Genomic DNA, 288,358 nt, shown 5'->3' with positions numbered 1-288,358 from the left:
TTTTCGTTCAAAGGACATGTGAATTTTAATTAGTTTCTCGTTGGAATCGAGCTTGATGATCAATCATTTTGACATTAAATGACACCTTTTTTACTACTGCCTTGGCAACTCTAATCAAAAAACCACCCTCGGATGCTAATTCGTTCTTACGAATGGTCAGCCAACTGCTTAATATGTAGCGTGGTTGTCGATTATGCCTAACGCAAAAAGATTAGACGTAAAAAACGAAATAAGCAAAAATGTACAAAAATAAATATGCGTTCGGTTGCTTATTTAGCCGTATGTGTCAATGTTGTGTAACAGTTAAAGTGTACAGCTAATGCTAATGTTTTTAGATGCTGGCTTTTAAGTAAAACCTTCAAAATATTAAATGATAGCTTAGCGCCTTTTGCAAAAACTCTGATATTTTACCATAAATGACAAATGTAGTATTAATTTAACGCTCAGATGATTTAGTTTCATTATCAAGCTCTCTCCTTGGAATATGTCCAATAGAAGCAGAAATAACTATCACATACGTTTTTTGCCTATTCCGACTCCTGAATATTATACGACCATTACCAAAATCAGTTTGGCTTTTTCCACTGTGAGACTCCCATTAACCCTCGAAATTTTCGTGACGATCCGATCAAAATTGCGGACCTGTAGCTTGATTAAAAAAATGGAATGTATTACCAACTATTGCGATATCTCCGTTATTTGACCACATACGCAAACATTCTTTTCATAACTCTGAAGATGGGATTTTCTACGTTCACAGTCAGGATTTACTTTTGGAAGATCCCCAACAAAAGGTGTGATATTCGTCATTATAACTAAATTGCAAAAATGTAAAAGTTAGGTTTCATTGGCGACTATTGCGATATATTCGTTGTTTGAAAGGTTATATTTTCTAATTTCATTGTCAGGTTCTGCTGTTGGTATACCTCCTATAGAAGCTGAGACATTCGCTTTAGAAAAAAAACGTGAACTTTTTCTCCAAATAAGTTGTTTGTCCATTCCGACCCCTAAATATTATCCGCCCATCACCAAAATCAATAGGCGTCTTCCCCTCCGGAACCTCCATCAACACCCAAGGTTTAGATGGACAGACGGACGGACGGACACACATAGCCAGATCGACTCAGCCCTACACCACTATGTGGAAAGGGTATTATAAGTTTGTTTTCGTAAAAATTCATGTAACACCGCGAAATATTCGTCGGAGACCCCCAATGTGGTATACCAAACTTCATATCTCGACGAGATAAAGCGATTTTGAGATGTGTGTCCGTCCGTCCCTCCGTCCGTCTGTCCATTATAAATTGTAATCAAACTGCAGGCCGCAACTATGGACCGATCGTCACGAAATTTTACATGGAAGTCGGGTTCAAACCAGAATAGACACCTATTGTTATTGGTGATGATCGTGAAATATTTAGCGGGTGAAATGGACCAGAAGCATAATTTATATCCAATTTTGTAGCGGCTCTGTAGGTCACAATAATAGTCCGATCGCCTCAAAATTTTAAATAAAGTAAAAGTATATAAATAAGAAGAAGCTTGCAATTTGATATGGTGATCAGGTTATATTTAGAGGGTTAAATAGACCACAACTTTTGTGTGAAAATTGTGAAAATTTTTAATATACAGCTTATATCTTCATTCCTGGAAGAGATATTCCGGGCAAGTAAGTTATACTTGGAAGATGAACGCTTTACCTTTCTATTGATGTCAATTGTGTTGGTGTACATGATAACATAACATAGTTACAGCCTAATGTATCCCGTTATTTGCTTGAAGTGTTATCATAAACACGCTAAAGGTCGCAATTGTAGCTCAATAACCACGAAATTTTGCACTGAGTAAGAGTTTAGGTAGAAGAAGATACCTACAATTTTGGATGATGACCTGCTATTATTTGGCGGGTGAAATGGACCATTACTTTTGGATGAAAAATAAAAAAATACTTTTGGTCTGTATTTTATTTCCTGAAGGGCATGTACCGGCAAAGTAGCCTGCACATGGAAAAAGAACTACTGACCTTTCCCCTGATGCAAATTGCAATAACGTGTCTGCTAGATAACGGGCCTTCTGCCTAATATACAATGGGATTTGTGTAGAGAACCACATATTCGTATCATTCTACAAATTGCCTCTATCATGCAAATTACGTGGACCTTCTATCAATATATTGCAGCATTGGGTATCTTCGTCACCTTTTTTTAATGTACTCGGTATCCTTATGTCGCGCTTATATATTTATTTATATTAGGTGTATTCCAAAAGGAAACCTGATATTCAAAGAACATTTAAATATGTTGCAGAAGGGGCTAAAAAATGTAAATTTTCCAATTTAGCAATATTCATTAGAAATGTATAAAATATACATTAACATCCTAGTAGGGACAAGAGAGCCTTCTCTCATATCTATGAGTGTATCCCGATCAATGGACCTACTGTTTATCACCGAGTCCGAACGGCGTGTCCTAAGACACCACCTTTAGAGAAGTATTGCATGGCTGAAATATTCAGGAAATATTGCCAACATTACTGAGGGTATTTTGCCAACCCATAGTGGTGTAGGGTATAAATATTGGGGACCCATTGGCTTTGGTTAAGGTTATATAAAAGAGGCTCTAAAAAAGTTTGTCCTGAGAATTCAAACCCCTTCTGGGGTTTTGATCTATTGACCAAAAACTACCACGACCACTTGGAATTTCCCACACCTAAGATTGACTGTTGGTCGTTGATTAGACAGACGAAACGGCTGAAGCTACAGTCGTGAAATTTTGAAAGAGGGTTCCTATTTGGGTGTAGGTTTTGTGATAAGGCTGGGTTTTTGAAATTTGCAATAGAAGATGGTACCACTAGAATAACTAGTTATTCTATGGTCACTGGAAGTTAAAAAATAAGCTATAAGCTACAAAAATATTTTTTTGTTTATAGATCAGTTTAGTTGGAATTTATTTTCTATTTCAACACACTTCATATTTTTATATTCTATTTCGCTATTTGCTGGATTTGAACATACGAACTTCTACTTTGTAGCCGAACACACTACATACTAGGCCACGCACACGAACATTAAGGGTTGTTAAAACGCTTACATAAGCACCACCAAATATTCGACACAACACACTGATTTGCAGTCGGGCACACTAGCTCTGTGCCACCGTACTCATAAATTAGTAAGGAGTAATATAAGTAGTTATTTATCATAATTTTTAGCACGAATTAGATGTTACTTGGTATTTGGAATTCCCAATGGTACAGAAATTTCCGCACCAACAATTGTGGACATAGGTCTAGGTTTTGGTTTAGCCCGCATATAGAGGTACCACCCGATTTCAAGGTTGTTCGGAATATTAAATCTAAAAATTATTATAAAATTAAAAATAATTAAAAAATTAAAAATTCACTTAGCCTCAATAAGTATATTCTTCTTCAGGATGGAATCCCTGAAATCAAACTATAATTGTCCGAGTAGCAATAAAATGTGCTTCACTTGGTACTATTTGGTATTACGTGAACGGATAAAACTCAGAAATTTGGAATAAGAATAAAGGTTGATATGAGGAGGTGTTTTTAAAAATGTGTACGATACTAAATTTTGTACTTGGTAAACAGATAGAAGTGGAATCCTGAAATTTCGAATTAAGGTTACTTTTAATTGAATTCTGTACTTACATACATATGTATGTGTACGAAAATGGTATTTTTTATATTGCGTAAATGTATAGATATGGAATTTTTATGTTAGGCTCACTGTTGGTGTTTAGATTGCAGACAATTCGTACCTATGTGTACGAAAAGTACTAAATGGTGCTAAATTTAATATTTGGTGTACGTTATTGGGGTCAGTGTTGGTATGAATAATACTTACGAAAAGTATTAAATGGTACCAAATTTCGTATAAGCTTATGTATAAAGTTGTAATTCTGAAATTAGGTATAAAGGTGGTTACGGAAATACCTACTTAAAGTGTACGAAAAGTACTAATTGTAATGGGTGCAGGCATAGAAGCGGAATTCTGAAATTTGATACGAATGTCGCTTTTGCTGCTTGGTTGATATATGGAGGTGGTTTTTGGAAATACGTACTTATGCATACCAAAATTATTTAAATTGCGTTTAAAGTGGAGATAAGGATGAGGGTTAGGAAATTTTGGAAACAATTTTACATCAATAGGAAAATAATTTGTAGAAAATACTCTAACATCTGGATATACATGGCACGCGTGAGCTATAACCGAACAAAATAACATCAAATAAATATAAAAATTTGTTTTATTTGAAAAGAACTTAGTTAGTTTCTTTTTTGTTTGAAACACCCTAATTTGCTTAAGTAATTACATAGTGAAGAAAGTACTATTCAAAACTGAAAGTTTATTATTTTTCAGGGAAATATGATTTTCAAAACCCGCATCTATGTATATGCACATTTGTCAAATAATTTATTCTCAATATTTAAATAAAGTTTTTACTATACTCGACTAAGTTTACGGATCTAAGTTGTAACTAAATTTTAATAACCGATCCATTATAAATATTGGATTATGTGAGAATACATGAAGAATATGTATGTTTGTATTTACTTTCATACAGAAGTGTATAAAATGTTAAACTACCACACTGCCATACTTAAAAATTAGTGTTACTATCAGATGCGCACTATTCCATAACATGAGCTTTAAAAAATCGAATCCACGAAGATTCTTTCGGGACAAAACAAAAAGCTTATAATTTTGCTTTTCTATGAATTTCAAGTGTGAGTTGGTTTTGGTAAGGATACCATTGTCTGTATTGCTATTTATAAAAAATGTTATGCCAGAGGGCAAGGAAAGCAAGAAAAAAAGGAAAAAATATTTTCTAATAACGTTTTGTATTTTCCGCAAATCCATTACTTTGTTCTTTCTATGCTAATTTGCCTCACAACGACAATAGGACGATGGCAGAAAAAGTAAAACTTAATCGTATTTCATAGTGATTTAGTTGGTCTCTTCTAAGCAGTAGATGACCCTCGATTTGCAAAGAAAATGAGTTGGGTAAAGATTTTAATATCCGATTAAAAATCTATTTATGATCTTTTTAAACTTCATTTACATCCATGTTCAATTGTGGGGATTACAATACCATATCCTTGTGAAAAACTACATGTATGTATATATCGTTAACATAAATGGCCAAAGACGTAACTAACAAAACCATTAGTTTACAGGAAAAACAATAAACGTTATTAAATAAAAAAACTGCTTTATTGAATATCAATATTTTGAGGGCGAGTATATGAGGTATAATCTATCATATGGATGGGACTAAGTAATGAAACCAAAAAAGCTGAAAAAAGTGGTTTTGGGATCCGCCATTATAACAACATCCAAAATGTTATCCCATTTTCTGAAATGCCATTTCTTGAAACGGACAGTTATTTTTTAATGTAGAAGCTGGAAATTTTGCAAGAGTATGGAGGCCTTCTATTCTATAGAAGCCTCTTACTTTTCTGTACTAGATTCAAATAACATACGAATTTTTAATTTTTTGGAGTTACGTCTTCGAGTATTTATGATGATGTTATATATGTATATTAGGCCGGCCCAAAAAACGACAACACATTTTTTTGAAAGGCCTACCTCCTAAGTTTTTTCATTTGATCCAAAAACCTTATATATAAAATTGTATGGCAATCGGTTAACGTTAACATGTGCCAGCAGAGCGATATTTGTTTCCATAGTAATTTGTACGGAAACAAAGGTGAACTTTCGCGATTACGAGGGGCACTAAAATACACAGTGTCGCCAGGCATCATTTTGACATTTTTTGGAAAGTTTGACAGTTTTAAGCCTATCAGGACAGTTTGACATTCGAACATATGTTGGGTTGTTTAAAGAGACTTGAAAAAACCACTTTGCAAAAAAATGGAATTTACTTGTGAACATTTTCGTCCGAAAATTTTTTAAAATGTTCGACGTAAATAATCAAAATAAATCTTTGTATGTTTAAAGAATTCAATCGTGGCCGACACTCGCAAAAAATACGAAGGTCGTTAGTGTTGCCCAAAATCGGCCGTTGTGCCAGAAAAAAATTAAGCCGTTCTTGAACGGATAATGCAGGATCGCCATGATAGATACCGTAAGATAGAGGCATCCTTGAGCATTTCTTCCACCAACTAACATTTGATATTGCATGGACACCTAGCCGCAAAAAAAGGGATTTTCTCGCTAGATCCAGCAAAATTGGTGCAAAGAAATTGTGAATAAAAATAATCGCGGTAAGCGGTATGCGTAAGAGCTCGAAACAAGACAGGAATCGACTGCTTTGGGTCTTCGAAAGCGAGCCAAATACAACAAGCTGTTCATGGAACAAGACCTTCGAAACAAATAGTCGCCTGTTTCTTCGGCAAAATTGACAGCGTGGCGACTACACGGCTTGGGAAATGTACGACGGTTAATTCTGAGTGTTACACTACATATTGTTTGCCTGAAGTCTCCTGAGGAATTCGAAAAGCGAACAAGAGAAGACGAATAGTTGTGGATCATGACAATGTGACCTCTCACATATAGATTCAAACCAGCGCGGAATTGATGGGTCATGCGCCGTACAGCCTTAACTGGGGATCCAATGACTTCGTCTGATTCCAGCACATCAAGAAAAAATGGAACCATGAGTGCAACCTTTAGATTATTTTCGTGAAAATTCACCTTAGGTTCCCTACAAACGTTAACGTTAACCGATCGCCATAAAATTTAATTTATAAGGTTTTTGGATAAGGTTTTTGGATTAAATGGAAAGAATGTTTGTCGTTTTTTGGGCCGTCCTTATGTACATATACATATATTTTTCAACCGATTTCATTGGTTTTCCCCATTTTGTAAAGCTAACTAAATTTCCTTTTTGATAAAAGTAAATAATTACGCAGTTTTGTGTTTTCTACGCAGCCTAGAGCACGAGGAAAAGCATTTTCCTGTTTTTTAATGCGTTCTTGTCACACTTAAATCACTATAACTTAACCATTTGTTACTCGATTTTTAAAAATTATGACTTGTTCGAAAGACATGATCCTCACCTTTTAAATAATATGCTGTAAATTTCCGTTGTGGAAAAAATAAGTTATGTCCGTTTTAAGTTGAAAATCCAAGAAACCCCGTTTTTCACTATATTTTCCGTTATAAAATCAAAAAACGAAGTGACCCAAAGAAACCAAAGGTATTTTCGTCTTCCATGGAATCCCACAATACAGAATTTATGCATCGGAATCCCTGCAAAAAAATTTTGTCCACTTTTGTAGCACAGTGTAATTAAATGGAATGAACGTTATTTTAGGCATTAGTAGGCAAAAGTTCATTCATTTTCGCTACAGGAAATCATTTTCAGGAAAAAACGTAAAAAAGTCATAACCCTAATACCCACAATCTTAGGTAGAGAAGGTTTTTGCCCACTGGGGACCCCAAAAACCTCATTTAGCTAATTCGGTCAGCTTAAAACTAAAAAACCTGAAATCTTCAATAATGTAGTTAACGACGTCAAAATACCTGTGATCGGATGGTACCGTTATATGGGGCCTATTAAAAAACGTCGACATATGTCCCCAATTATTGGTGGAGGGATTTTTTGACAACTAGGAGCCCTAAATGCCTAATTATAGCTTATTGGGTCTGAAAATGTAGCTAAAATCGTACAAATAACTGAAATCGGGCGTTAATGCTATATTGGGTACATTCTGAAACGTCGACCTAACATGTCCACAATTTTCAGCAGATAAGTTTTTATGTTTTGTGTAGCTAATGTGATCTGAAAATGTAGCTGAAACCATTAAAATACCTGAAATGGGATGGAAATATGGGGTCTATTTGTGATGGAGAAGTCAAAACTCTTCGAATCCTAAATGCCAAATTATAGATAATGCGGCCTGAACATGTAGCTAAAAACGTAAAAATAACTGACCTATGTCTCTAATTCTTGGTGGAGATGTTTTATGACTTCTAGGAACTCTAAATGGCAAATGACAAATGGCTAAAACTTAGCTTAAATCTTCGAAATACCTAAAATCGGTTGGTACCGAACTTGACCTACCTGTAAACATTTTTTCCAAAATGTCGAAGTCCTATTTCAAGTGTGGTGGTGCTAGGACATAGCAAAAGCATTGATGAATATTGTTTATCATTTATTTTGTTATTTTATTGTCATATATTTATTAAATTCAGGAATTTTAACCCAACCGGCATGGTAGATGTACATTAGGGACATATATTTTTTGAGAAAAAAAATATATCATTCGGAAAAAACCATTTCCCAGAAAGACTTCTTCATATCAATGATATGTAACCTCCTCCAAGTTCGAACGATAAGCCGCGCAGTAAATCACCGCTTGTAGAGGCGATACAACGTTTGTTAATATGTGAGGTATTTTGTTAAAATTTAAAAAAATACAGCCCTAATAAACATGTGCTTCTTTGATTTCTAAAACAAAACATTGAAACAGCTTCTCCTTTTTCTATGAATTTCCAGCGACCCCAAACTTTTCTGCAAGAATTCTACTTTCTGCGAGAATTTATGCATTTAGTGGAATGATGTGGAAACATAAAAATTGAAAATGTAACGAATTTTCATTCATGTTTTCCAAAATATTCAACCAAATGTGAAAGAATATTAGTTTTTTAAATTCCAATAATTTATAGACATTTCCTTGTTTTGTTTACAAATACAACTGGCAGTAACGTTACAAACAAAAACAAATTCCTTTGTGGTTGTTGTTCGAGTTGTATTTGTTGTAGTATTAACTTTACCTTATATTTGTTCTACCATGGCCAACCGGCGTATGATTTATAAAAATTATTTTATGATTGCTTAAGTCTGCAGTTTTCCTCCATTGGCTTAACTTCATCATTACCTTTGAGAGTACTGACAGCCTGCAAAATTTACTGATCGCTACCAGTATCATGATTTCATCCCGGCGAAGGGAATTATCAATTTTCAGTTTTTGAAATTATGTTTTTTCTAGTGAAAACCTGAACTGTTTAAGCATCGAGTATTCTCATGTTAATGAGAATCGTGCTCACATTTCGGCTTTCCCAAAAAAAAAAAAAAAAAAAACACCAGAACAAAATATTTGCAAGTTGACAGCACGATTCAACTAAGAAATCATCGATTTCTGTGAGTTGAAGTAACATCTACACAGTAGGAATTTAAAAATTCCTTTTTGCGCGTGCCTTCGCTGCTTTTTTGTTTGTTTTGTTTTAGTTGAAAATTCAATCATATGATTTCACCCCGGCGAAATCTTGATATTGGTAGCAATCAGTAAATTTTGCCGGCTGTCAGTGCGTGTTGTAAACATTACTCTCAAAGGTAATGATGAAGTTAAGCCAATGGGGGAATACTCCAGACTTAAGCAATCATATGATTGAATCTTCAACTAAAACAAAACAAACAACAAATTATTTTATTTATGGTACACTCTAGCGTATAATTAATTCACCTTATTTTAGTAGTACTTTCAATGATTTGCTTCTAGCATATATAATTTTTCATCGATTTCATCCATCCAAAGACCAATCTTGACTTTGTTAACTTATAAAATCTATATATCTATATTAGGGTTATGACATTTCGACATTTTTTCTCAAAAACGATTTCCTGTAACACGGATGAATGAACTTTTGTCTATTAATCACTAATATAACGTTTATTAAATTGAAATATAAAAAAGTTCAAGCACAAATCAATTTAAAAAAAAATATTTGTTTGAAAAAATGTATAGAATGAAAAAAATGTTTTCAAAAATTATTTCCTGCTGCACGAATGAATAAACTGAAGACTACTAATAACTAAAATAACGTTTATTCCATTCAGATATTGAAAAATTTCATGCACAAACCACTTTGAAAATTTTTTTGAATTTTTTTGGATATTTATCGTTTACGACATTTTTATGATTCTAAGAATTAAAATAAAATTAGTGAGATACATATGTTATGTCAGTGTGGTTATCTCATATGTATCTAAAAAATTCCCTAAATTTTATTTTTCAATTTTATATCTGCTTACAATGACTTCGAAAAATTGCCCATAATTCTGATAAATTCAAATTTTAAAATCATTTTGGGAGTGAGGTTTTTTTCACCGAATCACCTTATAATTAGGATTTAATGTAATCTCACCTAGAAATATAATATTGTATTTTGGTAGACGAAAATAGATACAGTTGTTCATGTCAAAATCGGGAAGCTCGATTTTCTCTGTAGACATATCGACACCTCCAAATAATAGTATGCTAAGTCTAAAAAGTAAGTTTTGCAGGAGAAGCTCTCAAAGTTTGGAAATTTTTTTGAACTTCAGTACTATGCTAAGTCTATGTTTGTTTATAACTACTGTTCGGATTGACCGATCATTACCAAAATTAGACAGAATTTAAGTTAAAAGACGTTAAATATAAAAATGTAAAGAACTTGAAAACATGCTAAGTCGACTTAGCATACTATTATTTGGAGGCGTCGATATGGTTTTTTGCTCAGTACAGTCCCAAGAATAATACAAATCGCCCCAAAAGGCGCAAAAGTAAAAAAAATCAGAGTATAAAATTGCTACATTTTTTCCATTGTATCGATTGCAGATACTCTGCTGACTAAAATTTTATATTTTCTTTATTGTTGTTGTAAATATTCTCGCAGCTATTCATTATTTTTGTATTTTGCTGCATATTTTAAGAAGATGGTTGCAAAACATCTGACAACATATTTCTTTAATTGTTAAATAAATTCTTAATAAAACTAAACTAAGTTTATTTTTAATGAATAGGGGAGGGTGTAAGTTAAATTGGAGGTACATACATATTTATATAGCAATAATTTTTCAAAAAAGATTATTTTTCTTGTGTTTTTTTTAGTGTAATATACTTTGGGTGAATGGAGCGTAACTACAAGTGCTCTGTAATGTGCAGTCCAATTCTTTTTTAACAAATTAAATTAGACTACCTAGATTCCGAATAACAAAAATGTGACTGCAACTAGCCGCAATTCTTGCTGCTAAATGCAAAATACCAAAAATCGGCGGTACAGTTATAAGGGGGCTATAACGTAGACCTACATATGTTGACAATTTTGGTGGAAAAGATGTATAACCAAAGAGAACCTCGTATGTCAAAATTCAGCTTTTTTGGTCTGAAAATGTGGACAAAGACCTTAAAATACCGAATATTAGGGAGTACGGTTATGTGGCGGCAAGACCAAAACGTAGATCTATGTCCACAATTTTCCGTGGAGAATCTTTGTGACTACTGGGAACCCCAAATATCAAACTACACCTAATTTGGTCGGGAAATGTAGCTTAAATACCTCAAAATACTGAAAATCTGGAGGTACCTAAAAAGGGGCCTTGACCCAAATGTAGACCTATTACCACAATATTTGGTGCAGAAGTTTAGTGACAACTAGGAACCCTAAGTACCAAATTACAACTAATTTGAAAGGAACGTGTGGCTTAATTTCTCAAAATACCGAAAATCGGGAAGAAACGTTATATGGGGGCTATACCAACATATTAGCCGATGTTGTATTTATTTATTATAAGTAGTCCGTTACTACCCAGACTGAGTTTGTGCAAAATATCAGGAACATATTCGTTAGAATGTTATTAATTCAATTCATTTATTTCATTTTTATTTATATTCATTGATCAAAAGCCTTATATGGCCAGATTGATTATGCAGAAATACAAAAGAGACATTAGTATTATATTTTCAATTCAATATTTTTCTTAAATCTAATCATAATTATCTTAAAACCCTATTTTAAAGGTGAATATGGACGAATACGTTATATGATATGTAATCGTTCCATATTCGAATGGCAAATCCTTAAGCAGAACATTTCATCCTTCATTCTGTTCCTTCCATTACCTCCTCCTCCTATTTTTTACCGTAGCAAAATTACCACAATATGAGTTCTTTTACCATTCAAATACTCTACAAAAAATTCACCCGGAAATTTGTATGTGGGCTTTTTAAAGGCAAGAATTTTATATTTTAATGTTGTCACAGACCTCTTTTAGTTTTACTCGATCCTTATTTAATTATGTTTTTTTATTTCATCCCCAAAATGAATTTTCACCCCCAAAAACCTTGCTTCACAGTGTTATTAATGTAGCACTGTTTTATTCCTGATTTTAAGTCTGTTGTTATTGTTTCTATAATTACCTAGATATTTTGTTTATGCATTAATAAAATCAACAATTATGGCCGAAATAAAAATTCCTGTTACTAATTCACCACTTCGTTCACACAAAAAATCTTTATTGCACCCTACAGGTATTGTGTTCGAACTCGTTAAAGGTCAATTTCTTTTTTTTTTTTGTTATTTTCCAATGTTTTTTTTTTCGACCTTATTTTTTCCTAAATTTAGGAGATTGAAGTTACTTTTTATATGCATCAACCAGGATAAAATCTGGTTAATTAAAACATACATATAAAATAAGCTCAAGATTGATGACATTTTTTCCGTCTTGTTAATGGAGTGAATTTTACTCGTGAACCTTTCTTAGTGATTCTCCCTTTGGCATTGTTTTTGTTTTTAATTAAAAAGGTATTTAAAATAGACATTTTCAACAAAGATATTACTACACTTACAGGAAACCCAAAAAACCCCCTCAGGCATTATAACAAATAGCTTAAAGAGGGCAAAATGACTATGAAAAAGTACAAGGCTAGTGTATACTAAGCACGCGTAAAAAGGTCAAAACAAAAACGCCCTTCCAAACTTCACAACGAAGAAAACAATTGACTAGAATTGCGGCTGTATTAGTGGTACAATTACGAATGAACATACTTTGCGAAAATTACTACACAAACTATAAAATAACCCAAAAATATAGGAATACCAAAGAAAGAGCACCCAACAAAAGAAGAAAACAAGCATCTTACTGTCTGTGAATCCTCGGATTCTAAATAGACGAACAATTGCGGCACCAAAATAAAACAAATTAAACATAAACAATACGTTCGTTACACATCGTCTATTGTCAATGAAAGTCTTAAGTCAGTGTAACAAAGAAAAACATCCAATGAAGTTTGCTCTTGGTTAAATCCTCAACAACACATAAACAAACTGCCAAATATCAAAAGAGAAAAAGTAAAAAAACAGCCTCATAGAAAAATATCCATTGGGACGGCTCCTTTCCATCCATATTGAGCTGTGAAATGGTTGTCCCCACTACCACAATGCGAAAGCATGCGATGACATCGATGTTGTATGGATCTTTGTTTGTCTTGGTTTTCACTCATTTTTGGATGGAAGTTTTCTGTGGCGAAAAACTGGGTAAGTACCAACTATTATTGTTTTAATTTAATACAGACAGTGTGTCATCTAAATATTTGAAAATACCAAAAATGTAAATAGTTGATATTAAATTTTGAATTGTGTAAATACATTGTGTAAATATTTTATTTTGGGTGTTTGGCCACTGATGATGAGAACGGACAACAACATCTACATATGCAAATTTAATATTTTATTAAAACCAATGAGCGGAAACAAACAAAACGATTCCCGTACCAATCACACAAAGCCACAAACTTTTCAGCTTCTCTGAATCGTTTCATTCATGTGATTGCTTAGTCCATATTTATATTAGGCCTCTCAACACCCTCTCTCACCTACAAAATGACAATTGCCGCAAGGAAAATCGCCTTATGTAAATATGGACTTAACAACCCTATAAGTTATGTAATGAACCATTTGGGATTTATTGATAACAGAAAGGCTTCTTTTATAATTAGAGTTGAGGAACGAATGGGAGTCATTAATGAGGCTAGCATTCAGTCGGCCTGGGGGGATTCTTGTTCCAACATACTCCAAATGAAATGGTCACTCATAAATAAATTTATAGACTCCCTACATCTATTGCTAACGACAAGACAAAACCAACAAATTAAAGTTCAAAGTGCCAACAACATTTCAGGTGACCTTCGAAATTCCCCTGTTGGACACTTTATCTGCAAAAATCTCTCTGACAATCTTTTTTTTTCACTATTAACTCCTGCTGTTATGGAGTTCTGGGCTCTTTACCCTCCCTACCTGACATTAGCATAACCCAAATTGTTTACTGCTAAGTCCCTAAAACGAATCAACAAAGCTATATATTGATCACACCCGGTAAAACACTAAAAGAACGTATTTAGCAATTCATCTCAATTCATAATTTATTCTAGAGAATATCATAAATAGATATAAATATGTTAAGAGCACTGGGAAATTCAAGAATTAATTAATAGGTAGTAATTAAGCCTGTCATTATTAACTAATTTATAGTAGTTCATATTTATCTTAAATTATCGTCGCGAAAGAACAAACTAAATCAACTACTTTTATGGCGTAGCGCACTTGCAATTTGTGATACTAGCAACGATGAATCAAAACAAAACCAGAAGTAGGTAAGGAAGTAAAAAAAATTAAAACAACAACAATGGTTATGAAGTTTCACGATCAGAGACAAGTTTTGATTCATTGTTGCTAGAGATCAGGTATCAAAACGAAAGAATGAAATAGATTTAGGCAAAGCAAAATTAATAAAAAAATGTGTGTGTAATGATCATTTAAACTCACCAATTACGCTATTGATGCTGCCGCTGCGGGATGAGGCCTCGTCCTCTGCTGGCGCTGTTTGTTATGTGGGTGGAAGTAAATTTTGCTTTGCTATGATGATTATGTACATTAGATGTAATGATTTAACTCTTATAGCTAAACTTAATTATCGCTGAAGTTGACTTATTGATATTAAGGATGCTTATTGATGTATAAGGTTGCAGTCTGGGAAATGCTGATGAAGTTTATAGGTAGTCCATTTTGACCCATCAGGTTGGTACCAATTCTTTTCGGGATGCTAATAGGCTAGTTGGAGACGCTGATGGCTATTTGATGTCGCTAATTACCAGATAAACTCCGTCTGATAAACCATTTAAAAATTACGTGTTGAGTGTGTAGTTATTTCGTCTGCTTTGGGATGATACTCTTGTAAAATGGCATTATATATGGGCCGATATACTGGACCAAAGTAGGTTGACTTCAGAATGGCGGTTTTGAAAGTTGGTAATTTGGATGGTATGTTTTTGGGAATCGTCAAATAATTGGGCAAGGTCGGCTTGTATGGTTTTCATTCTTTTCATAAAGCGTTGTGAGGAAGTTGGAACTCGAAAAATGTATGTTTTTCTGCTTAAGCAGTAGCAGATAGAGATGTGCTTGGAGTTTTGCCGTCTTCTTTGTCACACAAGGCAAACCTAAAACGCCCGCTTTTAGGTAGATGTTTTAAGATGGAGTACACAACAAATTGTAAGAATTTGTACGGCTATTGAAGATGCGACGTTTGGTGGTACGATTAGGCACATGAATGCGGTTACAAGGTTTCTCCCAGAGCACTAGTATTGAGGGGTGCTTGGGCACGTAGCCCAAGTACTTTATACGGCACAATCTGGCGGTTCTCCACTATTTGCAGAAGCTTTCTTCAAGATTAATGTAGGACTTTTTATGAATGCACTTAAGCGATAGAAATTGCTTTGTAACAATTTACAGCACGAGGTGTTAAAATTAATATCGTCGTTAGAATAGCGGCCTGGCAAGCAAAAAAATAACAAAGAGCAATATTTCAGCATTTTACCACTTTTTCACTAACTGGTTTTGAAATTGTCTTACCTCAGGTAAATTGAATTTCAAAATTTTGGAAATATATATTTTTTTAAGGTTATTCAAGTTTATGGATGATTTAATCATTAATAGAAGAATTTTTCAAGTTTACTCTCTGATGGTTGCGGAAGAAAAGAATGTTGCTAAACCACGCCGCAGTCAAGAAAGGTAAGGTTAAGTAGATGTCAAACTAAGAACAAGTACACAGAGGATGTGATTAACATTGTTATTGTGTTATCGAGAGATTGATGATATGTTGTGTACAGTACTTCCTGCTGGGGAATTCCGTTAAAATTTGAGTAATTAAAATTGTGTGTTTGAAAATAATAAAAATCAAATTTATCACATTACAGTTAGCATCAGCATACCACAGTGAATTTTATCAACCACCAAACGTTTTTGATTTATTCACATGTGTTTAGTACTATTCCGTTTTATATCTGCTCTTGTGGAGTTGAGTACTTTCGCTTTTCGTTTTGTTCGCGCTCACGAATGTAAACAAAACGAAACTAAACAGCGAGCTCGGCCAACGTGGGTTATGTTTCCTTTTGTATTGTTCCTATGGAAAATACGAAACAATTGGAAATGTTATTTAAAGTATTTTTACGTACGCTGATTAAAACAATTTGCTTTACTTGCTCGCGAGTAAAAAGAGCTTCTCTCTCCCCTCACACAATTTAACTCATTGTGAACTCATTAGAAATTTCAGCCTACATTCATTTTATCATTTTAAAAATGTTATTTTGTTTGTTGTTTGGCTTGGGAATCGAACCCGGACCTTAACAGAGCAAAGCGAGCATGCTTACCACTGCACCACCGAGTCATATAATCATCAGTTAGAAAAATGTCCCATATTTTTTCAAATGTGTTGAATTCTTAAATAAATAGCTGTGTCTTCCCAGCTAGCAATTTTTGCCGAGGGTTCTGATATGAGATTTTGTTCCGAGATTCTCTAACGTTTTTTCCGATAATTTTCCGAGAAGATTTCCATGTCAATTGGATCGTTAAATTCGGTTAAATACGTACAAAACTTATAAAAGAAAAAATGTTATTTTACCATATCGTAAAATTACATTATGTTAAATTCAAATGCCCTTCACTGAAGAATGATAGCAAAAAAATGATTTTAATTAATTTAATTAATCGAGCTCTATGACCTAAGAAGATTACATTGAAAAATTGATATCTAGCGAAATCCTACACACACATCAACCGCTATGCGACGATCGTTTCGTTAGCTGGGTAGGCTAACATCCTCAGACATATTAGATGTTGTTGTTGCTACAAAATTTTCGCATATTTATACATCCAAGATTGCAAATTTGCATTTTTGAATTTCAAATTGAAGCTTTTTATTTCCAAAGACGACTCATTTGTCCCCCAAGCCAACGTTTTTTTTTTCATCGTAGACTGTATATGTCTTTCTTATCGAAAGATTTTTTAAGTGGATTGTGGTTTAGAACGCTAAGACGTCAGCAAAATTGTCTGTTAGTTGGTGACGACCCAGGTACGAATCCCAGCCGGGCTCAGCTGAATTTTTATTTTTGAGTTTTCTGCCTTTTTAGCGGCGAAGGCCATTATTTGTGAGATTTTAATTAATTTGTTTAATCGAGCTCTATGACCTAAGGATTACTTTAGGGGATGGCAGAGAAGACTAGTTTCGTTCAAGGCCACTTTTAACTACATCCCACTTTAAACTTGTTGTTTTTAAATTTGAAAACAACAAATATGAGATTAAGCTTGACTTACCTACAAATAGTAAGTAAAACACACATCTCAACAAAACTGCCAAAGTGAATCTACAAATAGACACAAAGCACCGTGGACGTTGTTTTTTTTTTTTTAAATTTGAAAACAACAAATATGAGATTAAGCTTGACATACCTACAAATAGTAAGTAAAACACACATCTCAACAAAACTGCCAAAGTGAATCTATTTAATATTTTTAAATTTGCAAGACTACTAACATTATATTCCTTTTTTTCCAAAATAAACTATTCTAACCACTATTCTACAAAAGACAATAAACATCTGTTTCCCTTCTAATGTATTGAACTTTGAAGTAAAATATGCAAAGAGTATGAACCCCGCAAAGGGGAACATAAGTCGTTTTAGGCTGTCATTGAGGGCTGCAAAATGCTTGGAATTTTAATTACTCTTAATGTAATCCTATTTAAAGCAAATTCGCGTTTAATCACGTATGTTTATTAATTATTTACATTTAATTCTCTTCCCCAAGACAACATAAGTTAATCTATGTACGAGTAACCTTTTTGAAGTTCTTTAACGCCGTTACTATGCTATAAATGTTATCTTTATAAATTGTTTAAGTAGCTCGTGCACACAAAGCCTAGCGTACCAAATTAAATACATAGATCTATAACAGATAAGAAACAACAATTAATTATTTAAATGTTTACAATGTTGACTGCGTAAACACCATGTCGTGGCAACGCGTAAACAAAGTGGTTTGGTCAATTCGTAGAAACTGCCTTTATAACAAGTAGTTTATCTTTTACAAATGAACAACATTACAGTATATATTTGATATCCAATGTGAATATAGGGTATGATAATTATTTGTATTGTTTTTTTTTTTGTTTTCGATTGTTTGAGTGGAGTATTCCCCCATTGGCTCAACTTCATTTATTACCCTCTATTACAGAGAGTAATGTTTTTCAAAACGAACTGACAGTGTTGCAAAATGTTACTGATCGCTACCAATATCATGATTTCATCCCGGCGAAGGGAATTATCAATTGGCTTCTCAGTTTTTGAAATGATGCCGTTTTTAGCGAAAAACCGAACTCTTTAAGTGTCTAGTATTCCCATATGAATGAGAATCACACTCACTTTTCGGCTTTTCCAAAGAAACACCAAAATCAAAATATTTTGCATAATGTCAGCACGTATCAACTAAGAATTCTTCGAATTCTGTGAGTTGAAAGAACACCAACACAGTTGCCTTTGAGGTTGTTTATTGGAATTTTGTTTTTTTGTTTTTAACAAAGCTCCAATTCGCCCGTGCCTCGGCTCTTTTTTGTTTGTTTTGTTTTTTGTTGAAGTTCAATCTCATTTTCGATTGTTTGAGTGTGAGTTTTTTTTTAGTTTTGATCTTCTTTCTAACAACTCTGAAAATAAAATTCCAATAGCTTATTTGTGTACTATTTGTTTAGTTTTCGAATAAATACGCAACAAACTAAATTTGGAGCATTTAGTTGTTGAAGTAGTACTTCCACTACTTCTTTCTGAAGCAGTCCATAGAGAGTAATGATATAGACACTCCGTCCCTCACTTCATATTTTAACAAGATCCGATTTGTATCCATGTTATTGTACATATTTGTATTTATTCTACATGTACAATTTACGGACTTATCCTACCAAAAAATCGTCCCAAGATAATGGGATTAATAAAGGATTTTTGGCAGCCGTAACTACTTACAAATCCCCTAATAACCCATTATTTTAACAAGGGCATGTCGCACTGATTTACTAGTTAATCGTTGATCACTAGAATAACTAGTTATTCTGTGGCCACTAGAAGTTTAAAAATAAATTTCAACAAACTTCATATTTTTATTTTATATCGCCCTCTGCTGAATTTGATCATGCGAACTTCTGATTTGTAGCCGAACACACTACATACACACTCGGCCACGTGTACGGACGTTAAGGGTTGTTTAAACGCTTACATGTGCACCACTAACTGTTCTGTGTTTTTGTTTTTAACAAAAAGTACCCGGTCGACGGTGAGCGTTGAACACACAACCTTCGGATTTGTAGTCGGAGACACACGCTCTGTGCCACCGTACTCATAACTTAGTAGGGAGTAATATAAGTAGTTATTTTTGTTTACATTACTTTGTAATGGGTTACATAATGAATAACGGATCCGAATTTTTTTAATGACGATTTTTTGCAATAACTGTCCAACCGGCCAGCAACCACAAAATATTCTGTTGTTGCATGATGAATGAAAAAATGAACGGCCACACTAGCAAGCAACAACAAAGCTATCATTCAAAACTGACAATGTGTACCCAGCTTAAGACATACCGATACCAACAGTGCTGCTAATATTTACCAGGGTTTCGGAGTCAGGGTATTTTTGGCCCGACTCCGACTCCAAACCGGTTTTTTCACGACTACGGCTCCGACTCCGAGGGTAAATTCCTATACCCCTAAAGTTAATAAAAGTTGCTAAAATTTTTAACTTTGTCTTATATTTGGCCCATATAGGCTAATTTGTTGGCTTTTCCTAACGTATTCTCTATAAAAGGAATTAGTACTCAACTACGGAACATAAATATAAAGTAACATTCATATACATATAAATTATTTCTACTGAATCGTACATTCAAAAAGGACAACAAAATACAATTTAGAAAGTTTTTGTCGGCTTTGGCGTTTTTTCTTTTTTCTTCGCACGAGTAAATTTTGGAAGGAACTCTTCCCCGTGAGAAAATCTTTAAGCTTTCAAAATATGTGAAAATGTAGGGCAATACAAACCATAAAAACTGCATGCGGTAAAAATTGTAAGCAATTCATGAAAAGGTTTTAAAATGGATGTAATAAAGGGTGATTTTTTATCTATTATCTTTTTGGCAACACTGGTTTAAACAGCTGACGCACGTTTGTGTTTTGTTTCACTGTCAAACATCTTCAGTTTGGTCTATAATTTAACAATGAATCGTCTTACAAACGAACAACGCTTGCAAGAATGCAAGAATTGAAGCCGAACGACCTACGGCAACGTGGAATTTTTGGTGAATGGGCTCTTGGAATGTTGGCCGAAGATCCACTTTTTTATCGAAAAATTGTGTTCAGCCGCCTAGATCGTGCGATTTAACGCCTTTAGACTATTTTTTGTGGGGCTATGTTAAAGCTCATGTCTATACACACATGCCCGCTTCAATTGACGCATTGGAAGACAACATTGATGCATTTATTCACGAGATACCGGCCGAAATGTTGGAAAGAGTATGCCAAAATTGGACTAAGCGGATGGACCATTTGAGACGCTGTCACGGTCAACATTTGCATGAAATAATCTTCAAACATTAAATTATATGGACCGTACTATCGATTCAAATAAAGATTTCATGCATTTTTTGAAGTTTATGTGTTTTTTTTTTTTTTTTTTTTTTTGAAAAACTTTCCTATAGTTCTTAAAAAATCACCCGTTAGTACGTTTATATATAACCGGATTTAACAAACCCACTGGGTGTCAATTCCATTCTAGATTTTTATAGAATCTAATATGTAAAAGCTCTTCAAAATAGAACTTTGTGAGAAGCCCATAGGTCTTCTGACACAATACTTGTAGAACTTGCACAGAAGACGTTAAATGCCCAATTATAATTCGAATATCATAGAACTTTACTTTTGCTTGCAAAAAATTAAAGCATCAATTAGACCATAAAATATTCTCTACATGCATTTTGTAATCAAAATAGAGATGCAAATATTTGACTTCAAAGGATAGTAGATATCCTGTGCTCTCTAACTTAGTATAATATACCGTTTGCTTAATTGTTTTCTTATATTTTGTGTTTTAAAATAAAAAATGTTTTATTGAAAAAATTTTGGTGTCCCGAATTTAATATTATATTTCCATCCGAGTCCAGAATCACTTACACTCATGACCTCGGCCGAGCCGAACGAGCCCCCTCGAAATGTATTGAAGTAAACTGTGCTAAAAAAGTTGACCAACAAATTATTCAAAATTTGGTTTTGTTGGAGTCCAGAGAAGACGAAACTACCTTTTGTTCCTTTGGGCCACATCATGTTTTATGTCCTCCAACATATTATGGAGGGTATATTAAGTTTTTCATTCTGTTTGTAACCCCTCAAAATAATCATTAATAGAACTCACGAAGTATATAGTCTTGATCAGCGTGCTGGAAATCACTCTAGCGACCGAACGCATTGGACTAAGTGGATAAAATGGTGGTGAAACCTATTGTAGGTCCCGCTTGACCACCGAATTAGTTGTAATTTGCTATTTTGTGTTTCCAGAGGCTAAAAGACATTTCTACCAAAAATTGTTTATATAGGTCCCCTATGGAATGGTAGCTGCCGATTTCCGGTATTTTGGAAACAAAAACAATGGGTAGAAGTTATGGGTTACAGCTTTCGTTAGGGATATACATATAACATTCCAGCAGAGAATTGTCGATATAGGTCCACGTTTTCATATAGCTCCCAACGAACGTACCTCCCGATTTTCGCTATTTTGGTGGTTTTAGCCACATTAACCTACTGAGACGACTGAAATATGCATATAGAGAATTGTAGGTATAAATGCACGTTTTAATGTAGCTCTCGTAGAAAAGATACGTCCCATTTTAAACATTTTGAAGGTTTAAGCCACATTATTCGCTTTTACACCCTCCACCAGAAGATGTCACTCCGTTTGCAACACCATTAAATATTTGTCTGAGAATCTTGACCGATCTTGTTTTTTAATAGTCTAACTTAGTCCCATTGTTGTTTTTTTAATATTTGAAAACTACGAATTAATTAGTGGAGAAAATTTGGCAATGTTTGCCAATGGGTAAGGCGGGGAAGACTATAGTTTTTTTCCCCGCCGAGTTATTTCTAAATAACTTCTTCAACAAGGTATGGTATGATCCGATGATATTTTTAAGGTTTTAACCACATTTACTAATTGAATTGTTCACACAATAAACGCTGTAATTCGACGAACTTTTACCTATAATGCCTAAAATGACATTCATTCCATTTTATTATAAAAAAAAGGTTCCGCACAAACCACCTAGAAAAAAAAAAATCGAAAAAATGCTATGAAATGAAAAAAATTCTAAAATAAAAGAACTTTTATTCCACTTAAATGTCAAAAATGACCATTAAAACGCGAGAAAATCGATTAATTGTCAATGATAGCCTAAAATGAGCGACATATTTGTACAACATTTCGAAGCTGAAAAACGTCATCTCGTTGTTCTTAAAATAAGGGACGAAAAGGACATTGAAGGAAGTTAGAAGGTCGAAATGCTTTACGAAAATGATCATCATTCGATTTGACTAAAGACATGTCATCTCATAAATAAGCTAAAACAACAGATAACAAAGATATAACGCTAATTTCAGATGTCTTACAGGATTTTCAGCAGAAACTTCATCATTCCATAACTCGGAAGTTCGACTCACGGCGGATCGGTCCTTCGGGATTCTTAATATACTCACCAAGGGCCTTCATCCCCAAAAGGAATTATCTCTGCCCCAAAATGTCGGTTCACAGTGTTATTTATTAAGTTAGCTTTCGAAAATCGAAATAAAATTCTGTTTAAAATAGAAGAGTTATGCAGTTTTTGTGTTTTAACATTGGTACCTTAGTGCGTATGATTGTAATTTTGATGTTTCTACTTATTAACAAGCATACGTACTAAGGTAACACTGGTGATAGATAAATTTAAATAAAACACTAAAATCGGCTGAAGCTAGAATTGAGTCAGGGCTCCTATTGTAGAGTAGGTGTGTGATAAGTCTGAGTTTGTGGAAATTCGTTATTAAAGTGTTTGAAAAGTACAAAAAAACAAAAAATTGTTTACCATTTTAGGGACTGAATTGATCGAATGTAGGTATGTCTGGATTTATGGAATTTGGAGAGGGTATGAGAAGTATTAAAATGTATTTAGAGTCCTACGTTTTGCATTTGGCGATGAAGAATTCCGAAATTTGAACAAAGATGAAGTTTAGGGTAGTTGTAATAGAGGTTTTTTGGAAATATTAAGCAGAAGTTGAGGAAAAGTACTAAAAAATTTTAAATTTGATACTATGCGAACGGTTGGGATATTTTGTTGATGTAAAGAGGTGATTTGAAAATGGGTATAACTACTGAACTTTAAGTCATATCGGTCTATTCCTTTTTTCCCACAAGACTACAAAATATTTCGCTAAAATGGTGCGCACAATAACACTCGAAGGTCCAAATCGATTTCTTCGAGACACAGATTAGGTTCGAATGTGGGTTATATCGGTTCACTCCTCCAGGTTTCATCGAAACATTGAACATCCTAAAATTACTTCCGGACGTACATATGTATATCAAGTACCAAGAGGGTCTATATGCGACAACATCTTCGGATATACATATGTATATCACGTACCAAGAGGGTCTATATGCGACAATATCTTCGGATACCTCCCTCACAAAATTTCAACATAAGTGCAATTCATGGGCTGTTCCAGAATCCATTGGACATTTTGACCAATGCTACTGCTTGCGGTCTTGGTAACAGCGATATTCTATTTTTCGTGGTAAGTCCATGCTTCCTGACATAACGGTTCAAAAGCACTAAATCTTACCATGACCAACTAAAATAACGGCTTGACACCATAACTATTAAAGGAATGACTTCCAAAATTAGGTCCACTTCACTTCAAGTATCTTCTCTACAAAAGTGCAAATTTATGAGCTCAGCATAAGCATTCATTCGCAACGCCCACAATCGTGAAGTTTTATACCCAGATGTTTCGATATTTTTGTCGGAAAGTTTATACGTCCAATAAAGGCCACGAAATTCTGAAAGTCCCTGACTACACAATTTTTGGGACAAAGATTTTGGTTATGAAGCCCGTATTCGATCTGTCTATACATAAAAATCGCACTTCACACAGGCTGTCGGCAAACCCGTCTGATTGTTTTTTACTTGTTTTCGAGAAAACAAAAGTTATGAATTTTCATGAGTTTGCCTCCGCTGTGCCGACAGAAGTCATAGTCCTTTTTTTAATGTCATCGAGTTCATAAACATCTAATCGTACAATTAAGAAAGAAATAAAGCGGAACAACAACCATTGGGATATCAGTAGAGCAATTCTCTAACTCAATTTTTGAGTTACCGACAATTGTCGGTAAATTTAAAATGCCCATAATTTCGGTAATTACCGATTTTTTCGGTAAGTTAGCGACGAATAAAAAGCAATCGTAAAGTTCTACCGTTGATGAACCTTTCATTCATAATTTTGCGTTTAAATTTTACCGATTTTTGTCGGTAACTCAAAAAATGTGTTAGACAATCGCACTACTGATGGAGTTTTTCGCCTAAACCTATTTTGTCAGGACTTAGCTAAAATTTTTTCCGAGACCGAATGTGGATTTCTTAGTCTCAAACAGTACTGCGAGTACAATTCGGAGTCTATGAGTCGTAGTTGGTATCGCCCGACTCCTGATAAAAATGTTTTCTCTTTTTTTTTCTAAATGCCTGTTACACATTTTTAATATAAATGAGTATATTCTTGCAGTAGTGGAACAGACTATAAATGTAATTTTCTGAATTTTTTAGTTGGTTTGCATGGATTCTGTCACTTCTGGTAAAATAGTAAAGTTTTGGTGTTTTTATGACATAAAAGATTATTATTTTCTTACAATAGTTCGGTACAAGTCCAATCTGCATTCGCGGTTTCGAGTTATTCTTTTTTTTTTGGAGTTATTTATTTCAATTAATTAATGGTATACAAATAACATTAATAGGTTTTTAGATAGATCTTCTATCAGAATCAGTCCTCGTGGTAAAAATGTGTTCAATCGTACATTGGTGGCGTCGTTTTTTATTGGGATAGCTAATACAATTTTGTTTTTTCAAAATAGTCTGGCTTAATCCCATTGCTGCTGTTTTATTATTTTAAAACAACTAATTTATTAGTGGAAAAAGGTTTGGCATTGTTCGCCAAGGGGTAAGGCAGGGAGTACCAGTTTCGATCCACGCCACTGGATCTCATCAGTTTCCTTGTTTCTTGCTTGTTAATATTCTCCACCGAAGTTATTTTTCAATAACTTCTTCAACAAGAAACTTTTTATACCCAAACATCATTCGTCAGCTCGAAGTATAAAGGTGAACAAAGAAAAAACTTCAATGAGAAGTTTTTCTTTGGCAACCTAACACAACTCCGACGAAAGTGTTTACGAGAATATCCACAAACAAGAAACAAGAGAACTGATGAGATCCAGTGGCGTGGATCGAAACTAGTATTCCCTGCCTTAACCCTTGGCAAACAATGCCAAACCTTTTTCCACTAATAAATTAGTTGTTTTAAAACAACTGAGTTTCTAGTTCACAGCTGGGCACTTGTTTTTGGAATTCTTGTTAAGAAAGTATGCCTCACAAAAATACCGTCATCAAAGCCGACTCTTCTTAATGTCCATTTCACGTTTCGTCATTCTCGCGTAAACATATTCTCACATAAATATGAGCATGTAAATGTTAATCTTCTTCTTTTGGAACCTCTTCATATTGAATTGAAAAATTCCTGTCACATTCATTTATCTCACCAAGATGTGTAGAAATACCGATTCCAATCCCAAGAACTTTGTTACTCTGCAGTACTAAGGATAATCACTTGTGGTTGTGCTGCTTTTAACTGAAGTTAATTCACATATATGGATGACGAAAATGTAAAAATATGTAATAAGCATTGGCAGAACAAAATACACGCGCGTGTTGAGGCATAAAACAATATCTCCATAAATTTTATTTTCCCCGTTTCGGTTGTGAATTCCGTCAATAGGCATCACCACATGTAGCGTCATTGAATTGTGATATTTGATAGATGGGGATATATTTTATGGAATATTCCAACTAATGTGCTATGGGCTGTAGGTATTCTTTTGAAAATAAGATATCAATTTCATGTGCGATATAACCCCTCCCTATGTATGATGATCGATGGCTAATCAGTTTGTTCAGAAGTCGTACATACATATGTATGTGTCATTTCGATGGTGCTAAAAAGGTACATCATTAAGAAGATTGATGCAATATGGACATGAATTTTGTTTGCTTTGTGGAAAATATTCCATAAGAAATAAGATAATTTACGCACTAAATAGCTCTGCAATAAAGCCATACATACCTTATAGTTTGCACAATGCCGCGGTCGACGTCCAACTTTGATACCCTTATCCAAAACGTTAAATCCTTTGAAAAAATAACGGAACAGTGGTCAGTATTATATCTACGATCAAAGTGAAAGAGTAAAAACCTATAAACACCTAGGACTCTACATTAACGATCGCTGAGATATGACAAAAGTATTTAAATGTCGAATTGAACTGGCGAGAAACTATCACACCGCATCATATAGACTATTGCGGATTACGGCAGTTTGTAATCGGAATATGCGCTCTGCACACTGGATGTGCCCATTGGACAAAAATGAAAAATAGTATGTCTGCGTTTAACACTTATATAAGCGTAAAAGTATTATAAACATACCGAAATTCACTACTAACAATGTTTTGAAAATTTGTGACGGTACTTTCTGGTGGGAGCACCATAAAAACATGTGTTCATTCTTAAAAATTGTGCGTTGCAAACGGAACAAATAAAGCCCTTTACAAATAAAATATAAAAAACTAGCTGACCCGGTCCGCGTTGCTGGCCCGTTGTTTGGGTTCTCCGTGTAAACTTTAGTTATCTATACAGTATTGATACACCCATAATTAGGCATCCCTCTAGAAACTTCATAATATAAATCAATGTTTTGGCATAAATTCCATATAATGGTATCCCCCAAATTTAAGATATAAAGTCTCTTTTATTATACCCTTCACCATAAATTGACAGTTTAAAGCACTTTGTGACCCACATATAATGGTCGGCGCACGTCAATTAACATTGCTATATATTGGATTGTTGGTCTCGGTTGGGGTCGTAATTATTACTGCAAAGAATTGTTGGTATAGGTCCACATTTTGATATAGCTCCCATAGAACGGTACCGGCTGATTTTCGCTATTTTTGAGGATTTAACATCATTATCACACCGAAATGGCTGAAATCTGGTTTTAATATATTTTAAAGAGGAGAGCATAAATATTCGTATCGACCGAAAATCACGCCTTTTTATTTGCGCTCGGTATGTAACAGTAATAGGTTCACGTTTTGATATAGCTCCCATAAAACAGTACCTCCCGATTTTCGATAGTTCAGAGATATAGCCACTGTTCAGTATACGTCCTCGTTTTGATATAGCTCCCATAGAACGGTGGCGCCTGATTTTCGCTATTTTTGGTGGATTTAACCTCATTCAGGCCGATCGAACGTAACGCTTTTTTTCTTCGCGCTCTATATGCAATAGTGGTAAAATACCCCTCACCGAAATGAATGTTCCTTCGGGATATGTATGGCAACATATATATAATTCATAAAAAAATTACTTCTATAAATTGTAGTTGTTATTATCGAGATTTTGCTATATTTAAAAAATGTATCTTTATCTAGCTATTCCAAGGACTGAAATCAATGCTCATGAAGTTTCACTTCCCACATTTTGAGATTTTATCCGTAATTATAATATTTTCAAAAATCGAACACGATCGCGGTGTTCTGATTCCAATGATGATATTGTATTGTATATCAATAACTTTGTTTGATTTCCAATGGATCTTTCTGGAATTTCGATCTTGTGACATCTCAAGTTATCCGGATTTTACTGTATTTCAAAATGTTGAGTTGATCGCGCAATCCCACTTATTGTTTAGTGTTCAGCGTTTATAGCGTTTTTTAGGTACGCTTACAAAATTATGTATATTATCTGAAATAATAAATGTTTGCAAATTTTGTGATGACCGCGATTTTCACTTCCGCGACGACCATTCAGGGTCAAGACTGTAATTACCATAGCATTGCAAACAATTTGTAAACAATATATTAAAACGTATCTTGAATTTCTCCGTTTTCTTAAAAAATTGTGGGGAGGACCACCGGTCACAACACTTAGCGGGATAAAAAAATAGATTACGACGTATTCTCAGACCTAAAAACTCCACATACAAAATTTCTTAAGATTTCCCAATCGATTTTTCGGAATTTCTATATAGTGACATTTCAAGTCATCGGGATATTACTGTATTCCAAAATATGGCGTTGACCGCGTTATCCCACATATTGAAGCCAGTGTTTTAGCGGTTTTGTAGTCACGCTTACTAAACTTAGGTATATTATCTGAAATAATACATTTTTGAATAATTTGGGATGACCGCGATATTTCACTTCCGCGACGACCATTCAAAAAAATAGATAGCCTATTTTCACCACCGGTGTTCCCAGTACATTATCTGAAATTTTCAAGAAAATCTATTCAGCCGTTTTTGAGTCTATTCGGAACATACAAACATACAAACAAACAAACATACTAACATACACACATTGCCTTTTATATATTAGATAAGCGAAGTCATATATATATAATGATTTGTGAAATGGAAGTTGTTATTCAAGTAGATATCTGCATGATCATTGTACAAATTCTCCATAAGTGATTATGAATCAATACATCCACTGACGTTGTATTGTGCTGTTTGTTGTTGAAGATTGTATTTATTCGTCCCGTAGCACGATATAACTCGACCTAACCACATTTGGCTACCATTACTACACATTCTGAATGAATGATGAATGAATACGAATAATGTTCAAACTTTAAAAACGTACTTGTCTCAGGTAAAGGTAAAGACAGCAATAAACCTAAATAAAAGCAAAATTCTTTATCATTAGCTTTATCTGCGCTCATGCTCCAACCGAAGACAAGGACGAACAGGCCAAAGATATATTCTAGACGATTCTAGTGACAAACTTGGAAAGGAGAATATCTTTGGCCCGACAGTCGGGAAATTTCGTCTCCACAGTGAAACATCTGACTATGGAATGGGGCTGATAGACTTCGCAGCGGCAAAAAACATGGTAGTTAACAGTACCAGATTTAAGCATCTCGACATTTATAAGGGCACCTGGCTGTGGCCGGATCAAAAAACAAATAATCAAATTGATCACGTTGTGATAGATGGGAGGCAACCGGACCAAAATTTTGGAAGTCAATCTTAACGAAAATTTATTATTTAACAATGATGTAAACCTTATTGTAGACTTGTATAACTACTACTAGTACTATTATTATTCTTATTAATTTTTCATTGAAATGGCGTAAGACTTCTTGACCAATTTTCGCTTTTTTAGAGCACTTTGCACAATAACTCGAAGTTAATATATGTTTAAAACATATGATTTATAAAGTTGGAGATCCCCGTCAGAATACTTCAGAAGTAGGCTATAACTCACAACTACAGTATATAAGTATCATTCAACTCAGTGATATCACTTCGGAAAGACCAACGTAGTTTAATAACCAAAAGAAAGGGCATACAGTTAACCTTAGAAACAAAGTAAAATTTAAAAAAAAAATGTTTTTTGTTTATAATTATTTATTTCAGCATAAAGAACATAGCCAAAGTAGTTGTAGGGCTCTGGATATTTCAACTGTACAATTTCTTAGGAAATCCACACTTTGCAATGTCCTATAACCCCAAGGCCAATTGTGTTAAATCTGTCTATGGAATGGTAAGGTCCTTTCCTTTGCTAGGTACTTCAAAAAAGTAAAAATTAAGGCTTCAATTTCCCTTTCTAATTTTATTGAGTACTCTATGAAAACAAGATGGGATGAGAATTGATCTATGCAGTGGGAAGGTTGGGACATAGTGGCGCCATCCACAAGTATGTTTTGTTTTTTTGTATGTAAAAACGACGAGACACGTGTCTTCTTTTTTGGCCTTCTATCACGCTGCGGTGTTAGCGTTATTATGGTTTCCACGATATCCTGTTAAAATAAAAATTCTAGCGACAAGACGTGGGTTTGTTAACAGACCAATTCTGGAACCCACTTCTGACTTCCAATCAAGGTCCTGTTTATATTAATATTCTGGATTCCAAACTGTGTATTTTAAACATATGTACATATTCTGGCGACCAAACGTGAATTTGTTTATAGAAAAGTTATGGCATCCAATCATGTTTATTTTAACAGAGAAACTCTGTCACGCAAATTGGTTGTTTTCATAGAGAAAAATCATGGATATTTTCAATGGCAAATTCTGGCGATCAAAGATTGGAATTTCATGCAGAAATTTTCAAAAAGAAACCAATCGTAGTCATTACTCCAAAGATATGTTGGTGCCCAATCCTGGAAAAAGAAATAGTTAATCTTATCATAAAGAATATCTGAAATCCAATAGTGGATGTGGTGATAAAGAACTAATGCTGAGCATAGCGAGTCTATCCGTCAGGAAATTCTGGCTCCCAATAGTGGTTTTGTTAATGCTAAGTTCTGTCGTTCAATCGTGCATCTGGCAACACACTTATGTTGGCATTCAATCGTTGGTCTTCTCTTAGAGAAATTATTGTTTATCCTCGTGCATCCTTTAAATTGTTCAGGAGCAAGCAAAACTCTGGCAACCAGACTTGAGTTCTTTTAAAATGAAATTCTGGCGCCCAATCCAAAGTCTAAACATGTATACAAAAACTCTTAGGTTCTTCTTTTAGCAAAAATTCATGAAAGCAATTTTGCCCAATCTACATTCGATAAAGTTCGAAGATTGTGCTTATTGGTCCAATCCTTCCGGTACCTTGCCCACAAAAGTTCAAACATTTTCGTTAAAATTGTACGCTCAATATTTTTAAACGCAGTTACCGATTTGTTCCAAACTTTGAATTTAATAATACATTGTCGCTCTTTAGGGTGACTCCCTCACAAAGGTTCAAAATTTTTGTTTAAGTGCAGTTTAAGCTCTGTTCGAGGATCCTTTGAAAATGTTTACTGAAGATACTCCTTGTGGTCCTGTTTGCAGCGATATTATATTTTTCGTGGGCAAGTCTATCTTTCCTGACATAATAGTCCAACAGCTCTAATTTATACGGTGACCTACTGAAATGATTGGTGGGCGCAATATCTAGTGGAAGGAGTTGTGATAATTAATCCAAATTTAATGACAAATTTCTGAAAATTTCCTAACTACATAATTTTTGCGAAAAGTATTTTGGTGGTGTAGCCGGTATTTGATCTGTCCATTCAATTAAATTCAGGCTAAGGATATATCTCTGCCAGCAAAACCGACTGATACCAATTTAATCGTTGATATTTTTAGGAACAATAATCGGTTTCCCATCAGTTTTTTTGTTTGTCTTCGCAAAGTCCTTTACCGAAGATGGAAATAGAAACGTTTCTAGAAATATGCATCTATTTGAGAAACTTATTTGTTCCATAGCGCCCTATTTTACACAAAATAGAATTGTGGGTTTCTATGCTAGATGCAGTCGTTTTAGTCAGTCTCTTCCTCATTTGTTCAATGAATAATCGACAGAAAAATTCTTATTTGTCCAATACACATATTAGTAGAGATAGTGCAAAATACGACTTATTTTCTAACGGCTATATCTCTTATTCGAAGTGAAGTAAATTTGTAGGAAGAAACCAGTTGAAAATTATGTTAACGAACGGAAATTATATCATAAAAACTGGTATAGTTTTTATGCAAATTTAAAATATAATAAAGAATTTGCAATTGTTATGGTATTCAAAATAGTTCATCACAAAAACGTGTTAGAGAAAATATACAAAAATTGAAAACCACAAAGTTTAAGCAACGATTTTATCTTTCATTGTTGATCAAAAATGTCAAAACCAAAAAAATCGCAGGAATTATTTTTCTAGATGTTGTTCATAAGCCAACGTATTGGACATTATATTCCAAAAAAGTGCAAAAGACTGAAACTATGCAGAAAATTAAATTGTTATTTTTGACAATAAGTATACAGATGTAGTTAAATTATGTAGTAAGTAATATTTTTTCGAAAAAAAAAAATAATAATATTTGTAATTCACACAGGCTAAGAGTATATCTCTTTCGACAAAGCCCACTGATACTTTTTTATTTGTTTGATATTCACGTATATTACAAAAATAGTTGATATTATAAATTGGTATGTATATGTATCCCAGCAAAAAGATCCTCTCAAAATAATGGGTTTTATAAGCGACTTTTGGCAACCGTAAGTACTTACAAATCCTCCTACTAACCCTTTATTTTAACAAGGGCATGTCGCACTGAATTACTAGTTCTTCTATGACCACTAGAATAACTAGTTATTCTATAGCCCCTGGAAGTTGAAAAATAAGCTATAAGCTAAAAAGAAAAATTCCATTTTTAGAACAGTTGAGGTGGAATTTGTTTTCAATTTCAACACACTTCATATTTTTTATTCTATTTTTTTATTTCGCCCTCTCCCGAATTTGAAAACACGAACTTATGCTTTGTAGCTTAACACATTACACACTCGGCCACACTAAGGGTTGTTTGAATGCGTACATATGTTTACATGTGCACCAACAACTGTTGTTTGTTTAAAAAAAAGTACCCGGGCGGCGGTGAGCGTTGAACACACAATCCTCTGATTTGTAGTCGCACACACATGCTCTGTCCCAAAGTACTCATAACTTAGTAAATAGTAATATAATTAAGACATACATCCACTGTGCTCTGGGGTTAATACTTTTTTACAACCTCGTATCCCTGTATGCTATTTTGATGAGTTTTAACCTAAGATTACATAAAATGTTAAGTATAAAGTAATTTCACACAAAATACTTTTAATGTTTTTATACCCTCCACCATAGGATGGGATTATATTAAGTTTGTCACTCCGTTTGTAACTACTTGAAATAATCATTGTAGAACCCACAAACTATATATATTCTTGATCAGCGTGCAATTCTACATCGATATAGCCATGTTCGTCCGTCTGTCCGTCTGTGGAAATTACTCTAGCGTCCGAACGGATTGACGAAGGTGGATGAAATTTTGGGAAAATCTATTATATCTATAAATATGTACGTAGGATTTTGGTATTGAAAGCGGGCTATGTAGGTACATGCTTTCGTATAGCCCCCATACAAAATGACGCGTGACGCGTCGTCGTTTTAAGGAATTTTTAAGATATCTGTCCCGTTTTAGCACCGAATTGGTTGTAATTTGGTATTTTGTGTCTCCAGAGGCCATTCCTACCAAAGTTGGTTTATATAGGTCCACGTTTTGTATAACCCCCATATAATGAGGCCATATCACATCGAGATGGCTGAAATTTGGTATTTAGTCTTCGTTGGGGGTATAAAACTTTCCCCCAGAAATTTGCAGGTATAGGTCCACGCCATCATATAGCCCCCATAAAACGATACCTTCCGATTTTCGGTATTTTGAAGGTTGTAGCCACGTTAATGCACCGAAATGGCTGAATTTTGTGGTGGAGGGTATTAAAAGTTCGGCCCGACCGAAATTAACGCTTTTCCTTTTTGTTATTTATCAGAACTTTGGATAATTTTTTGTAGTCATTGTAAGCAGAACCCCCATATAATGAGGCCATATCACATCGAGATGGCTGAAATTTGGTATTTAGTCTTCGTTGGGGGTATAAAACTTTCCCCCAGAAATTTGCAGGTATAGGTCCACGCCATCATATAGCCCCCATAAAACGATACCTTCCGATTTTCGGTATTTTGAAGGTTGTAGCCACGTTAATGCACCGAAATGGCTGAATTTTGTGGTGGAGGGTATTAAAAGTTCGGCCCGACCGAAATTAACGCTTTTCCTTTTTGTTATTTATCAGAACTTTGGATAATTTTTTGTAGTCATTGTAAGCAGATATATAACTGAATACAAGTTTGAGGGCCACACGCCATAACAAAAAATTATATAACCATTTGTTTCTCACCAATTTTATCATCATAAAAAATATGATACCCAGAAAGGCATATTCATATAAGGTAAATGCATGAATTACAACTACTAACAAATTTATAAAAGCAACATTGTTGTTATAGAAAATTTAATGGCAAACGAAATAATGAAAAACATAAATACATTTTGAAAATCCTCTAAAATAGAACAAATTTGAATTAAAATGCAAATATAATGCATTCAAAACTGTTGTAGGTCATTGTTATTACACGTTTACGATAAAAAGAAGTATTTTATGGTAGCAAATTTCGAAGTTTCAAATTTCATGAGTAACATTACACTTTGAAAACCAAATTTACAAAAAAAAAGTAAAAATACTGCTGATTCTACCTTATATAAATATGCCTTGATTCCCAGCAAAAATTCGGTCCCTTAGTCATTATGGATCCCATAACAAAGTAATGTAACAAGTTAAAAGTAGTTACTTCACTACTTGCTATGTAATGAGCACAGTGCAGAGAGCGTATGTGTCCGACTACAAATCCTAGGGTCGTATGTTCAACGCCGTCGGCACACGAATTTTGTGTTAACAACACAAAAACAGTTGGTGGTGCACATATAATCGTTTAAAAAACCCTTAATGTACGTGCGCGTGGCACAGTGTGATGTATTCGGCTACAAATCAGAAGTTCCATGATCAACTCTAGCAGAGTGCAAAATAAAATAGAAATAAGAAGTGTGTTGAAATTGAAAACAAATACTAGATCTGCTGCTCTAAAAATAAAACATATTGCTACGGATTTAGATTTAACTAATCTTTATTACACTTATTCACAGCCAACTTTAATTTTGGAAAGTGTTTGGTTGTTTACAGTGACTTGAAAAAATCACTTTACAAACAAATGGAATTTACTTGTGAATATTTTTGTCCGATAATTTTTCACAACTTTCGACGTGGATAAACACGGCAAGAGTGCATCGATCAAATTAAATCTTTGTATGTCGATAAGGGACCATCCTAATTAAATCTTTGTATGTCTATAAAGGACCATCCTATAGCACTACGAAGAACGGGTTTAATGAATTCAATCGTGGCCTGGCTCGAAAAAAACGAAGGTAGTGAGGGTCGCCCAAAATCGGACGTTGTGCCGGAAAAAATAAAGCAGTGCGTGAACGGATAATGCAAGATAGCCATGTTGTATACCGTGAGATAGAGGCAGCCTTCGGCATTTCTTCAATCAACTACCATTTGATATTGCATGAACACTTGGCCGCAAAAATGGATTTTTCACGTTAGATCCAGCAAAATTGGCCAATCGCTCAAAAAAAGTCTGTTGTGGATTGGTGCAAAGAAATTGTGATTAAAACAGAGACGAGGAATCTTGGATCTATGCTTAGGAGCCCGAAACAAAACAGAAATCGACCGTTTGGGTCTTCGAAAGCGAGCCAAGACCTTCAAAGCAAATTGTAGCCTGTTTTTCGGCAAAATTGACCGCGATTATACGGCTTGAGAAATGTAGGACGGTTAATACTGAGTGTTACATTACAATTTGTTTGTCTGAAGTCTCTTTAGAAATTCGAAAATACGAAGAAGAGAAGACGAATCGTTCTGCATCATGACAATGCGAGCTCTCACACACAGATTCAAACCAGCGCCTGTTTGACCGGATAAAACGTGGAATTGACTAGGGATCCAATGACTTCATCTGATTCCAGCACATCAAGCAAAAAGGCGTGGTCCACGATTTTCATCGCCAGTAGATGCTGTAAAAGCGTTCAAAAACCGTGCTTTTGTCTCAATCAAGCCACTGTAAACAACCCAACACATGGTCGTATGTCAAACTGCCTGTGAGTACGCTTAGGCCAAAAACTTTCCAAAAAATTGCAAATGACGCAACACTGCGGGTTGGCTAGGCTAGAAGGTTTTTAGTGCCCCTCGTACCACTGTACGATTTGTAACACAATTGCACATTTTAGAAAAATGTTTCTGAAATATTTTTTGAAAGTTAAAGTAGGTATTTTTGCAATTGTTTATAGTTTAATGCTTCAAAAACATAAAAATAAAAGGTTTTGGGTCGATATACATCAATAATTATGAAAAATTGAAAATGTATATCAACCCAGCAAAAAAAGTCCTCCCAAAATCATGGGTTTCGTAAGGGATTTTTGGCAGCCGTAACTACTCTCAAACCCCCTTTCTTCCCCATTATTTTTACAAGGGCGTGTCGCACTCAGTTTGTAGTTATTTTATGACCACTAGAATAACTAGTTACTCTGTGGCCACTAGAAGTTGAAAAGTATGGTGAAAAAAATTCTATTTTTAGAAAAGTTGATGTAGAGAATTTTTTTTTAATTTCATCACAACTTCTTACTATTATTTTATTTCGCTGTCTGCCCGAATTGAACCGCGAACCCTCTGATTTCTAGCCAAAGACTCTACACACTATTCCACGCACACGAATATTAAGGGTTGCTTAAGAACTTAAATATGCAGTGCACATGTGCACCACGAACTGTTATTTTTTAATTAAAAAAAAAACTCGCGTACCGATGGTGAGCGTTGAACACACAACCCTAGGATTTATAGTCGGACACACACTCACTGTGCCACCGTCGTCATTACCCAGCAAACCAATCGTACCGACATCGTAACGAAATCGGAACAAAATTCGGACGATACATCCGAAATCTGATCCGAAATCGTAACGATATCTTAACGAAAGTTGTATGAAGTGGTTGACATAATTTCGGAACGAAATGTCGGAGCGACATCGGATCGATTTCGGTCCGATTTCGTAACGAAATCTGAAGAAAATCCTTGGAAAATTCGGAAAGGAAATTTCTTTCCGACATTCGTTCCGAAATCGGAACGAAATCTGTACAAAATCTGAACTATTTCCTGTCCGAAAAATCGTTTAGAAATCGTAACGAAATCTGAACGACTTTGCTTCCGAAATTGTTCAGACTTGTCGGACATCAGACATTTGGTTTGCTGGGTACTTAGTGAGGAGTAAAGTAAGTAAGTTTACCTTGTAAATTTTTTAATAAGTAACCCATTATTTTTCAGATTACTTGTAATGCGAAAAGGAGCTTGTTTACATTACTTTGTAATGGGTTAAGTAATGACTACCGGATCCAATTTTTTGCTGGGAAGCCTTAAAATTTAATGGTAAAAACATATGCATCTGAACCAAATCGAATGCGAAAATCTTCAACATTTTGTAAAATATAATTTGTTACATGATTCAAATCATTTCCTTTTGTTGTGGAAGTCTAAAAATTTTAAAACTTTTTAAATATGAGTAAATGTTTTAAACTTATATCAGTCATACGTACTTCACCGGTAGGGTGTCGCGTCGCAGGGGAGAAGCATGGACATGGGTGCATGAGTCAGAAGCTTTGGAAATAATGGAAATTTCTTCAGATTTCAGTTTGCGCTTTAGTAATATTCAAAGTGCAGTTATTAATATAATTCATAAGTCTGGGTCTCGAAAAATATTTGAACGTAGGGATTAGACCCTTGAAAGGGTGAGGAACACTGATCTATTGACCTTATAACGGGCAGTATCATTGGAAATTCGGGAGTCTATAAACTTAAAAAGATTTAGAAAGCTCATCAGATGATGATTTACCACACACATTTAGTATAAAGACATTTCCGGGAAGAGCAGGGCTTTCCAAGAAAAGACAAGAATACGTTATGGATATCCAATAATTTTATGAAAAAAAATGTTATAATGGATTTTGGGTGCCAACAACATTATCGAAGAAACAAGAATACTATCAAAAATTTACCAGAGGACTATAAAACACGGTATTTATAAAATAATGTTAATGGGCTTTGGCGAGCACTAAATGTGTTGAAACATTTTTTTTTATAGGTAAGCCTGTACTCCTCCTGGAAATGCATATATAATTAATTTTTGTGGTACATTATCATCTGATGAGCTTTTCAAAACTTTTATAGACTCCCAAATATCCATTGATACCGGCCGTTATAACGTATAGGTCAATATTAAGGGTCCAATCCCACCGCTCAAAAGTTTTTGAGACCCAGACTTCTGAATTTTGCTAATAAACGATATAACTGCACTCTAGACTCTGATTGTTATTAAATTGAAATCTGAAATTTGAAGAAATTTCCATTATTTCCGCAGTTTCTGACTCTTGGACCCATGGACCCCACGAATGAAGTACGTATGAGTTTTAAAATTTTACTCACTTTTATACTCGTAGTCTCCAAAACAAGCGCAAATGATTTGAATTATATAAAAAATGATATTTTACAAAATAGTACAACAAAAACAAATACATCAAATAGCAAACGAAGTGATAATTGCATGATTACGCCAAAAAAATGGAAATAAAAATACATCAACAACTTCTATACCGTAGTTGTTTTGTAAACATAATGAAGTAACTGCTTAATACGAATTTACGTTACAATTCAAATTTTTAAATTAACGGAAAATCATCTAACTAAAACTATATATTAAAGTGTTTTTCAGCTTATTTTTCAACTTCTAGTGGCCATAGAATGACTAGTTATTCTAGTGGTTATTAAATAACAAGTCTTTCAGTGCGACACGCCCTTGTTAAAATAATGGGTTAGTAGGGAGTTTTGTCAGGAGTTACGACCACCAAAATTTACTATAAAAACCATTAATTGGTAATGATTTTTTTGCTGGGTCACCACTGAATATTCCAGCCATGTTAAACTTCACTACAGTCGTGTCGCACAGAGTTTCAACGCTAGATGTAGGCTATCGCCTACCAAAATATTTATTTTAAAAAAAGGATACAAAGGCTACAAACTATTGCAAAATTATCTATGGGACCCGAAATACCCAGTATTGTGTAGGGGATTACAAAGACTTTTAGTCTTTCATCACTTATTCGATGTTCTTTTTTGTGTGTGAAGACAATCTTCTTACTTTAAGTGTGTTTCTGACATTAGCAGCTGAAGCGTAAAATTTGTTTAAAAATCAAAATGTTTCATTTCAAATACTTTTAGCTACTAATCCTTTCAATTCTTATTTTCAACACAAAAAACAACCATATATTATTCACAATTTAACCAAAGTATTTGCGTGACGTATCCAAACCAAATCTGTAAAATTGCGTTTCACCATCTTTGGCTTTTTATTTTCAACATTTCAATTCATATACGCCAAGTTTGTTTCCTTCTGTTTTGTTTAAATTGATGAAAATGGTATGGCATGTAAATGATTGATGGAGGATTTTACATTTTTATTATAATATGCCACAAGAACTCACTGCCACACACACACTCACCCAGCATTGGGTAGTTTCACTTGTACAATTGTAAGGAAACACGAGGAAAAATTTTGATTGTTTTTCTGACAAATGCAATTTTAACAATCACTTGTCTTCATCTTCAATTTCATGCCTTGTCCGATGCAAAAATTCTAACGGAAACAAGAAATGCTATGATTTAGACTCCATGAATATCTGCCAGGAACAGAAGGCACCTTAGGGTTTTTGTGGCTTGGTTGTGAAAACTTTAACCAAATGGACATAAAAACACAGGCAAAGAGTGATGACTAACTTGGCCCTATTTAAGAATGAAAATTAAAAAGATTGTAATCCTCTTGGAAGGTAACAGAATAACACCTCAAGTCAAATGATCCTAGTTCGCTTGTAAACTTTGACACTTGATGTTTTGGGAATACCGTCGTCGTACTACGTAGACATTACACAAGCAGAGGCTGTAATTTCTCATTAAATACTTGAGAGTTTTCATAGCTCAGTGTAGATAAATTCCTGAAGGTAATCATTGTCATTTGTCGCCTTGGTTCGGATATGGCAGACGGTTGTATGTATGCAGCCATCACCGAAGGTTGAAGCGTTGAACATCATCCGGATACGAGTAGTTGTGGTGTATGTGGTTAGCGTAGCTGTACTATGTGGTTACATTGTTGGATGTTACTTGGGAATGTGCGCTAGAATGTTATGCCCGCGAGGAAATGTGTTAAAAGTCATTAAGGTAATATCACGATGTACATGCCTAAGCTTTTGTGATTTCAATTCTGCGCCGGAAATGATAAGAACTTCAGATACAAATGCGATATTAGAAACAAAATATGATTTTCCATCCGCTGTTTGTCTTGCAGTTGGCTACAAGAATAATTTACTTAAATACAAAGCAGAGCAATATACTCTTGAGGAAGAAAGTTTTCTCGTTTGTCAATTTCCATGCGTTCTATTATAATAAAAATAAAATTCTGCTAACAAATGCCTTAGAAATAATGTTAAAATAATTATTGATTACACTGTGCAACACTGGAAATGCAAACAACTTCTTATGGGCATTTTCTGAAAGTACATATTTAGGCTACAAAAACCTTAATTGGGTTTTGTGTTCTTAGATCGGGTTTAGATTTTATGGCCTCATCTAAACCGGCCTAAAATGAGCCTTTTTTCCAGTGATCGGAACTTTAGCTCCGAAACTAATAAGAATTCTGCTCTGCAGTCTTCGGCAATATTGTAGCCATAAAGTAGTAGAACGTATGTGTCAAACAGATGAACTAGGAAAATCTGCATCTAGCGCATCAAATTCGTTAAAATATAGAAAAGTTTACATAATTTCTGAAATTCCTGTCAGTAGCAACCAGGGTTTCGGATTCGAGGTATTTTCGGCTCGACTCCGACTCCAGGCCAGTTTTTTTCACGACTCCGGCTCCGACTCCGGTCGACTCCGAGAGTAAATTCCTATACCACTAAAAATCAATAAAATGTGCACAATATTTTTAATTGTTTTTCCTAAATTTCGGCCTATATAGGCTAATCTCTTATTTTATACCCTCCACCATATAAAGGGTATAATTAAATTTGTCATTCCGTTTGTAACACATCGAAATACTCGTCGGAGACCCTATAAAGTATATATATTATTGATCAGCATAAAATTCTATGTCGATTTGATTATGTCCGTCTGTCCGTCCTTCAGTCCGTCCGTCTGTCTGTTAAAATCAAGATACAGCTCGCAATTTTAAAGATAGAGAGTCCAAATTTGGTACAGAAGTTTTTATTACTTGCAGGATGGTTGGTATTGAAAATGGGATATATCGGTACACGTTTTGATATAGCCCCCATAGGACGGTACCTCCCGATTTTCGGTATTTTTAAGGTTTTAGCTTTATTATCCTACCAAAATGGCTGAAATTTGGTACGTATTCTTCTTGAGGGGTATAAAACTTTCCCCCAGAATTTTGTCGGTATCGGTCCACACCTTCATATAGCCCCCATAGAACGGTACCTCCCAATTTTCGGTATTTTTAAAGTTTTAGCTTCATTATCCTACCAAAATGGCTGAAATTTGGTACGTAGTCTTCTTTAGGGGTAAAAAACTTTCCCCCAGAATTTTGTCGGTATCGGTCCACACCCTCATATAGCCCCCATATAAAGGTACCTCCCGATTTTCGGTACTTTGAAGGTTTCAGCTTCATTATCCTACCAAAATGGCTGAAATTTGGTACGTAGTCTTCTTTAGGGATATAAAACTTTCCCCCAGAATTTTGTCGGCATCTGTCTACATCTTCGTATAGCCCCCATAGAACTGTACCTCCCGATTTTCGGTATTTTGAAGGTTTTAGCTTGATTATCCTACCAAATACTGAAAATTGTGACGTCAAATCCAACCGAAATGGTTGAAATGCGTTATTTCGCCTTCCAAGAGTTATAAAATATTCCAGAAGAGTATTATCAGTATAGGTCCACGTCTTCCTATATCCCCATAGAAGCGTATTCCTGATTTTCGGTATTTTTTTTAGCCACATTCTCTTACAGAAATATAGGAAATTTGGTATTTAGTCTTCCTTGAGCCTAAAAACTTTCCGTCAGAAATTTGTCGGTATAGATCGACGCACAGAGGGGATACATAGGCCTAAAGTTGCTCAAAACTCAAAATATGAAAATTGTTTTTTTTTTTTTATAAAAAAATGTTGATAAACGGCAACCAGACTCTTTTCTGCATTTGCTATAACCATCCTCGACTTTGTACGATTAACCAATCCAATGCAGCAGCCGATTGAACTCAGCCATACTGAAAACAAAAAGTAAAATTTCGAAAACTAAGAAATTAGGTGAACATTAAAATGACATTATTTTCGCGAAAATTTTTATTTTTCAAGATTTATTGTTTTTGTACAGTCTCCGAACAAGATTATCATTTAAAATTTTCAGATTGATTTTACATCATTGCTCTTTAATAATGGTGATACATATCCTCTTTTTGAAATGTTTTTATGATAATTTTTAAGATTACTACAATTTCAATAGTGAAAAAGTCCCCGTCGTTTCCCGACCATAGTTTCTCCTAATGTTTTATGCGCTTGAGTCTCAAATATCAGATTCAATCATAAAAAATTGCGCATATTTGCGCCATTCCGAACAAATCTAATTTTTCTCAACTAAAATATGAAATATTTTTATGGAATTGCAAGGTTTACTCACACTAAATTTTGCTCCGCCTTATAACCGGGGCTCTTATTTATCAGACTAAACCAACACCTATCAAATATGTTTGCATTATTCAGAAACATTCACGGCTTTTCTCATGTGAATTGAGAAAAATTTAATTTAAGTAAGTTTCAAAAAATAAAATTTGGAATGAAATATATGTATATGGGACTATATATACATCTGTACCGATTTGTTTGAAAATTGGCCCAATGTTTTTTTAGGCTTGTTCAGGTTGCATGTGTCAAATTTCAGTGATTTTGGTGCATTTTTATCTCATATCAGATGCGAATATATATGGAAGCTGCATCCAAATCTGGACCGATTTTCATTATTTTCTATAGGATTAATCCTTATACAGAAGATATGCTTTGTGCAAAATTGTATACCAATCGGACTATAAATAAGCTTTCTAGGGCTTTTGATCAACTTTTAACACAAATTTCCCCTCTGTGCGACGTTTTGAAATAGCCCCCATAGAATGGTGCCTCACATTGTGTTACCGAAATTGGTGAAATTTAGTATTAAGTCTTCTTCATACACGAAAGGAAACTAGTTATTCCATTTTACTTCAATACAACTTGTGGTGGAGGGTATAGCGCCGTTCTTACTTGTTTCTTTATATGGGGGTTTCTGAGTGAAACCGGACATTTTTTCAAGATGAGGTTTTTGATTTCCCTTACTTTTTGCTGTGGTGATGTTGCTCGCCCGCAAAACCTTTTAGTATAGTTTAACAATTTTTTTGACTTACGGTGCAAGAAATACTCATAACTTTTTTAATAATGATCTAAATAGAAAACATATTTTTTGTATTTTTTGCTGTTTTATCAGCTATCTAATAAAAAATATAAAAAATGTTTGCAAAGTGGGTTTGGATGGAATTTTCGTTTTTTAAAATTTAAAATCAATTTTTATCAATGATTGTACTATTCGATTTTCTTGAAATTTGTTTGTATTAAACTACGATTAATTACACAAATTTAAAGACTAATTTGGTAGTGGGATTCGAATGATTACCATTTTTTCTTATTTTTTTAAGAACTTGTCAATACAATTTTCCCTTTATCTCAAAATGATGAAACAATATCTTCAAACAGTGATAAAGAGCTATTTGCTCAATGATTGTTGGAGGTCAATCAAAAAATTCATTACGTAATAACTCAGAAATGTCAGCTATGGGATCCTTTGGAGTTCTTAACATAATCAATAGGGGCTTTCATTCCGAGAAGGAATTTTACAACCAGACCTTGACTTCCATTTCCAACAATGTCTTTAATAGAAGACAAAGATAACTTCTCATAAAAGTAGACTTCGGACAAAAGAGATTAAAAGTCTAATCTTAATTCGATTATCATTATACTTATTATAATATACCGTTTGCATAAGCTTTCTTATTGTTGTCCCGAATTTAATGTTATATTTCTATAACGTGGAAAAAATTTTGCCCGGAGTCGGAGTCGAGTTATTTTTTTCGACTCAGACTCCGACTCCAGCAAAATTGCTCGACTCCGACTCGTAGACTCCGACTCCGAAACCCTGGTAGCAACTAACCTGTTGGGAGTTGAACTAAGTAATCGCACTAAAAATATTCCAAATAAGGTGACCATCAATTCTTCAGAACATTCTGAAACTCTAAAATGGTTATTTCACGATGTTTAAGGGGTATTTCATAACATACCTTTTACAAAACTTATTTCAAACAATGTTCACACAGACTGTTTATTCTCATTTTGGGGATTTCATGACTTATTGATATATTTACCAAATTGTTGTTGAAAAATTTGCTATAAACAAGGCGATAAAGGCATTTTACAACTATGTAATGTTCTGAGGAGTTGTGCATTATATTCCAGAGAATATTTTCTCAAAGGCAACTTTAAGAAAAATTTAACAGTTTGGGAGATACGCTGAGAAATATACACAAATTATAGAATTTTTAGATATATTATAAAATTTGAGACAATAAGTGCAGTTTTTCGAGTTCACTAGTCCTCCAAATATTTTCTTCTGGCTCTTATCTACAAGTTTGCTGCAGATGCCAAAACAAGATTCGTACTGGTTTCAGAGATGCAGCCCCTATTTGTTTAAAAAATCGATATTTAACCATGTTTAGATGAGGCCATAAAAACCGAACACGATCTAAGAAAACAAAACCCAAATATGGTTTTTGCCTATTTGTCCTCTACTTTCATAAAGCTCTGGACAGAAGTTGTTTGCACGCGATTGGCTCAAAAATGTTGCACAGTGTTATTATTATACCTTCAGTCTTTAGGCTAGAAAGCGTATATCAACTTTGATACGACCAAAAATGTTTTAGACCCCAAGTATGTTTGGACGAAATTTGTTTCTGGCAATTTGGAGTCGATTAAGCCATGTCCGTCCGGCTGTTTGTCTGTCTGGCTGGTGGGTACGATAACTCTCGAACGGATCAACCGATTCGAACCAAATTGTAGGTATCGTAATATTCTATCCAAACTTAGTTTAAGTTCGAAGATGGGCCATTTCGATACACTCCTTCGGGTACCTCCCCAACAAAATTTAAAAATTTTTCTGTAAAAAGTGTGAAAGATAACCATCGAAGGGATTAATTGATTTGGGCCAAACTTTGCACATCGTATTATTCCTTCCAGATATATATCGGGTTTGAATATGGACTATATCGGTCCACTTCTTCGGGTACCTCCCACACAAAATCCGGATAAAGTGAAGTTTAAGAGCTCCTATCGGATCGTTTTGAATTTTGGTTTTTTTATGTTTGTCCAACAACAACATTGATGTGATTTGTCCAGCTTAACGTAGAGTTAAAAACTATGACCAAGTTTTTGGCGGTGGGGATAAGATCATTTTTGTCTCTATTTATAAGTATTTCTAGTGTGCCGCTTCGATACTCATCAGTTTCATGTTGGCGACATTTCCTGAGTAGTTCAGCCATGTAAAACTTCTCTGTAAGTGGTGTCGTAAAACACGCCGTTCAGACTGGGGGATAAACAGTAGGTCCCATATCATTGAGAGAATTCTCCCTTTTCCCTTCTGGGATGTTTGTGGAACAATTATTATAAAACATTCCTATGTTGGGAATACTGACCAATATCGTACAGATTGCTGCTCCGATAGATCTGTACGTCATCGGCATACATATCGCTCATTTACTCAAAGAGTGACACATATCTAAAAATCAAGTTTAGAGAAAAACGCATTTTAAGTTGCCTATTGAAATTTGACTACACAACATAAAAAAATCATTACACAAAAACAAAGTAAGTACTTGGACCATCGATTGTAAAGATATAGCCAGATAAATTTCTGTGCCAGATCAATCGTGATTTGAAGTGTTTTAGTACTTAATAAACCCAAAAAACTTTTTGTTGATTTATGTCAAAATCATAGAAAATAAGCTGTAATTCGTCGAGTTTTGGAGATATCAACTTGAAAATTTGACACAAGATAAAATGAAAGTCGTTGAAATAATAGAAATTGCTAACTCAAATAAATGCCTTTTTTGAACTATGCCACTCTATGAGTAAATGAGCGATATGAATGTACCGTACTGCTCTAACTGGAGAGGAAAGATCATTGGCGTACATGAAGAACTATGTAGAAATGGTTTTTAAAAATCAAAATAGCAAAACAAATGCGAAGTTTATACTTATTTCTCTAGTTCTTGTCCATAAAGCGCTCGAAATTCAAAGAAACAGCAATAATAAAAAAACTATATATTTTCATTTACATTTCTCTGGAGCATAATAGTATTGCAAAGAAAAATGGTACTCTGCCTTCGTTTAATATTCATAAACGTGATTTTTTTCATTAAGCCACTACTAAAGTTGAAGTTTCCTGAAAATATAAATAAAACAATGAAAACTATGATATATTTATGTGTTTATTGATAGCTTGTGGATTCTCCATTTAGTTTTCGAACTGAATAGACGCGTTGAACACATTCGAAATTTCCGTTAACAATTTGATGGCCAATAATGAGAGAAGATTTCGTAGCGATGGTTGCCACAGTGGTGCAATGGTATGCACGCCCGCCTTGCGCTCAGAAGGCCAGGGGTTCGATTCCCCGGCCAGGGAACATCAAACATTTTTTAACGGTGGCAAAATACCCCTCAGTAATGTTGGCGACATTTCCTGAGTATTTCAGCCTTGAAAAACTTCTCCACAAGTGGTGTCTTAATACACGCCGTTCGGTCTCGGCGATAAACTGTAGGTCCCATATCATTGAACTAAATATGAATCGGGGTGCACTCATTGATATGAGAGAAGTCTCCCTTGTCCCGTATGGGATGTTTGTGTAACAATTATTAGTTCATTATTTCTCTATATATTTTTATTCTTGCCCTTGTCTACAAATTTGCTTCAGAGGTCTGATGAAGATTAACAAAGGTTTCAGAGATATAGCCCATAATTGCTTTTAAACGTCAATATTTATCCATGTTTAGATGGGGCCATAAAATCCAAGCTAGATCTGACACAACAAAATTGGTTGCACAAGATTACCTTAAAAATGTTGCATAGTGTAATTTGGGAGCTACATGAGTTGTATAAGAAAATAATATGTTTAAGTTGCCTTCGCCATTACCAGTAGACTAAAAACTAATGGGTTATTTATTTTTTATTTTTATAATGCAAAGACACTTTACTTACGCGTAATTAACAATGTTTTATTAACAATGATTAGTACTGTTGCAGACTTAGATTAATTATAAATTTCTAAACATCTTATTGAAAACATTCCAAACATCGTACTGTTTTATAAAATTCGTTTTAAAAAATTCAAAAACAGTTCATAACTCAGCGACCCGGTGGCTCCTGTTCATAATTCACCTGCTGTTGCCTTGGTAAATGTAAAGCATAATAATCTTTAACTCGAAGTATGTAATAGAATATTACCCTACAGTCGAAATCGATTATAACCACATTTGTTTATAACGACAAAATACAGTTGTCCCGTATTAAAGCTCTTCATAGCCTACACAAATGAATATTGGTTGTAGCGACATTGATTATAACGACATACCGGTCGCAACGACGTATTTTGTGAAAAATTTGAAGTTTACAATCAGTTTTAACGACGATACAATGAAAACCTGTCAAAATTTAAGAACTGAAAGCATAATTCAGTTACAAGGAAACAAGGTGTTTGGAAATGATTTCAAAATTCAGATCTGATTAACTTTTAACATTTTTGTATATCAAAACAGCTCAAAGTAAGGTAACAGACTATTTAAAATAGTACGAAATCCTATATTAATGTAATATATCTATCGAAAACTGAATTTAATATGGCTATTTTCTTGTTATTTTGTTTTTAAATCCTTGACCGTCGTTATATGCGATTTCGGCTGTATATGCATATGCCCCATACAATGTGTATGTGTGTACTTCAAAGGTGGGAACATCTTTTTATAATGGCTTTCTCAAAATGTGCCAATTCTGTTTTGTATTATAGTAATACTGATCAATAATTCATTGTTAAAAACCCAAATATTTAAAATTAAAAAATCGAATACTTACTATACATTTTCACACAACGCCGTTGATATTAATGTATGTGTGATTCTGTTTGTTAATATCAAAAACAAAGAATGAGATGTCAATATGAGTTCCTTTAAATTACAGTCAGTGCCGGAATATAAATCATATTATAATCTTAAAACAAACTTTATCGCTTGTGCCAATCAATGGTAGATGTTTGGCAGCCTATTGTAAGAATTTTCTGCTTTCTTTATCTGTATGTGTGAATTGTGTAAAACAGTGTTTTTTGTTACTCCAGTACTTCATCGAATTCCTTTTTTATAGATTTTTTATTCAAAGCAAATTATCGTCTCGCATTTTAAAGCATTTATATTTGATTTGTCTCTCTGTGTTTGCCCCTTTCTTTCTTCCAGGTAAGATATAAACTGTACGATAGCACAGAAATTTTGATATGGGTTAGAGAGTGTTTGCTGTAAAATGGGTCATTGGTAAGTATGTAGGTATATTTCATCATGTGACATTCACATCCACACCAACACGTTTGTATGTTGAAATATAAACAACATTTTCAATGGAAATGAAAATCATGGCGGCAAATTGAAATCATCTCCAGCAATGATGCTTGATGACAAATCGCTCTTAACAAGAGTATCCTCCCTCCTCTCTATATTGTGTTAAATTGCTTTTATATCATCTGAAACCACAGTATGAGGAGTTTAACAATAATTCAAATGCAAATTGAGTCAACTTTCATAAAACGTAAATGGCTTCATTTGTGGTCCCATAACGACTTTTCAGTAAGGGACAATTCATATTTAGGTGGCATTTTACTAAAGACTTTTTCGGATTCGTAACAAAATTTGACAATAAAAATAACAGTCCAATCGACAGTATTTAAACATTTAGAACTACGCAAAGAAGAATTAAATGGAGTCCTTTTCATAAGGAATGATGTTAATATTTTAGTAGGGGTGAATACTGTTATATCGAAGTCATTGCCTTTCGATATGCTTCTATGTTTTTGTCCAGTTTGTCAGAGTCCAGTTTCAAAAAAAAAAAAAAAACATTATTCGTTATCTTGTTTCTCATACTGAATTCCCTGGTTCGTGTCGCACGAAATACCACACTATTGACTTACATTTTCAGAGTATATTTCATGTATGTAAAACTTATTCACTAGTGGTGTCTTGCTATGTTCGAAACGCTATATACCGACCGAAATCACATTTCCTAGATGAGAAGTTAAACATTTCTCCAACAGTTAAATACCTGGACAGGGAATTTAAATGGAAAGGGCTAATAAAGCCCACAGATGTTGGTCAACCTGTAGGAGGACTATAGGCTCAAAATGGAGGTTTAATCCTAGGATGACACACTGGTTGTACAGAAGCGTAATTAGACCAATTCAAACTTACGCTTCCATGGTATGGTGGACTGCTATGGACGAGAAATGCATTGTGGAAGTACTGCAAAAAGTCCAAAGAATGTGCTGCTTATGTATTAGTGGTGCAATGAGAAATACATCAACCAGGGCTTTAGACACATTGTTGTTTGTCCACCCAATAGAAATTCAAGTAAGGTATGAAGCAACCATCGCAGCCACAAGATTTAAGTCGATGAGTGAGTGGATCGAAAGAGACCGCCAAAGCATACATATTACGGGCTACAGCGGGCGAGTCAACAGATCATATTGCATCAGATCGTTTACCTGAAACAAGTGAAGCCGCTTTGTGCAAAGTTTTAATACCAGAGACGTGTGGATCGATGGAACCCTGGAACGGATGCCAACTGGAAGCCGTGTGTTAACAGATGGGGCCGTTCTAGAACGAGTCTGGGTCTCTATATTGAATACCAGGAAACGATGTTCTCCCTTCTTACAGTGCAAACTATGATTCGCCTAGATAATGCTAAGCCTTTGAAAGCGGCGCGTCTGGAGTTAAAGGCATGAACAAAAAATGTCCATACATCCCTCTGGACTATTGAAGAGAAATGAAAAAATACAAAAATCCTATGGGGGAACCCAGATGAGGATAAAACAAAGGAACTACTTTAAATGAGTAAAAATACATTAGTAGACTGATAGGCATCCTTACGGGACATCTAGGGCTACAAGCGCACCTGCACATTATTTCTCTATGAAGATTAGTATAATTGATTTAGAAAATAGTTCAAAATCGAACAAAATATATAAATAAATGTTTTCCAAAATTATTTTGAACAACCCACATATCTTTCGCAAGATGTTAACATGTATTCGAGAATTGATTATAATAACATATCGAGCCCTTCCCGCGAAAAAGATGTAAGCGACATTTTTTCGATTTTCGTTTTTTTACGGAAATCTATGAAGAATATTCCAACACACCATCTCCCAAATTTTTAGAACTCAGCCATGTACCGTTACGAAATTAGAGCAAAAACAATTTTGATGTAAGCGCCATTTTTGCTTTTTGTGTACATTTGTTTGTGACAGCGAATTGTCGCTTACATCAAATTGTACATTTACATACCATGTCGTTATTCAACTATATTACAAGAAATACGTTTTAATATTATAATTCTTCGAATAAATACTTGCTATAAAATTAGTGTGCTTTGTTTTTAAATTGTAGATAAGAACTACTCTAAAAATGATTTGTTTCAAATAATTTTTTTTGATGTAACCGCCACTTCTCAAAGTAAAAGCCTGATTACGTGACAGCAAAAAAGATGTAAGCGACACAAACTACCGTTATATTAAAGATATTCCAGAATTTTTTTATTTTTTCAGTAAATAGGATTTGATAACAGAACTATACCAAATTTGAATAAACAATTTTGGTTATATCAAAAGTTATTCAATAAAAACCGTCTCCTGTAAAATTAGCTTTTTGTCGCTTACACCTTTTTCGCGGGAAGGGCTCGATATGTATGCTTTTGCATAAAAATTAACTAAAATTGAATAGTAGCTCCGAAATATTTTCCTACAATTTCTTCAACTTACTCAAAAAATAAATTTGAAAATACAAAGGATAATTAAAAGTCACAATCCCCACATAATAACCTTACAGAAAACCCATCTATGTTCAATTCGAAATATACAGGTTCCAGTAAACTACAAATTGTACAATATTTATAACTCTGGGGATAGCTATGGATGGGCTTCTCTGCTCATCCACAGCTCAATTCAACATGAAGCAGATATTTGCAACTCGACTTTTTATACAATATCGACGCCTCCAAACAATAGTATGCTAAGTCGACTTAGCACGTTTTCAAGTTCTTTACATTTTTATATTTAACGTCCTTTAACTTAAATTCTGTCAAATTTTGGTAATAATCGGACAATCCGAACAGAAGTTATAAACAAATATTTACTTAGCATAGTACTGAAGGTCAAAGAAATTTCCAAACTTTTAGAGCTTGTCCTGCAAAACTCACTGTTCAGAATTAGCAAACTATTATTTGGAGGTGTCGAACGTCCTTTAACTTAAATTCTGTCAAATTTTGGTAATGATCGGTCAATCCGAACAGAAGTTATGAACAAATATTGACTTAGCATAGTACTGAAGTTCAAAAAATTTTCCACACTTTGAGAGCTTCTCCTGCAAAACTCACTTTTTAGACTTAGCATACTATTATTTGGAGGTGTCGATATATGCTACAATTTCGTCCAAATCAAAATGTACTCTTGTCTCTATATATAGCATAATGTCGACTAATTTTATAATTATCACTCATTGCAGAAATAAAAATCCACCTTTAAAATGCAAAAAAATACCCACTTCCAAATGTTTTATAAGATATATAAATGATTGTGTATTAGATGATCTCAGCTTAAACAATGAACATCTAAAGAGGCTTTCATTCAGTCATTCCAAGAATTAAAAAAAAAATCAATAGTTATGAATTCCTTTACACGGACGGATCAAAGAAAAACGAGCTCGAAATTTTTAGTATTACTACTGAAAATTGTACTATTCAGAATGCATTATTGCCAGGCAAATATTAATCAATTTTTACCGCTTTCTTGCTATATATAATGCTATTAATTATGCTAAAGATAAAAAAAAAACAAAATTTATCATATGTACAGATTCATTGGCATCCAATAAAACAATAAAGAACATTAAGGACTACTATCCCAAATATATCAGAACATATCTCTCAAATAATTCCCCTTTATAAAAAATGTGGATTCCGGGACATTGCGACATCAATGGCAATGAATTTGCTGACAAATCAGCAAGGGAAGTTTTGAATGCTCCAGTACAAATGCCAAATAACTTTAATCTTAGAGACACCAAACAACTTTTTAGAACAACTTTGGACACGAATTTCTTAAACGGTTTAACAAACACATCTGCATGGTACAGAAACATAAATGAAAACAAGATCACAATTAATGATTATTTAAACAGGAAAATCTTTCGAGATATGGAATGTAAATTTTGTAACTCAGACTGTGTTTCGATTGAACATTTGTTGGACTTTAGTCTTAATTTTAGTATTTTTAGAGACTCTATTTTTGGAATGTTATGCCTACATCAACATAAACATCAAGATAAATATGTCTTAGATATGATTAAGAAATTAAGAAAGTAAGAAAGGTACTAAATGGTACTAAATTTGGGTGAACGGATAGAGCTGGAAACCTGAAACTTGGAATAATGATTACTGGAAATGTATGATTGAGATATGTTGGTGTTTTTGGAAATTCGTACTTAAAAGGTACTACATTTGGTACTATTTGGATTTGATTGAACGGATAGAGATTGAATGCTGAAATTTGGAAATGAGATTACTTTTGGAGTATACGATTGAGGTAGTTTTGGAAATTTTTATTTATTGCTTACCAAAAGCACTAAATGGTACTAAATTTGGTACAATTTGGTTTTGGGTGAACGGAACCTGAAATTTAGAATTAGTATTACTGTTAAAGTGTAGGATTGAGCTATGGAGACAGCTTTGGAAAATCGAACTTATGTGGGTACAATTTGGATGTGGGTGAACGGATAGAGCTGAAAATCTGACGTTTGGAATTAAGACTACTGTCGAAGTGTAGGATTGAGATATGGATAAATTTGGTACAATTTGGATTTCGTACGAAAAGTAGTGGTACCAAATTTGGTATATGAATAAAGGTGGAATTTTGAAATTTGGTATTATAGTCGCTGGGTTGATATATGGATGTGGTTGTGGATATACATACCATTAGTGAACGAAAATTACTTGGTTCAACTTGTTCAGATAAAGCTGTAAATGAGTATCGCGGTTGGGGTATAGTTTTGAATATAGCGATGTAATTTTTGAAACATATACCTGTTATAAGTACTAAATTTGGTACCGTTTTGATGTTGCATAAATGGATATAGCTTGAAATCCGAATTTTTGTAGAAGGGTCTATATTGGTGTTCACATAAGGAATAAATACATACAAATTCTGAAATTAGGTATGGAGGTCGCTAAGGACTGAATTATTGAGTTGGTATTGGAAATACGAAAAGTACAAAATAGTACTAAATTTGATGTTGGGTGAAGCTGGAATTACATAATTAGTGTGCGAAAAGTACGAAAGTCAAACCTGCGTTTTGAACAAAATTGTTTTTTTTTATTCTGAACGTTTTAGAACGTACATTTGAAAACATAGATCTATGTGACTATTGTTTTACAAGAAGGTTTTTATCCTCTGAGAACAAAAAGGCCTAAATTAACATGTGTAAAAAAAATTACTATTATATAGAGGCCATGTTGAAGCGTGCGCATTAAGTAAGATTTTTTGAATAAAGTTTTTCTAATTTTGATATCACAAGTGCCGAACTTACAGACACTTCGGTTGGAAAATGTGGATTAAATTTTCAAAGTATCGATACCGTTCTAATAAAACCCGGACTGAAATTTAAAGTGTGGGTCGCTGTTGATGTATAGGGGTGTAATAAGGTATTTTTGGAAATTCGAAATAAAGTTATACGAACAGTACTTAAATGAAATTAAATATCAATTAAAATAGGTATTAATACATCAAAATTTTCAGTGTTCTCCATTTTCATATTAAATATTGTTTATTTTTATATTATTCCCTTTCCGCATACGAGGTAGCGGGCATTTTGGTAGTAAATAAATAAAATTGAAAATCGTCGGTTTAATGTATTTCAATGTTATTTCTCTGTTACATTGAACATTATAGATTTAAGATTGCGCAACTTTTCCCTGAGTGCAGACATCTCTATTTAAAATTGTAGATATAGACTCTATATAGACTATAGCCACCCATAAGAAGTTACTAACCGATTTTAGGTATTTGGATGACATTTCAAAGATGTAAATAAATAAGATGGGAAAAGTCAATTGTGAAAAATAATCAATAGATGGAGTTAACTTCTATTGTTACAATATCATAACAACTTTCTGCCAAGTAGAGAGTGTACTAAAACTCCTATTCTCTGAAATGCATTGGAATATTGACAAGAAACAAATTTAAACTGACACGTAACAGCATTATTTTTTTAATAAAAAACAATTAAAATTAAAGAAACAAATTTTAACCACAAAATACGATGTTTATGCTTTCTATGGGTAACAAATGTTAAACAAAAGCGATTAACATTACTGTTATATATTCCATTAAATTGTTTACCCATCTATAACCAAAATTCGGAATTATTGTCACATTTTTTTTGGAAAATGCATCTGTTCCTGTCTTTGTTCTGTCTGCATTTGACCCGATTAAAAACTGTAGGCAACGTTGCGTGTAGATCCCTTATCCCGTAAACGACGGCATATATCCCAAGAATTTTCTTCTATGGAGAGTCCTATATTTGAACCAATCCACCACCCAACAAAAAGAGAATAACACTACGTAATGGGTATTATTTGTCCTGTTATACGTAGCAAGGGTTTTTTAGGTTATGTTACCTTCACTGGTTTCACACCTATCTCCAACTTTTGCGACCTTTTTATGTGCAATTTTGAACACATGGTAGGTTGAAATGCGACAAATTTCAAATAAAGAGGGAAAAATTATGCAAAATTTTCGAAATTTTTAAATAACCCAGCTTTTATACATGCCAGTGACAGTTCGAAAAATTCAATACATACACAATATTTGTCGAAAATGAAAAAAGAGTTACCGAGACTATTTTTAATCCATGTACACACATTTTTGTTTCTTTTAAGAATGCAAAGATTTAATGCATATTTTCAAAAAGGTTATAAAATACAAATAATACATCTCGGTAGCTGCAATATATTAGTGGTAAATAAAGACATAATTTTTATGTTTTTCTTGAAAATATAGGTTGACAAATAATTTCCCCTCTGGGATTATACAATATTGAAAAGACGGCTATACCAGATTAATTATGTTTATGACTGAAAACAATATTTTTAAAACGAAATAAAATATATTGTGAATTGTGTCTTAAATCTGAAATACAATGCAATTTTGTGTGTTATATGCAGCTTAAAATAATTTTGAAATTTAACCTCAATTGGCACCACTTTACTGAAAAAGGCCTGGCCAGACTCAGGTTCAATAGAGGGTTAATATAACAATTTTAAATCAATGTCAAAACATTAATTACGTAATTGTCACACACATGTTGGTGCATTAAATTGGCGTTTACGAGTTTCGGCAGGTAGTTTATGAATAACACAGTTTTTAATAACCTACCTATGATATCTATAATTATCGGTATATTTAAGTGCTGGACAGGGAATGCATGATTTTTTGTTTGTTTGTTTATTTAAATTCTTTTAACACATATATACATACTATAACAAACCATAGTTTAATAAATGTATTTATATACAACGACTCATTAATAGTACTCTACTATAATCTTATGTTATTTTATATACTACTCATAATATACTTTATTTCGATACGAAAATCAGTATAATAGGATTGTAATGATTTTTTTTTGGAAAAACATTACATATTTATCATTTCGGGAATGAATGATATGACTCTTATATTTCTGGTGACATGGGAAATTACGATAATTGAATTCTCCAATGAAACTTTATAATCTAGTTCTTGGCCAATAAATTTTATCCAAAATATCACCAACTACAAATAAATACAAGTAATATAATTGAGAAAGAAGACAATATATGTATGTATGTATGGCAATGTAAATGTGACAATATAGCACAGAAGGAAGAATATGTATGTATATCCCCTCACATTATTTGACCAAATCATTTTCCTTGATTGACGCCATATAGTCCTTTCATCGCATTGTGTTTCATTACAAGATTTTATTAGGGACTGAATGAGGAAATGAAGAAAGTTTTCATTGCCACATGACCTTGCTAACATCATTCATGTAAAATAAACGTGTAAAATGAACAAATTGTTATACATGACATACACGTGCATACGTGTTGGTGAGCATAAAGGGCGTCCCAAAAGGTTAAGTTAAAAACCGCCATAACCCCTTCAGACATATGTATGTAGATGTTATTTTTCCTAGCATTTTACTACGCAAATATTCGAATATGCATAATTAAAAATAACACCTCAGTCACAGATTTCAAATACTAAGTTCGGTAGTCTAAAAGCAGCTGTAACATTTTGTAACTTTAAGGTCTGATTCTTAATTATTTGTTTAAATGTAGCATACAGTAAGTCTTACTTCTCCCATTAATACATTTAAAATATATTAATATGTATTACTAAGATTACTAAGATGTTGTCAGAATATACCAAAATGATTACAAATTAATAACTTTGATAATTTTTTTACCTTTTCTAAATCTTAATATATGTAATTGTGTGCTCGCATACATATGTTTAGAACTTGTATAAATGTATGTATATACCCATTATTTTATTAATTGTTATTCAATCTTTTCGTGATACCCTGTATACACCGCACCCACATTTCACAAATAAAAATTAAACATTTTTTCTGTTGCTGAAAAAATGCTTAAATGATTCGTATTTATTCCAATTATGCTGTCACACTTGCCAAAATTAAGTGTCACGACGACTTCATGTCTAACTATTTTTGCTGACACAACATATACTCATACTACTGGAATGACCTAAACATTTTATTATTTTTTATACATATATTACTAATAAATAGTTTGTTAAAGAAATATCTAACATCCAATTAGTTACAATTGGTAAAAAAACATAGTAATATTAATTTTTCTATGATAATTTACAATGAATGACATATCTATTTCGTATATTTTGGCGAAGCTAGTCCCGCATACTGAAGGTCGGTGATGGTACAAAAGGGGAGTCATACAAAAAGGGTAGCCGCAATTGACTAATCCACTATTTAGTGAATGTTGTACATCGAAGTTAGAAAGAGGTAGCTTGTTGGAAACTTCATATATGTACCTTAATTTCGTAAGCTTTCGATTAAGCTTCACATACAATTTTTTTTTAAATAAAATAGACTGCGACAAAGGACAATCAATCCCCCGGGAAGTTTTTGGCTGCTACTAACAGATACCGCCAAGATATAGACGTTGACGAACTTATAGCGTCAGATTAGCTAAATTGATTTTTAGGTTACTATTCGATAACCCATATGTTAGGCGTTGGCTTAACACAGCGCCATTTTGTTAACTTAATTTTTAAAGCCCTTAGGCGTAGTCTCTACGTGGAAATTTATGTCTTTACTGTGAGCCGTCCGAAGACGAACTCACACATACAATCTTATTTTCAACTAATACATTTTGACAAGTAATTGTTTTCACTCTAAGAAATCGAACACTTTTCATGCATTAATTAGTGAAAAATGACAAATAGTTGGTATAAAAATGTCGTTTTTTGTTTGCAAAAAGTAGTTGATCGACTTGTTTAAGACCAGATTAAATGTATGACATGACATTTTATGAATTTTATTCTTAATTAGCCGACCCGGTCCGCGTTGCTGGCCATTGAAACAGTTTTATGTTACCCAAATAAGGGTGGGATACATAACCACCATTGCAAATTCGTTTTCAAACCGATACGTTCGTTTTAAAAAATAGGACCTAGGGGAGTTACCCCGCCCCTCCGAAATTCAACAAAATATAGCCATTTTTCAACATGGGTCATCTCTGTACATTCTCTGAAATTTTCCGGAAAATTGGTTCATTAGTTTTGTAGATGTTATATATTTAAAAAAAATTGGGCATGGTCACGTCTTTGGGTCTCAAATAAATAGGTAAGGTCAAAGACACAGCCATAATTATCTCGCAAATTAATTTAATTAATCGGTCCAGCCGTTCTCAACTGATGCCATTGCCAACGAACGACATTTGATTTTATACCCTACAACACTATGTGGGGAGGGTATTATACGTTGGTTTTGGCCAAAAAGTTTGTAACTCATCGAAATAACGGTCGCAGACCCATACATATACATATATATATATATATACATGTATATACCAAAATGAATGTCTCGACGAGCTAATCGATCTGGCTATGTGTATCCGTCCGTCTGTCCATCTAAACCTTGTAATCACGCTACAGGTCGCAATTTTGATCGGATCGTCACGAAATTATGGTGGTTAGTGTGGACCCCGGAGGGGAAGAAGGCAACTGATTTTGGTAATAGCCGGATAATATTCAGGGGTTGGAATGGGTCAAAAACTTATTTGGGCCGAAAACTAATATCTCCGCTCCTAGTAGGCGTATTTCAAAACGATTATATCGCAATAGTTGGTAATACATCATATTCTTCCATTTTTAATTACGCTACACGTCCCAATTTTGATCGGATCGGCAGGAAATTTTTTGGGTTAATATTCAGAGGTCGGAATTGACAAAAAACGTATGTGGAGAACAATCTACTTTTGATTCATATGTGAATATAACCCTCTCCTAGTAGGTGTATTTCAAAAGGAAAGCCCGTTCGTGGAAGAAGATAAGATTTCCATTACATTGTTAAAAAGTGGGTTGACGTAGGTGGTCAAACAACAGAGATATTGCAAAAGTCGGAAATGCATCCCATTTTTGGTAATCACGCTACAGGTCACAATTTTGATAGGATCAACATTTTGGTATTAATCACCAGAGAGGAAGAAGCATATTGAGTTTGGTCATGGTCGGATAATATTCAAGAGTCGGAATGGGAAAAAACCGAAGTGGCTTTATATTCTGATGCGAATATCTCCGCTTTAGTAGTCGTATTCCAAAAGATAATTTTCGCTATATGTAGGTCAATGATGTGTTGTGCATCAATCTCTCTGAGAGAATCTTTCCTTTGCTAAACAATGGTAGATGAGACTGAAGAGAACGTATTTTGTTGTACATCCGATAACGTATATGGGCAAGCATCAATGGTATAGGTCCTCGTTTTGATACTGACTGATTTTCTGTATTTTGAAGAATTTCGCCACACTATTAATCCGAAATGGCTTAAATTTGCTATTTAGTCTTCGCTAGAGGTATGAATAGGTGTTGCAGGTCTCAGTGGTTACAAAAGTCAGATTTGGTAAATTTAAATATATTTCTATTTTTTGGCAGGGACACCGTATAACGACATTGTGCTACATTTTCCTACTGAACAGTGTATTTTGTGTTTCGGATTCTCAATTGATAGAACACCGCACGGAGAGAAGTAGCGACACCGTATTACGATATCGCTCGATGTAAAATACCTTACATCGAAGGAATTTGTTACATTTAAAAGAACTATGGACGGAAAGTGAAAGATTTGAGAAAAAGGGGCGGAATATTCTAAAAAAAGATATCTTACTTGATTTGACTGACAACGTGCTATACTACAATAGCTGCAAGTAGAGATTTCAAGCTATATCATCAGGCATATTAGTGTCATATCGACACCTCCAAATAATAGTATGCTAAGTCTAAAAAGTGAGTTTTGCAGGAGAAGCTCTCAAAGTTTGGAAATTTTTTTGAACTTCAGTACTATGCTAAGTCAATATTTGTTTATAACTTCTGTTCGGATTGACCGATCATTACCAAAATTAGACAGAATTTAAGTTAAAGGACGTTCGACACCTCCAAATAATAGTTTGCTAATTCTGAAAAGCGAGTTTTGCAGGACAAGCTCTCAAAGTTTGGAAATTTCTTTGACCTTCAGTACTATGCTAAGTAAATATTTGTTTATAACTTCTGTTCGGATTGTCCGATCATTACCAAAATTTGACAGAATTTAAGTTAAAGGACGTTAAATATAAAAATGTAAAGAACTTGAAAACATGCTAAGTCGACTTAGCATACTATTATTTGGAGGCGTCGATATGGAAAAACTCTCAAGGGGATTTCATTCCCAAAAGGGGTTTTTACACCCAGGAAAATCGGGAAAGACCACACAAAATGTTATATTTCAAACATGTTTACCTTTGTTTTATATTGATTAATACATGTCACCGTGATGCAATGTGAAGCACATCCGCCTTACACTCATAAGATCTCCGTTTCAATTCCCATGCTAAGCAAAAATATCATACTTCCAACGCACACTGATCACAACCTGCGACAAAAATCGAAAAATCGAAAAATCGATATAGCAAATCTCTGCGACAATTCAGCAAATTGTCTCTAAACATATCATATTTTAATATCCAGCACTGTTTTTGTAATATATAACGGTATTTAACAAAGCAAAACAGAAGAAGTTGACATTTACGTATGGTCTCTTAAAAACTTTAAAAACATCAGTAAGGTTGTGACTTCTTACAAGACAAGTAACTCAAAATTGAAAGCATAAAGCATAAAATTATTTCTTTCGAAATGTAAGTTTTAGTACAAGATTTTCTAATTATTTTAACATAAAAATTTGTACACATTATTCGCATAAATTGTGCTGGAAATCACATTTTTTATAATATTTTTTTTGTGGAATTTTTTCCATGTCCTAAAAATTGGAGTTTAGTTTTACTAACTTCGCCATCCTGCGCCACTGTCCAAATTTTTTGAAGAATGTTCGAAATAGTGTCAAGTTTACAAAAAATTTGGTTCCAGCTGCATACACTCTGTTTCATGTCAATAGCACATTTCAAATTTCTTTTTGTTACTTCAGTTTAGTCGATATTCGTGGAATAACCTCGGGAAAGTTTATATATCTTGGTTTGTAATTTTATGAAGTACCTTTCAACAGAAAGTTTGGCTTCGATAACGTACCGTTATATTTTTTTTAATTTTCTTTCAAAAATCCCAAAAGTTGTACGGTTTAAATTGTTTCATCGGAATAGCACATTTTTTAATAACTTGAGTAAAAATGTAAATTTTGAATGCTACTGTTACGATTCTTTAAAATTGGAATAAATAAAAGCTATTTCAAGTTTAAAACGCTAAAATTGGTCGAACTATGACTTTAATACCGGGGAAACAAGACCTTATGAAAGCTGTGGATTTTAATTGTCTATAATACGTTAACAATTTGGCATAAATTGACAGTTTCTTATTAGTTTTATAAAAAATTAAAGAAAAACGAAGGAATGAAGAGAAATGATGCAAAATAAACTTGAAATTCAACTGAAAATTGGGCATTTTTTATCGAGAAACTTCAAATTCCTACGACTCCTATTCCATAATACGGGTCAATCTTGGCATTAGGATAAGTTAGTCATTAAAATATCAGGTGATTGTTATTGCTCTGGGCCTGAGCCAACATACAATAAAGAAAAAACGAGGTCCTTCCTACACACAAAAAGAAACTAGGTGGAATTTCTGTGGCAGGTATAATGAATATTATACGGAAAAGCCAGTATGTTGCCTCAGACTCAGAGCAATAACAATCACCTGATATTTTAATGATTAACTTATCCTATCCTTCGTTTTTCTTTAGTTTTTTATAAAACTAAGAAGAAACTGCCAATTTATGCCAAATTGTTAACGTATTATAGACAATTAAAGTCCACAGCTTTCATAAGGTCTTATTTCCCCCGTATTAAAGTCATAGTTCGACCAATTTTAGCGTTTTAAACTTGAAATAGCTTTTATTTATTCCAATTTTAAAGAATCGTAACAGTAGCATTCAAAATTTACATTTTTACTCAAGTTATTAAAAAATGTGCTATTTCGATGAAACAATTTAAACCGTACAACTTTAGGGATTTTTGAAAGAAAATTAAAAAAAATATAACGGTACGTTATCGAAGCCAAACTTTCTGTTGAAAGGTACCTCATAAAATTACAAACCAAGATATATAAACTTTCCCGAGGTTATTCCACGGATATCGACTAAACTGAAGTAACAAAAAGCAATTTAAAATGTGCTATTGACATGAAACAGAGTGTATATTTGCATTTCCGTGTGTGACATTAAAAATACTGACGATGCCTCTGGTCATTTCAGAGAATATGCCGTACTACTGTATTCTCAGTTTCTTCTTTGTTTTGAATTTTAATTGTTGGTTTTGATTTTTTTCCTTAAAGATTTATACATTTTTGTTTTGGGATCTACTTATGAGTGTATTTTTTTACATTTGTATATATATTTAATTTTTTTTTTGACATATGTATGATTCTATATGAAAAACAAGTAAAAATGTAAAGTTCGGTCGCACCGAACTTTATTGTATCCCCTACCATGAAATATTCTGACCTCAAATGGAATAATTTGTTTCCGGAGACGTTTTTTGACCACTAAGAACTCCAAATGGTAAATTACAACCAGTTCGGGCCGAAAATGTTGATAAAATCTTAAAATACCTGAAATCGGGAGGTATCGTAATATGAGAGGTATTCCGAAACCAAAGTACAGCCAATTAGGGCCGAAAATTAAGATAAAAGCTTCAAAATACCTGAAATCGGGTGGTACCGCTACATGGGGACTATGGGAAAAACTGGACCCATTTTGATGATTTTTTGGCTAAAGTATTTTTTACTTATTTTTAGCATATACTGAAAAAATCAGATTGATCCGACGATTATAAATATTTTTGTCGCACCTTCCCATACAAGTGGGACCACTATGCAACGGTAGCAAAATACCCCTCAGTGTAATGTAGGCGACATTTCCTGATTATTCCATATAAAAAGCAGGTCCCATATCATAAGCTAATATGAATCGGAGTGTACTCATTGATATGAGAGATGTCTTCCGTGTCCCTTCAGGGATGTGTATGCGAATATATGTATATATGTACATACTAACTGTCTTCCATTGAAAACGTTTTGACTTATTTTCAGTGAAAACCAGTGTATAAGGCGTATGTATTGTAACAAATCCATATTTGAAATTGGACGAACAAAAGCTACATACATACATCTAAATTCGAATCCTTGAACCAAAACAAGTTTTCTTATTCCATTTCACTGATCTGGACTTTGATTTTGAGAATGCCGTCAGACGGAAGTGGATAAATCTATTTTGCATATTCGAAATAAATGACCTAAAAAATCGTAACACTGTTGTTGTAAAGGGTATAATTGTGAATACATACAATAAAATTAATATACATATATATAATAACTCTTGGTCACAAATCAACTTTCTTTTTTAATTTATTTTTTTAAAACCCCGTAAATTTCCAACAAATCCAATTTATAGAATTAACGGGAACATAAAAACATCAATAAATAACAATTTCATTGACTGCCATTATAATATTTTCTAATCGACTATTGTCCTAATTCCTCGATCTCAGTATCAGTGCTGTTTGATTTGCTTATTTAAGTATGTAAATAGTTGTGATTCTTTAGAATATAAATATATTTAGCTTACGCAGACCCTTTTAATGTATAAGCACAAGAATACCCTGTATACACCAACAACCTTTAATAGGCACACTCTTGTCGAACAAAACTAACACATTTACAATTTGAATTGACATAGTCCCATGGATATTGTAAGCTTTTCGAAGGGGTTTTTTGGATATCTCAAATCTGTATTGAACTGGGTAGACCTTTTAGCAGCCTCAAGTCTCCAGTTAAGTATTTGTGAATGTATTTTTTGTTTGGTATTTTAGTTTGTACTGTGGCTCCATACACATTACGATTACATTGCACACATATCGCTTATTTACTCAAAGACTGGCATAACTCAAAAAATGCGTTTTCTGAGATAGCAATTTCTATTTTTTCTGCGACTTCTATTTTATCTTGTGTCAAATTTTCATTCTGATATCTCCAAAACTCGAGTTACAGCATATTTACTACGGGTTTGGCATAATTCAACAAAAAGGTTTTTTGAGTTTATGAAGCACTAAAACACTTCAAATCATGCTTGACCTTGCACAGAAATTTAGCACTGATATCTGCCTAGCTGTTTGCAAAATATGGTCCAAGTAATTATATTATTTTTTGTGTAATGGTCTTTTTAAGTTGGAAGTTCAAATTTCAATTGCAAACTTAAAACGCATTTTTCTCGAAACTAGGTTTTTTGAGATGTGTCACTCTTTGAGTAAATGAGCGATATGGTTAACAGTAAAATAATGACACATAATTTTACTAAAGTCTTCAAACAGTAGAGGCTGGTGAAATGAAAACATAAACTTAACCGTCTTTCAGCATTGAGTCAACAAAATCATAAAATCCCTCTCCACTGCACGATGTTGTTAATATAATATAATACTAGGGAAAATGTTGTCAATTCCCTTAAATAGCTAGAAAACAAAGATATATGTACGTACTTTCAGTTCTAAATCTATTCTATTATAATGCATATAGCGTTCAAATAATTTGTCAGTTTCGTTAAAAATTCTAGAAGATAAACTACGCCTAGTATGTGTTGCAAATGTACACTATATCATTATGGAACCACTGTTAATGTAAACATGTGTGAAGTTATACATATGGCGTAGAATAATCAATTGAAGGGTGAATGGCTATCATTTGGTTGGCTTGACTCTTTGGTGTTTTGGGGTTCTAAATGTTGTTGCCGCATTCATTTTTATCGTTACAGCATTCAAAATTGATGGAGCCATTATAATGCGTACCAAATAGGAAAATCCCAATTTGATCACTATGTTTTGTTTTTCTTATGTTTTGCTTTCTTTTATTTTTGGTAGCAGACGACCATATTTTAAAGCAGCAAGAAGCTGTCAGTCTACTTACACAATGGAATGAAGGGGCGGATATTTACTACTTGTGAATTTATGGTGCGCCGTATGTGTCTGAAGCAACAAGAATTACTCCCATGCTGCATTGTTGTTTGGAAAAGGACTTTAAGTTTTCTATCCCTCTTGAGTGTGCATAGTTAGTTGCCATGGCACAGACAAATTAGCGAGGCCCATTAACAGTGTTTTGTTTTCAGAATTGCCAGATTATTTTATATTGAACGTCAGATATGTGTATGCACCCGGTCTAGAGGTAGTACTTGGAAAATGTGCCTAAAACACCCCTAATAATTGAAATCGTAATTTTGTTTTATATGAAGTAAAAAGGCCAAAAACCAAATGACTGTTAATTTGTATGAAAACTATATACTTGAAATCGGGAGGCACCGTAATAACGGTAATAATGTCCAATGAATGTCTTTAAATTCCATCAAAAAATCCAAGGACGTTCTGTGGAAGTAAAAGTGACTGCATCATAATATATATGTCAATTGGGCAGTGAAAATGCAAAGGCAAATATTTTATGAGAATGCAGTGCTAAAAAATTATTGAAAATGGCATGCTTATGATCTGAAATGGACTGCATCTTCTGGGGGTCACTATTGTAAAAAGAACCAGTGAAATGAAAAATTTGATGTCATGCTAGATAGGTATATAAAACCCATTTGCGTAATCTATTTGCCATCTGAGAAAATTAGTTTGAAATGCATATGGGAAAATTTTTTGAATCGAATTTTTAATTTTTTTCCAGCCTATGTGAATTAAAGCTTTCATCTACGGACAGATCGACACAGTTGTTTAACTTTTGTGGGGGATGTAACATAAAGAGAAGATCGATATCGGCTATTTTAGAAGTAAAACAAAATTTGGACAAAATATTAGGAGATCCAATGTTTGGATAAATTTGGTTGCCCCGTTCAGAGGATATCGTGCAAGCCATTTTAGTGACATTTTTCAAATATTGGAGGGAAGTACAGGAAGTTGTTGCCAATCTTCTAACCGAAACTAGGTTTGGACACTTTTGGGCCGTTTTTTCAAGAAGTACGGACTTGCCCCTGAAAAAGCATTTACCGTCGTAATTGAGGCAGCGAATCAAAGTTGCTTCAACAGAAATCAAAGTGATTCGAGAGCAGGTCTTAAAGTGAAATTATCCAAAATTTTGTGTGGGAGGTCCCCGAATGAGTGGACAAATATAGTCCATATTCAAACCTGATATATATATGGCAGATGTATTAGGATGTGTAAAGTATGGACCACATCGGTCACTCCCTTCAAGAGTTATCGTACGCACAATTTTTCCGAACATTTTTAAACTTTTGTGGGGGAGGTACCTGAAGGTGTGGACCGATATGGCTTGTCTTCGAACTTACACTAAAATTACGAACGCCAAATTTTGAACCGAATCGGTTGATCCGTTCGAGAGTTATCGTGCGCTTCAGCCAGCCAGCCAGACAGACAGACGGACATTGCAAAATCAACTTCAAATTGTCTGAAACGGATTTCATCCAAACATACTTGGGGTCTAAAATCATTATTTCGATGAGGCACATTTTGTCTTATATAGTTGACTTTATCAATTAGGAATACTCAATAATGTGGCTAAAATATTACGTAAAGTTTTCAAGCATCTAACTTCAGTAAAGATCCAATAGTGTTTTCGATAGTGTTTTCTTCTTTGTCCATATTTACATCAAGCAAGGTGCCAATTTTCTTGCTATAGTTGTTAAAGGCTTTTATTGAAAGTCCATATTTAGATTAGGCAATTTTCCTTGCGGCAATTGTCAGTTTGTCGGTGAGAGAGGGTGTTGAGAGACAAAGGGTTACCATATACCTCACCTCTCTCTCCAACAAACTGACAATTGCCGCAAGGAAAATTGCCTAATCTAAATATTGACTTTCAATAAAAGCCTTTAACAACTATAGCAAGAAAATTGGCACCTTGTCACTTTTAATATGTCAAATAATCGATGTCAAATGAATAATACTCAATTTTTCTATCCAAAAGCCATCCTATGGAATGTTGTTGATTATTTCGCAGTGTTACATGGATTTTGGTCAAAACGAATTTGTAATACACTTTCCACATTATAGTGAAGTTGTAAATCAGTGGGATCTAAAACCAGTTTTTCAAAATGTATATAAGTTTTGCCATAAATGTGGCGGTATGTCATGGTAGAACGAACAAGGTAAAGTAAATACTACAACAAATACAACTCAACAACAACCACATAGAAAATTGTTTTTGTTTGTAATGTTACTGTCATCGGCAAATGTGACAAAATAAGGAAATGTCTATAAATTATTGAAATTTAAAAAACTAACATTTTTTCACATTTGATTGAATATTTTGGAAAACATGAATGAAAACTCTTTAAATTTTCAATTTGAATGTTTCCATATCATTCCACTAAATGCATAATTTCTCTCAGAAAGTAGAATATTTGCAAAAATGTTTGGGGTCACTGGTACGAGTAATTCATCGAAAAATGAGAAGCTGCTTCAATCTTTTGTTTTTGAAAACAAAATAGCACACGTTTATTAGAGCTTTATTTTTTCAAGTTTAACAAAGGAGGTTAAATGTCCGTGAATCGATTATCCGGGAACCTCCATTATCCGTGATAGAAAAGAAATGTTGGACTTTTTTACCTTTCTTCTATTTTTCGTTATAAAATTCATTGCCCGGGAGTAAAAACACACTTTCCAATTAATTTGATTAAGCAAACAAAAGGTAAACAAACGAGAACTGGAAATTCTCCCGTATTACACAATTTGTGTATTTATTGTATCACAAAAACCATGGGACAAAGTCGATTCAGATGAATCTGATGATGATGATATTATGTAGCCTTCTAACATTTGGTGGATACCGTAACAAATTTAATAAAAATTGCAGTTTTCATATTATTGTACAAAATTTTGCCATTTTTACTTAAAAATATGTTCAAAAACTGAATAAAAGCATTGCCTCCATTATCCGGGAAAATCTATTATCCGTAATGCCTTCGGTCCCGACCATTACGGATAATCGAGGTCCGACTGTACATTGAACATAGAAATAAAAATATATAAAATGTCGTATGGAATTTAACACTAACATTACAGCCCATTTCAGTCAGCTGGGTATTGCTGTTACCTTTTATTGTTCTATCATAGCGGTATGTTTAGAAATCGATTCAGCTTGAACACTTATTTTCATTGAACTTTACATTTTGTTGCAAGAATTAAGTGGATCATTTGGACCAATAAATAATTATAATAAAGCCTTTGCTTACACGTTTCCTCATAGTTTTCTTATAAAATTAATAAACGATTTCCAAAATTTATTAATGTTGATCTCTCTACCATATAAAAATAAAATAAAAATTCTGTTGATAAATTTAGAAAAAAGAATTTTGCCCAGAGTCGGAGTAGAGCTCATTAACAATTGTGACAATTGTGCTCATTAAAATATGTAGCGTTTTTAAAATAATTTATTCTTAAGAGCAGAAGTAAAACCTCATTTACTTTTTTTCGCAACAACCAAAAATTTGCTCGTGAGCGGATTCGTACTGGGGATTTTTTTCTTAACCCATGTACCAACAATTGGTAATGCAGCGCGAAAAGAAGAAATTAAATATTTTGTAAATTGAATGCGAAAGAATTGGCAACATTCCCCATATACATACACTTTGATACGACCAAAAAAGTGCCTCATTAAAGTAAGGGTTTTAGACCCCAAGTATGTTTTGACGAAATTCGTTTCAGATAATTTGGAGTCGATTTAGCCATACCTGTCCGCCTGTCTGTTTGGCTGGCTGGTGCGGTACCTCTCACACAAAATTCGGAATAGGTGAAGTTTAAGAGCTCCTCTCCAATCGTCTTGAATTTTTTTCAACAGGTTGTGCTTGCAGCGGCCTTTACGACGGTACAAGTTCTTTCAGGGGCAAGTCTATACTTTGTGAGAAAATGGCCCGAAAGCTGTAAAAAAACACCTACAGCACCATGTGTAGTGGCTGAAGCTCACCATAACTCTCGAACGGATCAACAAATTCGGTTGTTTAAGTTCGAAGGTGGGCCATATCGGTCCACTTGTTCGGGTACCTCCCCCACAAAAGTTTAAACAATTTCACTAAAATGGTACGCTCTATATCTCTTGAACGTGCCGATTTGGTCCAAGATTTGGATTCACTTATATTTTGTCAAAATGTAGTTTAACTTCGAAGATGGTCCATATCGGTCTTCTCCTTAGGGTATGCCCTCCACAAAAGTTCAACATTTTTGTTTGAGTACATTTCTGTTCAATGATCCTTTGGAAATTCATACCGATGGTCCTGTTTACAGAAATATTATGTTTTCGTGGGCAAGTCCATTATTCCTGACATAGTAGTCCAAAAGCTTTAACTTATGCGGTGACCAACTGAAATTACTAGATGGCGCGCTACCTATCGAAAAGAAATGACACACAAAATAAAACCCACTTCCAAAATGGACTACGTCTTCAGGTACCTCCTCCGCAATACTTTTGAATTTCAATCCAAATATATATTTTTGTCGGCAAGTTCATACGTCCAAAAACAGGACCACAAAATCTGAAAAGCTCCTAAATACATAAATATTGCGGAAAAGAATTTTGGTGGCGAAGCCGGTATTCGATTGTAAATATCGCTCATTTACTAAAAGAGTGGCATAACTCAAAAAATGCAATTTCTGAGTTCTACAACTTCTACTTTATCTTGTGTCAAATTTTCATGCTGATATCTCTAAAACTCAACGAGTTACAGTTCATTTACTACGAGCTTCGCATAATTCTCACTAAAACAATTCAAATCATGCTTGAACTTGCACAGAAATTTAGTACTGATATCTGGCTAGCTGTTTGCAAAATATGGTCCAATTAGTTATTTTAGTTTTTGTTTAATAATCTTTTTAAGTTGGGAAGTCAAATTCCAATCGCGAACTTTAACGAGTTTTTCTCGAAACTGGATTTTTTGAAATGCGTCACTCTTTGAGTAAATGAGCGATATATGCAAGTATCAATTCACACAGGCTGAGGGTATATCTCTGTCGGCAAAGCCGACTGATTTTTTTTTACTTGTTTTTCCATATTACTTGGCAACATAAAAATCTTCAAAAAAAAAATCGATTTTATCACTTTCAAAGAAACCAATAACGGCCAATAACCATTAAAAGCAATACTATTTATTTTTAGGTTCACCAGTATGTTTAGAAAAATACTGCATTAATGATTTTTTACTTAGCTCTTGGTCCGTTTTCGGACTGTTCCCCGCTAGATTTGATTTTTGCCCACAGTGCGCATATCTGTTCAAATCATTTTAGAAGAATATCTAAGAGAAATTAAGGAAAATGGGTCCATATTTTGGTACTGCCCCATATAATTGTACCTTCGGGTGGTATGTTTTAAGGTTTTAACCAAATTTACTAAATGAAATATCTGTAATTTTAAGCTGAAGGTTCCCAGTGGTCAGAAAACCACACGAAAAATTGTTGTTAATTGAGGTCTGTTTCTATTTTGAGGATTTTAGATTGTTTTTCGCACAATATTAACTGTAATTATTGATTACGAAAAATTAACGCCATATGTCCACATTTTGTCATGGTCCCCATATAACGGTACCTCACGATTTTAACTACTATGTTGACTACATTTTCCGACCAAAATACCTCCAATTTGTCATTAAAGGTTGCTATTGAAGATAATTTTTTATTCCGATAAATTTACTTGATTACAGAAAGGAACTCCTTTCTGAGGCACCCCAAAGTCTCATATCGTAATTATGTATTCTCACGGCGAATAGAATTACGGATTAGGAGTTACGAGTTACTTATTAATGATGTTTACACCAACAGCAATATTCATTAATCAGCATGTAGTACGATTCTCTAACTCATTTTTTGAATGAAAAGTTCAAATAAAAATTGACAACACTGTTGCTACGGTAGAACTTTAATACTACTTTCTATTAGTCGCTAACTTCCCAAATAATATGGTTAATAACCGAAATTATAATCATTTTAATTTTACAAATTTTGTCATTAACACAAAAAAATGAGTCAGAAAATTGCACTACTGGAGTTATTTAGTAGATAGTTGATGTCTTACCGATTTGAGGAACACCCAGTTGTTTTGGAGGGATAACTTTTCTATTTTCTTTTTTATGTAATGAATTTTTACTGCGGAGTGATAAAAAGTAGCTACGTATTGAATAGTATTTTCTTACATGTATTTCTAAAAACCCCCTCAAAAAAACTATAACTGAATTTCTCATAATTTTGAAAATAATTATTGAACAAAACAAAAAACATTATATTTTTGAAAATTATGAGGAATTCAGTTATAGTTTTTTTGTGGGGGTTTTCAGACTTAAACCACTATAACCTAGCCATTTGTTAACCGATTTAAACAAATAATAACTTGTTCTAAAGATATTATTCATCCCTTTAAAAGGAAGAAGGATCACTAGAAATCCGTTGTGAGAAAAAGAAGATATGTCCGTTTAAATTTGAAAATGTAAGAAACCCAGATTTTCACTACTTTTACCGTTATAATAAAATAAAACGAAGTGACCCAAACGAACTAAAGGCATTGTCGTTGGCCATGGATCCCAACACGATATAATTTTGCATCAGAACACTTGAATATTTTTCGGGTCAAATTTTATAGCACAATGTCATTTATCGACATTTTCCGAAAAGTTTGCACATTCTTAAGGCCAAAACTGCCTGAAGGAGCGTTCCAATGCTTTTGCGATGTATTAGAGAGTTTTCAATTACTGTCTTGGCTACAATGTTTGTTGGATCGAAAATCTCAATGGTTTGGCTGTTATATGCCAAAATATCCAAAAAACGTCAATAAAAAGCTTAAAGTCAAAATCGGGAGGCTCGATTTTCACGGTAGATATATGGTCCAGTGGACTTTTTTGCTCAGTTCAATCCCAGGAACAAGAAACGCGAAGGGCCCATGAAGGTTTTCAAATCGCCCCGGCCTACTGTATATAAAGAAAAATTCAACTTTATTCTAGAACATCCCAGAAAAAGGAATGCCAGATTTCTCTCACATACCAGAAAAAGCTAACATTGCAAGTGGAGATCTAACCGTTGTGGACAAATGTGATGTTGCCTCGCCGGAGGCTGGAACTTTCGACCTACGCATTCAATAACCGAGCAACAGTCTGTGGATGTAAGGACATATGGCTCATTTATTCAAAGAATGACATAAGTCAAACACTGCGTTTTCTGAGATAGCTCTTTGCAAAATATGGTGAAAGTAGTTTTTTTATGTTGGAAAGTCAAATTGTAATCGGCGCGGTAAAACGCGTTTTTCTCGAAACTCAGTTTTTTGTGATGTGGCACTCTTTGAATAAATGAGCGATATATTTTGATCCCTTCCATTTTATTTTCATGAAATTAAACCTTTATATAACAACATTTTAGATCAATAATTAGTTATAAACTTTATATGTATCTTGTAGTACATGATTTCTGTCATCTGGCAAGTCTTCGTTTGTTTAATTTCTATGGATTACCTTCGAGATATAAATCTCGTATATTTTGTCGGAATGTATGTTTGTATATTAAGGCTGTGAAAGTATCTGTATGTATGTATTTATCTTCTATTTTTCTTGTTGGGAAAATTATTACCGCATCCAAGCGGAAAATTACTTCTTTCTCTAATTGTCGATGGATTTTGTGTTAATGCTATCGTTGCCTTTTATCGGCGTGAATGCCTATAGACGGGGATATCATCACAGTACTTAGTGATGTTTTTGCTGTTGTCGTTCTGACATACATTCTGCTTATGTTGCATTTATCAACTTGAAATCCATTCCTACAATCTATAGCCAGAACGGGGGTATGAACCGTTAAAATTCATCTTATGCATAGCTTAAAAACTTCTGAACGCTGAGAAAATACAAATATTCACATCATACTAGCGCACACTTCTATTTTCGAATTGAAACATAAAGAAGGAACGAGAACATCCACATTCGTAATGGTTGCAATAAATATTTATTAGATTAGCTCACATTTCTACTAGCTCCACATAGAGTCATGAGACGGCGAGCAGTTTGTGGTATTTGAATATGAACCGAAAACAGATGAATTAAATTGAATTCATTAATCAAATTGGAAATGGCTATTCTTTTCGGACAAATTGACTGGTGTCATTGAGATTTAAATTGATGTTTAATCATTTTTTTATATGGTTGAAGTAGAAAATTAAAAGAAATGGCTAATTTGGTTTCTTCAAAATTATTTTTCTGATGATTTTATGGTATTTGAATCTTATAAACTTACACTTTGTTTAGACGACAATGTATTCGATTATTTACATACATATGTATGTCATTGAACAATTTCATATATGTATGTATACGATAAAAAATTACTTATAAGCTGACATTCAGTTTTCATTCTTCACATACTTTAATCTTATTTTTCATATTTGTGTTTTTTACGTGTGGATCGTACATTCGAAATCCTGCCCATTTGGGGTTACAATAAATATTCTATTGAAGTACTCTGTGCTAATATTACTTTAGCGTGATAATTATATTAGCGGATCCAAACAGTAAAAAATGTTAAGTTCGGCTGGCCGACATTTTTATACCCTACACCATGAAATACTATAAACTAAAATTAGATAAGTAGAAAGTGACCGCTGGGAATACTAATTACCAATAACAAATTAGGCCGAAAATGTGGATCAAAACTTCAAAATACCTGAAACCGGCGGAGTGATCATATGTGGGCTATATTATCTGTACACAATTTTAGGCGGAGAGCACAGTGGATCCACCCATTGGCCAAAAATAAAAAAAATTAATGTCAAAATTTTGGTACAACATCTGGCAATTCTGACAGGTATGACATGGACCATTTTAAAAATATATTAGTTTTTGTTTCATTCGAACGCGATCTTCTTAAGAATAGCTTCAAAAGTCGAAACATTTGACTAATATTTTTTGTTGTGAGTACAACCTATATTTTAAGTGCAAGTAAATATATCAAAATATCGCGAAACGAATACGTATAGCAAAATATTATAGTGGATTTTGAAGGTGGAGGTAATAGTTTAATTTTCATTAAAAAATATGTTTTAGCGTGTTGTGGAATTCTAGTTAGCTGCATATTTTCTTAGTGTATTTTGTAATGCCAATTCGATCATATATAGAGATGGTATTTACAGGGTATTTACCCGGTAAATACCCACACGGTGGGTAAATACCCATTTGTGGGTATTTATTTGGGTATTTACTATATTGAATGGCAAATACAACATTTTACACCCTATTCCTGGGTTTAGATTGTAAATTCGTTTCAAAATGGATAGTTTTAAATACTTTAAACTAGTGGGTAAATACTTGGGTAAATACCCGAGTATTTACCCAAGTGTTGGGTAAAAACTCATTAACTGCCGAACCACTTGACGTAGGCTGACAAAATTTGGCTTACATCTTTCTTATGTTTTGATATAGCCCCAATATAGTCGTACCTCCCGATTTAAGGTATATTTCATCTATAAGCCACATTTTACAAACAAATTGGCTGTAATTTGGCTTGTGAGTCCTCAAGGAGTATAATATATCCTTGCACATATTTGTCAACGTAGGTCCACGTTTTCCTCTAGCCCCCATATAAGGGTACCCCGATTTCGAGTATTTACCCAAAAGTGGGTAAAAACTCATTAAATGTCGAACCACTTGACGTTGGCTGACAAAATTTGGCTCAAAACTTTCTTATATCAATAGTAATAAAGGTATTGAAAATGGAGTCCCTGGGTCCATGTTTTGCAAGGGCATTTTCTACATATTGAGAACTCACTATGCCAAATTTCAGCCAATATGATTGTACAATGAGGCTAATAGTTAAAAAATACCTTAAATCGGGAGGTACGGATATATGGGGGCTATATCAAAACATGGACCCAGAGACCCCATGTTCAGTACCGAAAGTTCTTTTGACATATGTAAGATTTATGCCAAGTTTTGTCAGCCTACGTCAAGTGGTTCGACAGTTTAAGAGTTTTTACCCAACATTTGGCTAAATACTCGAAATCGGGGTACCCTTATATGGGGGCTATTAGAAAACGTGGACCTATGTTGACAAATTTTTGCAAGGATATTTTCTACATATTGAGAACTCACTGTGCCAAATTTCAGCCACTATGATTGTACAATGAAGCAAATAGACAAAAAATACCTTAAATCGGGAGGTACGGTTATATGGGGGCTATATCAAAACATGTACCCAGAGACCCATTTTCAATGCTAGATTTCTCTTGACATAAGTAAAATTTGAGCCAAATTTTGTCAGCCTACGTCAAGTGGTTCGGCAGTTAATAGGTTTTTATCCAACACTTGGGTAAATACTCGGGTATTTACCCAATTATTTACCCACTTGTTTAAAGTATTGTAAAACTATCCATTTTGAATCGATTTAATAACCTAAACCCAGAAATAGGGTCAAAGATGTTGTATTAGCGATTCAATATAGTAAATACCCAAATAAATACCCACAAATGGGTATTTACCCGGTATTTACCCAATTTACCCAATTTACCGGGTATTTACCCATTGGGTATTTACCCACTGTCCATCTCTAATTCGGCCGGAAAACTTCACAACACTTGAAATCGAGAAGTACCGTTATTCCTGGACCTATGTCCACAATTTTTGGTGCAGACGTTTTTTGATCACTGGGAACCCTAACTTTAAAATGACAGCCAAATTAAGGCTAGTTCCGTTTAAAAAATGTAGCTAAAATCCTCACATAACTAATATCGGGAGGTACCGTTATATGGAGGCTATACCGAAACATGGATCTACATTGACAACTCTAGCGAAGTGATATGACAACTAAGAACCTCAACTTTCAAATTACAGATAGTTCGCTCAGAAATTGTAGCTGAAATCTCAAATACCGAAAATCGGTAGGTGCCGTTATATGCGGACTATACCAAAACATGAAGCTATGTTGACAATTTTTAGTGAAGAAGTTTTTTGACCACTGTTAAACTCAAATTCCAAATTCCAAATTACATAAAAAAGGTAGCTAAACTCCTCGAAAAGCCTAAAATTGGCAGGTACTGTTATATGGGGCTATATCTAAATAATGACCGATGGTTACAATTACTGCAAATTATACCGAAAATTTAAATTAAAACTAAAAATATCTGATACCGGCGGGGTGGTTATTTGCGGGCTATATCACTGTCAAATTACAGCCAATTTGGACCGAAAATATTGATACAAACACAATTAGTGCTGGATAAGTTTTTTGGTCAATGGGAACCCAAAAGTACATAATAACATGTGGACCTATGTACACAAATTCATACCCAATATCGGGGTACCCGTTATATGGGGGCAATACCAGTAACTCAAAATGCAGAAAATCGTAGGTAGGCAAACATGGATCTATGTTGAAATTGCAGGTGCTTCGGTCAAAAATTTAGCTAAAATTCTAAAAATACCCAAATTCGAGGGTACCGTTATATAGTGGCTACGCCAAAGCATGAACCCGTATTTACAGTTCTTAGTGAAGAAGTTTTGTGACCACTGGGAATTTCAAAAGACAAATTACAGGTAGTTCGCAAAAAAATGAAGCTTAAATTCTCGAAATACTTATTAGTGAAAAAGTTTTGTGACCACTGGTAATCTCAAATGCCAAATCACAAGTAGTTCGGTCAAAAATGTAGCTAAAATCCTCAAAACACCCAAAGTCGGGAGGCACCGTTACACGGGGCCTACACCAGAACATGCAATTATATTGACAATTTTTATAGAGAACTGACGTGACCACTAAGAACTTTAAATGACAAATTAATACTACTACGCTTAAAAATTGTAACTAAAATCCTCAAATATTGAAAATCGGAAGGTGCCGTTATATAGGGGATATACCAAAACATGAACAGATGTTGACATTTTTTAGTGAAGAAGTTATATGACCAATGTTATTCTTAAATAACAAATTACATCTGTCAAATGACAAGAAGTTCGGTAAAAAGGTACCTAAATTCTTCAAAATGCCTAAAATTAGGAGGTACCGTTATATGGGGGGCTATACCTAAACACTGACCTACATATGTTACCAATTTTTGGTGGAGAGGTTGCATGACTGCAGCGAAACTCAAATGTCAAATTACTGGTAGTTATGTATAAAAATGTAGCTAAACTCATCAAAACGCCTAATATGGAGAGGTTCCGTTAAATGGAGTCTATACTAAAACAATGGCCTATTTTGAAAACCGAACCTTAAATGTCAAATTATGGGTAGTTCAGTCAAAAAATTTACCTAAAACCCTTAAAATAACGAACATCGGGAGGTACCGTCGTGAAATGGGGCTGTATCAAAACGTGTGTCAATATAGCCTATCTTCGAACAAAAAATATTAATTAATTACTTCATTTTAGTTCATATTTCATAGTGGTGGGTATAAAAAGTTCGGCCCGGTCGAACTTTACGCTTTTTTACTTATTTTTAGGTTTTCCGTTAAATTTCTAAAAGCTTTGTAACGTTAAAGTTTCGTCTTAACGGAAATATTTTGTTGTTATAACACTTTATAAGCTTTATCCGAATGAAAATTTGATGTAGTTCATACATAGTTGTTACGTTAAATCAGCGCCGGCAGGCTTTGAACGCAGATTTATTTTGATGACTGTGTATTTATATTTTTACCGTTACATTTTCAAAAGCCTTTTAATATAAAAGTTTCATTATAACGGAATTACTTCTTTCCTTTTGCTATAACACGTTGGAACGCAAATGCTTCGTTTTAAAGGATATTTTTTTCTCTTTTGTTATAATATAAGACCTTTTGTTATTTATTCTTTGTAAAAAATATTGGTTGGTTTTTTATATGTACCAATTTTTTATAATGAAAATACCTGCTTACATGAAAAGTGTGTATGGCAACGTTCGTTTGAAAAGTGGCAAATTATGGGAATTATTTTTTTAAATATAATTTTTATTAAAGGTATAATGAAAAGTTAACTAAAAGCTTTATGGCGAATTTATTGGTTTTGCGTAAGGTAAAGTTTTTTTGACAAATTCCTTTTGCATTTCTCGATGGCAAAACGACATAAAATTTCTTCTGGTATAGATACATTTATTCTACATGGTACATTTCATTACAGCGCTGTCACAATGTAACGTGTCATAAAAATTACTTTAATGACTTAATTGTTGATAATAAGAAATTATTTTTATTCAAATATCCACCTATTAACAAGTTTTAACAGAATAAACGTTTTTATACTATTGTTTAGCAAATTCAAGTTGAACCGGAAAAATAAAATACATATCTGTTTAGAATAAATTTACTAAACTTTATTGGGGGCATATGTTGTTGACTTAGTTACGAATAATTCCGCGACTGCTATGTTGGCAATATACACCAAGCAATTTATTTGTAGGGAAATTACGTAAAAGGTCTTTTAAAAACTGTTAAATGTGTAAACGCTTTAAACTTTAAATAAAAGCTATATGGTATTCTACGTAGTTAAGTATCTACATAATCACGGCAATCACGAACAAAAATTGGGTAGTGAATCTCACAATTGTTTATATCCATATTTATGTCCAAAATTGGAATATTTTTGTTGATTCGGCGAAAATATTCCTTAATTTAGTTATTATAGTAACTTTCAAAGTTTAATACAGTCGAAATCGTTTATAACGTCGGTCAAGGGACCGACGGAATTTGTCGCTATAACCGGTATGTCGTTATAAGCGATAGGGCTATAAAGGGCCCCAGAGATTTGGGACTATTGGATATCGTCATTATAACCGATATAACGTTATAAACGACGACGTTATAAGCGATTACGACTGTAATATTAATTTTAAAAGAATTTCACTTTTTTAAATTATTTTCCTTTCGAAAAATTCCGAGGGAAATATTCATGATTGATTATAATCCCATGAATGTCATAGAGAAATTAAGATGTAGATAACGGAAGCTTTAATTTTCTTATGTGGTTTGTTTTCGAAGTCGAGTGAATTTACCATGCTAACAACAAACCTGAACGCGCAAAAAGCTCTTCTGCGAAATCTTTTAGTATAATAGAATGAAAGCTTCCGTTATAAAATATAGACCTTTATTTATCTATGGTATATGGTTAAAAATAAAGTCTTGTTTATACATAGATTCGAAATCGAACGAAAGCTTTTTATGCACTATACCATTTGTGTATTTGATTGAGTTTGTGTAAGGTTGCCTTAGCTTTCCTATAATATGTCTAAATGTTTTAATTTGCCATAAGTTTCACTAAAAGCTTTTTAATTGGTTTTGCGTATAGTTACAACTTTCACACTTTAATAAAAGTTGTTATACAAAACTAAAAAAATACTGTATTTTAACAACGTTTCTATATATAAAAGATTCGAAGTCAGATTTCTATGCGTTATGCCGTTTGTGTGATTTATCAGCATGTAGTATTACGTAAACATCCCTTAGCTAAAGGAGTTTCTATAATAAGCATAAATGCCTAAATCCTCCGTTCTTCTTGAAATTGCTATGCAACTATAATGAACAAATGAAATAAAGTTGTCCCTCGTTTAAAGGAATTTTGTATGGTTTTGATTAAATAAAAAATTGATTTGGCCCTCAGTATAAAACAATAAATTTTATTTTGGAAGGACATAACTTAAAAGATAAATTAAAAAATACTTTTTTTCGAATAAGAACAATTATAAGGTTGAAATATTTAAAATGGAAGTACGAGTTTTGTTGTGTTCTAAATAAGTTTGACAAAAGAGCAATTGAAGCATTAAAAAAACATTCATTATCTTATTGCAACAGATGGCGCACATAGTTGACATAGCGAATGATAATCCAGCGAGCTTATTGATGGATAATATATATACAGCGTAGGTAAATATCGTAAATTGTCCCAGCCACGTTTCACACAATTTCAGGTCGATGTAGCTATGTCCGCCGCACTATGTTCTAACTGGAGCGCACGATAACTCTCGAACAGATCAAATAATTTGGTCGGACATTTGTAACACTGGTAATATTTTGTCCAAACTTATATCAAATTTGAAGTTTGGGCATATCGAACTATATCGATACAAGTCTTCGGGTACCTCCCACACAAAATTTTATAAAAGTGCAGTTTAAGACCGGCTCTCGGATAGTTTTGATTTTTTTGCGGCCCCTTTTGCAATTATACAATTTTTTCGAGCTCCAGTCCATATTTCCAACAGTGCACAAGTCAAATAATTCCATGTATTTCGTAAATACAAACGTACTACTGGAGCTCTAAAATATCCTACGGTGACGAACTAAAATTTTTGGGGAAAAGAATTTTCGTTGTGATACCGGCTATTGTCTCAATTCGCACTGGCAGATGTTATATCTCTGTCGGCAAAGCCGACTGATACCTCTTTTATCATTGCATACAAACTTCAATTTACGTATACATACATACTTTAATTATTGGTTCTTGATTTTGAAAAATAAAAATGTCGATAAACAAGACCAAGCGTTGCTGCACTGCCTTATCTACAGAAATCGGTGTTTTGAATTATTGATGCAAGTGGTTGAAAATAGCTGCGAAAATGTTATCAGTAATTAGGTATGATATTTACCTGTGAATGTTGTTACTTTATAGAGATAAAAAGTTACTCACTGACTCAAAGTAAAAAACGGTATTTCTCGACAATATTTCAAGAACGAAATGCGTATTGTAAAGGTATTGATAGTCTTGGCATGTACTAGTGCCTCTTTTAATGAAATTGTTATACAACAGTTATGTTTCTTTTCGTGGAAGAGTCTTCCAGTTTTTACCACTTTTTGTTTCGTAAAGTGTTCCCTTACTTCAAAAAACGTGCAATTTATATGGGACCAGTTCAGAATGTTAACCATTTTCGCCACTTTTTCTCGAAAAAGACCAAAACCTTAACCAAGCGGGGAAATAACATATGGTCAAAAATATTCTATTTTTCTTCTTTAAAGATTTGAAATCGAACGAAAACATTTTGCGTAACATTACGCAAATATCCTTTAGCCCAAAGGTTCCTATAATAAGCCCATATTTGACATAAGTTTCATTAAAAGCTCTATTATGCGTTTAAACTTTCGTCTTTCAATGAATTTGTTATACAAAAATAAACATAAACGTTTCAATAAATAACGCACCATAAAAACAATTGAACATACATATGTATCAATACTCGTAGTGTATGGCAAAAAATAAAGACCCTACTTTTCTTTCTTAAGGTTATGCTTACCAGTATGTACCATTATGTTAATATCCTTTACCTGAAAAAGTTCCTATAATAAGCAAAAATGTTTTTATTGGCCCAAACCATCCATACTTCATGACATTGTTATACTTTACTATATGAGGAAAAGTCAAAATTTTTTAGTTTCCATGAAGCCAAGGTTTGCACTATTATAATACGCGAACTATTGTAGTTTACCAGTAACTATGACTATTGCTGGATTATTTTAGATGTTTTTGTACAAAGCTCAAAAATTTAGCAAAAAAATTTAATTTACGTGGTAGTTACGACCGCGTAAAGGAAAAAACATAAGTAAAAACACGTTGAAGCTAAACAGGTTTTTTACATTGCTATTCGATTTCTGATTAAACCATTCAAATGACGAACATCTGTCCAAAGTAAAAGTAGGAGAATACAAAATGAAGATTACACTTCTAATGTATCACTTTCCAAAATTTCCACTGCATCCACCTTTTATGGATGCCGACATTTTGAAGCCGGATTTCAGGTGTTTTTTGTATTTTTTATGTAACTGGGACGCGCATTCGGATATTTCGAAAAACCAATTATAGGATTAAAGAACTCGCGATTTCGCATAATCTGATATGTATATTGAGTATGTAGCCCACACAGCAGCAGAGTAATCTACTGCCAAAGGCCAACATTTAGTGTGATATTTTTTCTAAAAAACCTATTTTTTGGGTACAGTATTTACAATATCGTTTTGAGTGTGCTGGTACCCCGCGATATTTTAGTTTTTCGACGATCCGGATCATATGAATCACAGATCATAAAAATCCATCTACTAGAACGGCGGAAATGGCTACTGCAAAAATTGAAAAATTTGCCAAAAATGTTTTTCAAAATATCGCTGACTAATTCGCGTTTTATGTGGATCGTTTCCATTTCAATGAAGAAAGTGAATCATCACTCGCGTTTGTGCGAAAACAGCGCACGGTGGTCGAAAGCACTGATCTAGCGGCGCGAAATTAATAACTTGCAAACGTATTGAGATACGTCACTGAAATTTGGCACAAACTCAGCTTGTACGTGTGGGTAATAATGGGCCAAATATGAACAATATCGGCTGATGTTTTGGTATAGCCCCCACATAACGGTACCCTAAGATTTTCGGTATTTTGAGGATTTAAGCCACAATTTCGTAGCAAATTACCTGTAATTTGGTACTTAGGGTTCCTAGTGGTCAAAAAATAATTTCACCAAAAATTGTGGACATAGGTGTACGTTTTGATATAGCCCCCACGTAACCGTACCTCCCAATTTAAGGTATTTTGAATATCATGACCACATTTTTAAACCAACTTGGCTGTAATTTATCATTCCGTGTTCTCACTGCGTACAAAATCTTCTTACAAAATATTTTCAACGCGGATTTATGTTTCGATGTAGCCCCTTTTATGGTACCCCCGATTCGTTGAATTTTTACTTGTTATCCCATATTTAATAACATATTTAGCTATAATATGGTATTATAGTGTCTCCGGGGGTAGAAATCCTCCTTGCAAACATTTCTCAAGATAGGTCCATATTTTGATTTAGCTCCCATACAAATGCACAGCTAAATTTGTATGAATTTCATGCAAAATCCCTTTTTTTAAAGTGCAGCCATCAAAAGATTTGCAAATATTTGCAGCCCAAATGTGGTTATTCCGTATCCAGAGAGTCCAATTTCTTTCCCCAAAAAATAACCGAACCTAAGTTCGGCTAAGTTTACCAGATGCACTCTATGGAACAAGCGCGTACAACACATAAAAACACACAAAAAAAAATTGAATTTTTGGAAAATTTATTGCTATATAACTAAGTACCTCCGGACCCCAAACTAATTTTTATAATTTAAATCTCACTCTCTGCTATTAATTGAACACAAATCTTGTCTTGTCTTACGAATGCATTTAACATTTAAACAAATATGAAGTTAATTTTTTTGCAACAATTTTTTAAAATCTAATGCAACAAAAACTCTTGCATTTGATAGTGAATAACTGAGTGAATATTTACAACAACAAAAATTAAAAAACAAAATCTTTGTCTGCGAAGTGTCTGTAATCGATACAATGGAAAATATTTCGCAATTTTATAGTTCGATTTTTTTATTTTGCGCCGCTAGATCAGTGGTTTCGACCAGTGTGCAGCGGTTTGAAAAATTTAGTGGCGTGGGAGCTGTATCCGATTTATCCAAAAAATACTGTGTGATGCTACATCCACGGTTCTTGATGGATTTTATTGAAATATGTTTAGATCGATGTATTTTTTCACGGTTGATAGTGAAATCGGATGAGCATAAAAAGTGTATGCACTTTGTGCAAAATATAAGCGTTATACAGTTTGTTGCACACTAAACTGCAGACGATGCTACATCTTAGCGGCCAAAGAAAATCCTGGCAAATGTGTACAAATTAAAAGAGAAGAATTCGCTGTATTGGATTTTGAGGATTTCGCGATTTACACGCATTTCAAAATGAACATTACCCGATACAATTTTATTTCAAGATTATACCCCATTTAAAGGAACCCAACATTTATTTGAAAGATATCCATATCTTCTGCTAGATGTTAGCGTGTTTTCGAGAAGTGATTAGAATAAAAAATGTGATTTATTGCGTGAAATTTAACTAAAATAGAAGAAAAACTCCGACCTATTTTTCTTACATTTTGTTCAACTAACTCACAAAATATATTTTAATAAATATTTTCTCTTACAAAAATTTTATAAATTTCCTTAATATATTTTTTTGTTTTCGCTATAATATGAAAACCACTAAACGGATTTGTATAGTTTTGGTTTTATTTGAATCTTCGCGATGTATAGATTACGTACATATTTTTTATATATTTTTCAGAGGCATTCGCAGGTTGAATTTTATTAAAACAAGTTGCAAACTACCAATTGTTTGGAATTCTTTCCTAATTTCCGCGAAAATGCACAACTTTTTCACTAAAGATATGGGACCTCAGTAAACATATAGTGTGTAGGGAGCCCCTAATTAAGAGAGTTTCTCAATGTAATGATTAGAGTCTTTTAAAGATTTTTTTCTTTTTATCAGAATTGAAACCGCCATAACTTTTGCGCGCAACAACCAAAATTAGTATCACGAACAGATTTAAGAATGGCATTTTTTTTCCCAATCTATGTACCAAAAATCTTTCATGTAGCTTAAAAAAAAATTTTAATTTTTTTTTTATGGAAAACTAAAAAATTTTGTCTTTTCTTCATATACTATAATAACAAAATGAAATAAAAGTGTCCCTCGTTTAAACAATGTTAGGTTCCATAAGAAATGATTTGGCCCTTATAATATAGAAAACAATAAATCTAAATTAAATTACGTCTAAAAACCACTTTTCTTGCAGCGCATGTTGTTATATAGTTGTATAGGAAATTTTATTCGAATAAGAACCTTTGTTAGTTTAAAATATGTTGAAGGAAAGTTTCGAGCTTTTCTATGTCCCAAATAGGTTTGACACCACAATAGACTAATTGAGGTATAGAATACAAGAACTTCCATTACCGTATTTTAATAGATGGCGCACATAGTTGTCCTATCTACGGATAATTCTGCGAGTTTAAGAATAGAAAATATACATATGTATGTACATCAACCAATTCAAGCTTAAGTAAATTTCAAGGATTGGCATGGTGTATTTACTCACCGAATACGTTTTGTACTTACAAACTTCATACTTACAAAAACTTTAAATGGTTCTTGATTCTGAAAAATAAAAATGTCGATAAACAGGACCAAGTGTTCCTGTACTGCGTTATTATACAAAATCCGTAATTTTTTATGTAAGTGGAGAAAAGTAACCATGAGTTTCATTATAGACAAAAGAAAATATGACGACGGAATGTTCTCATCTGTTTTGTTCGAATGTATGTACATATGTATTTTTCCTGTTTGAGCGACTTCAGTGAAGTCAAAAAAGCTCAATAAAACTAACAAAATTGCAAAAATTTGTTTGGCGATAAATGTGTTTTGTTGAGTTGTTATGTAAACTACATGATGATTAGACATCGGATGTTGCATATTTGCATATTTTTATTAATAAATATACGAAAATTCTAATTGGACTGAATGCAATGACAGGCTCATATTTTTTATTTTTAGCATATATGCATATTTTGCATATGCATAAAATATGCAACACATTAAGACAAAGAAAATATTGAATTTTACATAACATCTTTCATATTTTATAACATTTTATATTTTTGCAAAGTTTAAGAATAAAACAAGTGAACCAAGGCTATAGTCGGGTCGGGGCCGACTATGTGATACCCTACACCACTACCCCTGTTCATAAGCTTTTGACTAATAAAATTCAAAATATTAAAATTGGGATAGCTTAGCGCCTTTGCTCTGAATGTCTTCATTAACACAGGTCAATTTTTTTGAAACGCATTTAAGTGCATCGACAGTACAACCCAAATTAAAAATGGAAAAGTGGGATGTATGCCTACCATCAATAGGCTTCTTTCTCTGTTAGACCCCCATCAACCCCCAAAATTTCGTGAGGATCCGATCAAAATTTCGTAGTGTGATTGCACAAAAATGGAAAAAGGGATGCATTACCGACTATTGCGATATCTCTGTTGTTTGGCCACCTATGACAACCTACTTCACATTGTTGTAAAGGTGATATTTTCTACTTTCCTTGCCAGGTTTTGCTTTCGATATACCTTCTACTTTGAAATAAAACGTTGGTCTTTTTCCAAATACTTTTTTTGTCACATTCCGACCCCTGAATAATATCCGACCATTATCAAAAATCAAAAGGTTTTTTCCTCTGTGGCACCCCCAATAACACCCAAAATTTCGTGACGATCCAATTAAAATTCCTGTAGCGTGATTTCCAAAAAAGTGGAAAAATGGGATGTATTACCGACTATTGCGATATCTCCGTTATTTGGATACCTACGCTAACCTGCTTTACATCATTGTAATGATGGGATTTTTTACTTTCATTGCCAGACTTTGCTTTTGGAAGGTTCCGAACCAAAGCTGTGATATTCGTCATTATTATTAAAATCGCAAAAATGAAAAGTTGTGTTCTATTAGCGGCTTTTGCGATATCTTCGTTGTTTGACCACCTACGACAACCTACGTAACATCGTTGCAAAAGTGATATTTTCTACTTTCATTAGCTGGTTTTGCTTTTGATATACCCCTTTTAGAAGCGGAGATATTCGCTTTGAAATAAAACGTTGACTTTTTCTCCAAATAAGTTTTTTGTCCATTCCGACCCATGAATATTATCCGACCATCACCAAAATCAATAGGCTTCTTTCTCTGTAGGATCCCCATTAGCCCCCAAAATTTCGTGACGATCCGATCAAAATTGCGACCTGTAGCGTGATTACAAAAAAGTGAAAAAATGGGATGTATTGCCGACTATTGTGATATCTCCGTTATGTGGCCACCTACGCCAACTTACTTTGCATAACTGTAAAGATGGGATTTTCTACTTTCATAGTCAGACTTTGTTTTTGGAAGATCCCCAACCGAAGCTGTGATATTCGTGATTATTATTAAAATCGCAAAAATAAAAAGTTGGGTTCTATTAGCGGCTATTGCGATATATTCGTTGTTTGATCACCTACGAGAACCTACTTTACATCATTAGAAATGCGATATTTTCTACTTTCATGGCCAGGTTCTGCTTTTGGTATACCCCATACTGAAGCTGAGATATTCGCTTAGGAAAAAAACGTTGTCTTTTTCTCCAAATAAGTTTTTTGCCCATTACGACCCTTAAATATTATCCGACCATCACCAAAATCAATAGGCTTTTTCATCTGTGCGACCCCCATTAACCCTCAAAATTTCGTGACGATCCGATCAAAATTGAGACCTGTAGCGTGATTTCCAAAAAAGAGGAAAAATGGGATGTATTACCGACTATTGCGATATCTCCGTGATTTGGTCACCTACGCTGACCTATTTTACATCATTGTAAAGATGGGATCTTCTACTTTCATAGCCAGGCTTTGCTTTTGGAAAGTCCGAAACCAAAGCTGTGATATTCGTCATTATATTTAAAATCGCAAAAATGAAAATTTGGGTTTTATTTGCGACTATTGTGATATCTTCGTTGTTTGATCACCTACGAGAACCTACTTTACATCATTAGAAAGGTGATATTTTCTACTTTTATTGTCAGGTTTTGCTTTTGGTATACCCCGTATTGAAGCTGAGATATTCGCTTTGGAAAAAAAACGTTGTATTTTTATCCACATAAGTTTTTTGCCCATTCCGACCCCTAAATATTATCCGACCATCACCAAAATCAATCCCCTCCGGGACCCCCTTCAACATCCAAAATTTCGTGGCGATCCGATCAAAATTGCGACCTGTAGCGTGATTACAAGGTTTAGATGGACAGACGGACAGACGGACGGACGGACGGACTGACGGACGGACACACATAGCCAGATCGACTCAGCTCGTCGAGACATTCATTTTGGTATATATAAGTACGACCATTATTTCGATGCGTTACGAACTTTTTGGCCAAAACCAACTTATAATACCCTCCCCACATAGTGGTGTAGGGTATAAAAATGGTATTACAAAAAACATATATATTTTAATAACCCACACCACAGTATGATAAGGAAAACGAAATGGACCCTTAGTTAATTTTGGTGATCTGCATAAGTTCACTTTCTGTGTCGATTTAGGCATGTCCGTCTCTCCGTCCGCCTGGCCATAGAGCTGGCAAAAAATGGCACAATCGATATTATTGGTTAATTTTTAAAAATTCAATATCGACAGATAGTTTTGTCTATCGATATTATCGAATTAAAAACCCCTAACCCCTAAAACTCATTGAAATAAATAAAAAATTGGGGCCTTTTCGGTTTTATGGATGTGAGTTATTCCAAATTTGTTGGAAAAGTAAAATGTATTTTTGTGTATTTACAGTGTTTTATTTTATTAAGTAAAAACTTGTGCAAAAGGTCAACAAAAGCAGAGACATTTCCGCTATTTTCGTTTCCAAATTAATGGTGATGACAAATAAACAATAATATCGATATCAATCGACTTTTTGAAATGAAAAATCGAAAATATCTAAAGTTAGGAATATCGATAGTTTGTAGCTCTATCTAGCCATGTATTTTTGCAAACAAACTACAGGTCGCATTTATTGTCCGATTCGCCTAATAATTGGAGAATTGTGTTTTTGCCTTAGGCCGAACGCTATTTATTTTGGTAAGTTTCGGTTTAGATTTGGATATAGCTATCATATATTTTCTCCCAATTTAATGTATTTGGTGCACCAATTTTGATGAAATTTGGAATGTGTGGCCGAATTTGGTCTAGATACAAATTGGCCAATTTATATTCAAATCTGTTCATATTTGAATATTGCACCCATATATACAGTATAATGTCGATAATTTGTACACCACATGTTTCGGCAGTGTCCAAATTACTGAATAGTAAAAAATATTTTTTCCCGTTTTAAATTGCAATTGCTAAAACCGAGCACTTAAATGAAATATACTCGTAGAAGTAAAAAGTGCTCTACGTGAGAAAGTAGTGAGATTATTCTACTGGATAATGCGGATATTTTAGTCGTCCGTATAGTCGACATTGCCCTTCTTTCCTTACCGGTTACCAATTTACAAATTTTCCCAAATTACGGAAAAAGCTATTAGATTGTAAAAGTAGAGCTAGAAATATGACGTTTTTAAAATTAACATCAGGTATAAAATTTTACCTTTTTGGAAATTAGGATTACTCCAAATCTACGCCTTTTGGGTGCACAGTACCTTTGGACACTTTACAGACAAGATTGCGCCGAATATTTTTCTTAAAGAATAATATTTGTTTGTAACCTTCGTACAAAACTAATGTGTCAAAAATTAATTAATTGTTTGTATAATAGGGTGATGACTTTTCGGCTGTTTTATGAAATTTGTTTTCCTGTACGAGTATGTAGCAGAAATGAATGAAATTTTGCCTATCATTGACTAAAATAACGTTCATTATTTTTATACCCTACACCACTATGTGGGGAGGGTATTATAAGTTGGTTTTGGCCATAAAGTTTGTAACGCATCGAAATAATGGTCGTAGACCCATACTTATATATACCAAAATGAATGCCTCGCCGAGCTGAGTCGATCTGGCTATGTGTGTCCGTCCGTCCGTCTGTCCATCTAAACCTTGTAATCACGCTACAGGTCGCAATTTTGATCGGATCGTCATTTTGGATATTGATGGGGGTCCCGGAGGGGAAGAAGCCTATTGATTTTGGTGATGGTCGGATAATATTTAGGGATCGGAAAGGGCAAAAAACTTAGGTGGATAAAAAGACAACGTTTTTTTCCAAATCGAATATCTCAGCTTCTATATGTGGTATACCAAAAGCAAAACCTGACAATGAAAGTAGAAAATATAACCATTCTAATGATGTAAAGTTGGTGTTCGTAGGTGATCAAACAACGAAGATATCACAATACTAGCAAATAAAACCACAATTTTCATTTATGCGATTTTAATTATATTGACTGACTATGAAAGTAGAAGATCCCGCCTGTACAATGATGTAAACTAGGTCGGCGTAGGTAACCAAATAACGGAGATATCGCAATAGTCGGTAATACATCCCATTTATCCATTTTTTTGGAAATCTACAAATACAGGTTCCAATTTTGATCGAATCGTCACGAAATTTTGAGGGTTAATGGGGGTCTCACAGAGGAAGAAGTCTATTGATTTTGGTGATGGTCGGATAATATTTAGGGGTCGGAATGGGCAAAACACTTATTTGGAGAAAAGTCAACATTTTATTTCAAAGCCAATGTCTCTGTTTCTTTAAGATGTATATCAAAAGCAAAACCTGGTAAGGAAAGTAGAAAATATCACCTTTACAATAATGTAATGTAGGTTGTCGTACACGCAGAGAAAAAAATATGATTGATCCAACAATATTCGAAGAGCAAAATATGTATTGTAAAGATATTGTTAAATTCCAAATGTAGTATTGTGATTCCAACAATCTTCTCTCGCTATTCGATGCCGTGTTAAAAAAAAACAATTATGGTGAGTTTTGTTTGTATGACATGATGCCTTTATCTTTGTTTTTGTGTGTATGAGACTCTTGTTTTTATTTGTTTCTGTTTTGTTTCATTCTTCTATCTTCATTGTGCTTTGAGGTTTGTTGTTATACCGGAGTTTGTTATGGTGTTTAATTATTCCTTATGTTGTGGTGGGTGCTTGTGGCTTTTTGTTTGTCTTTGTTGTCAGCCAATGCAGCAAACAATACATGGTTTGTTTCATCAATGATTGCAATATTATACGCGACATTTATATCCAAGTTATGTGAAAAGTGTATATGAGAAGTATATACACTCAAATCAAAAATTTCTGGGCTGGATTTCTGGGTTGACAATACTTTTTGTAAACAAAATTAGATTATGATAGTTCCTACAATCGGTATTGTTAACGATTTTTACAATATTACAGAAATTCGAAAGTTGTTTTTGTTTTCTATGTTTGGAACAAAAGATGGTATTTTTGGATTTGGATTACAATGTTTGAACAAAACAACTACATTTTTGAAACCAAAACAGATATTTTTGTTCCAACAAAAGCGAAAAATATTTTTTCTCTGCGTGTAGCTGCAAACACCAGAGATATCGCAACAGTCGGTAATGCATCCCATTTTCCGATTTTTTGTAATCACGCTACAGGTCGCAATTTTGATCGGATCGTCACGAAGTTTTTTGGAATTTATGCGGGTCCCACAGAGGAAGAAGCCTATTTATTTTGGTGATGGTCGGATAATATTCAGGAGTCCGAATAAGCGAAAAGCTTATGTGGAGAAAAGTCAACGGTTTTTTCTTTTGCGAATATTTCCGCTTCTAGTAGGAGTATTCCAAAAGGAAAGCCCGCCAATGGAAGAAGAAAAGATGTCTTTTATATTGGCGCAAAATATGGTGTAAGTGGGCAAACAACCGAGATATCGCAAAATATATTATAAAATATAATATATCCAATTTATCCAATTTTCCACGCTACAGGTTGGAATTTTTAACGGATAGTCACGAATTTTTTGGGGTTGATGGGGGCCCCACAGAGGAAGATGCCTATTGATTTTGGTGATAGTCGGATATTATTTAGGGATCGGAATTGGGAAAAACTCATGTAGAGCAAATTCAAAATTTTATTTTTGTGAATATATCGATTTCTAGTAGGGTTATTTCAACGGCAAAGCCTGTCAATGGAAGAAGAAAATATTACCTGTACATTGGTGTAAAGTAGGTTGGCGAAGGTGGTCAAACAAGGGATATACCACAATAGTCGGTAATGCATCCAATTCTTCCATTCTACAGGTCGAAATTTTGATCGGATGGTCACAAAATTTTGGTTGCTTATGGGGGTCCCAGAGAGAAAGAGGCATATTTTTTTGATTAAAAACCAAAATATGTTTGGTGGTAGTCGGATTATGTTCCCTAAAATAAATGTTTACCAGTGAAAAGCTTATGCACAGGGGTAGTGGTGTAGGGTATCACGTGGTCGGCCCCGTCCCGACTATAGTCTTTGCTCACTTGTTAAATATTAAAAAGGTCACGCACAAACAAATTTTAAAATATATTTTTGAGCATAACAAATGCATTTCCAGCAGAAATTTGTGAGTGGTTTTGCCATGTTAAAAACAATTCCAAGATTTTGACTTCTTTTACTAAGTGATGTCATATCGCACTAATCATTAGGTGTTCTTCATTTTGCTTATTATTCGACTTGGATGGGTTTAACAATAATGTATAAAAACAATAATGTGTAAAAATAAATAATGTATGCGTGCAATCCAGATCGAAATTATAACATTACGTACTTTTAGACTTTAAACTAAAACCATGTCATCAATATTAAAGCGGCATTTCGAGCATTTTTCCACAGAAGCTTTTTGGCCAAAGAGAGCAAAAATTGACAATTTATTTTTGTTTATATTGAATAATATAATATAATTGTTCCACAAACATCCCAGGCGGGACCAGGGAGAATTCTCTGATATTAATGAGTGCACTCCGATTCATATTAGCTCAATGAATGGGACCTACAGTTTATCGCCGAGTCCGAGCGGTGTGTCCTGAGATACCACCTGTAGAGAAGTTTTACATGGCGGAAATACTCAGGAAATGTCGCCAACATTACTGAGGGGTATTTTGCCACCGTTGAAAATTTGATGTTGCCGGGGAATCGAACCCACGACCTTCTGCGTGCACCACGGTGGCACCCGTGAGTAAAGGACTAAAAACTATAAAATATATTAAAATCTAATATGTGACTATACGTAACGTATACTTGTAATTATAGTTATAATCCAGAACCTGCAAAATTATACTTACTATGTACTAAATGGTACTCTAGTTTTTTTCCCATTTTGTGCTAAAAACGTACCCTTATTCCAAAAACTAGAGAAAATTGTGATTTTCTCTAAACAAAAATAGTGATGATTAAAGGCCTCAACACATAAGAAGCATGGCATTCTTGCTTAAGTCATATCTGGTAAATGACTAAAGACCAAGTTCGACCCAATTCAAATGTGATTCTGAAATCTTTTTATCAGGTCGAACTTGATCTTTTATCAGATACGACTTCAGCAGAATGCCATGCTTCATTTGTGTCGATGCCTTAAATCTAGCTCCTTCGTTTTTCTGTTAAACAATATCACTATATTTGTATACGTTGATTTTGACATTTTTTATTGAGTTTTTCGAAATTTTTGTAATTTTTCCATTACCGAACATTTTTAACAAATTTGTATAGGAAAGCAACTTTTGTTGTTATAGGAACGCTGGTTATAAGAAATTTTCTCACCTTGTGAAAACTGATTTTGTTTATGTCTTATGTTTATGTCTTATTAGTCCAGATTTATTTCTGTAGCGGAATGTCTGGAGAGTCTCAGTAACATAATAATCTGCTATAAAATCGACGTTAATCGACAAAAAAACTTAATTTAGAACACTTTTTAATGATTTTGCAAATATAATTGACGATTTTCGTACAAAAATGCTTGCATATTTAGCATATTCTTTGCATATATTTTACATATTTTTGCATATTTTTTGCATGTTTTTGATATGGCCCCAAATATCGAAAAATTGACCCTCCGAACGTCTAGATCCAAACATTTGATCGGATAAGAAATAGAAGAACATGCTAAAATCCGATGTCTAATCATGATGCAAAAAACTCTACAAATTGTCTGTTCATTAGTTAGAAAATGTAATTATTTTTTTCGAGTGACTTGACCATATAAACACAAGTACTGAACCAGCTGAACGCGCAAAAAGAAGTTGTGCGACATCTGTTAGGATGAGAAAATGAAAGCTCTCGTTGTCTATAACTTTATTTGTCTATGGTTCCATCATAGACGCGTATTTTATACGGCACGTTATATGGGGGCTATATGCGACCTAGATACCATATTCAATGCCAAAAGTTCTACGGACCTACAATAGATTTCACCAAAATGGTATCCACCTACTTGAATGCGTTCGGACGCTAGAGTGATATCCACAGACGGACATTTCTATTTCGATGTAGAATTGAACTCTGATCAAGAATATATACTTGGTGGGTTCTAAAATGATTATTTCGAGGAGTTTCAAACGGAATAATAAACTTAATATACCCTCCGTAATGTACTCTTAACATAGATAAAAAGAAAAGACTTCAGGCAAACGAATTGTGGTGAACCACACCGAAATGACCATCCTACATATGTTGCTCAAACTAAAGGCCAGCTTTGCAGAAGAAACAGGCGAACAACTTTCGTTGGCGTTGCCTCGCCTTCGAAGAACCGCGCGTTCGGCTGCTGTTACGATTCGTCACCAGTGACGATCTTATAAACGTCTTTTGAAGCACAACGATCGTATTTTTCAACATATTTTTGCACTAAACCACACGTGCTTTTTTCTTTTATTTTTGTTTTTTTTTTTTTTTTTTTGAACGATTGTCAAAATTTGATCGATCCAACGAGAACAAACCTTTTTCTCGGAGGTGTTCATGCAATATCGAATGTGGAAGAATGCCCCAGTATGCTTCTATCACATGGCGGTATGTCACATGACGATCTTGCATTATCAGTTCCCGCACAGCATCAATATTCTCTGGCACAACGACCGTTGTTGGACGAATTTCGCCTTTGAACGAGAGTGGGCCACGAAAGAATTCATTAAATCAGTTTTTCACAGTGCTATAGGTGCTTCATCGCCTTGTCGAAAGTTGTAAACAAATTATTGGACGAAAATGTACACAAGTAAAATCCTTTTTTTGGCAACTTGATTTTTCAAGTCACTGTAAACGACACAACACATGTTCGCACGTCAAACCGTACTGAGTATCCGTATGCTACAAAATTTCAAACTTTTTAATGGAAATGTCATAGCGTTGCATAGCCTAGAAACTTATTAGTAGCCCTCGTATTTCCAGCTAAAACCAATTTTATGGCATTATAATCTATATGTTCTGCATTAAGAAACAAATTAGAGAGTGAGAAAAATGCATTAGAAAAGTTTTGTTACAAGTTTTTCCGATTTTTTTAACCGGTTGGAAATACTATGTAAACAGTTTCACATTATTTCTTTAAGACAAATATCCTACTCAAAAATTTGTTTGACATCGATAATATATTCTGTGGTTTTCCTACATAACGACATAAGTCGAGTTATGTAAATTTTGGGTTATTGGCACCACGTAGTTGTACTTTCTGAGAGCTTTCCATATCACTACTCCGTATTTGAAAAAAATGTACCGTTTCCGAAATATTTTTTGGCAAAACTACGTAAGTGGGCATTTTTACAAAATAATTGTCATTATAAACTTATTATATTGACATTTGCTGCAGTATATCGCAAACATATTCATAAAAAAGAACACAAGGTGACTTAGGTCGTTTTGTATGTAATAATAAATAAAAATATTTTTTGATTCTCTTTCAAGAGAAAACCACGTAAAACTGAATGTGCTCTTTTGCATGCTCTTTTATCTTCATTTTCTGTTTTTATGCCGTTTACTCTCAAACATAAGTCCCGTTACGTAGATTTAATGAAAACAGAGATGCAAGCCTCACATCAAGAAAGGCTGGTCATTAATTTACCTGTTAAAGTATGTTAAAGTAAAAATCACATATAACACCGTAATAGATTACAATCCAGAGCAGAAAAATAATGAAGAAATTTCTATTTCACCTGAAAAACAGAAAGATTTGATGGATTTACTGCCACTTATCCCCGATGTACTCCATGATTTCTATAAAAGTTTTAAAGTATCACCAAACGCTAAAAGCGTACTATATGTCGATAATTAATAACTTATAATAACGTTCCATTTCTAAAATATGAAGAATTTTTTGGTTTTATTTTAGTTTTTTCCGTCACTTTGAAATAAATTTTTTAATTAAAATTTTTAACAAATGTGTTTTATTTGTATTAAGATTGGGTAATAATTTGTAAAAAAATATTCACAGAAAAACAACACAATAGTACATGTGTTATCCATTTTCATCCGCTCTTTTTCATAGAATACAACATAAGTATAAATATGTCATTTTGTGAAAAAAATAAGACGAACACGCAAAGATATGTTTTTAAAAAAATTTAATAAAAAGTACATTTATAAAAAAAATTAAATTTTTTATTCATAACGATTGTTTTTGGCATGCCAACTTGGCCAAAAATTATGAAACTAAAAAATGTTGTGTAGCATTACGTAACGCTATTTTAAAGGGGGTTTAGTTGATTTTACAAAGTATATAATTTCGATTGAGAGAGTTTACAATATTTTAGATATAACTTTGAAATTTGGAACAGAGTATAATAAATTAGTCGTTGGATGTTTAGAATTGAAATTAACCATATCAGAACATGTTCAGTATAGTCCCCATACACAAATTCCGCCTGGTATTTTGAAGATTTTAACCAAGTTCTCCAACGCAATTGACGCAATAACTAAAAAATCTTTCAAATGAACATTACCCATATAGGTTTACGTTTTAATGTATCCCAGAATTTTTAACCACAGTAGCTCTTATTTGACATTTTCGATTCTATTTCAAAGATTTTCAGTATTTCTTCTTCTTTAAAGTACATATCCATATATCCCACATTAACTTCAGTCCCATTAAAAAAGTTTTGTCTTATTTTTGCTTATTAAGTTATCAATCGGACACATTTTTACCACGAGGACTAATAACCTATTAATGTTATTTGTATACCATTAATTAATTGAAATCAATAACTCCAAAAAAGGATAAATCGAATCCGCGAGTGCAGATTGGGCTTGTACCGAACTATTGTTAGAAAATAATATTCTTTTATGTCATAAAAACACCAAAACTTTAATATTTTACCAGAAGTGATAGAGTCCATGCAAGCCAACTAAAAAATTCAGAAAATTACATTTATGGTCTGTTCCAGTACTACAAGAATCTAATCATTTTTAGTAGCAAAAATGTGTAGATTCCTGCAGGTTCTGGAACAGGCATTTAGAAAAAAGAGAAAACATTTTTTATCAGGAGTCGGGCGATACCAACTACGACTCATAGACTCCGAATTCTACTCGCAGTACTGTTTGAGACTACGAAATCCACGTTAGGTCTCGGCAAAATTTTAGCTAAGTCCTGACAAAATAGGTTAAGTCGAAAAACTCCATCAGTAGTGCGATTGTCTAACACATTTTTTGAGTTACCGAAAAAATCGGTAAAATTTAAACCCAAAACTATATATGAAAAGTTCAAACTTTACACTGCTATTTATTCGTCGCTAACTTACCGAAAAACCGGTAATTACCGAAATTATAAGTATTTTAGACTATTTTGAAAAAACAAAATTGCAAACGCTATCCCAATAAAAAAACGCCACAATGCTTCAAACCGACAATTGTCGGTAACTCAAAAATTGAGTTTGAGAATCGCTCCTCTGATATCCCAATGGTTGTTGTTCCGGCTTATTTCTATATTACTCGTAATTGTACGATTAGATGTTTATGAACTCGATGACATTTAAAACCTTCCAAGGACTATGACTTCTGTCGGCACAGCGGAGGTAAACTTATGAAAATTCAAACTTTTGTTTTCTCGAAAACAAGTAAAAAATATCAGTCGGGTTTGCCGACAGCCTGTGTAAGTTGAGACTTTTATCTATAGACAGATCGAATACGGGCTTCATAACCAAAATCTTTGTCCTATAAATTGTGTAGTCAGGGAGTTTCAGAATTTCGTGGCTTTTTTTGGACGTACGAGTATAAACTTTCCGACAAAAATATCGAAACATTTGGGTATAAAACTTCAAGATTGTGGGTGTTGCGACTAAATGCTTATGCTGAGCTCATAAGTTTGACTTCGATAAGAGCGCAAAAGTTTTGCACTTTTGTGGAGAAGATACCTGAAAGAAAAATCAATTTTGGAAGTGGACCTAATTTTGGAAGTCATTCCTTTTGATAGTTATTTTAGTTGATCATGGTAAGTTTTAGAGCTTTTGAACCGTTACGTCAGGAAGCAGGGACTTACCACGAAAAATAGAATATCGCTGTAACCAAGACCGCAAGCAGTAGCATTGGTCAAAATGTCCAAAGGATTCTCGAACAGCCCATAAATGGCACATATGTTGAAATTTTGTGAGGGAGGTATCCGAAGATGTTGTCGCATATAGACCCTCTTGGTACTTGATATACATATCACACATTTACTTAAAGAGTGGCATAACTCAATAATGCACTTTCTGAGTTAGCAATTTCTATTTTTTCTACGACTTCTACTATATCTTGTGTGAAATTTTCATGCTGATATCTCTAAAACTCGACGAGTTACAGCTGATTTACTACGAGTTTCGCATCTTTCTTTATTTCCACTTAACTCCTTGGGGAGCATAGGGCCTTTACAAAGTTTTTCCAAACTATTCTATCATTCGCAATACGTTTAATTTCATTCCAGCTACTGCCGCTGCTCTCCACTTCCTTCATCAGGCTTCTTCTCCAAGTGGTCTTTGGCCGACCCTTCCTTCTGTGCCCTTGGGGGTTCCAGTCTAGGGCTTGGCGACATATCTCATCTTGTTCTTTTCGCAATGTGTGACCAATCCATTGCCACTTCCTTCTTTTTATTATAACGGGAATAGGTTCTATATCACATTTTTTGTACAGATTTTCATTGCTTATTACATTTGGCCACCAGATTTTTAAAATAGATCGCAAGCATCTGTTTGTGAAGCTTTGCAATTTGTTGTTAAGGGTTGTTGTTGTTAACCATGATTCGCAACTATACAATAGTACTGACAGAACGTTTGATTTGAATATGTTGATTTTTGACTTCGTTAGTATAACCCTTGAGTTCCAGATGTTTCTTAATTGAAAGAAGGCGCTGTTGGCTTTACCAATTCTGAATTCAATGTCAGCCTGTGCACTGCTTTCGGTTGAGATCATGCTTCCCAGATAGCAGAATTTGTTTACGAACTCAATTTGTTCCTGTCCAATGACAAAATGATTGTTGTTTGATGCTTTTATTGCTAAAGCCTTTGTCTTTGCGGTGTTAATTCTTAATCCGACTTTCGCTGATTGGGCAACTAAGTCATCGAGTTTAGACTGCATATCTGAGTGCTTGGTGGATAGTAGGCAAATGTCGTCTGCGTAGTCTAGATCCTCAAGATGGCTGCTTATAGTCCATTGGATACCACGACGGCTACCTGCGATTGTTTCCTTCATCACATTATCAATTACCAGAAGAAATAGTAGAGGCGACAGTAGGCAACCCTGCCTCACACCGGATTTTGGACGAAATGGTTCCGATAAACGGCCATTGTGTAGGACCCGGCAATGGAATCCGTCATACTGAGCTTTAATAAGGCTTATGAGCTTCGATGGGATACCTGTTGTTTGTAGTAGCTCCCATATTTTGGACCGGAATACGCTATCAAAAGCAGTTGTGTAGTCCACGAACGTCATATATATATTACTTTGCATTTCTATTGTTTGCTCAGCGATTATTCGGAGCGTATTTATATGGTCTACACATGACATATTTGCGCGGAACCCAGCTTGTTCTTTCCGAAGATTTGTTTCTACCGTGTAGTTGATTCTATTAAGAAGAATTCTTGTGAGTATTTTGGAAGGTATGGAAAGAAGAGAAATCCCTCTATAGTTTTTACATTGGGAAAGGTCTCCCTTTTTCGGCAGTTTTAGTAGAATGCCTTGTAACCAGTCGTTGGGTAGTTTTTCTTCTCTCCAAATATCTTGAAATAGTGGGTAAAAAAGTCGTGATATTTTTGTAGGACAGCATTTTATTATTTCTGGGGGAATACGGTCGTATCCTGGAGCTTTGTTGTTTTTGAGCCTTTTAATAGCATTCTCTATTTCAATGAGGGATGGTGGTTCGGTGCTAAGTTGATTAGACGTAGGTATGGGTACGTCGGACATGGTATTAAAGTTTGAAGGAGAGTTCGGAGTGTTATCTAATGTTTCCATAAAGTGCGTGCGCCAGCGAGAAATTTGTTCATCAATGTTTGTTAGAACTGTCCCATCCTTTGATTTGATGGGGCGGTCATGTGGTTTATGTCTCCCTGCTAGCCGTTTTGTTATATCATAGACCGCTTTAGTGTCGTTCCTATTTGCCGCTTCGTTTGCTTGCATCGCAAGTTCATCAGTGTATGCCCTTTTGTCTCTTCTACAAGCAGTTCTTACTTCCTTGTTTTTTGTTGTGTATAACTTTTCCAATTCAATTTTTTTATGCGACGATTTTTCATTGTTCTTTGATATTTTCAGATTTCTTCTATCTTCTATTAAGCTCCAAGTTGATGGGCTCATCCATTCCTTTTTTCCGGGGGCATAGTGTCCAAGTACATTTTCGCACGTTTGTAAAAGATTATTTTTAATGTGTTCCCAGCGTTCTTCTATGCCTTCGTTTGGGACATTCTCCTGTTCTAACATCATATTTAAATCGTTTTCTACGGCTTCCTGATAACGAGGGTATTTTAATTTTTCTACGTCAAACTTCGATGACGTAAATTTTTGATGTGTATTTTTGATGGCGCTTACTTTCATTTGCACTATCGCGAGAAGTAGGTGGTGGTCAGAGCCAATGTCAGCACTACGTTTTACCCGTACATCACAAAGATTATGTTTCCATTTACGACTAATGCAAAAGTGGTCAATCTGGTTTTCAGTTCTCCTATCTGGAGATATCCATGTCGTTTTGTGACTACGTTTGTGCTTGAAACAAGTACCACCTACTATGAGGCCATGTCTGCTACACGTTTCTAATAGAAGTTCTCCGTTCTCGTTTCGTACTCCTATTCCGTGCTTACCCATACAGTGTTTGTAGGTTGTATTGTCTTTTCCTACTTTAGAATTAAAGTCTCCCATACATATCAGTATATCTCCCTTAGGTGTTTTGGAGAGTACTTTATCTAATTCACTATAGAATTTCGTCTTAATGTCTGAGACTGAAGTCTCTGTCGGGGCATATACTTGGACAATGGTGATATTACGTATTCTGGAGTGGAATCTGGCTGTCAATATGCGTTCGTTTACTGGATTCCAGTTGATAAGGGATGTAGATGCGCTTCTGCTTAGGAGTAATGCAACACCGTCGCTATGTATATCCTTTTCATCCCGGCCAGAATAGATTAGAGTTTCACCTGATTGTAGTCGATGTAGTCCCGAGCCGTTCCATCTGCATTCACTTACACCCAAGATGTCAATACCCATTTTTTCACGTTCCTTTGCCAGTTGCGATAATTTTCCACATTCGTAGAGAGTTCTAACATTCCAGCACGCAATTTTGGTGCGTCTTTTAAATGCGAATGTTGATGTTGATTTAGTCTTTGTAGAGGTTTCTTTTATACTGTCTAAACATGAATTGCTCCCTCCCAGACCTGTGGAGCTTGCCGTCGAAACGGGGGGATTTGACATTTGCCTGTGACCCCCTGGGAGATGTGTGATATTCCTTCGTGTTGTATTCATGTTACTTTGACATTTTGTCAGGGTTTCTCCAATGCTTGTAAGGACAAAGAAGAGCTTAGTTGAGCCCGACACTCTTGAACGACTAAGCACGGGTGTAGGCTTCCTGGAAGCTTGTGGGCGCTACCGTTGACAGTTATCTGTTCTTCCGCTACCATCCCTTTTACACAATCCGACCATAATTATGCAATTATCTGCCTGACCCTATTCCCCGACTATTTCGAGTTGGCTCATTGGCAGATGAGATATTGTTGTTTGGATGCTAATTTTAAGGACGGCATCTACTCGTCCTGACAATGAGGTGTTCGGGCTATGGAGCTTCCATACCCTATTCCTCATCCGCTGCTTGTTCGGGGTTGTTTATTCAATATATTCACAACTGGCCCCAACTAGGGGCTGTGCACTATCCACAACCTGTGACGAGTTTCGCATAGTTCAACACAAAAGTTTTTGGAGTTTATGAAGCAATAAAACACGCCCAATTATGCTTGATCTTGCACAGAAATTTAACACTGATATCTGGCTAGGTGTTTGAAAAATATGGTCCACGTAGTTATTTTGTTTTCTATGTAATATTGTTTTTATGTTGGGAAGTCAAATTTCAATCGCCAACTTAAAAAGCATTTTTCTCGAAACTCGATTTTTTGAAATGTGTCACTCTTTGAGTAAATGAGCGATATGTACGTCCGGAAGTAATTTTAGGATGTTCAAAGTTTCGGTGAAATCGGATATTACATTTTGTGTGCGAGGTACCTGAAGGAGTGAACCGATATAATCCATATTCGAACCTAATCTTTGTCTCGAAGAAATCGTTTTGGACCTTCGAGAGTTATTGTGCGCACCATTTTCGCGAAATATTTTGTAGTCTTATGGGAAAAAGGAATGGGCCAATATTACTTAAAGATCGATTGATCCATTCGAGAGTTCTCATGCGCTCGAGCCAGACAGAAGAACGAACTGGGCTAAATCGACGCCAAATTAATTGAAACGGCTTTTGTCGAAAGATATGAGAAGTCAAAGGTCATTATTTCGATGAGGTACATTTTTATCGTTAGCCTAAAGGCCGAAATTACAGCAGATTTTAATACCATTTAACCAATGTTTGAGCATTAATTTCGTTTACGGTTGTTTTCAGCAACAACTTTGTTAATGGAAGGAAAAAAATTCTGGTGGGTATGCTACTAATAGCAGATATTAGCGCTTTATGACGCCCCCCAGTGCCCCCCCCCCCTGCGTACGTCCCTGATTTTAATCGGATTCCATTTGTTTCATATAGGCTTCCATTTAAATAAAATGTCTTCTACATCAACATGATGAGATTTTGTGTGGTTGCCTGATGACTGGTGGCAAAAATGAGCAAGCGGAATACCATAACCAAAAATAAAAAATCAACAACCAAAAAGAAACTTATTTTCTTTGTCAATTATTTCATATTGACATATTATTCATATTGTTAATTATTTCATATTCAATTTCAGAAAAAAATGAAAAATTCGCGCAAGATTTTTGGTATATAGGTTAAGAAAAAATTCCCATTTCGAATCAGATCGCGAGCCAATTTTTGGTTGTTGCGGACAAATGTTATGGCGGTTTTATTTCGTCTTTTAATAAAGAAAATATTATAATAACGCTAATTATTTTAATGAGCAACACTGTTACTAAAAAGTTCTCTCGAAGTGACTTCAGCGAGTAGATTGCATAATACATGTAAAATTTTAGTCAGGATTCGCGGAGTGTACATAAAATTGATAAATTATTGAATGTAAGTGAACTTTTTTCAAAATAGAGGTTCATTAACCGGTCATAGAATTACATAAAATTTTGTGATGGATCAAACTTCACGGCTAATCAAATGAGACTAAAATCATACAGATTGGTATTATAGTTTCGATGTTACAGCCAAAATAAATATTTGTTCACATGCATTATGTAGTAGAAATATTGGAAAAATCTATAGGAAAACTCCCTTTATTTTTCTTAAATTTCCCAATAAAATAGACATATTTTGCTTTATAGACATTCATTTTAAAGCTTTCCCATTGAGGAAGATAATTGGGTTGCGGAGGATATATCTCAAGGCTTCTGAAATGGAAATAGAGGTCAAATCTTACTTCTTCTTTATTTGCGAATCCGATATTCGGATGTAAAGCGATCATACAATATTATTGTTTACATGTTTTAAAATGAATTTCAAATATTGATATTATCTAGTTGTAGGTAAGTTTTCGATTTTTAGCGGCATTTAGTAAGTTGGTTTCATCTCTGTACCCCGTCCAGTCTTGAATGTTTTTTAGCCAATATATCTCTCTCCTGCCTCTGCCTCTGCTTCGGCTTCCTTCTATTTTCCTTTTTATAAGATTTTGTAGAAATTTGTATTTTGTATTTCTCATAAGGTGACCCAAGTTTAGATTTTTCGGGATTTGACAGTATAGTCCGGTCAAAATAGACATTGAAATAGCAAAAATTCCCACAAAGCTGAATTTTGGTGGAGAGCTAGGGTTTGCCATTAGAAGCAACGTCCTAAAAGTCCCCATCGATCCCATGTGTGCAAAAAAAATATTCGGGGTCAAAGGTCAAAATTTAAGGTTTTTTAGGTTTTCGGATTTATTTTTTGAAAACGGTTGATCTAATCAAAAAGTGACAAAAGTAAATATTGTAGACAGAAAAATTATCTACAAGTTTGACCCTTATAATTGTTTTCTTAGAAGGAACTATTCTTGAGATATAGCTGTTCTAAAAAACACACGATTTTTATGCACTTATAAGGGAAATATGCACATATTCAGACGAACCGGCTAAAATAAGCGAAGTAATCGGGTCTGTCCCCCAAAAAATATATATTTTCTTGAAGAGCGAAATTATAGCTATCTTCTTAAAAAAATTCCAACAAAATCGGAGTGTGTTTAGTAGAGTTATTCAATGTTAGAGTCATTATATGCAAAAATAGCCCATTTAACCCACATGTATAATCGAAAGCCCAACGGGAACGACCCCAACGAAAAATCTCCGATTTTTTTTTAAGTTTTGTCCGAAGGTAGGTAGGGTTGCGCTGATTACGGAAATGTATAATTTTCAACGGTTGCGGATCCGGTTCGCCGGTTATTAGACCCGAAAGGCCAAATTTTAAAACCGGGTTAGACCCGGTTCTACTGAACCGATTACTGCAAAGTGGATATCGTTTGAAAGCTTACGGAAGTATCTAACACATAGTGTCGTTACTTTAACCGGTTCGCCTCATAATGTACTTACGCGGCTAATTTTTTATTTGACCTTTAGATCTAGATATCTCGAAAATGGTAAGTCTTTTTTAAGAATCATAAAGAACAATCTTGTAGACAATTATTGAATCTACAACTTTTACTTTAGCGGGCTTTTGCTAAGTATTACCGTTTTTGAGAAAAATTAAACAAACTGAATAATGCCTCCAAAAATGACATTTGACCCCGAATAACTTGTTTTGCACACATGGGATCGATGGGGACTTTTAGGACGTTGCTTCTAATGGCCAACCCTAGCTCTCTACCAAAATTCAGCTTTGTGGGAATTTTTGCTATTTCCCCCTTATACGCGTGTCTATTTTGACCGGACTAGTATGTAGGAGTTGTTTTTCCTGGTTCATTCTTCTCAGTACTTCCTGGTTTGTTACGTGAGCAGTGTATGGTATTTTTAAAATTCATCGATATAACCATATTTCGAACGCTTCGATTTTCTTTTCATCTGCACTTTTAATTGTCCACGTTTCAGCTCCATAAAATAACAAATAACCCATTTTAATTTATATGCATTTTAAAATACGTGTAAATCGTGGAATTATCAAAATCATTTTGTCCGCATGTGATTTTTATGTACAGCAGGGTCATGCTTTAAGTTCGACATTTAATATGGAGGCTAAGATGTAACATCGGTTGCATCTTAGCATTAAAAACCCTATAAAGTATCGCTAATTTGCGCAAAGTGCATACAATTTTCGTCCGCATCGGATTTCAGTGTTTACCATTAACATTTTTATCGATATATATCTATTTCAAGGTGATCAATCGGGAATCGTCAATGTAGCATTTTCTTTTTTTTTATAAAAAGAATGTAGCGCCCTTTTCAGCGAAGTTTACCAATCTTTGTTTCCGCTAAAACGAAGATGTTGCACTAGTTTTTTCATTGCAGTGTAAACGACCCGCAGAAAACGCGATAAAATACGCGATATTTTCGAAAAAAAATAGTTGAATTTTACTTTGGAATTTCTCGTAACTCGCCTTTTAGTAGATGGATTTTTACGGGGAATGATTTATTAGATCCGGAACGTAAAAAAAACTAAAATGTGCAATAGAGAACGAGGTAATCGAATGACAATTGCAAATATTAGACCCAAAAAATATGATTTTTAAAAAAATGTTCCCACAAAATTTCCGCATTTGGATGCAGATTTCTATGAAACTGTGTAGACTACATTCACCACACATACATATATCAAATAACTCAGAATCGCGAGGTCTACAATCCTATGTATTATTTTTTGAATAACCTGATTGCGGAATGAAATTAGAAGAAAATTCCAAAAAACACTGTAAATCTGGCTTGAAATGTCAGCATAATTTAATGGTAGAAGCAGATCAGATCAAATTTTAAAAAGATATACATTAGTGAGATTATCCTTATTTAGTTGGTTTCTACTTTTACTTTGACAGGAAAATCGTGAGAAGTGTGGTTTACTCACAAATCGACAGAAAACAAAAAACGACAAGTTGGCTTCAACCCATTTTTACCCACTTTTTAACATAAATATAGTCACAGCTTCCTCGCAAATTATCTTTTAAGGCCAATATTTTTTTGCCACGTCCAAAAACATTTCATTTTATCAAAAAATATTTAATTTGTATATATACAATCACAATTCGCGTGTTCTAAAAAGGTAAACCTTGGCTTCAGCTATGTTAAATTTTCAAAAATATTGGTGATATATAAAAGCAAATGGTGTTAGTTACTACGCTTTAACTCAAGAACCGCTGAACTGATTTTGACAATTCGACCAATTCCAAATGGTCTCACGACAGAAAAAGATCCTGAAATCTCGGAAAAAATAGCAAAAAATATTTTGAAGTAAGTCAATTTTTCCATACATTTCTTTGAAGCTTTTATGTTTGCGGTACATCATGAAACAATTGTATTTTTAAAAGTTCTATAATTTTTTGATTTACATTCAGTTTGATTTTTATTTGTTTTCAAGACAACAGCAAACATTTTTTGTAACATTGAAAACAAAGACTATATCAGGAAATTGAATAAAGATAACCCACCGCAGAAGCATATGTATATGTAAGTCACTTGATGGCACGCGCGGTAAGGGAATGGATGGAAAACGTAAAATTTGAGGAAGAAATACAAAATCATCAAAACTGAAGGTATTATTTTCATTAGAAATGATGTCGCGGCATAAACAGTTTTAACCCGTAAGTAAAAAATATCAAGGTCCAGTCTATGTGGATATCTGTGCATCTTAGCATTAAAAACCCTATAAAGTATCGCTAATTTGCATAAACAGTTTTAACCCGTAAGTAAAAACATCTTCGAAATATCAAGGTCCAGTCTATGTGGATATCTGTGTCGTGCGAAATTTGAGCTGTATATACTGATATTTTTTAAGTCAAGTCATGATAATAAATTCAAAAAAGAAGAAAAAGGAAGGTAGTTAAAAAGAAGAAATCGGAGCGATTTGTTCCGATTTAAGTGACAAAGTAAGTAAGTAACCACGAAAATGGCTTTAAATAGATTGTAATTTGTGACATTAATTTTATTGTGGTATTTATAATGTGTAGATAATGGAAAAATATAAAGCAATGCGTTGTCACGTTTCCTCTACCGTAAAAAAAGTTCTCCCACCGATTACATGCAAGATTTGCAACTATTTCTATTATTTGTTCATTACGACCAAATCGCGATATTCAATGTTGGTTTCAAATTATATCATGCAAATAATGTACATACTTACATATAAATGTTTTTCACAAAACTAACTGAACGAAAATTCCCTTAAGTTGAAACTGGGGAAAGACAAAACTCACGGGAAATTTTCGTTCAGAATAACCCCCTTTATAAAAACACTAGCTGAACCCGGTGTGCTTCGCTACTTCGACTAAGATAATATGCGAAGGAATGACGACTATACTTTTATTAACATTTAATGTTACCATTTTTTTAATACTTTAAATTGTTTTATTCATGGTAGTATTTTTTTCCAAGTGCATATTCCATCTATGGTATTGATTATTTTCAGTTCAATAATGAATTAGATATGCCATAAGTAAAATATATGCTTTGTTGCACTACAATTTTTCTACGATAACATTATAGTTATTGGAAAAATATTACAAATTAGTAAACTCTTGCAGTTTTGGAACAGACCAACAGTTTCTGTTTCCTATTCACCTATTCACCCATTCACCTAATTACTTCGATGACAATGTGTTCGGGTTAATGCCTGTAGCATTGGTTAAGTCATTCCCAAATATAATTGCACGCTTATTATAATTACGATTTCTATTGACTTCGAAGTTTTTACCTTTTATAATGCAATTGCTAAAAGGACAACTTCGAATGATTCCTCAGAAATAGTGATCAGCAAATACAATATTTAAGATTAGTGTCCCCTCGCGGTACCTACCACTGCAACTTCCGCTTTGCCTATTGCAGCACTGTGAATTACATTGAAAACGATACCTAAGAAGTTAAAACCGATCTAATAGTGCTGAATTATAAAATACTGCATTTAATATTTGGGTTCTTTGAGAGTCATTGCTTCCCCCGAATCTGCCCGTCCAATTTTTTTGTGGCTATATACATATATCAACATAACATTTCTCTAACCAACATTGATATTTCTCACTCTTATATTGAGTCAAATATAAGATTCTGTAGGGGACCTTCGCCATATGATAAACCGCTTACCATACCCGGAAGCGACATTGTAGAAATAGAAATCCGCGAAGTACCACGCACCCAACTATATATATGCTACGATCGATTCGCTGGTGGGTTAGTTCAGCTCATCAGGCATCTCGATGTGAATTGCTAGAAGACAAATGGGGAGTTCGATAACTTATTATTATACGTACATTATTGCAATTTTGCAGATATGAAGTATTTTTGAAGCCTTTTTATTCAGTGTCCTTATAGAATCATTTCTCAATACCAGTATTAGTTTAGAAAGAACACACAGAAAATAATGATGGTAATCATATCAATAGTAACGGTTAGTCATTTTGAATCAATGCTCTTCATCCGTTATATTTTGAAATGTTGTATACAAAATGACGTGACTCTTGATTCCCCAAAAATTACAATGATTCTGGCAGCATATCCGGTCGCTCCTTTAGCGTCTTCATATTAAATTTTCAAAAACCATGCTGAAAATAAAAGCAGCAAATCGAAGCTAAAAATAATCACTTACAATTTACACCAATCTCACGCTTTTTAAACTATTTTTCGCATAAGTTTCCACACAAATTGTTTGAATAAAATGGAAACTAAAATCTATTAAAATAAAAATTGATATAGAGATAAATGAAAAAGTCAATCGCAGCTGGTGCGTATAGAATGTTCGTTGACACTACATAATGTAAACACGAAAGCGCGGTAGAAAAATGCGGAGAAATATAGTTTCTACAAATTGATTTTCCATATTTTTCGCGGATTTTCTGTTATGAAATTGTCTCGTAAACTAAATTTCAAACCGATACGTTCTTATTTTTTGCAAATATTAAGTTTTTACAAAACAACATCTCTTCACCCCGCCTCCCCGAAGTTAAAAGAAATCTGTAACCTATTTTCACCATTCGCCATTCCCGCATATTCTTTGAAAATTTCAGGATAATCGTTTTTGTCGTTTTTGAGTCTATACAGAACATGGCCATGATACGGAACAAATATCGATTTTTACGTATACCAAGAAAAATATGAATATCATCTAAAAATTTAACTGTTTCAAAAAATAAAATATGTCTAATCCTTTCTTGGGTTAATACAAACATTTTAAAACAAACGCGAGACAAATCAGTAGTAGATTGATTTACGTACGCCATTTAAGTTTTATATAATAGAAGAAGATTTCATCACACATTCCAAATTTAAAATACATCAAATCGTCCGAAAGTATGTTAGGGAGCTCTATTCAAATCTGAACCGATTTCAATATAACTTGGCATACTTCTTTCTATACGAAATTTCGTCACACATTTAAAATGCACTTTTCAGATACAGCGAGTGCATCTCTATCAATACGTAGCGATTTTTCCACTTTTCACTCAGCGGCCAAAGTGTGCCTCCAGCTGCATCTTACTGTTCAAAAAACATTTATGTGGGAAAAATTGCGCTATGTACATAAGATTATAAGGCGCATCCGATTTCAGTGACCGCCTATAAAAAATACGTCATTATAACAAATTTTAAACAAATTCGTCAAGAAGCGCGGATGTGCTACCAAATTCTATTTTATACGAAATTCGAATATTACTCCAGAATCTCGGTAATTTATGCCACACGGTTTTGGAAAATAATAAAATCGCGTACAAAGGATTCCATTTATGTAAAAATAACCAAAGAAAATCGCGGTTCAACGCGCGGAATCATCAAAATATAATTTTGCAAAATATAATTTTCCGGGGTTCAAGGGTACCTGAGCCACAGTTGTAAATTTTGAAGCCAAAAAATAGGTTTTTAAAGAAAATTTACGCACCAAAATTTCGACTTTGGACTGCTATTACTAAGAAGCTGTTTGAACACTCATGAGATATACATTAAACGACTTGGAATCACGAGTTCTACAATCCAATAAATAGTTTTGGTTATTATCCAATTGCGCCCTCCACACCTTCCAAATTTCATTGAAATTGGATATACATAGCATGTTTGGTGCATATTTGATGCATGAAATCGGCCGAAAATATTTATGGGAGCTATGTATATGCAAATCTGAACCGATTTCAATATAATTTAGCATACTTACGTCTAAATCATTTTCCGCTACACATCCACATTTTAGAGACTAAATCTATTACCGTTCTATAGATATCCGCATACAACTTTTAATTTTTTTTTTTTTGAGATACCTCCGATCCCGATGCTATATCTCCAGATCATGTTACTTTCAGGCGATGCATCATTATTCTCTGACAATCTTTCTTCAAAGTATATTTTTGCAAATTTTCGCGGATTTTTCGCGATATCTCAAAAATAAAATACGTCAGATCCTTCCTTGGATAAATACGAACATTTTGAGACAATTTTGTCTGACAATCTTTCTTCAAAATATAGTTTTGCAAATTCTCGCGAATTTTTCGCAATATCTCAAAAATAAAATACGTCAGATCCTTCCTCCGATAAATACGAACATTTTAAGACAAACGCGAAACAAATCGGTTGTAAATTAGTCGAGTTTTTGATTCACTTACGAACGTCATTTGAGTTTTATATAATAGATACAAAAAAAAAAAAAAAAAAATCATCGAAGCGGCAACTTTCTTCACCTTTTCGTAATCAGGACAATATACCCCATATGGTACTGGGTGGTATTTTTAACAAAAGCGGTCGAATAATGAGGTGGTCACTTTAAAACGATCGGATCTTTCTATCTACATTGGATTATTCGCTTTTATATACAGTCATTACCACACGTTTACGTTCACTGGACATACTCTGTAGTATGATCTTATTGCAACATTTATATGATCACCATTAACTTTTCCACCAAAAGTTTCGCATTCCTTACTTAGTAATGATGCACTAGAATTGCGGCATTTTATGTCTTTCTTTCGATTATACGACATAAAAATGTCATTCTTTCAAATATTCAGCATTAAATTAACATTGTACCACAACATCCCATACGGGACAAGGGAGACTTCTCTCATATCAATGAGTGCACCCCGATTCATATTTAGCTCACTGATATGGGACCTACAGTTTATCGCCGAGTCCGAACGGCGTGTCTTAAGACACCACTTGTAGAGAAGTTTTACATGGCTGAAATACTCAGGAAATGTCGCCAACATTACTGAGGGGTATTTTGCCACCGTTGAAAAATGTTTGACGTTGCCTGGCCGGGGAATCGAACCACCGACCTTCTGCGTGCAAGGCGGGCGTGCATACCATTGCACCACGGTGGCATTAAATTAAGCGTTGAAAATCCCAGCGATCGTATTCCTTTTAACATAGGAAATTGTCACAGTCCCATATTAACGAAAATGGATCCCATCTGAGTTTCCAAATAATCGCCACATGCCCTTGTGGACTCTACGTTTTTTGAAGAAGGGGACTCTACTGTATTTTATTTAAGGAATCGTTGTCCCTTTGTTACCCGTATAATGTTTTGATGGTATGTTACGTGGTCCTTACTGATCCACTCGTCCATCGATTTAAGTCGGATAGCTGCGACGCCCGCTTCATACCTATCTAATATTACACTTTTTATCCATAGCTGTTCACCAGACTACTGAAGCGTATTTTAGAACAGGTCTAACTACGCTTGTGTGTAGCCAGTGTGTCATCTTAGGACTAAGACCCCACTTGGAGCCTATAGCCCTTCTACAGGGTGACCAACATCTATAAGCTTTGTTAGCTCTCTCTAGTGAATATGGTCTTTCCATTTAAGTTTCCTATCCAGGATTACTCCCCGATATTTAACTGTGTTAGAAATATTGATTGTCTTGTTTAGGAAAACTGGTTCTTCAAAGTGTCCCAGTTTTGTTTTCCTAGTGAACAGACATATTTCCGTTTTTTCTGAGTTTACGTTAAGACCTCTTTGTCTAGCCCAGTTGTACGCGAGTTTTGGGGTTGCTTCAGCTCTTCTGCATAGTAGAGTTGTACAATCTAGTTCATTTGAAAAATCTAGTTCAAACCTCAGCTCTTTTAACTGAACTAGTTCAGCAATCTAGTTCATAGTTCATTATCCAGTTCAATCATTGGTATCAGTAGTTGGATTCTCTAGGGCATTTTTTGGTTACCGATAAAAATCTGTCAAATTAAAACGCAAAGTTATGAATGAAAAGTTCAAATAACAGTTGACATCACTAATGCTATCGGTAGAACTTTGCGTCGCTAACTTATCGAATAATATCGTTAATTTCCGAAATTATAAGCATTTTAATTTTACCGATTTTTGTCGATAACCAAAACATGCGTTAGAGAATCCCACCACAGAATTATTCAAGGGCTCCTAATCGTTCGTTTGATGAAAACACATACATACATACACCCAAAAAGGGACAAAAAATAGAATAGTATAATTAAACTACAAAAATATTACATTTAGATATATTTATTCCATTCATTAATAAAGATTAGTTTTGCATTAGGTTCAGAAAAAAACGTCCTTCGGAAAAATTTTAATTAGAATTTCGTTTAAGTGGCTGGCAAGAATCTTATGTGGTGTGTAGAAATTAACCCCTTGTTTTTGTAAAAAAAAAGGTGTTGTTCTCACTCGAATTGTCAAATTTTGTAGATCGATATACTCGCCTTCGCGCAAATGTGGAACGCTGATTTTTGAATGCGGAATTCTTAACTATATATAGAACGTGTCGGCGAAGAATTAGGACTATGTTACACCTAGGAACTGAGCTAGGGATGTCCAAATTATTTCAAATAAAGACGAACGAACAAAAAATATTTGCAAAAACAGGGAACAGCGAAGAAAGCTTTGTGTATGTATGTTAATTTTTTTCCTTTTTTCTATCCAAAACAAGGCACATTGAATAGGTAATGGATTCGATATATTGGGATATGTTATGTCAAAAATGTTCTTTATGTAGAAATTACTTTTATATCAATGAGGGTTGACACTTCACAGTGATCCAAAACATAAACAAAACTTATTACATTACGAAGGCATCAAACAGCACAAAAGACGGTGTCACTTTATTCATATGTGAATGACATGCTGAACTAGATTGTTAATCGTTCGTTGATCGTTCTTCATGGATATTTCTGTCAGCGCTCAGTGAGCTATTGAACTACAATGAACTATATCGACAGATCTAGTTCATACGCTCTTTTCAATGAATCGTTCAATTTAACTAGTTCGTTCATGAACTATACAACTCTACTGCATAGAAAGTTTGGATTCTTACCCCTCAGAAGTATGTATTATAACGTCTTCTGCATAGCAGACTGGTTCAAATCCTTCATCGGTTAAAGTCCTTAATAGGCTATTTATGGTAGTGACCCATAGGAGTGGGGATAAAAACCCCCCTGCGGCGTACCCTAACAAACTTTGTCCCTTATTTTTACGTCAAGTAGCCCGCAGCTTATCCATCTATTCCTTAGCATGTGGTTTATCTAATCCCTAAGGGCCCGGTTCACCTGAAGTTTATCTAAGAATTGGATAAGGGATTCGGTGCTGACGTTATTGAAAGCACCCTCGATATCAGTGCATACCGCTAGTGTATACATCTTCCTATCGAAGGTGCTATCGATGTGGTGTACAACATCATGTAATGCGGTTTCCACTGATCTACTTTTAACGTATGCATGTTGTTTGTATTTAAGTATATCGCTTGGAATATTGCTCTTAACCCTGGTTTTAAGCAGGAAGGATGTTAGGCTTGTCGGACGATAAGACTTAGGAATTGCGTAACTTGCCTTCCCAGGTTTGGGGATAAATACTATCCTCGTCAGGCTTTAGGGGTATACTCAAATTTTAAGCATGCGTTGAAAATTCCACATAGTTTGGACGCAATGTAGTCCATCTCTTTCTGGAGACATACAACATATTCCCTAACTACCGGCACCCCTGCCTGCACTGCAGTGCTCGGCGGGAAATAAATTTCACATATGTTATTGCATAATTTTCTTAAAAAAAAACATATTTATCCTATATAACTTAATTTAATACTCAATGGTACCGAACAACGTACATACACTCGTGTACCGAAAAACTGGTTTTATGACACTTTTTTGGTTGATAGCACATATTAATGAAACCAATATTAAACATATACCCTTGTACATATGTACATATTTTCAATTTTTTACATACTTAAAGTACCCCCTATACAACCAATGAATAAATTCAAGGAAAAAAATACAGAAAGTCCAAGCCGAATTTTATTAAGTTTTTTTTTTGTTTATGTTGGTACATATTTTGTTGACAATGTTTTTCACTACTATTGCCACATAAAAAGTAATGACCACATGCAAGCTAATTGGTAGCTTCAGTTTTTTATGTCGATCATCTCATAGTGACACATTTTCATGTATGAAATACAAAAAAAGCACACACAAAAAACTGATTTAAACACTTTTTAAGTAAGTCCCATCTCACTGTCATTTGTTAGAATTTATCCACACATGTATAATTTTTTGCGGATAATCAAAAATTTACAAAAAATCGTGCCAGTTCCTTTAAAAAAATTTGTTGTTTATTTCAACTCTATTATTTTCGATATAAAGAGTTACTTCAGTGGATAAGGGCTGTAGAAAACCCGTATGCAAATTGGAAACAGAAGAATATGCGAAGATTAAAAATATAAACATTTACATTAAACTGAATGATTAAAACGTATATACTTTCACAAAGAGAGATTGATTTTTGTTGAACATTAGGGCGACCAAATTTTTTTCGAGCTCCAACCCCATAATTTTGCATTTTCACGAAAATTCTCTCAAGCCCGCAATAATGGTCCAATCGAGGAAAAAACTATTCTAGTTCATTGTTTTGGTTAAAAAATCAATACTATAAAATTTTTTTGAAAATCGTTTCGGAGTTTGATTCGCATAGCTATATATATATGACCCAAAATCGGTCATATATGCATATCGAGATACATCAAAATCCGATCCGAATTTTAAAAATTTTTGTATGATTCTTTTTTAGCCACACCAATTAACTGGTAAAAGAGCAGTTTCCAGTATTCACATTAATATATATATATATCTATTATATAAAACTCAAATGACGTTCGTACGTGAATCAAAAACTCGACCAATTTACAACCGATTTGTTTCGCGTTTATCTTAAAATGTTCGTATTTATCCAAGGAAGGATCTGACGTATTTTATTTTTGAGATATCGCGAAGAATCCGCGAAAATTTGCAAAAATATATTTTGAAGAAAGTTAATTGTTTGCTCACATTTCGTTGGAGGCTTTTGTTGTCGACTTGCTTATTTCCACCTTTTTTAATTTTTTTAGGGCGAAAAATCCGCTAAAATTTGCAAAAATATATTTTGAAGAAAGCTAATTGTTTCCTCATATTTCGTTGCAGGCTTTGTTGCCGACTTGCTTATTTTCACCTTTTTCAATGTTTTAGCGCGAAAAATCCGCTAAAATTTGCAAAAATATATTTTGAAGAAAGTTAATTGTTTGCTCACATTTCGTTGGAGGCTTTTGTTGTCGACTTGCTTATTTCCACCTTTTTTAAATTTTTTAGGGCGAAAAATCCGCTAAAATTTGCAAAAATATATTTTGAAGAAAGTTAGTTGTTTCCTTATATTTTGTTGGAGACTTTTGTTGTCGAGTTGCTTATTTCCAACTTTTTCAAATTTTTAGCGAAAAGTGTATATGACGAAAAGTCAAACAAATTTAACATTGATGAAACCAAGGTTTGCACTGTTATAATTTGCGAAATATTACAGTGTACCACGAAATATGACCATAGTTGCATCAAACGAAGTGTTTTTAATCAACGCTCAAAAATGTGGCTAAAAAGTTAACTTTCGCGGAAATGAATAAAAACACGTAAATGGTAAGAACACGTTGAAGCAACCGAGTTTTTTATGTTGTTATTCGATTGACGGTTAAACCGTTTAAATAACGGATATCTGTCCAAAGTAAAAGTAGAAGAATAAAAATGAAGATTACACTTCTAATGTATCACATTTCAAAATTTCCACTGCATCCCCCTTACGCATAATTTGATATGTATATTGACCATGTAGCCCAGACAGCATCAGAGTAATCCACTGCCAAAGGCCAAAATTTAGTGCGATATTTCGAAAACCCTTATTTTTGGGGTACAGTATTTACAATATCCATTTGATTGTGCTGGGACAAGATGTTTTAGTTTTTTGACAGTCCGGATCATATAAATCATAAATCGTGAAAATCCATCCACTAGAACGGCGAAAACAGCAACTGCAAAAACCGAAAAGTGTGCGTAACATGTTTTTGGATGATAGTGACATCGGATGCGCATAAAAAGTGTATGCACTTTGTGCAAATTATAAGCATTATACCGTTTTTTGCACACTACGCTGCAGGCGATGCTACATTATAGCGGCCAAAGTAAATCCGGGCAAATGTATACAAATTAAAAGGGAAGAATTCGGTGTTTTCGTAAACCACATGCGCATCAAGCTGTTTTGAGGATTTCGCGATTCACACGCATTTCAAAATGAACAGTACCCGATAGAGTTTTATTTCAAGATTATACCCCATTTAAAGGAACCCAAAACCTATTTGAACTCGATCTTCCGTTAGATGTTAGCGTGTATTCGAGAAGTGAATATAATAAAAAATGTGATTTTATGCGCGAAATTTTACTAAAATAGAAGAATAACTCCGACCAATTTTTACTATATTTTCTTCAACTAACTCACAAAATAAATTTTAATAAATATTTTCTCTTACAAAAATTTTATAAATTTCCCCACTATATTTTTTTGTTTTTGCTATAATATGCAAACCACTTAACGGATTTGTATAGTTTTCATTTAAATCTTCGTGATGTTTAGATTACGTACATATTTTTATATATTTTTTCGGATGCATAAACAGCTTGAATTTTATTAAAACAAGTTGCAAAATACAAATTGTTTTGAATTATTTCTTAATTTCCGCGAAAACTTACAACTTTTTCACTAAAGTTATGGGACCTTAGTAAACATATAGTATGTAGGAAGCGATAAATTAACAATGTTTCTCAATATGATAATAGCGTTTTTATAAGATTCTTTCTAATAATCAGAATTGTAACCGCCATAACTTCTGCGCGCAATATCCAAAATTAGTACATATCTCGAACAGATTTGGAGATTTGAGAATGGGAATTTTTCCTCAATCCATATACCAAAAATCGTTCATGTAGCGTCAAACAATTTTTTTAATTTTTATTTTCAAATGGAATAATAAAAAATTCTGACTTTTCCTAATACGCACAAATTGTGACATTTTATGTTTTAGTTTTATCAATATTTGAAAGTTTATTTACGATAATCAATTTAATTTGCATTGAAATTATTTAAAGGAAATTAAAAAAAATACAAATTGTCAACGATTATTAGTGGTTTCGAGAGAGGCAATTATTATTATTATTATTATTGGTTTAGTAAGAAAATACCAACATTTCCGAAAGTAAATATATTTCGGTGTTAATTTTGTGGCCGTAAGTAACGACAAAAGCGTATTATGTGGTTGCTACATGTTCTATCATATTTCAATGCCGCGACTTCTATTATATAAAACTCAAATGTCGTTCGTACGTGGATCAAAAATTCGACCAATTCACAACTGTTTTGTTTCGCGATTGTCTTAAAATGTTTATATTCAAGTTTAAATTTTTTTGTTTTTTTTTTTATTATTTGGGAAAGCAAATACATTCCGATGTTGATTTTGTAACCGTAAGTAACGACAGAATATCTTTTATGCGGTTGTGTTCATATTCCGGTACCACGAGTCTGAAAATTCGAAATTACAGCAATCAATAGTATATATCCACAGCGCAGTGATTGATGCTCAACTCGAAAAATACCGCTTTCGGGCGGTGTCGTTCTATGGGTGCTATGCCGAAACGTGGAGTTCGCCGAACATTTTCGGCAATAAATGTTTGTACCTCGACCGAAGACCAAGATAAAAGCACACGCTTTTATTGTACAATGTACCTAACACCAACAAAATATCGAAAATATGTAGATATTGCTTTACGGACACTATGGGTCTATACCAACAATTTTCTACGACATAGTGGTATACATCTAATTTCCGAACCTTCAAAATATGGTATTGTTCTATGGAGTCTATTTTAAAACAACGACCGATAAAATAATTTTTTTACAAATATCGAAAATACCACATAGCGGTGTAAAAAAGCAGTAATTTATTTCATTTCGCCATTACGGCAAAAAGTCGTTCTTAAAAAAGCTATATTTTATTGAATATAATATGACATTTTTAATCTATTTGACGCACCAAACATGCAATATATGCCTGATTGCAATAAATTTTGGAATTTGTTACAGAATTTTGCCTGCAAATAAATGTGCCAAAATATATCGAAATCGGTCCAGATTTGGATGTAGCTCCCATATAAAATGTAAACCGATTTGAGGTATCTGATGCACCAACACGCTATGAATGTCCAAATTCAATGAAGTTTTTAAGTGTGAAGGAATTGGGACTATATTAATTATATTGAAATCGGTCGAGATTTATAAATTGTGCAGAATTTGGACTAAAAAATGTTCGAAAAAATATATTGAAAACCGTTCAGATTTCAGGACATCATTTTGTTAAAAAATAGATATAAGGAATAATAATAAAATATTGAACCTCTGATTCATTATTTAAGGAAGTGTCTTTGAAGTCAGTAGTCATATATCTGAGAGACATCTTAGGTGGGATGGGCGAAGGGAAACAGTTACCTATATTTACTTAAGACATGTCCTTAACCTCATTATTATTATTGGATTAAAAATTGTCAATGCAAGTAATAATAGTAATTTAAGGTGTCACAACAGCTCGATATATGCCCTTGGAAAAACGTTCTCAATCTCAACGTTATTCCTAATTTAATTCTATTATTTAAAGGGAACATTTATGGTGGCGATATGACATTTGCAAATGTCACCCACTCAGGTGCAGTTATTGTAGGAAAGGTTTTAGCAGGAGTCTTACTACCTGCACCATACAAAAATACCATAACATAAGCTCCATACACGGCACTGAATGTGTAGAGAAAGCCTTCATATCTGCTATATTTATGCATTAAAGTATTTTAAAGAATAATTTAAATATTAGTATAGCATTCCATTATATTTTATCTTGGTCGGGGTAGCAAAGCGCACCGGGTTCAGCTAGTTCTCTATAAAATCGAACTTTATAATTTGTTCCTAGATTTTACCATTTTTTAGATATAGAAGTTGAAATTGGGACATTGCACTAACTCCATCGATGCTTATAAAACAATGTCATGACGGCAGTGTCCCAATTTAAACGTATAAATACAAAAGCCACTCTTGTAGAATAGTTATAAGAGTTTCTCTAGTCCCATTTCGATAAGTCTTGCCGCTTTTAAGCAAGATCGTGAAAACCCTAAAAATGTGACCCTTGACCGCCATTTATTTCAAAATCCCTCCGGAGATTCCGTGTGGGACAGAAAACCGAAGTCTCTGTGTGGAACAGTGAACAACAAGTCTCTGTGTGTAATGTATCAATAGTTAGTTTTTTCCCCGAAATTTGGCATTACCCTCTTGGTGATAGCAAACCCCCACCAGTAGCAAGCTCATTTCAACGGTGAAAACTTTAATTCTAAAGGTTCAACTGGTAAGAAGTGAATGCTAATTATTCCACATTGCTTACAGCAATCAAATGACTTCAATGAATAACTGGGTAGATGTAGGTGCTGTTGAATGCATATCGATTGATTATGCTACGATGGGAGGGGAAGACCGTAATTGTTGTTGTATCTATGAATTCCACAAGCAGCAAAAACAGTAAGACAGTTTTAATGTTATAGTTGTTTCACAAACATCCCAGAACGGGCATAGGAGATCTCTCTCATTCAATGAGTGCACACCGATTCTTATTAGCTCAATGATATGGGACGTACTGTTTATCGCCGAGTCCGAACGGCGTGTCTTCGACACCACTTGTAGAGAAGTTTTACATGGCGTAAGTACTCAAGAAATGTTGTTATAACAGTGCTTATTATTATGTGTTTGCGTGTTCATTCTTCTGCTCAATCTGGCTCTGGATCTATCTCCAGTTCCAGGAAAGTGGCTGCTTCGATGAGATGCAATCACAGATCCACTGGAATTAGATGAGTAGGTTTGGCAGGGCAGTTGAAAAAGTGCAGTGTGTCGTGCGGGCCCATGCCGCATACTTCGCAGATGTTTTGTACGGTGCTGTCGATACTTCCCCAATAGGAATTTAAGCGACTGCAATATCCTGAGCGTATTTGAGCCAAAAGTACTCTGGTTTGTCGTGGCAGCTAACGCTCCTCAGCTGCTATAGATGGGGGATGTACTCCTAGGACTTTATTCACACTGTATTTGCTTATGGCCTTAGCAACTGCGTCCGTGTGAATGCTATTCAGACCTGCCTGATATGCCTGTTGCTCTTGGGGTTCTCTCCTATATTGTTGGACCTCCCTCTCTAGAGCATGAATATCCTTCCTGATATGCTTGGATGTGTCGGACCTAGCCAGCAGATGGTGCTTGGGATGGCTCTCACGCTAACGCCCGAGCAAGTACTGCAACGAAAGCATCTCATTGTGTTGCTGTAATGGAAGAAACTTTGCCTCCTCATGTAGATGGTCCACTGAAGACTTGAGGAGGCACCATGTTGCTGTTCTCAGGGCGGCATTCTAACAAGTCTGAATTTCTTTCCAATGCGTATCAACTAAATCGGCGACCAAACTGGCGCCGCATAGCTTTCCACAGACCGACCTATCGCATCATATGTGGTCAACAAGGTTTCTTTATCTGCACCCCAAGTGGCTAGGGACTTGAGAACCTTGTTTCTGCATTTCAGTTTGTCGCAGAAAGCTGCAGCATGCGCAGACGACGTGATCGTAGTCTCGAATGTGACCCCTAGAATTTTGGGGCAGTTTGTGGTCGGAATTCTGCTATCATCGACCACGACATTAACTCTCTTCTATACTGCGCCGTCCATGTGGTGAACAGAGTGGACGTAGATTTAATGGGGGATATCTGCATATTTCTCGCGTGGAAAAAGGTGGTAAGATCGGCTAAATAGGAGTTCAGTCTCTCACAGATGTCATTGTCTGCATGAGTCCTCGACAAATGTATGTGGAGATGGCGTGCACGCTGTTGCCGTGCTGTGCTGATTACGGAATCCGGCGGCATGTACGATTCTCTCTTGCTGGAATACTTGCCTGGCTTCAGTAGCGGGACCACACTGCCCATTTTCCAGACTTCGGGAACAATGACGGTGGCTAGCGACAGGTTGAGAACTTTAGTGAGATACTCCACTCCCGTCTCATCCAGCTGTTTTTGCATTATCATGGAGATTCCATCAGAGCCCATTGTAAACTGTGGTGGTTCATCTTCGGCAGGAATAGATCTGATGCGACTTCGTACTCTTCTCTTCGCCCTGTCACTCCCGGCGTGCTCGACAAACTGTCGATTGCAATAACTTGCGCACCTCTTCGGGTCAGTCAACTTAACGTCGCCAAACGTGACTGAGGTCCTATTTGCCCTCCTTTCGGGGTTCGAGAATGACTTAACCCTTGCCCAAAATTCACTTAAACCGACACCAATGTTGCAACTCTTCAGATGATTTAACCATTTGTTCCGATTATGTTCTGACTCTGGGGACACTGGTGTTGGCTCGACGAAGCTCATCACGCTCATTTCTGCTACCCGAATATGAGAAGGATTGGACAGTTCTCTGATGCGGTGATTGGTGAACTCTCTGAAACGTGGCCAATCAGTTTTCTTATGAGTGACGAATGTGCGGCGTTCAGAGGTGATGAAATCGGATGGTCTGCTTATGGAGACAATTATGTGGAGATGGTCTGATCCAAGAGAAATGACGGACTGCCAGGTAACGTCATTTGTCAGACCCGGTGACACGATGGTTATGTCTGGCGCACTGTGACACTCTCCTCTAATTCTGGTAGGAGCATCCTCATTGCGCCATGCAAAACGTAGAGCTATTAACCTTTTCAGCCAGCGATGTACCCCTCTTGTCCTTTCCGAGTGCCGAATGCCACATCTCATGATGCGCATTAAAGTCCCCCAAGACCAGACGATTTTGACCTTCCAAAATCTTTCTAATGTTAGGCTTGTAATCTGAGATACAGCCATTTCTCAGCGCAATATATACGTTCAGCAACACTATCTCGGCAGTTCCACACCTGACTGCTACCCCCATACATTCTATGTACGGGTCATCAGAGTCAGGCTCAAGCGAGGTAGGTCTGTATTGAACAGACTGGTGCAAAAGGAAAGCTAGTCCCCACCTCCACTTCTGGTGCGATCCTTCCTTAATACGTTGTAACCATCACAACGCTGTAAGCTGCAGTTGTTGTTTAGCTTGGTTTCCTGCGCGGAAGGTGACCTTGAACTTCTTTCGATTCATAAATTCTACTATATCTGCAATCTTACCTCGGAGTCCATTGCAATTAAATTGCAAAAATGATGCATTTTCTGCGATTGGAACAACAACGGCTGGCGTTAAATGCTGCGCGTGCGATTGCTCCTCAGGGGATTGCGAGAGAGTTTCGTTATCTGAAAACGAAGGAGTTTCGTAATCTGACGAGGACTCACTGTGGACGAAGTTTGCGCTGCATGCAGCAACATATTCCCTGTCATAGTCCCTCTCGTGGACAAGTCCAGAGCAATCCCTTAGATGCGCCCACTCCTGACATCTATTGCATCTCACCGAAGTTTGGATATGGGTGAAGATGCGGACCAAAAGTATCCGGAGCAGGCGAAACAAATACAAACACTTGTACACTAAGGTGGCAGCCGCTGGCGGAACATTGATGTTATGCGATTCCGCGTCAATCCGGTAAGAGAGAACCCGCTGCCGTGGGATTGACTCAAGAAATGTCGCCAAAATTACTGAGGAGTATTTTGCTACCGTTGAAAACATGATATTGCCTGGCTGGGAATCGAATCGCAGACCTTCTGAGTGCAAGGCGGTGGCACCCTGCTCCACGGTGGCACCCAAGATCAATTAAGACAATAAGCCTTTGTTATTATCAGCAATTTTTTAAACTAAATCCTTCTTTCAGTTTACTGCCAGTCTAACCTATATTTATGGACAAGAATTCTTAAATTACTTGCTCCCGGTTTACACTAGAGAAATTTCATGAAAGAACTTACATTAAAATGTGTCGTTCTTATATCGAGTTCCGCACTACTGCAATTTCATAAAATTCCTCTAGTATGAACCTCGGTCTAAAACGCATATTTTAATGAAATTTCTTTCATAAAACTGCTCTAGTCTGGACGGCACTTAGTGTTAAAAAAGCAAAAACCCCTAAGGAATTAAACTATTATGTTATTACTTAAGATTGAAATTTAAATAAAACCCCATAAAAACTAATGTTGATTTTTATATATTAAAAAAGATTCAATTATGTATGGAAAAACATTTCTAAATTTTGTCCTTTAATTTTTATGTTTCATTATTGTTTAACATTTTTTAACTCCGCCGAAGGAATTCCAAATAACTATAAAGTCACATATCTTTATCTATTTGCAAGAGAAAAAGATCACACATTTTGCGGAGAAACCAGGTATCAAAGAAACATATTGCTGAGGATATGATTAATGTTAGGGTGAGAATATGACTATACTTGACAAAAACCGGAAGGCAAATATCGGAACGACTTTAAGACAATCAGATTTACGACAAAGGTTTTACTTGATTATTTAAGAAGATCTCCCAAACTTTAATGTAAGTACACACACCTTCGAACTACAATTATTCAGTAAATGGCCGATGTAGAGTACAGCATGGTTGGTCCCTCCGTCTATGGCCTTTTCATACTTTTTTCCCCTCATATTAAATATTATTATACAAAGCTTTGAATTTAAAGTAAAATTAACAACCTATCCAAAGAGAAAAAAGTTAGTAAAAAATGACAGCAATGGATTACAAACTACGTGTGGTAATCAGTAATCAGAACTATGTGTACATGAAGTTGGTGACCACATATTCGTTTTACTAAAATACATTAAAGTGGGTGAACACCTACCTTTTTGTTAGTAACAACACTGACTTTGTTTAATGTTCTCTTCTTGTTTCTTGATAACACTATGCAACACTGAAAATGCAAACAACTTCTAGTATGCATTTTTCGAAAGTACACATTGAGGCTAAAAAAACCCTAGTAGGGTTTTGTCCTGTCAGATCCAGTTCGGATTTTATGGCCTCATTCAAACCGAGCTAAAACTTCGGTTTTTTGAAAACTAAAAACTACGGTTTTTTGGGAGTTGAACCAAGTAGCCTTTTGCAAGTTCTAAAAGTTTTTAGTAACATTCATTCAGAGCATTCTGAAACTCGAAAATGCTTACTTCATGTTGTTTCAGCGGTATTTTGCGTCATATCTTTTACAACGCGTATTTCAAACACAGTTCACACCAACAGATTATTCGAGCATTTCGGATTTCACCACATTATTGACATATTTACTAAATCGTCGTTCAAAAAATATACTGAAAACAACCCGATATAGGCATTTTACAACAATGGCATTTCTGTCAAACAAAAGTTTAAGAAAAATTTAACGGTTTTGGAGATATTGTGCGAAATGTATACAAATTATGGAAATTTTTGATATTTTATAATAATAATAAATGTAGTTTTTCGAGTTCATTATTTCTCCAAATATTTTATTCTTGCCATTATCTACAAATTTGCTTCAGAGGTCAGATTAAGATTCTCATAGGTTTCAGAGATATAGCCCAGAATTGCTTTAAAAAGTCAACCATAGATGGGGCCATAAAATTCAAGCTGGATCTGACACAACAAAACCCAACTGCGATTTTTTGTCGTTTGGATCTGTACTTTCCAAAAATTCTCAGCTCAAATTGTGTGCACAAGATTACCTTAAAAATGTTGCACAGTGTAATAATACTCGCAATATATAATGTAAGTGTTTAAAAAAATTTATGCTGAAAAGTTTTACCTTATCTTATGTTTTTATTAGTCGCGTTAGTATGTATGTATATAAATGTTTGCTTATGTGAACGTGTAATATGAAAGTGTCGTGTGTCTGCTGCCGGTTAAAAGAAGGGGGCACTTATACTAGAACATTTTGGACCCAAGAAAATAATGACTTTAAATGTGAATAAAGAAGAAGAACAACAACAATAAAACATAGAAATACAAGCATGAGTGCTGAAATGACAATCTAAACTGACCCAAGTGGTCATCATGAACATAAAATGAAATGACAAACACGGGACCCACATACTAGTATATCCTGTGTACTCATGCAGCATGCATTTGATGCTTTACCTAAAATATATTCTCGGTTACTCTAACACTGGTGTATGAATTATTTAGATAATTATGTATGTATACATTTATGTATATCTGCCTTTCCACAATTAAGGTATTTGTATTTTAGTTAAACAATATACATATGTTCACATATATAATATACAAGATCTCGTTTGCTCAAATAAAACTATTCCAAAACATGTTTAAATCAAAAATATGATATTGGATCAATATTTCGTGTTGATGTCTTAAAATCTCAGCGTGTTACAGATTTTTTACTCATATACTCGCAAAATTTCACTGAATTCATAATAAGGGAGTATTGCACCACGTCCTCCACTAGCATAGACTATATGTTTCTTACATTTGAGACCCTAAAATGTTTCCTCCAGAAAAAAACTTGTGCGTCCTTCAAACATTTTTTTGATGAAAAGATTTTTTTCAGACAGGACGCTCTTTGAATAAAGGAATTATTTAATGACTGAATATAACTACTTCCCCAAGAGGATGGATGGTTTGGGTTATACAATATAATATTTCAAATGTAACAATGTTCAGTTATGTATGGAAATTACCATACTACACACTACATATGTATTTGTGTAACATTTCATATAATTCTGAGATATGTAAGCCAGCTTGTATCTTTGTCACCGGTGTCATTTGGAGGAGTGTGAATTTTTGTTGGACACAGTTTTCTCTTAATGAAATTTAAAATTTTATTTTTATTTGCCGAAACAGAAAGCAAATAGAAAAAATCTGTTTTGACATTTTTTACATACATAAATTACATCACAGGTAAGTAAGATGGACGTGTAGTTGAAATGATGAATGTAGTTCTAGATAGAGCACAACTTACAGCCAGAAACTAATTCCACGTTTTATATGAATTGTTAAATTCAATTACAATGTGGAATTTTTCAGGTTGTTTGTTTTTTGTTATTGAGAGAAACATTTTGCTAACCTGTACAAAAATTGACTTCCTTCATTAACAAATGTTTAACAATTACCTCTTGTTATAGAAAATAGCAGGTACACATTAAAAAATATATTTTATGGAAGTAGTAGTAAACGTATCGAATTTAAATTATGTGAACCAAAATTGGGTCTATTTGGGAAACGTTCGACCAAAGCCGAGAAAACATGTTCATGTTTAGGAGTATGATGAAAAACAAGCATTTTTCATCTTCCCCAAACATTTGGATTTATAATTAAATTCATTTTAGGAGTCCCTTTTAATATATATCTTAATCTACGTCTGTTAGTGATATTTTATTAGATTGTTCAAGCAAATTGACTTGAAATATTGGATTCGACTCGTCATGCCCAACTTCGTATTCCAGGCTTATCCTCTTTATTGTTGTAAGGGTTGCACGGATTTGGAATCATCCTTCTTTGTTGCTTCGTAATTTTGCCTATCCGGTCAATATCTTTTAGAATACGTATATTAAATTCTTTTAGCTCAGGTCTAATTTTTGATTAGAGACGGTTAAAAATGAACTGTGCTATAATAAGTTGAGTTTCTCTTATGAATTATATAGCTATGCATTTTTGGGGAACCATTTGTTTTAGTGCAAAATGTTATTTACCTATTTACACCCAACACACAACGTAGAAAGGGTATTATAAGTTTGTTTTTCGGAAAATTCATGTAACACCGCGAAATATTTATCGTAGACCCCCAATGTGGTATACCAAAATTCATATCTCGACGAGATAAAGCGATATTGTAATCAAACTACAGACCACAATTATGGACCAATCGTCACGAAATTTGGCATGGAGGTCGGGTTCGAACCAGAACAGACCCCTACAGTTTTTGGTAATGATCGGAAAAGTGGGTGAAATGAAGCAAAAACAAAAATTTTACCCGATTTTGTAGCGGCTCTGTAGGTCGCAATCATAGTCCGTTCGGCGCTAAATGTAATGTTTGAGATTATGACAAAGAAGAAGGTTCCAATTTAACATGATGGTCAGATAATATTTTGCCGGTTAAATGGACCAAAACTTTTGGATAATGATCAGGTATAATTAACGGGCGAATACAAATCGCCCAAAACCTAATTCTACATGTCTTTTAATTTTTTTGCTTTTTAATACAAAAAGGTCCGCCTGTCCATTATAAAATAAAGGAAAATGACACCTTACTTTTCCAGTAATGACGGTGTATGTATGCGCAATATTTCTGAGATGTTATCATGTATATCAACTTATGTACATATGTGATATCGGACGGCAAAAATATTACGCAATCATATAGATAGACTCCGTGGAATGGTCGGCCGCGTCCGTCTATAGGCCTCTCTTACTTGCTTTATATTTAATTTTTGATAATCTTTTCATATTGTACACGGTGCGCCTTAACTAACATAAAAAGGAAGGTGCTTACACTTGAGAAGTTATTGCGGATTCTGAAACTACAAATTTCATAGATGGGACAAATAAAAAAATCGCGGTCAAAGTGCATACATTTCAGTTTTCACGATTTTGCTTATAGACCGCAATTCTTATCGAAATGGGACTGAAGAAAATTGTGCACTATTGAAAATTCTCTACAAGATTTACCTTTATGATATTTTAGTAGGTTTTACCATTTTTAAAATATAGGAGTTGAAATTGGGACAAATCGCCTTCTTATAAAACAATGTCATGACTGCAATTTCCCAACTTAAACTTATATACATATATATTTCAAAAACGGTACAACCGTGGAAAGAATTTTCACATCTATAAGATTTTCACTAGTCCCATTTCGAAGATCGTCAAAACCTAACAAAAAATCTAAAAATATGTTCTGAACTTCTATATTTCACAAATGGTAAAACCTAGGAACAAATCATAAAGGTCAATCCTCTAGAGAACTTTTACAGAAACAACATTTTCTTCCATAGAATTTGTGAAAACCTAACAAAAACCTTAAAAATGTGACTGTTTTTCTCATATACGAACATTGCTGTTTCACAATCCGCAAAAACTTCCCAGGTGTAAGCGGTTTTCATTTAAAGTTATTTAAAGCGCAACGTGCATGACATTGTTTTTTAAGGAGGCGATTCAGTCAGTGCATTGTCCCACTTTGAACTTCTATAGCTTTACAAGAAAGAACAGCGTTAAATTCGGTAAAACCTTCAAAATACCGGAAATCAAGAGGTACGCGAACTTTATATTGATTTCAACAGACGGACGGACGGACGGATCGTTAGGACTTGCGGTTTCCAAGTAAAATCGTGAAAAACTAAAAAACCCTAAAAATGTGAACATTCACTGCGATTTATTTGAAAATCCCTCCGGCAATTTTTTTTTTGTTTTTTGGTTTGTCTCATCTATGAATATTGTAGTTTCAGAATCCCCAAAAACTTCCCAGGTGTAAGCTCCTTTCATTTAAAGTTGGTTCAGGCGTACCGTGTGTATTTTTGTTATGTAATTTTTCTGCTGTATAATGAATATTGCATTGCTTTTAGGAAATAAACTAATCTTAACTAAATTCCATACCAATTTCCTGCCCATTTAACGTTACCTAAAGGCTAAAGTAGAAATTATGATCGTCTGGAGCAAGGATGTATAATTGGTTCAAAAAATTTCATATGTTAATGAAATATTCTGAACTTATATGAAAATGATAAATAACAAGCAAAGCCAGATCCGCAATGCTGGCCCGTCGTATTGAGATTTAATGACAACTTTTTATGGACTTTATGCTTTAAAGTTCAAAAATAGGTATTTTCTACCTCATTTCTTCGGGTCCATTGTCAAACCAAGTTATTCATTGAGGATATTAAATTTATCAACAGATTTGAGAAAAGATAGGTTTCTCTTACGGACTTTGTCGGATTTGTTCGCCCATTTATGCTAGTTAGGATTTATTATCGCCCATGTTTCCTATCTTTATCCTAAAACGATCTAATTAGAAAAGTTAAAAAATGGTAAAGTCGCTTATTGAGAATTATATATTTTTAATTTTTCGTGGCTGATGGACCGTTGAACTTTGCCATTTTAGGAGATTTGTAAATATTTAGTTTTTCTTAATAGGGGAGATACCGTGTCACCTTAGAATTTCATGCCTATATGTACCACGGCACATTCCATAAAATTTCATGAAAATAGGTTCGTTAGTTTCCGAGCGCTACCACCGTTGTCTCGAAGATTAATTTGCAAGCAAATATAGATATGTTAAAGCAATATGCCCCCGAAATTCATCAATAAATATATGGCATTTTGGGCCACGGGACATATCTGAACATTTTATGAGAATTTCATGAAATTGGGTTCAGTAGTTTTGAAAAAATAATGTATTGAAAAGAGTAGTAGTGGCCATCAGTTTTCAAGATATAACACATTTAAAAAAGTGGAGCACGTATTTTGGCTCTAAATATGTACCTAAAGTCAGTGACACAACCCCATTGTCTCCCAAAATTAATGCTGAATATACATATGTATAGCGTGTAAAAGAAAGGCGTGGAAATGTACCAGACCTCCTCTCATATTCATAGAATATACATTGTCACGGCAAACCTTGAGCATTTGCTGCAAATTTAATGGAAGTCGGTTCAGTAGTTTTGGTGATATAACATATTTAAAAAAGTAACTGTGGTCGGGTCTTTATGCCCAAAAAGTACTCAGATTCTAGACAAATTCGTAAATTTTTAAACCGATGCATTCGTTGTTATCGCAAATGTAGCGTTTTTTTAATATCAAACAAAATATGCCCCCTCAGAAATTCAACTAAATTTGTAGTCCATTTTAACCCGGGGCCATCCCTGTACATTCCATGACAATTTCAGGAATATCGGTTCAGTAGTTTTTGTAGAAAAGATAAAAATTGAAAAAGTGGTGTCAATGGGCGTGGTCAAATTTCCTTTGCACAAAAACCTAAGTCGGATTATTGCGAACATTTCACAAAAAGAATTATCCAAATCGGTCCAGCCGTTCTCAACTGATGACATTACCAACGAACGAAATTTGATTTTTATTTATAAAGATTAGTACAATAGTACTAACGCACATAATTTTAGGGGAGACAATTTCGACCACTGGAAACACCACACACACTTAATTCTAGTGTTCGGTCATCTAAAAACTTGAAAAAGCCTGAAATCCGGGGCAACGTTCTATGTGAGCTATACCACAACGAAGACCTATAACTACAATTGTTTAACTACTGGGAACCACAATTACCAAAATACAACCAATCTTGTCGAAAATGTAGATAAACACTCAAAAAACTTGAAATCGGTGGTGATATGGGGCTATTCAAAATACCAATTTATAGCTACTTCGGTCTGAAAATGTAGCTAAAAACGTAAAATAATCTGAAATTAGGCGATACCGTTATATGGAGGCTATACCAAAACCTGGTCCTATATCACCAATTTTTGTAGATACATTTTGCGACCACCAGTAATCCAACAAGGCAAATTATTTTTGTTCGGTTTGAAAATTTAACTAAAAAGGCCAAAATACCTTAATAAAAACGATTTTCAACGGTGGCAAAATACCCCTCAGTAATGTTGGCGACATTTCCTGAGTATTTCAGCCTTGAAAAATTTCTCCACAAGTGGTGACACGACGTTCGGACTCGGCGATAAACAGTAGGTCCCATATCATTGAGCTAAATTTGAATCGGGGTGCACTCATTGATACGAGAGAAGTCTCCCTTGTCCCGTATGGGATGTTGTGGAACAATGTTTGTTTTTGTTGTTAGTTATGTGACTAATATGAACCATAAATGCCAAATTATAGCAAATTCGGTCTGAAAATCTAACTAAAACGTCAAATTACCTGAAATCGGGCGGTACTGTTATATGAGGGCTATACCAAAACATAAACCTATTTTCCATAATTTTTGGTAGATAAGTTTCAAAGGCACTAGGAACCCTAAATGCCATACTATAGCTAAATCGGTTTGAAAATGTGACTAAAAACGTCAAAATATCTAAAATTGGACGGTACCGTACTTTGCCCTATCATCAGCTATTGGCCTCTCAGAAAAAAGGATTCTTCATTCATGTTCAAGAGTTCAACCCGATTCCAGCGTTTGCTCTATGATATTAGTCTTTCTTCTTATCGCCAAGTACAATCGTTAATTCAACATTCTTCTCTGTGGAAATACTCTAGTGTGATTATGGTACACTAAAACAATTACATAGACAATTAAATCTGATGCTGAAAAAATAGATTAAATCTTTTAAAGGGTCCACCAAGAACAAAAACAATATAAGTACTAGTCTGCAAGGTCTTTTTTTTCAAAATAGTAATTCTGTACTCATTCACGTACACGTCAAATAGCCATCCATTCACGTATGGCTAACAACGCTAACAGCAACATACACATATTCCAGATTTGAACTTGCCACATGATGGCAATGTTCGTACATTTGTGTTGACATATGGCAAAGCCTTGGACGAGATAACAACGAATACGAGATGGTTGCAAATTTGGAAACGATATATGAAATACACGAATGCCTTGTGTTACATGTGTCGCTGTCATCATTAGTGCAACTCCGGAGACTAATATCTGTGTTCTTTTCATTTCGTACTTTCTATCGGAGCATGGACGCTGATGGCACAACAGAACACCCACACGAACATTTAGATATTTATTTGAAACTATCCATCAGTTGCAATGGGAAATGCAATTGTTGATGAACAAGACGTTCGTTGGTTTTATTTGTACGATTTCTTTAAGTATGACATACGTATGTCATCGAAGGATATTTTTAAATTCAGCTCACACATGGACACATTCAAAACACAGACATTTCCAATTGGGGATTGTTACAAGCGTCGCTTGAATTCAAAGATGTTTGTGTTGATATCTGGCTGCACGTTACATTTAAGGCATCTGACAGTTGAAATTCAATGTCTGATATATTAAGATAGAGGATAGCTCTTGTGTTGCTTAATGCAGAGGATAAATGTCGAAAGAAGAGTGTTTGACCATTTTAAAGTAGCTGATACAAATGAATGGCGGAATATGTAAGCTCTCTGTAATTAGAATAGTATCGTTGTTTCATATACCTACGACACAACTGCGGGTGTAAAATATAATAGATAGGAAGGAGAAACACATCAATGTCTACTCTTAATTTGGATGGCTTGACTGTAGGAAAAATGTTAAAAGTAAAAATCCATACTCCTTAACAAGTTTCTGGTATTTTAATATGTATATCAGAGCTATTGACATTATATACATTTGGACTATAAACAAAATAATGACGCACAATTGCCATGTGGGTAACGAAAATGCATTTCTGTGGTCGATTCCGTGAAAATAGTTCCCACGCCGAAAGTGATGTCTAAACACCTTTTGAACATTTTTTTCTTATAAAAATATTGATTCTACATATGTATACAATTATGTTGAATGGTACGATCTTAAAGATTATACATATTCAGTTTCAATAAAAGATAGTTTATTTAAGAACGATTTTATGTCGTTATAAAAAATAAAAGAAATAACTGCTATGGAAAACTGCCATGCAATCGGTGCGAGAACTCTTTTTAAGGTGGGGGAAATGTGACATTCCATTTCTTAATATTTTTCAATGCTCTACGCGTGTATGTGGGGCATTTTTTATATTTGAAAAAAGTGCAAACAAGTTATAACCCTAACATTCATACGTGTTATTAGTACTTGTAAACATCAAAAACTTATTATTTTTACCAATAATCAGTTAATACAAAAGCTTCAAAAGTTTAGCGAAATTTTACGTTTCCAATGGTAAGAAATTAATAATACCATATTTGAAAATCGTTTTTACTATGCATGGTTAACACACACATACATACATCAATGTATTTTGGAAATGATGACCATTACCAACATTGTCTTTATGCCATCTCCCGTACCAGAGTTTGTATCAACTTTTACTTTTATGTCACGGAGAGTCTTCATTAGAGCATCTATCCCATCATCAATTTGAATCAGTTTACGTGTTGGATTTTAATACATTGTATATTTTGTTGGTTCCGTTATGTGTGTGGTGATTGGTTCATGGTTTCTATTTCGATTCCCAGGATGATGGGTTTGGAAATAGCTGTCGTTATTGACCATTAAATTATTGTTATATGGCGCGACAAAAAACGTGAGCATTTTTAATTAAAGCTTGTAATAATCGTTATTGCTTTGAACATAATGACGCGATTGTTGCTTGAGATAAGTTAATGCTAATCACAGGTCATTGTAATAACAACATAATATTACAATAATTTTGAAAATGTTTTGGTATATGTACCACAATATTAATTACTTCAAAGGTAACATGTAAAAGGAACTGTATAAGTAAGTAATTGGAGTACTATATTTTATTCAAAAGAAGAATGCTCTTATTGATTGATCAAATACTTATCGTCACCATCTAGTAAACCTCAATCCAAATCGATGAGATTGCGACTTATGTTGTACGATTAAGATAGCCGAAAACGTTATTTTTTTATTTTTTATACATTTCATATCATTTTTTTTTTTTTTTTGTTCAGTTTCAGAGATATCAATTTGTTCACAACTGAAGGAAATAACAATATATCTAACGTCTCAATAAACTCATTCTATGGCAAAAAAGCAAAAAAAAAATAGAAAGAGCAATAGGTTAGGCCGTGATGGAATGATGGAATCTCTCAAATAAAACGCTTGCCGTTTAATTTTGCCACCATTTATAATTTAAATGCAAGCGTTTTATTTTAGAGATTCCATTATGAGAAAGAATATATTTATTGAGGCTTAGCGACAAATTATTTCCTAGTTTTAAGTGCATTTCTAAAGAAATTATGTTTTATTTTTGACTTTTTAGTAAATACATTTTTTGACCACTGAGAACAAAATTATAGTCAATTTAGGCCGAAAATTTAGATAAAAACGTTAAAATGCCTGAAATCTTGTAGTGCAGTTATATAAAGGCTATACCAAAACCTGGTCTTATGTCCATATATTTTGGTGTGGAAGTTTCTGTACCATTGGGGACTCCAAATGCCAAGTTACAGCCAATCCTGGCTAAAAATGAAGATAAAATCCTCAAAATACCTGAAATCGGGTGGTACCGCTATATGGGGTCTGTAGGAAAAATTGAGCCCATATTCATGTATTGTCATCCAAATCAGAAAAGTGTGCAAAGTTTCAGATCGATTGGTCAACTGCAACTGTGTGGAAAATGAGTTACCAGAGTTGAAAAGCAAGTTAAATAAAACACCGTTAAAGCACTGTAAAATGAACCAATCTTTTTTTTTTATTTCATATTCATGTATTGTCATCCAAATCTGAAAAGTGTGCAAAGTTTTAGTCTGATTGGTCAACTGCAACTGTGTCAAAATTGAGTTACCAAATTTGAAATGCAATTTAAATAAAACACCGTTAAACACTGTAAAATGGACCAATCTTTGTTTTAATTTCATATTCATGTATTGTCATCCAAATCTGAAAAGTGTGCAAAGTTTTAGTCCGATTGGTCAACTGCAGCTGTGTCAAAATTGAGTTACCAGATTTGAAATGCAATTTAAATAAAACACAGTAAAAACACTCTAAAAATGGTAAAAATTGACTAATATTGGTTTTGATTTCATATTCATTTATTGTCATCCAAATCTGAAAAGTGTGCAAAGTTTCGATTGTTCAACTGCAACTGTGTTAAAAATGAGGTACCAGATTTGAACTAAGTGAATCAAAGCAAGGCTTTCCTTTTTCACTTGCAAAAAACATTGGTCATTAAGCTCGACTCTAACGAGAAATTCATTAAAATTAATTTAAGTAAAAACCTAAAATGTCAAGTTATAACTAGTGTTGTTAAAAATTTTAACTAAAATCCTCAAAATACCGAAAATCGGCAGGTATCGTTATATGGGGGCTATACCAAAACATAGACCTGTATTGACGATTTTTGGTGGAGAAGTTTTGTGGCCACTGAGAACCTCAAATGTCAAATTACAGATAGTTCGGTAAAAAAATGTACGTAAAATCCTCAAAATACCGAAAATCGGGGGTACCGTTATATGGGGGCCATATCAAAACATGACTATAATTTTTATACCCTACACCACTATGTGGAAAGGGTATTATAAGTTTGTTTTGGTAAAAATTCATGTAACAACGCGAAATATTCGTCGGAGACCCACAATGTGGTATACCAATCTTCATATCTCGGCGAGATAAAGCGATTTTGAGATGTGTGTCCGTCCGTCCGTCCGTGTGTCCGTCTGTCCATTATAAATTGTAATCAAACTCCAGGCCGCAATTATGGACCGATCGCCACGAAATTTGGTATGGAGGTCGGTTTCACATCAGAATAGATCGCTATTTGAATTGGTGATGATCGTGAAATGTTTAGCGGGTGAAATGGACCAAAACATAATTTTTTATCCGATTTTGTAGCTGCTCTGTAGGTCACAATAATAGTCCGATCGCCTTGAAATTTTAAATAAGGTAAGAGTATATGACAAAGAATAAGCATGCAATTTGAGATGGCGATCAGATAATATTTAGAGGGTTAAATGGACCACAAGTTTTGTGTGAAAATTGTGAAAATTTTTAATATACAGCTTATATCTTTTTTCCTGGAGGAGATATTCCGGGCAAGTAAGCTATACTTGGAAGAGGAACGCTTAACCTTTCTATTGATTTCAATTGTGTTCGTGTACATGATAAGATAACGGAGTTACAGCCTAATATACCCAGTTATTTGTTTGTAGTGTTATCATAAACACGCTAGACTTCGCAATTATAGCTCAATAATCACGAAATTTTGCACGAGGTAAAAGTTTAGGTATAAGAAGATGCTTATAATTTTGGACGATGATCTGATATTATTTAGCGGGTGAAATGGAACAATACTTTTGTATGAAAAATACAAAAAATATTTTTGGTCTATATTTTATTTCCTGGAGGGCATATGCCGGTAAAGTAGACTACATATGGAAATAGAACTACTGATCTTCCCCCTGATGCAAATTGCAATTACTTGTCTGCTAGATAACGGGCCTACTGCTTAATATATAATGTGTTTTGTGTAGAAACCACATTTTCCTCCCATGCTACAAATTGTCCCTATCATGACAGAAGTCCAGTTTTTGCATTATTGCAAATTTCGTGAAGCCATAGCGTATTAATTGTCCAATTGGATTTTTTATACATATGTTGCATATGTAGCATGGGGTCGCTTCGCCACCTTTTTGTCCAAATGTTCTCGATGTCGCTACTGTTAAAGTTTTTTTGAAGTACTAATTTTGGTGAAGGCACCGTGGATGTACACTCACAACCGATTTTTGGGATAAATCGGATACAGCTTCCATACCGATAAACTTTTCACAACTCTAATCTGCGATATTTTCAAAAACATTTTTCGAAATTTTATTTAATTTTTGCAGTAGCCGTTTCCGCTTTTCTAGTGGATGGATTTTCACTCTATGATTGATTTATATGATCCGGAACTAAAATATCGCGGGGTACCAGCACACTCAAAATAATATTGTAAATACTCTATAGAGTAGTAGATTTACCCAAAAACTAGGTTTTTTAGAAAAAATATTGCACTAAATGTTGGCTTTAGCAGTAAATTACTTTGATGCGGTGTGGACTACATAGTCCATATACATACATATCAAATTATGGGTAATAGCGAGTACTTTAATCCTATTATTGTTTTTTTTTGAAATACCCGACGTGTTTAACTATTCTTATTCATTTACGCGGTCATAACTTCCACGCAATTTAAATTTCTTGTCAATTTTTTGAGCTTTGTTCAAAAACACATAATTTGATCAAGCAATAGTCATAGTTACTGACAAATTACAATAGTTCTTGTATTATAATAGTGCAAACCTTGGCTTCATGGAAACTAACTTTTTTGTCTTACACTCATAAATAAGTTCATATCACAATGATATCACCCTAAAAAGCATGGCACAAGTGCGCAATTTTTGGACGATAGATCTTCAATAATTTCACAATTGTCCCTTTGACAATTTTTATATAGCATTTGTAGTGTTCAATAAATTGGAGGAGTGTCATTGTAACTGGGAATATTTGTACTCCAAAAAGGAACCTGATGTTCAAAGAAAATTGCACAAACATTTCCTGGCCAGGCAACATATATTGTTCAACCCCTCAGTAATGTTGTCGACATTTTCTGAGTACTTCAGCCATTTCTCTACAAGTGGTATCTTAGGACACGCCGTTCGTACTCGGCCATGAACTGTAGGTCTCATATCATTGAACCAATATGAATCGGGGTGCACTCATTGATATGAGAGAAGATAATTTGTTCCATAAATGTATTTTGATTTGTTGAAACCTAATTCCCAGGGGTAGTGGTGTAGGGTATCACATGGTCGGCCCAGTCTGACTATAACCTTTGCTTACTTGTTGGAATATAAGTTCGTTGATCACTAAGAACCCTAAATGTAAAATTATAGCTAATTCGGTTTGAAAATATGACTAAAAACGTCAAAAATTCCTGTAATCGGGTGGTACAAAACGTACACCCATCTTTGTGGATGCTAGAGTGATTTCCACAGACGGACGGAGGGACCGACATGCATAGATTGACTCAGAATTTTACCCTGATTAAGAATAAATATACTTTATATAGGGTCGCAAATGAGTACGTCAATGCGTTATAAACGAAAAAACAAACTTAATATACCCTCCATATTATGCACTATAGGCTCTGTTTGCTCTGTTTTTGAGGAAAAAATTAATAACGACGGAATATATAGATTTTTTAACATTTTAAACGATGTCATTTTTATAAGTTTTCATAGACACAAACTGCTGAAAACGATTACTACGTAAAAGAGAGATTACTACTGGCAAACCGTTTAATGAAAACCACGGATATAACGAACAATTTATTACCATTACTAACTTTACTTGCAAAGAAATTGTAAACATCAATAACACTGTGCAACACTGGAAATGCAAACAACTTCTAATGGGCATTTTCTGAAAGTACATATTGAGACTACAAAAACCTTAATTGGGTTTTGTGTTCTTAGATCGGGTTTAGATTTTATGGCCTCATCTAAACCGACCTAAAATGAGCCTTTTTTCCAGTGATCGGACTTTTATCTCCGAAACTAATAAGGATTTTGCTTTGCTGTCTTCAGCAATATTGTAGCCCTAAAAAAGTAAAACTTATGTGCCAAACAGATGAACTGGGAAAAGCTGCATCTAGCGCATCAAACTCGTTAAAATATAGAAAAGTTTACATAATTTCTGAAATTCTGGTCAGTAACAACTAAACTGTTGGGAGTTGAAACAAGTAACCATTCTAAAAATGTTCCAAATAATGTGACCATCAATTCTTCAGAACATTCTGAAACTCTAAAATGGTTATTTCACGTTGTTTAAGGGGTATTTCATAACATACCTTTTATAAAACTTATTTCAAACAAAGTTCACACAGGCTATTTATTCTCATGTTGGGGATTTCAATGAATTATTGAAATATTTACCAAATTGTTGTTGAAAAATTTGCTATAAACAAGGCGATAAAGGCATTTTACAACAATAAAATGTTCTGAAGAGTTGTGTATTACATTCCAGAGAATATTTTCCCAAAAGATAACATTAAGAAGAATTTAACATTTTGGGAGATACGCTGCGAAATATACACAAATTATAGAATTTTTAGATATATTATAAAATTTGAGGCATAAATGCAGTTTTTCGAGTTCACTATTCCTCCAAATAGTTTCTTCTTGCTCTTATCTACAAGTTTGTTGCAGATGTCAAAACAAGATTCGTATTGGTTTCAGAGATACAGCCCCGATTTGTTTAAAAAATTCGATCTTAAACCATGTTTAGATGAGGCCATAAAAACCGTACCCGATCTAAGAAAACAAAACCCAAATATGGTTTTTGCCTATTGGCCCTCTACTTTCATAAAATTCTGGACAGAAGTTGTTTGCACGCGATTGGCTCAAAAATGTTGCACAGTGTAATTTTATATTTTTTTATTTATTTCATCAAACCAAAATGCGACAATTTTACGACTTTTTCTTGAGAAGTAGCCTAAATCTTTATATATAAAACTCAATTGTCGTTTGTTGGTAATTGAATCAGTTGAAAACGGCTGGAGCGATTTGGATAATTTTTTGTGGAAATGTTAGTCATAGTCCAGTTTAGGTTTTTATGCAACGAAAAATTGGCCACGCCCACTTTTCCGCCCACTTTTATAAATATGTTATATCTACGAAACTACTCAACAGATTTTCCTGAAATTTTCAGGGAACGTAGAGTGATGGCCCTCTGTTGAAATAGGCTACACATTTGGTTGAATTTCGGATCGGGCGGGGTACCTCCCCTATGCCCTATTTTTGTAAAAATGCAATATTTGCAACAATTACAAATGTATCGCGTTGAAAATTAATTTCCGAGTCAATGGCGATTGTGTCTCCGACCTTACGTGCTTATTTGGGGCATTAAGACTGGACAACGCCCACTTTTTTAAATAAGTTATATCTACGAAACTACTGAATCGATTTTCCTGAAACTTTCAGCGAATGTACAGGGTTGGTCCCCGATAAAAATAGGCTACATATTTTTTAACTTTCGGATCGGGCGGGTACTTCCCCAATGCTCTAATTTTGTAAAAATGCAATATTTGCAACAAATACGAATGTATCGGTTTCGGAATTCATTTGCGAGTCAGTGGCGATTGTGTCTCCAACCTTACGTATGTACTTATTTTGGGACTTAAGATCCGAACACGCTCACTTTCTAATTAGGTTATATCTACAAAAGTACTGAAGGGATTTTCAATGAAATCGCGATTTGTCTAAACTTTTAAATCTTTAAAAATAAAAATCAAATGTCGTTCGTTGGTCATGGCATCAGTTGAGAACGGCTGGACCGATTTCGATATTTTTTATGCAATGAAAATGTACACCTACTTTTTTCAATTTTAAATTTTTATCATTTCTACAAAAACTACTGAACCGATTTTCCTGAAATTGCCAGGGAATGTACAAGGATGGCCCCGGCTTAAAATAGGCTACAAATTCAGTTGAATTTCGGAAGGTGCGGGGCACTTCCCCTACACCTACTTTTTTAAAAATGTTATATTTACAATAATTACGAATGTATCTATTTCGGAAGACCTTACCCACTTTTTTAGGATCCAAAGACTTGACCACACCCACTTTTTAAAATATGTTACATCTACAAAACTACTGAACCGATTTTCCGGAAAATGTCAAGGAATGTACGGGCATATTTTCTTGAATTTTGAAGGGGGCATATTTGAAAAAACCCTTACCTTTATGAATAAAAATCAAATGCTGTCATAACCCAACTTAGGTTTTTTGGAAAGAAAAATTTACCACGCCCCCCCTGAAAACAGGTTACATATTTTATTGAATTCCAGAGGGAGCGGGGTACCTCCCCTATGTGATATTTTTAAAAAACGTTATATTGGCAAAAATTATGCACGTATCGGATTAAAAATTTACGGATTAATCTACAATCTAGGTACTTCTTTAGGGCCTATAGGCCCGACCACGCCTGTTTTTATTTAATATGTCATAACTGCAACTCTACTGAAGGGATTTCCATAAAATTCGCGACAAAAGCTCAATATTTGCCGTTGTTATGTATATATTATGAATTTCGGAAGAGGTGGGGTACCTTCCCCATGCCTTTCTGTTAAACGCTATATATAAGCCAAATGTATGATTATATCGGTTTCAGCATACAGTTTGGTAGTCAATGAAGTTGTGTGCACTTTAGGTACATATTTGGAGCCAATATACCGGACCAGGCCTACTTTTTTTTAATATGTTATATCTTGAAAACTGATGACCACGCCCACTCTTTTCAAAACATTTTTTTCCAAAACTACTGAACCTAATATTCAGAAAATGTTCAGGTATGTCCCGTGGTCCAAAATGCTATATATTTGTAGACGAATTTCGGGGCCTATTATTTTATAATCGCTATATTTGCTAAACTTATGATTGCATCGGGTTGCCTATTAGTTTTCGAGACAACGGTGGTTGCGCCCCCGATCAAGAAAAACTATATATTTACAAATTTACTTGAATGGTGAGGTTCAACGGTCCATCAGCCATGAAAAGCTAAAACATATAAGTCTCATTAAGCGGGAGAATTCGATTTAACCACTTTTTAACCTTTAAAATTAGATCGCTTTAGGATAAAGACATAAAGACATAATAAAGATCGCTTTAGGATAAAGACACATAAAGCATAAATTGGCGAAAAAATCCGACAAAGTCCGTAAGAGAAAAGAAAGGTTACAGACAAAAAATCCTTCTCGGTTTGACAACAGACCGAAGAAGTGAGGTAGAAAATACCTATTTTTGAATTTTCAAGCATAAAGTCGATAAAAAGTTGTCATTAAAACTCATTACGACGGGCCAGCAACGCGGACCGGGGTCTGCTAGTAAACTGATAAATATCAAAATGCGGGTAAAATCCGTTTTTTCAGACATAGTAATATCAATGCGGAACACATTCAGTAATGTGTTTTAAGTGGCAAAGTCACGGCCAAACACGGTCATTTAGTAAAAGTCTATGTGAAGTGAATTTAAGAAAAATAACATATTTTTTTGATTTTTTGTTTTTTTTTTTTTTTTTTTGATATTTAAGGTTATTATATATTAAATAATTTCCACTCGCATTAGCCAATCTATTCCATTTTACATAAATTTGTATTTGGTTTATATTTCCGCGGTTTTAAAAACCTTAAAATAACCCTTATAATTTTTTTAGTTATTCAGCAAAATTTTCAATTTGACTGCAATTTAAACCGCGTTGATGGACCTATTTTGAAAAAAGTCATTCATATTCATAGATTTTGACATGTTCTTTTTTCAATGTCAACTAAAAAATTCTTATTATTAATAATTGCAAAATAAAATCTGCTTGAACCAGGCTGGGGTTTAAATCCACGTCCTTGAAAAACACATAAAAAGTGTTGTCACGGCGCGTTAGCGTTCAGAGCCAAACTCACAACGTTCAAAGACTACACTAAGTGTTTGTCATTTGGAAGGGGAACAGTTTAATAATAGCGAAGCCAACCTTACGCTCCTGTCTGCCAGGAAAATGCCCACGAGTCTGCGAGTCTTGAAATCGGGTATTTTGTCTAGCCTTGATGATTTACGCGCTGGCCTCCCGGCAATCGCCCGGCCCACATCATTGATATGCAGGAATCCACCCGCATTTGATAACTTTGCCCATAAATTTTAAAAAGTTATAAGGATCTCAAGTCGAAGCAGGGTAAGCCGGTAATCAAATGGAGAATGTCCCCTAATAGATACAAACTGTATATCTGAATCAATATACATACGTGTGCGAAATACAAACGTCTTCATTTCATAGGGAATACGGAAAATACGGCGGACTTATGACGGTGTATCTTATCAAATGGGACTTACTTCCTTATGGACCTAAAGGTACAGATTAGTGCACTTCCTGCATAACACAAAGGTACCATGTCCTAAGTTACACCACAGAGCCACTGAACAGCTACAGCTATCTTATATTTATCCATTAAAATTCCAAAAAAAAAACTGGTGATTTTAAATAGTAATGTAATAAAAGTTATTTCTTATAAGTATATTTGATATTAGTCGGGATTGCGAAGCGTCCCTGTTTCAGCTTGTTAAGCTATATAATGTAGCCTTAAGTTCTTTAACATGTAGATGCAGAAGAATCCAGGATATTTGTTCTTCGATTATTCGAGATCACAATATTGGAGCCTTTTTCTTCTTACCCTAAGTCCACTAAATCTATTTCTACGTCAAGTACTTGCCTCTGTAAATTATAATTTGTGTATTACTCCAATAAAAACTACTGTTTTACCTACCACTGTAATTTCTATTTAATATGATGATAATAAAAACATTCGAATGGGTTATATTGAACATGTGTTGTGTGGTAATACGATGTGAACAATTCCTCCCCCACTCCCCCCCCCCCCCAAATTTACACGAAATGTTACATTTCAGTAGGAGTACTAAGCGCTTTCACATGCGACATCAATATCGTGGATACTAATGAAGGTGCCGAATATTGTTGCAAATATGTGCAAGCACAAACGTCTGATTGCCGAGACACTTCACCGAACTGTCATCAGCTTGAAATCAACATTAAACAGCAGGAGATCCACCTAAAAATAAGAGGAAAAAACACGTTGTCACTTGTAGAAATTGTCATCATCAGAGCAGTGTTGGTGCTTTGCTTTGGCTTCTTGTCATTGCAAGGGTATCGTCATTATAGTCTAATGTTTACAGTTGGTTGTAAGTGGAAGATTGAGTAATACGAAATGAGTATGTTCGGACATGTTTTTGTGTGGAAAATTACATTTAACCAAAGTCTAAGTACTCTATCCACCCAACCATTCACTTTTAGTTCCAACTAGGTACCTATCAACATACGCCCCAAGCTTGTTTAGGAATATTCCATCCATGTATATGTTCATTGTACGCTGTCCTTGGTTAGGAATATTCCCATCCACATCTATCGACAGAGTGCATGGCGATTTTTCTTCATCGTATTCTCGTTTAGTTGGGAAGCAATTTGCGAGCATTACTGACTGCTCCCCAAATACTAAATGTTTGGTAATGGATGGATGTTTGCATCTTTTGACTGGATGGATGGTTGGCTGGTTCGATGAAAAGCTATGAGCAAGAGTGGCAGGCGTGATGGATTAGTGAAAAAGATGGAATGGTAAGTGCCGACATGTACTGATGCAGAAAGTATACAAATGTTAGCAAAAATGCAATTTCCTTATTACAATGGAAAGTAAATTAAATTGGTTTTTTGCTCTTAAAATATCTTCAAATTTTGACTTTTTGTCAGTTTGTGTTTTTTTTTTGACTTGGCATAATACAAGTCACCGCAATCTACAAAATTCAATAAAAAATATTATTTTTTTTTATGATATTACTCCAAATATCATACAGATTTGAACAATATTAAATATGTATGTACACATACACAACAACAGCGAATATAATTTATGTAGAGATGTAAATCAGTGTCAAGCGTCTTGTTTTAAAACGGCTGAAATTGGAAAGAAATGGTTTGAAAAAATCAGATTTAAACGAGTTAGTGAAATGTTCGGACTTGAATGTTTAAATATTAATAAATATTCTTTCTTCTTTATTTGCGGATCCGTTATTCGGATATAAAGCGATCATACAATAGTATACATTACATTTATATATCATATGTACATGTTATGTTATTTTATTTTATGAAATTATAAACAGCTCTCGATTTTTAGCAGCATGTAGCAGATTTGTTTCATCTCTGTATCCTGTCCACTCTTGGATGTTACTTAGCCAGTATATCTCTCTTCTGCCTCTTGGTCGTTGTCCTTCTATGTTGCATTTAATAATGCATTGTAAAAATCTGTATTTGTCATTTCTCATCAGGTGTCCAAGGTATGCGATTTTTTTCGATTTGACCGTGTGTAAGAGTTGCCTGTCGACATGCATTCGTCTGAGAACTTCTTGGTTTGAAATGTGCGATGTATAGGGTATCTTAAGTATTCTTCTATAGACCCACATTTCAAATGCTTCAATTCTTTTTTGATCTGCACTTTTGATGGTCCAAGTTTCTACGGCATATAATAGTATAGACCAAATATAGCATTTGACGAATCTTATCTTGGTTGCGAGACTTAATTCGTGATTTGTAAGTGTTTTTTTGTATTTAAAAAAGGCGTTTCTCGCCATCTCCACTCGGCGCTTTATTTCGTTTGAAATATTCCATTGGTCGTTAATTGAAACACCAAGGTATTTAAAAGTTTTTACACGTTCGACAAGTTCATCTTTAATATTCAGTGACGTTTCATAACTTGCATCTTTCCGACTAACAATCATGTATTTTGTCTTTTTTGTATTTATTTTGAGACCATATGTTTCACTTACGTACGTTAGCTTGTCTAGAAGCTGTTGTAGCCCAGATATACTGCCGGCAATAATTGTGGTATCATCAGCGTACCGTATGTTATTTATAATTTTACCCTGAACTCTTATTCCAATTCGTTCTCCTTCGATTGACTCATGAAATATTTTTTGGGAATATATATTAAAGAGGAGCGGTGATAGTATGCACCCTTGCCGGACTCCTTTTGATATGGGAATGTCGTCAGTCAGTTCACCATTTATTTCGATTCTTGCAGTTTGGTTCCAATATAGATTCTGTATGCACCTAATTTCGTTTTCTTCTATTCCTATTTCCCTCAGTATATTAATCAATTTGTCGTGTTGGACGGTATCAAATGCCTTTTCATAATCGATAAAGCATATATAAACATCTTTGTGGACATCTCTGCATTTCTGTACAAGTAATTGGATGGATAGTAGGGCTTCTCTGGTACCCATACCTTCCTTGAAGCCGAATTGGGACTCTCCCATAACTCTTTCACATTTGGAGTAAATTCTTTTGTGAATTATTCTTAGGAAAATTTTTAATATGTGACACATAAGGCTTATAAGCCTGTAGTCACAACACTTTTTTGCATTAGATTTTTTTGGTATTGCAATAAAAGTAGACTTCAACCAATCGTTTGGATATTGGCCAGTACCATACACATGATTAAAAAGTCGTGTAATGAGTGAGATGTTGTTTCCATCAATTAATTTTAAGATTTCGGAAGGAATTTCGTCGGGTCCTGTTGATTTTTTATCTTTTATCGATTGAATCGCATATTCTACTTCGGCTGTAGTGATTGGATTTCCCGTTATATAATTAATTGTGTTCTGATCATTTCTTGATCGTTGGTCGTCTGTGAATAATTGTTCAATATAGTTTTTCCATCGATCCTTTATGTGTAATGTCTCGAAAATTGGCTGATTGTTGTCATCCATTAGTAATGCTGGTGATGCCTTCCTATACACTCCTGCGGACTCTTTTAGTTTTTTATGTAGATTATAGTCATCATGAATGTTTTGCAGATGTTCAATTTCTCTACATTTTTGATTGAGTAGATCATTTTTTGCAGCTCGGGTAGCAGTGCGAATTTCCTTGTTGATTTCCCAGTAACGTTCATAGTCAACGTTTTTGTATTTCCTTCGTTCCTCATGAAGCTCCATAATTTCATCGTTCATCCATTCTTGTTGTGTTCTTCTTGTACAGTTTCTAAGATAATTTTTTGTTATTTCGCATATTGTGTCCTTGACTTTGTTCCATATATTTTCTACATCGTTTGAATCGATGACTTCCAGTTTGTTATTAATTTGCATCTTCACTTCATTTCTGGTAAATGGGTTATTGAGTATCTCAGTATTTATCTTGTGAGACTTTTTCTTCCTTTTTTTAATTCGTGCAATTTTTAGCCGAATATTGAGCATCAACAGGTTGTGGTCGGATGGTACATCAGCTCCTGGATATGTTGAGCATTTCGTTACACAAGATCTAAATCTGCTGTTGATCATTATGAAGTCAATTTGATTTCGAACGATATTCCTTCTGTTATCTACTGGTGATCTCCATGTATAAAGTCTCCTGGGATGTAATCGGAATGTTGTGTTTGTAATGGTCATCTTAAACTCTTGACAAAATTGAATTAATCTGTCCCCTCTCTCATTCCTTTCTCCAAGTCCATACCTTCCAGTTACTCCATTTACTTCATCATTCCCCACTTTGGCATTAAAGTCGCCTTGAACTATAGTTATTTCATGTGATTTCGTCATGTTTAATAATTGACTTATTTCTTCATAGAAATGTTCAACCTCGTCGTTACTTCCATCACATGTAGGGGCATATACCTGGATAATATTTAAATTCAGGGGCTTTGCTGAGATTTTAATCATCATAGTCCTTTCAGACATTGGGACAGAACCAATCACGCAGTCTGCAATGTCTTTTTTGACGATAATGCCTACACCCTTCCTGTGTATCCCTTCCATATTTCCTGAGTGGTATACTACAACATTTTGGGATTCAAAATAACCGCATTCTGTCCACCAGGTTTCACTGACACCTAGTATATCAATCTTAAGCCGATTCATTTCATTAATTGTGTTGTTTAATTTGCCAACTTCGTATAAACTTCGGACATTCCAAGTTCCAATATTCAGTTTTTGCTTGTTTTTACCTCCGGGGATTCTTAGCACCCTCGTTTGGCCGGAGACTGAGGGCCGTGTGTTTTGGTTTGTGTTGTTCATATTGTATGATTTTCAAGGGAGATTACATCAGTGGTTTCCCGTTGCCTTCTGAAGGGTTTACAGTTTTCCATCTAGTTTTCAGCCGCTCCGCATGGAGTTCAGACGCTGTTTGCTGCCGCTTTACTTAAAGACAGACGCAGCAACCTGTTGGTCCGCGGGACGTATTTGATTTCCGTCCTACCACCCATATCTGGGAAGCATTCCCCTATCCGCCACCTGGGGACGCGCCCTATAGGGGTTACAGGTTCCCCCACTAAAACATTCACTAAAACATTTGGCGGTTATTCGTTTTATAATACTAGTTATTCGGCCCATATACGAGTACTTCATCCAATAATATGTTGAAATATGCGAACAGTGCAGTTTAAGGACTCGTCTCGATTATATTTGATTTTTTACAACTCAATACTTCCTGAGATAATTGCCCAAAAGCTTCAAAAAACCCTGTAGGCTACAGTGCAAGATAACTCTCAAATTTTAAAAAAAATTTCTTCCAAACTTAGTTTAACGTAATATAATATTTCAAGTTCTCTACGAATCAGAAGTTTGCTTACTAAAAATTGTGATTTTTGCACGATAATTTGCTTATTATTACGCACATAAAATAAAATAAACAAGTAAGGACGGCTGGATCGAACTTTTGATACTCTTCTTTAGTTTGCTTCCTACATATGTTTTCTGTCCATTCAGAATCTGAAATTCCATGTTGCAGTCATTTAATTTAGTCAATGCGTGTACAACCTTCCAATTAGGTAAAATCTGGAGGTACCTCTATATTGCGAATAAGCAAAAAGATGAACCTTTATTGATAATTTCGTTCGTGGAGGTTTTCTACCCATTGAGAATCCAAAATACCGAGTACGGTCGAGCTGTATCGTACCTTCAAATTTGAGAACCCTCAAGCGTCTATTATGGGGACTATATGAAAACGTGGATCTATATCAACCATTCTCAGTGTAAATGTTTTGTACCCCAACGAAGACTAAAAATCAAATGTCAGCCGTTTCGGTTGGATATTGGAAGAAAATGATATGATAATTCCCCTCAAATCTTCATTTCGATTTGATAATGGCGCTAAAAGAAATGCAATAAGTCGGGATGGACCTTTCTGTAGACATAGGCTGATATCAACAAATTTCTGGTGTAAAGTTGGGTATATATTTTTTAGGGTCTCCGACAAATTTTACGATGTACTACAAACAGAATTTTAAATATAATTATAAACTCCATATTATGGTGGAGGTTGTAATGTTAGTGTCAAATTTCGTACGACATTTTATATTTGTATTAAGAAAAAATATATTATCCGGAAAAAAACTATTTCCATAAAGACATCTTCACATCAATTATATGAAGCCTCCTCCATGTAGAAAGACGTCCCACATATTATAACACTGCTTATAGAGGCGGTACAACATTTGTTAATATCTGTGGTATTTTCTTCAATTTGAATATATACAGCCATAATAAACACATTTTTTTATTTCAAAACCAAATTTTGAAACAGTTTCTCCTTTTCGATAGATTTTTAGCGACTCCAAACATTTTTACGAGAATTCTACTTTCTGCGAGAAATTATCCATATAGTGGAATGATATGGAAGCATTCAAAATGAAAATGTAAGGAATTTCATTTATGTTTTTAATATATTCAATAAAATATGAAAAAATATTTTTTTGGATTCTAATAATTTATAGACACTTCCTTGTTTTGTTTACATATACCGGTGATAATAACATTACAAACAAAAATAAATTTCTACGTTGTTGTTGTTGTTGGAGTATTTACTTTACCTTGGATTGTTGTTCCACCCGTGGAAAAGGTTAAAATATTTATAGAGATTTTCATTTCAATTTTCAACAAACACACCCTTATACTATGGGAATATTTAGTTTTTTCTGTTAGTAATAATCTTAAAACCATAAATTTGATATATTCTTCATCGGAGCGAAATTCTAAGTCGATCTAGCCACGTACGTACTGTAACGTCCGCAGTAACTGAGCTAAGCCCTTTATTTTCCACCCAAGTGTATTTTTCCTTAGGCTGGTCAAGTTCGATTGTGAGCTATATCGGTCCATGTTTTGGTATAGCCTCCCTTCCTATAGATTAGTTATTTGGTAATCTTATCCACCGAAAATTGTGGGCATTGGCACTTTCGTAATAAAAAGAAAATTATTTATTCCATATTATTTATATTTATATATTTTTTTACTTGTTTCATTTCACCACACTGTGGTAAGGGGTACTATGTCTTTGTGCATTTGTAAGTAACATCCATCGTAATGCTGAACCAAACACACTATATATGAAATTTGGAATATGTGACTGAATTCGGTATAGTCATCAATGCACCAAATGTTATGGAAACCGGTTCAGATTTTGATATAGCTTCCATATATATTTTCTGCCGATTTCACATATTTGCTGCACCAAACACGCTATATATGTCCAATTTCGCTATATATGTCCAATTTTGAATATGTGACTGAATTTGGTCTGGAAATAAATGTGCAAAATTATACCGAAATCGGTTCAGATTTGGATATAGCTTCCATATAAACTTTTGTCCGATTTCACGTATTTGCTGCACCAAACACGCTATATACGTCAGATTTTGATGAAATTTGAAATGTGTGACTGAATTTCGTGTAGAAATATGCGTGCCAAATTAATCGAAATCAGTTCAGATTTAGATATACCTCCCATATATATTTTCGCCCAATTTCAAGTATTTGCTGAACCAAACACGCTATATATGTCCGATTTCGATGAAATTTGGAATGTGTGACTGAATTCGGTATAGCCATAAATGCAACAATTGTTATGGAAATCGGTTCAGATTTTGATATAGCTATATATGTCCGAATTCAATAAAATTTGGAAAGTGTGACTGAATTCGGTCTAAAAATGTATGTGTCATATTTTATCGTAATCCGTTCAGATTTGGATATAGGTCTCATATATATTTTCAGCCGATTTAACGTATTTCCTGCACCAAACACGCTACATGTGTCCAATTTCGATGAAATATGGAATGTGTGACAACATTTGGTCTAGAAATATATGTGCCACATTATATAGAAAAAGCTACCATATATATTTTCGTCCGATTTTAAGTATTTGCTGAACCAAACGCGTTATATACGTCCGATTTTGATGAAATTTGAAATGTGTGACTGAATTTCGTGTAGAAATATGCTTGCCAAATTATATCGAAAACAGTTCAGATTTAGATATAGCTTCCATATATATTTTCTGGCGATTTCAAGTATTTTCTGAACAAAACACGCTATGTATGAAATTTGGAATGTGTGACTGAGTTCGGTATAGACATAAATGCACCAAATGTTATGGAAATCGGTTCAGATTTTGATATAGCTTCCATATATATTTTCGGGCGATTTCAAGTATTTGCTGCACCAAACGTAATAGCGTATGTCCGATTTCGATGAAATTTGGAATGTGTGACTGAATTCGGTTAAGAAATAAATGTGTCTAGTTATAACGAAATCGGTTCAGATTTGGATATAGGCCCCGTTTTCCCAAATCCAAATCGTAGCAGATTTGGTACCATTTAGTACACATAAGTACGAATTTCCAAAACCTTTTCCTTATCCCAATACCAAATTTTAAAGTTCCAGTGCTGTCCGTGCACCAAATACCAAATTTAGAACAATTTCGTATATTTATAGTACGTATGTACATACATATATTCTAAACCACCTCCATATACCAACGATACACTCCAGCTCTATCCCTATATCCAATAACAAAGTACTAATTTCCAATTTCCGAAACCAGTTCCATATCTCAAGCCTACACTTAGTTTAGTACTTTTCGTACACATAAGTAAGAATTTCCAAAACTACCTCAATTCCATACTCATAAACTACCTCAAGTCTATACTCTTACTCAATTCTATAATCTTAATTCCAAATTTCGAGCACATAAGCACGAATTTTAAAACTATGTACCTCAACCCTATATTCCAACAATAATAATAATTTTAAATTTCAGGTTTCCAGCTCTATCCGTTCACCCAAGCAAGTTGTACTAAATTTAGTATTCTTCGTACACATAAGTACGGATTTCCAAACCTTTCTCAATATCTCAATACTACACTCCAACAGTAATCTTAATTCAAAATGTCAGGTTTCCAACTATATCCGTTCACACAAATGCAAGTCGTACTAAACTTAGTACCATAAGTACGAATTTCCAAAACCATTTCCTCATGTCTACACCACTTCCCAACCGTGATTCCTGCACCAAATTTCAGATTCCAGCTACTCCTGTTCAAAATATACAACTGGTACCAAATTTAGTGAATTTTAGTACTTTTCGTACTCTTCTAGTTCGAATTTCCAAAAATCCTTTAGTTCAAATTTGTAGCTCTTGCATAATACAAATGGTACCCTAATCAGCGCCTTTTAGTAATTTTCGTACCCTTCTAGTTCGAATTTCCCCATACACCAACAACAACCCACACTCAAAATTGCAAGTTTCTAGCTTCAGCGGTTTCTGCTGGGCGAAAATCTGTCAGTCACTCACTTATCACTAAGCTCTGTTATATATTAAGATTTTCGACCGATTTGAGGTATTTGATGCACTAAACTCCCTATATCTGTCCAATTTTTATGAAATTTGGAATGTGTGACGGAATTTGGTCTAGAAATAAATGGTCTAGAATAAATGTGCCCGACTTTGATAATTTCCGTACTGGTTTTACACTTCCATAGGATAAGAATTGTTCTGTTAAAATCGTCATTTCAGTTAGAAAATAAAACAAAACATGTAAACCTTTTACATATAAACGTTTCCGAAGGGTCAAGACGAAACTTGTCTCATAACATTTTTTATCGACAAGTCCGACTTAATGCGATAGAATACAAATAAACTGAATAACAACAACTTTTTTGGATGGAAGAATCATTTTGAGACAAACAACTTATTAATTACAGAATGGCACATTTATTCGTCACCGATCGGTTGAAACTTTCTTCAGATAGAGTTATAAAAATACCATAAAATCCCATATAAATTTGGTACCAAATTTACAGAGCTTAAAGAAACATGTTTGAATTGAATCCATGTTGCAAACTCCAAATATGAGTCAACTTTTTGGACAAAAAAACTATTGTTATAACGTCCAGCTTTTTTACACATACTATTTCATATATAGGTTGTAATGGACTTTAATACATCTTCTTAGTTTTTTCATTATTACGAAAAGGATGTGTTCGTTCCTTATAAATCAGTTTTCTGTCGTTTCCGTTTCAATAAGATACCCCTATTATGATGTGATTTCATTGCGGAACTCCTCTATTTGGTGTGTAAATATTTTTACTTTGTCAATTGGAGTAGAATGAAAACAAAGGTAACAGGGTATTATTGTTTTCCCTAGGTCTTCGGCATGATACATAAACACAATGTAAGTTGAGCCACATTTATGTAGCATTTAACCTCACATCGAATGTTAAATGTACACTGACCTACATATTTTCAAACAAACCACAAGCAAATATTATTTTACAGAATGTTGAACAAAGTTAATAGATAGGAACAAATTCATATTCTCTCATTCTCTGCTTTGTTGTTGTGTTTTTCTGTTAAAATGAAAGCCACTTCTCCCCATATTCGGTATAAGAGATTTTCGTAAAGGTTGAATTATGTTGTTGTTTATATTAGAACAGCCCTGCTCAAAGAGAACAAAACCTTATTTAGGAGAAATTTGAAAACTTTTTTGATAAGTTTTTCCTTTGACACTGTGCTAAACCTAAATGTCATTTAAATTTAATTCTAAAATAAACATACATATGTATGTATTACAAAAATAAGTGAAAATACACAAAATTTCACTTCTTTAAAAGGAGAATTGCTGGTGAGTTATCACATGGTTTTGACCAGGGTTGTGTTAGAACCAAAAATTGGTGCAGAAAACAGTTACAATGTTAAGTTAACAGAATTGTCTCTTACATTACATTGGATTTGCAAATAGAAGAGATACATAAGAGAAAATATCCCTAAATTTGAGATACAGAATTTCCCAACATTGCAATTGTATAACATAGCTCTCTTAGTTGAAGTAAAACATTGTTACCGACTTATCTCTATGCTGCAGAGCTCAACTCGTTTCATCAGTACGAAATTAGAACGAAAGCCTGTCGGTCGTGTGCGCGGACTATATCAGGCAACAACTTATTTCCGCTGTATGAGTGGCCTTAAAAAGAAAAAAGAATAACATTAAAGTTCTATTTAACATAATCCTTCGGAGCTTAATTTTTTTGTTGTTTTGCTGGCATTGTTCAACTCTATCGCATAGTATTTCAATAATCCCATGTACGACCAGAACCGCCTCTGTAGGGAGCTATTTAATGCTGTCGGTGTCGTTAAAATATACAGCAACGGCAACTAAACTAAACTTAATCTACGGTACGGAAAAGGATTAAAAGTGTTTTAGCGACGTATGTGGATGAGAGTGTGTGTATGCGTGTAGTTCTTGCTAAAAATATTAACCACAAAGGCGGAGGATGTGGCACTGCTGGCACCGAACCGTGGATTACTGTGCTATGCGGTGCTCCAGCTTCTCATTGCCATAGCTAACACTTGGAATTTAATAATAACCTATCAGTAGATATTTAAGCGATCTCGGTTGGTACATCATGGCTGGTTAACTTTACGGATGCCATGCTTGTGTTTACTTTCGGAAACTTTTGCACGTGTGTGTGAGTGTATATCAACATTGGCTTTTTATGGAGCATAAAACCGTTATGCCATACAAATACAAACAAAAAAGAAACAACAACATACATTAATATTATGTGTGAATATAAAACAAATAAAAAAGCGCTTCATGTTGCGTGTGTGTGAGTGCGTGCCAGTGTGCATTGGCATTTGTCAACTACGTTAAAGCTAGATAGACAGACAATTCTATACAAATAAATATGTATTTATACGTTCATTCATTCATTCTTTCATTCTATCACCATCATCCATTCATAACAATTTGTGATGTACGAAGGATATGATTGCTGGTTATGTTTGTCATTCCATTACGCAAATTTGTTGTTTAAGCCTACAATCAAACCCACACATACACACATTTAACTATGTTCATATGCGTACAAGTGCTAAGAAATTATGTTGGCTGTTGGATGGAAGCTGTGTGACATTAAACTAAATGCAAATGTATGGACCTGTATCACACATTGTTGTGTTATTATTATTATGGTTTGCGGACTGATATGTCATGTCCAAATGCTGAATGGCATGCCTGCCTGCATCTAGTTGATTGAAATGATGTTGAACATACTGTTGAAAACGGAAATTAAACATAACCAACTCGGATTAAATCCGCTTCTACATCAGTTTTCTGTATAACAAATGAAGTTTTTAATTAACTTACTCCTGAATATTTATTTAATTTTTGTTTGCGATAACCTACATCACTTCTCCTTATCATAAGCCTTCCGTGTACTACGATTGCTTGTAGAAAAAAGTTACACCCTCAAAGGGTACGAAAAATACTTTTCAGATTTATTTTATCAAGCTTAAAGAATTTGCGTTAAGGTGCTAAGGACCTTTGTGCTAAATTTCTTCGCAACTACATTTAATTTTCTAGCACTGACGTGATTATTGTTACACCACACGCAATTAAAATTCTGTGTTCTTTTTATATAGTAGGCTATAGCGTTCCTATTTGACCACATACGTCAACATAACGTTTTTATCCGCTAAATATGTTTCGATCACTATCAGTAACAATAGGCGTCTTTTGTAGCCGGAACCTGAAAATAGTGTTCTTATTTCCCGGACGTTTTCGATTTCCGATAAGTCGGGAAATATTTTTCAATCGCAATCTTTTATAATATAACGAGTATACGTGCATGCTGCTTCGTTAGCAGAAAATTCAACGTTACCACGTTTTTTTAAAATATATATTTTCAACTACATCAATAGATAAAATTACATATTTTTCCAATTATACGATGCCCTACACCACTGTGAATTTTGACCAAATAGTTTCCCTTCAGTGATGAAAGTACCTAGAATAACCTCCACATCAAGGCTTATTCCTCGGAGGACCAAAAGAGTTGATTTGTAAAGAGCAGATGTCTTAAACAATTCTAGCACTAATTAGGAATTGACCAGAGTTGGGCAAATCTAAGTCCAAATGGTTCCAAATAGTTCAGACAACGATGCAGTGTTCGTTTTTCATTACTTTTAAATACTTCCCAGGCCGATATAATTAAATGAAACTTTCAATTAACAGTTCTTTTGTGTTTTCATGCGTTTTCATAGTTCTGACCTTCGGAGTTGATACATTAAAAATATATTTTGATGTACTACCCAACACTAGAACTGACTGAAATATTTTGGTGGTGACTGAAATATTTTGGTGAACGCGAAAATATATGTGGAGCCTTATCTAAATCAGAATCAACTTCAATATAAATATATTGATTGCTTGACGTTTAGGCCAGAAAAGTTTGAGCACACAAAAGAAAAAATACAAATATTTTTTGTCAATACATTACATACATGAACATTTTTGCCTCCAAAGTGATTTGGAATGACATAGAATTGTGCATTTTCACTCATGATTTTTAAAAGAGCGTGACCCTCACAAGATGCACTCCATTGGCACTGAATTTGAACTATCCTTTGGATTTGAATTTTAACTAACCCTTTAGGGTAGAATAGGATGCAGTCCACCTTACATCCAAATGTAGCCAATACAATAATTTAGAACTCTCTAGTACATCGCAAAAACAAGTTCTTAATTATTGTCTTTATGTTGGATCGAGAATCTCAATGGTTTGGCTTTTATATGCCAAAAAATCCACAAAACCTGGATAAAAAACTTCAAGTCAAAATCCGGGGGCACGATTTTCACCGTACACATATGGTCTAGTGGACTTTTTTGCTCAATACAATCTCAAGAATCAGATACTCCAGGCGCCCGACTTCATGTGAACTGCATCAAAACATGCCGTGATGGAACTAGTCTACATTTGCCTACTTCCAACTTATTTTGCTGGGTTTATACATTTTTAAATATGTATTGAGAAATTTATAAAAGTATTGGTGAAAAAGTTGTGTGCCTTTGCTATTGTCTTCTCAAAATTGTCTGTGTGAAAACGTCAAGTAATGTTTAGAAAAAATTCCGTTACACATTCCATATGTCATCAATACTAAATAACATATGTACTTGCTTGGTATATAAAAAACAAATAGGGCGCATATACGAGTATTCTCATTCTCACCAAAATAGCGTTCACCAATAGCGTCGTGCGACCTGTACTTTGATAACAAAAATGCATGGCATAATTTGCCAAATTATATTGAAAACGGTCCAGATTTGGATATAGCACCTATATACATACATATATTTTCGGTCGATTTGAGATATTTGATGTACCAAACACACTATGTCTGTCTAATTTTGACAAAATTTGGACATTAAATTCACCAAAGTATTTTGAAAACAAATCTGTTCGTGTATTAAACGCAGCAAAAACAAATATGGGCGTTTTTTTTTGAAATTTGCGAATGTTGCGATGTTTGATATAGAAAACAATTCGCCTTGCCCGACTTTGATCCTTTTCTTACTGGTTTCCTAATGCCAGTGGTACAATGCCTATTAGCAATTAGTAATCTTCGTACCCCGAAAACACGCACACTCTGGCACTACCCGTCCATACCACCTTAATGACCCCCACGAATTTTTACCTCTTTATCTCAACCCTAATACAGAATATCAGTATTGCAGCTCTATACACAATACCTAGGTTTCAACATTTAGTAAAGCTTACACTGACTGTGTAGCAACGAAATGTCTTTTATTTTTGCATTGCACATAGTGGTAGAAAAGGTAAATAAATTAGATTTTGTATAGATTTTCTGTTTAACTTTTGAAGTTAAATTTTCCAAACAAAGGTATTTCCAAGATGCCTGTCTGCTTCCAAAACTTGATATTTCGTCGAAGCATATGCAAAATACGTTAAAAAGTCACTTCACTTTATTCCTGAATTAGTATTTTTTTAATAAAATAGATTTAACATCAATAAATGTAAATGCCGTTTTACTTAAAATTTTAACATTTGAAATAATTGGTCTGTTCCAGAACTGCAAGAATCTACTAATTTGTACTATTTTTTCCGATAACATAAAGGAAAAATTGATATCGTAGTAAAAATTAGTAGTTTCTTGCAGGTTCTGGAACAGACCATTCATTTGAATTTACATTTCCATTGAACGAACGAATTTGATTTCAAAATACATTGGTGAATTTATTTAATGTCCAAATTTTGTCAAAATTAGACAGACATAGTGTGTTTGATACATCAAATATCTCAAATCGACCGAAAATATATGTATATATGTATATAGGTGTTATATCCATATATATAGTCATAAATTGTTCATACTATGTACCTAATTCATTTATGTTCATTGTCATAAAAAGCCTCAATAAATTTTCAAAATATTCATGAGTTAAATTGAAAAAATCGCTCATGTACAGTTTAATATACATACAGTGTTGCGCATATCAAAAGCAACAAATCCAGTATTACGCAGTAATTAAATTTTTGGATCCGTTAATTTTTTTTTTAAATGTAATATGTTGTGTCCAGTTGTTCTTTGTTATGTACAGAGAGCTTTCAACTAGTTGTTTCTGTAATTTGTAGTTGGATGGGATAACAACAACAATATTGACTGATCCTTGAGAATGGGGAGTGCAAAACAAAAGCAACAACGGAATATTATTAACAATTGTAGTCTTATCGGTTTTAATTAGCATGTTAGTGTCATTTGTGGAAAAATTTGCATTTGTTATCCTAACAGAGTTGCCATCTCCTCAATACTCTCAAATCAAAAATTTTCCCTTATATAAAATTTTAAATTGTTAAATATTCATTCGGAAAGTGGTTTAGTAGTAAAATGTCTCGATTAAATTCATCCGCAACTGTGTTTATTTCCTCCGCTTTCCATTTAATAAAAACGCAACTGATTTTGCTTCTTCATTTTTTTTAGATTGTCTTCCCAGGACCAGTAAAAATTTCGACATGGACTAAACTCCAAAACTAATTTCCGCAACTTTAGTCTGTATTTCTATATTGTATAACAAATTCATAGGAATGTATACTCTTTTTTGTCTTTGGAAGAAATTATGTCGCTGCTGGTACTGATCATCAAACTGGCTACTTGCTTGCTTGTAGAGATTTCGGACGGCAATTCAACAATTCTTACAAAAGTTCTTAACTAGTCAGTGATTTCTTTCGATATTTGATAACTTCAATTTAATATTACTAAATATGAATAGACTTCTATTTTATCTACTGTTTTTCTTATTAGGACGACGGTCATTATTTATGAAAGTTTTTAATTGATGAGCTAACATGACCGAAGGAGTTTGTATTTAAAAAGCGAATTATAACGAAGTCCCACACACCCAACCAATATGTAACGATCGTTTCGCTGGTGGTTTTTCAGCTCATCAGGCATATCGGATGTGAATGGCTAGAATATAAAGGCAGAGTTTGGTAACATCTATTTATACGGACATTATTGCAAATTTGCAGATATGAAGTATTTTTGAAGTTTTTTGTCTATTGATCCCACCTAGTGTCTAGAATCATTTCTCATACATACACATGTATAATCGAAGGGGTTTTTATTTCATGAACTATACGCCTTCCAGTTTGGAAGTTTGATAGATTGGCAGTGGTTTAGAATGCTAAGACATCGGCTACATTGTCTTAGCACTGTTGGAGAGGTCCCAGGTTTAAACCTCAGCTGGCGCTGAGTTACAAAGGAATTATACTAGTATAATACCCTTGTTAAATAACGAATCATAGACAATTATCGACCAATGCACATTTTTAATTCTCTTTACATTCTCATGTAACAACATTGATTTGATCCACTATGTCATACAATTCTGTACTGATATCGATTACTATTACGCCTTGTGTTCCTTGTTGTGAAATATGATATTTCAATAAAATATTTATACTATATAGTTTGAAATGTTATAGATAGCAGTATCTCATACATGCAACTTCAATGCTATATTGCCAAATTATGTTCAGTGAAAGGCAAAACCATCCCATTAATGAGTAGGAGACACAAAAATGTAGGTTAGGTTATACATATGTATGTATGTAGTTTGATCGTTATGTCCGAATCTGAATTATGTAGTCGAGTTCAAACTACAAGTTTTGTGTTTTCTGCATTGTGATGACAATTGATAACAACTGCTTTGTAGCATAGATTTTTGGTCCAATTTTGTCAGAGAGTTCGATATACAATTATCTGTCTAGCAATGCAAACACCTTTATATAAATTTAAAACAAATATGCAGCAATATTTAGATCCAAGCAAATATCTACGAGTATAATTCATCACAAAGAAGATGGAGAAGACACAAAAAATAATTATTTGGTTATTTTTAAATAGATTGCAAGTCAAACTATTTATGTAAAGTGACATTTTTAATTTTGTGCATGAATAACATGGATGCCAGTATTTTGCCTTAAATAGTGTTTGAAATTGACAAGAAACTAATACCAATAATGTTTTTTTGATTAGAAGACAACATATGTATAATGTATACAGTGATTTCAATGTGTTATTTTAGTATTTGTCCTGAATGTTATGCTCGTACTTATTTTCATGGGGATTTGATTAAACTGATGGCACTCCACATTCCTTAAATGCTTTTTTTTATTTTCAACGAAAATCCAGAGTCCGTATCCCAAAAAAATGTATACGGACAGATGGAAGTACGTCAATAGCTGAATCGATTAAAATCTATGAGAAGTGGTTAATGCTACTAAAATATATGACAAGTGAATAACGCTAAAATAAAACGTGGGTCTAAAAACACGATCTAGAAGTGTTACGAAACACCTTTGCCGAAAGAAACTTAAAAGACACTCTACAATATATCAAATGAATCTTTTTAAGATAATATTTTTTTCACATTGCGCAAAACTTTCCATACAACAATAACATTAAATGGCAGAACGTTTCAGTCATGTTTATATCATAACCATTTGCAGTTGTCTGCCTTCATCGGATTTGCTTAAATAAAATTGTTATTGTACATTAATTTTTATGGCAAACATGTGTTATTGTTTCTGAAAACCTTGGCAGATTTAATGTACACAACAACGCAAGGAATAATCATATTTTGAAAAATATATTAAATACAACTTAAATCTTTTGGTATATTCATAAAACAATTTGTCGTAATTTTATGACTACTTCTTTGATGGTTAGCACTAGTTTAAGTTTGTATGGCCACATGCACTAAAGCACCCATAAAATTGCAGATTTTATCTCGACTACCGGGTTATGAAGGAGAGATAGACAGACGGTCCAATCTCAGCTCCTGAAACAACAGGACATACTGGACCCCCAATTGAGCAAAATGATTATATAAATTAAAACAAGTAAGAAAGGGAAAGGGGCTGTCCATTTAATACCATATGGTTCCCAAGAAAGTACTCATATTATTTCAAAACTTATGACATTTCTAAATAGATTAACTAAAACGACCAAAATAGTCGCCCATTTCGACAACATTCTTGAGTTATCCATGTCTTTGCTATTTTACGATATACATTAAAATAACTTACATAAATTCAAAGACAATACCTACATTTCTTCACCAAACAAAAAATATGTTGGTCCAAAGAAATGTTTATATCCTCAGTCTTTTTTGCATACGGGCAAAATGAGCCTCATCGAATGTACGGAAAAGTGCAGTTTAAAATCTGCTCTCAAATCGCTTTGATTTTTGTTGTATCCACTTGTATTCGCTGTCCCCATTACGACATTACAAGTTTTTCTCAGGGCAGTCCATACTGCAAGATAAAATGGCCCGAAGGGTGTAAAAAACCGCTGTGGCACCATGTGTACGAGGGGGAACCAGAAAAGTTTCCAACCCAATAATGAAAATGCGAATATTTATCATCAAAAATAGTTTTATTGTTTTCTTAAGTAGTCTCCAGCATGATTTATATATGAATTTTTTCATGCGCTCGAACCAATTTTTGAAGCACTTTTTCCACTCCGACTGAGACACCCCCAAAATATGGTTTTGAACGCATTTACAGCATCTTCTGGCGATTGCTGCTATTTTTCGGGCTCATACGCATAGTTCCATGATTATCTAGATGACAAATCATCTTATAAACGGTTTTTGAAGCACCGCGATCGTATTTTTTCGAAATTTCTTGCTCCGATTGACACGAGATTCAACGAGAACACCCTACCCAGATGCTTATGCAATATAAAATGCCAGTTGGTGGCCAAGAATGCCTCCATCAGGCGATCTGCATTGTCCGTTCACGCACGGTTTAATTTTCGTCCGTTTTTGGACGATCGATTTCATTAAACTAGTTTTTCGTAGACATACAAGTATTTAATTTGATCGATGTAGTCTTGCCGTGATAATCCACGTCGAAAGTTGTAAAAACTTATCACACGAAAATGTTTATGAGTTAATTCCATTTTTTTTTTTTTGGCAAACTGATTTTTTCAAGTCACTGTAAACAACTCAACACGTGGTCATACGTACTGAGAACGTTTATGCTAAAAAATATCAAACTTTTCAATGGAAAATGTAAAATGGTACATGGCATGATCTATGTATATCGGTCCACTCCTTCGAGTACCTCTCCAAAGTTTCAAACTTGTCTTTAAAATGGTACGCGATATATCTGTTGAACGGAGCAATCGATTTGGTTCCAACTTTGAATCTTCTAATATTTTGTCCATATGTAGTTAATTTTCGAAAATAGTCTATATCGGTCTTCTCCTTAGAGTACCTTTCCCACAAAAGTTCAATATTTATATTTAAGTGCAGTATATGGTCTGCTCGAATATCCTTTGGCTGTTGTGGTCCTGTTTACAGCGATATTATGTTTTTCACGGGCAAGTCCATAAATCCTGATGTAGTAGTCCAAAACCTCTAAGTTATGCGATGACCAGCTGAAATGACTGGAGGGCGACTATTGAAAAGAAATGACTTCCAAATAAGTTGCACTTGCAAAAGGGACCATGCCGATGCATTCTTTCAGGTAAAACCTTCGCAACGATTTTAAGCTTTAATCGAAATATATACATTTTGTCGGCTAGTTCAAACATGCCACAAAATCTAAAAACCTCCTAAATACATACATTTTTGGGAAAATGATTTTAACTCTGCAACCGGTTGTTGATTTAGTAGTTAATCTGCCCATATATGTATGTTTCAATTCGCACAGGTTGAGGCTATATCTCTATCGACTGAAACTTTTTTACTCTCGTTAAAATCTGATCTTTGGAACGAAATTAGTGTATATATTATTAAGTTGTTGTTGTTTCATTCGAAGAAAGAACTGTCCCCAAAGTGGGAAGGTGTAATTGTACGCTATTGCAATCTACCCGAATAAATAACAGTACGTTTGCTTTATACTGGATTAGGTGAATTTAGTTGATTTAAATTGTCAACTCCATTGTTTACACCCCACAAAAGTGCTCCAATTTTTCCATGGTATACGTTTTTTACTCCCAACAAATTAACTTGTATAAGGGCTATTGAGTACTCAATGGGTAAAAAGTTCCCGTGAATATTCTCCTCCATTTATACATCCCATTTTAAAGCACCTACTTTCTTTACGCTTTAATTTGACATTTTAAATTCGCTGAGCGTAGGAAAAGTCCATCCAAACAATTCTCCGGTCTAATTACATTGCTAAATAAATTGTTGCTTTACTAACCTCTAATAAATAAGTTTCGAATGAATTGTAGTTCGAATTGAATTGTTGTCATATAAAGAAAATTTTAAAATGTCATTTACTTCCTCCGAAGTGAAAGAAATTATGAAATTTGTAAAGGTAGTAAATTACAAAAAAATAATTACATTTCACTCCTAGTAGAGGATCGATTCTTCAGTGATTTTAGAAATCTTTCAGTCTATGTGCATAGAAACAACAGTAAATCCTGAGTGGGACAGCCAACCCCTACAAACCAGCTTCAATTCCAAAGATTCTAGGAGTAATATGTGAGCTTAAGGTATGAACATTGTGAACTGTACCATGTAATCAGGCAGGTAAACGGCTATTGATTATTTAAAGTACTAAATTGATGAATAAAAAAACTTAATTTTAGTTGGAAGTGGGTATGATGATAAGATTTTATATATTTTAGGGAAAATTAAGACAACTTTAAGTTTTTTAGCATTGATAACAAAAAACATTTTGTTTTTTTATTCCCCCATACATTCATATATATTCTTCCTACAATGATAAATGAATATTTGGAGTGAAATTAATTGTTGCGCATTTCGTACATGTCTCAGAGTTCTTAGAAATATGTTTTCTAGCTACATTTGTGTTGGCTTTTGTTATTTTATAAACGTGTTACCTGAATAGCGGTGTATTTATTTTTTTATTGAGTTTCATCATTTGTTGCTTTCCCTTCAAAGTATGAATTGTCATTTATTTTAATCATCCGCTTCCTAAAAAAGTACGTCAAATAATGCCAAGGCATCCCACGTGTTGATTCCGGGCGTTTGTTCTCCATTTTTGATCTTTTGCTTCATTGTTATATCTTCCGACGCCAGGTGTTTCTAAATGAATATTTCATGGCATTTAAAAGTTGGCATTTCATGTCTATCTTTTTCTGCCGTTGAATTCCTTTCAAGACTTGTTTTTTGGTTTTCTTTTTGTTGCCCACATAACCGAATTATGTGGCCGAGAGCATAATTCTACAATGTCTCAAGCGATAGGCAGAAAATATGTAAATGGGCGTATGAATGTTTTAGCGATTTATTGTATATACATTTGCGTGTAAATCAACTTACACACGCACTATCCTTGGGCTTCAAAAATTGAATAACACAACATCTTTCTTTTAATCCTTATTTGTTACGATTTTAAAGAATTGTTTTTATGATTAGAAAGAAACGCTTACCTATCACTTTATGGCAAAATATAATAACATAATATCATTGAATGGAACGACGTCCTGTCAGATTAAATGATACATTTCCATAATCCTTTGCATGTACAATCAAAATAGTCTTGCTTATTACATTGACAGCAAGGATTTTTGTTTCAAAGCTTTAAGATTGTATATAAAAACACAAACGGATGAGCAAACAAAGGAAACATCGTATTACATACTTTCTGGAAAGTGATCAATAAAATAATATTTTATATGAGGCGCTCAGCGCTAAAACGGCCCAACGCACAAACAAAATATAAAAGTGCCGACCTATCTTTAAATCAGCCAGTTCGGTTAAAATTTTTATCTAAAACCCTGAAAAAATATCGAAAATCGTGAGGTACCGTTATATAGGGCCTATACCAAAAAAATGGACCTAAGTTGACGATTTTTGGTGGAGAAGTTTCGTGGCCACTGAGAACCTCAAATGCCAAATTACAGCTATTTCGGTTAAAACTATATATTTTTCCTCAAAATACCGAAAATCGGGAGGAACCGTTATATGGGGGCTATACCAAAACATGGAACTATATAGCCCATCATCGAACTTGAACTGCCTGCAAACAAAAGACGCATCTTCCCAAAATATCAGCGTTCAATCTCAATTTTGGTAGATGCTAGAGTGATAACCACAGACGGACGGACGGACTTGCATAGATCGACTTAGAATTTTACCCTGATCAAGAATATATATATATATATATATATATATATATATATATATATATATATATATATATATATATATATAGTGCAATTTCGTGAAAATTCACCTTTGGCCCCATACAAATTACTAAGAAAAGTTTGAGGTCCCAGTGGCTCGTGTTAACATATTCCGATTGTGCATATAATTACTTTTTGAGTCGATTTGTCGATTTTTAAGTATTTGGTGCACCAAACACGCTATATATCTTATTTCGACGAAATTTGGAATGTGTCACTGAATTCGGTCTAGAAATAAATGTGCCGAATTATATCGAAATCGGTTTAGATTTGGATATAGTTTCCATATATATTTTCGACCGATTTCAATGAAATTTAGAATGTGTTACTGAATTCGGTCTTATAATATATGTGCCAAATTATATCGAAATAGGTTCAGATTTGGATATAGTTCCCATATATATTTTCGGCCAATTTCACGTATTTGCTTCACCAAACAAGCTATATACTTCCGATTGTGATGAAATTTGGAATGTGTGACTGAATTCGGTCTTAAATTAAAATAAAAGTGCCAAATTTTATCGGAATAGGTTCAGATTTGGATATAACTACCATATATATTTTCGGCCGATTTCAGGTATTTGCTGCATCAAACACCCTATATCTGTCCAATTTTGATGAAATTTAAAATGTGTGACTGAATTCGGTCTACAAATAAATGTTCCAAATTATATCGAAATTGGTTCAGATTTATATATATCTCCCATATATAATATGCATATTCACAGTGGTGTAGGGTATCATATGGTCGGCCCCGCCCGTCTTTGATCCTTTTCTTACTGGTTATATTTTATACATCAAAAAATTAGAACTGAATGATGGAAGATTTTTTTGAAAATGAAAAGGTATAGCCGAAGAGATTCTCACATAGCCACCAAATAATGCTACCGGTTTTGCTGTTAGTTACGCTACACATCAGGCATATTGGATGTGGAAATGGCTTCTCTGGTATATTTTTAACTGTAAGTTATATTTTTAACTGTAATTTAAGAACCAAATTAAATCGGTTCAGATTTGGATATATGTATGTATGTAGCTCCTATAAATATGTTAACTCGATTTTATGTATTTGATGTACAAAACGTCCAAAATCTCTCCAATTTTGATGACATTTGGAAAATGGCACCTAATTTGGACTAGAAATAGGTTTGTCAAATTATATTGAAATCATTTCAGATTTGGATATAGCTCCCATATAAATTTCTCGTTGTTTTGATTAAATTTGAAAAATGTGACGGAATTCGGACTTGAAAGAAGTTTGTCGATTTAATAATATAATTTTCGCCTAAATTGAAATATCATCCTAATTTGAAATATTTTACTGTTACCGACACATTTTTCATTTCTCTTTTCTGTAGAATTGGTTCTCAGTTTGGTTCTCCGGTTCAACATTAGGGTGTCCCAAAAAAATATGTATTAAAGTGAATACCACCCAAATTCTTCTCGTCACGAGTTTTCAGTTACCATGATATAAGAAATCGCTAATATCACAAAACATATTTTTTTTAACATACATATAAGAAAGGATAGTAAAAATACTTAAAAATATTCAACAAAATGTAAATTCAGCACCTTAAACCGAGTTTAATTTTTGGTCATAACTGCCAAAACCGCAGATGTCCGCTAAAGTCTAAACAGTTTTGAAATCTGAGCAGTCAGTTCAGCATTGTTTTCTGCTAAAAATAAATGTTTTTTAAAGTTTAAACCACATTTTGTAAAACAACTGTTATGCAAAAAGAGAACCTCAGAACCACATACATATTTTCAAACACTATCAAATTCTATGTGATAATTAAAATTAAATTTTATAATAACACACAACTTTGCTTGTGTGATCGCTGTATTTGTGGTTTTAAATCATTTAATTGAATTGATTAGCTTCCCGCATAATTAGATTGGCTACAATAACGGGCAAATAATACCATTTTTAATTTAAATTATAACTCTCTTTTATTCGTTTTAATGATACAGATGAATTGCTATTTAAATCGCTACATACAGTGTTGAACATTACATTTCAAACATACATTGAACATATGTTGAAAAGATGATATCAACAAAAGAAAAAAAACTTTCATAATCAAATTACTTTTTCAAATAAACAAAAATCAAAGTTATGGCCTTTTTCTCTAAGACGATTCGAATTCAAATTCATTTGAATTACTACCAAACTCCCCTTGTTGTAGAAAATGTTTTTGATTGAAAATGAATTGAAATGAATAAAATATTTCTTTCAAAAAAAAAAAAAAACAAAACAAAAGTTTGATAGTAGTTCAAACGAATTTCTATTCGAATCGTCTTAGTGAAACAGGCTATTAATAGTTTCTTATAATTATAAATAATAGATTTATCACGATGCTTGATCCTTCGAAACCACTTTCTGTTGCATGTACATATTTTTATAGACACTGTCCATGATGGTAATTAGTTAATTAATTTCTTCAATTTAGTTTAAAAATTTGTGAAAGAAATAAAATGATTTTAAAGTATCATATCACTTAGTTTTTTTGTTACAAAATGTTATGTCCAACACTGTCATTATGACTACAAAACCAAAAACTCTATTAATTAATTGCATATTTATTTAACATAACCAAACATGTGTTCATATGCATTAATCGAAACATAATTATGTGTAATAAATTAATGTCAGGGTACATGTACAACATAAAACATGTATGTTTTAATCTACTCGACAGGACTTTCATCATGTCCTTTGTCTATTTATTTGGCACATATTTCCAAATAAGGTACATTAAAATGTGGAACACGTACATAAGTATGTATGTACATATGGATGTATTGATTTACTAAAATTGTATTAGTCAATTGACGCCGTCTCAGAAAATGGAAACAAACTTTGCTTCCAAGGAATGTTGTGTTTTACATTCCGACAACTGGGACATGTAAATCTATCCTAAAGAATGAAGATCAATTTCCGATTTAAATTTGTGACATGCAAAATATGGTTACACGCATACTTTTGCACACAAACGTACTGCATATTCTATCGATACTGCAACAATAGTGACATAGTGACATGCTATGTGTATTATATATTATGAGATATTTATCGACATACACATGTATTAGAGAGTAACACGCCTTCCCTTTATTTTAAATTCTTCAATTTTTTGTAGCGTTTTTTTCTGGCTGTATATATTTACAATTAATGTGCTTAAATAAGAAGGAAAGGAAAAAATTACAATAAAATGGAAAAATTACGCTGATATGAAACTGATATCAGCACTTTTAACACACTCATTTTTGAAGTGTTATCATCAATGCGTAACCAGGCAGAGGTTTTAGCAATTAGGGCAACAAGACCCATGACACTTTGCTATGTTATAATTTCCTTTCTGGGAAACTAGTGAGATATTCTTCTAAAATGGCTACATTGGTTTTGAAGGCACAAGATCTTTTGAGTGTTTAGGCGGACAGACCGATGGACGCACATAGTCAGATTGACTCAGCTCGTCGATACATTCATTTTGGTAAATACACTAGAACACGCATATAAACACATCTTATATAAAAAACAAGTATGAACGACACTTAGGCCTTTTATACCCTCCACCAAATAGGAACAATTAATTTCTTTTCGTTTATGAAAGTACTAAGCCCTTCCTTCTCGTTAAGGCTTAGTCCTTGGAAAATCCCTTCATATTCAGGCAATCACTAATATTTCGGAATTTTCCGCACTGGAAATAATTTAAAAAAGTAAAATTCGTTTAAAATCAATATTTTAAAAAGTTAAAAACTGCCGAATCGACAAAAATATTTAATTTTTGGACATAACTGTGGAAATAAAAAAATGTGAAATTGGGGAAAGGGAACAAATTCCGCACGGAGTTTTTAGTCATGATTACCCTGATTGAAAATGTTTTCTCGTGAAGGTTTTCTACCCCTTGAGAATCCAAAATACCGACATAATTCCCAATCTTAATTTCAAAATTATTTCTTTGCTTAATTTTGAAATTTATAATTATAAAAATTGTTATAAATTTTAGTGTAGAAGCTAGAATGTAAGCGGAATTATACATTTGAGAAGGCTTAAGAGCCAACCAATGCCGTATCCCCAAAATCCTCCTGATTTCATAAATTATTTAGAAACGAAATTATGCCCGAAATTATGTCAGAAGCAGTTCGGAGCAGTTTTACCATACTACGGTATTCGAAAATCGCGGACATGACTCCCAACGATTTTTTCTTAATTTCAAAATTATTTCTTTGCTTAATTTTAAAATTTATAATTATAAATAAATTTTAGAGTAGAAGCTAGAATGTAAGCGGAATTATACATTTGAGAAGGCCTAAGTGCCAACCAATGCCGAAGTATCCACCAAATCCTCCTGATTTCATAAAATTATTTAGAAACGAAATTATGTCAGTAGCTGTTCGGAGTAGTTTTACCATGCTACGGTATTCGACGAAGACATTTTGTATACACGATAATTAATTAAATATTTCAATATAGAGATGTAAAAATATTTTTTTTTTAATTTGGAGTAGTAATTAAAATTATTGTGTTAATCGAGCGACGGTATTCGCTTTTCAGAAAATATGAAAATGAGCAATATTTTACAAAAACTTTTTATTTTCTTAAATAGTGAAAATATTTTTAAAAAAAATTGCGCTATTTTGTTCAAAAATATTTCGCCTGCGGCGCTTTTTGTTTTTCGTACAGCATTTGTAAATGTTAACAACAAATTTTTATTTTCTTGAATAGTAAAAACATATTTGTAAAACATGTCGAGATTTAAAAAAAAAATATTTTCGCCTGCGACGCTTTTCGTTTTTCGTAAAGCATTTGCAAATTTAACAAAAACTTTTTATTTTCCTGCAGATAGAATTTTTATTTAAGATAGGTTTGAAGGCAAATTTTGAATATAGATCAATTTGTATTGGCTTCCATTGGGACTTATGTTAGCTAGGGGGGTCGAACATAGCTCCCAAAAACGGACTTAACTCCCAAAATCGTTTTTGGAGTTATGTACGTTGGGAGTTATGTCACGGCACCCAATGAACCAATTGAGCATTTGTATCTTCTGACAACACGCAATACCCAATTACAGCAATCTCGGTTCGTAAGTTTGACAAAGGACCCTCGAAATACATAGAATTGTGCAACACCTGTTCATGAAAACTGAAGCAGTTCTTAAAATATTTAAGATAAATTCCTAAATAAAACAACAAAACAAATGTTAAAAAATTTAGTTTTGTACTTTTTTTTTTGTAAAATAACAAATATTTCACACTGGTATAAAGGAAAATTGTATTGACAAATTTTAAAAAATTAAGAAACAAAAGTAGTAATCATTCGAATTCCACTACCAAATAGGACTTAAGATTTTTGCAATTAATAGTAGTTTAATACAAAAAAAAAAAAAAAACAAAATTCATTGTTAATAATTGATTTTAAATATTAAATCCCGAAAATTGCATCCAAGCTCACTGTGCAAATTTGTTTTTCTATTTTTTCAAATAGCAGATAAAACAAGAAAAAGAAGTTATGAGTATTTCTTTGCATATACGTTTTACAGAATTCGACATTTACAAGGCGCGATATCTTTGGAACCGTTAGTCGAAAAAAAAAAAAAAAAACTGAAAATATACAAAAATGTTTAGCTGATGAGCAATATCATGACAGGAAATACAAACCCTCATTTTGAAAATGTCGCCGATTTTACTCAGAAATCCCGAAACATAATTTTACTTCGAAACTTAAAAAATCGTATAACACAATAAAAAATGGGATCAGAATGTGTCTGTTTAGAAGCTGTTTTAGGTAGATTAGAAATTAATGTCAATAATACCAATGCAAAAAATCAAACATTCGGAAATTAAAATTGCGATTATATAGTGTAACATAAAATATTACTAAAAATAAGTTATCATCACCCTGAAAATGTTTCTAAATATGTGTACTAGACGATGTTTCCTATTGCATTAAATATTAAATAAATTCCCAATCAATAAGTCATAATGAGATATTAATGAGCCATAATTCATGCCAAGTACATTTGACTTTTTGCCTGTAGTCATAGTTCAGTAACAATATTCACGTATACTTTTTACATGTTGCAAGTTCTGTAATATTTCCGTTTGATGATAGTTTTGAACACTCTACAAAGTATAGACTGGAGTTTGTTTTGAAACTTTTTACATTTTACGAAGCAAAAGTGAAAAGAAAAAATAAAGCGAAAAACTGTAATATAAGGTCATGCGAACTTCACGTCTACATTCCACATTTTACAGCAAAAAAAAATCGTTGAAAAAGTTGGCCGTTAACATACCCTAAAGTAAAAACCATTTAATTTAAATGTGTGTAACTATTTATTATTGAAATAATAAATATAAGGTTTATAGGCGATAATATCAACATAGACCAAAATGTACAAGAAAAATAGACTGCTTGGATAACTCCGAAGTTAACACAGCAAAGACGTTAAACAAATTGTTTTAAAGCTGTTAAACTTTTCGATAATACGAAATATTAATTTAGCTAAACCCTATTTTGAATTCACATGAAAATAGATTACCATTACTTTATAATGCATTATGGATCTGAATTTTCGCTGCTTGGAGCTGCACCCAAACGTAGACCTATACCGAAGATTTTTCGATTTTAGCATTTTTCTTAACTATGGAAGGTATTTGTATTTGCTACTACATCAGAATATGGGCCTAGGTCAAACATTTTTATGAGGCCCATGCCTTAAAATCCTACGGCATTAAAGAATATATTTGAAAGCTGGTTACATAGAAGCATTACAAATGAATAAAGTAACTCCATGTACCCTCCATACTACTGATAACAAAGTTTAGTCCAAACCCTAGTACGTTCAACAAAATTATACTTCATTTTCAATATTTAAAGCCATCCCAGAGCAGTTATGTTTTTCAAGGTTTCAAAATGTATTTTTTGTTTTTTTTTTGACATAGAATTTCAATAGAGGGTCGACTCATTTCGTCCATGGCTTCACCTTGTATTCACACAAATGTACAATATAACTGCATATTTATGTATATATTCGTGTGTGGTTGAAGATCTATGTAATCGTTGGCGGTGTGTCCGTTCCCACTTGTTATCTGTCTACGTTTCCTGAAAATAAATGAACAGCATATACATGTGTATGTCCGTACTTAACTACATACATGCATATGTGCAGTAATACTAACGCGAGAAATTGTGTTCATTTTATGCACTTGAATTGACACTCAAATTCACGCGCGCACTTACACATTCCATCCACACACATCCTAGCCTTGGTAGCGTATACACTTTGGCAAACAGCTAAAAACGTATACGCAATTTTGTTTATTTCCGGCAGAAGAAACTCCAAAAAAATAAAAGAAATAAATGGTGCATACTACCTAGCAACGCTCCCTTAATACTTCGTACAACATTCTGTTAAGCCATGCCAGCCAGATAGGGAATTGCATGTAGGATTGTAAAAAACAAAACTTGGCAAAAGTGAATTATAAAAAAACCCGAGAGAGGACATAAATTGCGCACAGGACCATAAAGACTAGACCAGTACGGAATATTTTCTCAGGCGTGCTGATGTCCTTGTTTTAAATAAAATACAAAAAATGTGAAACCGTGTTAATCGAGGCTACCTCCAATATGTTCATAGCCACGCAAACTGAAGAAACTTTGGCATGCGGTCAGTCGGTCAATTATTTTGTCGCGAGTGAGATAACGAAACAAAAACAACAATAACGCTCAACAGAGCCAAGGCCGCAACAGCAAAAAAGGAAAGTTTTGCATAATTGCTATGTTCAAATATTGATGGATATAAATGTTGGAGCTATTGGATCAGCCCTAGTATTCACACTTATTAAAGTGTTTCTTGTAATCGTGGCTTTACTGCAACAAACAACATCCAGAAAATTCCATTACTATGAACCTGGGCACTGTGTGTCCTACTTGCCCGGTGCTACGATATCATCATTGTGGTTTCTATTGCTCTGCTTGATGTCAACGGCTCACAAAGTACACACAGAGAATTACCAACACCATCTTCGTTGCCAATCTAATTGTTTGCGACACCGTTACTCTGGCAGTTGCTACAGGAGTCACCACCAACTAAATCATCATCGACACCAGTACGGATGCAAAATCCTCTATATCCGCTTAATAACTGGCGGCACATGACCACAAGAATAATGGAAATTTCACAAGCGAAATTTTGGTATCTTCTAATGTTGTTCGTAGCAATGGATGTTGTCGTCGCTGAAATTATTTTACGCATAGATCCTTTGGGTAAGAGCAAATTACTTTTCATATTTAGTTTTTTTTTTTGTTATTTTGTTTTGTTTTCGTGTTTCTTTAGCATTTTGCAATTTGCTCGTTCTTTGTTTATATTTTGTAAAATACTAACTTAGGTTTCTAAAAGAACAAAAAATCTAACTTAATGCAGTTTTTTCTTCCCCATAATCAAATTTTTTATGTAATTTATGTTCTGGATATAATGAGATTTTACTTTGCTGTGCAGAACCCAAAACCAAAAAAAAAAAAAAAAAAAAAAAAAATATGCTCTAAATACTAAACAAAGTTTAGCCATTGAATTTTGTGGTTTACTTTCAAACGCGACCACAAGAGAGAGGCAATTCAGATGAAATTTCTAAACCAAATATTTCTGATGGGCGGGAATCTTTTCTTGTGAATGTCTCATTTAACACAATGGAGAGTTTATACAGATTTCACATGAAAAGGAACTGACAAAAAAAATCTTGCATAATTATAAGGAAAACGTAATGGAACTGTCACAAGTCATTAGCAGACATTAGGAGTGTTGATACAATGTGAATGTATCACCTTAAAGGTTATGAAGTTTGAATAAATGCAGTAAAAATATAGCATTTACGGTAATTAGTTTTAAATAGATGAAATGATTAATATATTTCAAATGAGAACTTTGTTCATTTAATGTTTTCTCGTTCTTTAGACCACATTCTGTTACATGGTAGTATTTTTAACGAAATGGGAGTTAAAACCAAAAACATTTTCCAATAAAAATGTGATTCTGGATAAAAATGTCCTTAATTAGCTGGCAAAGTCATATTAATGGGAGATTTCTTTACACCAAATAGAAGAACCTCGCCATGCTTTGACCTACACTTTATTTTATGAAAATCGTATACTATTGAAACAAATTGTATGTTTTTAATTTAGCTAAAAATGTTTGAAATGATTTCATTTATAACTACAATTTATACGAAGTATCAAATATAACAAGAATATGTACCTCAAATTATTAAAATTGCTTAATTGCTGTGTCACGATATCATATGTCGCATAGTTAAATATTTTGTATGAACATGCTACTCTTGCTGAGGTTCATTATAACAACTGATTATGAGAATAACCATATATAGAGTGCGTAACACAGGATAAATGGTGGGTGTACTCTATTTTCTATACGTTTTGGTTAAGATATTCATTATGCAGTATTCTATTTGGCGAGCTAATTAATTTAGGACGTAACCTTCGAATTCATATGGAAAACTGCATTAAGAACTTTCAAGGTGGATTTTTTAAAGAATATTTTTTCAAGGACCTTCAGTTCCCTAAAGTGGATTTTTTTAAATAATATGTTTTCAAAGACCTTCAGTCCTCTAAATCAGGATTTTTTAAAGAATATGTTTTCAAGGACCTTCTGTCCTCTAAACGTGGATTTTTTAAAGACTATTTTTTCAAGGAACTTCAGTCTTCTAAACGTGGATTTTTTTTCGGAATATTTTTCAAGGACCTTCAGCCCTCTAAACATGGGGTTTTAATACATTTTTTAAGGATCTGCAGTCCTCTAAACTTGGATTTTTTAAGGACCTTCAATCTTCTAAACCTGGATTTTTTAAAGAATATTTTGCAAGGATCTTCAGTCCTGGATTTCATTAAACTATATTTTTTCAAGGAGCTTCAGTCCTCTTTACCTGGATTTTTTTAAAGAATATTTTTCAAAAACCTTCATTCTTCTAAACGTGGATTTTTTAAACAATATATTTTTAAGGTCCTTCAGTCCTCTAAACGTGGATTTTTTTTTAAGAATTTTCAAAGACCTTAAGTCCTCTAAACGTGTATTTTTTAAAGAATATTTTTAAGGACCTTCAGTACTCTAAACGTGGATTTTTTAAAGAATATTTTTCAATGACCTTCAGTACTCTAAACTTGGATTTTTTTAGAGATAATTTTTAGATTTTTTTAAGTATATTTTCACGGACCTTTTGTACTCCAAACGTGGCTTTTTTAAGTATTTTTTCCAGTCCTCTTAATGTGGATTTTTTAAAGGATATTTTTTTCAAGGAACTTCAGCCCTCTATGCTTGGATTTTTTAATGAATATTCTTTAAGAACCTTCAGTTCTCTAAACTTGAATTTTTTAAAGAATATTTTTCAAGGACCCTCAATACTCTAAACGTGGATTTTTTAAAGAATATTGTTTTAAGGACCTTCAATCCTATTTTATATACATATATTACCATAGATATATTCACAGTAAATTCTCTTCTGTTCGTAAACGAGAGAGAGAGAGACAACTGTAAAAGAATTCTGCGAACTTTGTTTGAATTGCTTTAGAAATAGATATAGCAAAGTTATTGCAGTAAGTGTTTCCAAAATAACAATATCATCTACGAAACTTAAAAATCCGGCGGTGCCGATTTATGGAACTATTTCGAAACGTGCATTCATAGATGTTTATGTTGGCTTTTTCAAAAAGGTGTTATGCATACTGTGAACTTTACTGTCCGCACTGTGGTTGGAAAATGTACAAATTTATCTATAAGTACAAATATAGTAAGGCATAGTTAAATTGTTTGAAAGTTGTGAGATAATACAGATTCTACTGCAAAGTTGTAGAATTTTCAGTTATGTTTTGCATTTTTGTTTTTCTTTGAGCTACAATTCCATAGAATTCATTCATGGGCACATATGAATGTAGGAATATTTTCCAAATGCTTTGTAACCATGATTCGGTGGTCTATATTTACCTATTGATTTTCTACAAATTGCTATAGGCAATATTGGGCATAGAATATGAATCCTTGTACTACATTTGCATAGAATATCCTTATTAGTGTTTCATACTGTGCACTCCTTGATTAAGCAGAAAAAGTTTATGATGGGCAAACTTGGCAATGATCCAAAACATAACAGTCTGTATCTGTTGATAGGTCTACGTACATACATAGAAGTTTTTATCACTTGAATTGGATGCATTTACAATGAATGTTATAAATCTCATACGCTCATTTCGGTCTTTATGGTTATTTTATTATTTAAGAAACATGAAGATTCCTTTGAAGTGCAAGCCAAAAATATTAAATGGAATGTTTTTTAAAAGGCTAAGTACAGAAAAAAAATATTATTACATTCATACATAGACGTGGACAGGGATGGAAACTCATAATTTTTATAAAAGTAATGAATTTTCTGAGTTTCAGAAGTAAAGTATACGAGGAGTGCAGATATATTTCATAAAGACTAATTTATAAAGTTTCGAAGGTATTTTCTTATCAGTCACCGTAAAGTTATATGTCCCAACACATTGTCATTAAAAGACATCATTGACTGGTGCATTTTCTAAATTCATGTGAATTACTATCAGCTTAAGTACTACCATTGTGCTATAAATACACCAAACCACTTATTGTTATAATGGCATATGCAACAGTGTGATTTTCTTTTTTGATATTTGTTTGCATTTTATCAAGTTCGTTAAAATAGCTGGAAAATGACTGAAACACTAGGACTCTTTTTCATAATTACATCGAAAAACGGTTAACAACTTATTTTGAAATTAGGTTTAATAAATATATTATTCAAAGGCTCAGTAATAAACGTTTTTATTACTGTATACTTTTAACTTATTTTACAAATATTTTCATATTTTTTACAACAATACACATACACAAACAAAATACCAACATTGCATTGCCAAACGTCGGTCAAACTTGAAAAACAAAAATTGTTCTTAGATGGGAGCTCTGTCATACTTTCTTGTTATACCAAAAACTAACAATTTTACAATTACCACATTTTTTTACAGTGTTTTTACAGTGTTTTATTTAACTTGCTTTGGTGTGTGTTTAGTTCAAATCTGGTAACTCATTTTTAACACGGTTGCAGTTGACCAATCGAACTGAAACTTTGCAAACTTTTCAGATTTGGATGACAATACACGAATATGAAATCAAAACCAATATTGGTCCATTTTTACACTGTTTTACAGTGTTTTATCTAATTTGCTTTTCAAATCTGGTAACTAATTTTTCACACAGTTGCAGTTGACCAATCGAAATTAAAATTTGCGCACATTTCAGATTTGGATGACAATACATGAATATGAAATCAAGACCAATATTGGTCTATTCTTACAGTGTTTTTACGGTGTCTAACTTAACCCCGTTTTCAAATCTGGTAACTGATTTTTAAAACGGTTGCAGTTGACCAATCAAAGCAAAACTTTGCACACTTTTCAGATATAGATGACAATACGTGAATATGAAACCAAAATCAATATGGGTCCATTTTTTCCCTATAGCCCCCATATAACGGTACCACCCTATTTCCGGTATTTTGCTTTTCAAATCTGGTAACTCATTTTTCACACATTTGCAGTTGACCAATCGAACTAAAACTTTGCAAACTTTTCATATTTGGATGACAATACATGAATATGAAATCAAAACCAATATTGGTCCATTTTTACAGTGTTGTACAGTGTTCAATTTTACATGCTTTTCAAATCTGGTAACTCATTTTTAACACAGTTGTAATTGACCAAGCGAACTAAAGCTTTGCACACTTTTCAGATATGAATGACAATACATGAATATGAAATTAAAACAAAGATTGGTCCATTTTACAGTGTTTTAACTGTGTTTTTTTTTTTTAACTTGCATTTCAAATCTGGTACCTCATTTTCCACACAGTTGCAGTTGACCAATCGAACTGAAACTTTGCACACTTTTCAGATTTGGATGACAATACATGAATATGGGCCCATTTTTTCTTACAGCCCCCATATGGCGGTACCACCCGATTTCAGGTATTTTGAGGATTCCATCTTCATTTTTGCCCGAATTAGCTGTCATTTTGCATTTGGGATTTCCAATGATATAGACATTTTCCCACCAAAAATTGTTAACATAGGTCCAGGTTTAGGTATAGCCCTCATATAGCGGTACGGCCCGATTTCAAGTGTTTTAAGGATTTTATCTTCATTTTTAGCCAGAATTGGCAGTAACTTAACATTTGGAGTTCCCAATGGTACAGAAACTTCCCCACTACAAATTACAGACATAAGTCCAGGTTTTGGTATATTCCCCATATAGTGGTACCACCCGATTTCAAGTGTTTTAAGGATTTTATCTTCATTTTTAGCCAGAATTGGCAGTAACTTAACATTTGGAGTTCCCAATGGTACAGAAACTTCCCCACTACAAATTACAGACATAAGTCCAGGTTTTGGTATAGCCTTTATATAACTGTTCTACACGATGTCAGGCATTTTAAAGTTTTTATCTAAATTTTCGGCCTAAATTGAATATAATTTTGTTTTCAGAGGTCAAAAATGTATTTACTAAAAAGTTAAAAATAAAAAATAATTTAAAAAAATTAAGTTTCAATTTTTTATTTAGAAATGCACTTAAAACTAGAAAATAATTTGTCGCTTAGCCTCAATAAATATATTCTTCCTCATGATGGAATCTCTAAAATAAAACGCTTGCATTTAAATTATAAATGGTGACAAAATTAACCGGCAAGCGTTTTATTTGAGAGATTCCATCATGAGAAAGAATATATTTATTGGGGCTAAGCGACAAATTATTTTCTAGTTTTAAGTGCATTTCTATATAAAACACTGAAACTTAATTTTTTTAAATTATTTTTTATATAAGAAGTAAAATGTCAATGAAACAAGTAAAAAGTGTCAGTCGGCTTTGCCGACAGATATATACCCTCAGCCAATGTGAAGTGAAACTTTCACTTACGGACAGATCGAATGTATTTAAGGTCTCTTCAGAATTTTGTGGCCCTTTTTGGACATTTGAACTTGCCGACAAAAATGTGGATTAGGAGTTAACTGCACTAAGACACAAAAATGTTGAACTTTTGTAGGGCAGGTACCCTTGGGGAGGACCGATATGGGCCATTTTAGAAGTTAAACTAAATTTTGATAAAATATTGGGAGATCCAAAGTTTGGACTAAATTGGTTGCCCCATTCAAGTGATATCGCCTAGCATTTTAGTGAATTTTTTTAAATATTGGTGAGAAGTACCGAAAGTTGTGGACCGGTATTGCCCATGAAACTAAGTTTGGATATAATATGACGAAGACCATATGTTGGACCAAATCGGTTGACAATTTCGAGAGTTATCGTGCTCTCCGACAGCCACATATGGTGACATAGGGGTTTATTACACCTTTCGGACTGTTTTCCCAAGAAATATGGACGTGCCCCTGAAAAATGCTTCGCTTCAACAAAAATCAAAGTGATTCGAGAGCAGGTCTTAAAGTGAACTTATCCGAAATATTGTGTGAGAGGTACCAGAAGCAGTAGACAAATATAGTCCATATTCGAATCTGATCTATATCTGGTAGATATATTAGGATGTGCAAAGTATGGATTACATCGGTCACTCCATTCAAGAGATATCGTGCGCTAAATTTGTCCGAAAATTTTTAAAGTTTTTTTGGGGAGGTACCTGAAAGAGTGGACCGATATAGCCCATCTTCGAATTAAAACTATGTTTTGATAAAATATTGCGAAGGCCAAATTTTGGACCGAATCGACAACCACTACACAAGGTGTCATAGGGGCTTTTTGCACTTTCCGGCCATTTTCTCAGGAAGTATGGACTTGCCCCTGATGCAACTTGTACCGTCGTATGGGGGGAAGTGAATACAAGATGTTGCAACAAAAATCAAAGCGATTCGAGAGCAGATCCTAAACTGAACATATCCAAAATTTTGTGTAGGAGGTACCCGAAGGAGTGAGACGATTGAGTCCATATTGGAATCTCATCTAAGTCTGGTAGAAATTTCACGATGTACAAAGTTTGAACCAAATCGGTTACTGCCTTGAAGAGTTATCATGCCCACAAATTTTCCGAACATTTTGGGACTTTTGTGGGGGAGGTACCGGAAGGAGTGGACCGATATAGCCCATCTTCGAACTTAAACTAAGTTTGGACAAAATATTGCGAAAGGCAAATTTTGGACCAAATCGGTTCATCCGTTCGAGAGTTATCGTGCGCAACAGCCAGCCAGACAGACAGACGGACAGACAGACAGACGGACGGACACTGCTAAATCAACTCCAAATTGTCTGAAACACATTTCGTCCAAACATACTTGGGGTCTAAAACCATTATTTCGATGAGGCACATTTTGCCCGTATGAAAGTGTATATACCCTTTCTAGCCTAAAGGCTGAGGCATACTAGGGTCGTAAAAGAACATAATTACCAGGATATAAATAAAAATATTTAACAGCCAAACCCAATTGTTCTAGATTTTGTTGTATGAGTAATATGGTACGCAGCGTACGTAAAAATAATTTATGAAACAGTTCCAATGGTTTCGATTCGTATTTTTTATAGGAACTATATAAAACGAAACACAACCCACGTGACCGAACTCGATATGTTTCCACAACAACAGATAGAAAACGAAAAATTTCAAAACACATGAACGATTCAATGAATGATTCGTATGTTGATGGCAATGAAATGTGTTTTTGTTTCGGTGGTGAATGAAACAACTCGGCTAAGCATAGCCGAAGTACATTTCAGTAATCATACGGGTTTTGTATTTTTTGCATTGAAGAGTTTGTAGATCTGTTTTTTTTTTTTGAGAGAGATTCAGAGAAACTGAAAAGTTTGTGATTTTGTGTGATTGGTACGGGAATCGTTTTGTTTGTTTGCGTTCTTTGGTGGTACGCAATGTTCATTTATAGTACGTTTATATATAAGCGGATTTAACAACACCACTGGGTTTCAAATGTCAATTCATTTACGTATACGTCAAGTAAATCCTCATTAAGAAGGTTAACCCGACAAAAGGCTATAATAAAAATATTAGTTAGTTTTTCCAGAAAACCTTAGTCTTTTCTTGATGGTGTAATAAAAAGGAGCTACGACAGTTCTGAATGATTTATATTTACATTTTGATTCAAATTTCTTCTATCTTTAGAGGATTTTCAAAATGTATTTATATTTTTCCTGCGAAAATTTTAAGAACGACCCTATTATTCAATATTTTCTTTTTGAAGCATTGTGGCGTTTTTTATTTATTAAAACAACAACAATGGGATTAAGCCAGACTATTTTGAAAAAACAAAATTCCATATTTTCTTTGACATATTATTTTCAATAACAACAACGTTGTTTTTGTAAAATTCTTAGTTGTTGTAATTCATTTATCTACCTTCTATAAATATGCCTTGACTTATACATTTAAAAGAGTTTTTACAAGAGTTTGTATACAGTAATATACATACATACTTTTTGTTTATTAATTCATCCAAGGAAAACTGTTTTAAATCTCAGTTCTCGTCATTTCTTTTTTTATAAAAATTTTATTTTCTATGTTTTACTTCGTTTTCTATTGTTGTATTATTTATTCTTAAATAAAAATTGAGTGACTGCGCCGATGACATTATCGTACTTACATTTTCCCTGTAATAATTACGAAGTTTGATTGCGAAAACTTGCCGATATCTAAAGTCAGTAGATCTCAAAATTTCTATTATGTTACTGTAATGAATGAAATTCCTTAAAATTTTGATAACTTTGAAAGGTTTCCATGGGAACAAAATAAAATATGAAAATTTCTATGAAGTTATAAATTTCAAAAGACTTTGTTTGGAAATTCGTTTTATATTTCAAAATAAAATTTTAATTCCGCCTAAAGACATCCGTAAAAATCACAAAAAACTTCCTTCATTGTCGTTTGAAATTGATTGACTATTCAGTGCGTCCAGTGGTTAGCGCAAAAACACATTTGTACATACATAAAACAAATCCAAAGAATTGTCTAACGTTCAAGCTAACCATTTCTGTTGGCAAATTCAATTTCATTTGGTCTATTAGGGTTTCATTCGACATAAATTCGATTACAAGTGCCCCTCTACAACAAATACTATAAATGTGAAGTAGAGAGCCAGCACGTGTTTGTTTTCTCCAGCCGCAGGCCATTGTGTATTCTAAAGAAATAATATCAGAACAAACATCATCATTGAATGAAACGTAAATCTAATAAATTGTTATTGCCTATAGTTATTATTGGAATCTATCCCCATTCGTAGGGGTATATATTTTTTCATTATCATCATTAAAAGTTTGCTCATTAGGAATAAAGAGAACAATTCTATAAAAAGGACATACAAGCAATAGCGTTATGTGCTTTATACTTAGAGCATTGTGGCAATTAGTATTAAGCTATTGAATGACAAATGTTCACATTCGCACATCTATAACATGTTTCGATGTCACATTCGCATTTAAGACGATTACACATTCGTTGTAGAGTAAGGTATTATAGCAAAGAACGTCGAAGAAGTTAAAATATTAAAAAGACTGCAATAAAACAGGGAACGGGATATTATTGTGCACTATGTGCCCAATTTGAAATGTTTGCTAACCAATTAAAATTAAATTTTGTGAAAGTAAAAATTGCTCACTAATACCACTATTGCGTTTCAATATCAAGACAAATAATGCAACAAACAGAGAAAATAAAAAGACCCTACACATACATACATATTATGGAAATATTGCGCACATTTAATTTTATTCGGGAATTACATTTGTAATTCGAAACACTTCAATTGTAATTAAAGAATAAAAGAATTGTTTTATTTTATTATTTTCTTTTTATTTTCCAATATTTCCACTGTAATCTGCAGTCATATTTAGGGAAATATTTACTGAGAAAAGCAACGGGTTTCTTACACCTACTATGCTAAACTGTTTAGCATCAATTCTCTGGCATCAAGTCGGGTCCAATACGAATTGAGACGGCTAAAACCACTCGCGTTTGCCTTGGCAGCTGGCGTTCTTCTGCTGCGATTGATGGAGGAGGTCTCCAAGTACGGCATTCACACTGTATCTCTGTACTGCCTGCACAACCATGTCTGTGTGAATGCTATCCAAGCCTGCCTGATGGGCTCGTTGATCTAGAGGTTCTCTTTTATACCTTTGGACCTCTCTTTCTAGATCATGAAGATCGCTCCTGACGTCCCTGGGTGGGGGAAGTCTTTCCATTAAATCGTGACAGGGATGCTTACTACGATAACACCCAACCAGGTACTGCATCGACAACATCTTTTTGTGTTGACGCACGGGTAAAACCTTCGTCTCCTCATGAAGATGGTCAACTAGTGTCATGAGGAGGCACCCTATTGCAGCCATCAGAGCGGCATTCTGGTAGGTTTGAATCTTCTTCGACTGCGTAGCGCTAAAATTTGCATACCACGCTGGCGCCGCATAGCTTACCACAGACCGGCATATTGTGTTGTAAGAGGACAACAAGGTTTCTTTGTCAGCACCCCAAGTGTTGCCGGCCAGTGACTTGAGGACCTTGCTCATACTTCTGATCTTAATGCATATAACTGGGGCTTGCGTGGACGACTGTAGCAGTGGATTTAGCGGCGTATATTTTCATATTCCTCAAATGAGAATATACGCCGCTAAATCCGACGACTGGCGTCCGCACATATAGTTGATGGCCATACGTTTCAAACACGGCTGGAGAGTAATCTTCTCCATATCCTCGAACAGCTTGGCATGGTTGACAGTATCGAAGGCTTTCGATAGGTCAAGAGCCACCATAAATGTTCGATCGCACGGCCTGTTTTGGTTCAGTCCTCTACTGATATGTGTGGAAATGGCGTCTAATGCTGTTGTAGTACTATGCATTTTCCAAAATGCATGTTGATGTTGGGCAACTGGAAAACAGCTTCTCATCGTGGGGAGGAGTAGTGTCTCTAGGATCCTTGCTACTGGTGGCCGGAGTGAAATCGGCATGTACGATTCCCCTCTGCTGGCATCCTTGCCAGGCTTCAGTAGCGGGACCCCCGTGCCAACTTTCCAGGCTTCTGGTACAATATGGGTGGCTAACGATAGGTTGAGGACACTTGTTAAATACTCAACTCCGGGTTCTTCCAACGCTTTAGATAATTTCGCGTTTCGGATAGCATCTGCAATATCGCGCATTGTAAATTGTGGTGGTACCACTCCTCTTCGCCCTATCACTGCCGGTTAAAATAACACGCGCACCTCTTTGGGTCAGTTACTGTCACGCCGTTGAAAAAAAAAACTGCCGTTCTCTCATCCCTCGATCCCGGATTCGAGAGTTATTTAACCGTTGCCCACAATTTGCTTAATCCTGTACCAATGTTGCATTGCTTCAGGTGATCTGGCCACTTTTTCTGCTAATGTTCACCTACTAACCTGTTGACTTCAAGAGTAAGCTCTCTAACTCTCGAGTCTTCAGGGGAAGACCTCTGCTGGGAAATTTGGTCTTATTTCGGGTATTCGACCATCAGGCATGTAGCGAGCGGCTGCGGCAGTCATGATGTCCCGATGATGTCCCTTGCCAATCAGCTTTCCCATGGTTCAGGAAAGTACGGCGTTCATAGGCTATGAAATCGAGTGGTCTATTTACGGAGACGATGATAGGGAGGTGGTCCGAGCCAAGGAAATGACGGGTTGCCAGGATACGTCATTTATCCTCTAATCCTCGAAGAAGTATCTTCATTCACCGTGCAAAACGTGGAGCTATGAATTTGCTCGGCTAGCGCTGTACACCTCTGGTCATTACCTAGGACGGAATGTCAAAGCTCATGATGAGCATTGAAGTCCCCTAGCACCAGACGGTTATTGCCCTCTAAAAGCGAACTAATTATATGCCCGATTATAATGCCGGGCACAGCTATTCATCGGCGGTATGTACACATTAAGCAGCTCTATCTCGGCAGTACCACACTTTACTGCTACCCCAATACATTTCATATATGGGTCACTAGACTCAATTTCAGGCGAGATAGGTCTGTACAGGACAGACTGGTGTATTATGAAAGCAAGTCCTCCTCCTCCGCTTCTTGTGCGATCCTTCCAAAAACGTTGTAACCATCACAACGTTGCAAGCTACAGGTGGCGGTGAGTTTTGTTTCCTGGATCACGACGACCATGATGTTTTTCCGACTCATAAAATCCACAAATTCGCAGACCTTATTGAATTGCAGGGATGATACATTTCCAGAAGATTCCTCCGAGTCAATACGGTGCATAGAACCGCAGTGGGAGTGTTTGGAAATAGGTAATATATTTTGTTGAATTTCGGAGGGGGGTACCTCCCCTAGCCCATATTTTTTTAAAAACACTATTTTCGAAAAAACATACGATTGTATCGGTTAGAGAATAAATTTGCGAGGCCACGGTGGTTGAATCTCCGACCCAATGTACTTATTTAGCGCCGAAGACCCGACCATGTCTTTTTTAACCCATTTCATACTTGTTTTAGTATATATATTAAGTCTCATTTGTAGCAATTTAAAAAAATCTCCCTTGAAAACTCCCTGGTAGAGGGACATTTTTGAAACCTACATTTTTGGATACTTTTTAAATTAATTTTATAAAATTATTAAAAAAATTAAATTTAAAAAGTAATCATGGGGAACAAAATATTAAGAATATGATTTACATGGGCAAGCGCGACTTTACATATGTTCAAAATTGACTTTTCGAAAACTGGTTCTTATGCTACATTTCAGTAGCTATATCAAAACGTGGAAATGTACTGAAAAATTAGGGGGAGAAAGTTATTATAGACCAATAGAAGACTAAATACTAAATTTCAGCCATTCCTGTAGGATAGTACGGCTAAAATCCTGAAACCCCTAAAATCGGGAGGTACCGTTCTACTGAGGCTATTTAAAATATGGACCAGTACTGACAAATTCCTGGAGGACAGTTTAGTAGCCCCAAAGAATACTAAATATTTATTAAATTACAACCATTTCCAGCAAAATCCCTGGAAAACCGCGAAAATTGGGCGGTACCGTTCTGAGGGGGGTAATCCAAAAAGTGGACCGGTACTGACACATTTCCGGGGAATAGTCTTAAAGACCCAAATAAGACTCAGTACCACTCTTCAACCATTTTTTAATTCAAAAATTCTAAAATAAATCAAAAAAACAGCAAATAAATCAACATTTTTTTTTATTTCTACACATATAGGGTAAGCGCCAGTGTTCGAAATTTCGAACACCATTTTCCATGAAAACGAAAAATTTGACATTTTTTCAGTATTTTTTTTTTCTTAAAAAATAAATAAAAAAAATTTCTCGGGAAGAAATGGGTTAAATATCTTATATCTCTTAAACTACTAAACCGATTGTCCTGAAAATTTCAGAGAATGTACAGGGATGACATCTGGTGAAAATAGGCTACATATTTTGTTGAATTTCGGAGGGGGCAGGGTACCTCGCCTAGGCCCTATTTGTTAAAAACTCTATTTTTGTAAATCCTGCGAACATATTCGTTTGAAAATGAATTTGCAATGGTGGTTGTGTCTCCCACGCATGGTCTTTATTTGGGACCTAAAGGCCCGACGATGAATTGTCTAAATATGTTATATCTACAAAACTTCTGGACCGGTTTTTATGTATTTTTCAGATGATGTACAGGGATGTCCCATAGTAAAAATAACCAATATATTTTGTCGAATTTCGGCAGAGTGGGGTTTGAAAATTAATTCGATAGACAATGATGGTTGTGTCTCCGACCCGAGGCCCTTATTTCTGTCCACGGCCACTTTTTAAATATGTTATGTCTCCAAAACTTCCAAGTTGATTTCCATGTCATTCTCAGATGATGTACAGGGATGGCGACTGGTTAAAATAGGCTCTATATTTTGGTGGAGCGGGTTATCCCCTGTGCCCTATTTTGTAAATGCGCTATATATGTGAAACTTACGAACGTGTCCGTTTCCCCGACCCTGGGTACATATTTTAGCCATAAGACCCGACCACTCCCACTTTCTTAAACATGTTGCAAATTAATGGAAATGCCAGTGGAAATATGCATAACGAAGCTTTGGTCTTATTGGAAGGCAAGTGTTTAGATTAGAATACAACATATCGATAGCTATAGCTCTGGTATATAGCATGCATTATAAGAAGGTGAAAGGACGACATAGTGGACCCTTAAGTTGCCACTGGACAGTTGAATGAAGGGCACAAATGCAATATCAAATAGAAGCTATCATCTGGAACGAATGTACGATTGCACATAAAAATTCCCTAGAAGCTTTAGATCGATTCTTGAAGCAATTCGCGTTTGTTTTCAGACAAATACTTTCAGTTATTGTATTCCAGCAGATGAAAAAAAATGCATGCCTCAAGTCATCAGTTCCTTGGCTGTATATTAAACTTGCATATCGACACCAACATTTCTGAAGATATTTTATTTATAGTCACTTGCAGTTCCCGACTAACTAGCGATACAAGAAAAATATAATTGACTTAAGAAAAGGTGACATAAAACTGTTTCAAGGGCTAGCAACGTGGACCGGGTCGGCTAGTATATTATATATTTTATTACACTTGCAATTATAGATGGTTCATTAGAGGCTCAATTTATTCCATTTCTTATTCAAGACGTTTTGTTAGTGACCACTTCAGCACGTCCACTTCCGAACTGAGGGTAGAAAGCTCTTGTACCCTCCACCATATAACTATGTCATGTCATAAAGTATATACACATAATAGTATTCTTGGTAATAAGCAAAACATTGATAAAGAGCATAAAATCAGGGGCGCCAACTTGGTGGTTTTCCCGCTACTTGTGGTGATTTTTGACGTACAAAAACCACTGTTTAAGCAGGAATGTCAGCTGTTTAAAGGTAAAAATCGCTACAAACCTATGGTGCGTATGTGGCTGTAGCGATTTTTACCTCGGGACAGTTGACATCCCTGCATAAAATTCTAAGTCGATATGATCATATCCGTCAAGATATAATTCGTAATATGTAAAATATACCTTTATAATTTGATATATATATATTTCTGATACTCCTAGGATGTTTGGTATTGAATTGGTCCACCATTTGATATAGTCGCCAGACAGCGGTACCTCCGTTATGGCTGAAAATGGCTGAAATTTTGCATCTTATCTTTCTTCGGGCCACAAAACTTTCTCGCAAATTTTTGTCGATATAGACTCCATACAACGGCCCCGCCCACTTTTCGGTATTGTCCAAAATTTGACTTCATTATCACACAGAAATAGCTGAAAATTGTTATTTAGTTGTCTTTGGTATTAAACAAAATGTTCCCAGAAATTTGTCAGTACAAGTCCACTTTTTGATATACTCCCCATTGAACGGTACCACCGATTTTAGACCATTTATTCTACTAAAAATGGCTGTTTCTTAGTATTTGGTCTTCTTTGGGGCTATATAGACCCCATTGAACGCTCCATATATTCGGTATTTTAAAGATTTTGTTTTCGTTATGGCTGCAAATTACACAGAAATTTGCGGATGTAGATACAAGTTTTCAATTAGCCCCATTTTAAGAAGTAAAATTTTTTAGGGTTAACGCTTTTTTACAGATTTTAGCTAATTTTTTATACTGTTCATTTAAAGTTCCAAGGGACAAAAAAATTTCTCTAGGAAAAATTGGGGCCATATGTCCACAATTTGGTGTTACCCCAATATCACTCTTCCTTGCGATTTCAGCTACTTTGAGGACTTAGCTAAAATGTTCGACAAAAAAAGGCCAACGTTTGCAATTTAAAGTTATTAGTCATTCAAATTCATCCACAAAAGTTGTACACATACATAGGACCATACAATCCACATATAACGGTTCCTACCGATCGTACATCGATTCCTCAGATTGGAAGGTGAACGATACAGCCTGATGTGAATTTTTTAAAGGATTTTTCTACTGAAGTGACAGTAACTTGGCATTTCAATTTCTAGAAAAACCCTAGGCATATTTTGGTATACACTCCATATGAAGGTACCTCCAGTAGAGCTGGCAAACCATCGATATTCCCAACATTAGATATTTTCGATATAATGTTTTAAAATATCGATTTCTATCGATATTATCGTTAAGTTCTCATCGCCATTAATTTGGAGATGAAAATGGCGGAAATGTCAATGATTTTCTTGAAATTATGCAAAAGTAGTTCACAGAAATGTAAAGGAGAATAAACAACTGCTTTTATTTTATAAAAAATGTAAAAAGTACATTTTATTTTACCGAAAAATGTGTACGTGTGACTACGGACTTACTTTCTTATACACACATAACCGAAAAGTAGCGAAATTTCTATTTATTTCATTGGATTTCAGCTTAGGGGTTTTTATTCCGATAATATCGATAGGCAAAACTATCTATCGATATTGAATTTTTAACTAAAAATCGATATTATCGATAGTGCCATCGATTTTTTGCCAGCTCTAACCTCCAGATTTTCTAGTAAAATATGAGTAAAATCTTCAAAAAACTTAAATTGAATGGTATCCTCTACTACCCCAAAACGTGGAACTATATTATCTGTTTTTACAAGGATATTTTAATCCCTCAATTATACCAGAAGGCTAAACGCTTAAATCATGCGCTACCGTTATATGACGGTTATACCACATGGACGGATATAATAATCTATTTTCAATACCAACGTTAATAGTACAGCAAATGTTTTTACAAAATTTCATTAATTTACATTAAATATTGTGACCTCTATATTTTTAACTTTATAATGAGGTATTCTGTCTTTGAAAGTTTTTAGAAAAAATTGTTTATATTTTCACCTAGGACCTAATTCAACTTGAAGGATGAATAAAGATTTGGTATCGTTTCATTCCCCTTTTCATTTAATGGCACAACATTATTGTTTTCGAAGAAAATGTATTAAAACAAAATGCTACTACTAAGAAAAGAATTTAAGAAATCCGCTTAGATAGTATTACACGATTGTTACGATACACTTTCCTCAGTAGTACTTTAGATCTTTCAATGATACCAAATAAATTAAATGGTGACTAATAAGAGAGGGAGATATATTTAAACGTGATACATATCTTTGTCATCGTTAGAAGACATTTCTTTGTAGTTGTCAGCAATCATAAAAGTTTATCAATTGGAACAATAAAAAATGAATTTCATCTCTAAGAACAGGCACACAAATAGAAATACATGAAAATATATGTACAAGTATAGCCGACGCATTGGCAGTGGCGGTGAACCATTCGTATTGGAAATCCTCGCGCCACAATTTTTTTTTTACTCCTTCAGATGATGGTAGATGAAGAAACTGTAAAATTCCTTTTGTTTATGAAACAATATTTATTACTTTTAGGAGAAAGGGCGTCAAGTTTCCTTTGTGGCTGGCACCCATACCCTTTTCATTTATGAAATTTCATTGTAACTGGATGTTGTCATTCCGATGTACATAAATTATGTCATTATGGCGTTTATTTATAATTGACAGTAAAAAACAAAGTCATAAAATATGAACGGTCACCATGCCTAAATTCAGACAAGAAATTCGAAGGGAATTATAACAACAATAATAACAACAATGAAAATATGAGCATTAAAACATTTTTATGTTCTTGTAATGGCTTATTCAATATTATTCGAATAATATTTAAGCTTATATAAATAATATACATAGTTATTCTGTATACCTTTTAATGTTTGTGAAAAAATATTGAAAACTCTTCAGTGCTTAAAAAATATTCTACCTCGAAATGGATATCGTAATGAACTTCGTTCAAGGTGTGCCTTAAATAACTTTAAACAAAAAGTGTTTTATTTGAAAATTTTGCCTATTGGGGCAAATATCATTTTTAATATTAATTTATATTAATTTCTCGTTGGAGTCGAGCTTAATGACCGAAGATATTTGCAAGTGAAAAAGGAAAGCCGAAGACTCGAACCCACACAACCACTACTATGTGACATGTTTCACCTTTGGTAGAGGCTCATCACACATATCGACTGTGGAGCGGCTTCGCTTTCATCTAACTTTTCTTCTTTTATAATAACAAATTATAATTATAAAGCACTAGCAAACGGGTCTAGAGAAAATTTTGAAGCTGTGAAAATTCTTTAAAAGTCTGACCTTTATGATTTATAAAGCAATGTTGTTATTGTAACATTTTTAGTTGTTGTAATTCATGCAAACACCTTGCTTCTTACTCAATGGTCATACTAGAATTTTCAGGAAGCAGGCTTACACGTTTATAGTACACCAAATTGAAGCAGAGATATTTGTCATTTAAATAAAAGTTTCTTAATATTAAAATTGAGACAGTTTACCGCCTATTGCAATAACTCTGATATTTGACCATCAGTTCATTAGTTTGAAGTTCTCCCCTTGGAATGTGTTCAACAGAAGCAGGGATCTCCGCAATGGAAATAAAATTATACAAATTGGAAATAATGATTGCTAAGCGTCTTCTTCTATATCTCTGGTATTTGATCACTTTTAGTAACAAAATTTAATTTAAAGTTCGGTAGTTCTTCTGTTTAAATGCGCCCTACCAATGCTGGGATATTCGTCATTCCAATTCAAAACAAAAACAAATGGGGTGTATTAATAAGCATCATTGCAATGTTGAGATTTTCTACTAGATGACACGATCTAGTTTACTACGTAGTTCCAACCGTTCACATCGTTTACGAAAAATACTGCGTATACGTGATTTTACACGTTTGCATGACGTTACTCTACTATTACACTACTATTACTCTACTATTTTTGTAAGAATCGTTTTTCCATTCGTTCGTAAATTTGGCAAAAGAAAACACATTTTGGTTCTTATAGCAAATGTTGTTTGCAAGGTTTAGAGACAGTAAGTTCAGCTGACTATTATGTTTGCTGTCAAAATATATTTTAACATTTCAAATACAAAGAATCTCAAAACACAATAACATAGAATCTATTAAGTTTATTGTCAAAAGTAATCTAAATGGCAGTCCTGGTCTCAATTCATGCTCTATGAAAAATGTTATAAATGAAATAAGTGTCAAACGAAAAAATTTTATAAAGAACATACATACATAACAATTTTTCGTATAATTTTCCAATTTGAATAGCACAAGAATCCAACCTCTGGTATAGACCTTGACTGTTTGTTTGTGTATGACAAACAAATGAAACTTTTGAAAGAAAACTTGTAAAACCGCGATTGAAAGAGACTCATTGTTTTGTACCGAAATTTATTTAAGATGGAAAAATGGTTTACAGAAATTATTAGGTTATCGTATATTTATATGTGCATCATAAAGGAAATACATAATTATCTCCCCAAAATGATTTTTTTACATTTGTTGTCAAATTGTTTTTACAAGTTTTTTCATATTGAAACATTTTTTCGGATTTCCACAAGCACCAGTATTTTTAATGGAAACAATGAAGAAATTATAAAAAAACACTATAATAAAGATATTGGAAAACTGACAACCTGTTTCAATACTCCAACAAGAAAATTAATTTTCAGAATATGTTTTATCGGGAGGTACCGTCATATGGGGTATATGCCAAAACATGGGCCTATATTGAGCGTTTCCATCTTGGAGATTTTCTATCCATTGGGACACGAAATACCAAATATATCGGACCTATTAATATTAGGGTTATGGTATTATTACTTCCTCGTATCCTCGTATCATATTTTGATAAATTTTTAGCTAAAATGACAAAAAAGTTTAATTATAAAGTGATTCGATGAAAAGAAACTCATACACAAAACGAATTTAAAAATTTTATTTATCAGTACATTGTAAGCATATACATACATATATGTATAAGTAAAAACCTTCTGTTTCTCACTAATTTTATTATCATATCATTCTATATTATAATAACTAGCTGACCCGGTCCGCGTTGCTGGCCCGTTTTTAGTTTTCCGTGTAAACATTTATGCCCCATCTACATATTTATATATCTACACCTTTTCAGATTCAATTCGAATCATTTTAGTTGTAATTCGAGAATTCCATTTTTAATTCGTAACCTTTTATGTGTATTTAGAGAATTGATTTTGTAATTCGAATCATTTCAATTGTTATTCGAATTATTCCATTGGTAATTCGAATTTATCTGTTTGTAATTTGAACTATTATATTTGTAATTCAAATTATTCCTTTTGTAATTCGACATATTTTACTTGTAATTCGAACTATTTTTTTTTGTAATCCGAATTATTCCGTTTGTTCCTTTCCTTTTTATAAATGGAATAATTCAAATTACAAATGGAATAATTTGAATTACAAATATAATAGTCGTATTACAAATGGAATAATTTGAATTACAAATAGAATAATCGAATTACGAATGAAATGTTGCGATTTTCGAACCGAATTGACGTAACTATGCTTTCTTCTTGAAACTTCATAAAATAAAATTTTTAAAAACTCTCATGTAATTGTATCTCCAGATTTAAAATAGAAAATTCTTTTTATTATACCCTCCACCATAAGATGAAGGGTATAACAAACTTTTGTTTCCGTTTGTAACACTTCGATTTTTTTTTTTTTTTGATCAGAATCAAAATGATTTAATGTGGCGATGTTCTTCAGCTGAAATCAAGATGCAGCCCGCAATATTTAACATTGAACTTTGTAATGAATTTCTTGACGAATGTTTGATATTGGAAATGGGTTATACCGGTCCACGTTTTGATATAATTCCCATGGAATTGTACCACCCGATTTTCTGTATTCGCCATTAAATGGTATTTAGTCTTCCTTGGGGTATAACCATTCCCATTCTGTGTCCAGTTTTTTGATAAAGCACCCGATGTTGGGTATTTTCAAGATTTGTTGGTGTCCGTTTGGGGTCATAAATACCCCTGCAGAGAATTGTCGCTACAGGACCACTTTTTGATAAAGCTCCTATAGAACGGTACCTCATGATTTTCTATAGTAAAGAGGTTTTGCCTAATTTTCCCACCGAAATGGTTGTTTTTGGTCTCTGTCGGGGGTCGTAAACATACCTGCAGAGACTTGTCGATATAAGACCACGTTCTGATATAGCTACCATAGAACAGTTTGGAGGTTTCCCACGGTCATGGCTACAATTTGGTGTAAAGTCTTCGTTGTAGGTAGAAGACATTCCCACATAGACTATTCGGTACATGTTTAGGTTTTCATATAGACTCCATAGAACGGTACCTCCCGATTTTCAGTATAAGCAAGGTTTTAGCCGCATAATTCAACCGATATGGCTATATTTGGTATTTAGTCGCCCATAGAGGTTTTAGCTACATTATCCAACCGAAATGGCTAAAATCAGGTTTCAATTTAAATTGTGGTGAATAGTAAAAAAGTTCGGCGCGGTCGAACTTAAGGCCGTTTTTACTTCTTGATTAGAAATTGCTTATTCACTGAATACGTTATTAGTTTAAGCTCCCAAACATGAAAACATCAGTGATTCATGAAAAATTAATTCAAAAAGCTAGTTGAATTTATTTAGACTTTGCTGTATAAAAACGTGATCTTGATCATGCACTGAAGTCAACGTTCATGGCGTGTTTGCAGTAAGAATAAAGTTTTCAAAAATTGGACGTAATCACGGCATTCTGTTTCCAAAACACCCATTAATGACAGAGACCACCATTGCTGATGTATTGGATACTAATACGTCTAATAATCTCTGAGATTTCGCGATTTGTCAGAACGCGATGTGGGGGAGGTCCCCCACCCACTTCATTTTCGGTATTCTCCCACCTTATGAACCTACACACAAAATTTCATCAAATTCGGTCCAGCCGATTCGGAGGTTTAATTTAGAACATCATGTAAGTCTTAAAGAACTTTACATACATTTAGATAGACTATAGATACACCGCATTGTTGGCTCGTCGATTTTGTGACCAATGCTAATTTTTTAGACGTTCTAGTTACTTAACCATCTTTAAAATTAAGTTTTGCCTGATTTCTCAAACGATTTTTTTGGAACTTCGGTCAAGCGACATTTAACATTATCGGGGTTGATCGCGCACTTATTGAAGCCAGTGTTTATAGCGTTTTTGTAGTCACGCTTACTAAAATTAAGTATATTATCTATAATTATACAATTTTGAAAAATTGGGCAGGATCAAGACAATTATTATCATAGTATTGCAAGCAATTTTTAAATAATACGTTAAAAAATATCTTTGATTTCACGTTTTCTTAAAAAAATTTGTGGGGAAGGTACCCTGGTCACTCAACTGACCAGTATAAAAAGTAGCTAAAAACCTATTCTCAGACCTAAAAACTCCATATACAAAATTTCGTGGATTTCGGTCCAGCCGTTTCGGAGGAGTTTAATTTCGAACATCATGGCAGACTCGAAGAATTTTATATATATATATATATAGATTTTATTTAATATATCATAATAATTAAAAGTGATTTGTTTGTGAGCTGATTCAATATGCAAAAAGTTAATGTTTGTTATATCTGTTATATCTTTCAAAGGCAAAAGTGCATTCATTCTTGCAACAGGAAATAATTGTTTGAGAAACAATTTCATGTTTTTCACAAAAATATAATTTCAAATTAGTTTGTGCGTGATTTTTTCAATACTTTAATAAACTAAACGTTATTTTAGACATTAATAAGCAAGAGTCACTCACTTTCACTCATTTTTTAGAAAAACGCTCAAAAATTCATAAGCTAAGCTAAAATATAACTATTGAAATTCAGGAACTACCGCTTTATGGAGTCTATGTCAAAACTTGGACATACATATACCCACAATGAAGTATAAATAAATGAGATGGCGATCAGATAATATTTAGAGGGTTAAATATACCAAAACTTTTGTGTGAAAATTTTGAAAATTTTTAATATACAGCTTATATCTTTTTTCCTGGAAGAGACATCCCGGGCAAGTAAGCTATACTTGGAAGAGGAACGCTTGATTTCTATTGATTTCAATTGTGTTGGTGTACATGATAATATAGCAGAGTTACAGCCTAATATACCCAGTTATTTGTTTGTAGTGTTATCATAAACACGCTAGAGTTAGCAATTATTGTAGAGAACAACATTTTCCTATTCCCAGTTTTTGCATTATTGCAAATTACATGGTGCCCTAACGTTTTAATTGTCCAATTGGATTTTTATACATACATTGCAGCATGGGTCGCTTTGCCACCTTTTTGCAAAACGCCAGGCAAAATCAAATTTTCAACGGTGGCAAAATATCCTTCAGTAAAGTTTGCGACATTTTCTGAGTATTTCAGCCATATAAAACTTCTCTACATGTGGTGTCTTAGGGCACGCCGTTCGGACTCGGAAATAAGCTGTGGGTCCCATATCATTGTGCGAATAAGAATCGGGGTACACTCACTCAAACCCTTTTACTAAAAATTTTTAAAGACACAATTTACTTGCTCTAGTTTTGCCCATCATTGCATATATCACGAACAATTTCTAAAATTGTCTTTTGCATTTAAAAAAAAATTAAAAAAATGATGTAGCATCAGTTGCATGTTAGGGTGCAAAAAACAGTATTTTATGCGCATCCGATTTCAATGATCATCATTAAAAATCACATCATTCTATGCCATTTCAGTGTGAATCGTGGAAGTAGCATAGCACTCAGTTTTCAGAAAAAAATTATTATATCTCCGGATTTGCGAACGTTTTTAAATATCTGTTTTCGCACATTTTAAACAGGAGTTTTGCTCTATTTATCTAATTAAGAATGACACATCCAAAACGCGTCTAAATCCGCGATATTTCCAAAAACATTTTTTGAATATTTTCGAAATTTGAGGGGAATCATATCCGCCGATGTAGTGGATGGATTTAGACGCGTAATGGCTTGTTAGATTCAGAACGTAAAAAAACTACATATGCGCGGGTTTCCACTGAAATCGAATGGCATTTGTAAAACTTGAATCCAAAAAAAAAACAATTGTTTTAGAAAAATTTACGCACAGAAATTTCGATTTTGAGCGCAGATTGTTGTGATCCTTTGAAGGTTAAACTCCCATGTTAGACATTAAAAAATGCGAAATTTCGAGCACTACAACCACATAATAAGCTTTTAGATAAATCCTGTTGCGCATCCCGAATAGAGCAAAAATTCAAAAAACCTCATTTTTCAGTCTTCACAATTTCAGCATCCGTTTGAGGTATTTACAGTACATATATTAAAAAATCGTACATTAGATACCTCATTTCTGAAGTGTATTCTTTAACTTTTTCTTTGAGAATTAAGTTCTACATTGTGTTGTAAACCCGCTAATTGGAAACTAACACAAAAAAAAACTAGTTTCCTTCAACGCTTTTTTTCCTATTTTTTACAATAATATCTCCACAGATTCCGCTCAAATTATTATTTTAAGAAACCCCTCGGGCTAAAACAATTCACTTTTACTGGAATGCGTTCAAAAGTTATGGTATAGTACAACTGGTCGCGAGTTACAATACCCCATACCTCAGTTTCAACATAAATTTTAATTTTCTACAAAAAGGTCGAATAACATATTCATGTTCATTTTATGCATTTTGTAAAATATTTTTTTATGTTTTATTTAATATTTAAATCTTGGAATTAATTTCTACATCTGTGAATATTGCACGAATATCTGCATACGAGTACATACATATCTATGTATTTACGATGCAACCAAAACTGACGAATATTTATTTATTCAGATGGTATTGCTTTTGGCAACATCGTCATTATTTTCTTTTCGAATCATTATTTATACATTTTATTTACAATATAAAAATTGGAATTGCTGAGCTGATAATCTACATGAAAACATTTTTATGGGTGCAAGTGTGTATACTCGCATGGAATCGAAGGATATTGGCGTATATTTGATACATGTGAATTATTTTTCAAGATAATGGGTTTCAATTACACATTTGTTGCAAACACTCTAAAAAGTATAAGCTTCAAATAGCAAAATAAATGAAATTACATATTTTTTCATTTTCGTTTTTCTTTTCTCTTCTATATTTTCATATGGCTTCGTTCCATGGCTGGTTGGCGCTTGTGAATCCTGTCATGGATAAATGGATGGATGTGTGTAAACGTGGCCGATTCTTACTAATTACATCATTTGTCACATCAAATGCATTGATGCTTTGCCGTTGCCTTCCGTGTGCACGCCCGTCATGACGATGATGCCATTATGGCAAAACAAACAACCGGTGTTTGCCTTGCATACATCTGGCTGCTTGGCTGTCTGTGTGGGTGTTTGACAATAATGCATGCGATGAAATAATCTGAAAATTGCATTCTTCTTCATCTCAACGCCTTCGGAACCATACAACCATGCAATACCAAAACAAATGGCCTTTATCCTTGTCTCCGCCACATTAACATGATCGCTGACATCATTGCTTCTGCATGCAATATGCTTGGCTCCCAATTACGTACGAACGTACTGATACTGTTGGGTTGGCATTTCATTCCTTCACAACGGCTTGGCATATGCTGCGGTGATTACAACTACTGGGGAACTTTGTCTGAACAACAACAACACACATATATCTGCTTTTAACGGGTGTGGTGACGAATGGGGAATAAATGCAATGCGGTATATGGATATTTCATGAACTCATCGCTCATTTATAATCACCGACTTTGACCTGATTTGTGTGCTGTCTTTTGGCAAAACTTGTACTGACGGTAATGATGTCAAATATTGGCTATGCTTTGGCATTATGCGTTGGCTACCTACCTTCGGCCACACATCGTCGTTCCTAACTGACACACCTGTAACACACCTGTAACCCACCCAACTGAAAAATTTTATTTTGTGCATGTGGTATTCTCCTGCACATACATTGAAAACACATTCTTTGTTCAACGCATACGATTAAACATCATCATCGTCATCGTTTTTCGAATCTTGCAACATAACATGGCCTCTGCTTCATTTGAAATTCACGGTCGACGCAAATGTCGTAAACACGTGGAACCGGATGTGATGTGACGTATGACAACATAAAACAGCCCTGCTGTCAGCCACACTGCGTACATATCAAAAGGCCGCCTGTGACACAGATCAAGTTGTAATTGCATGTCCACGTGGCACCAGCATATCGATTGAGTTTGCACAATATAATAAATTTATAGCCAAAGGTAAGTCTGACCACCGGAATATATAGACATACATACGTATGCCATATATGTTTAAGCGTAAATACGTTTATTGACGCTCATATACGCTATATTCAATATTTACTACTTTTAATGCAAATAATCCAATTTCCTTTTGGTAATCGAAATTTACATTTACCACAAAACCAACTACTGTCCTCCATGGACAATTTTGGGAAATGAAATTTCCAATAAAAAAGTTTAGTGTCGTAAAGAGCAATGTAAACCCCCTCAATCAATTGTATAAATTCAGGAGATATTATATTGACATACAGTCCACACTGCATTACTTAAACATTAAAAATTTAACGACCTTTATTTTCCATATCCTTTTTTTAAGTGAAGCGAAAAGTGATTCAGGCTGATTCAGGCTTCAATTGCAGCTAAACAAAGATCACTTTTTATATGTCATTGGCAGATGTGCGGTGTTAACATAAGCGAAGTAATTTTGAGCGAGATGGAACTAAAAGTTGAGCGTGGTAAATTCATTTAATATACCCTACACCACCTTGTGGTAAGGGGTATTATGTCATTGTGCATTAGTTTGTAACATGCAAAAGGAAACGAGATAGACCCATAGTTCCTTTTAGGGTTGTACATAGAATCACTTTCCGAGTAGATTTACGCATGTCCGTCTGTCCATGTATTTTTGTAAACAAAGTACAGGTCGCATTTATTGTCCGATTCGCATGAACATTGGGGAAGATAGTTTTTTTGGCCAAAGGACGAACGCTAGTTATTTTGGTAAAAATCGGTTCAGATTTGGATATGGCCCACGTTTATATCTTGGTCCGATTTAAGGCATTGGGTGCACGAAACACCCTATATATATCCGATTTCAATGAAATTTGGAATGTGTGACGGAATTTAGTCTAGAAATAAGTGTGCCAAATTATATAGAAATCGGTTCAGATTTTTATATAGCCCCGATTTAAGGCATTTGGTCCGATTTCAATTAAATTTGGAATGTGCGACGGTATTTAGTCTAGAAATGAGTGTGCCAAATTATATAGAAATCGGTTCAAATTTGGATGTAGCTCCCATATATATTTTCGGCCGATTTTAGGTATTTGATGCACGAAACGCGCTATACTATATCAGGAAAAATGTCTAAAATTGTCTTTTCATTTCAAAAAAATCAAAAAAAAATTTGATACTACATTAATGATTTTTGGTACATAGATTAAGAAAAAGCATTCCAAATCTGTTTTCGTTACTAACTTTGATCGTTGCGCGCAAAAGATATGACCGTTTTAATTATGATAATTAGAAAAAATTCTACAAAAATCGCAGCTTAATATAGTTAGCTGTTATATATCCTATTATCGTTACTTACGTAAAATATATAAAAAAAATTATAACAACATCCAGACACTTTGAGGAATAAAATGAAACCTAAGTTGTGAAGGTTGGAGCTATAGTATTCATGTTATTTGCAAAAATATGAAGAAAATATTACGAAAAAATTAAAATCATATTATTCTAATTTTATTTTTTTATGGTTTTATAGGAAAAGTTGGAGAAAAAATGTTTGAGTTCTTCGACAATTTCGTCAAAATTTCACGCAATAATGATGATATTCCGTTGTAACAAATTTTTCGCTTATAGTATTCCTATTGGATAATATTTTTAGAACCTTATATTAAATCACAAGGAATTCCAATTGTGGCATAACGTTAAAATAATGTTATATTGAATATAACAACATTTGAGACGCATATAAACAGCGTAATTATGAAAATGACATGATGCGCATCCGATTTTCCAACACAGCGAATCAATCCCTTTTATTTGATATACAGTTTGTCAAATACTATTTGGCGGCCACGATGTAGCATCTGCTGCATATTAGGGTGCAAAATACAGTAAAATGGTCATAATTTCCGCGAAGTTCATTTACATTTTATGCGCATCCGATTTCAATAATCACCATCAAAAAATCATTCTATGCCGTTTCAATGCGATCCATCAGGAACCGTGGATGTAGCATCGCACTCAATTTTTAGAAAAAATCTATTATATCTCTGGATTTACGAGAGTTTTTAAATATCTGTTTTGCGCAGTTTAAACACGCGTATCGATCTATTTATTTAAGTAGAACTGAAACATCCAAAACGAGTTTTAATATGCGATATTTTCAAAATAATTTTTTGCAAATTTTCGAAATTTGAGGCGTATCATATCCGCCGATCTAGTGGGTGGATTTTTAGATTCAGAAGTTAAAAAAGCAAAATTTACGCGGGTTTCCACGGAAATCGAATGACGTTTGTAAATTTTAAACAAAAAAAAAAATAGGTTTTTGAGAAAAATTTACGCACAAAAATTTTGTAAAACCACTAATTGGAAAATAACATAATGAAACTCGTTTGCTTCAACGATTTTTTCCGATTTTTTTACATTAGTACGACCACAGCTTCCGCTCAAATTATAATTTTAAGAAACCCCTCGGTGAATCGGGCTAAAACAGTTCATTTTACCGAAATGCGGTCAAAAGTTATGGTATAGTAAAACTGATCGCGAGTTACAATACCCCATACCTCAGTTTCAACATAAGTTAATTTTCTACAAAAAGCATGATATGTACGATTTCAACAAAATTTGGGATGTGTACCGGGATGCGGCTAAGAAATAAGTGTGCTAAATTATATAGAAATCGGTTCAAATTTGGATATAGCTCCCATATATATGTCCGATTTCAATCAAATTTGGAATGTTTGCCGGGATTTGGCCTAGAAATAAGTGTGCCAAATTATATCGAAATCGGTTCAGATTTGGATATAGCTCTCATATATATTTTAGGCAGATTTGAGGTATTTGATGTATGAAACGCGCTATATTTGTCCGATTTCAATGAAATTTGGAATGTGTGACGGTGGTTAGTCTAGAAATAACTGTGCCAAATCATATCGAAATCGGTTCAGATTTGGATATAGCTCCTATATATATATTTTCGACCGATTTGAGGGATTTGATGCACGAAACCCGCTATATATGTCCAATTTTGATGAAATTTGGACTATGTGACGGAATTTGGTCTACAAATAAATGTGAAAAATTATATCGAAATCTGTTCTGATTTGGATTTAGCTCCCACATATATTTTAAATATTCACAGTGGTGTAGGGTATTATATAGTCGGCCCCGCCCGTCTTTGATCCTTTACTTACTGGTTTTTATTTAATATTTCTTGGAAAGCTGAGTCGACTGTTCTTATGTACATACACCGCCGCTCACTTGAATAGAACATCGCTGCAAAATTGTTTTCAACCTCCATTTTTTCCGAATTATACAAGATACGAAGTTTTTAAGTTTTATTATATTTTGCTTCATGTATTTGGAGTAAATATAGTCATTCATTTGCATTCAAATCCAATTTGTATAAGAATTATACAAGAAAAACAAAATAAAGTCGAAAATTGAAGTAAAAAATTTGGCTCATTTGAATAGAACCCCCCTTTAAAACCTCAAAAAATTTATTTTACCAACATATGTTTCACTTAATACTGCCTAGAATCTAGGCCGGGGCGATTTGAAAACCTTAATGGGCCCTTCGCGTTTCTGATTCCTGGGGTTGAACTGAGCAAAAAAGTCTACTGGACCATATATCTACCGTGAAAATCGAGCCTCCCGATTTTGACTTTAAGTTTTTTATTGACGTTTTTTGGATATTTTGGCATATAACAGCCAAACCATTGAGAGTTTCGATCCAACACAAAGACAAACATTGTAGCCAAGACAGTAATTGAATACTCTCTTATACATCGCAAAAGCATTGGAACGCTCCTTCAGGCAGTTTTGGCCTTAAGAATGTGCAAACTTTTCGGAAAATGTCGATAAATGAGATTGTGCTACAAAAGTTGACCCGAAAAATATTCAAGTGTTCTGATGCAAAATTATATCGTGTTGGGATCCATGGACAACGACAATGCCTTTATTTCGAAATAAAGGCATTGTCGTTGTCCATGGATCCCAACACGATATAATTTTGCATCAGAACACTTGAATATTTTTCGGATCAACTTTTGTAGCACAATCTCATTTATCGACATTTTCCGAAAAGTTTGCACATTCTTAAGGCCAAAACTGCCTGAAGGAGCGTTCCAATGCTTTTGCGATGTATAAGAGAGTATTCAATTACTGTCTTGGCTACAATGTTTGTCTTTGTGTTGGATCGAAACTCTCAATGGTTTGGCTGTTATATGCCAAAATATCCAAAAAACGTCAATAAAAAACTTAAAGTCAAAATCGGGAGGCTCGATTTTCACGGTAGATATATGGTCCAGTGGACTTTTTTGCTCAGTTCAATCCCAGGAATCAGAAACGCGAAGGGCTCATTAAGGTTTTTTTGCTTCCACACAAATCGCCCCACCCTAGCCTAGATCCTACAAATAAGTTCATTTTTATGTAAAAAAAAATTATAAATTATAAAATGAAATTATAATGGAGCGGTTCAGATTCGGTTCAGATTCGGTTTCAGATTTTAAATTTGCTTTATTTGAATAAATGTTTATAGAAAACAAATACGATTCTCAAAGGCAAAGTCATTAAAAACAGTCTGTAACTTTCGCGAATTCGTTGCAAATGACCACATATTCTCTTGTCCGATAGGTACAATAAATATAAACATAAAATTCGTGGGTTTATAAAGAAAAAACAAAAAAATTGCAATATTCTCAAAGGTGCATTAAATGCTCTGAAACATCGCGATTTGATAACAAATTGGTCCAGAAAGGTTTGATATTGATTTTAAATTAGATTAAAACTATTAATAAGTAATGCATTGCTGAACTTCAATGCATTGGGTGTGGAAACTTTTTTCGCGATTTTTCGTATTAGTTTTTCATGCCCTACACGGCTATTCGGTGGTATTTTTGATATTTGCAAAAATTGCAAAAAAGTTATAACCCTAATGAACACTGGCTATATATGTAAAATGTTCTAGAAATAAGTTCCCCAACTTATTTTGAAAAGGGTTGAGATTTGGACATTGCTCCTATAAATATTTCAGTCTGATTTCATCTAACTGCTGCACCAAACACACATCTTTTCCAATTTTGAGGAAACACATTATTAAACTGACATTTTGATGAAGTTTGGAAAATTATAAAGTCAGCACGCCTGACTTTGATCCTTTTCTTATTGGTTTTATATTGGTATTATCTGTGTTCCCTGTTTCTCTTAGTTGATTGTATAAAAAGGAAAACGTCGTCATTATTGGTTGCCTACAAATGTTGCTCATAGACGAAGTTTTCGGAGTCATAGTACCCTTTAGCAGTTTTCTTGGAACTTGTGTTTTGTTTCTGAAACTAAAGTTGGGCCAAATTAAATTTTTTTCCGAAAGAGCAAAATGTTTAGTTGGGTTGATGTATACCTTTGGTTTTGTATAGTGCTCACCATAACATACCCTTGTACATGCATATTTATATCAATATATGGTAAACTACAATATATGCGTATGTATTATTTAATCAATTTGTTTTTTATCATTTGTCTTTTTTGAATAGATGGCATAAGCATTGAGGAATTGTGTCCTGCCAACAGTGAGGGAACCAGTGAAAATCGTTCTAAAGCTAAACACCTTCTGCGTGGTTCTACTTTTGGGTCCCCCACACAAAAAGTGCCAGCAAATCGATATGTTAATGGTGCACATTTATCCGAATTCACCAGCCCTGGTGGTGCCACCGGCAGTCTTGGTGCCACCACAACTACGGATGATAATTCGCCATCCACAACAACAAGCACTGACAACGATGACAATACATCAGACAATTGTATGTGGCCGAATGCTTTACAGGTATGTAGACACTCATCGTTCAAACAAATATTACATTCTACAGTTTACACCGTGACATGACAGATGCTTAACACTGTGACAAACATGGAATAACATATGTATGTATATGGTGATGAATGACATCATCGCTGACTTCTATCAATAACCAATCGAAAAACGTTCAGAAAAGGAATCCTGCGACTGTCATCGAAATTATCGCAACACAATTTAAATCCTTTTCACTTTTGTTTAATATGTAAATCAAGTTGCTCCCCAGCACAATGTACGACATCTGTGCTCTTACTAGGGATGACAAAAACGACCATTTGTACAAATCCACAGATTTTGAGAGCACATGCAAAAAATAAAAATAAAAAAATGTATGTATTTCGATGGCAACCGCATAGTATGATGGCCCATTTCACTTTTATGGACAAATTGGGATAAATAACAAAGACAAAAGAACTTAAAGGTCGACATTTTATGATAATTTATTATTTATTCAAATCAAAGGAATTTAAAATGATACACCAAATGCTAAAGGCTTTTGGGACATTGTTCCTTTTTATAATAAATCCTAAATTATTTACATATAAATTGAAGGCGAACCTGTTTAAAATAGAGACGAATTGTCACAGAAAGCGTTTTTTTTTTAAATTTTGAAAGGTTGACAAAAACTGATTTTCCGTTTATCAATTTTCATTTAATAACAAACAAGAAAGTACGGCGTTAAGTTCGGACGGGCCATACTTTCTATACCCTCCACCATGAGTTGTATCGAATAAAAATGGAACAATTAGGTTCGAATCGTTTATGAAGGGGAATGTGCTAACTGAAGAATATCACTTTCTTGTAAACAAGGTTTAATTCGAATAAGACATCGACGATTTCTACTCATTTAAAATTCTAAATTAAATCATATCATGGACAAAGAAATGGAAAGTATCACTCAATAGCCAAAAATCATACTTCATCTTTTTCACAAACAAAATCATCGTCAGCCATCCAATATATATTGACAACATAGAAGTTCCAATAGGAAATACAGCAAAATATCTTGGTACGACCTTTGATACCAAACTAAAATGGTAGGAGCACGTTCACATAAAGAAGAATGAACTTGAAATGAAATATGCGAAGTTATGTTGGCTGATAGGAAAAACTCCAAAACATCAGAGGAATATAAAATACTTATATGGTAATATTCAAAAATGTTTTACAATCGTTGAAGTTGAGGTTCACCATTTAATAAGTCGCGAACTGTTAATATATTTTATAAAATATGAATATATTTATATTAATTGAGGTGTTTTAGCCACGATCTCATAATATGGACCATAACAAATAATTTTCGTGGAAGCTGCGTTGGTGGTAATATAAAAAAATGGGTAAAAATGTTTTGAAGTTAGCAAGGTTTTTTTTTGTTTTTTCTTGAATTCTGGTCAAACCAGGGAAAATTCAAACCTGAGCTCAAAGAAAGAATTGAAAAATACCCCTTGGTCAACATCGTTCTAATGTATGACTTCTCGATATATACAGTGCATCCCCCTTAAATCGATGCTGACATTTTGAAGTTTTGAAATCGGGGTTTTTTGAATTTTTCTTATAATTGGGGGGCGCAACCAGATAATGACCTAAACTATTTATTGGATTGTAGAACTCGTGATTCCACGTCGTTTGATGTATATCTCATGAGTGTGCTGCCTAGTAATAGGAGTCCAAAGTCGAATTTTTGGTGCGTACATTTTCTTTAAAAACCTATTTTTTGGCTTCAAAATTTACAACTGTAACTCAGGTAACCTTGAACCCCGCGTGCTTTTAGTTTTTTTCCGCGCCGGATTTAATGAGCCCTACCGCGATCGAATCCGTCCACTAAAACCGCTGATACTGATACCCTGAAAATAGGAAAATAAGCAAAATTTTATTTTGACTAATCCGCATTCTAAACCGCGATTTTCCTTAAAATGTTTTACATAAATGGAATCCTTTATACGCGATTACAATATTTGTCAAAAAGGTGTGTCATAAATTACAGAGATTCGGGAGTAGTATTCGTATTTAACCAAAAATAGAATCAGGTAGCACATCCGCAATTCTTGACGAATCTATATAAAATTTGTCTTATTGACGTATTTTTAACAGGAGGTCGCTGACATCGCATGCGCCTTATTATCATATGAACATCGCGTTATTTTTACCCACTTGAAGCATTTTGGTGTAGTAAGATGCAATTGATGGCACACTTTGGTCGCTGAATGAAACATGAAAAAATGCAAACGTATTGACAGAGATTCACTCGCTCTATGCGAAAAGCACATGCGCCTCAACTGATTTTAACAATTTCGCGCGTTATACGGGTTTTAACTTTTATGTTTTTTCTTTGATTGTAATATCAATATCACTTTTTATTTTCTAATTCTATTGCTTAGCACACTAAGCCAATATACTTTCACGATGATAAACTATTTTCCTTGAAGAGGTTTTAGCAAAATAATTCATGTTTTGTTTGGAAATTTAGCGAAATAGTAGAATAACTCCTAAAAAATGTTCCCAATTTTAAAACATTTAACATTTAAAACAAAAAATATATTCTTGAAATATTGTTCCAACAATAAACTTTTGTCTTTTGTTGTAGCTGCAATATGCAATTTAAAATCCTAATCTATCAAATTTTGGTCTCACATTATTCTGGACATTATCTAGATTCTGTACGTATTTTTAATTTATTTTTTTAGAGATTTTTATGGACTCTGAGTTAGAATAAATAAAATTTACTCCAAGATTCCTTCATTATTTTTCGATTTTCCGCGAAAATGAAAATAATTTTAGCAAATATTTAGGGGTCTAAGGATAGATATTAAATGTTGTTACCGATTTATATATACATTTTGGCATTACAACTCAAAGGGAATTTTTAAATATTTTTTCTTTATAAGGGAATAAAATCCCCCACAACTATTGGGCGCAGCATCCAATTTTGTGAACGCGAACAGATTTGAAACCACGATTTTTTCCTTAGCCCATGTACCGAAAATCGTGAATGTGCATGTAAAAAAAAATTTTAATTTTTTTTCGATGGAATTGTAAAGGAAATTTGAAATTTACCATATACATATAACCAACCTCAACCAGTGTGGGTATGTGGAATCAAAATTTGGGAATGTGCCAAAGTGTTTCAAAACAAAGTTCTTCGAAATATTGTTAATGCACCGTTGTATATCAGAAACAGCGATCTTCAACGACACCTAGGAATCCGTCTGTTAAAGAAGAACTTGCATGTTAAGCTGAAAAGCAGCGGGGAAAACTAGAAGCCCATCAGAACGAATTAATACCGTATATTCTTAATGCGAGGCGAACTAGAAAAGTTTGCGGCCTAGGCAACACGTAGTGTTGTCAGGCGCCATTTAACATTTTTTTTTTTTTTTTTTTTTTGAAAGTTTGGCAGTTTTTATCTTAAACGTATTCAGGACAGTTAAAAAAAACACTTTGCAAAAAAAATTGAATTTACTTGTGAACATGTTCGTCCAATAATTTTTCACGATAATATAAGGTCGACATCAGATACGTTTTTGCGAGATATGACGCAAATCTACACACCACTTCATATCCCAACCCTTCTCGCAAAAACGTATCTGATGCCGACCTTATTGTATGGTTCAGAATTATTTTCTAGCTGTGAAGAGAATTGCGATTACAAGTAGCATATAATGCTGTAATAAGATATGTCTACGGAATTAAAAGGTATCAAAATTGTTCATTGTTCACGAAGTCGCTATATGGGGTAACATTCCCCGATTTGTTAAAAATGAGAACTCTGACGTTTTTACACCGCATTATCTTCATAAAAGAGCCTAGATACCTCTATAAAAAATTACAGTTTGGAAAATCCAATCGAAGTATTCTACTTACACCAGTCCGTCACACATATTTGTTTTCTGGTTGGCACTTCTTTATTAACTCCGTTCGGCTATGGAACTCATTGCCTAACACGACTCAAATCAGAAGCAACGCAATAGTTTTTAAACATTCATTGTTTGATTACTTCAAAAATAGCTACAACTCTGATGTTGTTTATTTATTTAATTGTGACCCTCGTCAACAATATTAACAAATGAAATTTTTTGTTGTTAACATAAATCTATATATCTATATATATAAATGAGCTTGGTGATAAGTGATTGACTGACTGACTGACTCATCATCAACGCCCAGCCAAAACGGCTAAAGCTAGGAGCTTGAAATTTTACCAGTGGGTCACTGTTGATGCAAATGTGCGAGATAAGGCCGGGTTTTAGAAAATTCGTCCTGGAACCACAAAAAATAACAACAACAAAAATCCTTATTTTTCATTACTATTACGTACTTATTCACTTAGTTGGCCCTCTGCAAGACATGTGTCAAATTAACAATGCCATAACTTCTTGATATCGTAAGAGATCACACATAATTTCAAATTTTGTAGTTTACTTCTAGGCGCACTTATTTTATCGTAAACCACTAAATAATAGAAAGACAAGACATTTGTTATCTTCCATTGCAACAGATGTCGCAGTTGGTGATAATGGTGTATAAACATCAATTACGCAAATGAACAAATGAGTTGCTGTTGAAGACAACATTAGGGGAATAAATTCAGAAATCGGCCAGAAATAACAACAACTAAAACCTGTATGGACCTGACTTTTTGGTAATAACTAAATGTTTGCAAATCAATGAAAGTGCAATAGAATTGTGCATATTACCACGATTTATTTGCAATTAAGAATTTTATCGTATATGGAGATGTACAGTCATAACTATTCAATTTTCAATTTCAAAATCTGTAATTTGAAGAAATAATTAATGAAATCAATAATAGGCCCCAGGAATATAGGAATATAGGAATTTGGTATGGAAATCAAGGTTGGGAAGTGGTGCTTCTAAAAGGAAATGGTTTGGAAGATTACCAATCATGTGTACGAAAAGTACTAAATGGTACTAAATTTAGTACAATTTAGATTTGGGTGAACGTAAAGAGCTGGAAACCTGAAATTTGGAATTAAGGTTACTGTTGTAGTGTAGGATTGAGATATGAGGGTAGTTTTGGAAATTCGTGCTTATGTGTACGAAAAGTACTAAATAGTACTAAATTTGGTACAACAGGGATTTGGGTGAACGGATAGAGCTGGAATCCTGATATTTGGAATTGAGATTACTGTTGGAGTGTAGGATTGAAGAACTTTTGGAAATTCGTACATATGTGTATGAAAAGTACTAAATGGTACTAAATTTGATACAATGGGGATTTGGGTGAACGGATAATAGCTGGAATCTCGAAATTTGGAATTGAGATACGTGGGTACGAAAGTACTAAATGGTACTAAATTTAGTACAATTTGGATTTGAATGAACGGATAGAGCTGGAAACCTGAAATTTGGAATTAATATTACTGTTGAAGTGTAGGATTGAGATATGAGGGTGGTTTTGGAAATTAGTACTTATGTGTACGGAAAGTACTAAATGGAACTAAATTTTGTATAATGGGGATTTGGGTGAACGGATAGCGCTGGAATCTCTAAATTTGGAACTGAGATTACTGGTGGAGTTTAATATTGTGGAAGTTTTGGAAATTCGTACATAGGGTACGAAAAATACTAGATAGCACTAAATTTGGTACAGTTTCGATTTGGGTGAACGGATAGGGCTTGATTCCTCAAATTTGGACTGAGGATCACTGATGAAGAGTAAGAAAGATGCACCAAAGAGTTTTTGGAAACTTGAGTGTACGATTTGAGTGAACGGATAGAGCTGGATTCCTGAAATTTGGAATTGATATTACTGTTGGAGTGTAGGACTGGGGAAGTTTTGGAAATTCTTACTTATGTGAATGAAAAGTACTAAATGGTACTAAATTTGGGACAATGGGGATTTGGGTGAACGGATATAGTTGGAATCTCGAAATTTGGAATTGAGATTACTGGTGGGGTATAGAATTGAGGTAGTTTTGAAAATTCGTACTTATGGGTACGAAAAGTACTAAATGGTACTAAATTTAGTACAATTTGGATTTGTGTGAACGTATGTATGTAGCTGGAAACCTGAAATTTGGAATTAAGATTACTGTGAAGTGTAGGACTGAGATATGAGGGTGGTTTTGGAAATTCGTACTTATGTGTTCGAAAAGTACTAAATTTGGTACAATAGGGATTCGATTGAACGGACAGAGCTGGAATCCTGAAATTTGAAATTGAGATTACTGTTGGATCATAGGATTGGGGAAATTTTGGAAATTCGTATTTATGTGTACGAAAAGTACTAAATGGTACTAAATTTATTACAATTTGGATTTGGGTGAACGGATAGAACTGGAATCCTGAATTTTAAGTATTTTAATTTTATTTATTTTAATTTAAAGTATGAATTTTTGTAAACGGAAAGAGTTAGAATTTGCAACACGTTCGCGGTAGGCTATAGAGGTAGAATTTGGATTTGGGTGACGGATAGTCCTGAAATTTGAAATTAGGATTACTATTGGAGTGTAGGACTGAGGTAGTAAGGGTACGGAAATTACTAAGTGGTACTACCTGTGGTACAATTTGGATTTGGGGGAACGGATAGAGCTGGAATCCTGGAATTTGGTCAGACTGCTGTTGGAGTATAGAATTGAGATGGAAGTAGTTTTTGAAATTCGTACTTATGGGTACGAAATGTACCAAATGGTACAACTTGGATTTGAGTGCACGGATAGCGCTGGAATCCTGTTATTTGGAATTATGGTTACTGTTGAAGTGAAGGATTAAGGTTGTTTTGGAAAATCGAATTGTACAGAATTTGGTACAATTTGTTTTTGTGTAAAGGGGTTTTTGGAAATTCGTCGTAGAAAGGTACGAAAAGTGCTAAAGTGTACTAAATATGGAATCCATTGAAATTTTGAACGAGTGGTCATTGATGGAGAGTTAGGAAGATGTACCAAAGCGTATTTAGAAGCTCGACCTATAAGTGTACGAAAAGTACTAAAAGTTTCTAAATTTGATACCAATTGCATATTTTTAATGGATAAAGCTAGAATCTTTAAATTTGATATGGGAATCAAAGTTGGGAAATGGCGTTGAAATAAGGAAATGGTTTTGGAAGTTCGTATTTATGATTACGAGCAGTACTAAATTTGGATTTGGGTGAACGGATAGAGCTGGAATCCTAAAGTTTTGAATTAAGATTACTGTAGGGGTGTAGGATTGAGATAGTTTTAGAAATTCGTACCTTTGGGTACGAAAAGTACTAAATGGTACTAAATTTGGTACAATTTGGATTTGGATGAACGGATAAAGCTGGAATTCTGAAATTTGGAACTAAGTTTACTGTCGGACAGTAGAATTGAGGTAGTTTTGGAAATTCGTACTTATGGGTACAGAAAGCACTAAATTTGGTACAATTTGAATTTTAGTAAACGGATAGTGTTGGAATTAGGAATTAAGATTACTGTAGGAGTGTAGTATTGAGGAAATTTTGAAAAGTCGTACGTGTGGGTACGCGAAGTACTAAATAGTACTAAATATGGTACAATGTGGATTTGGGTGAACGGGTAGAGCTGGAATCCTGAAATTTTTGTTTGGGAAAAAAATGGTACTAAATTTGATACAATTTGGATTCGGGTGAATTAATAGAGCTGGAATCCTGAAATTTGGAATTACGATTACAGTCGAAGAGTAGGATTCAGGTTGTTTTGAAAAAGCAAACTTATGGTTACGAAAAGCACTAAATGGTACTAAATTTAGTACAATTTGTATGTAGGTGAACGGATAGCGGTGGAATCCTGCAATTTGAAAGTATGATTATTGTAGCCCTGTTGCGTTGAGGAAGTTTTGAAAATTGGTACGAAAATTCTAAATTTAGTACAATTTTAATTTGGTTTAACGGATAGAGTTTGAATCCTGAAATTTGGAAGTAAGATTACTACTAAAGTGAAGGATTGAGGTAGTTTTGGAAAATCTTACTTATGGGTACGAAGAGTTCGACTTGATACTAAGTTTGGTACAATTTGGAATTGGACGAACGGATACAGCTGGAATCTTGAGATTTGGAATTACTGTAATTATTATGGAATTTACTGTAATTATTTTGTATTAATGTCCGTGTATGGCTGAGATATGTCGTCGAAATACGTACCATAAGTATACGATTACTTAATGGTACTCAATTTGTTTTTGGGTGTAGGGACAGTGCTGGAATTTTTATTTTTTGGAGTTAGGGTGTGTATTGGTGTGCAACGTTGATCTCGCTGTTAATGTGTAAGGGTGAGATACGGCTGATCTTTTTTAAAAACGAACTTAAGGGGTACGTACAGTACTAAGATAAAAATAAATATTGATTTAAATTGGTATTAGTGCGACCAAATTTTCAGTGTTTGTCATTTCCATATTATATATTGTTTATTTGTTTTTTTATATCCTTTCCGCATACGAAGTAGCGGGCATTTTGCTAGTATATATATAAGCCCGATAGAACTTGAAATTGTAAAAAATAACACAAAAAATTAAATTGTAATCAAAAATTTTTTTTTTATTCTATACGAAACATTAACATTTGAAAATGATTTCGGGCATATGGGCACCGCGGCTGTTCTTGTCGAAGCGCATTCTGGACGTCCAATTTTTGGCCACTTTTTCGAGCACTGCTGGCCGTATGTCACGAATAACACGAACAATGCTGGCATCCAAGGCATCAATTGCTGCTGGTTTATCAGCATAAACCAGTGACTTCACGTAGCCCCACAGGAAATAATCGAGAGGTGTCAAATCGCACGACCTTGGAGGCCAATTGACAGGTCCACTTCTCGAAATCAACTTATCGCCAAATTTTGATTTCAATAAGTCGATGGTTGCGTTTGCCTTATGGCACGTAGCGCCATCCTGTTGAAACCACATCTCCTCCGGATCAATGTCATCCATATTTTCAAACAAAAAAATCATTGATCATGGTGCGGTAACGATCTCCATTGACCGTAACGCGAGCTCCGGCCTCATTTTTGAAGAAATAAGGTCCGATGATGCCACCAGCGTGAAAACCGCACCATACGGTGCATTTTTCTGGATGTAATGGAGTCTGTAGGGTCTCTTGTGGATTGGTCTCACTCCATATGCGACAATTTTGCTTATTAACAAACCCGTTAAACCAAAAATGCGCCTCATCGCTGAACACAATTTTGCGATTATAAGTTGCGCGAATCGACGACTGATTTTCAAAGTAAATTTGGATAATTTCGTAGCGTTGTTCAAGCGTGAGTCTATTCATGATGATTTGTCAGAGTATACTGAAACAAATAAAAAAGTTTCATCAAAATTTAATTTTTTGTGTTACTTTTTACAATTTAAAGTTCTATCCAGCTTAAAAAAACACCCTTTATTTTTAATATGTTGTCTAACATTCCAATGTAAATGACCATCATGATTTCACATACCTTAATATAAGATTTTTACATCTTGTGGTGTGTGAATACAACTTTAAATAAATAAATAAATAAATAAATAAATAAAAATAAATTTTTTCAATAAAATTAAATCTGTGTATGTCGATAAAGGACCATCCTATTTCACTATAATGGTTGTGACAGAAAAAAATAAACTGTGCGTGAACGGATAATGCAAGATCGTCATGTTATATACCGTGAGATAGAGGCATCCTTGGACTTTTCTTCGACCAACTAACATATAATATTGCATGAATACCTGGCCGCAAAAATGGGTATTCCTCGTTAGATCCAGCACAATTTCAAAATTTAATAAAAAAACCCTTTTGTCAATTGGTGCAAAGAAATTGTGAATAAATACGATCTCGGTGCTTCAAACGACGTTTATAAGATCATCTCAGGCGACAAATCTTGGATCTATGAGTATGAGCCCGAAACAATCAAGGCAAGCCCAATTCGAATGTTGTTCATGGAAGAAGCACTTCGAATAAAATGGTGGGTTGTTTTTCGGAAAAACTGACCATGTGCCGACTTGAGCAATATAGGAAGGCTAATTCTGAGTGGTACACTACAATTTGTTTGCCTGAAGTCTCCGGAGAAATTCGAAAAACGGACATGAGAAGACGAATCATTGTGCACCATGACAATGCGAGCATCGCCGGACAAAATTAAGTCACTGTAAACAACACAACACAATATCGTATGTCCTGAATACGTTTAGGCTAAAAACTGTCAAACTTTCCAAAATATGTCAAATGGCGTCTGGCAACAGTACCTGGCTAGGCCGCAATTTTTTTAGTTCTCCTCGTATCAAAACGTGGACCTTTATAAACAATTTCTGGTAAAAATGTTTGTTAGCCTCTAGAAACACAAAATATATACCAAATTACAAAGAATTCGGTGGTCAAAGGGGTCTAATAGCTTCAAAATTATATGAAAGCTATACCAAAACCCGGGTGCCACCGTGGTGCAATGGTGCACTCATTGATATGATAGAAGTCTACTTGTTTCGCCTGGGATGTTTGTGGAACAATTATTATATTATTAAAGCAAAACGCGGACATATATAAACATTTTTTGTAGAAATGTTTTTAGTTTCTGGAAACAATAATATCAAATTCAAACGTCGACCCGTCACTTTTTGTGGGGCTATACAAAAATGTGGACCTATAAAGCCGAGTTTCAAAACAACAGGTTCCATTAGTTGTCCCTATTAGTTGTTTACGATAATTGGTCTGTTTGTATGCGAGTATGTGTGTATGAGCATATGTTGGAGGGTATAAAAAGAAGGACTCTATATATGAACGTCACATATAATCACAGAAAGTTAATCTTATTTTATGAAAGAGTTTAGTGACTCAATGACTCATCATCAACGCCCTTCCAAACCGGCGGGAGCTAAAAGTTTCCAATTAGAAAAGTTACCAATAAAACCAATAATTGCTAATCCATTTTCAAAATCAAAAAATTAAGAAGTTTTCAAGATGTTTAAGACAAATTCCTAAATAAAACATCAACGCAAATGTTAATATATTTAAGTTTTTATTTATTTTTTTTTTTTTTTGGTAAAATAACAAATTTTTCAAATTGGTATAAAGGAAAAATTTTATTGACAAATTACAAAAAAGTTTTGTAATTAATCGTAGTTTAATACAAAAAATCAAGAATATCGAAGAGTACAATCATTGATAAAAATCGAATTAAAATCGCGGTAATTGTATCCAAGCCCATTGTGCAAGTTTTTATTTTTTATAGTACAAAAACAAAATGTTGAAGGAGTTACGAGTATTTCTTTGCATATAGTTTTTACAGAATTCGACTTTTCAAGGCGCGATATCTGTGGAATCGTTAGTCAGATAGTCTAAAAATATGCTGAAATGTTTGGTGATGAGCAGCATCAATACAGCAAAAATGCAGGAAATTAAAAAACCACATTCTCTAAAAGTGTCCGATTTCACTCAGACCTCCCCATATACATGCTTATAAATAAAAACACAAAATTAATGTCTATTGGCGGATAGCTCTTAAAAAGTACATATACTACAAGCGGTACCAATAACTCAAAATGACTACTTATTAGAGCTGGTAAACTATCGTTTTCATCACTGTCGCAAAGCTATGTTTATTTCAAATAATTGGAGATACATAATCCAAAAGACATGTTTTGGCGGCCGACTTTACCTTGATATAATGATAGTTCGACTATCGATAGTTTGCAGCTCTACTACTTATTATTTTTAAATTCACATATATGATTTTTAAAAAACTTTCAACAGTAGTATTGCTGTATTTTAATTTGATTCTGCATTTTGGTCTATTTGTTTTTTATTCTCTTTTATATTCATGCGGATTTTCCGCTGACAAAGTATCAGAGAATTGTTAGTAACAAATAAAATAAAAATTCAGTGACGAATTTGTAATATTTTATTTAAATTTTAAACACTAGACATCTACTTAATGTGTGTTGCATTTATATATGGCCCTAAATTGATATGCTCTCTATATTCTAATGGATATTTCTAATGGTTCAAATTACCAAGCTCAATAATTATTTAATTTGGTAATGTTTTTTTGTCTCTGTAGTGTGAATTTGCTCCAAATCAGGGACAAGTCATCATTTTGATTTTCGATTATTCACTCAATTAAACTTTCGACATATTTATTCGCAAACTGGCATCCCTCTTATCGCTTTCTCTACTTTGTTTCGTACAATGTAAAATGACAATTTCCTATCCAATTTATCGTTTGCATCTAGATAAATCAATTTACCGAATGTGTTGAAATTTGTGTGTATTTTATGTATATTTATATTCGTATTTCCTTTTGCTCCGCTACTTTACCCAATTGTTCGGGTAACTAGGGAATAACTAGCAATTTTGCTGGCTACTGGTAAACACCCCTAGTTACCACCCAATCTACTCGCAATGTTATAGACTGGTGAATTTAACATGGAGATGTCATAGGAAGGGGTCTATTGTCTGCTCACTGCATTACCAGTAACCACCCAATTCGATAGTCGTGTGAAGGCAATTGTCTCTCGATTGCATTACCAGTAACCAATCAATTCGATAGTCTTCGGAAAGCCACTTGTCCCTTCATTGCATTACCAGCAACCAGTCAATTCGGTAGTCAGAAATTATTTCCAAAATTACTAGCAAGTTGAAGTCAGATAAATGGGTAAATGCAAATATGTATGCCACACTTTATTCCAAATGACAATATAATCTTGTATACTTATGGACATAACAGGTCCATCTTGATCCTTGATAATGGAACTAGTGCGTTACTACTTGATACATCGACTTATGTTTATTTGGTCCTTGGAATGTTTTTCTCGTGTGTCCTTCAGATCATTCAAAAGTTCCTGAAATGAAATGTATACAAGTTTTATGAAACGACGCGATAATGTATTCCGTCAAGATAGATATCAATACTTACCACAGATATATTATAAATATTCTTCTTAAAATGTTCATCCTTTCTATGATTTAGTACGTAACACGTTCTTTTAGGGATCTTACATTTTATATATGAATAAACAATATGACAGGACATTTTTTTATATTTTGTTTAATAAAAGAAATAATGTTGAAAAGAGATTACAAGAGAGAAACATTGTCGATTACACTATCCATCGGTAGGCTATAAAATAGTCAATATATTACACGCCGCATTACCTGTAACTAGTCAATTGGCATGATAGGCAGGAAATCTCATTTCCAGTTGCAAAAGCAAAATAAATAATTATTTTGGGTGTAAAGTAACTAGGATCAATGAGTTATATAACTATTCCAAAGTAGACAATTGCTATTTATAGTAGTAGTATTATAGGGTAGTTTGCCAAATATATACACACTAGTCAACAGATATCACATCTTGTTAACCGTGTTAATGCTAAAGCCACAATGCAAGCCCATACCTTTTTATACCATTACAACTTGATTTTGTTCAAAAGCTTTTCACACACAGAAATAATGATCCTAGACCAGCTATTTTCTTTAAGGAATTTTGAAGGTATTTGTCCCCTTTGACCACCGAATTAGCTTTAATGCTTTCCTGAGGTACTAAAATATTCTCACAAAAATTGTCTATAAAGGTTTACGATTGGACATAGCCCCCATATAACGGTACCATCCGATTTCAAGTATTTTTTTGTTTTCAGGTACATATTCGGCCATAATTGGTTGTTATTTGGCTTTTATGGATCTGAGGGGTTACAAAATATCCAACAAAAATCATGGAATTGACCAAACCTAACGGTAACGCCAAATTTTTGGTATTTTTTAGTTTTTAGCTAAATTTTCTGACAGGATTTGGTATAATTTGACATTTAGAATTCTTATTGGTTAAACAATTTCTCCATACAAAATTTAGGATATGGACAGGTATTTTTCAGGTTTTTATCGACATTTTCGGCACACATTGGATGTAGTTTGTCATTTAGAGGTCAAAGTGCTCAAGAAAATTGTCCACCAAAAATTGAGTACAAAGATATCCTCGTTTTGTAATAGCCCCCATATACCGGTTTCGACTTCTCCACCAAAAAGGACATATGTCCAGGTGCTGGTATGGTCCTAATATTTTAGTGCCAGCCGAATTCAGGTATTTTGAATTCCTTAGCTAGATTTTCTGCACATTTAGATCTTATTCGGCATTTAGGGTTCCTAGCAAAAAAAAATTCTACATCGAACATGGGCCCACGTTTTGCAGTAACCCCCATGTACAGTGGTGCCACTTGTACGAAAAGAAGTGCCAACAATAGTTCCTAGCAAAAAAATTCTACATCGAACATGGGCCCACGTTTTGGAGTAACCCCCATGTACAGTGGTGCCACTTGTACGAAAAGAAGTGCCAACAATAGTTCTAATCGAGATACCGCCTCGAAATTAAAAAAGGGTTTTAACGAGGCAAGAAGATAAGGAAAAATTTAGTACATTTAGGTCCCCATATAAAGGTAACACCGTTTTTCGGTTTTTGGACGAATTTAGCAAAATTTTTTGTTGAAATTTTGCATTTTGAGTTCTGAGTGGATAAAATACCTCCTTTTAACAAATGTTTAATATAGGTCCAGTTTAGGTATAGCCCCATAAAAGATACCTCGCTATTTTCGGTATTTTGACGATTTTAGCCACATTTTCCAACGCATTTGGTAATATGAGTTATAAGTGAACAAAACATCTCCTTGAAACAATGTTCAATATAGGTCTATGTTTAGATATAGCCCTCATATAATATATATATATTGTGACGATATTAGCCACATTTTCCAAACGATTCAGAGGGAAACCCCCTCTCTGCAAAAAATCTCCAATATTTGTCTACGTTTAGGTATAGCCACCATATAAAAGTACATGCAGAAAAATATATGTTAGAAATATATTTGGATCCAAACAATAAAAGAAGGCGGGATGAAAGTTTGTTTTTGCTTTAGTGGTGTGTATGCGGTATGTGGCCAATCGCGTGTGTTTCTTGCTTTGTTGTTGTTTTTGAGTAACTCACAGCGAAAAGGAAAAAAATGGTATGAATTAATTTTGTCCTGTTTTATATAATCATTTGATTCCAGATGCAGATTTCCGGTTGATGATTTCATTTTTGAGGAGAATGTGTTTTATTTCACAACTAACGAGAAGCGTTCAACGATGTTTCTATATTTTATAAGTAATAGTTTGTATTTGTTTTTCTTTTCAAACAAATATTTGTTTGCAACCGAACATATATTTGTTTGCACCCAAACAAATATTTTTTTGCACCCAAACATAAATTTGTTTGCACCCACACATATATTTGTTGTCAGGGCCAAAACATAAGTTATGTTTGGGACTGTTGCAAACATATATTTTTGCTGCAAATGTGTTTGGGATATATGTTAGAGAGGCCGTTTTCGATGAGTTTTAGAGATATTACACAAGAATTTTATTGTTTATTATTACTATTGTTATAATTATTATTAGTATTATTTTTTGTTTTTTGTTTTTTTTTTTTTTTGTAATGTGTATGTTAAATTAAATGGTTTATTTTTGGTTTGTTAAATGTTCGTTGCTGCTTGTTTTGTTTAGATCAAATTCTATTATTGTTATTTTTGTTAATGCCGATTAGCTTAATTAATTTAGCAAATAAATGAAATAATTATTTCTTCCCAACGTTTCGCCAATCTTATAAAACGAACTTTCACTGAACTTTATATTTATAACAATGGAAGACAATTCACATGACTGAAACTTATATCACAATTCCATAACTGCAGCTGTTCACATTTGTTTGTTATTAATACTATCCGCAATTTTATTCAAAATTCAATATATCTACACAATATAATTCTCAAAACAATTTACAGCATGCAATTGGTATATATAGGTGATGTATCATTGTTCATGTACATAAATACGTAGAATGTCGATGAACATAAATTTGTTTTATATTTCGATTTATTAAATTATTGTACCAGACCGTGTACACAATCTATCAACGGGATTTTTTTCCACAAGCAGTAATTTTTTTCTGTAACTCACAGCGAAAAGGAAAAAAATGGTATGAATTAATTTTGTCCTGTTTTATATAATCATTTGATTCCAGATGCAGATTTCCGGTTGATGATTTCATTTTTGAGGAGAATGTGTTTTATTTCACAACTAACGAGAAGCGTTCAACGATGTTTCTATATTTTATAAGTAATAGTTTGTATTTGTTTTTCTTTTCAAACAAATATTTGTTTGCAACCGAACATATATTTGTTTGCACCCAAACAAATATTTTTTTGCACCCAAACATAAATTTGTTTGCACCCACACATATATTTGTTGTCAGGACCAAAACATAAGTTATGTTTGGGACTGTTGCAAACATATATTTTTGCTGCAAATGTGTTTGGGATATATGTTAGAGAGGCCGTTTTCGATGAGTTTTAGAGATATTACACAAGAATTTTATTGTTTATTATTACTATTGTTATAATTATTATTAGTATTATTTTTTGTTTTTTGTTTTTTTTTTGTAATGTGTATGTTAAATTAAATGGTTTATTTTTGGTTTGTTAAATGTTCGTTGCTGCTTGTTTTGTTTAGATCAAATTCTATTATTGTTATTTTTGTTAATGCCGATTAGCTTAATTAATTTAGCAAATAAATGAAATAATTATTTCTTCCCAACGTTTCGCCAATCTTATAAAACGAACTTTCACTGAACTTTATATTTATAACAATGGAAGACAATTCACATGACTGAAACTTATATCACAATTCCATAACTGCAGCTGTTCACATTTGTTTGTTATTAATACTATCCGCAATTTTATTCAAAATTCAATATATCTACACAATATAATTCTCAAAACAATTTACAGCATGCAATTGGTATATATAGGTGATGTATCATTGTTCATGTACATAAATACGTAGAATGTCGATGAACATAAATTTGTTTTATATTTCGATTTATTAAATTATTGTACCAGACCGTGTACACAATCTATCAACGTAAAAATATGATTTAATTCAGTTTACAAAATTGACATTTTTCAATATGCATATTGTGTTGTGTATGTGGTTTTAGTTTTTCCTCACATGATGTTTTCGATCAAAAACGAAATCAGTTTGGGGATTGTGTGGTGATAAATAAGGGTTTGTATCAGACTGACTTCGGTTTATGTTGCATTGTGTTTACGCACATATAGATTATCAACAAAATATTTGCAAATTCCAAATAAATAATTAATTATTAATTTTCCTAATTGCCACTATTAATTGCGTAAATTTGATGTATTGATATGACTTGTTATTTCAAATAAACTAACCCGATATGTAGGTCAAAATGTTTGAAAATTCTCCAAACTGGAAATTAAGCGACTACTGAAGAAGTTGGCAAACTATTATTTTTGGTATATTGTATATTACGAAGCGATGTTTTAATAATATATAATCGGCATTTTTAGGTTAGGCTCTAGAATCTGCAACAAATGCATGTAAAGCATTTGAAAATAAAAATGACCACTGAAAAATCAAGCCTCGCAAAAAAGTCTCATATGTCAAAAAAGTTCTTCATCTTGCAAAATTTGGATTCGAAAATGTGGGGTAAATTTGCCTAAACCGAAGACACATTTTATTTGCAAAAACTACAGCTGATTTTTAATGAAAAATGTTTCTTTGACGTCTTCAAAATCGAAATATTGTTGGGAATTTTGTAATAATTTGCTAAGTTCCAATTACACTGTGAACCGAAATTTTGGGGGGTGAACAATTCCTTTTGATGATGAGATCCCTTGGTGAGTACATACAGAACCCCGAAGGACAGATCCGCCGTGAGTCCAACTTCTGAGTTATGACGTGATGAATATTTTGCTGGAGACCCTATGAACCGTATGGAACCAGCGTTATAACTTTGTTCGAAAATGAGGATTTTTTTCTTAGAGCATTTCGACCTTCTAATTAGCTTCCTTCAATGTCATTTTCGTCCTTTATTTCAAGAACCTCAATAAAAGTACCACAAGATGATATTTTACGGCTTGGGAATGTTCTGCAAAAATGTCGCTCTGAAGATTGTAGGTACGGTCCCTAAAGACATGAAATCGATGCCATCTAGTTTAAGCGGCCCTTTTTCACTTTTACTCGAATCTGGCTAAGACAACCCTATATCTATTTCATTATATCCCTTTAAACCTATTGATGATCTAGAATTCTCGGAGTCATTACAAATATTGAGCGCCATTGCATCTCGCTTTGTCGAGCACGTTAATATCATTATTTTTTGGAATACAGATCCACTTATCCGAATTTTGCAACCGGTTGTTTTGATACTAAAACCGAATTTTTATTCGGTTTTTATGAACCCATTAACCGTATATGTATATCATTAGAAAATTATTAAAATTGTCAATCAGATACGATTAACATGCGTCATACATATTACGCGGTTATGGTGCTGGAATAAGAAACCTGCACTGTTAAAACGCATAGGAGGATACTTTTCACCACGCGAAAAAATTATGATCTACGTCTGGGGGGTGAACAATTCCTTCCCGAGAGTCGAACTTTTGAATTATGGAAGGTTGGAATTGAGTTATATAACTTTTTACACCTACAATAAAGGGTCACAGACCCAGAATTTAAGCGGCTATAATTCAAAGGTTCAACTCAAGACGGATCTGTCCTTCGGGTTTCTAAATACACTCTACATTATCTCTGAACCTCGAAAGGAATTGTTCACTCCCAGACGTAGATCATAATTTTTTCGCGTAGTGAAAAGTATAACCAACGGCTTAATGTAATATTATTTGAATTAATTTCTCGTTGGAGTTGGGCTTAATGATCGAAGACTTTTTGCAAGTGAAAAAGGAAAGTCGAAGAATTGAACCCTAACAACCACCAAATTATGTGACCGGTTTCGCTGTTACTTATGCAGCTCATCAGCCATATCGGCTGTGGAGTTTCTTCTGTCATTGAAATTTTCAGTTCTCAAATGCAATGTGTTTTTTACAGTGATGAGCTTTTTTCCCATTCAACCTGTATGGCTTCCACGACAAACGCTTTTTTGCGCAGCCTTCGGAAGTTATGAGTTTGGCTTTGATCGCTAACACGCTGTGACAACACCCATCATATGTTTTCAAGGACGTGGGTTCAAACCCCGGCCTGGCTCAAGCTGATTTTTATTTATTTGAAATTTTTAATATTAATTTTTATTAATTTCTTGTTGGAGTTGATCTTAATGACCGAATATATTTTGCATGTGAAAAAAGAAAGCCGAAGCTTCGAATCCACACAACCAGCAAATTATGTGACCGGCTGTTAGTTATGCAGCTCATCAAACTTTTCATTTCTCAAATGCAATTTGTTTTTTACAGTGATGAACTTATTCCCATCCAACCTGTATGGCTTCCACGGCAAACGCTTTTCCGCTATAAGTCCAAAAGCCATATTGGTATATGCAGACAAAGCTGTGTCCCTGAATGTACAATTTTGAAAACCCATTAATATTTGGAAATGAGCTATGTATAAATTGTAATAAATACTTTGCACTTGGTTTTCTACGGTAAATTTTTTAGTAATCCCCTCTTGTGATTGCACGTCTTTGACAAGTGTCATGCATTTTAAATGTGTTTCGACTGACAGTGTATAAAATTCAACTTTTTAATGTTTTCAAATTGAATTATATTTACATTAAACCAGCTATACTAACTACGGATCCCTGAGTGCGAGAGTGTATTGAATAACTTTGTCAGCAATAAATACACTTGCATGGTTAAATATAAATATGGTGGGCTGGTGTACATAAGTAAAACAATAAAAAACTCACAGACAAACAAACAATTGAACCACACATGTGTTGTCTCGATTTGCAAATACACAAACATACCCACAATCCTTTCAAACATGTACACCCTCCAAACATTTTCTATCGCTTGCTTGACGCAAAAGTCACTGAAAACGGATTGTTGTGTCTACTGCGACAGTCGCATTTGTTTCCGAAAAGACAAAAATGACTAAAGAAACTGTTCCACTTATGCGGTCCAAACTCTATTTTCGCTTCCGTCACTGTTGTATGTTTCTTTTGCGATTCAGTTGGAGTGTCGGAAGCGGGGCACTTTGAGTGTGCATTAGGTACTCATGCAGGTACCGTTTACGAAACTTTCAGTAGTGACGGAACCGACCGTATTTGTAAAAGGCTATTTAGTTTTTTTTTTATTGTTTATTCAAACATATTATTCATTTGAATTTAATGTTAATGCGGTTATAAAAGATGCATTTTATTAAAAAATTGATCAAAAAAGAAACAATTTTTATTATACAATGCACCTTTTATAACCGCATTAACATTGAATTCAAATGAATAATACGTTTGATTTACTATTTTATAAAAGTTGTTAATATACAATAAAGAATCTAAACAGCTTTATTTTCATTTAAATTTTTGTATCAAGTTTGTACCGATTGCTAACAGAACGTCACAAGTACTGAAGAAATCACGTCAATCAACGTATGTTTTATTTTTCATTACAATTCGCTTAACTGTTTGCAAGATAAATTGTTTTTGTAATGCTGCCACTATTGTTTTGAAAACATTACTCTCTATAATAGGGAGTAGTATCAATACTCCAGACTTTAAACATTTGTTTTTGTACAACATAAGGTGTCGCTTTTTATAATACTGTAAGTCGCGCAGTTGTGACCACATACGGATAAAAAAGCGATAACAACATATTTATTCTTGTAAATAGACAACATTCGCATTTTTAACTGAATGCAGGCACTTTACGGAGACGCATTTACTGAGAGAAGATATATTTAACTTCCAAATGTTTGGAGGGCATACATAAGCAACTACATTTGTACATACATGTGTATGTATGGCTATGAAATTTTTGAAGTTGCGGTATTCATTTGCGCTTAAACAAACATTACTACCACCATGAATATGTAATATATGCGAGCATGTGTTTACATTCGAAACAGGACAAAAAGTAAAGATACTGTCGACAATACTCCCAAGGACGTTGCATACATACGTTTTAACTCCACAACCAAACTGACGACTATCATACGAATTCTACGGACTTGCAGCCCACAGCTAACATACAAAGTGAAACAAGAGACCATGGCTCTTAACATTAATTGTTGTTCTTTTAATTTTTATCGTTTCATAACACACTCTTCGACACAATCAAAGTATTCATTGCTGCAGACCGTTGTCGAAGCGTGCCAGAAGAAGAAGCATTGCAAATTCAATGCCCGGCCACAATTCTACGGACTGGGTGCCAGTGGCGTCGGTGAAACTAGTGGTTCCTCCAGCACATATCACAGCACGACTGTCAGCACGAACATAATCAGTATGGATCCCTGTCCGAAGAGAAGGAAAATTGTGGAAATTGCATACAAGTGCCGTCCATGTAAGTATTCGAACACACAAACTAGGCTATTTTGAAGAATATATTATGTTCCATTCATTCATTTTGCTTCTTATAAAGCAAATGCATACAAGAATACTCACACATACAAACTCCCAGACACATGTAACTATAACAATATTATAACAATTTTAAAGTGCCACTGGAATAGAGGTGGGCGTGTGTCGTGCCGTGAGTAGTGCGTGTTCGTGCCTTCCCGAAAATCGCCGTGTTTGTGCGTGTCGTGCCGGAATAAATTTTTGGCCGTGCGTGATCGTGTTTTTTTGTTCGACACGATTTTGCACGACACGACTAAACACGAACTGCACTATGTGTCACGATCGTGCTAAATTTTTGGGCTTCCTTTAGAAGTCGTGCAAGAGACCATACTAAACAAGAAAATCGAACATGAAAATAAAACGACCAAAAAATTCACAACTGTAGTTTTCCCAAATTTATTTTCTTTGTTTCTGTAGTCTGGTACTTTTTGCCGTTTTGTTATGGAGAGGCCAGAGTATGAGTGAAAAATGGGTATGGGTTTTTAACCAAAGCTGGAGTTACACACTGCTTATATTTGATTCTGTTGATTTTTAAATTCTTAAGTGTTTGGTCAAAAGTGTTTGTATAAAAATGACCCCAAACTAAAATTGTTTCCAAAAATGGATGCAAAGAGTGTGGTCTGGAAAAGCTTCCAGCTTATAAAGTACATTGTCGACTATGTATGCTGGAATTCATGCAAATCGGTATTACACTATCAAAGCAAGACCGGGACGGGATCTCTATCGCGACACAAGTGTAATGTGAACTTACAAGATGTCACTACACAATCAAAAATATCTGATTTTATCAGTAAGAGTGTACCACAAAATGTTGTCAACCAACTATCCCGCAAGCAGCTTGGACTTATTGCAAAGGATTTGCATCCACTCAGTATTACTGAAGGTAAGACATTTTAATTCATATCAACCCGTTTATGTGTTCTTACATTCATATATTCTAGGAGGTTTTCGTGAATATGCACAAACACTCATAAATATAGGAGCACAGTATGGGAAACAACAATTCAAAAATCTAGTAATTTCCAGAAAAGTATTAAGTACCAAAATCATGTCTGAGGAATATGACAAATTGAAGCATCAGATCATGGCTGATATCGAGGGCCAAAAAATTTCATTCACAACAGACATGTGGACCGATGATTATACTCAAAGGAGTTTTATTTCTTTAAGTGTGCACTACATTAATGATAATTTTGAACTAAAGGTAGCACTTTTAGGAGTAAGAGAATTTTTGGACGAGAAGAAAACGGGAGAAAACATTCTTGCTAACATAACTACCATTGTTAAAGAATTTGATATTGAAGACCAGTTGGCGAATTCTGTATTTGTAACCGACAATGGTTCCAACGTTATTTCGGCTCTTAAAAGATTTAAACGTATATCTTGCGCTTGTCACAATTTGAACTTAGTTATGGATGATGTTATTGTAAAACACCCTCTTCCCGAAATGGGAAAACTGATTGACTGCTCAAAAAAACTTGTAAAATATTTTAAACCCTCGGAGCTAAACAACAAATTGTCGAAAACATTGAAACAAGATATAAGAACACGTTGGAATTCAACATATATTATGCTTGACAGCATATACCAAGTCCAGAATGAGATTAAGAGTATTTTGCTAGAAAAGAATGAGCTGAGTAGTATATCTGATTTAAAGTTTTCATTGTTAGAACCTCTTTTGGCTTTTCTCAAAATTTTCAAAGAGTGGTCCTAAAAATTAAGCTCGGAAAAATACCCTACTATCCATATTTTTACCCTTTGGTCTGAAAAGCTATTGAAAGTTTGCTCAATTGATACCATTGACTCTCAATTCATGAAAGATTTGAAAGCTAAAACTAAACAATCATTGCTTAAACGCTTTGTGCCAACAATGGCACATATTATAGGGACGTTTTTATTTCCGCCGTTTAAGGAGATGAATTTCTTATTACAAGATAAAAGAAATGACGTATAGCTAATGTAAAAGCAATGTTACTTGATATACAAGGTGAGAACATAGAGTGTTCTAATGATGAGGAGGAAATTACAATGCCACATTTACACGAATTTTCAGAGTTTTTGGATCAAAATTTGGCAAAAAGACGAAAAATTTAAAAGTCTCCAATTGATACTGAAATTGATACATATTTAGCGTGTGCCGTATCTAGCCAGACTGATGTTTTAAACTTTTGGAAACAGGCGAACCTAAAATATTTAAAACAATTATAATAATAATAATTGTTCCACAACATCCCATAGGGACGAGGGAGACTTCTCTCATATTAATGAGTGCACCTCGATTCATATTAGCTCAATGATATGGGACCTACAGTTTATCGCCGAGTCCGAACGGCGTGTCTAAGACACCACTTTTGTAGAGAAGTTTTACATGGCTGAAATACTCAGGAAATGTCGCCAACATTACTGAGGGGTATTAAAACAATTAGCCAGGAACATTTTGGCTATACCAGTCAGCTCAGCAACGAGCGATAGATTTTTTTCCACATCTGGAAATATTCTCAACGAAAGACGAACTAGACTTTTGAGCTCTAACTTGGACAAAATAATGTTTTTAAATAAGAATATGTAAATGTTTGTTTATAAGTAATTTTGCAATATGTATATTTTAGAACATATGAATTTTTTGAACAAATAAATGTACAACTATATCGATATATCTTTTCTTTAGTTTCGTGCGTGAGTGTGCGTGTTCGTGTATTCTCGAAAAACGCCGTGTTTGTGCGTGAAAGTGCATAAAAATGTTGGTCCGTGTTCGTGCATGTTCGTGCCTAATTTTTTAGGCACGCGCCCATCTCTACACTGGAACAGCAAGACTCATAAAAAGTTTTACTAAACAAAATATCAACTTAATTTTATACTCAACTAGTGTTGCCACTAAACACACATCGACACGGCTACATGCGAAGTGAACAAACAATAGCATTAGCTGCAATATGAGGCAGCTGTAGCAACAACAACTATAACAAACATAATATAGTGCTTTATAAAATATTCTTTTATAAAACTACTCTAAAGAACACAAACGACAACAACATTAACAATTTATTATGGAATATGTTCATTTGTTCCCTTTGCAACTACATAAGGGTATCCCATGGAAGCATGAAAAAATTTCACTTTTTGCCGTGCTGGATAACGGATATACGTATAAAATAACTTCAAGCTAGCGAAATATTTTAAAAATCGAATTATTAATTTTGTAGACCATACAAATATTTAATGTATTTTGTTAAAGAATATTTGAAGGAGTCGGTGTCCCTAATTTTGGGACACTCTAATCTTTATCCTTTCGAAATAGAATGATAGTTTAGTTTTAGCAGTTTATATTATCTAAAAAGATATTATTTTTGGTAACATTAGCCCTGTCCATAAACTAGGAATGGACTTATTGTACAAACTGAAAAGCTAGGTACAGTTTGTCAACTAACTGTTTGCCATAAGAAAAATAATATAATTAAAATTACAACCTCGAATGCATCTGCAAATAAAGGAATGTTTTAATGTTATTCCACAAAGTTTTTCCTTAGAATAAAAAGTTTCCAAATTTCATTAGCCCCCATCATGCATTCATGAATCAAAATTCCCACAAAGCGTTTTAATTTTGGAAACAGATGAACATTTACTTATGAAACTCTGGGATTTTTATTTTCGTGTTGTAAGTTTCATTTACAAAGAAAAAACCTACTCTTTGATACGTGAGAAATTTGCTCTTGTCTCTTCTGGGATGTTCATGTGGTATCGATTTTCTTGCATGTATGCTGTAGATTTACATAAAAACATCAATTAGTTTTCTAAATAAATATCTTCTCAATATAAATTTCTTTTAAATAATATTATGACTATTAAATACATGGAAAATTGTATTATAACAATGCTAAATTAAACATATGGTTACCCATAGGAAATAATATTTATTTTTTAATTAAAATATATTTATTCATTATTGCAGAACGTTTTTCTAAATTAGTTTTATATATATTGGCCTGAAGCAAGTTTTAAGTAAAAGTCCATGTCAATTCAAAGCGTGTTCTAAACAATAAGACAAAAAAAATATCCTAACCCAAGGGTATGTTCTCTCATCAGCTGCAATGTAATTAAAATGAAACTGTTGGATTATAATGGTCAATTCCCATATCTCAACAAGAGTTCAGCAGATTAACTCATGTCTGAATGTACAAACACAAGTACATATATATACAAGTATATGTGTGGCTAGTAGTTAAAAGTAACAATGAAAAGTGATTATCACAATTTATGCATCTAAACGAGCACCGGAGGATTTCATTTAAAAGTTGTACGTATAAAATCGTTTCTAGCATTTCCTAAAAAGTTAAATTATGAGGGTCAGTCCGTACATAAATATGTATGTATGTATATGAAAAAATAGCTTTGATGCTAATTTATGCATATAATAGTATTGATGCATATGCACATTAGGCTTACCGTATTTTGATGAGTTTTTATCTAAGATTAGAAAAAATCTTAATTATAAGATGATTCGATAAAAAAAGCTCACGCACAAATTCATTTGAAAAATGTTTCTACATGATCTTTGTTGACAAACTAAAGTCACTATAAGCAGATATATAACATAAAACAAGCTTTGTTTCTCAATAAAATTTATAATAATATCATTACTCGCTAAATTTATAATAATATCATAACATATATGTCATTCTATATCACATATTCTTTTATTTCATATATCATATATACTTAAATAAAATAGATATGATTTTACTCATTAATTGGCAAAAGTTCATTCGCAACAGGAAATCTTTCTTCTTTTGTAACAGTATCATAACACAGTATCGAAATATATATATATAAAGCCTCCTTCTGCACTACTGATCACTCGACGAGATATAAGTTGAAAGTTAACTCTGGAAAACAGTTATAAATATGAAGGCACAATTATAAATATTAAGAACTGATACGAGGGTTGCATGATAACTTTATGGTCTAACAATGAAAACGCGAATATTTACCATCAAAAATAACACTGTGATACAAAAGTTAACCAAAAGTTTTGCAAGGGTTCTGATGCATAAATTCGGTTTTGTGGGAGATCATGGAAAACGAAAATACCTTGGATTACTTCGTTTTTTTATTGAAAAAATGTAGTGAAAAAGGGGGTTTATTGGATTTTCAAATTTTAACGGGCATATCTCTGTTTTTCCACAACGGATTTCTACAGCCTATTTTTTCATTGAAAGGGGGAGAATAACATCTTTCGAACAAATCATCGATTTTTAAAATCACTTAACAAATGGCTAAGTTATAATGGTTTAAGTGTGACAAAAACGCATTAGAAAACAGGAAAATTCTTTTCCTCGTGCTCCAGGCTGCGTAGAAGATACCAAGCAGTGTAATTATTTACTTTAAGCAAGCAGCAAATTTAGTTAGCTTTCCAAAATGGAAAAAAACCAATGAAATTGGTTGAAAAGTAGATGAGTTATGAAATTTTTTGAGTTTTATTCATTTTTTTTTTTGTATATTTTCCTTTATAAGAGATTGGTACCTTGTTCGTAATTATTAAGTAGAAAGTTACAATCATACGTACTACGGTACTAATCTTTTATAAATGAAAGTATACAGAGGAAAACATTTTCCTGTTTTTTCATGCGTTTTTGTCACACTCTAACCACTACAACTTAGCTATTTGTTAACAGATGTTAAAAATCGATGGCTTGTTCGAAAGACATTATTCTCCGCTTTGAAGAAAAAATCTGTTGTGGAAAATATAAGATATTCCCGTTAAAAGTTGAAAATCCAAGAAACCCAGTTTTCACTACATTTTCCATTGTAAAATAATAAAACAAAGTGACCCAAAGAAACCAACGGTATTTTCGTCTTCCATGGACTCCCACAAAAACGTGTAGCATAGTGTAATTTTATTGTTTTGTTAAGTAGTCTCCAGCAACTGCAGGCAAACAAATTGTAGTGTAACACTCAGAATTAACCGTCCTACGTTGCTCAAGCCGTATAGTCGCCACATGGTTAGTTTTGCCGAAGAAACAAGCGACCATTGTCTTCAAAGTGCTTCTTTCATTAACAACTGTCATTTGATTTGGCTCGCTTTCGAAGACCCACAAGGTCGATTGCTGGTGTGTTTCGGGCCCATACTCATAAATATAAGATTCGTCGTCTTTGACTGTCTTATAAACGTATTTTGAAGCGTCGCGATCGTATTTGTTGACACTTTTTTGTACCTATCGACAAGACCCTTTTTGAGCGATTGTTAAATTGTGCTGGATCTAACGAGAAAAGCCCAATTTTGCGGCCATTATCTCATGCAATATCAAATGTTAGTTGGTGGAGGAAATGGCCAAGGATGCCTCTATCTCACGGTATATAACATGACCTACAATTATCCGTTCACGCACGTCCAATTTTTTTGTAGCACTACGTGTTATGGACATTCACGACCTTGGTTTTTTAGGAAGTGTCGGCCACGATTGAATTCATTAAGCCAGTTTTTCATTGTCCACGTTGAAAATTGTAAAAAGATCGAACGAAAATGTTCACAAGTAAATTTTTTTTTTTTTTTTGCAAAGTAATTTTTTCATGTCACTGTAAACAACACGAAATATCAAACTGTCCTGAGCACGTTGGGGTTAAAAACTGTCAAGCTTAAAAAAAGAAATGACAAATGGAGTCCGGCAACACGCAGTATTGCCTAGGCCAGAAAGTTTTTGTGCAGCCCTCGAAATATTTATTTATGTAAGCTCTACTGCATTTAAAATCAAAGTCCCATATTGTACACAACATAGCTCCTAAACTAAAGGGGGACACAAATTTCATAGGATAGTTAGCCTTACCCTGCGTTTACAAACACCAGTATTGGCAAGACAATAGCAAAAATACAAACCTTTTTCACTAATACATTTATAAATTTTTAAATATGTATAGAGAAAAGTATGAATGTATTGGTCAAAATGGTTTGTAACTTCGCTATTGTCTTGCCAATACTGTCTGTGTGTTAACGCCTAGTTAGAAAATATAATCTGCACGTTACTTCAGAAAATACCTTTGTTACGCCCTAAAAGGAACTAGGTTTTACAAAAACTTCATGCCTAGTCAGGTAGACAGAAATACAAGTATACACTAATAGTGGAGGGAAGGGTGGTTGTGCAGGTACATATACAAACATATTTATGAATTTACTGCTCTTATAGAATTTACAGACTCAAAGTTTTAGAAATGAAAAATTAAATGAAATGAAATTTGTCGAATATGAATTCTCTGGATATTTTTCACTAAAATGTCAAAATCTATGCAGTCAAAAATAACACAGTGCTACAGTGAAAATTTGCAGGGGTTCTAATGCATAAATTCGGTTTTGTGGGAGTCCACATAATACGAAAATACCTTTGGTTGCTTTGGGTCACTTCGGTTTTTCATTTTATAACGGTAAATGTAGTGAAAAATGGGCTTTCTTGAATTTTCAACTTTAAACGGACATTATTTCTTTTTTTCACAACCAATTTGCACACACTGTTTTTCATTATAAAGGGGAGAGTAATGCCTTTCGAACAAGCCATAGATTTTTAAAATTGGTTAACAAATGGCTAATTAATAGTGGTTTAAGTGTGACAAAAACGCATTAAAAAACAGTAAAATGTTTTTCCTTGTGCTCCAGGCAGCGTAAATGGTACCTAACAGTACAATTATTCACAGTTAGCATGTAGGAAATTTAGTTGGCTTTCCAAAATGGGAAAAACCAAAAAAATCCGTTGAAAAATGAATGCGTTATGGCATTTTTTGTGTTGCAACTTTTTGGTTTTTTCTCATATTTTCCTTTATAAAACATTGATACCTTGTGCGTAATTGTTAAACAGGATAATCATGATTAGACTCATACATGCTAAGATACCCATCTTTTATAAAGGAAAATATGAAAAAAACCAAAAAGTTGAAACACAAAAAATGCCATAACGCATTCATTTTTCAACCGATTTCGTTGGTTTTTCCCATTTTGGAAAGCCAACTAAATTTCCTACTTGCTAACAGTAAATAATTGTACCGTTAGGTGTCGTTTACGCAGCCTAGAGCACAAGGAAAAACGTTTCACTGTTTTCTAATGCGTTTTTGTCACACTTAAACCACTATTACTTAGCCAATTGTTAACCGATTTTAAAAATCTATGGCTTGTTCGAAAGGCATTATTCTCCCCTTTATAATGAAAAAAAGTGTGTGCAAATCGGTTGTGGAAAAAAGAAGTAATGTCCGTTTAAATTTGAAAATCCAAGAAAGCCCATTTTTCACTACATTTACCGTTATAAAATCAAAACCCGAAGTGACCCAAAGAAACCAAAGGTATTTTCGTCTTCTATGGACTCCCACAAAACCGAATTTGTGCATCAGAAATCCTGCAAAAAAATGTTGTCCACTTTTGTATCACAGTGTAATAGACAAGCAATTTAAGAAGTTTTTTCACAAATTCAAAAATATATTTTTGCCACTTAATAATTTTATCTTTTTCAAATCAAAACATAATGTATTTGTACTGTACTGAATAAATGTGAACTCAAAATTTCCAATGTCTTCCTTAGGTCATAATAGCTCTTTTCGAAAGAGACATAATTAATTAAAAATGTTACCGCCTCTGATGATTAAATCCACGTGATCTGTGAATTGTCACATTTGTATTTTAATTTAGGATAATACATAGCTTGTTGTCATAATACCACAAATCAATTCCACTTAGCTGGAATCGAAATGATTTCAATAAATTGTTCTATATACATGCCTTTATTACACCGGCTATATCTTATCATAACATGTTCTTAAACTGCACCAAAATTTTTAAGTTTATACTTATAAAACTTAATATTACTAAATTCAATTTTTTTTAATCCCCTTGCAGACGAATTTCGCAGTAAAGTGGCATGCCATAATGACGTAGCTCAGCTGGAGTGCAATCCTTATTCACGAATCGCAGTGTACAGTGCTAGTTTCGGACGAACTGAGTACGAAAGTATTCAATGTCCTCAGCCGCAGGGTGTTCGAGAAGAAAGTAAGTTTAATGTAAAATAAACGTTGTGTACTATTTAAGATTAGATTAAAATTGTTTTGTGGAAACATGTCATAGAAAATATTTTAAAGCTTAATTGTTATAGCGGCTTTCACTGCTCATCAATAGTTATTGGTTAGATTTCTAAGGGAAGATTCTCACTTTTCCGCTTTAAAAATTTTCTGTGAAGTCATTATATTTTACAAATAGTTATGAGTTTTGACTCTTATATTTATACCCTATACCACAATGTGGAAAAGGGTATTATAAGTTTGTTTTGGTAAAAATTCATGTAACACCGCGAAATATTTATCGGAGACCCCCAATGTGGTATACCAATCTTCATATCTCGACGAGATAAAGCGATTTTGAGATGTGTGTCCGTCCGTCCCTCCGTCCGTCCGTCTGTCCATTATAAATTGTAAACACGCTCCAGGCCGCAATTATGGACCGATCGCCACGAAATTTTGTATGGAGGTCAGGTTCAGATCAGAATAGATCCCTATTCTTATTGCTGATGATCGTGAAATATTTAGCGGGTGAAATGGACCAAAAACATAATATTTATCCAATTTTCTAGCGGCTCTGTAGGTCTCAATAATAGTCCGATCAACGCGTAATTTTAAATAAGGTAAGAGTATATCACAAAGGAGAAGCTTGCAATTTGAGATGGCGATCGGATAATATTTAGAGGGTTAAATGGACCAACACTTTTGTGTGAAAAGTGTGAAAATTTTTAATATACAGCTTATATCTTAATTCCTGGAAGTAACATTCCGGACAAGTGAGATATACTTGAAAGTGGAACGCTTGACCTTTCAATTGATGCCAATTTTGTTGGTGTGCATGATCAGAAAACAGAGTTACAGCCTAATATATTCCGTTATTTGTTTGTAGTGTAATTGTACTTTCGACAATTGTCAATTCGTCGAAGAGAGGGTGCTGAGAGGAACTGTGTTTCTATTTTCCTCGAATCTCTCTCCTATACACTGACAATTGCCTCTAGAAAATTAGACAATTGTTAATCGGGACTATGATATATTATTTAAGAAAATAACATATTTTGCGGTGTAAATGAAATTATTCGGTAAAACAGTTAAAGCAAAGTAATACAATAACGCAACTATTGTTTCAAAATGGATGGTTTTCTGAAATCCTTATTTCCACCACTGAACGTGAGACTTTAATCAAGCAATTGAATTCGAGGGAAGGAATAGATGGTAAGCATTTTAATTTAATGCCAAGTATTTGAATTTCAATGGCGAATGAGCGAACGGGTTAAAATTAGAGCTGGCAAACTATCGATATCGGCCCCATTCGATTTTTTCGATATTTCCGTTTCAAACTATCGATAAAATCGATACTATCGTAGATTTCGTACTCCTGCTTATTTAGAATCCAAAATGGCCGACAAATGCATTTTGTCTACATTTCCCAGCCTAGGCACACGCAGTGTCGGCAGTCGACATCTGACATTTTTTGGAAAATTTGACAGTTTTTAGCTTAAGCGTACTTAGGACAGTTTAACATACGACCATGTGTTGTGTAGTTTAAAGTGACTTGAACAAATCACTTTGCAAAAAAATTGGAATTTACTTGTGATCGTTTTCGTCCGATAATTTTTCACAAATTTCGACGTGGATAATCACGGAAAGAGTAGTGCATTGATCAAATTAATTCTTTGTAAGTCAATAAAGGACCATCCTATAACACCATGAAAAACTGGTTTAATGAATTCAATCGTGGTCGATATTCGCCAAAAAAAACTAAGTTCTTGAAGGTCGTCCAAAAACGGTCGTGGTGCCAGAAAAAATGTAGCCGTGTGTGAACGAATAATGCAAGATCACCATGTTATGTACCGTGACATAGAGGCATCCTTGGGAATTTATTCCACCAACTAACATTTGATATTGCATGAACACTTAGCGCCAAAAATGGGGGTTTTCTCGTCGGATCCCGCGTTGATCGGTGCAAGAAATTTCGAAAAAATACGGTCGGGGTTAAGAAAATGCAGAAAAAACGCGATCCGATATAATCCATATTCGAAGCCGATCTATATCTGGAATGAAGAATACGATGTGCAAAGTTTGGACCAAATCGATTGATCTCTTCGATAGTTGTCGTTCACACCATTTTACTGAAAAAATTGGAACTTTTGTGGGGTAGGTACTCGAAGAAGTGGACCGATATGGTCCATATTCGACCTTAAACTAAGTTTGGGCAAAATATTTCGAAATTAAAAATTTGGTTCGAATCGCTTGATCCAAACAGTCCGACAGACAGACGACGGACTCTAAAGGTTAAATCGACTCCAAATAGTCTGAAACGAATTTCGTCCAAACATACTTGAGGTCTAAAACCTTTATTTCGATGAGGTACATTTTTGGTCGTATCAAAGTGTATATGCCCTCGTCAGCCTAAAGGCTGAGAATATAAAAATTTCTGACTATTGCTTCTATGGCCTTTCTTTAGCCGATAATATCGATATAAAAAACTATTCCTCGATATTGGCCTAAAAAATTAAGTATCGATAATATCGATATTTCCATCGATGGTTTGCCAGATCTAGTTAAAATGGAAAATCATGGTCTTAAATTGTGCCATGTATGAATCAGAGATTTTCTATAAACGAAAGGCGATGACGAACTAAATTGATGTTGTTTAAGTTAAATTGCGGATTGAGTCAATGATAATTTGCAATACTTTTTCTAATTTAAGTCATTTGATAATTTATTATTGTGATAGAAACTTCTAGTGCTTCATTACTAATGGGTACATTACACGATATGCTTTTAACATATGTATGTGTTGTCACTAACACCGGACTGTTCTCAAGCTATTCTTGGTCAACCTGTATTTAAATTCGAGATCATATTACAATATGGGTTTGGTGGCAAAGATAAATACTTCTGACTCGCAGCATTGTAAATAACATAGTAAAATTAGTATCACAAACTTATTATCGTTTAATACGTATTTACTTACTTATGTCGCCCGATACAGAATATTTGTCACATAATTTGACCAAAAAATCGTAGGTACCTCCCGTTTCTTGCTTTATTCTTTCCAAGTAACAATATATATCCGGTACTGCTGAAATTGTATACGATATAAATCGGATGTTGATCTTTCGAAGATCAGTTTAAAAGTATGCATATGTATATGCCGCAACCCCACTTCCAATGAAATTTCCTCCGAGCTCTTGATTTTTCAAATAACCCACCAATTTTGTGGGTTTTGTACTTTTAATTTAACTTCGAATTTAATAAGGTGATCCAAATGTCGAATTCGGGCAAATTCAGGCCGAGGTCTTCATTTGCTGTCAAATAAAATATTCTTCGCGAAGCTTAAATAAAGATGTTTTACACAGATATTCTTTACAGAAGCGAAATATTTTTTATTTATTTTTGATTAAAAATATGTTTTGACAGAAATTAATACATAAGTATTATTGTATCACCTTTTTTCTTGCACCATGCTTTTAACCATTGCATTGCTGTTAATTTCCCAAAAATACGCTTGAAAATATATGTAAATCGATTTGATTGTGAATAAACAATTTCTATACAACCTTCAAAAAATTACAGTTTGTGCATATACAATTTCCGCCAAAAAAAACTATCCAAAAATTGTCACGGTATACTTCAAACGCGAAGCTCGATAGAAATTTGTGTAAAAATTGACTTTCTTCAAAAAATATTTTTGCAATTTTTTCGCAGATTTTCGCGATTTTTTTAGGTTTTATCCTTTTCTGCCATGAGACCTTCTCGAATTGGTGAGAATTGTCAAAATCAGTTCAGCGGTTCTTGAGTTATAAGCGTAGTAACTAACATCATCCTTTTTATACCCTATACCACAATGTGGAAAAGGGTATTATAAGTTTGTTTTGGTAAAAATTCATGTAACACCGCGAAATATTTATCGGAGACCCCCAATGTGGTATACCAATCTTCATATCTCGACGAGATAAAGCGATTTTGAGATGTGTGTCCGTCCGTCCCTCCGTCCGTCCGTCTGTCCATTATAAATTGTAAACACGCTCCAGGCCTCAATTATGGACCGATCGCCACGAAATTTTGTATGGAGGTCAGGTTCAGATCAGAATAGATCCCTATTCTTATTGCTGATGATCGTGAAATATTTAGCGGGTGAAATGGACCAAAAACATAATATTTATCCAATTTTCTAGCGGCTCTGTAGGTCTCAATAATAGTCCGATCAACGCGTAATTTTAAATAAGGTAAGAGTATATCACAAAGGAGAAGCTTGCAATTGAGATGGCGATCGGATAATATTTAGAGGGTTAAATGGACCAAAACTTTTGTGTGAAAAGTGTGAAAATTTTTAATATACAGCTTATATCTTAATTCCTGGAAGTGACATTCCGGACAAGTGAGATATACTTGAAAGTGGAACGCTTGACCTTTCAATTGATGCCAATTTTGTTGGTGTGCATGATCAGAAAACAGAGTTACAGCCTAATATATTCCGTTATTTGTTTGTAGTGTAACAATAAACTCGCTAGAAGTCGCAATTATACATCAATGATCACGAAATTTTGCATCGGGTAAGAGTATAGGTCAAAAAAATGCCTACAATTTTGAATGATGATCTGCTAGTCTTTAGCGGGTGAAATGGACCATTACTTTTGTATGAAAAATATAAAAATTTTATTTTTGGTGGCTATTTTAATTCCTTGAGGACATATATATTTCGCAAAGTAGCCTTCATATGGAAAAAAAACTACTGACCTTTTCTCTGATGTAAATTGCAATAAAGTGTTTGCTAGATAACGGGCCTACTGCCTAATATATAATGGGTTCTGTGTAGAGAACCACATTTTTATCCCATGCTACTTATTGTCTCTCCAAAAGTTTATGTAACACCACGAAATATTCTCCTAGACCCCTTATTTGGTATGCTGAAAACTCATATCTCGACGAGATAAAGCGATTTAGCGATGTGTGTCCGTCCATTAAAAATTGTAAACACGCTTAAGGCCGCAATTATGGACCGATTGCAACGAATTATTTAAGGAGGTTGGGTTCGGGCCGGAATAGAAATGATTAGTTTTTGGTGATGATCGTGAAATGTTCAGGGGATGAAATGGACCAAAAACAGAATTTTTACCAATTTTGTAGCGGCTCTGTAGGTCAAAATAAAAACCCGCAAAATTTTAAACAAAGTTTGAGTTTATGATGAAGAAGAAGCGTACAAACCAACGTGAAGATCAGATAATACTTAGCGGGTTAAATGGACTGAAACTTTTGTGTAAAATCGGTAAAAATTTCAATAACGTAGCGGTTAAACAACGGAAGTAGTACTACATAAGTGGGTTTGATTTGATTTTACGTGAACTAAATTTTCCTTTCCTCCTACAAAAATGTTTTTGTCATGCTAGATAACTCTTTGGTTTTGGTCATAAGTATTATACATTACATCTCTGATATTTGATAATTAAATTTTCACAATCATTGAAAAGAAGTTCCGTGGAGAACGATTGTCCAGGGATAGTGGTATAGGGTATCCCATGGTCGGCTCCGTCCGACTATAGACTTTTCTCACTTGTTTTAGATTGTTTTATTTTTTACGATATATGATATTCGAGCACATACATATGTATATATGTATGTCTAACAAAATGAAAATATACATGTGTAACAAATGAAAATATACATGTGTATGTACATATATATTCCTTTTGGTCTTGGGTGTTATTAATTTTAAAATTTGTCGTAAAAAAATAATAATTTCTCTGAAATTTTTATAAATAATATTTTAGTTCCATTTGAAATCACAAAGTTATATTTTGAAAGCGGATGTATGTATCAGCTAGTCATACTGAGTGACCTTATAGGCGGACTCTGCCTACATGAACATACATATATTAATTTTATTAATTCAAAAATGTTTGTTTTGTCTTTTTGTTTTCTTTGTTCTCTTTCTAACACTTTGTTTTGTCATTCTTCCCATATTGCCATTTTTTTCAACCAATCGGAACTTTCAGCATGTTTGGCGTCGTATGCCACCGAAACCGTTATGCAAATATGCCATGGACGTCGTAGATGCAATCCTGGCCGCAGATGCCAATACATTTGGTTCGCCATGTCAACCCAATTCACGGATGTATCTGAAAGTTGTTTACACTTGTGGTAAGTAAATCGTGACTTGTGCACCCGAGCACCAGTTGTGACCACTTTACGTTACACATCATTAAGTCGTCCTTGGTATGGTCTGCTTGCTTATTGCTCAACCAACATTTCGCCAACACAAACAAAACTAAAAAGGAGTTCACTCGATTATATGATGTACATGTGTATGTATGCATTTACATACGTACGTACGTACATATGCGAAAAATTGTTTATGCTGCCTACAATCCACGCTTTAATCCATTTAAAATGAAAACTCACACACATGCACCCATATGTGAATATTTTTGTGCGTGTGCCATAGTGAAACGTTAAATTATACTTGAAAGCAACACAATCGCGAGATCTATCGAATGTGCTGTATATAAATCGCTTGGGCCTGAAAACCAAACAAAGCAATTACGAATAACCTTGAAAGGTCATAGCGTCAGATGTGATGTGAACGGATAATGCGATTTACGCCTGTTGTCGAATCATAGACAGCCGATAGGCGAACCCCGTATACAATGAACTAAGATTTGAATTTTAAATAAAGGTAGAGCCATTATGAGGTTGATAATTCACCTGAGAAAGGAGGGAAGCTTTATTTGTGGGATTTATTAAACCAATAAGAAACATTATTTACACTTTGGGCAATATAAAACGTTTTTGAATATTGTTATATTCATAACGAACAGAATATTAGTTTATGAAATTTGCATAGTTAAAAACGATGCATGATTTCACATATTAATATAACACTAATTAGTCTTATAGTCGTAAACGCTAAGAAATTAAGCAAGGGCATTGTAACACAAACGGAATTTGTTATTAATTCAAAAACTAATTTCGAAGAAATACAAACTGACTTCACGTGAAGTAATGTTTGTCGAAAATCGAGATCACTCCTCCAGTCATTTCTACAAGTTTTATCTATAGATAAATTACTGAAATATGTTGAAGGTACTAAAAGGACAAAATGTTGAATTACATGACATGTTCATGCAATCAACTATAGCATAGAGCTGGCAAACTATCAGTAGTCCGACTATCGTTTTGATCGCTGTCGTAAAGCTTTCTTTATATGGGTAACAAAAATATGTTTTAAAGATATTATGTAATAAATAATGAATTTGGAGCCCGATATAAACAAAGCTTTACGACAGGAAACTTAAAATTGCACATATGTAACTAACACGCAGATGACCGCATTAAGCTTTACTCAAACGAACGACTGAACTACTCAAATATAAGAACGTGCAAGTAACCTTAGAAGAGCAGAATTAAAATACCACTTTTGGTAATAAACTAAAATCCACATATCAGACCGATGAAATAACACCCCAAACGAAAATGAAAATGGACCCCAATTTTTGGGGTGTTTTTTAAATGTAAAAAATTGCCCCAATACAAAGCGTCCCGAACTAGGAAATTTGGCCCAAAAATAATATTGCATTTATGTCCCAAAATTTCATTGGGGTCAAAGTGCATGTTGGAACTTGGGGTGCTTTTTCAAAATCCAATATCAGAACAAACACCACAATACAAAAAGGCTCAAAATTTTGCATTTACGCCCCAAAATATTTGTTCAATAAAATATGGGGTGTAAATGAAGCGTTTCCGGTGTTGGCATCTGTCCAACTGGTTAATCACGGCCGAAGGCGGGCTGTCTTTGCAATTTTTTAATTTGAAACCAATATTATTAAAATTGACAAAAACGTCCGCCAAAACTATTGGGAGTAATTTCCAACATCACATGCGGACATAACTCCTAAAATAGATTTGTGAGTTATGTTCTTTGGGAGTTATGTCACTGCGCCGTTTTTAATATGTACTTAAATGATGACTGTACAGCCTTATGATTAAGTTTTCCGATTTTTTATTACAGTGTTTTATTTAACTTGCTTTGGTGTGTGTTTAGTTGAAATCTGGTAACTCATTTTTAACTGGGTTGCAGTTGACCAATCGAACTAAAACTTTGCACACTTTTCAGATTTGGATGACAATACACGAATATGAAATCAAAACCAATATTGGTTCATTTTTACACTTTTTTTTCAAATCTGGTAACTAATTTTTACACAGTTGCAGTTGACCAATCGAACTTAAAATTTGCACACATTTCAGATTTGGATGACAATACATGAATATGAAATCAAAACTAATATTGGACCATTCTTACAGTGTTTTTACGGTGTCTAACTTAAACCCATTTTCAAATCTGGTAACTGATTTTTAAAACGGTTGCAGTTGACCAATCGAAGTAAAACTTTGCACACTTTTCAGATTTAGATGACAATACGTGAATATGAAACCAAAATCAATATGGGTCCTTTTTTTCGTATAGCCCTTATATAACGGTACCACCCGATTTCCTGTATTTTGCTTTTGAAATATGGTAACTAATTTTTCACACAGTTGTAGTTGACCAATCGAACTAAAACTTTGCAAACTTTTCAGATTTGGATGACAATACATGAATATGAAATCAAAACTAATATTGGTCCATTTTTAAAGTGTTGTACAGTGTTCAATTTTACATGCTTTTCAAATCTGGTAACTCATTTTTAACACAGTTGTAATTGACCAAGCGAACTAAAATTTTGCATACTTTTCAGATATGGATGAAAATACATAAATATGAAATCAAAACCAATATTGGTCCATTTTTTCCTGTAGCTCCCATTCAGCGGTACTACTCGATTTAAGGTATTTTATCGTCATTTTAAGGCCGTATTGGCTGTTTGTTGACAACTAGGGTTTCCAATGGTACAGAAACGTACCCATTAAAAATTATGGACATAGGTCCAGGTTTTGGTATAGCCCCATATAGCGGTACCGCCCGATTTCAAGTGTTTTAAGGATTTTATCTTCATTTTTATACCGAATTGCGTGTAACTTGGCATTTGGAGATCCCAGTGGTACAGAAATTTCTCCACCAAAAATTGTGACATAGGTCCAGGTGTTGGTATAGCCCCCATATTACGGCTCCACCCGTAATATGGGGGCTGTACCTGAGAGATTCCACCCGACAAGACAGCTGTGCTGCAATGGTTCAAAAATTGAAATTTTAAAATATATACTATCAAAGCACAAGATCAGTTAGTGGACGCAACACGCCAATTGGGAAAAAGAGATTTGGATGAAGTCATCTCTACTTACTTACTTAGCTGGCCCATTACAGAACATTTGTTCTATAGGCCGAACTAAGAAGAGATCTCCATTCCTCTCTATTTGTTGCTTTGCTCTCTGGAATACCGCGCCTTTTCATCTCAACATCCACTTGTTTGCGCCATCTATTCCTTGGCCTGCCAATTCTGCGTGCACCGCCATGTGGCATGTATTCATACGCCTTTTTAGCGGGTTCATCATCGCTCATTCTTATGATATGGCCTAGCCAACGCAATCGCTGCATCTCGATACGTTTAACAATATTCATGTCGTTGTATAGCAGATACAGCTCGTGGTTCATGCGACGTCGATATTCACCGTCAACGCAGATTGGTCCGTAGATCTTTCGAAGAATTTTTCTCTCAAACACACCAAGCACTGCCATGTCTGCTTGCGCAAGTACCCAGGCTTCGGAGCCATACATCAGCACGGGTAGTATCAGTGTTTTGTAGAGCGTTATTTTTGTTTGACGAGATGTGGCTTTGTTTTTAAACTGCTTACTTAATCCAAAGTAGCATCTGTTGGCCAATACAATTCTTCTTTTTATTTCACAACTGATGTCGTTTGTTGTGTTGACGGAGGTGCCGAGGTAGACGAAGTCTTTTACTACCTCAATATTATAGGAACCAACTTCCACAGTCGGTCCGAGCTCAATGGACGCATTGCGCGTCGACACCATCAACTTGGTCTTCTCACCGTTTACCGCCAGACCCACTTTAGCAGATTCTCCTTCGACCTTTATAAAGGTATCAGTTACTTCTTTTACTGATCGACCCATGATGTCTATATCATCAGCATAAGCAAGTAACATGTGACTATTGGTGTAGATTGTGCCACTTCTTTTGACGTTTGCCTCTCGTATAACCTTTTCTAGCAGGATGTTGAAGAGGTCACACGAAAGGCTGTCTCCTTGTCTGAAACCTCTTTTGGTACCAAACTCTTCGGAGAGGTTCTTTCCTATTTTAACTGAGGACCTCGTGTCAGTTAAAGTCATTTTACAAAGCCGGATGAGCTTTGCGGGAATACCAAATTCAGACATGGCTTGGAATACCTTTGAGCGCAGCGGACTGTCGAAGGCTGCTTTATAATCGACAAAAAGGTGGTAGGTGTCGATCTGCATCTCTTGGGTCTTCTCCAGGATTTGCCGCAGGGTAAATATCTGGTCAATGGTGGACTTGCCAGGTCTAAAGCCGCATTGGTATGGTCCAATAATCTCGTTGACCATTGGCTTTAGTCGTTCGCACAATATCCCTGACACGATCTTGTAGGCAATAGGGAGTAGACTTATGCCCCTATAGTTAGAGCATACAGTCTTATCTCCCTTCTTGTGGACGGGGCACAGGATACTCAGGTTCCAATCGTCGGGTACTCGTTCTTCCTGCCAGATGGTGCTAACTAGCTGATGAATACACCTTATCAGCGTGTCGCCTCCGGTTTTGAACAGCTCGGCTGGTAAGCCATCGGCCCCTGCTGCCTTATTATTCTTCAGCCGATTTATTGCTGTCTTTACCTCATCTTGGCTGGGCAGTATACATTCAATACCATCTTCTGGGATTGGGACTGTGGTATCTTCGTCTTCTTCGCTGCTATTGGATACCAACAGATTTGAAAAATGTTCTTTCCATATCCTGAGTATACTATCTGTATCAGTTACCAAATTACCTTGCTGGTCTCTACAGGAGGATGTGCCTGTACCAAAGCCATCAGTTTGATGCTTGACTCTTTGGTAGAATTTTCGGACTTCATTCTGGCTCCTGTACATCTCGATTTTTTCACACTCCCGCTTTTCCATCTCTCTCTTTTTCCTGCGGAAAAGACGTTTCTCCTCTCTCCTTTTCTCCCTGTATCTCTCTCGTGCGCTACGCGTTGCTACGGATTGTAAAGTAGCCTTATATGCCGCATTTTTCTCTTCGGTGGCAGCACGACACTCCTCATCATACCATGGATTCCTTGGTGGAGGTCTCTGGTATCCAAGTATGGATTTTGCGGCTGTTTGCATGGAGTGGGCAATGCTTTGCCATTGCGCTGATATGTTATCGGGATGAGGAGGGCTTTGATTAAGCAATTGGGCTAGTTGAGTGGAATATGCTGTGGCTATCTGTTGTGATTGCAGCTTACCGATGTCTAACTTTCGTGTTGTGTCTGCTCGTACTTTGTTTGCTACGTTTAAGCGGGTGCGTACCTTTGCTGCAACAAGGTAGTGGTCCGAATCAATGTTTGCGCCTCGGAACGATCGTACATCCAACACGCTCGATGAATGTCTTCCATCTATCACAACATGATCAATTTGGTTTCTTGTTTTCTGATCTGGAGACAGCCAGGTGCCCCTATGAATATCGAGATGATTAAATCTGGTACTGCTAACTACCATGTTTTTTGCAGCTGCAAAGTCTATCAGTCTCATACCATTGTCAGATGTTTCACTGTGGAGACTGAATTTCCCGACTGTTGGGCCAAAGATATTCTCCTTTCCAATTTTGGCATTAAAATCGCCTAGAATGATTTTAATGTCATGGGCAGGGCAACGGTCATATGTTTCTTCTAAGCACTCGTAAAATATATCTTTGGTCTGTTCGTCCTTTTCTTCAGTGGGAGCATGAGCGCAAATAAAGCTGATGTTGAAGAATTTAGCTTTTATTCGAATTGCAGCAAGTCTTTCATTCACTGGAGTGAAGCTGGATACAAGATGTTTTAGTCTCCGACTAACTACGAATCCACAACCAAACTCATGCTTTACGTCATGGCAGCTATAATACAGTGCGTCACCTTTAGGTGTTGTTGTGACGCCTTTCCCAATCCATCGTATTTCCTGTATGGCAGTAATATCGGTCTTGTACTTTTCAAGTACGTCTGCCAATGCGAAGACTGCACCTTCTCTATAAAGAGTGCGAACATTCCAGGTGCAGATTCGCAGATCATGGTCCTTAAAACGTTTGCGGGGTTCGTCAACTTTAGAGGGGTTTGTTTTTCTTTTCTTTCGTTTTTTCATAGTAGGCTGTTTTTTCTAGGGGAGGGTTACTAACCCGACGCCCAAACCCAAGTTTTTAACGTTCTTATGGGTGAACGCGCGGCACATGTTAGCTCACTACCTTTAACGGGTGTTAAAGGCAGTTCCCCAGGTGACACCACGGGGAGGTCAGTGTCCACTTGGGATGAAAGAGGGACCAAGATAAATCCTGGGCTTTGCCATGTTAAAACCGGTCAGGACCGTTCCTTGGTATCTTCCATCCCCTACGTCACCCTGAAGTCATCTCTAGTGACATCAATAAGACCGCCGGATTACCAAACACTTTGGGAATTTTTGTTGAACCTAAAGTGATGTTACGATCAAAGGGATTAGTTAATGGAGCAATAGGATTTATAACGAACATAATTTGGCCTCACTACCGCAGAGAACAAATGTACGAAACAGATATACCGTCAGTAAGGGTTGACTTTGGTAGAATTGGTACACATGTGATTCAGCCAAAAACAATACAATTTTCTGCTAAGTTCAGTTACGGAACTGCTGAAAGAAGAATGCTTCCACTGATACTATCATGGGTCTCAACTGTTCATAAATTACAAGGGTCAACTGTGGACTACGCAGTGGTGTATCTAGGATCCAAGCTTTTCGAAGAAGTGCAAGCATATGTGACATTGAGTCGTGTAGGATCGCTGGATGCATTTAGAATAGAAGAACTGGATTGCTCGAAACTAACAGGAAAGTAGCGATGCAATAACGAAGCGTTATCTAAAATCAACAGGATGAGAAACTACCAACCTAAATAAATTTTTACTAACATTATACAAATATACAAATAACATTATATAATATAAATATAATTTATAATCTCAAGTATATACAAATAAAATTGAAAATCTTAAAAATGTATTTACAAAAAAAAAAAAATTAAAAATATTTATAAAATTAATAAGTTTCAGTGTTCTATTTTTAAATGCACTAAAAACTAGAAAATAAGTATATAATTAAAAAAAATTAAGTAACAGTGTTTTATTTATAAATGCACTTAAAAGTAGAAAATAATTTTTCATGATGGAATCTCCCAAATAAAACGCTTGCATTTGAATTAAAAATTGTGACAATATTGAACGGCAAGGGTTTTATTTGAGAGATTCCATCAAATTACATGAGCTGAAAATTTTCCTTTAGTTTTGGTAATAGATGAAAATCTTCCTTAAAAAGTTTTCGAGATAAAATATTACTTATATATATTTTGTTATAAAAAATATGAGTCCAGCTTTATTAACATCCTACAAATGCCCTCTTTAAGTTGTCAGCCAGTTTTGAATTTTTTTTTTATCGATTTTCGACTGCCCAACAACCAAAATGTACGTGTACGGACAAATATGGACAGTCACACTGTCAAACAAGCGATATTCGAGCTAAGCTACCATTTAAAATGGCAATGTGTACCCAGCTTTACCATACTGCATTGCTTCAAACTCGATAACCATAGGAAAACTATCATCTTCAGAAAGCTGTTTTTATAGCAGTATTTAAGTGATATTCGGTTAGATTTATTGCTGTGGATTGTATATCTTATGTTGTTAGTCTCATTCACAAAAATAGCAGCGAAAAATCGCATTAAATGGTAACCAAACCGAATTTTGGACCATGTTGACGATTTTTTAACGATTTTTCAAATATTGTTGACGATTTGACGATTTTTTGACGATTTCTGATCAAAAACTGTCGGCAACGCTGACATACATACATGATTAACTATGGCAATTTATTCTCGAATTTTGGACGAACCTATTCGATCCGTTTTCCGACAGTTTAGTTTGTTGGAATCATAGACTTCAAATACCTACAAAGTTAAAAACAAAGATTCAGGCCCAAAATACCCTAAATTGGCCCAATATGCATATTGAAGCTACATACATCAAAAACCGAACCGATTTTTTGAGTCCATAAATTTCAAACAAACGCACCAATATTTTTCTATTTTATCCAATTCAAAAAATTGTCCAAAGTGTGTTGTTGTTTACAACACTTTACGTTTTGTACCAAAAAAGTCAAACGTTGTTAGAAAAGTACGAAAAGTTGCAAATATTCTCACGTGCAGTTTGGCTAACATTCGAAATTTTAAGAAAAATGCGATATACATACATATATGATTAACTATGACAATTTATTCCCGAATCTTGGACGAAAATAGCTAATAGCTGACCTCATATGAAAATAAATGTCTCGGCTAAAACGAAAACGACTTCGAAGATTGTTGCAGAATTAATAAATTAAATACTTTCGTTCAAAACTCGAGAATAAATTGCCATAAGTACGATAAATCATATCTAGCACTGTTTTTTAAGTGTTTCAAATGTTCGTACGACTTTTTTGAATTCATACAAAATTTTTTAAAAAATAATAGTTATTTTCACATTTTCATACAGCACAGGTATTTCAAAAGAAGAAAAGAAAAACAAATTAAAAAATTCTTAAATACCACAAATATATAGTGCTACTAGATGTACAAATACGCCATCTACACCTAAATGAAAGAATAACTTAAAAATTTGTTTTATTATTTGTAAATCTTTCTTCGTCACAGTAATTCCCAACAATTGTTTAATATTTGCATACAAAATATAGAATTAATAACAATTTTATCCATTTTTCATATATATTCGAATATGAACATTGCATATTCTAGTTTGGTGTTACATAAAAGTGTTATATTTGAAAATGCAAAAAATAATACTGCAGAATGAGATAGTTGACCAAATGTCCGGTATTTACAAAATTTGTCCGGTATTTACTTGTACGTGTACTTTAATTACTAACTTCAAAGAATAATGTGTCAGAAATTCAATATTATATTTATTTTATGAAATATTCTACACTCCACTGTGCCCCTTAACCAACATTAAATGAAAAGAGCTTACACCTGGGAAGTTTTTGCGGATTTAGAAACTACAATGTTCGTAGATGAAAAGAGCTCTATGAAGAAATATGACAAAACTGCGCGTCTCCTGCTGATATTCCAAGATTCGAATTCTTTTGTCGAGTTATTTTGAAATCCGGAAGCATTTTTTGTCTATCAAATCTTGTTTTCCAGATATGTTTTTGGTGTTTTTTAAGTATAAGTTTGTTAAGAAGATGTCGTGGGATCGATCTAAACAGATTTTGTTATATTCATTGTGAATATACGAGGGAAATATAGAAGACCCATGTCCGACTTTGTTAAAATAGCGTATTTAGGGTATTTAAAACCATAATTACGTCATTAAGACATGCCATGGGTATATCATATTGTTTATCGAAGTGCGTGAGACGCCCATGGCTATTTTCAAGTAATAATAGAGTCGTCAAATGGGATGTAACATCCCAGAAATTGCTAAATCAAAAAACAAATTTTTTGAGTTATGCCACTCTTTGACTAAATGAGCGAAATAATAGTTTATACTAGTGTTAATAGCTTTAACATACTCGTTTACACTGTTCTACTATTAACCACAAAATGATAACAATAGTCAAAATTATTAGAGCGTTTGAAATTGGCATTACAAACAAATTGTCTCAGTGGTTTGGTTCGCTATGGTGTATCAATATAAAAGCTTCGGCGAAAACCGATTTTTACATTTTTTACAGAAAGAAAAAATCCCTTGCAAATTTCCCAACGCGATTGTTCCGGCATTTCCTTCCGAAATCGATTTCCTTCCAAAGATTCGATCCGAAAACTTGTCAACCACACCATATAATTCGTACAGAATTCCGTCCATTTGCGGATCGGGAACCGGAAGTAGCGTCAGAATTTCGAACCGATTTCGGTCCGTATGTATGCAGTATGTATGTATGTAAATATGTATGTATGTATATGAAAAATTTATTAATGTAATTACCAATATTAAATGCGATTTCTTCTTGTCCAATAAAATATTTCAATTCACCTTTTTGATTCAATTATTAAATTTCTAATTATAAAATGTTTTGGGCATTTAATTTACTAAAAAGTAAAATTTTGTTAAGAAAACACAAAACACTGACTTATTCACTCACTTTAGCGTCTTTACTCAACGATTGTATTTAGAAAACTGAAAAAAAAGAACAGCATAATTAATACCATTTTTTAGTTTCCTCTTTCCTAACAACAAAGCACGAAACACACGTGTTTTGGCGTCTCCTATTACACCAAACACACAGCTCTTTATTATAAAACAGCATTCCGCAGCCACGAGAGCCCTGTTGTTTTTATCTTTGACAAAAATCCTCTCTCCACCCATAAAAAATATGTTCTGACATAAAAAATATGTTGGTACCCAATCAAATAAAATTGAGATATGTTACAAAATGTTGCAAACATATATTTGTTTGCAACCAGTCCCAAACATGAACTTGTTTGGATCCAAACATATTTCTAACATATATTTTTCTGCGTGTAGGTATAACATCGTTTGAAATAGATTGAATGTCTCGCAAATTAAAATTCTTATTTGTCAATTGATTTCAATTCATAAAGATAAATACCTTTCGCGGAAGGTATAAGGAATATGTTCCTGTCGAGTTTAATGTACCTCTTTTTCTTACATAATTAGCTGTATTCAGTCGATAGGAAGAATTTACTCAAATTCAAAATATTATTAAGCAACTTGAACAGACTTATAATTCAATTCACCCTTACCGTCTAATATCATCAAACACATTATTGTATATCTTCAATACAAAAATGTTTATGCAATTTTAAATAGAACGTCATAAATACACGATATAGGATTAGAAAGTAGCAGTATATATTTTTGGTATTAAAACACTCGTTAAAATTTCTACATAATTTCACAAAATTAATGAATATATCCTTGATGAAACAAAATGGGTTGTTCATCAATTACATTTCCTTCACTTAAAAAATCGCATCAAGACACAAAACTTTCAAGTGTTTCTCAAGTGACGCTTAATTGCCAACACATTTGAATGAAGTCTTTTCAAAATGAGTTTTGAAGCGAGTCATTGTTACGAGATGAATCGTAAATCTCTCTCGCTCTTTATACACATACATACATCGTAGAACACAGTAAGTAAATATAGCTTTCGAAATCTGAGCATTAGGCAAGCCGGCCGACCGCCTGCCCGCCATCACAACTGGGACAAATTGACAAACGACATTGGGAACATTTCAACTGAATTTCTTGTATTTCATTTCAGTACCGAAACAAGTGCTCATGGATCGCTACGAAACAGAAATTGAAGCAGATGAACCAGAAGACTTTGAAGGCGATGTTAATGATTTGTACGATGATGAATTGTTTTACAAGGAGTCAGAAGCAATTCCGAAGCTGTACAGTAACACCACCGTTCCGGCAGCACGCAACAATGCTAGCATTACACTGAATGGAACCTACAATGCTGTGACAAGTGTTAATAGAGCCAATAATAATGCCACACTGGGTATGTTTGAGGGTGATATGGGTGGCGTTAATCCCGTAATGACACACAGCGCCGACATGACTCTGGAAGGTAATTAAACTGTACTACTGTCGCAAAATAATGAATAGGATGGGTAGTGGTGGCTGCATCAGCCGCACAAATATAAAACAGAATAGCAGCAGTGCAGTGTGGCAAGCTGCCACCAGCCATGGCTGAACTTAACAAATGGCATTGCAATTAAGTAAAGGATTTATTGCTTTGTCCTTTCTTGTTTAGCAATTGCTTGGTAAAAAATCTGAACTCTTTGGGTTACCAAAATAAGTATTGAGCAAAAAATCCCCTTATAACAAAAAAACGCAAAAAAAGAAAAACAAACAAACAGAAAAGTTTGTGGTCATATTTCTTACCGTACTTTGTCTTGAGGGAGCGTGTGTTTGTGTATTAGTTCTACTCATTTTATGTCCTTTTTGTGTTTTGTTCTCTCTCTTTTTATAAATGTTTACTGGGCCCATATGCAGACGACCAGGAACGATTGTTTGTTTATCTTCTGACTGCTGGTTCGTTGGGTGTCATACTCTGCATAGTTGCGATTGCGGTTAGACTAGTGGTTCTCAAACGCCATGATAGTGCAACAGACACTCATTCAACATCGTCGGGAAAAGGAGGTCCGGTCACTGGTGCCTGCTCCGGGGGTATAGCGGGTGTTGAAGGAGTCGCCGAGACTACAATACCCAACGGTTTCAACGACACCATTTCCGAAGTAGATGCTGACATCGATTTGCAAACGCCAATTCCGGTGCCAAGTGTGTCAAAGAACGAGGTAAGCAAGTGTCCAGCCTGCCAGCCAGCACTGGTCATATTCTTATGTATGTTTATACGGGCGGTTTTATTATTTGTTTTGCTTTATGTTGTTGTTTCTTTTTGTGTTTTTCGTACTTTTATGAGTTTGTTGGACATAAATTTGCTCAATTCCTTGTTAGTTTCGTAGACATTGCGGTTGCCATAAATTTCATGAATTTCTTTGCTCGTTTCTTTATATTTGCTTGTTCGTGTTTAGAATTACATTAGCTATGCGCCTACCACAAATCTTTATGGAACATTGGGTCGGGGCAATACACTACTAACGCATAGTAACACAACGGGCACCATTGGTCCCGGCATGATAAGTAATACTACAATAATGTGCGGACCACGGCAATCGCCTGATATTCTTGGTATATCGTCGCAATCATATGCACCTACAAGTTGTACAAATACCGGATCAACTACCATTGGAGGTATACTGACACCGGCAATTGTTATAGGAACTGGCGGAGCGACTGTTGTCAGTTCTGGTAGTAATGTGATAGGTAAGTAGAAATCATGCATGCTTGATATTAATATCTTTAGGTTTCTTCGCACATAAAGCTCAGCTGATATACTAGTTGTTTGCTCATTCGCTTAATATATAAATATATAGTGATTCCAACATAAAAACAATAGGTAACCGAATGATAAACAATATAGTATACACCAATTTACCATGTGCAACCTATGATAGGACATTGGGATTGTATACAATAGTACAATACAATAGAATATGATTGTATATTCAATAGTTTCTGGCTTATCCTCTCCTCACATAGTGTGGACGGTATCCTTTTTACATTTATTGAAAACTATATAGCGGGCTCTTGTCCGCTCTGCTAGTCCGTGGTTGTGCTTTTTTTAATATCAGCTTTTCTATTTACAATTCAAAAATTAGCATGTCTATCTCATTTTTTCGAATCCATAGTGAAAGCGTGTTTAAATCTATTAACAGATTTTACCTGGAATATTCCCCATGGTGCTGCTTACGACTGTTAATCCTCCCTTTTCCCTATCTTAAGCATAACGCGATCTATTTTATAATATAATTGTTCCACAAACATCCCAGAAGGGACACGTGCCTTCTCTCATACCAATGAGTCCATTTCGATTCATAATAGCTCAATTATATGGGGCCTACTGTTTGTCGCCGAGTCCGAACGACGTGTCTAAGACACCACTTGTAGAGTTTTACATGGCTGAAATACTCATGAAATGTCGCCAACATTACTGAGGGGTATTTTGCCACCGTTGAAAAATGTTTGGTGTGCATACCATTGCACTACGGTGGTACCCAATCTATTTATAAAAGTTTATAAAATAGTTAATGTCAAATTCTACCGCTTTTTGAAACGTATATGGTAAAAACCAAAATGTTTTACAATCGATGAATCCGAGTTTCAACCTTTCAGAATTCGCGAGCTGTTAACATATTCTATATAGTATGACGGAAATTCTTTAAAATGAAGTCTTTTAGGAGAGATCCCATAAAGTCGACCATTAAAATGCATGTACATGGAAGCTGTGTTGGCATCAGTGTAGAAAAAATGGTTCAATGGGTCAAAATGGGTTGAAGCCAACAAGTTTTTTATGTTCCCTTCCGATTTCTGGCATAACCTTACATTTTTTAGACTTATGGCCAAAGAAAGACCCAAAGAATGCTCCATGGGCAACATGATACTACTGTATTATTTTTCGATATATCCACTGCATCCACCTAAAATTGATGCTGACATTTTAAGGCCGGAATTTCGGGATTTTCTAATTTTTTTAATAATCCGGACGCGCAACATGATAACTTTCAAAAGTCATCATAGGGTTATAGAACTCGTGATTTTACATCGTTTAATGTATACCTCATAAGTGTGCTCAGTACAGCATCCTAGTAATTGGTATTTAAAGGCCAACATTTGATGTGTGAATTTTCTTTAAAAACCTATTTTTGCGTGTAAAATTTCATACTTTTCTATGCATTGTCTAAATTCTGTAGATATTTTTAATTTATCTTTTAGAGGTTTGTACCTACTCTGTGGAATAATTGGGATTTACTTCAAGATTTTTTTATTATCTGTTGATTTTTCGCGAAAATAAAAATAACTTTAGTAAATATTTAAACAACTACGTGTAGATAATAAAAACTGTTAGCGAAGTATGCATACATTTTCTCATAAAAATAAATAAGACATTTTTAAATGAGAATAAAACCGCTATAACTTTTGCGCCCATCGGCCAATTTTGTGAACGGATTTCAAACCAAAATATTTTTCCTAACCTCTATACCAAAAATCGCCGAAGAGATCACAAAATTTTTTTAATTTTTTCAAATGGAATTGCAAAAGAAATTTGGTTTTTACTATATGTTTTTAGTTTTTCATTGCTAATGGACATATCTGTGTTTATTACGGGAACATTTTCTGAAAATTCAATGAAATCCGATTCAGAAGTTTTTGAATTGAATGTATTGAAATTGGTCATGTGTTTTCACGACGTAACATATTTGTAAAATTAGGCGTGGTTGGATATTTTGGCTACAACTGAGTACCTATGTTTAAAGGCACAACCGCAATGTCTTTCAAAATTACTTTTCAAACCGATATGTTCAAAAGTTTTGCATATACAGCGTTCCTCTGAGATGCAATCACAATTTTTTCGCAACTTAATTTTCAAACGTAATGTGGGGCTATACTACACTTTTTTCAGATGCAATTCGAATCATTTTAGTTGTAATTTGAGAATTCCATTTGTAATTCGTAACATTTTATTTGTAATTCGAGAATTCCATTTGTAATTCGAAACATTTCAATAGTAATTCGAAATATTCCATTTGTAATTCGAATTATTCTATTTGTAATTCGAATTATTCCATTTGAAATTCGAATTATTCTAGTTGTAATTCGAATTATTCTCTTCGTAATTTCAATTGAAATAATTCGAATTACAAATGGAAAAATTCGAATTACAAATAGAATAATTTGAATTTCAAATGGAATAATTCGAATTAAAAATGGAATAATTCGAATTTCAAATGGAATAATTCGAATTACAAATGGAATAATTCGAATTACAAATAAAATAATTCGAATAACAAACGGAATAATTCGAATTACAAATGGAATAATTCGAATTACAAATGGAATTCTCGAATAACAAATAAAATGTTACGAATTACAAATAGAATAATCGAATTACAAATGAAATGTTACGAATTACATATGAAAAATGTGTAAATCATTGACATATATCAAACATTTTAGTAACCAATCTTCTTCATAAAGGACTCGAAATATTAAATTACGTTAAACTAAGTTTGGAAGAAATTTTTGAAAAGTTTTAGAGTTATATTGCACAATAACCATTTCAGTAGGTACATTTTGGAGCCTTTGGGCCATTATCTTAGGAAGTATTGGTTTACTCCGGAAAAAATTGTACCGTGGTAAATGAGGCCACTAAGCCACAATTCCACGGCAACGGGTTCTTTCGGAACCCGGAACCATAGTGTTTCGGCCAGCAGCTGTCAACCCAGCATTAAAACTATGTTTCTACGTGGGTTTAAATCAGGGATGTACAACACAATATGTGTGACGGTAGTGGCAAGAGTACCAAATTTACTCTCCGATTGAGCACAATATTTAAAAATGTTATTTCCACCGTGGTGCAATGGTTAGCACGTCCGCCTTGCACTCAGAAGGTCTGCGGTTCGAATCCCAGGCCAAGCAACATCAAATTTTCAACGGTGGCACAAATTCCCCCTCAGTAATGCTGGCGACATTTCCTGAGTATTTAAGCCATGAAAAACTTCTCTACAAAGTGGTGTCGTAAGACACGCCGTTCGGACTCGGCAATAAAAAGTAGGTCCCATATCATTGAGCCAATATGAATCGGCGTGCACTCATTGATATGAGAGAAGTCTCCCTTGTCCCTTCAGGGATGTTGTGGGAACATATGTATGTATGTATGTTATTTCCAATAGATTTTATTTATTTTTTAATATGGTCAGATCAAAAAAGAAATCTTAAATAACAAACAATAAGTTTATATTTTTAATTCTAATTTACAAGCCCTATTCAAGTATAACACAAAGAAAACATTACGTATGTCCGTGCTTGTGTACTTTCGTTGAAGTCTCATCAACCACTGAAGGCAAGAGAATAGAAAAGCAATCGACTCTAGAGAGAGAGTCCAATTTTAAAATATTAAAACAACAACAATGGGATTAAGCCAGACTATTTTGAAAAAACAAAATTGCAAACACTATCCCAATACAAAAACGCCACAATGCTTCAAATTAAAAATTTTGGCTAAAAACAGTTGCAAAACCAATCCGTTTGTTCTACAGAACTGTATCCCAAATACAATTGCTTTTAAGCACATTTTAATAGTTGAGGTTTCGCACTATCGATAGCAAAAAGAACCATTAAAAAGTTCCAATAACTCGTGATTATATGGTCCACAAAATCGACGAATTTCATTGTCGTTTCTGGAATATTTTTAACGAAAAAGGTCAAGGTGTGCAAGCAACAAAATTTTCACGTTTCTCTCATAACTAGCTTTTCTATCACTTTACGTCAATTTTTTGCTAATTTTTGAAAAAAATAGCATTATTGGGTTAAGCCGCTCTTGATCTCGATAGGACTTAACGACTACAACATTATGGTCGCTATCTAACGGAAAAATGTTGTTAAATGCCCTAATTATAAGCATCTTAATTTTACCGATTTTCTTGTAACTTGGAAAATGAGAGAGAATTCCACTGAAGGACGACTGTACGACAGATGACAAATTAATTCCACACTTTGGTCGCTCAAAAAGGTGCTGGATGTTGAACAAAGATTCGTCTTCTCTTGTTTGTTTTTCGAATTTCTCCCAAGACTTCAGGCAAGCAAATTATGGTGTACCACTCAGAATTGACCTCCTATGTTCAAGCGGAATAGTCGTCACATATCCAGTTTTTTTTCCTTCGAATTGCTTCTTATACGAACATCTTTCGTTGGATTTGGCTCGTCTTCCCAGACCCATACGATAGATTGCTGTTTTGTTTGTGGCTCATGTGCATAAATCCATGATTTGCCACCAGTGACGATCTTGTAAACGTTTTTGAAGCACCGCGATCGAATTTTCTCAAAATTTATTTGCACCAATAGGCACGAGACCTTTTAGCGGTTCTTAAATTGTGCTGGATGCACCGTGGAAAAATAATTTTCGAATCGAATGTATACTGATAGAAAAATACCCAGGATACCTCTATCTCACGGTATGTCACATAACGATCTTTAATTATCAGTTCACGCTCGACATCAATGTTCTCTGGCACAACGGCCGTTTTCGGACGAGCGTCACAGTTCTATAGGATGTTGCTTCGTCGGCATAAAAAGATTTAATTTCATTGATGCAAACATCGAAAATGATCGAACGAAAAATTTGCCCAAGTATATTCCATTTTATGTCTGATTGATTTTTCAAGCCCCTGCACATTGGTCGCAAATGTGAATTCTTTGGCCAAATGTAAATTTTTTGACATTCTTCTTTTGAGTTTTTTTCTTCGCAATATGGAAGTAAACACTCCAAAACAACAAAAACAAAGATTGTTATTCCAAATTTGCATTTACCGTTAGACAAGAAGGAGTCAAAGTAGAGATTTATTTACTGTGTTATTAATCGAGTTTAGTGCGCAGTATTTTGAGATAATTTGTGGGTTATAAAATCGCAATAAGTAATGCATGGTTTACATTTACGAAATCCACTCGATTTCAACTGTCAAATCCATAGGTTAAATGTCAAATGAAATCCAGATGAGATTTCATTTGACGTTTGAATTATGGAATTGACAGTTGAAATCGAGTGGATTTCGTAAATGTAAAGTTAGCATAAAAAACTCTAAAAAACTAAAACTCAAATATGGAGAAGAAAGACGAATGTAAATAGATTCATTTTTCAAAAAGAGCAGAAGAAAAATTCGGTCTAAGAACAAAGTTATGGAACACTCTTAAATTCTTACATTTTGTTTCAATGGTAAAATTGTTCTGGACCGAAATAATTTTGATCGATAGTGGTCGATGTTAGAAAAAATCAAAATTACTTTGATGTGTATTATACTTTAATAAAAAAATCATTTCAAGGTGCGATTCGTTGCGATAAATGATGCACAAATTTTTTAGGCTACATCAAATTCCGAAATATTTCATACACGGCTTTTTTTGAACCGATTTTCCTGAAAACTTGGTATTTTTATTTTGAGAGTCCAGCGAATATTTCAACCAAAAATTGTCGACATAGGTCCACGTTGGGGTATAGCCCCCCATATAAGGGTACCCCCAATTTAAGATAATTTGACAATTTTAGCCATATTTTTAAGCCGATGTAATTTTGCATTTTCATTTCTTAGAAGATATGAACCCTTCGCACCAAAAATTATAAAGATAGGTCGAAGTTTTAGTTCAGACCCCATACAATGGGATCACCCTGTTTAATATATTTTAACGGTTTTTTGGAAATTCAAGGTGAAAATAATTCTGAAATAATATTTTGTGACAGTAATTATAAATAAAACTAAATATCAATACAACAAGACGTACAAATAGTTTTGGCCAGAAAAATTGGATTTCAGACCAGTGTGCACTGTAAACAACGCATAAAAATTTTGTTACAAACGGAATGATAAATTTAAATATACACTGGTGTGCGAAATAATAGAGCCACTGAAGTTACAACGCATTAAACGTTTCTAAATCACTTCTGAAAAGTGTTTAATGGCGCAAATTGCATTTTTATAGAGGAACATTATCCCATAAATAAAATTCAGTCAACATTTGTCCAATTTGGGGGTTGACATTGTATTAGGCAGGGCAGAGCCTGTAAAGGGCTGTGCGAAATAATAGGGCCACTTTAGGTAAATAAGACAATTTCTTAAGGAAATTTAAACTTAACCGTGAAAATCATAGGGAATGAACCTGCACTAAAAATTAAAATTGTAATTCCCCTTCTAGAGTTAATGGGGCTGAAAACCCATATGGACCCAGAATCGAAGATAATGCCCCATAAGGACCTCCAATATATTGCAAATTGCAATAATATTTGTGATTGTGAAGAAAATGTGCTAAACTACAATCAAAAATAAAAAAAAAAACATTAAAAACCCGTCGAAAAAAGTTAATATTTTTATGATTTTAGATAAAAAATGGGAGGTCCTGTAAGGAATATTACCCCTTGTAGCTCCTCTGCTCCAATAAACGAGCAAATAATGGATTGCTATTAACTCTAACAGATCTTGGGTGTTATTTAAGAACAGCCTAAAACAATTTATGGGTACAGAAATCACGAATCCTTAACATAAAGACAGAATATGTTTAGACGTGATCGTAGATGAACGCGTGGGTTGGCCTATGGCTGAACATTTTCCTTGACAGGTGTTTTTAAATCTCACCTAAGATCTGTTAGAGTTGATAATAATCCATTATTTACTCGTTTATTGGAGCAGAGGAGCTACAAAGCGTAATATTCCGTACAGGACCTCCCATTTCTTTGCTCTAAAATCATAAAAATATTAACTTTTTTCGATCGGTTTTTTATGTTTTCTTATTTTTCAAAGTAGTTTAGCACATTTTCTTCACAAACACAAATATTATTGATATTTTCAATATATTGGAGGTCTTTATGGGGCATTATCTTTGATTCTGGGCCCATATGGGTTTTCAGCTCCATTAACTCTAGAAGGGGAATTATAATTTTAATTTTTGGTACAGGTTCATTCAAGAAAATAATGTTAGGAAGGAAAACTAAAGTTTTCCCTATGATTTTGACGGTCAAATTTAAATTTCCTTAAGAAATTGTCTTATTTACCTAAAGTGGCTCTATTATTTCGCACACCTCTTTACAGGCTCTACCCTGCCTAATACAAGGTCAACCCCCAAATTGGACAAATGTTGACTGCATTTTATTTATGGGATAAAAATAAAATGTTCCACTATAAAAATGCACTGGTAGCCTGGACATTTAATAAAGCTAACCTCGATGTTTTATGAGGCCTGAAATACTCAGCAATAAAGGAGGTAGCCAGAGATGGGTATTCTTCGAGAACTGTTATCAACATACTCTGTCTTTATGTTTAAGATTCGTGATTTCTGTACCCATAAATTGTTTTAGTCTGTTTTTAAATCTCACCTAAGATCTGTTAGAGTTGATAATAATCCATTATTTACTCGTTTATTGGAGCAGAGGAGCTACAAAGCGTAATATTCCGTACAGGACTTCCCATTTTTTTGCTCTAAAATCATAAAAATATTAACTTTTTTCGATCGGTTTTTTATGTTTTCTTATTTTTCAAAGTAGTTTAGCACATTTTCTTCACAAACACAAATATTATTGATATTTTCAATATATTGGAGGTCTTTATTGGGCATTTCTTTGATTCTGGGCCCATATGGGTTTTCAGCTCCATTAACTCGTCAACCCCAAATTGGGCAAATGTTGACTGCATTTTATTTATGGGATAATGTTCCACTATAAAAATGCAATTTGGGCCATAAAACACTTTTCAGAAGTGATTTAGAAATGGTTAATGTGTTGTAACTTCAGTGGCTCTATTATTTCGCACATCAGTGTATACTCCATATTGTGGTGGGGGGTATAAAAACAAAGATTTTTTAACAGCATTTCTTTGGTTAATTTGAAATCATCGAACATTTTCTAAACTGCATAAAAATGTTAATAGTCTTCAATTAAAACTATTTTTCCTCTACACATAAAGAGTTAAAGTTTCTAAACATAAGGTCATTATTTTTCGTTCACTTGACATTACAGTTCAATAATAATGTTCAGTTCTATCGTTCTCTTGTGAATATGTGTCGTACATGCTTTCTTTTCTTCTCGAAAATAAAAGTTGTAAGAATTTTTGTTTTCAATTTTTTACGGCACGGTGCTCTTGAAGCAAATCTAAATGGAATGTGCTTACACCTCGGAAGTTTTTGTGGATTCTGAAACTACAATGTTCATAGATGAGAAAAATCAAAAACTAAAAAAATCGCCGGAGCCCTTTTTAAATAAATCCCGATCAAAATTCACATTTTTAGGGTTTTTTCGGTTTTCGCGATTTTGCTTGGAAACCGCAAGTCCTATCGAAATGAGGCTAAAGAAAATGTTGTAGCAGTGAAAATTTCCTACACGATTGGCTGATTAATATTTTCCTGGGTTTTACCATTTTTGGGATATAGGGGTTCAGATCAAACTTTCCGATTTTTTTCTTACGTCTTGAGGATTTAGCTTGAAAACTGCAAATCCTATTAAAATGGGAATAAAGAAAATATTGTAGCAGAGAAAATTGTCTACAAGACTGGCTTTTGTAATTTGTTCCTAGACTGTACCATTTTTGACATATATAAGTTTAATATGAGAATTTGCCGTCATTACATTGTTTTATAAGGAGGCGATACAGACAATACATTGTCCCAATTTGAACTTATATATCTCAATAACGGTAAAATCTACGAAAATTCCATAAAGGTCAACCTTGTAGAGAATTTGCATAGCTACAACATCTGTCTTAGTCCGATTTAGATAGGATTTGCGGTTTTCAAGCAAAATCGTTAAAACCTAAACAACCCTTAAAAATTCCATCTTGAATCGCGATTTATTTAAAAAGCGCTCAAGCGATTTTCTTAGTTTTTTGATTTTTATGATCTATGAACATTGTAGTTTCAGAATCCGCAAAAGCTTCCGAGGTGTAAGCACCTTCCATTTAAATTTGCTTCAAGAGCACCATGCGGTATTTGTTAATCCGGACACTAAAATATCATTATATCATTATTTTTACACTTAGAGCATTTTGTACTTCTATATTTCATTTAAGTGTCCTTTTTTTAGCAATTACATGTGTTATTAAATACAAAAAATATTTTTTTTTCTTACCGTTCGGTAATATCAGGAAACATAGACATGTCCACGAAAAACATAATATCGCTGTAAACAGGGCCACTAGGAGTAAATTCGGTAAAAATCAGTTAATGCGCATCCGCTTTTGGATACAGCGAATCAATCTCTCTCTTGGGTGCCACTGTGGTGCAATGGCATGCACGCCCGCCTTGCACGCTGAAGGTCGTGGGTTCGATTCCCCGGCCAAGCAACATCGAACAATTTTCAACGCTGGCAAAATACCCCTCAGTAATGTTGGCGACATTTCCTGAGTATTACAGCCTTGTAAAACTTCTCTACAAGTGGTGTCTTAAGACGCGCCGTTCGGACTCGGCGATAAACAGTAGTTCCCGTATCATTGAGCTAATATGAATCGGGGTGCACTCATTGATATGAGAGAAGTCTCCCTTGTCCCGTATGGGATGTTTGTGGAACAATTATTATTATTATTATAAATCTCTCTCATATTTCGATGTTTCACTCAGCGGTCAGAGTGTGCCGTCAGTTGCATCACACAATTAAAGGGTAAAAGTCGCGAATGTGCATACGATTTTCATGCGAATCCGATTTCAGAAGCCCCCCATCAAAAATACGTCAATTTGCACCTATTTCAAATAGATTCTTCAAGAAGAGCGGATATGCCCCCACATTATATTTTTGATAAAAGACCCATATTACTCGCGTATCTCTGTAATTTATGACATGCTTTTTCGCAAATATTATAACCGTTCACAAAGAATTCCATATATGCAAATGACAGCAACAATTTTAGGTAGATGCAGTGGTTATATCGAATAATCATATATTAGTATCATGTTGGTCATGGAGTATTCTTTCAGTCTTTCCTTGGGCATAGGTCTATAAAATGTAAGGTTAACCCAGAAATCGGAAATGAGTATAAAAAAATTGTTGGTTTCAACCAATTTTTCTACATTGATGCCAACACAGCTGCCACATAAATTAATTTTAATTGTGGACTGGACGAATTTCCCAAATACCAAATTTTACTAAGAAACCTCTTCCTACAAATACTGAACATTCCACAAATATTTTCCCAGTCAGTTTAAAACACATTCATTACATTTTCAAGAGTTTCAGCTAATAAGTTTTATGGTTAAAATGTAGTAGTACGCCATCACATACATACATTTTTTGGTAATCAATAGTTACAGGGACGTACGCAGGAAATGGTTTGGTCGACTACAATTTTTTGAGCTACTTTAACAAATTATTACGATTTTTTCTCTAAAATAACTTTTGTTTTTAAAATTTCAAATGAAAACTGATATTGTGCTGAAGGTTATGTACTGAAAATGTACTTTGTCATCAAGTTGTCTAAGAAATATTCAAATTTTTTTTGTTTGAATACTCTTTTTAGAGAAACTTCCAGTAAAACTGAATTCCTTCTTTATGCCATGCCAGTGTTTTGGAATTCTGTAATGAATATAAAGGTCTTGAGGCTTTAAACTCATTTTGTATTCAAATCATTTACAAATTCGGTATTGTGCGGATTAGAAGTACATAAAATGAAATATCTATTGGACAATATGTACGACATATCAAGAGTTTTCCGTGGAGTATATCTCGAAAAGCAGTTAGAAAATTGTTTTACTGCCATAATCAAAATTTTGTATTCCTATTTTATATCAACTTGTTGCCAAACAGTGGGATAAAATAATGGAGAAAAATGTATTGTTGTGCATTATAAAGTGATAATATCTGCTACAAATAGCGTGCCCATTGCCAATTTGTTCCTATCAGTAACAAATTTGTTGCTGAAAACAACCGTAATCGAAATTAATGCTCAAACTTTCGTTATATGGTATTGTATTAAAATCTGCTGTTATATTTATTGTATATTACAATGCTCTTGAACCAACTTTAAATGAAAGAAGCTTAGATGAGAAAAAAAAAATAATTTTTAGGGTTTTTAGGTTTTGCTGGGAAACCACAAGCCCTATCAAAATGGAACCAAAGAAAATTTTGTAGCAGTGAAAATTCTCTACAATATTGTTCATATATGATATTTTCGTAGTTTTTACCAATTCTGAGATATAGAAGTTCAAATTTGGACAACTCACTGATTGTATCGTCCCCTTATAAAACAATGTCAGGACTACAATTTCCTAACTTATACTTATATATCTCAAAAATGGTACAACCGAGTAAAAAAATTACGAATCCCAATCTAGTAAAGAAATTTCACCGCTATACGATCTTCTGTAGTCGCATTTCGACAAGATTTACTGTTTTGAAGCAAATCGTGACAACTTAACAAAAAAACCTAAAAATGTGACCTGAATTTCTATATCTCAAAAAGGGTAAAACCTAGGAACAAATCAAACAAATTTTCAAAGTTACAACATTTCTTTAGCCCCATTTCGATAGGACTTGTGGTTTCTAAGCAAAATCGCGAAAACCTAAAATAAACCTAAAAATGTGAACTTATTTAAAATTCCCTCAAGCGATTTTTTCTTGTTTTTGGATTTTTCTAATCTATGAACATTGCTGTTTTAGAATCCACAAAAACTTCCCAGTTGTAAGCTCCATTCATTTAACGTTGGTTCAAGAGCACCGTGATATTGAACCCTCAGTCATTAGGCTAACGATAAAAATGTACCTTATGGAAATAATGTTCTTAGACTAATAATACGTTTTGACGAAACACGCGTCAAACAATTTGGAGTCGATTTGTCCCAGTTCGTTCGTCTGTCTGGCTCGTGCCCATTATAACTCTCGGATAGGTCAACAGATTTGGTCCAAATTTTGGATCTCGCAATATTTTGTCCAAACGTCCTTTTGACACCAGACTTCAAAATGTTTCCCTAAAATCTTGAGCAAAGTCCAGTCCGATTTTTTCGAGACCTAGAGTAGGTTCGAATATGGATTATATCGATTCACTCCTTCAGATTTCTTCAACACAAAATTTCAATTATCCGATTTGACCGAAACATCCTAAAATTACGTACATATCAAATTCTGAGACTTCTTGGCTATACAATTAATAGAAAAAAATTGGCTATGTAGCTCGTATTCGATCTGTCTATATATAAAAGTCCCAACTCACACAGGCTGAGGGTATATCTCTGTGGGCAAACCCGACTGTTACTTTTTACTTATTTTCCAGAAAACAAAAGTTCATAAGTTTGTATCCGCTGTGCCGACAGAAGTGATTGGTCGTTGGAAAGCTTGTAAGGTCATCGAGTCCATAAACATCTAGTCGTTCAATTAAGATAGAAATAACCGGCAACAACAACCATTGATGTATCAGATGGATTTTTTCGTCTTAAACTATTTTTTCAGGATTTAGCTAAAATGTTGCCGAGCTTTTTTTAGAGATATTTTTCGACCGTGTGTTAGCGCAGTCTCAAACAGTACTGCGAGTTGGATTCGGAGTCTATGAGTCGTAGATTGCATCGCCCGGATCCTGATATTTTTTTCTTTTTTATACCCTCAGCATTTATGCTAACGAGGGTATATACACTTTCATACGGGCAAAATGTGCCTCATTGAAATAATGGTTTTAGACCCCAAGTATGTTTGGACGAAATGCGTTTCAGACAATTTGGAGTCGATTGAGCAATGTCCGTCCGTCTGTCTGGCTGGCTGGAGCGCACGTTAACTCTCGAACGGATAAACCGATTCGGTTAAAATTTTGGCTTTCGTAATATTTTACCCAAACTTAGTTTAAGTTCGAATATGGGCTATATCGGTCCACTCTTTCCGGTACCTCCCCCACAAAAGTTCGAAAATGTTCGGAAAATTTGTGCGCACGATAACTTTTGAAGGGTTGGTTTTTGTTTTAGCAACTTGTATTCACTGCCCTCCATACAAGTTTCAAGGGGGCAGTTTCATTAGGGGCAAGTCCATACTTCCTGAGAAAATAGCCTGATAGTTGCAAAAAACCCCTATGACACCGTGTGAGGTGGTTGGAGCGCAAGATAACTCTCGAACAGATCTGCCGATTCGATCCAAAATTTGGCCTTAGTAATATTTTGTCCAAACATAGTTTAAGTTTGAAGATAAGCCATATCGGTCCACTCCTTCAGGTACCTCACCCACAAAAGTTCAAAATTTTTGGGAAAACATTTTCGTACGGTAACTATTGAAGGGAGTGGCCGAATTGGTCTATACTTTACACATCCTAATATATCTACCAGATATAGATCAGGTTCAAATATGGAATATATTTGTCCACTCCATCCGGTACCTCCCACACAAAATTTCGGATAAGATCACTTTAAGGCCTGATATCAAATCACTTTGATTTTTGTTGAAGTAACTTGCATTCACTGCCTCAATTACGACGGTAAAAGTTTTTTTAGGGGCAAGTACATACTTCTTGAGCAAATAGCCCGAAGAGTGTAAAAACCCCCCTAAGGCACCATATGTTGTGGCTGGAGATCCACTTCCATAACGGTCAATGTCGATCCATTCCTTTTAGTATCTCCTCCGCAAAACTTCTGGTCTTTAATCCTAATCAACATTTTTGTCGGTTCAAACGCCAAAAATTTTTAAACCCCCTAAATACATACGTATTTTGGGAAAAAATTGTTTCAATATACACAGGCTGAGGGTATATCTCTGTCGGCAAAGCCGACTGATACTTTTTTATTTGTTTAATGTAATTTTCTGAGTTATTAGTTGGCTTTCACGGACTCTATCACTTCTTGTAAAATAGCAAAGTTTTGGTGTTTATTAAGTGCATATAAAATATTATTTTCTTACAATAATACTAAACTTTTTTAATGGCACTGAAGTTAGTGTGTGATAAAGAAGAAACTGTTTATATCCTCCAAACAATGTATATATCTATTCGACATATTCGCGAATGCAATCCCTGCGTTCGAACGTGGATCTATTTTCACCACTTTTTGCATGGAAGTTCTCCCAACAAAATAATTTCCAAAATCCATATTACTGACGATATTTTTAAAAACTATGCTAATAGCCTCGAATATAGAAACTGTTTCGAAAGCTATTCGCTGCGGGATTTAGAACCCAAAATGCCAAATAAGAGGTAATGTGGTTGAAAATTCTGAAATTAATTTGAAAGATTTTTTAGTTATTGCTTCAGTTCTGTTGGAAAATTTGGTTAAAAACTTTTGGAAGGAGACTATGCCGAACGTGGTCTGATATGGGTTATCCAAGGACTGATATAGTTTAATCAGTTCCAAATTTCAATCTTGTATCTAAAATATTGTGATCGCTCTCTTTTGAATGTTTACACTTTGTGGCAATATTGAATATACATAAAATCAATTAAAACCCCTTTAAAATAGCTTTTAGTAACGATACACAACATTTTTAATTTTCATGATTTTTGGTCAAGTTGGGCCCCCCGAAATGAAATCCTGCGTACGTCCCTGAATAGTTAAAACTCCTTCACTTCTACAATGTTTTAAAATTCGAATGGAGAACGTAGTTCCTCGAAAATAATATTGTGGCGTGAAATGTTATTTTCCCCCCATTAACCACTTTCACCCAACAACAACATTTTAACAGCAATCACTTCCGAACAATGGGCTATTTGTTTGCACAGCTTTTGTTGAATGGTCCCCACTATATTCGCTACCCATTCGCATTTGATTTTAAAACAATTAAGTTAATAACTCCCGTTTAACATTTCATAGCAACAACGTTTAGAGTTAAGCAAACGCTGTTGTTCTTTGCTTCACCCTTGAATGTCCTTCAGGAGTGAGCGCATTCACTTGCTAGCACAATTTATGCCACACGATGTATTTGTGTAATCAACACATTTCCTTTTAATTATTTTTTGTTTGTTCTTTTGTTTCTCCTAAAGGTACTGTAGTTCCCATAACTTCTCTGGCACAATATACAACTGCCCCAACATTCCGCTCAGGTTATATCCTAAACAGCGACAATGTGATGCAGAGGCCAGCCAACATTGCCACGCCACCAACGTCAATAGCAGGCGGTGAAACAACATACATAGGACATCAGTATCAGCAGCAACAGCAACAACAACAACAGCCTTCTTTGTCAATGCAAACAACCAGCGGTAGTGTTCTAACGCCAGCAACAGCTACCCTGAGACGAGTGAAACAAACACCTGCAGTTGCGGCAACCGCCTCACCCCCACATGTCCTCCAAACAGCTATGGTATCTGGATCAATATCAACGTACGATGGAATTCCACCCCGCACCCTATCAACTGGAATGGCAGTGAATTCCCAATTTTATTACGAATGACAGAACAACCTAGAGCATCCAAATGAAAACAACAGCCCAGACCTTACCATCGGCAGTAACAACTGCACAGCTGGGGCGAACACATCATCAGCAACAGCCACTGTGGAGTCCAGCACCAACCCCACAAGCAAAAGCAAAACATCAGAGCCATTGTAAAAGACGGCGAGATTATGGAAACCATGCTTAGCAATAAAATGTCGATTGAATTGATAATAAAGTGGTGCGGACACGACGGACAAACCTTTCTAAAATTCTTGTGAAATGGCACTGTTGTTTTAGTTAATGGACCATTGGAGTGGACTGAAAGCATGAAGAGACAATATTTTGAAATTACAAAGTAAACAAGCCAATCGAACCCGCACCGATGTGTCCCGTTTTCATCGTCTTCCACACGAATCAATTGTACAGACAGACAGTCAAACCGAACGAAAAACAGTTACCAAAATACCAGCTGAAAACATCCTTTGCTGCAGTTGGACACTACTAGTATGTGATGTTAACAACTTGAAAGTGAACATATTGATTTTCAATATGGACGAGCTTCCGGTAATGTAAATAGATATCAAATCAGTTACTTCTAAGTAAATACTACAACAGAAAATATATGCCAAACACAAACACAGTAATGCATATAAATATATGCATACATATATACAACCATGAATAGGTATATGGCAATTTGAGTTGCAGGTAAGAGTATGAATGGAGTAATATCTATTCTGTTTCAAATTTGTTGTCTAATCGTTTCATTAAATATTAAACATACAAATTATTTTTATTTGTCGTAAGCTCGCACAACTAGGGCGATTTTGGAGAGGAAACTGGGAATTACTGTTCAACAAGTCAAAATTTAATTTATTGCATTAGTAAAAGAAGTTAAGACCATGTTAACGAAGAATTCAAAATAAATTTTCATTGCATATTTTAAACTAAATTACTCTATGAAATTATTTGATATTTTCGTTCAGCAAAAGGAATGTGGAAATTCTGAATTCATATTCATTTCTTCATAGTAAAAAATCGTTTAGACATTTGGCATTATTGTGTTGAGATAGGAAAATCGAGTAGTAGAAGAAATAAAAGTAAACTAAAAACTTGAAAATACCTGAAATCAGACGGTAACGTTATAAGGTCTATACCACAACGTGGGTACATGTCTACAATTGTTGATGGGGAGTTATTATCGACTGGGAACCATAATGTCATACGACATTAAATTTTGCTCGAAAAACTTAAAAATGTTGGTGCCGTTATATGGGTCATAGCAAAACGTCGACCTATGTCCACAATTTTTGGCGTAGAAGTTTTCTAACACTTTAAATCCCAAATGTAAAATGAAATCCAAATACCCTTAATCGGGAGTGGACCTACTTTTGCCGGAGACGTTTTTTGATTACTAGGAATCATTAATATTAAATTATAACTAGTTTAGGCCGAAAATGTAGATAAAGACTTAAAAATACCCGTAATCGGGCGGTACCGGTTTATGGGGGCTATAACAAAACCTGGACCTATGTCCACAATTTTTAATGGAGAAGCTTGTTGACCACTAGGAACCCTAAATGCCAAATTATACCCAATTTAGGACGCAAATGTAGATTATAAATAGCAAGTAACTGAAATCGGTACCGGTATGTAATCGTATGTATGTTTAAAATTTTTGGTGGAGAAGTTGTTTTTACTTTGAACCCTAAATTCCAAATAATAGCAAATTCAGATAGGTATTATAAATAAATTTTGGTAACGTTATATGGGGGCTATACCAAAACATAGACATTTATCCAAAATTTATTATGGAGAAATTTTCTGACAGAATGTAGCTTATAAGGGTCTTTTAAAAAATGTGGACCTATGTCGTAATTTTTAGTGAAGAAGTTTCTTGTTTACTGGTATCCTAAATGCCAAATTCTAGCTAATTTAGCCAGAAAATGTATCTAAAATCATGAAAATACCTGAAATCTGGCGATACCATTATATGGGGGCTATATGGGAGCTATTACAAAAAGTGGACCTGTGCACACAATTTTTGTTGAAAATGTATCTGGAAACATCAAAATACCTGAAATCGGACGATACCGTTATATAGGGGCTATAAAAAACGTAGACCTACATGTCCATAATTATTGGCAGAGATGTTTAGTGGTCGCTGGAAACCCTAAATACCAAATTATAGCTATATATAGGTGCAAATGTAGCTAAAAACGTCAAAAACCTGAGGTCGGGTGGTACCGTTAAATTATTGAAATATTTTAATTTTGTTAGTGTTATTTCTTTTAGCAATTTATGGTGTGAGGTGTAATAGCCATCCAAAAAATTAGAAAAATACTCTAAAGGCTTGGCGAGAGTCATATACTTTTAAATCTACAGTTACCCTGTGTTACTGTTTATATTTTGGTAAAGCCTCCGTATAACCATTATTTCCAATTACAAGCGTTGTTAGACTTTAAAAATGTGATAATATTAAAGAAGCACGACATATTTTTATTCTGCTGTATCAAAATCATATGCGATCAATCTTAATGGAGTTTATCTATAATTTACACACATGCGACACGATTACCAAAAAGGAGCGTAACAACCCTGCAAGCAAAAACTATCGCGGAAGTGACTTTGGCGTGTCGCCCAGGGCGATAAAAACAGTCGCGGCGAAGTGGAGTGACCTCCGTTGTGAAGAAATGAACCACCCCGGCGTGTCGTCTTGGAAGTCAGTCCAGCGACACTTCTTCTTCCGAAATTGGAATTGAAAAACAAATATTTTTTTATTTTTATTTATATTTTTTAATTTTTTTGATTTTTTTTTTTAATTATTCTTTGGAATTTCCGTCTACATTAATTATGTCATTTTAAAAATGTGATGTTTTGTTTGCCTGACTTGGGAAGTGAACCCGGGCCTTCAGAGTACAAAGCGAGTATGCTTACCACTGAACCACCGTCTCATATAATCATCAGATAGAAAAATGTTCTATATTTGTTCAATTGTGTTGAATCATTAAATAAATGTAAACAATAGTCTTAGAAGTCACTCAGAAGTCACACCGAAGTGTCGGCATATACGATAAAAGGTAATCACAATAAGGCTATAGAAATTGTTTGTGTAATTCACCAACGATCTTCCTTGGGGTGTCTCCGGAGTGACTTTCTAGGCGAAAGAGTGAGAAACTCACTTCCAAATGCTGGCAGGGAAAGAGAACAAATATTTTCATTTGTTGTTGTTCAATAGCTTGTTTGACCTACCAATATACTAATACACATAAATTAAATCAGCATCAATATCAATTCATCTCCATTGCTGCAGAAAAAATCTTTATCGAAAGGCCCACGAAATAGATGCATGCAAAATTATTAATTGTACCCAACTGTTGATGGGTTAAAGTGCCTTTGGGTTATTTTAAAATTTAAATATTGAAAGAAGGTGCGCAAATGTGTTACAACAAAATGCACAATATCGGAAATGTGTTCGTTGTGATTATTTCTAAAATACTGCTTGTACGAGGAACTATTGTTGAAGCTACAAAGTTGTTCGTTCAGTCAGATACACATATAGAACTCAATTTTAAACAAACAGCTCAACAAGAGGAGAAAATAGTATACTACGTTAATACTAGTTTAAAATTCGAGTGCATTGCATAACCTTAGGTCTGCTTTAAATCTTATTTAGTTTACAATTAGAATTGAACTGATGACATAGAGAAAATTGCTACTTTCCTTGCAATTGCATACATATTTACATCAGGTAGCGGCAGTCTATTTTTGTTGAATACTTTAAGGGCTTTATTTGTATGAGTATATGGTTTTTCAGTTGGACAAGACAAATTTTCCTTGGGCAGAATATTAAAAGTCACTTTGTTAAAATGATACAATTTGTAGTTGAAAAATAACTTAAATCTTCGAAAATATTAGTAAACTTTTGAAAGACCGCTATTTTTGTTAAGAAGGGTACAATATATCTGAAGGAATTACATCAATAAATAACACTGTGACACAAAATGGAACTCAAAGTCAGGGGGGTGGAAAATTTCTTTTGGAGATGAAAGCCCTTGATGAGTATACTAAGAACCCAAAAGGAAATTTTCGCCATAGGTCAAGTTTCTGAGATATCACGCGATGAAGTTTTTGATGTTTTCCCTATAATACTTGGGAAAATAGCTCCATATCTCTGTTTGGCGCTGTTGTAGCATCGTTTTGAGGTGACATGTCTTCAGTCAAATCGATTGGCGAATTTTTTTGTAGAACATTTCATTCTTCTAACTCGATGCCTTTCATGTCCTTTTCGTCCTTTATTTCTTGAACCGTAGTGAAAGTACCACAAGATGCGATTTTTCAGCATAGGTACGGTTCTTTTTGACAACTAATCGATTTTGTCCCGTTTTCATTGTCATTTTTGACATTTATTCGGACTTGGTTCAGAATTAAACTATGTTTTGTTTTTCTGTATATTCGTTATTGGTTATGCATAGGTACGTATACATTACCAATGGGTATTGCTTATGTAGATATCTGGGGTGCTTCTGAAATATTTACCACAAATAGCTCTTGTATTGATGAACATGTTAATAACAAATTTTCTTGGAGGATAGATCCGGTTATCTCAGTTTTTGAACCGGATATCCCGACACTAAAACCGATTTCTGAACCGGTTTTAAGTAACCGATTAAACTTATATGTATACAATTTAAAAGCTTATAGAGTTGTCAATCAAATTAAATTAATTCGCTTATGAAAACTTTGCTAGTTGCAGTTCTACAACAAAAAACGGTTTTCTTAAACCGTTTTTAAGGAAAAATATTAGTACGCGCATATATGGAGATCAAAGGCTGGGGGTAAAAAATTCTTTTTAGCGTTGAATGTCGATGAAGGTTATATGATGAACCCGGAAGGACAGTTCTGCCATAGGTCAAACTTTTGAGTTATGGCATGATAAAATGTCGCTATATTTTTGTCATGTAGGTCTGTATATACCGCGCTTTTTGTGCTAGGCTAAGAAGTTTCCGAACTGCCCTCGTAGTTTGTCAAGAAATAATTCATTTCGCTAATTTGACTGTAGACATATCACCTCAAAACGATGCTACAACAACGCCAAACAGAGATATGGAGCTATTTTCCCAAGTATTATAGGGAAAAAATCAAAAACTTCATCGCGCGATATCTCAGAAACTTGACCTATGGCGATAATTTCCTTTTGGGTTCTTAGTATACTCATCAAGGGCTTTCATCTCCAAATGAAACTTTCCACAAATATAAAAATAACATTTCAAGACAAACCAGTTTACTTATGTTATTATATACGACTTTTAAAAATATATGTACCGAATTATAGAAGAACCTCCCTAATAACACGCCTTCGTATACATGCTTGTGTGTGTAATATGAGCATACGTAATTACGTATATACATATGTATGTATGTAAATACCCACAAATAATTTACAAGCAAATGTGCAGAGTGGTGTTTACTTTTACATACCATATAAACACGGAAACATTTGAATAGTATTTAATTAGATCGATACGCAAACAATAATAAAATAATTAAATATTGACTAATTTAGTTGGAAAATTTTAACAAGCTCTCATTTGTACATATGTATACTAGGACGGCCCAAAAAATGACAAAATTGTTTTTTGAAACGCCTACCCCATAAATTTTTTTCCATTTGATCCAAAAACCTTATACAGTATAGTCTCGATAATCCTGACACTAGAATTTTTTACATTGTAGACTCTGTAATCCGGACATCTCATATTTTCTTACCTCGATAATCCGGACATCAAAATATTTTTCCTATATTAAGCATTAGATTCTTATTTATTTCATTGACATTTTCGTTCTTAGCAATAGCAATTGGTGTATAAATAAGAAAAATAAAGTTTTTCAAAGTTTTCGGTCCACATCTCGTCTTTCTGTCAAGCAACTGTTGACTCAGATATAAAGTCAATATGGAATTAACTATCTGAATCCATCGAATGATTTTTCTATCGTTCAACCATTAATGGCTGACTATGATAAGCAATAGTACATAGTAGTAGGTAGCCTAGTTCCCTTAAAAATGGTTGTTGGGTGTTCCTTTCCTCTAAGTTCATTAGCCTTCTGATTAGTAGACAGCGAATTTTTGCATACTTTTGAAATTTTAACCAATTGTAGCTACGTTATTATATAGAATTATATCGTTCCAATGATAGAAATTCGATGTCATATTGCAAATAATCATTAATACGTACAAAGCTCCGGCTTCCATTGTTTAATAAACGAATTATTTGCATTATAATTTCCAAAAATATGCAAAAATCCGATGTAACTGATTAGTGAGAAAGTCCCTTGGGAGCATGCAATGTTTTCCAATGATATTTTACCTAGAAATTTTAAAACACATAAAGCATTGGAATTAATTGCATAGTTCTTACATTTATCTTTTTACACGCAGAGAACAAAATAATGTATTTTAAAATTCTTACAATATGTATTATTGGACCAACAATATATTTTGTGTCATCATGTTTCCTAACAAAAAATAAACGGTTGAAACATCAATAAATATTTTCAGATTTTTAAAATACACTATTTTGTTCTTAGAATATGATTGTTCCAACAATATATCTTCTCTGTGTGTAGATTATCTAACTCATTGTTTTGAGTCTGAGTTTAAATAAAAATTGACAGCTCTCTCGCTATAGGCAGAACTTAAGGGTTGTTGGTCGCTAACATACTGAAAAATATCGGTTAGTACGGACATTATAAGCGTTTCAATTTTACCGATTTTTGTCGGTAACGCAAAAATGAGTCAGAGAATCGCACCACTTGTACAGAAATTTCAATAAATTATTAAAAAAAAGGTATGACTCCTTTTGATTTCCACCGGCAACTAAGGATTTGTTGTATAGATTTAAATTTTAGAAAAAAACTCCAATAAAACGGTGCGGAAACCATGGGCAACGAAGTTTATGTCATTGAAAATGAAAAAAAACCTATGAATAAATATACACCAATTGTAGAGAAGTTTCAGACTACAAAAATACACAGGAAATGTCACCTAAATTTTGCCGGAGGAGTAAAATTAAGAAAAAATTTGGTAGCCAGGAAATCTGCTCACAGTCTTAAAATGATATTTGCTTAGTATGAATTCGTTTACCTTAGATATCCGTTATTAGTGATTTTAACTTGTAAAATTATATGTTTTTGTAGGTACTCGGTAATCCGGACAATTCGATAATCCGGATATCGCCGAAACATGTGGTGTCCGGATTATCGAGACTATACTGTATATGAAATTTTATGGCGATCGATTAACGTTAACCCGTGCCACCAGAGGGATCTTTGTTTCCATAGTAATTTTCAATTTTCACGAAAATGCTCTATAGGCCGCATTTATGGTCCAACCGAAGAAAAAACTTTACCAGTTCATTAAAAAACGATGTCTACAAAATGTCATGATGATCGCTTAACGTTAACCCCTGCCCCCTGATCGATCTATATTTTCATAGTACTTTGTACAGGGGCCAAAGGCGAATTTTCAGGAAATCGCCTTGCAGGCTACAATTATTTGGCATTGCATTTTAACTAACCCTTTGGAATCGCATTTTAACTAGCCCTTCAGTGTAGAATTGGATGTAGTCCAATTTGCATACAAAGCACGTGTTTTGATGCAGTGCTTTGGATGTAAATTTAAAGGCACTCTTCGGAATGTGTTCAAAGATGCAATAGTTCAGTTCAAAGATGCAATAAAAATGCAAGCCATTGTAAAATATTCAAAAAAAAAAAATAAAAATAATTTTTTGTTTGTGTAAGACAAGAATAATACGAATTTTATTACATTAACATAAATTATTAAATTGCTTCATCAAATTCTATCGCAACTGAGTTTGTTTCCTCCGCTCTCCATTTAATCCAAGCTCAACTGTTCTTGTTTCATCTGCTAAAGGGAGTTTAATATTGTCTTCTCATCACCATTTAAGATTTCGACATGTACTCCAGCAGCACAAGTTATTTTACTTTTAACAAGTAAGAAAAGCGTTAAGTTCGGTCGGGCCGAACTTTTTATACCCTCCACCACAAATTTCAGCCATTTCGGTGGATTAATGTGGCCACTACCTTCAAAATACCGAAATTCGGAAGGTACCGTTCTGTGGGGGCTATATGATGGTGTGGACCTATACCTACATATTTCTGGGGGAAAGTTGTATACGCCTAAAGAAGACTAAATACCAAATTTCAGCCATCTCGGTGTGATAATGAGGCTAAAACGTTCAAAATATCGAAAATCGGGAGATATTGTATTATGGGGGTTATATCAACACGTGGACCTATAAACATTTTATGGTAGAAATGTTTCATAGCCTCTGGAAACACAAAATACAAAGTTAGAACCGATTCTTTGGTCAAATGTGTCTAATACATTCAAAATATATTAAAATGACGCGTACTTTATAAGGGGCCTTATGTGGGGGCTATACCAAAACGTGGACCTATATAACCCAACTTTGGTAGGAATGTTTTCTGGCCTCTGAAGACACAAAATACCAAATTACAACCAATTCTGTGGTCAAATGGGTCTAATACACTCAAAATATATTAAAATGACACGTACTTTATATGGGGCCTTATATGGGGGCTATACCAAATCGTGGACCTATATAACCCAACTTTAGTAGGAATATTTTTTGGCGTCTGGAGACACAAAGTACAAAATTACAACCAATTCGGTGGTAAAATGGGCCAAATATCTTAAAAATTCCTTAAAAAGACGACGCGTCACGCGTCATTTTGTATGGGGGCTATACGAAAGCGTGGACCTACATAGCCCGCTTTCAATACCAAAAGTCCTACGTAAATATAACATATTTTCCCAAAATTTCATCAACCTACGTCAATCCGTTCGGACGCTAGAGTGATTTCCACAGACGGACGGACATGGCTATCTCGATGTAGAATTGCACGCCGATCAAGAATATATATACTTTGTGGGGTCTACGATGATTATTTCGAGTAATTACAAACGTAGTGACAAACTTAATATACCCCCACAATGTATAGGATAGAGCTTTTTAATTTGGTTAAGAAGTCTATTTTACTCCTCAGATGTTTGGTATTGAAAACGGGCTAACTTCTTGATATGTATTTTGAATTTGGTAATCCGTATTCTCATTGCGTAAAAACATCTAGGTCGGTTATGAATTATTTAAAATATGGATTATTTAAAATGTGGGTTATGCCAAAACGTGGACTAACTGCCCCTGTCCGCGTTGTTGGCCCGTTGTCTTATTTAGCAATTCTTGTTTTTAGCAAGTGGAAATACTCCCTACGGAACATTTAAGTTTGCAAAAGCCTACCTGAAAAGTGGTTCCCTATTTCAAAAAGGCCCAAGTATATATTCTTTAAATCAGTTTGACCCGGCTTATAGTACAGCAGAAGACCGGAACACAAAAGAAAAATAATTGACTGCCTTCATTGAAAAAAAAAATCATTTATATTAAAACAAGTGAGCCAAGGCTATAGTCGGGTCGGGGCCGACTATGTGATACCCTACACCACTTCCCCTGTGCATAAGCTTTTGAACGGTAAAAATCAAAATATTAAAATTGGAATAGCTTAGCGCCTTTGCTCTGAATGTCTTAATTAATACAGGTCAATTTTATTGAAACGCATTTAAGTGCATCGTCAAATAAAAAAAATGGAAAAGTGGGATGTACGCCAACCATCACATTCCGACCCCTGAATAATATCCGACCATTACCAAAAACAATAGGTTTTTTTCCTCTGTGGGACCCCCATTAACACCCAAGATTTCGTGACGATCCAATCAAAATTACGACGTGTAGCGTGATTACAAACAAAAAAAAAAAATAGGATGTATTACCGACTATTGCGATATCTCTGTTATTTGACCATATACGCCAACATGCTTTACATCATTGTAAAGATGGAATTTTCTACTTTTATAGTCAGACTTTGCTTTTGGAAGGTCCCTGACCAATGCTGTGATATTCGTCATTATTATTAAAATCGCAAAAATGAAAAGTTGTGTTTTATTAGCGGCTATTGCGATATCTTCATTGTTTGACCACCTACGAAAACCTACTTTACATCGCTAAAAAGGTGATATTTTCTACTTTCATTGTCAGGTTTTGCTTTTGGTATATCCCCTATAGAAGCTGATATATTCGGTTTGGAAAAAACAATGTCTTTTTATCCAAATAAGTTTTTTTGCCCATTCCGACCCCTAAATATTATCCGACCATCACCAAAATCAATAGGCTTCTTCCCCTCCGGGACCTCCATCAACACCCAAAATTTCGGGACGATCCGATCAAAATTGCGACCTGTAGCGTGATTTCCAAAAAATTGAAAAATGGGATGTATTACCGACTATTGCAATATCTCCGTTATTCGGTCACCTACGCCGACCTAGTTTCCATCATTGTAAGATGGGATCTTCTACTTTCATAGTCAGGCTTTTCTTTTGAAAAGTCCCCAACCAAAGCTGTGATATTTGTCATTATAATTAAAATTGCAAGAATGAATATTTGGGTTTTATTTGCGACTATTGTAATATCTTCTTTGTTTGATCACCTACGAGAACTTATTTTACATCATTCGAAAGGTGATATTTACTACTTTAATTGTCTGGCCTTGCTTTTGGTATACCCCATAAAGAAGCTGAGATATTCGCTTTGGAAAAAATGTTGTCTTTTTATCCACATAAGTTTTTTGCCTATTCCGACCCCTGATTATTATCCGACCATCACCAAAATCAATAGGCTTCTTCCCCTCCGGGACCCTCATCAACACCCAAAATTTTGTGACGATCCGATCAAAATTGCGACCTGTAGCGTGATTACAAGGTTTAGATGGACAGACGGACAGACGGACGGACGGACTGACGGACGAACACACGTAGCCAGATCGACTCAGCTCGTCGAGACATTCATTTTGGTGTATATAAGTATGGGTCTACGACCATTATTTCGATGCGTTACCAACTTTTTGAGCAAAACCAACTTATAATACCCTCCCCACATAGTGGTGTACCATTGTTAAAGCGATACATAAGGTGCCGTAGCAGTAATTGGTCCTATAAATTAAATACGCTTTGGGGACACTTTCAGGCAAAATTTTGCCAAAATTAATCTACATTAAATGTACTTATCGACATGGTCGCTAAACCATACGCACTACTTATGTACGCTGTTGATTAAACATTCATGAACAACTAAACGGTTCCAATTTGTAAACGTTTTGTAAAAATGAATATTTAATCAATTTTTGCTGCAAGCTTTAAGACCTTGAAGCATTTCCAAATTGTATGAACGATTAATTACCAAAAATAATTTGAGTTGCATTGTAAAATTGCATAAATATTTATTTATGTCGGTATGTACATGGAGAATCGCCTCAAATATGCATACATGTGTCGATGTGTTTGGCTGTTGTTTAGTATATCGAAAGATTTTTTTGGATGTGAAAATTCCAATTATAGCAACAACATAAAAGTTGTATTTTAAACGAAATCTATAAATATTTAATACACTCAAACTAACGTACATGGACGGACGTGTGTATGTTTATGTGTTCCATATACTAACTATAAATACATACCTAAGAATGTAAGAGCATACAAATGTACGTAACTAATACCCCATGATGTGGAACAATGTTATCCACTTATATATGTATGTATGTACCTAAGTAAATTTGTACGATTGGGCGTTCTATGATTATGTATATACAATAGCTACATATAGACATATATTACATATATGCCTATATCCAAAACAAAAACATAAAAATAAACACCTATTGAAGTTCGTACTACTAGTGTATATTTCTAGTTCCATAGAATTTAAGGTATTAAAATGGATTTTACTTTAGGATATAATAGGATCGAAATCTGATTAAGTTGTAAATAGAATCAAACCTAAACATACACATATAGCTTCATATATGATTAACACATACTCGAACATATACATAAAAATATATAAATTTTTGTGAAGACGGACGAAATGTCGGACAGCCATACATATTATCCTGACAACTAAGTACTTGTACATACAAACATTTATACGTAGATATCTAAAGAATTCTTTCCCTCCTAATCCATTGTGTGTAGAACTGTGTACTTTTGAATGTCTGTTGCAAGGGAATCTTTCCCAACAGCCCAGACAATTATATACACTTATACATACAAATACGAATTTGTACATACTTATATAGAGTTATTAATTTAAGTATAGTAAATATGTATTAATGTTATATTATCGAAATACAATTAAACAAATGTTTTTATCCAATTGGTTGAAATAATAGATTGAATTACAAAAACAGGAATAATGTATTCTATGATAATAACATAATAAAAATAATTATAAAAAGTAAAGGACGATGTGTTGAAGAAGACATCTTCTCTATGTATGTATTAGTTTCGAGTTTGAATTTTGAAAATAATGTACCTTTTGTAAATTTGAATTCTTTAGTAAATGATAATTTAAACCAAATATAAACGTAAACATAAACAATTAATAAAAATTGATAATAAAATTTCATGGATTTTACAAAGCTCTTCTTTTATTCTCGCAAGATACAATTTCCAACCTATGGAGTGCCAAGGTAAGTTGCAATTGATCAAATCTTTTAAACCGAGTCTGTGCTGACGTGTACGACTATTATGCTGAAATGTTCGGCATCCTTGCAAAAATGCCACTTGCCGACAGACAGTTAAACAAAATAATCCTAACCATCCAGTTAAGCACAAGCAATGGGGAAACTGCTGAAATAGCAAAGCAAAAAAATCAACGAATTTGTAATCCCCTGAGTATATTTTTTCATTATTGTGTAAGTACTATGGTATCCGAAGCTTAAGCTTAAAGTAAGGCGGAAAGGTATGTGCTACTCTTTATATTGTTATTGCACGGATACAGTGAGTGAATCGGAAAGTGTGAGTTGTTTATTTCAAAACAAAAAGATGGTTTTTTTTGCCGTTCCAATTCAACGGTGAATGATATATTTTCTTAGAAAATTAATTAAGACGTTTTTATTCGTCGACAATGTAAATAATCCAATTTGTAGTTGATTAAAATTCCATTTTTCCTCAAACCAATGAAGGTTAGGTAAGTAGAATGATTGTACTAATATTATAGTTCACATGTTGAGGAAAAATTAACTAATTGCATAAGAAAATTGCTGCACCGTGTCGCAATGTAATAGTAAAGATGGTCGAGAATAAAAAGTTGTTGTTATAGAAGACTAAGCCCGAAAAATAGGGTGGGTCCAACTGCAAATTTGGAATACTGGAATACTTGGACTTGAAAATGTGTTCTATCCGTTACGCTTTCACACAGATAAACAATATATTATCGACACAAACAAATTAACCATTGCACAATAGGTAAATTGGCCTTTTTTAGGCAAACAATTATAACTATGGACTTATGGGCTTTTTATACATTTTTAATGATTTATATACAAAAGTGGACTGAAACAAAGAATTATACAGTAGAATTAGGTTATAACAAACTACGTTTACAACGAAAAAACATTTTTGTTCCCATATAATTTCCTTAATGTGTATTTGTAAACACGCATAACATCTTAAAACGACCACGACTATAACGAACAAAAATTTTAACCCAGCTAGTAGAATTTGTTAATTTTTACACAGCCGATATCGATTAATTTCCCCAGCAAAATGTTTGCCTCCAAAGATGCAGTTAAATGATATGTACAAGTGATCTGGATGTGCATCAAATTATGCATTTTCACTGATGATTTTTACAAGAGCGTGACTACTGAAAGATGCACTCCAAAGCACTGCATTTTAACTAACCCTTTGGCACTGCATTTTAACTGACCCTTTGGCATTGCATTTTAACTAACCCTTTTGCACTGCATTTTAACTACCCCTTTGGCACTGCATTTTAACTGACCCTTTTGCACTGCATTTTAACTAACCCTTTGGCACTGCATTTTAACTAACTCTTTGGCACTGCATTTTAACTGACCCTCTGGCACTGCACATTAACTGACCCTTTGGCACTGCATCTTAACTGACCCTTTGGCATTGCATTTTAACTAACCCTTTGGGGTAGAATAGGATGCAGTCCAAAGCACGTGTTTTTGTGCAAGCCATTACAAAATATCCCAGAACAAATAAAATGCATTTATTATTTGTGGAGAACAAAAATATTAAGAACTTTATTACATTAAAATTCTCCATTGAATTCAATCGTAAGCATGCGTGTTTCCTCCACTCTCTATTTAATCCAAGCTGAATTGTTTATGCTTCATCTGCTATTTGGGTTTGATATTGTCTTGCCATCACCAGTTAAGATTTCGACATGTACTCCAACAGCACTCCATTGGGAAATTTTCTTCTCGTGAGATACCGGAAAATTTTTCGCAAATTAAATATTTTGTAGTTTGTATTAGCAAATTTTTGGAAATTTTAACACGCTTGTTTCTTTTTATAAAAAGTATGCCGCTGCCTGTAGAGATGTATACACTGATTTATGAACGTGTAGGGATCTCTAACAACTGCTAATAAAATGTAGCGAACGGAGTGCCTTTTTCACGACTCCGTTTGGACTGCATCCGGATGCTATTAAATTGTGAGGAATTGGAGTGCCTTTTTCACGACTCCGTTGAACTGCATCCGGATGTTGTTAAAATGTGACAATTGGATGCGATTCTTTGGATTGCCTCCAAATGCGGTTAAAATGTGAGGACTGGAGTGCCTTTTTCACGACTCCGTTTGAACTGCATCAAAACATGCCGTGAAAGAACTAGTCCACATTGCACTACTTCCAATTTATTTTGCTGGGTTCGTCACTGTTTAAAATATGTTAATATATAATATAAACAAGTGAGCAAAGGCTATAGTCGGACGGGGCCGACCATGTGATACCCTACACCACAACCTGTAGGAATCAGCTATGGGCAGCCGGCTTGCATGCTGAATGTCCGGGTTCGATTCCCATCAAATTGTCAACGGTGGCAAAATACCCCTTAGTAATGTTGGCGATATTTCCTGAGTATTTCAGCCATGAAAAACGTCTCTACAATTGGCAACATAGGACAAGCCGTTCGGACTCGGCGATAAAAACTATGTCACATATCAATAACTTAATATGAATTCATTGATATAAGAGAAGCCTCCCTTGTCTTTACTGGGATGTTTGTGGAAAAATATATAAATTATACATTTCTAAAAAATATTCGAAAATTGGAAAATTCACATTGATTAGCCCCTCCTGCTACATCTTCAAATTGTCTTTGAATATCAGGTACCTTTTTGGAATACACCTAAAATAAATAAATATATACCATGTAATCTATATATAAAGGGTGTTTTTTTAAGTCCGATAGAACTTGAAATTGTAAAAAATAACACAAAGAATTAAATTGTAATCAATTTTTTTTTATTCGAAAGATCAATACGTGACATTAACATTTGAAAATGATTTCGGGCATATGGGCACCGCGGCAGTTCTTGACGAAGTGCATTCTGGACGTCCAATTTTTGGCCACTTTTTCGAGCCCTGCTGGCCGTATGTCACGAACACAAATAACACGAATCAATTGTTGCTGGTTTATCAGCATAAACCAGTGACTTCACATAGCCTCACAGGAAATAATCGAGAGGTGTCAAATCGCACGACCTTGGAGGCCAATTGACAGATCCACTTCTCGAAATCAACTTATCGCCAAATTTTGATTTCAATAAGTCGATGGTTGCGTTCGCCGTATGGCACGTAGCGCCATCCTGTTGAAACCACATCTCCTCCGGATCAATGTCATCCATATTTTCAAACAAAAAATCATTGATCATGGTGCGGTACGATCTCCATTGACCGTAACGCGAGCTCCGGCCTCATTTTTGAAGAAATAAGGTCCGATGATGCCACCAGCGTGAAAACCGCACCATACGGTGCATTTTTCTGGATGTAATGGAGTCTGTAGGGTCTCTTGTGGATTGGTCTCACTCCATATGCGGCAATTTTGCTTATTAGCAAACCCGTTAAGCCAAAAATGCGCCTCATCGCTGAACACAATTTTGCGATAAAACAACGGGTCGAATCGACGACTGATTTTCAAAGTAAATTTGGATAATTGCGGAGCGTTGATCAAGCGTGAGTCTATTCATGATGATTTGTCAGAGTATACTGAAACAAATAAAAAAAAGTTTAATCAAAATTTAATTTTTTGTGTTACTTTTTACAATTTAAAGTTCTATCTAGCTTAAAAAAACACCCTATATAAAAGAGCTCAGAGCACCCAGACGAAACCGCTGAAGCTAGAAAGCTAAATTTTGACTGTGGGTTGCTGTCGGTGTGTAGTAGAGGTGGGCGCGTGTCGTGCCGTGAGTAGTGCGTGTTCGTGCCTTCCCGAAAATCGCCGTGTTTGTGCGTGTCGTGCCGGAATAAATTTTTGGCCGTGCGTGATCGTGTTTTTTTGTTCGACACGATTTTGCACGACACGACTAAACACGAACTGCACTATGTGTCACGATCGTGCTAAATTTTTGGGCTTCCTTTAGAAGTCGTGCAAGAGACCATACTAAACAAGAAAATCGAACATAAAAATAAAACGACCAAAAAATTCACAACTGTAGTTTTCCCAAATTTATTTTCTTTGTTTCTGTATTCTGGTACTTTTTGCCGTTTTGTTATGGAGAGGCCAGAGTATGAGTGAAAAATGGGTATGGGTTTTTAACCAAAGCTGGAGTTACACACTGCTTATATTTGATTCTGTTGATTTTTAAATTCTTAAGTGTTTGGTCAAATAAAATACGATAGTGATGTCGAAGCAGTCAATTCAGACTGCAGTGTATAAAAATGACCCCAAACTAAAATTGTTTCCAAAAATGGATGCAAAGAGTGTGGTCTGGAAAAGCTTCCAGCTTATAAAGTACATTGTCGACTATGTATGCTGGAATTCATGCAAATCGGTATTACACTATCAAAGCAAGACCGGGACGGGATCTCTATCGCGACACAAGTGTAATGTGAACTTACAAGATGTCACTACACAATCAAAAATATCTGATTTTATCAGTAAGAGTGTACCACAAAATGTTGTCAACCAACTATCCCGCAAGCAGCTTGAACTTATTGCAAAGGATTTGCATCCACTCAGTATTACTGAAGGTAAGACATTTTAATTCATATCAACCCGTTTATGTGTTCTTACATTCATATATTCTAGGAGGTTTTCGTGAATATGCACAAACACTCATAAATATAGGAGCACAGTATGGGAAACAACAATTCAAAAATCTAGTCATTTCCAGAAAAGTATTAAGTACCAAAATCATGTCTGAGGAATATGACAAATTGAAGCATCAGATCATGGCTGATATCGAGGGCCAAAAAATTTCATTCACAACAGACATGTGGACCGATGATTATACTCAAAGGAGTTTTATTTCTTTAAGTGTGCACTACATTAATGATAATTTTGAACTAAAGGTAGCACTTTTAGGAGTAAGAGAATTTTTGGACGAGAAGAAAACGGGAGAAAACATTCTTGCTAACATAACTACCATTGTTAAAGAATTTGATATTGAAGACCAGTTGGCGAATTCTGTATTTGTAACCGACAATGGTTCCAACGTTATTTCGGCTCTTAAAAGATTTAAACGTATATCTTGCGCTTGTCACAATTTGAACTTAGTTATGGATGATGTTATTGTAAAACACCCTCTTCCCGAAATGGGAAAACTGATTGACTGCTCAAAAAAACTTGTAAAATATTTTAAACCCTCGGAGCTAAACAACAAATTGTCGAAAACATTGAAACAAGATATAAGAACACGTTGGAATTCAACATATATTATGCTTGACAGCATATACCAAGTCCAGAATGAGATTAAGAGTATTTTGCTAGAAAAGAATGAGTTGAGTAGTATATCTGATTTAAAGTTTTCATTGTTAGAACCTCTTTTGGCTTTTCTCAAAATTTTCAAAGAGTGGTCCTAAAAATTAAGCTCGGAAAAATACCCTACTATCCATATTTTTACCCTTTGGTCTGAAAAGCTATTGAAAGTTTGCTCAATTGATACCATTGACT

General features: G+C 34.2%; 1 protein-coding gene and 1 pseudogene across 1 annotated transcript; one reads left to right on the top strand and one right to left on the bottom strand.

Annotated features, from left to right (window-relative positions):
• Positions 1-92,207: 92,207 nt before the first annotated feature.
• On the bottom strand, positions 92,208-101,320 carry LOC141402145 (uncharacterized). Its single transcript, XM_073982919.1, has 3 exons — positions 99,661-101,320; positions 94,357-94,512; positions 92,208-92,266 (listed from the first exon to the last, which is right to left on the bottom strand). The coding sequence occupies exons 1-3, from the start codon at positions 101,318-101,320 to the stop codon at positions 92,208-92,210; spliced, it is 1,875 nt and encodes a 624-aa protein (XP_073839020.1).
• A 72,008-nt stretch (positions 101,321-173,328) lies between these two features.
• Positions 173,329-271,235, top strand: LOC141390819 (uncharacterized; annotated as a pseudogene).
• The last annotated feature ends 17,123 nt before the right edge of the window (positions 271,236-288,358 follow it).

Source organism: Musca autumnalis, unplaced genomic scaffold, assembly GCF_047663935.1.
Source record: "Musca autumnalis isolate F117 unplaced genomic scaffold, ASM4766393v1 scaffold_1, whole genome shotgun sequence".
Taxonomy (NCBI): Eukaryota; Metazoa; Arthropoda; class Insecta; order Diptera; family Muscidae; genus Musca; species Musca autumnalis.
The sequence above is the reverse complement of the archived record's forward strand: the minus strand, read 5'-3'. Positions and strand labels throughout refer to the sequence as shown.

Coding starts and splice junctions, on each gene's coding strand:
- LOC141402145 (XM_073982919.1), bottom strand. CDS start 101,320: ATGAATACAACACGAAGGAATATCACACATCTCCCAGGGGGTCACAGG. Junction 94,513..99,660: donor CAAAGCTCCAGGATACGACC/GTATTCCCCCAG, acceptor TCTCGTTCAAAG/GCGAAATTCGTCCAACAACG. Junction 92,267..94,356: donor TGAACACCTCCGAGAAAAAG/GTTTGTTCTCGT, acceptor TTGGCCAAAAAG/CTTCTGTGGAAAAATGCTCG.